Consider the following 288,358-nt stretch of genomic DNA (forward strand, 5'->3'; position numbering starts at 1 on the left):
AGGATGGCAATAAGGTGTGTCCTATCCAGACGTTTGTTTCAGGTGAGGCCTACTCAGGGTTGCAGATTAAATTTAGCCTTGTTGAAGAGTACAGAGGAGATAATACATGTGCAGGCCAACCAATAAAGTTCAGACTTCCTCTGTTTCCCTGGACAAGCCTAAACTTCATCTGCACAATTTGATTCGTAATGTTACGAAACACAGGTAATGTATTTGAAAAATGTGCAATTTCTTTTGCTCATTTCACAATCACATCACTTGTGTTTCCTTTGGTTAGGTATCTCATTGTGCAGATGTAGTCCAGCATATGAAAGAGTATGCACTGCATGCAACAACTTTGACACTTACTGAAGCCTCAGCTTCTCCATACCCCCTACACAGTCCTAATTATATACATTTTAAACTGACGGTATCTTGCTGGAAATGAACTGAGGCGTATCTTGCAACATGGTGCATCTTTTACACAAAAGTGACGGAACAGCGGCTTAAAAGAGGCACACAGCCTTCATAAAACTGCCCTTAACATTTTAAATGATTGTTTCTAGATGCTGATAAGGTGTAACCTATCCACAGATTTGTTTCAGGTAAGTCCTACTCAGGGTTGCAGATGAAATTTAGGCTTGTTGAAGAGTATAGAGGAGATAATACATGTGCAGGCCTACTAACGAAGTGAGTCATGCCCACTGCACTCTTGAACAAATGTCAGACCTCCTCTGTCTCCTGGAACAGGCCTAAACCTCATCTACACAATGTGATGTGTAATGTTAGGAAACACAGGTAATATAATAGAAAAACGTGCCATTTTTTTTGCTCATTCCACAATCACATCACCTGTGTTTCCTTTGCTTAGGTATCTCATTGTGGAAATGTAGTCTATCATATGAAAGACTACATAGAATGTGAGCACTGTATGCAACAACTTTGACACTTACAGAAGCCTCACCTTCTCCAAGCCTCCTGCACAGTTCTAAATGTACATCATAAATACAAACAGTACAGAATTAATTATACATGTTAAATGGTTTATTTTTGCTGTTCTCAGAATGTATCAAATTTCACTAAAAACAGTGACTTGAAGGTATTCATCATATAACAGCGGGGAAAAAAAAACACAATCAAAATGATTGTGTTTAAAAACCCCATATAACATAACCAATCAGAAATCAGAACTCCTCAAAAGTAACTTACTGTCCATGACGTCGAAGGATGTCCTATGAACAGCTTACACTCGGTTGTGCTGTTTATATTTTCAGCCCGCCACTTTCTGAAAGAAAACCTCCATCGTTTTGAGAAATATGTTACATACAATAAATGACTTCTCGCTCTCTACCACACGTTTCCACAAGGCCAAATCATGTAAGAGCCATTTATAACTCTTGGAATTCTTGTAAGCAAATCCCGTCATTTTCTATTTCCGCAACTTTCAGAAAGAAAACGTTCAAGATCACTTTCACAATCCTAGACTAGTAATATCTTACCCTTCTTGCTCACTCATGTTCTACATTTCCTATGACACTGATACTGCTTACTATGAAGCAGACTTACACTACCTCTATGACTACTACAATTATTTAATTCTCTACATCACTTTTAATCACAAAGCAATATAAAACAGTAGATAAAATTATATCAACCCCTAGAATCATTATACGCCAGTTACCTACCCTAAATTCTCTTTTCTGAAAACAGAGAGTAAGAATATTTTTAAGTAAAAAGGCAACATTGTATCGTAGTCAAATGGCAATAATTTCCGAAACAGCAAATTTTTTTACATTTTCAATAAGCTGTGTAATAAGCGGATCTTGTCAAATGACCATCATGCCATATAATAGCTGCAGTTACAAATGTTCTTCCTAAAATCAACGACTGTGTAGCCACAACATTTGTAATTAAAGTTGAAGACTTACTTTCATCAGGTTTATATAGTTGGATTTTTAAAATGACATTATAATCAAAAGTTTGGACCAATAATCTAGACAGCATTGCAGACTTACATTCCCTCTACTCCATGTTTTGATTGGCTGCTTGAATTAGCTTATAAAAAGAAACAGTTTTTCTGAACTCATTCAAAGTGCAGTTATTTTTCCATGACGTCAAGTGTTATGGTAAGAAGACCGTTTGCTTTGGGAAATACTCTGTTGTCCTTCAACTAATCTGTGCCCACCACTTTCTGTAAGAAAATCTTCTTTTTTTCCAGGAACTATTTAATACTCAAAAATAACTTATGTCTCTGTACTACACTTATCCTCAAGGCCAAATCGTGTAGGAGCCATTAGAACCTCTTGAAATTCCTCAGAGCACATCCCGAGATTCTTTCCCTAAAATTTTGGTTTTAAAAACACCAGGTAAGAATTTTTAAGGTCATACGGCAATTTTTTTTTTAAAGTTAAAACAGAATCGTTGCAGAATGACCAGCCGTTTCTAGACTTTAAATAAGCTGTGTAATGTCCTGATGTTATTGAAGGACCGTCATGATATATAATTGCTGCAGTTACAAAAGTCCTTCCTGATATTGACAACTGCGAAGCTACAAAATTTTTAATTAAAGTTGTCAATTTTGTTCCATCAGGCCTACATCGTTGGAACATTAAAATGACATACTGGCCATATGTTCGTATAAATAATGTTGACATCATTTCAGATTTACATTGGCTACACTCCATGTTGTGATCAGCTGCTTTTACTAGCTTATTAAAGGACACTGATTTACTGTCTGGCAAAGTTAAATATATACATTTTTCTGAGTCTACACTAGTAGTACTTGATACCCTACAGTTCTCGCAGTCATGCTGCCATTGATAAGAAAGCCCAAACAGGTGATCTACATCTACACCTTCAGCATGCAATACATCAAGCATATACATTAAAAACTCCTGACAATCTTGCTGAATATTTTGAGAGAATTGTGTTTGACCTGAACATCTGTCTAACAGATTTCGAATTTCAGACACACTTTCTATTTTTGTTCTATCAGTGCTACATTTCTCTAACACAGAATTTAACAAACTGCAAAATCTGTAATCCGAATTGACCACAATCTCTTCTTTTACATTTTCTAGAGAAAACAAAACATTAACCACTACATTAGCATAGCAGTTGACACCAGAACTGTTTTCAAATTGAAAACCAACAACATCTTCAACAGAATCCTTTTTCTTTCTGCTTATAATTTCCGGTTCATCGACTTTTCGTCTTTTTGCTACAACCTCCCTAGTATTGGTCACATTTCTTCGTTTCCGGCCTACCACACGTTTCTCAAACAAAGGATATTGAAGCAAATGTGGCGCATACTCTCTTCTTAACCTATTGTATTCCTTAACACAATCTAGATCCGCACAAATGTTTGTGACATCACACTCAATCAAGTACAATCCCGATAAAGTTCTAACTCGTGACAATGCCACATATGCCATACCCTCCTTGAACACAGAACTGCCAATATTCACCAATGCACTGTCTACACTTAAACCTTGTGATTTATGGATTGTCACTGCATATGCCAAGCAAACAGGAAACTGCTTACGGCGAACATATAAGTCTTTTAGAAGCAAAAATCTAGCTTCCTTCTTAAAATTATACGGCAGTTTAAGCACACATTCAGAGTCTTTTCAAAACCTGCAGTTTTAGATATAGTCTTCTCTAATGAATCCAATTTTGTTTTCAAATTCTCAGACAAAATAATTGTTGATCCCATATGCTCTACTCTGTCAATAGCTTCCAGTTTCACAATCTCTTGGTTTTCTAAATGCAACATTTTGTTGTTGAAGATGGCACATTCTGCAAGAGTTGGCATCAAACATATTCCAGATTTCTTCTCAGTAATTTTCTGAAAAATATTCTCAGGCACAACGTCTTGTTCTGGATATAAATTTGACAGTAATCGTGCATGTAAAGCTTCTTTCCCATGCTCGGTCACTTTTCCAATTCTAACATCTTGTAGAATATTCTTGTAAACTTCATCCTTCGCCTGACGCATATTTTCATGCAGTTCAGCATAATTGAAGTATAACCATATATTGACGTTGCCGATGCTCCCTAGGCACTTCCTGGTACCTTCATGCGTGAGCATTTTGAACACAGGTTGTCCTTTCACTGGTGTCAGCTGCAGAAGATCTCCGAAAACAATGATGTGTTTGCCACCAAATAACACATCATACTCTGTTTTAAGAACTTCTTGCATTCTCAAATGCACAAAGGCAAGCATGACATTGGAAACCATGCTTACTTCGTCAATGATAAGAAGTTTCATTTTCCTCAAGACTCTTGAAACTTCACAACAAGCATCTCCAGATAACTTGTGGTATTGTAATTTGTTATCATGCTCCACTGGCAGCATCAGTAGACGATGCAAAGTAATACCTTTAATGTTATGTGCTGCCAGTCCAGTTGGAGCGGTGACAACACAAGACAGCGATGACTCAGTCCTTTCCTTCAAATAACATGAAATTGCTTTAATGAGGAAACTTTTTCCAGTTCCCGCTTCTCCACTCACGTACAGTCGGACAGGCTTCAACGACGTACATGAGCACTCTTTCTTCTCATGACTTAATCCATGATCAATTTGCTTGGTAACTTCGTCATATATTTTCCTCTGCTCAACGTTGAGTTGTCTTTCCAAGTCTTCTAAGTTAACCGCATCCTCCTGAGCATGTGCCATGGCTCTTTCCACTTCATTCATGGCAGTGGCAGCTTCATTTTCGATAACAGGTCCTCCTAGTGGATCCTGACTCAATGAAACAGAACTCTGACTATCCTGAGAACTGTCTCTGGCAATCTCGGCTGCCATCGTTGCTTCCTGCTCGATTTCTGCATTCAACATTTCTACATATTTGGGAAAAGCGGGACATTCTATGGTCTCCTTGGCGGCAGTGAAAGAGTCTTCGTAACAGAGGAAATCTCCAAGCAGTTCCTCTTCTGCACGCCAAGGCTTGAAAAGTTGCAAAAGTGCTAAATAGAAAAACTCCTTTTTTTCAGGAGATTCGCCACTCAATTTTCGATGGTTTACCAAGTGGCATTTTCTTTGCTTGACCAGACATCCCTCACTTCCAATTACAGCATACACTCCTTTATCAATATCTTCTTTGATGTTCCTCTTGAATATATAATTTTGTAGAACCTCATACAGACAAACATTCTCGAGGTGACTGCTTTGATTTGGATAATATGTATCCAACATGTTGGTCTTCAAAATGTCGGTACTGTTTGGCTCCTTTTCCGCCAAATACTCAATTTCCCACACAGGTTTCAGAACTCGATTACGCGTTGCAGCAAGACCAAGACTCGCCCAAATGATACTCCTAGATTTGGCATAGAGACTTGCTGAAGACAAGCGGTCAGAACATTCGTAAGCTCCGATTTCTCGATGCGACAACATCTTCAGACTGAAACTGTACAACTTCTTACTGAGGCTCTTTTCATGGGAAATGTCCTCCCACATATCCTTCAATTCTGTCTTTTCTTTTTTGGTGATGTAAGATGTCACATACCGAGCCACAGCCATACAGTTATCAGCCACAAACTGTATATCCATGTTAGCATTCCACATGGACAAAATCACTGGGTTGTAGTGGTTGATGTACTTGGACTCTTCGTTCCTCTTCAAATTGTATGTGTTTTTAGCTGATTTCTTCATCACATTATGTCGCAGCGAAGACATCAAACTGTTTACTCTTCCTTTAGAAATCACTGGTCGTGGAAAACCGAAACGACATTTGGGGGCCGATTAGGATGGCGGACGGACTTGCGTCCGTCCGCCACCCCTGAGTAGGAGGGACCGTCCGCATGGGCAGCGGCGGTCCCTCCATGGCAATTAGGATGTGACCGCCAGGGTGGCGGTCACATCCTCTATTTTTAACATTGCGGCGGGTGCAGCTTCAAGCTGCACCCGCCGCAATGTTAAAAATGCATGTGTTGCATTTACATGCACAAAGCGGCAGGCACCGCACGGTGCCTGCTGCTTTGTGTACGCAAATGCAGGGGGGTACCATAGGTACCCCCCATGTGCACCCCCCACCCCCCATTCACCCAGGGGGCCCGCAACGGGCCCCCAAAGTGAATGTCCGTATGCTTTTCCATGGCGGAAAAGCCGCCGTGGAAAAGCATACTTACACCAACATCATAATATTGCGGACGGTGTCTCATAGACACCGCCTGCCATGTTATAGCTTTTCCGCCGCGGTCGGAAGCCGACCGCGGCGGAAAAGCGGCGGACGGAATTCCAGACCCACCAGCCATCCTAATTTGGCGGTGGGTCTTTGGAGTCTCCGCCGCGGTTTTTCCGCATCCTCCAGGCCGGCGGACACTTCCGCCGGCCCGGAGGATGCGGAAAAACCGCCATCCTAATCGGCCCCTTGGTGTAGAACTTGTCCTTGTTTCTGAATTTACGACGACAGTACTTTCCACAACGATGGCTTTGGAAACGTAGAACTTTTTCTCTTAGGCTTTTCTTCTCCTTTGCGTTTGGAACAGCACACGTAGAATACTGTTGTATGAAACTCATCACTAAGTCTTCTGGATCTGTTCCAAATTTAGGTGCATCCTTGATCCACAGCAGCATATGTATATGAGGAGCACCTCTTGCTTGGTACTCCTTTCTCCAGAAGAAATCCAACACCTCTCCAAGAGGTGGATTCTTCTTATTCATGATGAAAGACATCATAGCTTCAAATCTATGATTGAAGTACCTGCATACATTGACTGGATCCAAAGAGCACAGTTCTCCGGGTGTCTTGAATTCGATGTTTTCAATGTTTCCATTTGCCTCTCGTAGAAATTCAAGTAAGTCTTCCCAGCCATACTCGGCACAGCTCAGAGTGAGGAACCATGTGGGAGTTCCTAAGTTCCTCAGCATACATTTTAAATCACCATGACGACGGTACCAGTACTCATTAGTACCACGCTGACACGCCATGAGATTAATCAGGTGACAATCCAAAATACTGTCTTGGACATTGACTTTATCCATAAAGTCACTTGCCGAGATGTTTTGCATCTGTATACCACTTTTCAAGATGTGGTTCACTGCATATGACAGTCCAGACAGATCGCTTTCAAACAGGAGATGAAACAAATAGGGAATGCATTGTCGAAACCTAGCATCTTCTGCATATAATCGTAAAGTACGGTATTCAGAAGCAGGAATTTGATGAGGTCGCTCATCATATCTTCCTCCTTGGCCTCTTGGAAATAGCTGTGGGAAACATCGAGCTTCCAAACTTTCCACCCAGACACTAATGGGACTCCCTTTGGCTTGTTTCATTTGAAACAACTCAATAGCATTCCCCATGACTTCCTTGGAATGCAAAGGATGAACACTATAATGTTCATATATTTCTTCACTTTTAGAGGATTCTACTTTCTCAATTTGACCAGCACACAAATCGCTATCCTCTTCCTCACTTACTCCCTCTTCTGCAACATATACATTCTTATAGTACTTATTATTTTTTTCAAATACAATGTTGCCTTTTTGACTTTCCTAACATCCACTAAATCTTGCCATATTTTCTTACTCTTTGTCGGAACCCCATTAACTAAGATAACCAGAGGTTCCTCTTCCACTTTTTCTACTCCAATTGTATTAATGTTTTTCTTCAAATCTAGAGGCAAATAAACAACTCTTCCCTTTAATCCTCTCTGTAAATCTGATGGAGGCAATTTCCCTGTCTTTGGCTCCATTCTTACAATAGCCTGAAAGGGATGGATACTTTGAATCAAAATAGATTCATAAGTATTTAAATCCTTCAATTCAGAAGGAATCTCAACCAATTCCAGATTATTATGAACCGCTCTAGCAGGCATCTGGTTTTGATTTAATTTGTTACAACAATAAGTACACACACGTTGATCTTATCCCAAATCAAAACAATTTTCTACCATCAAGTATGTTGCAAAATCCTTCCATTCACTATTATTTTCCCTTTCACTTTTTGCATATAAATCCACTAACTTAGTCTGATTCTTATAATAAGTGCGTCGACAACACACACAAGTGAAATTAGGCCTCTCACTTGATTTCACCTGAAACGTGGCAATTTCCTTCTGAAAATTATCTTTTTTTTTTTTTTTTTGGTTTAAGACATTTATTGAGCATTGTCAGGAACACACAGCGTCTCGCCAACAACCCGGAGGCCGGCCGCTATCAGGGCATACAGTAATACAAAGCATTTCCAACATGTATGAGTATTACAACAAGTCTGCCAACAGTTCCATCCAAGTGACAAGTGCAGCTTCCGTAAATGAGTCTCGAGGTGTTTTAGCTTTTTTTTTTTTTTGTTTCCTTAAATTGTGATATAACCAGTAACATGTGCAGTGTCCCTACAAACTCAGGAGTGATTGGGGGGGGGGGAGGGAGAGGGGGGGGGCACACGGGCACCCAGGCGGGTATAACTAATCTCGATAGGCAATGGGGGGGGGGGCGGCGGAGTGGCAGAGTCATGAGGTCACAATAGAGGGAAGGGCCAGTCACAGTATCTGAAGCAGCGGGTTAGCAGGCACCAGGGATGTCGCAGAGGGTGTGATTTTCCACAGAGGGTCCTGAACTGAGGGGGGGGCAGGAGGGGGGAGGACAGAGAGGGGGGGGGGGGAAGGGGGTGGGGGGAGGGGAGGGGGGTGGGGGGAGGGGGGGGGGGGAAGGGGGGGAGGAGAGTGGGGGGGGAGGAGGAGGGGGGGGAAGGGAGGAAGCAGCAGACATAACATGCCATATATCTTAGCCCAGGGGCCGTATCGCAAGTCTAAAATAGTACCATCTAAGGATCATTACTTCCCAATTTCAATTGCTGTCAGTCCCAGGCAGGATTGGGGGGGGGGGAGGAAGCAGATAACACATCATGCCATATACAGCAGTCCAGGTGTTACATTGCAAGACCATGAACATCATCAACAAATCACTGTTGCCCAACTTCAAGTGCTGTCATCCTCGGGCGGATCTGCTATCAAATAACATTGTAATGGGGCCCATATATCAGTAGGCCTAGAAGTAGGCGGCAGTAGTTCAGAATAGGTATGCAATTGCTCCTGGAAATACACCATATCACTCATCCAATCCTTGAATTTGGGCGCTCTTCCCCTCCCCCATCTACAGGCTACCCTACGTTTGGCCAAAAGCATAGCTAGTGCTACATATTTGCGGTGAGCCGCTTGGAGAGGTGCAACATATCCCAGAAGGGCCACCATTGGGGATGGATCCACCGTCACGTGTAGCATTTTAGAGAGGGCCTGAAATACCTGAGTCCAGTATCTATTCACTTCAGGACATCCCCATGCAAGGTGAAGGAAATCAGCTCCCGGGGCCCCACACCTGTCACAGGCATCGGTAGGCCTAAGCTGGAATCTGTGTAGGCGCGCTGGAGTGTGGTACAGCCTGTGCAGGTATTTATAGTGGATTATCCTAAAACGGCTGTTAGACGATATGCGTTCAGTTTGCTGTAGGCAAAATTCCCATTGGGCGTCTGTGAAAGTCAGTGCTAGATCCTGTTCCCACTTCTGCCTAACAGGCAGAGTAGTGTATGTCGTGTTGGCCCGCGTAGATTTATAGAGTGCAGACACCAGTTTAATAGGATGGTCGAGAAGCAGCATGTTGTGCAAGGGAGGTAGTACCGGGGGCTCGCTGGGGAAATCAGGCGTGATAGCTTGCAGTCCGTGTCTGAGTCTGACATAATAAAACAAGTCCAGGGGCGTCGGGTGGATACCCTCATATAGATGTTCCCTAGTACGGAAGACGCCGTCTAGGTACAGGTCTCCCCACGTAGTGACATTAATCTTTTTCAATAGTTTATGAAAGCCAGCCTCTTGTAGGAGCGGCAGCTGTGGGTGATAGGCCAGCGGCATTGACGGTGCGTATAGGAAGTGCAAGTCTAGCTTAGACACGATAGAGTTCCATGCCGTCACCGTGCTCGACACAGTGGTAGGGGTCTTGTCCCTCCCTTCAACCCGGGAGTAGAGTGCGCCTTCAATAGGGATGGGGTGTGCCAACCAGTGCTCAGCCGCCAGTTGGGGCATATATCTCTGCTGGCGCACCCAAAAGTACGCATAATGGGCCTGAGCAGCTCGGTAATATAACTCAAAGTCGGGGATACCAAATCCTCCCTGTGAAAATGGCCGGATAAGGATCTCCCACTTGAGTCTGGGCGTCTTACCACCCCACACCAGTCGGAGCAGTTCTGAGCGTAACAGACGAAAGAAATGGGAACCGGGGTGGTATGGAATGTTCATGAATAAGTATAAAAGTTGAGGGAGTATGACCATTTTGACTAAGGAGGAACGTCCCGCCATGGAAAGAGGGAGCGTGATCCACCTGGATATATTATCACTTATCCTGTCCATCACAGTGCCGTAGTTTGCACAAATCAGTTCTTCTCTACTCTTTTCCACATGTATACCCAGGTACTTAAAATCCCCTGTGCTCCAGGCAAGTGGGAATTCAAGTGGGAATTGAACTGTCGAGGCAGTGAGGGGGAAAATACATGATTTCTTCCAGTTGATTTGAACCCCCGAAAGAGCACCAAACCGAATGAATTCACGGAGTATGGGATGCAAGTTTTCACTGGGGTGGCGAACATAGAGGGTGATATCATCAGCATACAGAGAGACGAGCAACTGTCTCTGAAAGCAACGCAGCGCCCTGTCCTGATGATGCTGACGCAGCTTAGCCGCCAGGGGTTCAGTGGCTATGGCAAAAAGAAGGGGGGACAGGGGGCATCCCTGTCTTGTTCCTCTTGTGATGGGGAAGTCCGATGACAGTTTCCCATTTATGAGTACTCTGGCTGTTGGATATACATACAATAATTTAATCCAGGAAATAAAGAGAGGCGGGAAGCCCATTCGCTCAAGTACTTTAAACACATAGTCCCATTCGAGCGAGTCAAACGCCTTGGTGGCGTCTAAAAAGATGGCTGCCATCGGGAGGTCTTCATGGACGGAGTCGTATACTGAGAAAAAGGTACGGAGATTATGTGATGTAGCCCTTCCAGGGACAAATCCGGCCTGGTCTGGAAGGATAAGTGCAGGCAGGAGGAGGCTGATGCGTGTTGCAATCAGTTTCGCGAGGATTTTAACGTCGCAGTTTAATAAGGACAGAGGCCTGTAAGAGTCGCAGTTTGAGGCGGGTTTCCCTGGCTTAAGTAGCGATGTAATGAGGGCAACTCTCATGGAGGCAGGGAGTTGGCCCACCTCCAATGCGTCCTCAAAAACTTCCCGCAATACCGGCGCCATGAAGTCAATATACGTCTTGTAGAATTCTATAGGTATGCCATCTAAACCGGTGGCCTTACCCGATTTCATCGCCATGACAGCTTCCCTGACCTCATCTAATTCAAACGGGGCGTTCAAGAATGACCTCTGCGCATCACTCAACCAACCCAGGGAGACATCCGCCAGATAGTCATCCAATGTGAGTTCACCATGCCTGCCAGTGGAGTACAGTACACCATAATGGCGCACGAATTCGTTAAGGATTTGGGTGGTGTCTCTAAGCATTAGCCCCTCAGCCGTCTCAAGTTCCAATATTATCGTCGGAGCTCGCAATAGTTTGACCGTCGCTGCCAGAGCTTTCCCAGGCCTCTCACCTTCCCCATATCGTCTAGCCACCCAGTATTTGTTCCGAAATTTCACCTCGCGAGCAGCTTCTTCAGAGAATTCCGACAATTTTTCGCGAATGGTAGCGAGGGTCGTATTGTCAGGATTGGCTCTAAGGCAATTTTCAGCACTGCGCAAGTCAGCCTCCATGCTGCGTAATCGGGTCAGTATGCTCTTGAGTACTCCCGAGCCCTTTGATATACATAAGCCTCGGAGTGTGGCCTTAAAGGCCTCCCATATGGTCGCAACGTCCTGGACAGATTCTTTATTGCGTTAAAAAAATTCTAGGCACTCATCACGGAGTTCCTCTTGGAATACCGCGTCCAACAACATAGTGGGCTGCATGCGCCACGCCGTCACCGGGGGCCGAGCTCAGAACCAGCCAAGGTGATCAAAACGGGGGAGTGATCGGAGTACGTCCTGGGGAGATGTGACGCATGTATCAGCGCTGTAAACAGTTGTGAGGTTAAGAGGAAATAATCAAGTCTCGCCCATGACTTAGCCTGTGCTGTAAAGTGTGTACCCTCCTCTCTAGGTCCGCAGTGTGACCTCCAGGCGTCAACAAGATTGTTACTGGCAATAGTCGCTCTAAGGACTTCGCGCCCATTCGTATAGTGGTGTGGGGCGGGGTGTGATCTATCCAGAGGGGGGTGTAGTGTCATGTTGAAATCTCCTCCCCATATGATGTGTTGTGGTCCTGTCTCAACTATAGCCGCCCATAGTGAGGTAAAAAATTGAGGGTCATCCGTGTTGGGTCCATAACAACAGACAAGTGTTACTGACATGTCTCCTAGTCTACCCCATAGCAAACAATACCTCCCCTGGTGATCTACCTTGGAGCCAGCAGGCCGAAAGGGTGTGGACCTCTTAACTAGAATGGCTGTACCTCGTGCATATGATGAGTAGTTAGCAAAGATCGAGTGAGAAGCCCACCTACTCCCAAAGGCCTGTGATTTGTGAGGCGCAAAATGCGTCTCCTGTAGAAAAGCAATGTGAACATTATGACGATCAAGGTAGCTCAATATTTGTCTCCTCTTCCTATGATCCCCCAGCCCTCTCACATTCCAAGTAATCACAGTTAAGCGCGTGTCATCCATGTAGCCGTTGAATACAATAATTGCGGGAGTAAAGCTTGGATGGCAACCAATCCATCCTTAGCAACAAACAAATCATCATCCAGTCGGACCAGCCCATCGCCCTCAAGTGGAACCAAAAAATGGAACAGAAAGGAAACGACCCTAACCCCCCCGCCATGTCCCCGCCATGAGTAATGTGCAGTACACCTATCCCGCCCCGCACCCCCAGGTCAAAATCAGGGAGTTTTCCATAGAGCATATACTTGAGCTTATCACACAACATGCACATGTCAAAACTTGAACCCCAACAGAATTCCCAGCAATCCCCTCCCCCCCACCCCTCCCCAACAACCCCAGCAACCTGACCAGGCTGGAAAAAGAGCAGACTGTTCCCAATGTGTATCTGTACATAATAAAGCATCCCAGAGCTTGCAAAGTAGGGTCCACATCTTCCCGTGTTAGCCCGCTCTACCCAGTTATCAATCCTCCACCCCCCACCCACTGAAGCCACCCCAACTTGCCAGCTCCCATTCCCACCCCCCCACCCATACCCCAAAACAGTGCTAAATAGCAACCAACAAACAAGCAACCATGTGAATGTCATTGGGGAACACCCAGTCGGGGCCATCAGAGGTGCACGTTCCACCACCCCCAGCCATCCCACTCCATGCATGTCCACTCTAGGGTCACCCTCGGAGCGAAGAGGGATGAAGGGGGTGGGGCCTGGCATACATTACCACCTGCAGTCCAACACCCGTCCATGGCACCCCAGGGGCAGCAGCAGCCACTTCCCGGCATGGCGAGTTCCACCTATCCTCGAGGTGAGTGAGGATGTACCAGTCAATTTCAGGAGGATACACCGAAGAGAGCCAGCCGCCACTTATTCTGGCCCAGATGCATTGAAGTCTTCAGCTTCCGCAGTCCTCTTGGGTCGTTTGGGCAGGGTTTTAAGGTAGTCTTCGACCTGTTGTGGATTGAGAAAAAAATGCTGTGTACCCTGATGAGTGACTCGTAACTTGGCCGGGTACAGGAGAGCATAGTCAATGTTCAAGTCACGGAGCTTCCTTTTAACAGCAAGAAATTTTCGTCGTTGTTCTTGTACCACCGGGGTAAAATCAGGGTATATCGAGAATGGCACACCATCATATGTCAGGTTCTGGTTCGCTCTAGCTGCTCTGAGCGCCGCATCACGATCTCGGTAATTGAGCAGGCGTGCAATAATGGGTCGCGGTGGAGTCCCTGGTTGTGGTTGAGGCCCAAGGGAGCGATGTGCGCGTTCCACAATAAAGTGAGGCGAAAGAGCTTCTGCCCCAACTGTTGCTGTAAGCAGTTTCTCGATGTATAGTTCCAGCCTCCCCGTGTTGGTTGATTCCGGAATGCCCGTGACGCGCACGTTGTTCCGCCGGCTCCTGGCTTCCAACTCCTCGTTCTTGGCAGCAATTACCCTCAGGACATTGTCCATTCTGGCAAGGCGGGAGTCATGTGCTGCGGTTGTGTCATCATTCACCGATATTCTGCGTTCCGCCTCAGATAGGCGTTCTTCATGGACATCCATCTTTTGGGCAATGCTGTCCATCCTGGACGTGAGTCGGTCTACCTTGTCGACCACTGTCGCAAAGCCCTGTTGCATTTCTTGCAGGATGGTGGCCATCTCCGGGGTCAGCTGGGTCGATGTGGAGGCCTCCGCGACCGGGCTTCGGGGTGGCACCGCTTCTCCTGTGTGACGTGTCCCCTTTTTCTGCGGCGCAGTTTCAAACTGCAGTTTGGGCTGTCGACTGTCTGGCTTCCCCATATCGGCAAATCTATATATGGACTTCCTGCGTCCCAGCGCCGTTTGCACCGCCGTCTTGAAAGGGCTAGTGAAGAATATAGTGGCCACACACCATGCAGTGCGGTGCAGCAACGCCGATCTTGCAGCTCGCGTGCCAGGTATTGGGGGGCGGCTGAGCAAGTGCTGGCGGGGGGTGGCTTTCAGCGTGAAATAGTACAGTGCCGGTGCCTCGCAGGAGAATGTGCAGGAATCTCGGCAAAGCCGCAGTGTTTTTCAAAGGGGTGGGAGCATCCCCATTCCGGCTCAGTAAGATAAGGTGTCCCCTCGCGTCCAGGCGTTCTTCGTACAGTGGCAGGGCAAGAACCAGCGAACCAGATATCAGCTCCACTTCAGGCCGTGCAGCGTAGTCCAAGACTCCCCTGCTCTACCCCCAGCACCCGGTAACAGTGGCGCCCCAAGGTCAGTCTTCCCAATGATGGCGTGGAGCGAGGAGAAGTGCAGAGAGAGATGGCAAGGTGCAGGACTCACCCAGCAAATATTAAGTCCCTCGAGGGAGCACCGATGAGCCACAAAACTGAAGTGCTGGTAGCTTGTAGGCTAAGTGGCAGAGGGCGGGCAGCAAGTTCGCATACCGTCAGGGTCTGGGAGGGCCGGTATGGGTTACGGGCGCCCTGCCGGTAACAGCCGGCAAAGCCAAATGCGCCAAAATACACTTTTTGCCGACAGCAAAGGGGAGCCTCAGCCCAGTAAATTCGGCGGGAGCACCACACCCCCTCTGCCACTGCTCCGCAGATACTGCTCACCGTGATGCCTTCCGCCGCCAATCTCCGCCGCCGCTCACTCTGGAAGCCCAGGGCGGGCCACTCGCCAAGGTCGCAGGGCCCTCCCGCCTCGTGGTGAGCCGGGGGCTCGCGTAGATCTGGGAGCCGAGGTCCGACACCGCAGCAGGCAGGCTCCCGTCAGCCGGGGGGGTTCCGTCAGCCGTAACTTCGGCGTCCGAGGGTGTAGAGCCTCCAAAGTCACACCAATTGTGAAGTGGTGCCAGCTGCCCCTCCGTGGGGATTTTCGGGCGGGTGCGTGCAGGGAAAGTAGGATTAATTCAGGATTATTATGCCAGGCTGCTGGAGCCTCACGAAGGTGCGGCCATTCAGCTAGTGCGCCCTCTAGCGCCCCCCCCCTTCTGAAAATTATCTGTACTGGAAACCTGTACACTATCTTCCACATTACCCTCTTCTTCTGGGTCAATTTCAACATTCTCCTCTTTACTTCCAAAGTAACAAAACTCAATTTCTTCACAAATATTCTTCACATCTATTTCAGAACCATGCAAAAGAGCAGCGCATAATTGTTTAAGCATAATTGCTGGACTCTTAGCATAATACAACATTCTAACTAATTTCCTCACTTTATTATGATGCACTGCTAGCATCCTGAAATGATGAAAAACACTCTGGCATACTCTCCTGGAAAGACAAGCCAGTGAATGACCATGCAAACCTGTCACTTCTCTCACTCTGCAAGGATCTAATTCTTGCAACAACATCATTTTCTGCTTCAAACTTTTCTTATTAAATGTCCGTACAAAATCACAAAGCAAATTGATGGAATCCTGTCGTACACTGCAAATACTACTACACTTCCAGGTGTACACAGGACCCTTAGGACGTCTTCCTAAAACCTCATTACCTAACACCTCCTCTGTCTCTGTTGTCACAAGTTTTTCTTTTTCAACTGGACAACCATCTTTCACCTCATAAGCTCGACCGCTGGTGTCAACTGCATGCACCAAATCATTATCCTGGAAATAACTTTCCTCATTGAAAAATGCCTCACAACTTGAACTATGCATCCATTCTCCGGAAAAAACTTCACAAAAATTACTACGATTAACTATTCTCTTCCATCTACTATTTCTTTTGAAATCATAAATTGCCTTGTTTAGCTTCCTAATTCCATTGATTATCAAAATAAATAACTTTCGCTTTATTTCAAATGCCTGATCAATAACTTTCTCAAATTTTTTTTTTCTCTTATAAAAAACCACTTTCTGTTGACCTTTCTTAATATTTTTTAACAAATTGCCAATTATCCTGTTGCGGAACATTCGTCTACGAATGTCCCTAAACTGTTGTTTCCTTCTACTATCATGCACAGAGTTATCTCTTGCTCTAGCAGTAACTTTTTTGATTGGCCTTTCCTTTCCGTTTAAATTGCTTCTCTTTTTCTGGACTAAAACATTTTCTGTACTACTACTTTTTTTTCTACAAATGTTTCTTATGAATGTTTTCGTGGTCTTACCCGGTGCTTTCTTGGTGACTTGACAAGTTTTTTTTGTAGAGGACTGCTGCATTATTTGATGGACCTGCTGTCTTTGACGTTTTGCAGCCTTTCTAATTCTATCCTTAGTTGGCATTCTCAAATTTTGAAATGATCTGCAGTTGAATATGTGGTAAAATATAATAAAAAATGTTATTAACCACTATTACCAAACAGTAAATCAATAACAGTCATCAAAAACTTAACACACTACTTGACATTTTTACATAGAATATTTTTTAGTGCTTTGGCAAATTTAGAATACACAAATAGCAGAAAAGAAATGGAATTCTTCTTCATTTTACCTGTGCTGTTTTATATGTGAATCTGATCTAATTTTATGAGCATATTTTAATATTTTATTGAAGACACTACACATAACCTGTTTTTGAAGGTGTGTTTAATTTTAAATGAAACGGTTTACATTTTTACTTTTCATTTATTGTAAATTTTAAAAATAAATGTTTATAGTTCCATAGGCTCAAGCAGGTCAGCTTCCCACCCTATGTCATACAATTCTGACAAATCGGCATCCTCATCATGTTCTTCATCATCCTCAGGATTTAAATCATCCAAGGGATCTACTTCCACTGACGTTTCAATTACAAGTTCAATGATAAGGTCGAGATCAACTGATTGCTGATTGTCACTCATGGTTGATGTTGTCGTTATCTTTAAAGAAAGAGAACAACAATGAGATGTTGCAGAGTAAGAGACAAATCTCAGAGATTATAATAGTAAAATTGTTTAACAAGAGTAACATTTTGCAGCTATTATTTAGCCATGTCCAGCGATGCTGAGGAGGTGAGGCCTATGTCCAAGTTTTCAGTGAACAGGACTCATCTCTTCTTAACCTTGGATAAGCCTCACCGACTCTGTGTCCCCTGCTCATACTTAAATGTACAGGGGCAGATTTATGCTAAGTGGCGCATCCCCGCGGATGCACCAGTTAATGTGCACCGCTGCTCTGTCACCCATAGTGTGCCGCATTTACAATGTGGAGCACCATTGAGCAAAAACAGCACAGATGCGTCACGCATCTGTGCCGCAAAAGCAGCACATTGCAGGAATCACGTCATAAGCGCGACATGTCTACTGCAATGCACAGGAGGAACCCTCACATTGCATGGTGCATCACTTCTTATGCCTGTTTCAAACAGGCGTAAGGATTTGATTCAGCAATGCTATAAAGCTGACTCGGTGAAATCTTCTAAATTTCACTGTGTTCATTTTACAGGGCTTTCATGCAAATTAATGCATACCTTGCAACAAAACACCTATATGAAAACTGACGCAGGTTTTATGTGGCACGGGACTTTACAGCATGACACATCTGCCTAGATGCATCAATTTTTAAATATGTCGCCACATAGCAAATCTTTTGCACCGCCGCTGCGTCACAAAAGTGACGCACAGCGGCGCAAAAGAGGCACACACCTATCATAAATCTGTCCCTAACATTTTAAATGATTGATTCAGGATGACGATAAGGTGTGGCCTATCCAGAGGTTTGTTTAAGGTGAGGCCTACTCAGGGTTGCAGATGAAATTTACGCTTGTTGAAGAGTATAGAGGAGATAATACATGTGAAGACCTACCAATGAAGTAAGTCATGTCCACTTCACTCTTGAACAAAGGCCAGACCTCTTCTGTGTCCGTGGACAGACCTAAACCTCATCTGCACAATGTCATTCGTAAACTTAGGAAACACAGGAGATGTAATTGAAAAATGTGGAGTTTCTTTTCCTCATTTCACAATCACATCACCTGTGTTTCCTTTGCTTAGGTATCTCATAGTGCAGATGGACTCTAGCATATGAAAGAGTACACTGAAGTTGAGCACTGTATACAACAATTTTGACATTTACAGAAGATTCAGCTTCTTATCTTGTTGGAGATGAAATGAGGCCTGTCTTGCAACATGGTGCATCTTTTCCATCACTGCTGCATCGGTTTCATGTGGCACGGGACTTTACAGCATGACACATCTGCCTAGATGCATCAATTTTTAAATATGTCGCCACATAGCAAATCTTTTGCACCGCCGCTGCGTCACAAAAGTGACGCACAGCGGCGCAAAAGAGGCACACACCTATCATAAATCTGTCCCTAACATTTTAAATGATTGATTCAGGATGACGATAAGGCGTGGCCTATCCAGAGGTTTGTTTAAGGTGAGGCCTACTCAGAGTTGCAGATGAAATTTACGCTTGTTGAAGAGTATAGAGGAGATAATACATGTGAAGCCCTACCAATGAAGTAAGTCATGTCCACTTCACTCTTGAACAAAGGCCAGACCTCTTCTGTGTCCGTGGACAGACCTAAACCTCATCTGCACAATGTCATTCGTAAACTTAGGAAACACAGGAGATGTAATTGAAAAATGTGGAGTTTCTTTTCCTCATTTCACAATCACATCACCTGTGTTTCCTTTGCTTAGGTATCTCATAGTGCAGATGGACTCTAGCATATCAAAGAGTACACTGAAGTTGAGCACTGTATACAACAATTTTGACATTTACAGAAGATTCAGCTTCTTATCTTGTTGGAGATGAAATGAGGCCTGTCTTGCAACATGGTGCATCTTTTCCATCACTGCTGCATCGGTTTCATGTGGCACGGGACTTTACAGCATGACACATCTGCCTAGATGCATCAATTTTTAAATATGTCGCCACATAGCAAATCTTTTGCACCGCCGCTGCGTCACAAAAGTGACGCACAGCGGCGCAAAAGAGGCACACACCTATCATAAATCTGTCCCTAACATTTTAAATGATTGATTCAGGATGACGATAAGGCGTGGCCTATCCAGAGGTTTGTTTAAGGTGAGGCCTACTCAGGGTTGCAGATGAAATTTACGCTTGTTGAAGAGTATAGAGGAGATAATACATGTGAAGCCCTACCAATGAAGTAAGTCATGTCCACTTCACTCTTGAACAAAGGCCAGACCTCTTCTGTGTCCGTGGACAGACCTAAACCTCATCTGCACAATGTCATTCGTAAACTTAGGAAACACAGGTGATGTAATTGAAAAATGTGGAGTTTCTTTTCCTCATTTCACAATCACATCACCTGTGTTTCCTTTGCTTAGGTATCTCATAGTGCAGATGGACTCTAGCATATGAAAGAGTACACATAAGTTGAGCAGTGTATACAACAATTTTGACATTTACAGAAGATTCAGCTTCTTATCTTGTTGGAGATGAAATGAGGCCTGTCTTGCAACATGGTGCATGTTTTGCATCACTGCTGCATCGGTTTCATGTGGCACGGGACTTTACAGCATGACACATCTGCCTGGATGCATCAAGTTGTAAATATGTCGCCACATAGCAAATCTTTTGCACCGCCGCTGCGTCACAAAAGTGACGCACAGTGATGCAAAAGAGGCACACACCTATCATAAATCTGTCCCTAACATTTTAAATGATTGATTCAGGATGACGATAAGGTGTGGCCTATCCAGAGGTTTGTTTAAGGTGAGGCCTACTCAGGGTTGCAGATGAAATTTACGCTTGTTGAAGAGTATAGAGGAGATAATACATGTGAAGCCCTACCAATGAAGTAAGTCATGTCCACTTCACTCTTGAACAAAGGCCAGACCTCTTCTGTGTCCGTGGACAGACCTAAACCTCATCTGCACAATGTCATTCGTAAACTTAGGAAACACAGGTGATGTAATTGAAAAATGTGGAGTTTCTTTTCCTCATTTCACAATCACATCACCTGTGTTTCCTTTGCTTAGGTATCTCATAGTGCAGATGGACTCTAGCATATCAAAGAGTACACAGAAGTTGAGTACTGTATACAACAATTTTGACATTTACAGAAGATTCAGCTTCTTATCTTGTTGGAGATGAAATGAGGCCTGCCTTGCAACATGGTGCATCTTTTCCATCACTGCTGCATCGGTTTCATGTGGCACGGGACTTTACAGCATGACACATCTGCCTAGATGCATCAATTTTTAAATATGTCGCCACATAGCAAATCTTTTGCACCGCGGCTGCGTCACAAAAGTGACGCACAGCGGCGCAAAAGAGGCACACACCTATCATAAATCTGTCCCTAACATGTTAAATGATTGATTCAGGATGACGATAAGGTGTGGCCTATCCAGAGGTTTGTTTAAGGTGAGGCCTACTCAGGGTTGCAGATTAAATTTACGCTTGTTGAAGAGTATAGAGGAGATAATACATGTGAAGACCTACCAATGAAGTAAGTCATGTCCACTTCACTCTTGAACAAAGGCCAGACCTCTTCTGTGTCCGTGGACAGACCTAAACCTCATCTGCACAATGTCATTCGTAAACTTAGGAAACACAGGTGATGTAATTGAAAAATGTGGAGTTTCTTTTCCTCATTTCACAATCACATCACCTGTGTTTCCTTTGCTTAGGTATCTCATAGTGCAGATGGACTCTAGCATATGAAAGAGTACACATAAGTTGAGCAGTGTATACAACAATTTTGACATTTACAGAAGATTCAGCTTCTTATCTTGTTGGAGATGAAATGAGGCCTGTCTTGCAACATGGTGCATGTTTTGCATCACTGCTGCATCGGTTTCATGTGGCACGGGAATTTACAGCATGACACATCTGCCTGGATGCATCAAGTTGTAAATATGTCGCCACATAGCAAATCTTTTGCACCGCCGCTGCGTCACAAAAGTGACGCACAGTGATGCAAAAGAGGCACACACCTATCATAAATCTGTCCCTAACATTTTAAATGATTGATTCAGGATGACGATAAGGTGTGGCCTATCCAGAGGTTTGTTTAAGGTGAGGCCTACTCAGGGTTGCAGATGAAATTTACGCTTGTTGAAGAGTATAGAGGAGATAATACATGTGAAGCCCTACCAATGAAGTAAGTCATGTCCACTTCACTCTTGAACAAAGGCCAGACCTCTTCTGTGTCCGTGGACAGACCTAAACCTCATCTGCACAATGTCATTCGTAAACTTAGGAAACACAGGTGATGTAATTGAAAAATGTGGAGTTTCTTTTCCTCATTTCACAATCACATCACCTGTGTTTCCTTTGCTTAGGTATCTCATAGTGCAGATGGACTCTAGCATATCAAAGAGTACACAGAAGTTGAGTACTGTATACAACAATTTTGACATTTACAGAAGATTCAGCTTCTTATCTTGTTGGAGATGAAATGAGGCCTGCCTTGCAACATGGTGCATCTTTTCCATCACTGCTGCATCGGTTTCATGTGGCACGGGACTTTACAGCATGACACATCTGCCTAGATGCATCAATTTTTAAATATGTCGCCACATAGCAAATCTTTTGCACCGCGGCTGCGTCACAAAAGTGACGCACAGCGGCGCAAAAGAGGCACACACCTATCATAAATCTGTCCCTAACATGTTAAATGATTGATTCAGGATGACGATAAGGTGTGGCCTATCCAGAGGTTTGTTTAAGGTGAGGCCTACTCAGGGTTGCAGATTAAATTTACGCTTGTTGAAGAGTATAGAGGAGATAATACATGTGAAGACCTACCAATGAAGTAAGTCATGTCCACTTCACTCTTGAACAAAGGCCAGACCTCTTCTGTGTCCGTGGACAGACCTAAACCTCATCTGCACAATGTCATTCGTAAACTTAGGAAACACAGGTGATGTAATTGAAAAATGTGGAGTTTCTTTTCCTCATTTCACAATCACATCACCTGTGTTTCCTTTGCTTAGGTATCTCATAGTGCAGATGGACTCTAGCATATCAAAGAGTACACATAAGTTGAGCAGTGTACACAACAATTTTTACATTAACAGAAGATTCAGCTTCTTATCTTGTTGGAGATGAAATGAGGCCTGTCTTGCAACATGGTGCATGTTTTACATCACTGCTGCATCGGTTTCATGTGGCACGGGACTTTACAGCATGACACATCTGCCTAGATGCATCAAGTTGTAAATATGTCGCCACATAGCAAATCTTTTGCACCGCCGCTGCGTCACAAAAGTGACGCACAGTGATGCAAAAGAGGCATACATGGCTATGTAAGTTAAATAATCAAAATCTAAATTTGCCAAGCACACATGGGTGTGTATTTACAAGGACCTTCCACCACGAGGAAATGTCTTTAATTAAAATGGGAGAAATAACATCAAAGGGACTCAAATGCCTTTTAAATGTACCCCAAGCAACCTATGAAACTCTAGCAGTACATATCAAGAAACCTAATTGATTTCAGAAATCGTTTTTAAACACATCATCTAAATCAATGATATACCTACATTCAAGGGGAAATGACTTAAAATGGCCTAAGACACATGAAAGCGTTTTTTTAAGGTCCTTGCACCATTTTTGGGTCACTTTTAACATGGCTATGTTAGTAATTTGCCAAGCACAGATGGGGGCGTATTTACAAGGACCTTGCACCACGGGGAAAGGTCTTTAATTAAAATTAGAAAAATAACATCAGAGAGACTCAAATGCCTTTTAAATATACCCCAAGCAACCTATGAAACTCTAGCAGTACATATCAAGTAAACTAATTGATTTCAAAAATCGTTTTTAAACACATCATCTAAATCAATTATATACCTACATTCAAGGGGAAATGACTTAAAATGGCCTAAGACACATGAAAGCGTTTTTTTTAAGGCCCTTGCACCATTTCTGGGTCACTTTTAACATGGCTATGTTAGTCAAAGAATTAAAATCTAAATTTGCCAAGCACAGATGGGGGCATATTTACAAGGACCTTGCTCCACGGGGAAAGGTCTTAAATTAAAATGTGAAAAATAACATCAGAGAGACTCAAATGCCTTATAAATATGCCCCAAGCAACCTATGAAGCTCTAGCAGTACATATCAAGAAACCTAATTGTTTTCAAAAAACGATTTTAAACACATCATATAAATCAATTATATACCTACATTCATCGGGAAATGACTTACAATGCCCTAAGACACGTGAAAGCGTTTTTTTAAAACCTTTGCACCATTTTTGCATTACTTTTAACATGGCTATGTAACTCAAAGAATTAAAATCTAAATTTGCTAAACACACATGGGGGCGTATTTACAAGGACCTTGCACCACGGGGAAAGGTCTTAAATGAAAATGGGAAAAATAATATCAGAGAGACTCAAAGGCCTAAAAACGTTTTTAAACACATCATCTAAATCAATTATATACCTACATTCATCGGGAAATGACTTAAAATGCCCTAAGACACATGAAAGCGTTTTTTTAAGGGTCACTTTTAACATGGCTATGTAACTCAAAGAAACAAAATCTATTTGTAAAACACTTGACACAAAGCAACATTTTAAATACAGAACTTTCTTCATAATTTTCTCCCTAAAGCATACTATTGTCTATCTAAATTAAATGAATCTTTTCTCACCTTAGCAAATACTTTATGAGTTTCAAAACAGTCTCAGAAACACACCAATTTGTCTTTAGCAGAGCAAAAGGTATGCACTCCAGAGTCTGCAGCTATGAAAAGCACAGAAATGCTGTAACTCATCACACATATCTCTCATGTCACCCAATCAAAACTCTTCCCTCACTTTTTTCAAATCAACACCCTTCCCCCCTCTGCCCTCTCTGCCTTTTTTGCATAGCAACCACCTCCTGAAAGACCTCTGATGTTTGCAAGTTCACACAACAATGTTTCAATTGAACTCTGAACTCTCAGTGCACCTGCATATCCAGTGCAATCTTTCATTAAATGATTTTTTCTTGACCATTCAAATTACATCTTTCAAAGAACTCATCCATGCACCCTAACTTTCTGTTTTCAGCAATCAAAATCCACCAATCACTGCTACTGCTTCCTTAACACAGAAACTCCACAGTTTTTTTCATTTTAAACTCTTGTTTTTCCAACTGCCATTTCATTGCCACACTTCATCTGACTGCAGCAGAACCTCCTCTCACCATGTTTTCTGTCTGGATTGTTGGACATAGTTACATCTACTGGGCTCAAAGGTATGCTGAGAACAGAAATTTACCTAACCTCAATTTACAAGATGTGGAAATTAAGTGGTTTGGCCACAGAGGATTAAAATGTCACCAATTGATACCATTGGTGAAAACCTTTATGCATTTGCCTAAACCTGACCTGTTAATTTTGCACTGTGGAGGTAATGACTTGGGCACTTTGACTGGTGTAGGTCTGGAAATGCTTTTAAAGGACACCTTTGAGCAATTGATGGCACTTTTTCCTCAAACTGCCTTGGTATATTCAAATATATGCCAAAGACAGAAATGGAGGTGGTCGAACCAATTTTGTCCACAAATTGAGAAATCGAGGAAGCATGTAAACAAATCTGTTTCAGCTTACATGAGAGACCATGGAATGGGCTCCATGTACAACAATAACTTGCGTTACTACATGCAAGATATCTACAGAGGAGATGGAGTTCACTTCTCAGATGAAGGGAACAGAGTTTTCATTCTGAATTTAAGACTGTGCATTGGTACCTACTTATAAGTACCTAAATGTACCATAAACCCAAAAGCTCTTCTCAGAGCTACCCTACATCTGATCACTCTCAATTATTATTTTACTCTAACTTTTTTCACTAATTTTCAACAAAGTACGCTCCCCGGGGCGCTACCCGGTACGCGAACCGGAAGCTAACCGCGCGAAATTATTTAAAAAAATGTTTTTTTTTCGCACATATGGGCCTCCTCAGCCATCCTCAGAAAACCTAGGGGGTCAAAATACGTCTACCGTGTCCCCTTCTACCCATTCTGAACATTATGTGCCCTCCATCTTGTATCTTAATTCGACCAAAACACAAAATGGTGGACTCCCGTAACGCTTAAGGTTCGCGTACCGGGGCGCTCCCCGGGAAGCGCTCCATTAAAAAAGGTGGGAAAGTAATTTACAGAAGAAACCCTGGAGACACTTTCACCAAATATAGATTTGCTCATACTACATACCAATCCCTACCATTTTCACAAATTTGGTTGGAATTCCATTTAGCCATTTAGCCTGTAGACCTCTCTAAATACCCTGAGGTAAATTACTTCACAAAACACATCTGAAGTGTTGGAATTGACAACCAATTAAAATGTTACTTTCATTTTCTACGTTTTTTTACCTGACATTTGATTGGTTATGTACCTGAATATATATAAAGGAAGAGAATGAAACACAGCCATTTTGACTACTACTTCCTGGTGTACATTTCAATAGGATTTTCACTAATAACTTCAACTTCTTTTTAAAGGTAAGTTGTTATTTTAAAAAACTGAAGTATATTGTGCACTTTAAGTTAATATGGTAAACTTTTTCTGATAGTTATATACTATCCCTCTGTAGTAGTTATAGATTTAGATAGACTTCTCTGTTATAGTTATGGATGGAGTTAGGCTTCTCTTGTATAATTATGAATTTACTTACGTTAAATCACATACACTTTTTTATATTCCTACTTCCACTCTGATAATATACACTGCCCAAAGATAAATTCACTGTTAAAAACTGCCTATCTAAAATTAATCCCAACAGTGCCCTATCTCTACTAATATATATTTTTTTAATGCAAATTTCAGGCAAAATGGAAGGCGAACAGAAAGTTTCATTTGAAATTGTCCTTGCAGAGACCAACCAAGAAATCATTGATCCAAATGACATTGAATTTATGGATGAAACTTGGGACCAAGAACTACTGCAATGTGTGCAATCAGTAGATGTCCTCCTTGAAAATGAGGACATTTTACACACTCAAACATTACAAGCTATGTTCAATGAAAATAACGACATTCCAGACAGTGAAATGTTAGACATTTTATTAAATTTTGAAACACAATCACAATAATAAATAATTGCTTAAAAAATAAAGAAATAAAAATAAAATCAACAAAACAAACAATCAATTAACATCCAATATTTGAAAAGTCTATCATTCTTTTTTCCTTATTGTACGTTCCCCGGACCGCTTCCCGGTTCGCGAACCGGGCGCTCCCCACGCAAAAAAAACAAAAACATTTTTATTTTTTTTTGCCCCGCGGGGCCCTTTTAAAGCCTCCACATCAAACCTAGGGGGTCAGGGAGGATCTACTATGCCCCCTTATGGTCATTTCCCCCTTTGTTTTGGCCTCCTCTTGTCTCTCGATCCTACCGAGAGACAAGATGGCGGCCGCTCCGGACTGTTTAGAATGTTGACAGACACCGGAGAGCCAATCAGCTTCGCTACGCGAAGTTCCGTTACGCGTCAAGTACGCAAACCGGAGCGCTACCCGGAACGCGCTTACAGATATATATCTTTTTTTGAACGTTAATTTCTCAAAATCCACTGGAGCACATATCTTGAGACCTAGCAAAGGCACATCGGGCTAACAGTCCCTACAATTTTGCCAAGTTTCGTGCAAATCCATTCAGCCGTTCGGGCTAAAAGTGAGGCCAACCGCCCTATGGAAATTAACATGGGAAAAACACGTTTTGGGACCCCCCTTTTTTCTCAGCCCCCCCTTGACAAACCCCCCCAAATTTTCAGTGGCTGCTCAGAAACAAAATGTTCCATTTTCCTGAAAATTTCAGCCAATTCCGTCCACAAACGCCAAAGTTATTAGACATAGAATTTTCAAAAATCCCATAGAGAAAAAATCCTAACTATATATACCTACTGGCGACCGCCAGTAGGTAATATATATATATATATATATATATATATATATATATATATATATATATATATATATATATATATATATATATATCTCTACCACTTGGCTCCCTTCCTCTTCGTTAGGCGCTGCTTTTCCTTGGTCGCGTTAATCCTGCGGTTGAGCCAACGGCTAACAATTTACAACAGGTTTTCCCCGGTCCCGGGGATGGTTGGAGTCGCAGAAAAAACAGAAATCAATCGCTTATTTTCGTGAAAGTTTCTTTATTTCATAAATCCATTGGGGGATCAAAAGCAAAAAACAACCAACGCGTTTCGACAGCGTCCGCTGCCTTGATCACAGTCGGTTTAGTGCATGGCGCTCACAAGTTTAAAGGACAAAACAACAATAACGCTCAAACTTACAGGCAGAGGCTTACCACTTTCTCCAAGGAATCCAAGGGCAGTTCCGCCCACACGGCTTGCCGCTCCCGCTCCGCGGGAGCCGCTGCGCACAGGAGTGCGTCTGTAATCCACAGCACCTGGTCACTGGAGGCGGAGGCAGGGGCGCGAGGCAAGGCGTGGGCTGCGAGTGTGCAGGGACTCCAACATCCAGGAGTCCCTGCGAAGACCACGGACTGACCATCCGGTCCGCTCTCCCCGCCGGCCCGCCCCCCGCCCGCCTGAGAGTGTAAAAGGCGCTTTCCCCTGCTATTTCCTGGGACGCTCAAACTTACAGGCAGAGGCTTACCACTTTCTCCAAGGAATCCAAGGGCAGTTCCGCCCACACGGCTTGCCGCTCCCGCTCCGCGGGAGCCGCTGCGCACAGGAGTGCGTCTGTAATCCACAGCACCTGGTCACTGGAGGCGGAGGCAGGGGCGCGAGGCAAGGCGTGGGCTGCGAGTGTGCAGGGACTCCAACATCCAGGAGTCCCTGCGAAGACCACGGACTGACCATCCGGTCCGCTCTCCCCGCCGGCCCGCCCCCCGCCCGCCTGAGAGTGTAAAAGGCGCTTTCCCCTGCTATTTCCTGGGACGCTCAAACTTACAGGCAGAGGCTTACCACTTTCTCCAAGGAATCCAAGGGCAGTTCCGCCCACACGGCTTGCCGCTCCCGCTCCGCGGGAGCCGCTGCGCACAGGAGTGCGTCTGTAATCCACAGCACCTGGTCACTGGAGGCGGAGGCAGGGGCGCGAGGCAAGGCGTGGGCTGCGAGTGTGCAGGGACTCCAACATCCAGGAGTCCCTGCGAAGACCACGGACTGACCATCCGGTCCGCTCTCCCCGCCGGCCCGCCCCCCGCCCGCCTGAGAGTGTAAAAGGCGCTTTCCCCTGCTATTTCCTGGGACGCTCAAACTTACAGGCAGAGGCTTACCACTTTCTCCAAGGAATCCAAGGGCAGTTCCGCCCACACGGCTTGCCGCTGCGCACAGGAGTGCGTCTGTAATCCACAGCACCTGGTCACTGGAGGCGGAGGCAGGGGCGCGAGGCAAGGCGTGGGCTGCGAGTGTGCAGGGACTCCAACATCCAGGAGTCCCTGCGAAGACCACGGACTGACCATCCGGTCCGCTCTCCCCGCCGGCCCGCCCCCCGCCCGCCTGAGAGTGTAAAAGGCGCTTTCCCCTGCTATTTCCTGGGACGCTCAAACTTACAGGCAGAGGCTTACCACTTTCTCCAAGGAATCCAAGGGCAGTTCCGCCCACACGGCTTGCCGCTCCCGCTCCGCGGGAGCCGCTGCGCACAGGAGTGCGTCTGTAATCCACAGCACCTGGTCACTGGAGGCGGAGGCAGGGGCGCGAGGCAAGGCGTGGGCTGCGAGTGTGCAGGGACTCCAACATCCAGGAGTCCCTGCGAAGACCACGGACTGACCATCCGGTCCGCTCTCCCCGCCGGCCCGCCCCCCGCCCGCCTGAGAGTGTAAAAGGCGCTTTCCCCTGCTATTTCCTGGGACGCTCAAACTTACAGGCAGAGGCTTACCACTTTCTCCAAGGAATCCAAGGGCAGTTCCGCCCACACGGCTTGCCGCTCCCGCCCCTCGGGAGCCGCTGCGCACAGGAGTGCGTCTGTAATCCACAGCACCTGGTCACTGGAGGCGGAGGCAGGGGCGCGAGGCAAGGCGTGGGCTGCGAGTGTGCAGGGACTCCAACATCCAGGAGTCCCTGCGAAGACCACGGACTGACCATCCGGTCCGCTCTCCCCGCCGGCCCGCCCCCCGCCCGCCTGAGAGTGTAAAAGGCGCTTTCCCCTGCTATTTCCTGGGACGCTCAAACTTACAGGCAGAGGCTTACCACTTTCTCCAAGGAATCCAAGGGCAGTTCCGCCCACACGGCTTGCCGCTCCCGCTCCGCGGGAGCCGCTGCGCACAGGAGTGCGTCTGTAGTCCACAGCACCTGGTCACTGGAGGCGGAGGCAGGGGCGCGAGGCAAGGCGTGGGCTGCGAGTGTGCAGGGACTCCAACATCCAGGAGTCCCTGCGAAGACCACGGACTGACCATCCGGTCCGCTCTCCCCGCCGGCCCGCCCCCCGCCCGCCTGAGAGTGTAAAAGGCGCTTTCCCCTGCTATTTCCTGGGACGCTCAAACTTACAGGCAGAGGCTTACCACTTTCTCCAAGGAATCCAAGGGCAGTTCCGCCCACACGGCTTGCCGCTCCCGCTCCGCGGGAGCCGCTGCGCACAGGAGTGCGTCTGTAATCCACAGCACCTGGTCACTGGAGGCGGAGGCAGGGGCGCGAGGCAAGGCGTGGGCTGCGAGTGTGCAGGGACTCCAACATCCAGGAGTCCCTGCGAAGACCACGGACTGACCATCCGGTCCGCTCTCCCCGCCGGCCCGCCCCCCGCCCGCCTGAGAGTGTAAAAGGCGCTTTCCCCTGCTATTTCCTGGGACGCTCAAACTTACAGGCAGAGGCTTACCACTTTCTCCAAGGAATCCAAGGGCAGTTCCGCCCACACGGCTTGCCGCTCCCGCTCCGCGGGAGCCGCTGCGCACAGGAGTGCGTCTGTAATCCACAGCACCTGGTCACTGGAGGCGGAGGCAGGGGCGCGAGGCAAGGCGTGGGCTGCGAGTGTGCAGGGACTCCAACATCCAGGAGTCCCTGCGAAGACCACGGACTGACCATCCGGTCCGCTCTCCCCGCCGGCCCGCCCCCCGCCCGCCTGAGAGTGTAAAAGGCGCTTTCCCCTGCTATTTCCTGGGACGCTCAAACTTACAGGCAGAGGCTTACCACTTTCTCCAAGGAATCCAAGGGCAGTTCCGCCCACACGGCTTGCCGCTCCCGCTCCGCGGGAGCCGCTGCGCACAGGAGTGCGTCTGTAATCCACAGCACCTGGTCACTGGAGGCGGAGGCAGGGGCGCGAGGCAAGGCGTGGGCTGCGAGTGTGCAGGGACTCCAACATCCAGGAGTCCCTGCGAAGACCACGGACTGACCATCCGGTCCGCTCTCCCCGCCGGCCCGCCCCCCGCCCACCTGAGAGTGTAAAAGGCGCTTTCCCCTGCTATTTCCTGGGACGCTCAAACTTACAGGCAGAGGCTTACCACTTTCTCCAAGGAATCCAAGGGCAGTTCCGCCCACACGGCTTGCCGCTCCCGCCCCTCGGGAGCCGCTGCGCACAGGAGTGCGTCTGTAATCCACAGCACCTGGTCACTGGAGGCGGAGGCAGGGGCGCGAGGCAAGGCGTGGGCTGCGAGTGTGCAGGGACTCCAACATCCAGGAGTCCCTGCGAAGACCACGGACTGACCATCCGGTCCGCTCTCCCCGCCGGCCCGCCCCCCGCCCGCCTGAGAGTGTAAAAGGCGCTTTCCCCTGCTATTTCCTGGGACGCTCAAACTTACAGGCAGAGGCTTACCACTTTCTCCAAGGAATCCAAGGGCAGTTCCGCCCACACGGCTTGCCGCTCCCGCTCCGCGGGAGCCGCTGCGCACAGGAGTGCGTCTGTAATCCACAGCACCTGGTCACTGGAGGCGGAGGCAGGGGCGCGAGGCAAGGCGTGGGCTGCGAGTGTGCAGGGACTCCAACATCCAGGAGTCCCTGCGAAGACCACGGACTGACCATCCGGTCCGCTCTCCCCGCCGGCCCGCCCCCCGCCCGCCTGAGAGTGTAAAAGGCGCTTTCCCCTGCTATTTCCTGGGACGCTCAAACTTACAGGCAGAGGCTTACCACTTTCTCCAAGGAATCCAAGGGCAGTTCCGCCCACACGGCTTGCCGCTCCCGCTCCGCGGGAGCCGCTGCGCACAGGAGTGCGTCTGTAATCCACAGCACCTGGTCACTGGAGGCGGAGGCAGGGGCGCGAGGCAAGGCGTGGGCTGCGAGTGTGCAGGGACTCCAACATCCAGGAGTCCCTGCGAAGACCACGGACTGACCATCCGGTCCGCTCTCCACGCCGGCTCGCCCCCCGCCTATCACGCCCATTATATCTCGGCTCAATACTCCCGCAGCGCGGGACGCAGCCCGGGGCGAAGACCGGGCAAAGAGCGGGCCGTTTTAGGCCGTTAGAGGCCGGAAGAGACCGGACCGGGCCCCCCCTCTAACGCCCCCGCTAAATTGCCCCATTATTCACCCCAATATGACTTCCAGAGCACTAAGGAGTAAGTCTGTACAACAAGGCGCAAGTACTTTGGAAAGATTCTTCCCCAAGGCGAGCTCCCAAATCAGCAAGTGTCATTCACCCACGGACTCTCATCTTGAGATGGGGCCTGAAAGTGTGTTCCTGGACCCTGGGGAATCAGCCACAAATGATGTTAGTACACCCATCACCATGGACGCCACCCATATGTCATTACTGGATAGCATTGACCAGACTATTGAGTCGGTGCTTCGACAGCTAAGAACTCCTGTATCGCAGAGGGACCAAGATTCCTCACGGCCATCGGGGACTTCTGACCATTCTGTTGCTCTGGATAACACGGGTCCAAACATGTTGGAAGCGGGCCAAGCGGTCCTGCCAACAGACCCCGTAGATAGTGGGGAGGCACAGCCTCTAAAAAGGAAAAGGCCTGCCGAAATAAAGAGGACAAAAAGGGCAAGAATGGTTATATCTGAATCATCCCTCGAAGAAAGCACAGATATTTCGGTCTCCCCAGAGCTTAGTCTATCTGGGTCTGGGTCGGGTCTTGTGGCCCCGCCAGCCCCTGTGTTACCACCAGTGGCGGCGGGTCCATTTATCTTTGGTGGGGCATCCTCCAACAGCTCAGATATAGTAATCAACTCACTCACAGCTATTATTAAGAATCTGTTAACCCCCATCTCAGCTAGATTAGAGGCTATAGAGAATCTACTTAAGTCCCGGGAAAATAACCACACTTGGAAAAGCCCTGGTATAGCTACCAATGTTCCTAGAGCTACTGGGGAACCTCGTGGGAATAGCTCACCACCTTCTACATTGTCCCAGGTTTCCAGTAGGGTATTGCCCAGTGCAGATGGTGCGTCTACTTCTCAGTCGCGCACTTCGCTACCTCCAGCACCCAGGCCCCCTGTTCCGGCCCCCAGGAGATCCAAGTTACCACCTGCGCCGCAACTTGCGCCGCAGTGAAGGGAGACAGTGGGTCCTATAATTGCCCCGAGCGATGGTTTTGCCCCCCCCCCGACAGACGTAGGGTGGTCAATCTCCCCCCAGAAGCTGTTCCATACACGGCAATCATGGTGGGAGTTCCTGAGTTAACTGATGATGTTAGGGAGTCTCATGACTCCCTACGTAACAAGGTTATAAGTTGGCTCAGTATTAATAGACCGCTGCCTCCAAACCTGAAGGGTGAGGTTCTGATGGTAAGGCGGATTCCATGGATTGGCCCCACTATAAAGAACAGGACAGGGGACTGTATTGTCCTAAGTTTTAAGAGCCCACACGTTGCTAACTACATCTGCAACTGGCTTGTAAGGCCTGATAAGTCCAAAATAGAACTTGTACCCCTCTCTTATTTTTATCCTAGTGGTAGTAACACGGCGAGAGGGAGGGAGAAGGGGTGGACTAGGGTGGGCTTTGCTGTAGATGGCTCCCGCTACAGACCAAGGCACTCCCTACCAACTGCCCAGGCAAACTTCATACATCAAAACAGGTTCTCCTGTTTGGACCAGGTCGATTGACCACAAACTAGGGTAAGCCTGTCGGGTCCTGGGAGGATGGTGGACGATGTGCAAGGTTGTGTGGGACCGGGTGTGGTCCCCTTGTTGGAACCAACCCGGCCCCACACCACTAACGAGCGAGGGGCTGACATGGACGCCAATCTGTGCCAACTGGGTCCCCCACTTAACATCGGGCCTGCCCATACTGTGCAAACAGGGACAGCGGAGCGGGCCGGCCCTGCCGCTATCGCAGTCCGCGGAGTTGGTTCCCTAGACGTTGGTTCATCCGTGGTCACCCCGCAAGCTCCTGCTGGAGCTCAGGGCATTCTGCCGCTTGATCCAGGACTGAGAATTCTCTCCTGGAACGTGGCAGGAATTGCGAACAAGGAAGGCTCTCCGGAATGGGATTGCTTGGTAGAGGGAGGCGACATACTCCTCTTTCAGGAGACTTGGGCGAGGGCCGCTCAATCCAGGAGAGGGTTTGAAGTTTTCGAAATCCCTGCCAAATGGGCTGGCAGGGGAAGGCCATCTGGTGGCTTGGCAATCTGGATCGTGAGTCACATTGGGTGCCAGGCGGAGCAGGTTCACACGAGTTCGCAGGACATCCAGTGTGTGCGGCTCACTTGGCCTGGCAAAACGCCGTGGGCCATTTTTAATGTCTACTCGCGTCCAGTGGCCTCGCTAAATGAATCACCTACCCTAAATGATCTGGCCTCCTTCTTGGGCCAACTTCCGGTTGATCTCAAGGTGGTGCTTGGAGGAGACTTCAATTGCCACTTTGAACCTCTGGAGGGACTACTGGATGGTGCCCTTACGGCCGAGGATGACCATTGGGGGGTCCCACCCTCAGCTTCTCCTCACCCTAAAGCCTGGTCCCCCCTAGCCTTACAACTCATGTCCCTTACCCTGAATTGCGCACTGAGGGCGTGTAATGGTCGTACCCCTTCCGATACCCCCTCAGTGTGTACTTTCAACAGGAGGGGCCATGAGTCGAGGCTAGATTACATCATGGTGGACATTACTCTCTGGCCCAAAGTGCTTGACTTCAGGGTAATTAAGAGGTCAGACAGCGACCACAATGCCCTTTGCCTAAATATCCTGTGCCCTCTGCCTAAGACGGATCTACCCCCAGTTGGCCTAGGGGACGACCTGGGGGATTTGACCATCACCACAAACAGGCGCCGGGTCAAGTGGGGAAAACTGGTGAACTCGGAAGAGTCCATCAAAAAATTATATGAGGCGGCCCTCCCCAGCTTCATGGAGTTGGATGCTCTCCTGAATGGACTAAGAACCCCAGATTACCATGAGAAACTGGGAAACATTCACCAGGATTTAGTGAGGGACTTGGCCGAGGTCCTCCATCCGGAAGTCCCAATCCGAAAGAAAAGGACTCCTGTTCCCTCCTGGTATACCTCAGATTGCAGGGCAGCAAAATCTGAGCTCGTTGCAGTAATAAAAGAGGGGTCAGACAAGGCCAAAGTATGTGACCTCAGAAAGCACTATAAATCGGTGCTGGCGGCTGCCAGGACCGAGTGGGACTGGAACCACTGGCAGGATCTTTATGATGCCCTTAAAGTTAGGGACTCCCGGAAATTCTGGGCCCTAGTAAACAATGGGTCAAGGGAACTTAGCAAAGCGATTGAGCCTAACATAGCCTCCGCGGTCTGGGAGGCCCACTTTGGGGCTCTTTATCAAGACACTAGTTCCTGCCCGGCTGTAGAGCTGCAACTGCCCTTGGGTACTCAGGAGCCTGGAATGGATCTATCCCTGGGGGAAGTGAAGCTTGCCCTAGAACGCTTAGCAGTGGGGAAGGCGCCAGGCTTGGATAGGTTACCCGGGGATCTATTTAGGCACCACCCGGACATCTGGGGCCCATACCTTCTTATTCTCTTTAATGCTATTCTTGGAGGTATGGCGATTCCTGAGTCGTGGTTGGGGGCAGAGATTGTGCCCATCCATAAGAAGGGTTCTACTCTGCTCCCTTCCAACTACAGGCCTATAAGTCTTATAGATGTGCCCCAGAAGGTCTTTGCGCGCCTCATCTTGGATCATCTCCTGGACTGGGTCGAGGACAATGACATCATGAGCCCCCTTCAGGCTGGCTTCAGGAAGAACACGTCGACCATGGACCAAATTTTTCGCCTCCTTCTCCTGTATTGGAAGACGGTCACGCTAGAGGGAGGTCGACTGTACATGGTCTTCGTGGACCTGAGGTCAGCCTTCGACCTGGTCCCAAGGGGGAAGTTGTGGGAGGTTCTCCAGAAGCTAGGAGTTCCCCCCCACCTCCTCAGAATCATCATTAGGCTGCATAAGAACAACTTTGCGGTAGTGAGGTGTGGGAGGGATGGCAAGCCCTCGGGTAAATTCCCAGTCCACCGAGGTGTCAGACAGGGCTGTGTTCTGGCTCCGACACTGTTCTGCCTGTACATCAACAGTGTCATTCAACACCTTGACGCTGTTGGGGACAATGACGCCCCGGTTTTGGCAGGAAGGAGGGTTCCGGCAATAATGTTTGCCGATGATACCCTCCTTCTTTCCAAATCCCCCATGGGGATCCAGAGGATTGTGGATGGTTTTGGTCACTTCTGTCGACAACATGGGTTGGAGGTGAACACGGATAAAACTAAGTTCATGATCTTCAACCCCCCTTCCAAAACCAGACCCAATCCAAAATTGGGGGGAACTAGCCTTGAAAGGGTCTCCACTTTTATATATCTGGGGGTTTCCCTACAAGAAAATCTGACATGGGACTCTCAGGTAGCAAGATCCAGGTTGAAACTTACCCAGCTAACGGGCGCACTCCTCAGGGTGTCCAATAGATCTACTTTTAAACCTGTTAGTCCGGCCTTGGAAATGTACAGGACTCAGGCGAAGGCAGCTGCCTTGTACGGCAGTGAGCTGTGGGGACATAAAGCTGGGAAGGCTATGGTAGGGGTGGAAAATTGTTTCCTTAGACGCTTACTTGCTCTCTCGCAGGGCACACCACTCCTCCCTTTAAGACTCGACCTGGGCCTTCCGTCAATTGCAGAGGACCTACGGTCGAAACCTGTGAAGTTTTGGCATCGGGTATGGACCACCGAGGAGCTGCACCACTATAGGCAGGACCTTATACACATTATGAGGCTGGACGTTAATGGTAAGATCCCTTGGCTGGCATACATCAAGTCGGAATGTTCTAGCCTGAAAATGCCTGACCTTTGGGACGATCCTGCTCAGGGCTGCAGAAGGATTTCACGCAAATCCCTCGCACAACTCTACAAGAATGAAAGCCTTGCTGGTATGGACAATGCATATGACAGTGGAACCCTAACGGGACGTTTTTTAACATCCAAAAATTCGTATGTCTTTGAACCTTTTATGGATTTTATTTACCCGCTTTTGGCGAGGAAATTGTTCCTGCAATGGAGGTTTGGCACGCTCCCTACTAAAGTCTTTACCTACAAATGGTCGTCAGGGGGCGACAAGCTCTGTCCATGCTGCAAAGCTAAGGATGAAGACGATCTGCACATAATGTTCTGTTGTTATGTCTATCGGAGCCCGAGGAGGCGCTGGCTAGCCCCACTATGCCGGAACCTGGGCTTCAGGAACTATTTACAGGCCTACAGGGTTCTGAAAACTAACACCCTGGGCCACATTGTGTTTGCGATTTCTAAATTCCTAATGGCAGCATGGTTAATAAGGAAGAAAATGTCAGGTTAATTCATATTACCTTGTATTTTCTAACATTGCAGGCCCAGTTGGTTTTACCTGTATATACTGTGTTTTATCTATATGTATTTTTACTGCTTCTTTTATGGCCCATGTGGCCGAAATAAAGAATTTTTGGATTGGATTGGACAATAAGGATACGCCCACTTGGTTACTTAGTCCGTCCCCCAATTAATTGGCATTCTGGGACTGGTAGTTTCTCGCAAACATTAGCTTTAAGTTAATGACTTTGGCAATTTTCAAAGAGAAGTACAAGAGGATTACACCATTTGTATGAGCTGTTTTACATTGTCCAAACCATAATTCATTTTTAAGGAAACAAAAGAATACAGCCCTACGGTGGGCAAATCATTTAGCAAACAATTATTTGTAATTATTTACAGTCGGTACTGCCCTCTAGTGGGCGATAGTTTGCTAACACTTAGACTTGCAAGGTAATTGAATCCTTTCTGTGAGCTATTTACAAAAGTGAGAAAACGTGGGGTGATGAAAATTAAAAGGTACAAAATTGTTAAAATTAAATATGGCCGGCAGGATGATGTAGGAAAGTCATTTTGTTCGTATTTACAGGTGTATATACATTTCCTCTGATTGGTTAAGACCAAAGGGTGTCATAGTTCTGAAATTCAGGATGTGTTTTGACTCTTTGCGTCGTAGAAACCTTTCATTGTGGCCACCCCTTGCTGAGAGGCTCATGGTTTCAATGCCCCAAAAGCGAAGTTGTTTCCAGTCTCCGTTATGGTTCGATTCCATATGTTTGGCAACCGCATTGCCTCTGTCTTTGTGCACAGTAGCACGAACATGCTCCAATATGCGCTTTTTTAATTCGCAGATGGTACTGCCTATGTACCTTAGCTTACATGGGCATTCGATCATATATATGGTGTATTTACTGTTGCATGTTATGCATTCCCTGATTTGCCAGATCTTGTTCTTTGGCATAGTTATATATATATATATATACATATAACACTTGATGGCAGTGGTACACTACAGCCAGCACCTCTGTGTATGTTTTGCCCCAAAGTTTAGGAAATAAAGAGTATATTCTCCAGCGTGCTCAATGTCAAACCCTGTGCCATCCACAATGTTATTAAGTATTTAAGATGCCCACATACAAACAGTATGAAAAAAATGTTTTGGTTGACAGAGCACAACCCAATCAAGTTACATAAGTGACTCCAGTGAGGCGACAGTTCCATAAACAATACTAATACAAATCCAATAGTATGTGTAGCAGGGGCGCAACACCCATTGGGCTCACGGGGCTTCAGCCCCCCCCCCCGTCGTGTGTGTCAGCCCAGGCTGACACGTCTTCGCGGGCTGGCGACGATCTAAGTGCAGCCGCACCCGAGAATTTAACAGGTCTTTAAAAGATCATTAATTGTAAATGAGGCTTTTGTTGTGTGTTCACCCGTTCTTACAGCCACTCTGTCTGTGGTTGGAAGAATTAGCCACCCCCCCGAAATATTTTTCAGCCCCCCCCCCGAAATTTGGCTCTAGTTGCCCGCCTGACGTGTAGCCAAAATTATTTTATTCTTAAGTCTTCTTCAATGTTAACCCGTAGAGACAGAAAACAAGAAAGCCAACATGTTTTTCGTCTTGAGACTACTTTTTTAAGGCTGTTTAACAAAATAATAAACCTAATTTCAGTTTAATGTCATATATTACAGAAAAAATGAAGAAAGCTAACTATATAATTCTAAAACATTTCTAGTAGTGAAAAAGGAGGAAAGGGGAAGGACAAATAAAAGGGAAATACATTGTGAAAGAGACCAGAGCAACTAAAAAAGTAGTCTGGTGTGACTCAGTATAAGCAACACTGAGGTGGATGCATAGGGAGAGGCCCAAGTGATGGAAAAAACTGAGAAATTTGTTTGATCAAAATGACAAGCCCAATCACCAAGGTACTGACCACTTGCTCATTCATTAAGCGACATTTATCGTGTAAAACCTTAGCCAAGACCCAATAAGAGCAAAGTAACTTGGAAGACTACCTAAGAACAACAGTTATCGTCAAAACTTGCTGTGTGATGACGCGTTCAGGATAACTTTCAAAGCGTTCATAAATGTTGCCCAGGCTCCTGTATATAGAACAAATGTCAAATGATGACATAGGAGCTTCCTCTTATAAACGTTTCTGTTATCAACTCAAGACGAGAGTGGCAACAAGGCAATTCCCTATTATGCTTTGCAGCCTAGGTAAAGACAACAAAAAACAAGTAAACTAACAAGGCCATTTTGGCACATCAGAAGATGTTTATAGAAAAGAAGATACATACTAATAGCTCCAAGTGATTTAAAAAAAAAAAACATACAGATGCATATGGCAGAAACAGCCTGGTTTCCCTGTTTCATGTTTATTTGCAAGAAAACGTCTGCTCCAAGTAGCTTAACAAAAATAAAAGGAGAGGAAAGTGTTAGTGTGATAACTGAGTAAAAGTGCCAGGAGCCACATAGGCAAAACACATCTTTGAGGAAAATTGAAGTTGCAGTAAATAGCGTATATGTGATGTTTGTGAACCTCAGAATTGGGGATCGCATCCATTGTTGTAGCATTATCCCCCATTGTGAGATGCACATAGAGCAATAGAGGGAAAATTGAGTACATGGTGACTTGACCTGTCCAGGAGGAGGCCAGGCGAGTAGAAGGTCTGTAAAAATACTGCAGGCAGGCACTTTGGTTTGTTTAGGCTGCAGCAGCCGCGGCCATGCAGGTAAGAGCGGTAGGGTGGTGGGGCCGCGTTGGGGGATTCTGACAGACGACGAGGAAGGAAGATGCATTAAACATTTAATTTTCCTTCAAGGTTGTCTTTCAAATCCCCCACCGCTCTAACCTGCACGGGCCGCAGCTGAGATGCAGTAGACCTGCCCCATATAACTAGAGGACTTTTTTTATTTAGAAAAATTATTTATAGTATAGAGCCATTTTTAGGTCCATCATAGGCAGTGCTTGTGCTGTCTCTTCCAGACATGTTGTATACACTTTGTGGGTATACAGCCTGCCCACTGCCTTTTCTTTCGTTAATTCAATTGTCCTTTAAAAATGTGGACTTTCTAGTGGTTAATACTTTCTATCTACCCCTCCTTTTTTTGTTATATTTCCTCCCCTGGAGCACCGACCAATTACTGGAATCTTTACGCTTTAGTGTTTGTGTTCATTTTGATGAATTATTTCTTTCTTTCTTTTTTGCCTGCTTTTACAGTTGCCTGCAGCATATGTGTGTGCATATTTGTAAATGATTGTATTTTTTACTTTAAATATAAGAGCAAAGTGATTGCGTTTTGGTACCAGGTAAACAAACTTTCTTTTTATTGACAAGGTAACGTCGTGCTGTTTGCAAGTGATTCGTTTTTATGCTCCAAAGTTGTGAAGCGCATAGTATTACTAGCATAACATTATTTATATTTAAAACTCGCCCACACACTTTATTTGATTAGAAACAGAATGTGCTTCACGCAGATTACAGCATTTTAACAACGGTGCTTCAACCAGGTGATATGCGAATGAGGCAATGTTTACCGCTCCCTTAGCATGCCCCTCACAACAGGCTCTCCCATTCTGTTTTCAAAACTCGCTACGCTGGGGATGCTGGGTACTCTAGCCCCCACCCCTGTATTGCTTATGCCACCCATGTTGTCTTAGCATCCCCCAGCCCTTCTTAGTGTTGCTTCCATGTTTCTGCCTCCTCCTTCTTGTTTCCTTTCTCATGAAGCACTCCATGAAAGTACTGTTCCAGCTATTTCTCTTCCTACCTTCTGCAATGAGTCGCTCTCTCGCACCTTGCTACTGTACACCGCTGCATACAGTGTTGCAGTCTCACCACCCAATATTGCGTCCTGTTACCCATGCACTTCTGTCCCCCCACTCTCATTGCTGCCTCTCATTCGTATGACTCTACCTGCCTTCTGCTTTGCTCCTTTTTCGTCTGAAACACTCTGATGTTTCGCGGCTCTAGAGAACAGGTTACAGAGGTAAATTAGAAGAATGCCTGTGGGGGCTGATAGGGCACTCTCCTCAGCCTACTCTGGAGCTTGGGGTGATTGGGGTGCTGTCTGCCACAGCTGCATAGCAGTTGGAAGCCGGCTGCCTTTTCCTGTCGTCCTCCACCTCTCAGAACTCTGATTTCAAAGTACATTTACGGCAGTTCCCCAGGGACTGTGAGGCATGTCTTGACTGCCCACTCTCACCCCTCAACCCAGCCTGCACACAAAGAGCACCAGAGGTTATGTCTCAGATGACATCACTGCACCATCCACCCAGATCGTGAAGGGGTCTCTAACTGCCAGTTCCACTACAACACAGCTGAAGTTGAGTCTGTGTCGTACACAGTGGCGTAGCTAGAACTTTTGCCACCCAGGGAGGTCCCTGAGTTTTCTGCCCAGTGATGGCCGGTGCAGGTAGAGCAGATGTGGGAAGTTGACAAACGACAAGGGAAAATAAAATGTAAAAAAAAGATAACCACATGAAGTGCTACCCAGCACGGACCCCCCCCCCCCCTTCCCCATGCAAACTACTTTGGGAATCTATGAAAGGAAAAAGTACTGCGTTGTCAGTCTGTCCATTGCTCTAACTTCTTCACTCCTCAGTCACTCATTATTCCAGTTTGACGCACTCTTAGCATCTGGTTCCTCTTGCTGCTTTTTTCTATGCTGTGTTAGTACATGCTCCGTTTTTGTAACATTTATCAAAAAAGCAGCTTCAAGATGGCCGCACACAGAAGGTGATAGCGCTTTGACTTGCATCAAGGCACCTGTCTTTCTGTCTGTGCGTTAAAAAGCCTTGGAACGAGTCCATAAATATTTCCTGAGGCAAGCATGTATTCCTGAATCAGAGTGCATACCCCGGTGTGCAGTATTTGTATAGCTCTTCAATCGCTGGCGGCACAGCACCCAGGGTAACGTGCTGCATGGCTAAACACTTAGGGACCCAGTTCAGTTTATAACTTTATTCGAATGTTTAAAAAAAAAAACATCATAAAAGTATACAGTTAAAAACATTACATATACATGATTCACAAAATGATGAACAGGGATAACCTTGTCACATGGTGTGCGGGTTGCTGAACATAAATTTACGGGAAAACCATACTAAGTCTAGCTCTAATAGATTTCAGGATAAAAGTGGCAGTAAAAAAACATAAATCAGGGCTTGAGAGTGAGAAAAGAAGCCTCATGGCGTTACCTGTGGTATACATGGAATATTTAAGGAACATAGGCTTGAGGTAACAAATACGCTGCGCTTTATACAAAGGACATAGTAGTAAAAAGTGCGATGTGCTTTGTTTAGTAAAACCGTCACATGGACAAGGAGTAACTGGATGAGATTTCATTGTTGGGAAGGCAACCAGGTTATGTACTATACCTAATCTCAATCTTGAGAGAACAAACTGGTGAGACTGTCTGTGGATAACATTAAGGTACATAGGAATACCACGACTATCATCTTTCAATGAAAAGTGAAAAATATGTGTGGAATATTCTCTGGTAGCATAACTTCGCACATCCGATTTCGCCCTAAGATAATCATTTTTTAGTTCCTGTTTGCTTAGTGAATTCAAACAGGTGGGGTCGTTACATAAGTCCATGTCAAACAGGTCCTTGACAGTCGTAACTACATATTTTAACCATGGGATACTTAAAACTTTATCCAAGAGTAAGCAGTCCTTGATGATGTCTTTGGTAAAGGCAGTTTCCGTCTTGGTAAAAATGGATTTCCATACCAGCAATGGCCTTAGTCCGGTAAGATCGGACAGGTAATCCAAATCTAGTTCCGAATGAGTTAAAACAGTAGATGCAGAGGAGGGAAGACAAAGCAGCCGTTTGATGAACTTGTTTTCTTCAGTTTGCAGGGCCCTGGCATTGCAGTGTCCCCACACCCCCGAACCATACAATGCTATCGAGGTACATCTATGGTTGTATATAGTCAGCATGTCAACAATACGGCGGCTTCCTACTTTAGAGGCAAAGCGGAAGACGCCTGAGGATGCTTTCCCCATTCTGGCTTTGACATTAATCTCCTCTAGGGCCCACGATCCTCTGTCATTAAAAGTAACACCCAAATAACAAAAATTGGTAACAGTTTCAATATGGTTTTCCTTAAAACAGAAGGGTTTAAAAAGTTTCAGCTTTTTCCCACACACCATGACAAACGTTTTAGAGTTATTGATTTTAAGTTTCCTTCTCTGTATAAAATCATAGAACCCGTCCATCAGTTTTTGGAGGCCTATAGGGGTCCTAGACAGTAGAACCGTATCGTCGGCATAGAGTAATACCGGTATTGGGGTGCCTCCTACTTGGGGGGCATCAGCATGGATTTGCTTTAATTCTTGCTCAACCGAGTTAATGAAGAGCGAAAAAAGCAACGGGGCCAATACACATCCCTGTCGGATGCCAGATCTTACTCTAATCTTTCGAGTGCACTCCCCCTCTGGGCCATAGCGGATTTGGGCAGATAAATTTGAGTAAAGTGTGGCTAAAAAATGAATAATATCAGGGGGGGCTCTCATACCCAGTAAAGTTGTCCATAACAGGGCATGGTCGACCAGATCAAATGCGCTTGAAAGATCTGCGAAACACAAAAATAGTGATCCCGGCTTGGCCTTGGTGTACTTCCCTATTAAAAGGTTCAGGTTGATACATTGTTCAATCGTACCAAGGCCCTTTCTGAAGCCATATTGGGATGGGGCAAGAATATGGTTATCTAAGGCCCAATCTTCCAAACGTGCTAACAGGACCCTACTCAAGATTTTTAGTGAGGAATCCAGAAGGGAGATAGGGCGGTAGTTTTTAGCCTCTCCTCTATCCCCCTTCTTATAAATTGGGATAATAATGGATTCACCCCAGGTAGAGGGAGTCCTGTTATCCATAGCAGCGTTAAAAGCTATGGTCAATAATGGGCTCCAGAGAGCTGGATCGAATTTGTATAGGTCGATTGGTACCCCATCTGGGCCTGGAGCCTTTCCCCCTTTACTATTCATTATTGCCATATCCACCTCATGGGTCGTGATTCTCGGAGTTTCAACTGGGGTAATGCAGATAGAATTAAAATTGTCATTGGGCTCTCCAATAGGATCAAAGATCCCTGAGAAGTGGGACACCCAGCCATCTTCACTAACTTGGGCAGTGAGAACAGGGAATTCCTCTTTTTGCAGGAAAGGGCTGTTAATGGTACTCCAGAATAGTTTGCTGTCCCGGAGAGCTGCAGCTTTGCTCAGATCTTCCCAGGCTATTTCTCTTAATTCTTGTTTCCTGATTTTGAGCTCATTTTTATAATTGGCCCTCAGAGATGTGACCACTTCCCTGTCTCTCGGAGTTGTGGAGAGGGCAAGTTTAAGGGCTTTTAGTGCCCTTGTACATGCTTGGTTAAACCAACCCTGTGTATCCCGTCTAGTTTTAGCCTTCTTTGTAGTGAGGGTTTGCTTAATTATGGCACCCAACTTCTCAAAGTTATTTACAGATTGATCTGGGGGGGCTTCCGTATCAAGGCAACTAAGTATCGTATTTAGGCCAGCTTTCACCACCCTACAATGTAAATTCTCTGCTTTTTCCCCACACCACTTGATGCGAGTCCCATTTGGTCTACATGGGATAATGTCGTCAACAACCCTACCGGAAAATACATCCCTATGGTGCTCACAGTATATGGTCATAGTAAGAGCATTGTGGTCACTCAGACCGAGGTCTAAGATCTGTGGGACCGAACAATGGGGAGCTACCCGGTTGGAAATGATCAGGAAATCAATGATAGAGGTAGTGTTTCTCCCCGTGAAGGTTGGCGCCAAGTTACCCTCATTGTCAGGGGCATGTTGGTGGATGGATACATCAGATTTTAACATCAGGTTGTTAAGGGAAGTGCCGTATGGGGAGTGTAAAAAGTGTAGTAGATTCTCCCCGTTTTCCCCATCGTATCCACATGTAGTTGAGTATGAGAGGGGGCAAGTTCTGATGTTAAAATCTCCCCCCCAAACAATATCATACGATACAGTCGAATTGCAGAGAATGGGATCCAAAACAGATTCGAGTTCGTCTACTACAGTGGTACTAGAAGGGTCAAAGATGTTATTGTAGTGATTAATCAGCAATAAATTTCTGTCCCTGCCTACTGATATTTCCAAAATTTGCGAATGGGACCCCACTATGTGGCTTTTCCTTACATGTATAGGGAGGTGTACAGACAATAAAATCAGTAATCCCCCTTTGGCCCTCCCCATTGCAGATTCTACCGCATTACAGTTGTATGAAACAAAACCATCATAAAAAATATCTTCCGCTGACCACGTTTCTTGCAGACATAAAATGTCAAAGTCCACAATGTGTTCCCTCCAACCCAGGGCTGAAACTTTTTGCCGCCACCCAGCAATGTTCCAGCTCGCCAATAAATATCCCTTTAGCCTTGGGTCCTGTACTGTATTAGTGTGGGTAGTTGGGATAAAAGGTGCAGTATGGGTCATATCTGGAGGGATCAGGTCCGGTTCAGTGGGGGTAGCTGGGGTAGGAGTGATGGGAATGGTTTCCGAGCATTGTGTAGTAGGGATTATAACCGGTGGAATCTGGACCGGTTTGGTGGGGATAGCTGGGATAGGAGTTGGTAAATGAGCCGTATGTAAGGCATCAGAATTAGCTAGGACATGGGTCGGCTCCATGGAGGAAGAAACGGAGGAGGAAGAGACGAGGTGTAGTCAGTCGACTCCCTCTAGGGACCCAAAGGGGAGACATATTGGCTATACCAATGTTTGTGCTTTTAATGTACCTGATTTGCCCAGAATCACAGGATGTTGAGCGCACGCCGAGACTCGAGCCTGATTTCCCAAATCCAAAGCCAGAATCTCTGGCCACACCCACATCTCCTCCCATGTGCGATAAAGTGCTTCAGGTACAGCCTCAAAAGGCTTGGTCCTCCCTACTCACTCCTTCAATTGGAATGCCTTAAAAAGCAACACTGTTATAGAAAGAAAAAATATTTTCCTTCTTTCCACCTATTTCTCACAGGGGTGTGCCACTGACTTTGGCCAAAACTAAGCGGCCTTTAATGATGAGGACGTACCGTATCCTCGCGGTGACTGAGTTGCGGACCGCACACACATGTGCATTAACTCTCAAACCAATTCGCGGCTCGAGTACTGTTTTTGTGCATATTTTATATAGCGCGAACTCGACCCTGTATATACATTACACATTCAGGCTGGGGGAGATTACGTGATTTGCCCCAATCACAGGATGTGGACGCGACCTCGAAGCTCGAACCCTGGTTTCAGCACGAGAGTCGGCAGCTTAATCCAATGGGCCACATCCTCTCACCACGCACAGGGCTGGGTCCGAGTGTATCAACACACCATGGCTCCATCATTAGACGATGCGCAGCAGGTGGTGCTCTGGAAGGGTCGCGGCTGCTTTAAAAAGCTGGAGGCTGAGAGGGCCTCCCCCTAGACATCAACAACCACAGAGAAGGCAGCGGCGGCCCCTGGAGACCCGGTGCTGTTGACGAGTTTAGCCGCAGTCTCTCCAGCTTGAGGGCTATCTCTGCTGCTACTGACGTGTGAGTACGCAGCGCCTACTGGGGGAACAGGGAGAGTTGTTTTTGGTGTGCTGTTGTGTTTTTGTGAATCGTTATTTCAATGTTTTGTTGTAGGTTTTTACTGCGTGGTTGCACTATATTCTCTTTTTAATTGTGTGTTGTGTATTATTGATTGTGTTCTAGTTCAGAGAGGTCCGAATGCTGGTACACTCCACACACAGACGCAGCTCGTTTCCCTTAAAGTTCCCATGAAAAGCAGCCATTCACCACCATCGGGGGCGCCACACACGCTGCTGCTCTTGCGCTGTTCAGACGCCAGTGACCCCAAAGTGTGGCCCGGACCTGTCTTGACTCAGCAGCTGCGGGGCGCACTTCAAGCGCCTCCACCAGGGGGAGGTTCGGCACTTTGGTCCTTCTTCAAGCATACGTTTGAGGTTCAGTCAGTCACATCTCAGTAGGTTGATGCACGCGCAGCTGTCAGTCTTTCAGTCGACATGTCTGTGACATGTCTGTTGTGCCCAACCATGATGTCTTTACTCCTCTTGAGTGACTCACTAAGTGACGCTTTGCTTAAAGTGACAAGTGGTACCTGCTATGACGCACAGGTTTGCATCAAGATCACAAGGAGAGCTTTAAAGGGTCGCGTACTAGCAACTACGGAGTGCCTGCGCTTTTTTATTTTTATTTAAAGAAACAGTACCTTCACTTCTCTGCCTGAGCGCAATACTTTTAATGGGGGAGTACTTGGCACTTATCAACAGCAAACAGATACTCAGGGAAGCGAGTACCTGCACTTTTCAATTTCCCTTTCAAGCACTGATCACAAATACCGTAAAAAAAGTGACAAGTTGAACTTCCCGCGCCCATCACGGGACATTTCGGACTAACTGTCTTCTTTGGGCCAAGTTATGAGATGGGAAGTAACACGCTTCAGCTGATACCGCAGGTGCACGACAAATTCAGTTAACAATGCGCGCCTTGTCCTGAACTCCTGGCCTCTTCAGAAATACAGAGCCTCGTGGCCTGGCCCCTGTCTTCAACGTGTCGGTCTGAGCCTGGTAACATTTGTATGTGCCTTTTCCTTTTTGTTTTAAAAGGAAAGAACCAGAGATGTGGTTTTTGTATCTGGATTATGTGCAATGTTTTTCAGAAAAAGGGACTAGGAATAGGTGGAAATGTATACCAGTGGGCGTGCCCCAGGCGTTCCCGGTTCAACAGGTTCTCACCAGGGGTCGGTAATATCGCGCCCAGGATTCGCAGGGGCGGCGTTACAGCGCTGGTTTCTACAAGGACGCCTTAATTTTTTAATTTTTTAATTTTTTTTTTTTATTTCAAAATTTTTTTATTGAAATGAATAAGGTAAGTTTTGCATATACATGGTATACATTAGTGCCCGGTGGTGGCCAGAGCACGAGAGAGAGAAAGAAGAGAGAGAAAAAGAGAGAGGAGAGGGGGGGGGGGGGCGCTATCGTTTTAGGTATTCGTCTAGAGCTGCCCACATGTTCTCTTTGGCTGTATGGTTCGCTGCCTTGTGTTTGGCAGTGATGTTGTCTGCTGCTCGGAGGAATGTTACCCAGTTGAACCAGCGCTTGAAGGTGGCTTTGCTGGCGGACTTCCAGTACTGCAGAATATTTTTGACCGCTGCCGTTAGGAGCATGTCAACCAAATCTCGCATTTCTTTGGATTCGAGTTGTGGCTCTAGGAAGCCGGTGACTATCCCTGCAAGCCCTCTTTGTATCTGGCAGCCAGTGATCGAGTCTATTAGGTCGTATACTTTTTCCCAGAACGCTTTGATTTTAGGACATTCGTATAGCATGTGGGCCAGGTCACCCCTTGCTGTGTGGCAGTTCCAGCACTCGCTGTTGTCGGTGGCCCCTACTCTCTCTAGTTTCGCCGGTGTCCAGTGTAGTCTGTGTAGTACCCAGAATTTTGTTTGTGCTAGCTGTGGTGTGATCTTGTTTTTGGACGCCGATGTCCATAATTTGGCCTTCTCTTCTTCACTCAGTGGTCTGCGGATGGTTCCCTCCCAGAACGCTATCGTTTTGTCATTAAGGGTGGTGGTGCGTGGTGTGATTATTTTGTAGATCTGCGCTGTTTGGTGGCCTGTTGCGTTGAGGTTCTGTGCGTACTGTATGATGGTTGGCTTGTGTTTGGAAAGGTTTGCCTTGGTGATGGCTGCTTTGATTCTTAGGAACTCGTAGAATTCCTTGTCTGGCAGGCCCGTTGTGTGTTGGATCATCTTGTAGGTGAGTGGGTTGTTCCCTGTCTCTAGTTGCGCCGGTGTGGTTATGCCTCTGCTTAGCCATTCTTTGCTGCCTAGCGTTTTCCCTTTGTATGTGATCTTGGAGTTGTACCATAATGACTCCCATTTGGAGTTCCTGATGCTTACTTCTAGTTCTTTATCTAATCTTAGTAGGGCTATTTTCGTGTTCCGTATTATTGAGTTTTTGGCTTCTGGATGTTTGTTTGCCGTGAGGGCCATTATTGGGTCAGCTCCACCTAGAATGCTCCTCTCTAGCTCGAGCCATACTGGCACATAATCTGGTGTTGGCGCTAACCAGTGTAGCCCTTGTTTGGCCAGACATGCTGACTGGAAGACCTTGTAGTTTGTGAGGTTCAACCCCCCTTGTTCTTTTTTCAGCCTGAGTTTTGCTAGACTTATTCTAGGTTTTTTTCCCCCCCATAGGAACAGGTTAATGGCTTTGTCAATTTGTTTGTGGAAGTCTGTCGTTAGTAATAGCGGTAGCATGGACAGGGGGTAGTTGAGCATTGGGGTGATCATCATCTTAACCGTCTCTACTCTCCCCCACCAGCTTACGAATTTGGGTCCCCAAGTGTCTAGTTTCAATTTGATCTTTTTCAGCATTGCTTCCTCATTATGCTCTAGTGTCGATCTGAGGTCTTTCCCAAAGAGGAGCCCCAGATATTTTAGGGGCTTAGTTTGCCACGCCAGGCCTGAATTGCCTAGTACTGCTCTGGTGGTGTGGCAGTTCATGGGTTTGCATTCTGACTTGTCCTTGTTGAGTTTATACCCTGAGACGCTTGCATATTCCTCTATTGTTTGTACCAGTGCCTCGATTGATTCCCGTGGGTTGTTTGTGGTGATGAGTATGTCGTCCGCATAGGCTGCGAGTTTGAAGGCCTGACCCTCCACTTCCACACCTGTGATCTTCGTGTTCGTCCTGATCATGTGGAGAAGGGGTTCGATTGCCAGAAGGAATAGTCCTGGCGACAGGGGGCAGCCTTGCCTTGTCCCTCTGCTTAGGGTGAATGATTCCGATGCAGCTGCGTTCACTACCACGCGGGCTCGGGGGTTTTTGTATAAGGACATTATCATTCCCCTGTATTTGTCTCCAAACCCGAATTTGCGCATGCATTCATTTAGGAATGGCCATGAGACTCTGTCGAAGGCTTTTTCTGCGTCTAGTGCAATCATCACTGCCTTCTCTGTACTATTTGCCGTGCGGTTTATTAGGTGGCAGAGCAGTCTAGTGTTGTCCTGCGAGAGCCTATTCCTCAGGTATCCCACTTGTGTTTTGTCTATGAGGGTGGGTAGGTATGCGTTTATTCTGGCTGCCATGACTTTAGCATATATTTTACAGTCAACGTTAATTAGGGATATCGGCCTGTAGTTTTGCGGGAATTGTGGGTCCTTCCCTTCTTTGGGGATGACAATGATGTTTGCCTCTGCCATTGAGTCTGTCATCCTTCCTTTCTCGGCGCACCCTCGGAATACTCTCACTAGTATATCACTAAGCTGCTTTTGGAACTTTTTGTAGAAGGCCACTGTAAATCCGTCCGGGCCGGGGGCTTTGTTGGGTTTAAGTGTATCTATGGCCCTCTCCACCTCTTCTTTTGTTATGCTCTGGTCTAGCGCCTCACTTTGTTCGTGGCTTAGTTTGGGTAGGTCAAGCTTCTGGAGAAGGTTCACCCCTCCGTCTGCCTTTAGTGCTGTGTCAGCTGTGTAGAGGTCCTTGTAAAACCTCCTGAATGTTTCGAGGATTTGTTTGTTCCCTGTGTGTGTTATTTTGTCTGTGTCTGTGATCGCTGCGACTGAGTGTTGCCTCTGTTTGGCTTTTAGGTAGCCTGCTAGCGCCTTCCCTGCTTTGTTGGCCGAGCATAAGTTTATGGATTTGTATTTGTTTATCCATGTTGATGCTCTTTCGCTTAACAGATTGTTGAGTTCATACTTCTTCTTCGTTAGCGCCGTGAGTGTGTTCCTGTCTAGTATGTTTGCGATGTGGTTGTTTTCCAGCTCCTTTATCTGCTCTTCCAGTTCCTTTATGTGTTTGCTTCTTTTCTTGTTCATTCTTGCCTTGATGCTTATGAGCTTCCCCCTTATTGTGGCTTTGAGTGCGTCCCACAGCGTCCCTTCCTCTGTGTCTTTTGTGTCATTGAATAGGAGATATTCTCTAATCGCTTCCTCAATCTCACTGATGTTGGTGGGGTCTTCAAGTATGTCGCTATTGAGACGCCAGCCCCTGCATGGTAGCTCGTTGTGTTTCCCGCTAATGGAGAGAGAGATGTGGGCATGGTCTGAGACTGTTATCGAGCCTATTTCAGTGCTGTCTATCAAGTGTGTGTGTGAGCTTGACATGAGGATGTAGTCTATTCTGCTGTATGAATTGTGTGGTGTTGAGTAGAATGTGTACTCCCTGGAGCTGGGGTGCTGTAGTCTCCATGGGTCCGCTAGCCCAAGCTTGGTGCAGAGGTTTTTGAGTATGCTCTGTTCTTGTGTGGCGTGGCTAGTTCTATGTGGATGTCTATCTGTCGCATTGTCCATAGCCTCATTCATGTCACCTGCCATTATCACCAGTTCTCCCAGTGGTAGCCTGCTTAGCTCGTTCTCTACTTCCTCCCAAAACTTCTTCTTTGAGGCGTTTGGCCCATAGATGTTTGCTATGTGTATTACTTCCTCCCCTCTCTTGATGCTTGTGACTAGTCTCCTGCCCTCCGTGTCTGCTGTACTGCCCATAGCCTTGAATTTCCCCTTCTTGCTTATGATGGTTATCACCCCTCCTTTCTTGTTGATAGCTGGTGAGCAAGCCATTTCGCTTATCCAGTTTGCCTTAAGTTTGTTAGCGTCTTCTGTAGTTACCCTGGTTTCTTGGAGCACGTACACGTCTGCTTTGAGTCTGTTCAGGTAATCTAGTGTTTTCCGTCTCTTGATGGGGTGGTTGAGGCCTTTGACGTTCAGAGACACAATCTTGATGTCAGATGTGATCTGAGCTAGGCCCTGGGTGTTATGGGTATTCATGGTGACCCTATGGACTCGCCGCTCCCGTGGTTATGCCCTGTGTGCGATCTCTGCTTCTGGTATGGTCTCAACTTCCACCTCCTGTCTTCGTGCCCCCCCTGGGGTCTGGGTTGGGATAGGGAAGTGTGTGTCAATAGGTGACGGGAAAGTAGGAAAAAAGAAAAGAGTACATAGCCCCACCAATCAAGGATTGTCCACGCTGCCTGTTTCGCCCCCCTCCGTCCCCTCGCCCCCCCGCCCCCCCACCCCCCTCCCCCCTGTCAAAGTACTGTAAACGTGCGACAGCAGCGGTTCTCCGCCCTCCGCCTCCCCGGACGTTGGATCCCTCCCGCAACCTTCATTATCAAGCTCTGGTAAAGGATATCTTGGCCTTCGTGTTCTCAGTCTGGCACAAAGTTCAAAAAGTTCTGGGTGTGTTATTGTTCCAAGTTAGATCTCATGCCCAGTTCTGGACTTGCTCTCCTTTGTCTTAGCTAGTACTGTAGTCCTTTATCTTGAGGTAGGTGTGTTTATTTGCTTGAGGTAGCCATGTTGATTTGGTCAGTGTCTTATCAGCCCTGTTGCTTGGCGGTGACTCTAGCCGTGCCCTGCTGTGCCAATGTCGCCTGCCTCCGAACCGTCTGAGGACGCTCTTCTCTTTGCCGTCCCCGGACTTCTCAGATCCATTTCCTCTTGATCTGGCCTCCGTAGGTATTCGCGTAGCTCTGTCGGGTCATCAAAAGTTCGTGTACCTTTGCTGTCTGTTATCCTCATTCTTGCTGGTCCTACGAAGCTGCAGGTTATCCTGGCTCTTTTCATGGCTTCCCTCAGGGCTAGGAATGCCTTCCTTGTCTCTACTGTGCTCTTGGAGAAATCCTGTGTGATGACAATCTTTTTCCCCTTCCAGTTGAGGGGTTGGCCTTTACGTGCGAGGGCAAAAATGGTTTCGGTGTGGTTGGCTCTCAGCGGTTTGCAGATTATTGTTCTCGGGCCCTTCATGTTTGGTTGTTTTATGGCAGGCACTCTGTAAGCTTTGTCTATTTCGAATGTTCTTTCGAAGTTAAGCCCGGTCAGCTTTGGTATTAATACTTCAAGTAGTGCCGCGCACGAGCCTGCTTCTTCCTCTTCTCCTTCCGGTATGCCCAGGAGTCTGATGTTCCCTTTCCTGTTTTTGTCTTCTTGTTCTGCTAGCGTTCTTTGTAGGTCACTGGATACCTTTGAGATGTACCGAACATCCTTTTCCATGGTCACCGACTTGTCCTCCATGTCGCTAATCCTTCTCTCTGTCTCGCCTACTCTACCAGCTATCTTGCTCTGGTCAGCACGTATTGCTGTAAGCTCTAGTTGTACATTGTCCATGGAGATTTTTGTGGCCTTTGCTAAGTCGTTGGCTTCTGTTATTTTCTTTAGGAGCAGATCCATCGCTGTCTCCGTGCTCTGTAGTGTCTTCAGCTTGATTGGTGACTCTTGATTTGTTTTGATCTTTTTGATTTCGTTGGCAGTCATTCCGCCCAGACCTTTTGTCTTTTGATGTGCGTGCGTCCACCCCTTTTTGTGCTGGTCCGTTTGTTGCGTCTTCTGTTTGGGGCTGGGTTTGCCGTGCGGCCTGGCTTCCTCTGGCTTTGCTGTGTTCCCGAAAGAGAATCTGCTGGGCCACTTTATTGTCCTCGTTCTAGCTCGCCCTTCCGCCAGGGCTGCTTCCGCGTAGTTGCTTCCTCCTCCTTCCCTTCACTCGCTTCAGTGTGTCTTGGTGGCCGTCCTGAGTTGCCGCGTTTGCTCTGGGTGGCCGTGGGTGCTGTTACGAGCTGGTAGCAGGCTGTTGTATTTCCTTCTCTTTCTACGCCTTCCTTTCTTGTGTGGAGCCTCCACCCTCCACGTTGACGCTGTGATCTGTTTGTGCCTCGATAGCTGTAGGCTCAGGGTCTGCGATCAGCGCCCGCCGTGCACCCCTTCTAGGCTGCCTTGTAGGGGTTCCGCTGCCCCCAACCAGGCACTTCTCGGGGTAGCTTCAGGCTCCAGGCTCCAGGCTTCTGCCCCTTCGTGCTCTGCACCGCTATATTGTACTCGGGGTGGAGACCTCTTGGCTCCTCATAAAACGGTCGCCGTTTGAGTATAGTCCTTTTGATGCTTGTTGGCTACTTGTTGGCTACTTGTTGGCTACTTGGTACAATGATCGCTTCTGTTCCCTTGGCCTCTCTCTCTGTCCCGCTTCGCACTCTGCGTGCGTTCTTCTCTGCCTCGTAGCTGGTCTTCTCCTGCCCCTCTTAAGATGGCCGCCGTTTACCCTACCCCCGTTGTCTAAGTGTGGTGGGTAGCTGTTGTGCGCTAGTTCTGCTCCGCCTGTGCGTCTGTTTCTTTATTCTCTCCGTTAGCCTTCTATTCGGCTCTGCTCGCTTTCCGCCTTGGCGCGCTGCTCTCCGGGACTGTCTCCGTCTTATGCCCCTTCCAAGATGGCCGCCGGCTCGCCTTGGAGACCGCTCGCGCTTCCCCTTTGCTGCCTCCTCGCTTAGTCGCCGATTACCCCTTACAGCGGCTTACTTGCTGGGTTCTACTGTTCTCCGGTACTCCAGTTCACAGTCCCTCTTGATCTGCGCTCACGGGGCTGTTGTTGTTGTTGTTGTGGGGCTCAAGATGGCCGCCTCTCTCTCGGCTTCCACCGCTATTTGGCCTCTGTTCCTGGTCTTGCCTTGATCGGACACCGTCGGCCGTGCCCTCCACCTTCCGCTCGGCTCTCCCTTGCCCGCGCTTGACAGGCTTAGTGTCGGGTTCGCTGCTTCTGCGGCGTTGTTGTTCCGTTTATGGCTCCGCCATCTTGGACCGCCGCCCTTGATTCTAGCCTTCTAGGGAACAGGGTTTCCCCTCCTTCGGCGCAGTGCTTCAGACCTGCTTTCCACCTCCTCTGCTGTGCTGAGTGTTCACGCACACCTCCTGCCTTTTGTGCGGGAGTCTGATCCGGTTTCGCCGCTTAAATCGCTGGTTTAGTGTCCGGGGTGACGGAGCTCCGAACTTAGGCAACTGCCTGCGCTGCCATCCAAGCCACGCCCCCAATAAGGCTGTTATTTTAAAACACTAACAGCCTGATTCATCAACGGGCCGTTTTGCAAGCCCCTAATAGCGATTCATAGCGAATCGCTATTGAGGACTCGCAAAACGGTATTCATGTAGGAATTGCTAAATAAATAGCGATTCCTACACATTCCTTATTTGCGAGTAACAATTTGCTACTCGCAAATAAGGAATAACTCCCCATTCATTCCTATGGGCCAAAAGGCCCATAGGAATGAATGGGGAGTATCCCTTATTTGCGAGTAGCAATTTGCTACTCGCAAATAAGATAGCGATTTTAAGGGTGCCAGGGGTGTCCAAAGGACACCCTGTAGCACCCCTGAAATGCACATCTGAACAGGTGTTGCGCACACACATGTCCAAAGGACATGTGTGTGTGTGTGTAACATGCAAAAGAAAAAAATGCACTAAAGTGCTTTTTACACTATTTTCGCAATTTACTACCAAGTCTGACTTGGTGGTAAATTGAGACCAAATATTGCGATTTCGCAATTTCTAATTGGTTGATGAATTGTATTTAAGGAATCTCTATTAGAGATTCCTTAAATCCAATTCCTCGCAAATATGCGATTTCGGTAATAGAGATTTTTGCATTTGGGATGATGAATCCCAAATGCAAAAATCGCACTCGCAAAGGGCCAGATTCTCAGAATCTGGCCCTTTGCGAGCGCAAATCAGCTTGATGAATCAGGCTGTATTTTCTTTAAAAAATGACAATTGTGACCTTCAAGCAAAAAGATCTGATACTTAGTACACCACAATAGAGCACAGCTTGCTTTGTGACAGGTGTGCGACGGTCAGCCCTTCTTATTTCTTACCCTGCATTCCATTTTATCGGTTTCCCTATGATTAAATGCAGAACTACAAGTAGTAGCAGAATACAAAGCGAACAAGCATTGGCTAAGCCAGGCCTTGGCAGGCTGACGGGGTGTTTAATATTTTTAACATCACCACCTAACCAAGGACTTCATTCACGCGCACTTAGTGTTACGAAGTACACTTAAGTGCTTTTAACAGCAACATTAAAAAGAAGACCGAAAAATGTATCACTATTTTACTTGGCAGCCGAAGTTTAAAAAAAAGTACATAGCTGATACTTTGAATTAATAAAAAACTATAAGTAAAGTAAAATACGATTGGATCCAGTTTTGTTACTGAAGAGAAAGGAACTACTTTTAAGTGGATGTGACAGTGTGCACAGACTTTCTGTACTCACTGGAAGTGCAGGTAGCCAGTTGATAATGTGGGTTGACTCATCGCCCCATGCTGTATGCTGTGGTGGGCGGAACGGAACCAGCATGTGAATGGCACTTTATCAGAGCAGTCGGGGGTGGGGTGCTAACCAGAAGCCCCTCTAGGTATGTGAATTATGTATGAATTTGTGAAACAATAATGGTCTGATGAGAAAGGCCAGAACTAAAAACTAGACTTAATGATATATTTGTACACAAAGGGTAATATACAGCCGTTCAAGTACCATCGAATAATCATGTTATCTACTGATATTATTTTAGTAAAATCGTGTACCATTCACAATAAACCTATTCCTTTTATGATGCAGTTCAGATTGCACTGTCTTGCTTTCATAGAATTCAATAGTTTTGTGAAAAATCCACCCCACCCTTAATTCGCCATTTTCATAAAACCAAACTGAATGCATAAAGTCTGGCCGGTTCCCCCGGTCCCTGCCTCTTCCAGGGCAACATTTAAAACCTCTTTGTAATGCACAGAAGACACGGCCTTTGTAAGCAGCAGCTCCCTGACACGTGTGGGCCACACTCTCCAAAGGGCTGTCTGATGACTCTTCTCTCATCTCTCACTTCATCTCTGTGGCTCCAGCTTCCAATGTCAGCTGGTCCATGACGCAATGATGCTTTGAATACGCACGAAACCACGAGCAGAGCGTGACGTCAGCAAGGACAGCTGAGGGAGGTCTCTGCAGAAACAGAGTGGTTTGGAGGCTTCCAGCCTCTAACAAGGGGTGTAGCTATCAATGGTGCAGTAGCACCGGGACCCAGGGGTCTGAGGGTCCCCTTCGCAGCGATCAGTGATCGTTTTGTATTGCCTGGCACAGGGATGCACAGACAAGGGGATGTATGCACAAACCCCTCTTCACTTGCATTACAGCTGTTACACCAATGCTGAGTGCAGATCGACCTTCGTCAAGGACAAAGCTGAGTTTACAACAGGCAAATCCCTATACTTCTGTATCTACAGCTTCAGCCCCTGCAAAGCGATCTGCAATAGTTACAGGCACTGGTAAAGCCAATTAGTGTGGCTTTTTGTTTGGGGATGTGTTTGATGACAGATCAGTGACTGTGTCTTACAACCAGCTGTTGTGGGGAGAACTTCTCCATATGAACAGGACGGTGATAGGAGGGTCCAAGGGGATGTTTACCGACCTATCACAGCTACATCCCCCAAACAAGACAGTTTACCAAAACGCAAAGTAGCTGTGGGTCACGAAACAACAGACTGTCGACTAACTATATACCTGACAAGAAGAGAATGCTAAGTAGAAACACATAATTGGAAAATATATGTGATGCAAAATATGACCACAAATCAAAAAGATATTTTCTGTATGTGAAAAAATACCCATCAGTTGTCGACCGAAACCGCCCTTATCATCTGGGATCCTTCACACCCAGAAGGGTAGATGTTACAACCATTACAAAGTAATTTTTCTTTAGGTTGTGCAATATGTATGTCCCAGTGAGTTTAGAAAGAATATGGGTGTGTGGTGACTGCTGTAAAGCAGTGCGTGAGTGATAAAGTGAGTAAAGTGCTGGAATAAGACTAAAATTGGAGAGGAAAAATTATTTTAATCGTTACCTCTCTGCTTCCAAATCATTAAAAAAACAGTGCAAAATAGTAGTTCAAACAAATAGCTACTATGTGTGTTTCTGCAGACTAATCGACCCTAGTAGGTGTCTGCTGCTTTCATCAGGACCAGGTGTCGCTACTGCTTAATAAGTGGTGAAAAATAGTGTTTAAAAAGATTTTCACCTGGGTTTCCTAGGTGTATTCATTCTCCTAGTTGGTGATCCATAGATCAGGAAGTTCAGAATAATCAGTCAGGTACATAGAAAGACAAACAAGACACAAACAAATGTACATCAGTTTTTGGGCAGGAATTTCTCTCTATTTTAGCCAAAAGTAGGATAGAAAACAATGTTCTTTATCTCTTAGTGTCAATCATATGTACACTAGTCCCTCATTCGGGTATCAATCTCCCACTTACCTAGTTTGCAGGAGAGAAAAGCTCCACCTCACCTGGCTGCGGCGCAGGTAAATAGAGCACCGCTCTAGTAGGGAAATACAAAAAAAGAGAGTTTAAACGGAGATGTCGATCATAAACCAACTTCACAGACCCACTCACTCAGTATGAGTACCCCTTGGAATGATTACTAGTTCACAGCGTAGGACACATATGTATCTTAAGTCCCTTTGTCATATTTAGCTTTCTCAAGCAAAAGTATTCGCTCCTTCATGCTCACATACACTGTGTAGCAAAACCAATTTCTTGGCGGCACAGTTTGATAACCCATGGTGCAACAGACCCCACTTCTCTATCGCATTGGGCGCTTCTAAATTGTTGTTACTAAATGCCAAACACCCCTGGTTTTACAGAACCACGGTACAAGCCTTTCCTTTTCAGCAATGTAAAAAATGTTTTTAAACCAAAATTGGTATCAGCTAGTTGCAGGCAAGAGCACACGGTAACCAATGTTTGCAAGAAACCCCAGTCTCCATTACCTGCATCGTGTGCATCTTAGTCTTAGTTTAAATACCTCGCCCCTTGAACTCAATGCCACTTTCTTTCCACGAAAAACAATGTTTTCCGCAGCTTTCTGCTGTGTTCACCTTCCCGTCGGTACTCCGGGCGTCCCTCTGGGCCGTCTAGAGGAGGTACCTGGTAAGCTGGATCACAGGTATTCAGTCCCGGTTTCGGCGGAGGTCAATGACGTCACGGCGTCAAACGGGATCCGCACCGGGCTTCATTGGAATTGTGGTTTCAGTTGACGTGATTCATCCAAAATGCAATATGGGCATAAAGTGTTTGCTCTAGCACCCGATAGTTTTTGCATGGGTGATTTAATGTAAAAAGCGTCTTTTTACCCAGAACGAGATTGTATTTACCGCGAGCTTGCTGAGGGCAGGGCGGTCTTTGTAAATCATGCCATACTAGCTTGTCCTGTTATCGACGTCACAGCGTCAACAGGGGGATACGCCCGGGCATCATGGGAGTTGTGGTTTCAAGGATGACCACGCTACTCTAATGCTTGTTTAATAAACGTGATTCGTCCAAAATGCAATATGGGCATTAGATGTTGGCTCTAGCACCCGATAGTTGTTACATGGTAATGGGGGATGCTTGTGAAAGTGCTTTTCAAACCCAGAGCGAGATTGTGTTTCTACCGCGATCTTACTGAGGGCAAGGCGGTCTTTGTAAATCATGTCATACTAGCTTATCAGATTGGGAACAACCACGAGTCAAAAATATAAGGATCATACCCCCATGTCAACTAAACAAGTATTGGAGCAGCGTGGTCATCCCTGAAACCACAATTCCCATGAAGCCCGGTGTGTATCCCGTTTTCGATGCCGTGACGTCATTGACCTCCACCGAAACCGGGACTAAATACCTGTGATCCAGCTTACCAGGTGCCTCCCCGAGACGGCCCAGAGGGATGCCCGGAGTACCGACGGGAAGGTGAACACAGCAGAAAGCTGCGGAAAACCTTGTTTTTCGTGTAAAGAAAGTGGCATTGAGTGCAAGGGGCGAGGTATCTAAACTAAGACTAAGATGCACGCGATGCAGGTAATGGAGACTGGGGTTTCTTGCAAACATTGGTTACCGTGTGCTCTTGCCTGCAACTAACTGATACCAATTTTGGTTTAAAAACATATTTTTTACATTGCTGAAAATGAAAGGCTTGTACCGTGGTTCTGTAAAACCAGGGGTGTTTGGCATTTAGTAACAACAATTTAGAAGCGCCCAATGCGATAGAGAAGTGTGGGGTCTGTTGCACCATGGGTTATCAAACTGTGCCGCCAAGAAATTGGTTTTGCTGACAGTGCATGTGACCATGAAGGGGCGAATACTTTTGCTTGACTAAGCTAAATATGACAAAGGCACTTAAGATACATACGTGCTCTACGCTGTGAACTAGTAATCATTCCAAAGGGTACTCCTACTGAGTGAGTGGGTCTGTGAAGTTGGTTTATGATCGACATGTCCGTTTAAACTCTATTTTTTTGTATTTCCCTACTAGAGCGGTGCTCTATTTACCTGCGCCGCAGCCATGTGAGATGGAGCTTTTCTCTCCTGCAAACTAGGTAAGTGGGAGATTGATACCTGAATGAGGGACTAGTGTACATATGATTGACACTAAGAGATAGAGAACATTGTTTTCTATCCTACTTTTGGCTAAAATAGAGAAATTCCTGCCCAAAAACTGATGTACATTTGTTTGTGTCTTGTTTGTCTTTCTATGTACCTGACTCTGATTATTCTGCACTTCCTGATCTATGGATCACCAACTAGGAGAGGGAATACACCTAGGAAACCCAGGTGAAATTCTTTTTAAACACTATTTTTCACCACTTAATAAGCAGTAGCGACACCTGGTCCTGATGAATGCAGCAGACACCTACTAGGGTCGATTAGTCTGCAGAAACATGTTGACCTGTTAACACACATAGTAGCTATTTGTTTGAACTACTATTTCGCACTGTTTTTTTAATGATTTGGAAGCAGAGAGGTAACAATTAAAATTATTTTTCCTCTTCTCTCCAATTTTAATCTTATTCCAGCACTTTACTCACTTTATCACTCACGCACTGCTTTACAGCTGTCACCACACTGCTTTACAGCGATCACCACACGCCCATATTCTTTCTAAATTCACTGGGACATACATATTGCACAACCTAAAGAAAAATTACTTTGTAATGGTTGTAACATCTACCCTTCCGGGTGTGAAGGATCCCAGATGATAAGGGCAGTTTCGGTCGACAACTGATGGGTATTTTTTCACGTACAGAAAATATCTTTTTGATTTGTTGTCCTACTTTGCTTCACATATATTTTCCAATTATGTGTTTCTACTTAGCATTCTCTTCTTGTCAGGTATATAGTTAGTCGACAGTCTGTTGTTTCGTGACCCACAGCTACTTTGCGTTTTGGAGAAATTCTCCATAACCAATCAACACCGGTGTCTATTTTAAAGCTGGGAGTAGGGACCCTGAACAGTCTTTATTATCAGGGTGAATCTGCACCCTGAAAATAGAGTGTTAAGAAAAGATGTCTGAAGAGCAAGTTTGCATTGTGAGTGTGAACTTTAAAGACAAAATATTTCATAATGAAAACTTTTGACTAAGGGTTAGTATTTTCAATACATCTTTAGAAATCCTACGCGCATGCACATCTTTAGTTGAGTGAGCCTAAAAAGCAGCAAATCCAACATGTTATCTATCATGTAAAGCTGACAAACCTACAAAGACAATACATTAATATCACTGTAAAATTAAAAAAAGGTAAAAAATTTGAAATTAAACTGCCATTGTGTCAACTAAGTTAATATATATAAAATAATACACACAACATCTGTAGTTTAACAATAGGCACACAGGATGCCAACCCCTATGGGAACACGTATGAGACAAAGTAACCTTCTTCGAAATGCCGTGGCCTGGTAGAGAGCCCCACTTCACAATGGTAACCATGCAAAAGGCATGGAAACCAGTGGATGAAAGGGGCTAGTTCAAAGCAAACACTTCTGATTTGCTTCTCATTGTGCTTATTTGAAGAATTGATGGCCTGAGGTGTTTCAGGCAATGGAAGCTATCTGCAGCTAGACCTAAAAAAAAAAACTTGGTCTAACTAACAGCTCCACAAAGCGGCTTTCTATCTCAAATAAGCGCTTTACCAAACAACAAAATAAAACCAAAGAAAGAAACCAACTCTGAGCAGGGCCTTGTAATCTGGTTCAGCCAGCTCTGGATGGTCTAGATGATGGTTTTGATTGCTGCAGAAAGATCTAAACCGCTTCAGGACCCAAATACTGCGGGAATCCATCGCGATTCCAGTTTATTGATAATAGTGGTGGTGTTTAAGTCTGTACTGTCACGCAGAGCAAAGAACGTTGTACAACATAGCGGTGAATGTTGTAAATCGCAGCAATTCCTTGGACTTGAGCAGCTTCCTTGGCAAGAGAGTCTGGCAGAATCCGTTGGGCTCAATAGGCTATTTTTTTTATAGGAGGGCTTCTGTTGCCTGTCTGCAATAAAGTGATGAACAGCAAGCAAGAAAAGTTTAATAACTGCAAGATGTGACTGCAGCACAGTACAGGTGTAGGATGCTGGCTCTTTGTGTGATATATCAGAAACTGAAATGCAGTATGAAGAGTCCAGGGGCTCACATATGAGTGGACAGGGGCTTGCTATGCAATCCCAAAGTGCTCTGTTAGAGGGTAATGTAGTCGAGCAGCCTTATGCTTAACACGGAGGAGTGCAAGACATTTGCAAATCCACACAATGATCAAACAATGACCCATACGACTCAAGAAGATCACACCAATTTATAAAAATAGCAAGTATCTTTATATACGTTTAGACAGAGAAAAATCATTCAGGTAAGCATGTTTTTAAATATAGATTCTTTTCAGTTCAAAAAGTGGACAGTCCTTTTTGAGTTCTGCAATGTTATCACATGGAAGGAAGAAAATGTTCTGCAAACAGATACAATACAGCAACTTACAGGACCAATCTCCAGGATTTAATGTGAGTGGTGGGCAAGGTCCAAGGCCGCAACAGCAACACACTGCCAAAGGCATGGGGGCGGTCATGTGCAGGGTGCAAAAGAGTCGGGAGCCCAATAGATTTCTTTGGCGATTGGTCACTGCGAAAATAGGCTGCATGCTCTGGCTGGAAGGTCATTCAGGGTGAACCAACACAGGGTTTGTAGTCTTGCAATGCTTTTGGGAGTAGGGACACCTTGGGTCCTCTTCTCCACAGCCCAGTGGCAACAGATGCAGAGGTGGCTTAAGGAGTTCGATTTTCTTACCTGGAGCAGTCTCATTCAAGGGGGGGGGGAGGGCAGGCTGCGTGCAGAGGCTGCAGATGGCATTGGGGAGTCAACGAGGAGTGAATCCATGATTGGCTCGAGAGCTGGGGGACTTTGTTGACACAGTTGGTCCACTTCAGCTCTAGCCGAGGCCGACTGATGCAGTGGTTGCTTCAGGTGTTATTTTTTGACAGTTTCAGAAGCCTCAGAGTCTTAGCTTTAGAATTCCTGCAGGGTGCAGGAGAGCAGGTCCTTTGTTCACAGGAGATCTTGGGTCTTTATCAAAGGTAGGCAGTCTTCCCAAGCTTCTGGAGTCAACAGCTGCAGGACTAGTCAACTTTGAAGCTGATTTTGACGAGGGATAGACAGGCGGCAGAGGTGCTACCAGGTCAGCTGCTTCTTCTCCCCTCTCTGCTTTTGTGACTCTTCAGTGTTCTTTATCTTCATAGGTTGTCAGGGTCTGGTTCTCTGGTGCCAGAGACTCCCCTAAATACTGGATGTAGGGGCATTAAGGGAGTGTCTGGTAGTAGCCAATGGGCCACTGACCTTTAGGGTTACTATGCCTCATAAATGACTACTTCCTGTGGGCATAACCTGGTCTCAGAATTCCTAAGTATGCCATCACAAAGACGACTACTTCTGGAAAATTGTGTCCACCTCAGTGTAGCCCACCTTTTGGGTGGTACTAGCCTGGAGGTGGCACGCCTACCTGACTCATTTTGTCATCATTCCTTTCAGTGGTTTGTGTTGTAGCGTGTCAAAAGTGCAAATCGCAATAGACACTGCATGGGCAGAACTTTTTTTAAGACCCCCTCCCCCCCCTATTTCCCCCCCACCACCGCTTCACAAATTACCCCAAAACTTTCCACACACCAGCTAAGGTTAGTGTTGAACTAGTTTGAATTTTTCTAGAGGATTTATTGAACTGCACCAAAGATATTGGCAAAACAAAAGTGCTTTGTTTATGGGAATAGTTGGTCTTAACTATAACTACCTACTGGCTATTGCCAGTAGGATGAAATATGTAACTACCTACTGGCAGTCGCCAGTAGGTGGTTATAGTGAGGACCATGTTTCCATAGGAAAAGCATTTTTGACTTGCCTATATTTTTGGCACTGTTTGACCAATCTTCACAAAAGTTTCCCAAAAAAGAGTGCAGATTTAGTTGGTCATGGAAAGTTTTGGGGCCATCCATCAAGCCTGGGCTGAGGAACAATGGGAAGTAAAAAAAAAATATTTGTTTCCTGTTACTTATTGTAGGGATTTTGAACACCACTATAGCCTGAACCGCTTGACGGATAACTCAATGTTTGGCAGAAAGCTTGCTCTTGGTCCATAAAGAGTGCTTTTTGTTATTTGGTGTAAATCCGTTCAGTAGTTTTAGACTTATTAAAAGAAATCCAAATGTGTATATCTAGGGATGTAGATCCTCCTCAAAATGATTCTCAAACTCATGCACTAACAGAAATGCTGCGATTGGCTGGTCACAACCTGAGTAGAAAGTTGCAGCTGTTATTTTAGACATCAAGGAACAGTCCCCAGTAGAAAAGATAAAATACAGTAGAAGCGGGTTAGGGTGGAGGTACCCTGATCCTCTGGCAGCAGTATAGATGCCTGTGAGGGACACCTGATTGAGAATAACACCGCTAGGACACTCGTGCACCCACAGATCCACTCACTCATGCACCCACTCACATACCCACGCACAGACCCATACAGCCACTCACGCACCCACTCTCAAAGGTTCCAGTTAGGTAATACATATTTTAAAAAAAACACAAAAATTCACTGTAAAAGCCAATGGTACAGGGATGATACAGTTCTGCTCACATTACACTCCTACAAAACCATTCAATTTCAGCAGTTATAATTACCTGAGCTTACTATAACTTTAAGCCCCATGATGCACTGCTTGTGACCTCACATATTCACACATGACGGTCCCTGACATCATCCTGTAAGTGAAATTGTTTTGCACATTTTCCTGACACTTCAAGATATATAGTAAGCTACTGTTTCAGTTAAATTACTGTTTCTTTTACCACTGAGTAATATTATTCCTAACATATGTCCTATGAGTGGCTCTGAGACTGTCTGAATCTGTGTATGAGTGGCTGTATTGGTGTGTAACACGGTATGTGTATGGGTGAATAAATGGGTATGCGAGCTACTCTATGGCTGGGTGAGTGGCTGTATTGGTGAGTGCCTCTATGTGTGGGTGAGTGAGTGGCAGAATAAGTGGATGTATAGGTGTGTTTGGCTCCTTGAGAGGGTATTTGGTTAACTTATTGTGTGAGGGGCTGCTTTGGAGAGTCAGTGGCTGTATGGGTGAGTAGGATGATGTGTAGGAGGAGTATGGATGTGTGAATGGGTATGTAAATAGTTGTGTGGGTGGGTGTATGAGTAGTAGTACAGGTGACTGTACGGCAGTGTTTAGAAGTTGTAAGGGTGAGTGAATGGCAGGTCCTTGGGGCCAGCTCCCCCTGCGATGATCCTTCTGTCCAGCTAGCCCGCAGTCCGCTACCCTCTGCTGACTTTGGTTTTGTGCCCACTCTGCTTATTTTTCTACCTCTTTCTGATCGGTTGCGCCCTTTATTCCGCCCCTTTCTGCTCATTCTTGCTCTGTTACCTCGTTCTGCTTGTTCCTGCCCTTTATTCTGCCTCTTTCTGCTCTTTCTTGCCCTTTATTCTGCCCATTTCCCTCCTCCTGTCATTTTTTTCCCTTCCAGCGCCTGCTCCCTCCCTCCCAGGACCTATGTAATGGAGGCTGCAGCATGACCCCAATGAGCAGGTGCTCTGGCCATTCCCCCCCCCCCCCCTGTGATGGTCCTCCTGTCCAGCTTGCGTGCAGTCCACTACCCTGTGCTCCCTTCATTTTGTTCCTCCTCGCTCCTATTTCTCCTTCTCTGTTCGCTTCTGTCCTGTATTTTGCCTTTCTGCTTTTTTCTGACTAATCCCTTTGAAGTTTGAAGCTAGATTAGTGAGCAAAGATGCCTAGTCTTAGCAAAATTAGGAGAATATTCTGTTGTGGTTGTAATAGGGATTCTCGATTGGAGGATTCATGTCCGATACCTCCAGTTGGAACTCCGACTTATGAACTCTATTCTAAACACGGCGTGGCCCCATTACGTTTAATGAAGTATGGGTCCGTTATACCAGGAAAGATGGGGTTTTACGATGGCCCCAATATGGTAGTTTTGATAGTGAGATTTGCAATCCTGTTCTTTGACAATAAATGGTTTTGTAACCGAGCTGGAGGAGTGCGTCTCTGAATGCAGGGCATTTTAAGGAAGATTTACACACGGCAGGTCCAGCCGTGAGTTCTCACCACCCATTAATTGAAAGGGCTCGTCTGCCGTGAACTATTCGGGCTGTGAGGATGGCGCAGCTCATGTCATGGATTGTGGAACAGGCTTCCAGTTCTGAGGCCCACTGGAGGGCAGGAATTGGTCCATGAAATGATTTAAAATGCACACGACCACTGGAGGTAAAAAAGTATTATGGAATTTATACTGAAAGTTCCGGCATGCACTGTAATTAACTCTATCAAGAAAGGCACATCGGAAGCCTTAAAAGCAATTAAGCATGCAGGGAACTGTGGGTTTGCCAAGAACTGCTGTGTATTTAAATGGCCTCTGAAGAAAGAGCATGATGCTCTGAAACGTGTAAGGCTATGGACAGAGCAAATCGGCGCTGCAATCGTGTTATTTGACAATAAATGGTTTTGTAACCGAGCTGGAGGAGTGCGTCTCTGAATGCAGGGCATTTTTGGGAAGATTTTAGATAATCTAGAAACCAAATTGTTTAGGAAGAAAGCCCGGCCGGCAATGTTTGACTCCTTTCGCCTTTGGCGTAAAGAAGCCAAAAGAGAGAAATTAAACCAGCTAAGCGAGATAAGAAAGATAAGTATGTCAGTACTACAAGCTGCTAGGAAGTATAGGGATGATGGAGAGGAGCGAGTGAAGTTTCAGATAGGCAGCGTTGTATGGCCATAGATAAATGTTATCCGGCCTTGCCGTCTCCTCCTCCGAAAGCGATTGAAGATCTTGAAAAAGATCCTTTGTCTCATTTACTGAGATTGCCACCTCCTTATGTGCAGGGTGCTACTGCACCTCTATTACCCCCGGTTGTTCCACCCTTTGTTGTTCAACCTCCTGCTGTTGCTCAGCCACCCGGTACTCCACAGATGACTTTACCTCCTCCTGCGCAACCCGCTCTAGGGTCGCAAGCTTTGCTACCAGCTTTGCCTCAAACTCCTTTGCCTTCTGCTTCTGCATCTGAGACTCCTACTGTTCTTATTCCTACACCTTCTTTGCCTTAAAATACTTATTCTCCTGTTATGTCTGCTTCTTCTCCTTCTGTTCGAAAATGAATGACAGAGACTGTTTCTAGTTTATTGACTCCATTATTTGGGTAATTGAATATGACCCCTGTTTCGGAACGTAAGCAGAGTCGTAGTCGGCTTCCTGGTTCCGAGGAACGGGCTGTGTTGGATTTGCTGGCTCGTAAATGGATTATAAATGCCTCAAGGTATAGTTTGTCGGCGGTTATGGATGTTTTCTTTCAGTGGGAATCGCCTAAGCAGAGGTATGTTTTTAATGTGATGTGTATGTTTCTGCGTCAGGAATGGGAAGATAATGATTTGGGTTTGATCCCACAGGAACTACTTGATGATCAGTCGGATTTTGCTAAAGGGATGATAGTGGAATCTGATATTACAGATGCTGTAGAGAGGATACTGGCTTTTAGATCTAGCCTTCCGCCTCGGACATTGTACGAACCCGATTCCTCTGTTAGAAGAAAAGCGAGACAGTATCCCATGAGAGAAGTTCCTCCTGTATGGAAGGAAGCAGTTCAGGCCAATGTAAATCAGGGTATTGACGCACCGGCTCATTTTCAGCGAGTATGGATACATGTCCCTTGGAAGAGAGCAGAGGTCTTGGCTCTTAAGCAGACCTTACCTGATCCTCGTAAGAATCCTGCTGGTTAGTACAAAGAATTGTCCTAGACAGTAGATGCGTGGATTATGAATTTAGCCGACATCAACATGTTGATGGGTAATGTAGTTCCGCAACCTTTGTGGGCGAACATTTGTCATGAGAATCATGCGGCAGAATCAGGAGATACTTGGGCGAATATTATTGCTGCAGATGGTAGACAACAGGGAGGTGCTAAACCTGAACCTTTGGTTACGGAATTGCCAGGTAGAATTATTAATTTAATGAAGATGATGATGCCAGCGTTACGAGTGAATTGGGACAAGTTAGCAGCATGTAAGCAGAAGGACGAAAGTGTATCTGATTTCTTCACTAGATTTGAAGAAACATTTATAGACCACAGTGGTCAGGATAAGAGTACGGAAGGTGGTCAAAGATTGTTCGTAGATAAGTTTGTCTTCAACTTACTGCCTGAACTGTGTAATAAGTTGAAAGATTCTGAGAGTTCTTGGGCTGTTTCTTCGTCGGCCCAGATATTGGCAACTGCACAGTACTATGAGAATAGGAATAAGGACGAGAAAGAAAAAGACTAAAGACAAAGGTTCTTTTGCAGCAGGCGTATCTGCCTCGCTATAATCAGCAAGAGTCACAGCAACGCTCACAGTTTCAGCAACCTCCACCATTTCAGAGGCCGCAACAGAACGCTGGGTATTTTCCTCCAAGACCACCCTTGGGTTTGAATCGGTGTGCGTATTGTAGGGAGGAAGATCATTCTAAAAATGAATGCCCTGTTTTACGACAGCTCGCGAGTGGTATGCCGGCCCGATAGGCTGTGGTGGTTTTCAGCAAGTGTCTAGGGGTGGAGGACGTGGTAAGTTTCCCCAGAGCGAACGTTCCTTTCCCCCACAAAATTCTATGAATTGCTTTGATCAACAGAAAATTGCATCTGGTCAGTCGACTCAGTACTATGCTGATGACTATTATGTTGAGAGTGAGAATGCTGACTATGATTGCTAGGACAGCCATAGACAAAGAGAGGGAGTAGTTTCGGTTCCAGTAGACCAAAGTGGACCTTATGTTGCAGTAGTAACATCAGGTGTGGTAGCGCCTTCTTTTGGATACCGGTGCAGCGAAGAGTTCTATCATGCACTCTAAACTCCCTGGCGCACCTTTGTCTGGCTTAACGAATGTTTCGGTAGGATTCTCTGGCGCCCCCGGTGGTAATCCAGTTTCTAGTCCTTTGCCTCTTTCTATAGGGCCTTGTGACTTGGAAGCACCTCATTTTAACGACAGGTTGTGGTGAGAATTTGTTAGGTTTGGATTTGTTGAAAAGGTTGAATGCGACATTGCATTGTTCTCCTTCGGGAGTACAGCTTACATTGGGTAAGAAAGTGATCTCTCCGATGTATTTGTCTAAAGATCTGCTTCCACCAGAATTGCTTTCTCTTCCTGATACTCTTTGGGCTACTGGTCCTAATGATGTGGATCTTTTGGAGATTCCACCTTACGTTGTAACGCTTAAAGCAAATGTCAAATTGCCACGTATTCCTCTATATAGGGTTTTTAGCGATGGTGAAAGAGCGCTTTTAGCAATCATTTATGATTTAATTGAGAAAGATGTGATTGAAGAAACAAGAGGTAATGTGTGTAACAGCCCCGTTTTGCCTGTCCTGAAGCGCACTGACTCTACTCAGCCACCTGTCTACAGGTTTGTGATCGATCTTAGGGAGGTTAACAAGATTGTCGTGCCACAGTTTCCAGTTGTTCTGGATATTACTGCTTTGTTGACTTTGATTCCTGCTTCAGCTTCCTGGTTTTCGGTTATAGATCTGAAGAATGCTTTCTTCAGCATTCCAATTGCCGAAGAGAGTAGAGATATTTTTGGCTTATGTTTAGGAGGCCGAAGCTTCCGGTTTAAGCGCGCTCCTCAAGGCTATTGTGAAAGTCCTTCCATTTATAGCCAGGCTTTGAAAACTCAGCATGATACTCTTGTGTTGCCTGCTAATACTGCTCTTATTCAGTATGTTGACGATTTGTTGGTGGCTGCTGATGACGAGGAAACTTGTAAAGAAGCCACTCTTTCTTTGTTACATTTGTCTGACTTGCATCATAAAGTGTCACCTTCAAAGTTGCAGTATTGCCGCCAAGAGGTGACCTACTTAGGTCATCTCTTGTCGAAGGAGGGAAGAAGGTTGACCCCAGAACGAATTCAAGCGATTGCTCAAATGACTGTGCCAAATACGCAGAGAGAGGTACGTGCTTTTCTGGGTATCACATCGTATTGTAGACGGTGGATTCCGAATTTTTCTTTGTTGGCAAAACCTCTGTTGGCATTGACTTGTAAGGATATACCGAATCCCCTTCCTTGGTCTGACGTTTGTCAGAAAAGTTTTTCTGAGTTGCGTGATGCATTGTGCTCTGTTTCAGTGTTGGGTACTCCTGACTATAGTAAGCCTTTTACACTATGTCCACGAAAGAGAGGGTTGTGCATTGTCAGTTTTGACTCAACAATTTGGTGATAAGCAGCGTCCATGTGCGTATTTCTCGTCGACTTTAGATCCGGTAGCTAGAGCGCTGCCAAGTTGCGAGCTACAGCGGCAGCGGCTGTTTCTATCCGACAGTCTGCCGGATTGGTGATGGATAATACGTTGGTTGTGATGGTTCCACATGCAGTGGACACTTTATTAAATCGAACAAAGACTCCGCACCTTACTAGTGCGAGATTGTCGGGTTATGAGTTGACGCTTTTGGCTAGTCATATACACAACAAACGGTGTAATGTATTGAATCCAGCAACATTGTTGCCTATTTCTGTGGATGGTCAGGAACAGCATGATTGTTTTTTGAGGACGGAAGAGGAGACGAAGGGTAGAGTCGATCTGAAAGATACTCCTCTTTCGGATCCTGATGGTACACTATGGGTTGATGGGTCATGCTACAAGCTCCCGAATGGTGATACGACTGCAGCATATGCCGTAACGACATTATGCACAATTGTTGAAACTGCACGAGTGAGCCATAATTCGGCGCAAGCAGCAGAGTTGATTGCATTAACGAGAGCCTGTATTTTATCTGAGGGAAAGAGTGAATGTGTATACCGATAGTCAGTATGCGTTTGGTGTTGCCCATAGTTTTGGACGCTCATGGAGAAAGAGGATTTCTCACATCGCATGGGACTAAGATTCATCATGGGCAGTTGGTGAATGAGCTTCTGGAGTCACTTACTTTGCCGAAGCAAGTTGCGATTGTGAAGTGTAGTGCTCATCCGAAGGTTACGGATGATGTTGGTCGTGGTAATACATTTGCGGATGAAGTTGCGAAAGAAACAGCGAGAAATGTGATGAGTCTAATGTATGTTGCTGGCCCTGCGAGATGGATTGGTGCAACTGGAATGTGTGAAGATACGATTGAGTGTGAAATCAATCCAGGCTGAAGCCACTGAAAATGAAAAAAGTGTGTGGAGAGAAACTACGGGTAGATTGGATTTGACTGGTTGTTGGGTTGAGTTATCAGAACACCAAAGATGGATGTCGCCGGATGCATATGTGCTTGCGGTGGTTACGATGGCACATGGGTTGTCTCACATTAGTGCGAAAGGAATTTGTAAGTTGTTGGCTCCAGTATGGCAGAATGCTGGAATTCCCAAATGTGCTGAGAATGTAGTCAAGAATTGTATGGTGTTTGATGTATAATCCAGGTAAGGGAACTCCAACTCCGGCAGGTCACTTTGCGCCTCCGACTTATCCGTTCAAGGTTCTGCAATTGGATTTTATCCACATGGAAAGATGTAACAACTTGAAATACGTCCTTGTAGGTGTTTGTGCCTTTTCTAGATGGGAGAGGCATACCTCCTAAAAGACAATACGGCCTTGTCCACAGCTAAAGTCCTGCTCAAAGAATATTTCCCTAGGTTTGGATTGCCATGGATGGTGTGGAGTGATAACGGAAGTGAGTTCGTGTGGAAGATCATGGAGAGTGTGTGAGGGTTTGGGCCTAAAACAAAAGTTTCATGCTGCCAATCACCCCCAATCAGCTGGATTAGTGGAATGTTACAATGGCACTTTGAAGCTAAAGTTAGCCAAAATTCAGGTGAGTTCTGGTCTCCAAAGGCCCGATGCTTTGCCTTTGGCACTTTTGTCAACTAGAACTACAGTGCATTTCCGAATTGGGCTTAGTCCACATGAAATTGTTTTTGGTTGCCCGGCGAATGTGTGGGGAGTGCCGAGGCCAGTGAAGTTTAGTGACATCGAATACCCCGTGTTGGTAGACTATTTGTATGACCTGACGGCTAAATTGGGTGTCTTGCATCAACAGGTTCACGATAACTTGCCACCAGCATCTGTGGATCCAGGTCACACCATCAATCCTGGTGACTGGGTCCTTGTGAAAAACTTTCAGCGGACCAAAAACGAGCAGCCCCGCTGGACCGGCCCCCACCAGGTGCTCCTGTCGACAAGAACCTCGGTGAAGGTCTTCGGGAAGCGGAATTGGGTCCACGGCGTACATTGTAAGAGGGTGCCTTTACCTCTGCCGTACGACCAGTGGGTCCGTGAAGGTATTGGTGACTCAGACAGAACGAGTGCCGAAGTTCATGCTGTTTAATGATGCACATCTAGTATGGACAAAGTCTGAACGAGAGGACGACGACATTTTGCAAGCAGCTGTACCTCCGCATCTGAGATTGGACACCACTGAGCCTGAACTTCTGTTTAAAGATCAGACCGTGCCTGGTAAAGGCCGTTATAATTTACGACAGAGAAACAATGGATAAATAAAAACATAATTTTTCCTTTTTGTTTTTGGAGAACTGCACTCTCTCATCCAAGAAACTGTTTTGGCCTATTTTTTCTTTTTCGAGCTGCCATCCGAGCTCAGCTGTAGGGTCGCGGTATAAAGACTTGGGATTGCAGCCGTGTAGACACAAGGTCGACGGTTCTGGTTGGTCTCAGGGCGTTCCCTGGACTGACACTCATTCCTTAGCCGAAGAAAACCAACCGCTGCGAACAGCCCAGTTAGAGGATGAAGTTTTTTGGGACCGAGAGAGCTGCTGAGAAAATGAACTTTAAAATGAAACTGTGTAAATTAATGCATGGCAAATGTTTTCTGATTACATGTATTCTGATGTTTTTTAGCATGACGTTAACTTTGGTGGGTTGGATTGTTTTCGCTACCCAATTGATTTCTGCACCCACCTCCCAACCTATGTCTTTTTCTACTACTACCCCTTTGCATTCCTTTCATGTCCTACCTGAACACGAGCAGATTAGAAGGTCAGAATTTGTACATAACACATTCATACAGCTACTGCACATACATCAGTTGGTAGTGAACATTACTAATTGTTGGGTGTGTGGTCTTATGCCACATACTACAGGTAGAGTTGTTCCCTATCTGATCCTACCGTTTAGTCCGAATGGGTCGATATGGGCTTTTCAGATGTTCATTTATGCCCTGGAAGTCGATTCTCTGCATTCCATGAGAGAACTTAAGTAATCAAGCCTTGGTAAAGGGAGTTATGAATATGAGCAGAGATATCGATACGTACCGGACTATTCCCAAGGAAGAGTTAGCGGCTTATGTTGGATGGAACACGACCGGATACAGTGTTAGTCTGAGTGAAAGGCAGAAATGAAAGAGGTCGCCTCCGATTTGGGTCGTACCCCACCGAGGTCAATTATGTCTGCAAGGAAATGGCAAAAATCCGAAAGCTCAGCTGGGGAAGAGTGTTTGTATAACACAAAAGGGGGAGGTAGAGGGAAAAAAATTGGCATAGGCTCGCCCTCCAGAATATACGTAAGTCACGAGATCTCTGCGCAACAGAAATAGAGAGCCTAGCTACTAACTGTAGTCCTATTCACAACATTCACTGGAGTTAGAATAGTGTATAGTGACTGCGAATTACATAGGAGCACTTTTAATGACTATGTGTGGTGCGAAAATAGTGATGTGACGGAGTGGAGTATGTGTAATAGTTAAAAAAAACTGCCTAGTAAGCTTTAAATAGTTTATTCTTGCTTCCAGGTGGTAGAGTTAAAACCGGGGTGAAGTCTTAGGATACCCAAAAGACAATGTGTTTAGGTGTACCTATCAACTCCTGTCTGTCATCACTATTTTCGCACCACACATAGTCATTAAAAGTGCTCCTACGTAAGTCGCAGCACGCCCCGGTCCGCAGCGGACTGGGATGGCCCCAATGATGAAGCATGTCACCAAGGGGCAACCCTGGTGAGTGAGGGGACACCAAGAAAAAGAGCAATACACCAAGAAAAAGAGCAATACTCTTCTTCTATCACTATACACACTATTCCAACTCCAGTGAATGTTGTGAATAGGACTATAGTTAGTAGCTAGGCTCTCGATTTCTGTTGCGAAGAGTGTTTGTACTCGGACGTATGTATTTACGTCTCATTCTTCCCCCGCCGTTTTTGGCAGCTAAGGGCACGTATTTTGTCTGTTACAACAGAGCATATACATGGTTGCCCCCTGATTTTTCAGGAACGTGTTATGTTGGGTACTTGTTGCCTCCTACGTATACTGCTGCTGCAGATTACCACAAGACAAGAGTTGTTAGAGGTCTTCAATCAGGAAGATACCGCTGGACAGGAAGTGGGAGACTTCTTTAAGGGTTTCTTACCGTTTTGGGGACCTATGGCTAACAGTAGAGGCTTACGGCAATTGACGAGAGTGGTTGAATCCACCATAAACGAAACTGCCGGTGCCCTTAGTAATCTGACAGCTGAGCTTCAAGCGGATCGCCTTATGATGTTACAGAATCGTATGGTTTTAGACGTCATACTCTCAGATCGAGGTGGAGTATGTAAAGTGATCCAATCGAGTTGTTGCGTTTTTATCCCAGATAATGCTCCAACAGTTTACGAGGCCATTTCCAAGTTACATAAGATCTCCGAGTCTATACATGTGGACAGAGGAGATTGGTCATTAACTGGATGGTTTTGGGGACTATTTTTAGTTTGGGGATGGAAGCTTCTGATGATCATTGGTGCGGCTTTAGTGGTTCTTTTCTCTTGTTGTCTTTGTATACAGTGCGGTCCTGCCATATGTGGCCTTTGTGCTACTATGTGTCAGGGGACCGCCTGCCTCGAGAGACACACAGAGGAACAAGATAATGCTTCAACAGCACCTTGGTGATATGATGAGAATTGACATAGGCAATTACTCAGTCTATATCGGAGTCTATGTAAGGGCAAAAGTAGGGTCTGGGGTTCGTTGAATTCTGAACCCATGTTTCAAATGTCATGGTTCCGTTACGATTTGGGTAACAAGGAACCGTAACCGATGAGTTCGGCAAGTACGAGTGATTTCGCCACGTTACACAAGGATTCGCAGTGTATTTGAAGATTCCGTTCTAAACCTTGGTTTCCATTTTGCGTATGGCAGCCATTTTGTGGTTGCCCTCACATAGGCCGATGACTGCGGCCGAACGAGTCTTTAGTACACGTACACTTTAGCTGACTTTTGAATGACCTGAGTGAATTCACCTCGTTTCCTGAAGCCGACCTTGCTGAGCCAGTTCTTTCCCGCTAGTTGATCAAGATTGAGGATCAAAGCACATGACATCGTAAGGTTTTACTACACACAAATATGTCTTATCCTTCTCCCACCGGTTTCTGTTTCTTTCTTTATGGTCTATTTATGATATGGGTTGTGGCCTTTTTATTATGGGTTCGTTCAGCCTGTCTTAAGAAGAATGTTGGGTTTGTCCCATGATTGATCATGGGCCGGATAATTGAAAAGTGGGTTTTACTGTCATGCGATACCTTTGGTGCGGATACATGTGATTGGGCAGTTCGTAAATGTAAGGTATTTGTCTGGAATGTGATTTTTGGCATAAAAAGGGATGACTTGCTTTGTAAAATTGAGCAGTCTCCTGAGAACTCATACTGTGATGATTTCTAGGACTTCTGTTACTGGCTGCAGTCAATAAATTCGATCTTTGACGTCACCACGAAGAGTCCCGTGCCTCTGTACTCCAAGACAGGTGAACCCGAAGACTTTGAGCGTGCCCCTGGCGCCGCTGGGTCTTAAATAACCCGGTTCTTCATGGTTGGGGGCAAGAGGTTGCCTCATTTCAAGCAGTTGTTCTCTCCAGCGGCATTTGGGCATGCCACATTACCAGTCTGCACGCATTCTTTGAATACCTGGACAAACTTTGTAAAACACTGAATACATGGTGTGCATCCCAACCCCCTTGATTGAATGTTAGCCAATTTCACCATGTTTAAAGGAGAGATCACAAGCACTTTGTGTATTTTACTACTGCTAACCAGTGCTATAATTCTAAAATTCAATTCATCAAAAATAGGAGTCAGGCAAAGTCTGGTGAAAACAACTCTAATGCTGGCAGGTTTAACAGAGCAACTTGGTCGAATATACAGGGTGGAATGCAAACAATCGGTGTATGGCTGGTATCGCATATTCCTATTGTGGGATGGTGGTCAGTAACTGGTTTCAACTAGTCCCATATAATCTCATTACATTTCATGTCTCACGTCCTGTTATTGTTTAGTAAAGAGATATTTTTGGATTGCTATTAACAGTCACTGCTTGAGGGGGTGTGGCGAAATCCTTTCTCAGAAATGAGTATTCAAAACCTGGTCTTGGGCATCAGAGTAACCCTAGCTACCAGGAGGGACCTGTGTCACCCTCTTAAGCTAACCGCAGGCTGCTATTGTTTTTAACACTGTCCTATTAGTTCAAAAATCTCGGTGAAGCGATGCTGCCTAAAAATCATGGACTGTTAGACAATGTCACACAATACATGAGACTACATACTAGTTAGTCTGACATGGTCCACACTTCCCTAGTAAGACACAGGTGTAAATGGCAATTTAAAGAATTACCAGTCATGCATTCAGGGAGTTGTAATCTTAACATGCGGTAACTGAACTAATTCCTGGAACAGCGTCTCATGGTGACATGGAAAGAATACAAAGACAACTTTGTCCACAAGAACATGGGTAGATGTAATAAAGTCAAACAATTATCCTGTGGGATTCATTCATCAACACTTGTGCATCTGCTTAGAGGTGTGAACATTCAATAACTTATATCATCCTAAATATTTTCCTGAATATTTTCAAGAAGGGTACAGGACAAAATATTTTGTATCATCAATATTCTTACGTTTATGATATAGGAACAAATGAGTGGAGATCTTATCTGTACATATATAGTATCTGTTCACAAACTATGGAAAGGTAGCATGCAACTTAGGGAGGGCTTGGCGTCATTTCGACCTGTAGTTATTATTCGGATCTCATCAGGTCATGTCATCTGACTGAAGTAGCCTAGAAAACATACATTTTGGGCTCTTCAATCAATTCTCCTTTGAGCAATGCGCAGAAAAAAACACATCCCATCAGGTATAGTGGCTCCAGCCCCTATTTACTATACTGGATGCCCTTAGTCCAACTCACCACCAAGTTGCACTATATCTAATAACCTCCACTCCTGTTGACGTGCACCCCAGTAGGTTCAACGCCCCGATGGAATGCACTAGCTTCCACCCCCATTGAGATGGACTAGCTTCCACCCCCTCATTGAGATGGACTAGCTTCCACCCCCCCCCATTGAGATGGACTAGCTTCCACCCCCCCCCATTGAGATGGACTAGCTTCCACCCCCCCCCATTGAGATGCACTAGCATCCACCCCCCCATTGAGATGCACTAGCGTCCACCCCCCCCATTGAGATGCACTAGCGTCCACCCCCCCCATTGAGATGCACTAGCGTCCACCCCCCCATTGAGATGCACTAGCGTCCACCCCCCCATTGAGATGCACTAGCGTCCACCCCCCATTGAGATGCACTAGCGTCCACCCCCCATTGAGATGCACTAGCATCCACCCCCCATTGAGATGCACTAGCATCCCCCCCCCATTGAGATGCACTAGCTTCGACACCCCATTGAGATGCACTAGCTTCGACCCCCTCATTGAGATGCACTAGCTTCGGCCCCCTCATTGAGATGCACTAGCTTCGACCCCCCCATTGTGATGCACTAGCTTCGACCCCCCCATTGTGATGCACTAGCTTAGACTCCCCCCCCCCCCCCCATTGAGATGCACTAGCTTAGACTCCCCCCCCCCCCATTGATATGCATTAGCTTCGACCCCCCATTGAGATGCATTAGCTTCGACCCCCCCATTGAGATGTATTAGCTTCGACCCCCCCCCCATTGAGATGCATTAGCTTCAACCCCCCCATTGAGATGCACTAGCTTCACCCCCCTTGAGATGCACTAGCTGCAACCCCCCCATTGAGATGCACTAGCTTCAACCCCCCCCCATTGAGATGCACTAGCTTCAACCCCCCCATTGAGATGCACTAGCTTCAACCCCCCCATTGAGATGCACTAGCTTCAACCCCCCCCATTGAGATGCACTAGCTTCAACCCCCCCATTGAGATGCACTAGCTTCAACCCCCCCATTGAGATGCACTAGCTTCAACCCCCCCATTGAGATGCACTAGGATGAATAGAGTGAATTCACCTGTGTTGCACTAGATGTAATAGCTTCGACTCCCCATTGAGATTAAGCAGATCCAAAACTTCAGCTCCGGATTTAAATGCTCTAGATCCAATAGCTTCAGTTCCTCCTTTAGCGGTCCATCTCCTAACTGTAGTACTCTGGCTGTATGTGAAAGAGAAACCTCAATAACAAAGTATGGTCTATGGTCAGTCTCGACTTATACACTGTGCATTCTAATGAGTGACTCCCAGAAAGTGAAAAGATTTCTAAAGAATAGAACACTGCTAACATCGCAAGCCTGCCAACAAGGAATGCATATCGAGAGCTTCTCAGTTACTGAACAAGCACGAGCGCGACTCTGGAAAGGGGGTGGTGAGTGAGGCTCAGACAAATCGTGTGAAGCCATTGATGGGAAATGAGTGCCACTTAGAGGAAGCTTGAGCACCTGGTGATGGGAAATAGATCAGGTTCCTATGAAGCGTTTGCAGCCTGTGAAGGGCACTGAGTGACACTCCCATGAAGCATCTACAGGCTGCATTGGGGACTGAGTGACTCCATTGAATTGTATGAAGTCAGGAGGATGGTTATTACTCCTGTAATGTGAGATCAGTTGTGTCTGGTCACCTTCAATGTGGATTTGATTTCACCTACTGACCTCTCTCCACAGCTCCAGCTCTGCGTCAAGGCGGCCAAAGCAGAAATATGGCGGAAACATCAAATAAGAGTTCCTTCCCTCCTCTCCTCAGTAACCTCAAGGAAAAGAAAATGTTCCAAGGGATGCCAGGTAATATTAAGGGTGAGAGGGAGACTTTGCAAGGTATACAGCTACTGTGTGTTATCAGTGTTACACTGGTACAGGAATTGTCATATCGGTGATGCACCAGTAACAAGCCGTATAATTGATGCATAGGGGCGGAGCAGTGAGGGAGTTAGGCAGACATCAGCGTTTCTCGGGTATAGAGATGCGAGGGTCCCTGGGGATCATTTCAGAGATGCACAGGATCAATATATGTCGGCTCCTGTTGGGGTGCATGTGAGTGACAAGTGCTAAAGTAAAGTCCCTTGGAATGATATCTGCAACGTGCAGGTGCTGGAGCAGTGAGGGTTGGGGAGAGATATTGGTGATTGCAGGTAAAGATGTGACCGTGGTGACTATAAGTGATATCAAAGGGGATGATGGACGGAGCGTTTGAGAAAATCAAACACTCACCCCCAGTCAACTGATCTGGGTTTAATCCATCACCATTCATTAGCTCACTCCACCACCAGACATGGCCATATGCAAATCAGTCTGACCCTGTGCCTCATGGGAACAGTCCAGCTGGAACTGCCAGCCATGTCTTCCCTGGACCGGAAATGAGCATCCTGGGACCCGTTTCGGATTCATAATCCTCATCAGCCAGGCTATCTTGAATCCAGTGGATGCTTGTTTCCAGTCCGGGGATGACCTGGCTTGGTAGTGCGGGCTGGACTATTCCCATGGGGCACAGGGTCAAGACTGATTTGCATATGGGGTCAAACTGGAATGGCCTGGTGAGCCAAAGCATTATGGATTTAGGCCCAGATTTCTGTACTGGGGTAAAGGTATGACATTATTCTGCATTCTGTCCATCAACTGTTTTTGCAGTGGGGAACATAAGTGGCTGATTTGATATCCGTGATGCACAGTTCACATGGTGTCACAGCCTCCGCGGACCACGTCCGTGACTCACAAGTGCAAAAGGCATGATGATTGGTGATCTCTGTAATGCCCATGTACAGGAGTACGGGTCAGATTTATTAAATTCTTTTTTTGCATTTCCTAAATAGTGATTCCACAGGAATCGCTTTTTTGGAAACACAATGGTATGTACAAAATGTGTGATTTCCTAATAATGCTTCCTAAAAAGTAGGAAGCGCTATTAGTAAATCACAAAAAATGCTGTTGCATTCCCACCTATGGGCAAAATATGAAATGGTTGAATTTCATAAATTGTGATTTCCTAATTGGAAATTGCATTTTAGGAATTCCAAACCCAAGGGTGCCTCTGGGATTAAGGCCCCCCTTGAGGCATCCCGAAATTAGTTTTGCACAAGTGATCATATGTCGTAGGGGCATATGTGCGCTTTATGTCACATTAAAAAAAGATTTTTTTAAATTTTGCTCATGGTTACCATCGATTTTTAGTTGTTGGTAAATGCATTTCCAAAATGCCCAATTCGCGTTTAGGAAATGCTTTGTACATGTGCTTTAGGAATTACAAATGGGTCATCCTTATTTGTGTTTAATAAATCGCAATTACTACTTGGTAGAAAACTCAAATTGTGACAGTAGTTTGGCCTTTGTACATATAAAAAAGCTGTTTTGCATTTCTTAATGGACAGAAACTGCTATTTGGCTCGTTAAGAAATGCTAAAAGCTTTCGTTCATCTGGCCCTAAATGTCCCAGGCATTGGCATCAGTGATTCATAAATGCTGATAACTTGAGGGCATTTGTGGATGAGCTAGTGATATACAGGTGAGGCACTTATACTGACCATCTGAGGGTCACTGAGCAATATGAAGCAGAGGTACAGTGATTTCATGACCTGACCAAATGCAGGCTCATCCCAAACTCTTGAACATTTCTGTACATAAGGCTGTTCCAATGCTTGCAGCACATTCCATGCTCGGCCCAGCCCAGTCCGCGTGGGCTCCTGCACAAAAAGAACTGAAGCAGCTAATCTCCACTTGGCACACACTTGTTCTGCCAAATATTCTGGTTCTACCCGGGCTCTTGGAAACTTTAGACAGTCAACCAACCCATTTTAATTTCCAGACAGAATAACATGAACATCTAGGGTTTTGTCCACTTATGAGTCCTACCATTCCTCACAACACGTGGCGCCTTTCTCCTCTGATGCGGGCAAACTTCCATGTGGAGTGGCCAAGTGTTAAAACCTCTCTCCCTTCTTCAGCACCTACAGAAGATTCTTGTTCTTATAATACAAACGTTTGGCCTGATCTCCGCCCCATATGCAGACAACACTCCATGCATAGAAAATACGTGAATCTCAATGCAATATGTGCTCCGACGAGGTATCGCTCAGCCACTCATGATATTAAATAAGCGGATATTATCTTGTACAGCGTCCTAACAATAGGTTGACGCGAGGGAGAATGTTGAAAGAGAACCAATTCATATTTTGAACCGTGATGTAGGAAACCTCAAATGAGCTTTTGAGAGAACATATTTCAGGGGAAAGTAGAATAAGAAACCTAGAAGGAATCCCAATTTTGAGGGTGGTACTGAAAAAACCTGGCTATTGCAGTCTCTCAAAAGCAGCCTTGAATTGTTAGTGTTAATGTACTGTGATCAGAAAGGGCATCCTTTGGATCAAAAGAGGTTTCATGTGATCCTTTGATTTATGATTTGGGGTTACTTAATGAAGATGCTACAAATGGGATCCATACATTAACATGAGGTATATACTTTTGGTGGCTTCATGTTTCTCTGCTCTATTTCTATCTTCACTCTCATTATCTTCAGACAAAACCCCATGCAGCCCCCGTGAGCTATAGCCTAAGCTGTCCACATGTACCCAGCTTCTTGATAATTAGGAATCACCTGAGAACTAAACCCAGGTAAAACTGCAATTGACATGTATGGCAACTCAGCAGCCCTTATTCTAGCCCTCGAGTCTAGACCCAAGCCCTCTGCAGCCATTGCTGTATAGAATAAAGGAGTCATCCATTGCGCCCTATAACTGGAGCCACCGGGGACTATGAAGACAAAGCCTCTTTCATCCTCACCCAGGCACTTCAGATACTCACAAGTTGTGCTTTCCTACAATGCGTACAGGCTGGGATTTCTTTAGTTCTTTTACTTCTGGATTGTGCCAAAGATCAATGTTTGGGCCTCCTAGCCTCTCTCGCCTCACTGCTGCCACACTTTGGGTCCAGGGAGTAAATGTTGACTGTGAAAATCCATTGTTCCATCTCAAACCCTTCCATATTCAAAATCATAGGCTTTGCAAGCACAAAATGTTGTTTATGGTTATGAAACACATTTTACGAGTTGAAAAATTCTTTGAAATGCACGGAGTGGGTTTATTGCCATTAGTAGTTGAAATGATATGCATCAATGATTTGCAACCGCATTTGGGTTTCAGTTGGCAACAACTCGAAGGAGGTGGTGAGTGGCATTCTAAGGTAAAGGGGTCAACGTCCCCTTCATGAATGAAGTCAGGAGCTCAGATAGGAGGCAGATTATTCTGTAGTGGAAACCTTCTTTTTAAAGCGCCACCGGTTCCTTCAGGGAAAACATGCTGCTTTAGACAATGTTTCCTGTTTGACAGTGCAGGGAGGTGGGGCAGGAAAGCACACATCCGCGACAACAAAACAAAAACACACAACCAGGGACAACACAACATAGTAATTGAGTTTCCACATCCCAGCAATTGTATCACAGACACCCGGGCCTATTTTACAAATGGGGCCCCTTTCACTGACCTGCGCTGTGGTGCACCTTTACCGGGGTGCACATGGCTCCGGTGGGGCAGTCCGTCCTATTACAGTAAAAGTGTTTCCCCCCCAGCTCAGCTGCAAACCCATGCCTCCCTTGGAGCAGTCCATTATTGAAAGACAGACTGGCCCTTTGAAGCTGTTCCACCTTTCACTGTGCAAGTGGCAACCTGGCCTGCCTTGGAAAGGAGATCAGAGATTCCACTGTTTGCAGGTGCAGTGAGTGAAAACACCCACCTACCATATGGTGCGCGGGAGTTCCGAATCACCTACTTTCCGACCATACAAGGACACCCTCAGAGAGAGCACTGACTGTGCACCACCTCTATGTGGCTCACAGTCCAGGCTTCTCCCGACAGCTCTTTTGCCTCTGCACACACATCTGTAATACGGCGCAAAGGCATGGTCTTTCCTAACTTGCATGGGGACAAGCCCCACGTGCAAATAAGGAAGCATCCCCTTGTGATGGTGCCACTGTGAACTGTATAAAAGAAGAGGCTGCCGGGGGGCGTGGTCTCGCTGCAGATGGAGTGAGACGCACGCTTTTGAAGCTCCAGGCCGCCGCTGGCGAAATCTGCGATTAAAGCTTGCATCCAGCGCTGGTGAGGCCCTACCTGGGGTCGGCTGTCTGCGGTGAGGCCCTGGACTGCTTCCTGGGAGCCTGACGACTCCCCTAGCCAGTGGAAAGCGGAATGTGCAGCGGCGGACTGTGCGGGCTCCGGCCTGAACACGCGCCCGCCATCTTGAGGAACCGGAGCTGGGTCCTAAGAGCTCCTGAGCGGGTGATCTTTGCAAAACTGCGCATGGGGGCTGGCACGCATCGGAGGTGTGCGGTCTGTTTCCTGGGCTCGGACTGCTCTCTCCCTGACACCCCTGGCGGCACCCTGGTGAGACCTTGCTCGTGACGCCCTGGGGGACGGAGCCCGCCATTTTGCGTCATCTGACCTGGAATGCCCCTGAACAGCCACCGCCTCGGGAAGGGGGCCTAGATTGGAGATTGCTGCCGCTGGAGGAGCCAAGCCCACGTTGAGCCTTTTGGGGGCTGGGAGGGGGCAGCGCGGACGCTTGGCGAGTGGCGAGTGCCCGGTTCCAGGCCTGCCTTCATTGCCGACATCTGGGGCTTCTGTGCATCGGGGCCGGATCTGGGCTAGAAATCCCACGCTGAGGCACCCTGCTCTTGATGAGACACCCGGCCTCGCCGAGACTGCCTACACTGTGCCTGTTGCGGAGGAGCAGAAGCACGCCGCAGGTGAGGCGTTTGAGACAGGACAGTGCAGGACCTGGGGAGGAGGCAGACTGCGTTGGCGGGAGAGAGCTGCTCCCTTCTGGGGTGCCCGCCATCTTAGGTAGTGCCCTGAACTCAGACACTGTCCTGAGGGCCCCTGAAGTTGCTGAAACGAGGCCCTGGGAGCGCTCAAAACACGCTACTCATTGCAGATGGGAGGGGGGCCACCGGAGGAATCCAGGTACTCCGGGGAGAGGAGCTGGCCGCCATTCTACCGCAGGGGGGTACCTCGGGCCTGGACAGTGTTGCTCACCCCTGGCAGAGAGGCCTAGAGGTGTGGTTTCCTGGCAGGTACAGGAGCGGGGGGGGGGGTGCGACCGGTACCGCCGTTGGGAGACTTCACTTGTGCTTTGGGCCACCTGCAGTCTCACTCCCTCTGCCATTTGCTTGGGACATAGCGCACACACCTGAGGCTACCTACATCATCTGCATCCGCAGCCCAGAACACTGCCAAACATAGTGTGTGCGGAGGCTTCCTGCATACCAGCGTTCCCCTCCATCAGCGATTTAACCGCACGCATCGGAGAAGACTGGGGAGATCGTCCTTTAGCCCCCTGAAAGCTGCACAGATTCTGTCCGGACATTGGCGATTGGCTGGAGTCGGCGAGGTCCAGAAGAGCGGGCCCTGCACAGGTACCGGGGTAAGGGGTGTTGTTGCTGTCGCTTGGGGGTTTCGCAATATGCTATAGACTGCCTGAGTTCCTTGCACTCCCCATTTTTCTCCTGCGTTTGGCGTTGCACCCTGGCAGCAGCACTCCTGTCCCCCTGGGTGAGTTGGTCGCTAAAACTACAGGCCACTCATGTGCTGCAAAACCCCGGGTGGGTGCCTGGACACTGTCACTTTTTCCGCTGCTGCTGCCTGAGAGATTTGCTGGGGCTGGATGTCCCCCCCCCCCCCCCTCACCTCCTGGTGGCAACCACATGTGACACGGAGTGGGTACAAACCTGAAGGAATACAGCTCCACAGTCGGAGCCTCCCTTTCCTCAGCGCAGAGTGGTTCACTATTGGAAGGGAGGAGATGCGCTGAGCTATCCCCTTGGACATTTACCCGCTTGAGCTCCTGTCTGGTTGTCTGTCTCTTATCCCCGGGAACCCAAATCCGGCCCAAAGCTCTTCGCAAAGATATCTCCGTGCTGTGCTGCTAGGCCTGATCTTCATATAGACTGCACGCTGGCTGGCACCGAAGTTGGGATGTGGGGTGCCCAGGTACCGTAGTCTGGCGGCGGCCTTTGACGGGGGGCATCTCCTGCGATCCGCAACGACAGGCTACTACTTCTCTACGACCATGACTCGGTCAAGGACCGGGAAGGACCCCTCAGTAACTCCTAAGGAGGCTGGGAACTCGGCCCTGTGGGACAAACCAGGCCCAGCACCCGGCACTGGAGGGATGCTGGCGACTGGGGGCTCATCCGAGCCGGTCACGCAGGCCTTCATGGCGCTTTTTATGAAGGAACTTAAAACAGAAATTGGGTCCTTGCGAAACGAGGTTCAGGCCTGTGTCAAAGATCTCCGGAAAGAAGTGGGTGAGCTGGGTGATCGGGTGGACGACCTTGAAAGAACCATGGACACCCGCACAGAGGATCAAGAACATCTATCGCAGAGGTTGGCCACACTGGAGGAACAGCATATCGAGTTGCAGATCAACAGGAACATTTGGAAAACAGGGGGCGTCGGAACAACATACGCATAAGGGGGGTTCCTATTGGAGCGGAAGGTACCGATATAATTACTTTTGTGGCAGACTTGCTCCGCGACATCCGGGGGCATGATGACGCCCCTTCGCCTGCCTTGGATCATGCACATAGAGTGGCCAGACCTCCTGGGAGGCCTGGCCTTGTTCCGGATATCTTGACTCAAGTACACTTTTTTACTGAGAAGGAAGCCATCCTCAAGGCGGCTCGTGACAAGCCTGAGACCCGGCTCAACGGTGTGCCCATTCAGCGCTATCAATATTTGGCGCCCACTACGCTTCGATGCCGCAGAGATTTTAGGCCCATCACAGACCAGCTTTGGGAGCTCAACATCCGCTACCAATGGGGGCATCCCTTCGCCCTCATATTCCAGTTGGAGTCCAAGCGGCGAGTGCTGAGATCATACAGGGAGGCAGCCCAACTCCTCCAGATTCCCGACTCCCCCCTCAAGCACGCCCCGCCCAACTTCCACTAAAGCCACAATGGAACCTGGTACGCCACTCTCGACGTCCCTCCTCTAGGGATCGTAGCAGCTCCTCCCAAGAGAAACAGGACATCATCCAACATATCAAATCTCTGGAAGGGGGACAATCTTCTCCGGGCTCGCAAACGGCTGTGGTTAAGTGACTGAGCGTTGCAGAGGTCGACTACCTTAACAGGATATTCTTTTCACCTTGCGAGTATTCCCCCTGTTGTTGCTTGTGCAGACTTTTAGAATCCTTTGCGCCATGTCCTGGATATGATCCTTCAAGCTCGCAAACGGCTGCTAATAAGTAATTGAACTCTGCAACAGCTGACGATCTCAAAAGACATACTCTTCACCATGCGAGTGCTATCCATCATTGTCGATTGTGCAACTCACTGGAGACCTCTCTGCTATGCTCTGTCCATAAGCTTTCATTGCTGGGCCCGGGCTACGGCCTACAAGTAACCGGACTCTGCAACTGCTGACCATCTCAAAAGGCTCACTCTTCGTTAAGCGAGTACTATCCCTTGTTGTCAGTTGGGCACCTTTCTGGAGACCTCCCTGCCACGCTCTGCCCAAAAGCTTTTAGGGCCTGGTCCGGGCTACATCCTCTGTAGACTGACAAAAGCCTGGTCAGCCCTCCCCTTGCCGAAGACCGCAGTTCACCGGTTCAGTGAGGGTGAGCCGCACCACTTCGTACCTGCCTTTGATAGATGTTGTGCCTTTTTTTGGTGACCTTTCAGTCATTTCCTGCCTCTAACTGCCAGCAACGGACCGGCGATCACCAGGTTCCTTTGCTCTGCAGGGCATGCCATTTCGGAGCTTGTGTTCTCCACCTTGTAAAGCGACCTTGCCACTTGGGCATACTTCTATTCGACCCATCACACTTTCCAGCCGCAAGTCCATTCTCCCCGGATGCTGAACAATTGGCGGGCACTTGGAGCGCTACATTTTGCACCGAGGAGCAGCCTCAGGAGGACCCATGCCACAACAGATAGGGACTGGACCACACTGGGCTGGGCGCCCCTTCCTAAAGGCTTGTGACATATCTACCCTACCATGCACGGGAGACCCGGGCAGAGCTGTGTCCTCTATAGGCTTGTGGGTGGCGGCGACTAACTGCATCACTCCGTCTTCGGTGGTCAGGCTACACTGGCCCTTTGCACCTCGGCACGAGTACGAATGCACTAATGAGGAACTGCAAGGCCCACCTTCTGCCTTCTTGCCCTACGTCACAAGGTGCTTCACTAGACACTTGTGGTACGACATGACGACAACGACGACGGGGGTGGCCTGGGGCTGCGTCCCAGTCTTCTTTACCTAATGTGCAGTGCGACGACCGTCCCCCACACCTATTCCTGGGAGTGTGACATCTCTGGGACAGCCTGTGCCGGCGTGCTTGGCTACTCCCTGGACTGGATTAGGATATTGTTGGCCATGTTGGCCATTACAGTTATTGCGTTTTTTTTTTTCGGTCTCTACTTTTCCCTCTATTTTTCTCTTTCCCTGTCGCCTTGGCGGGGGGGGGGGGGCGACTGATTGCTAAGGGAACCATTCAGGGGTTCAAAACCTTTAGGGACCACTTGCTAGCTGCAGCAACACTTCCCTACAGTAGCTGACTATGGCCTCTGTTCCGTGTTTGAGGGTCCTTTCTCTTAACGTGAAAGGGCTTAACTCTCTCAATAAATGCCGCAAAATATGGCGCTACTTACTGTCTCGGAGCCTGGACATCATTCTCTTACAAGAGACTCACCTCCTTAGGCGCGATATCAGGCTCATGTCACACCCGTGTTTCCCTCACCAGTTTTGGTCCTCGGCAGTTACTAAGACAGCAGGAGTCGCCATTCTATGTAGGGCGGGTATTCCACAGGGAGACACTAAAGTAGTTCGGGACATGGAGGGCAGGTTTCTTAAAGTGGAGGTCAGGACAGGACATCGCAGAGTCACCCTCTGCGATGTGTACACGCCAAACCAGGGCCAAGATGCTTTCTTGCGCAGGGTTCTCTGCGAGCAGATAGGGCCGGTGAATACAGACCTCATAGTTGGAGACTTTAATCTGGTTTGGGATGCGGAGATGGATCGTAGTGGGGGTGTCTTCCACAGGGGTAGGTGCTATGTCGGCAACGAAATGCTCCCTAATGCCTTAAATCTTATAGATACTTGGCGTTATCACTCGCCCGAGGATCGCAGTTATTCTTACTATTCTCACGCGCACCGTTCTTACTCTCGCATTGATTTTCTCTTTGTCTCCCACTCGCTGATTGGGGACTTCCTCTCGGCTGACATCTCCGACGTATCCATATCAGACCATGCGTACGTGGAACTACTTCATGAGCGCTTTGCACGCCCCAAACAGCCTACGAGATGGCGGTTTCCGCTCCATATTCTTAGGGATCCAGTAGATAGAGAAGAACTCCAATCGGCCATCACCTCTTACTTTGAAACTAATGACCTCCCCAACACACCTCTTTCTGTTTAGTGGGATGCGTTCAAAGCCACGATACGAGGTGTGCTCACATCCCTTGCTATCGCAAGGGCACGAGAAGCTTGCCTGTATGAAACCAAGCTTGCGCCTGAAATCAAAGTGTTGGAGAAGATGGATCAGGAATGGCCCTTGGCAAGCCATAAGCGACCCCTGGCGGTCCTCCGGGGTCAGCTTAGGGCCCACAGGACGAATACAGCGGAACGCGCCCTGCTTGCGTTAAGGCAACGCTACTATGATGGGACAGGGTGGGAACGGTGCTGGCTCGTCTGCGGGTGAGGGCAGCCGAAGCCCACATTGCAAAACAAACTAGGAGACGGATCATGGGTCACTAAGGAAGCTGATAAGCTTTGAGCGTTTCAAGAGTACTATTCATCACTATATGCTAAGGACTCACCCACAGCAGCCCAGATTTCTGACGCCTTGGACGCTTGCGATTGGGACCCCTTGACCGTCTACCACTCTGAGCTTTGAGGACCCAATCACGCTGGATGAACTAACTAGTGCCCTCAAAGACCTCCCGCTGGGAAAAATGCCGGGGCCCGATGGGCTCCCAGTCCTCTTTTATCGCACCTTCTTACCACATCTCCAAGTGTATCTGCTGCGCCTCTTTAGCTCATTCACAGACTGTTGGGCCGTCACCTGATATGGCAATGGCGGAAATCGCCCTCATCCCGAAACCAGGGTAAGATCACAGGCTGTGCTCCTCCTTTCGCCCCATTGCCCTGTTAAATACGGATCTCAAATTATACACTAAAATCCTGGCTAAACGACTTAGCGTGCACCTACCTTACCTAGTCGGCCCGATCAAGTAGGCTTTATCCAACAACACCAAGGGGCAGACAACGTGCGACGAGTGGCGCATCTCGTGGGGAAGGCGCAACAATGGAGGATCCTGGCTTGTTTGCTCTTGTTGGATGACGAAAAGGCGTTTGACCGGGTGGACTGGGGATTTCTTCGCGCTGTCTTGCAGAAGGTAGGCCTCGGACCGCACATGATAGCGCGCATTATGGCCCCCTACATTTCTCCCCTTGCTAGGGTACATGTTAATGGCCAACTAACACAGCCCATCTCTATTCCCAGGGGCACTAGGCAGAGCTGCCCCCTGTCGCCCTTATTGTTTGCGCTGGTAGTGGAGCCTCTTGCTATTATGGTGCGCGTAGAACATAAGATTGGCCTCTTTGCAGATGACTTACTCCTTACGCTGTCGGACCCGCTAAACTCGCTTCCTGCAGTGCACACCCTGCTCCAGTTCTACGAGCAAGCATTGGGACTTAAAATTAACCACACAAAATCCTGGGCTCTTAACCTGACAATCCCGGTCGTCGAGATTCCGACCCTGCAAGCCCTTGTCCCCTACCAATGGGCGACTAGTTCTGTACGCTACCTTAGCCGTAACCTAACGCCAGACCTAGCTACCTGGACTCAAGCAAATTGGCAAGAATGCAAAAACCCAGTTATCGCGGATTTGCGAGCATGAAAAGACCTGCCACTTTCGTGGTTGGGACGCCTCAACACAGTCCAAATGTCTATCCTGCCCAAAATCCTCTACTTGTTCCAAACACTGCCAATACCCATCCCTGAACATCAGACCCAAGGGCTTCAGCGCAAACTCGTTGCCTTGGTATGGGGGGGGAAGAAACCTCGATTCTCCAGTAACATTTTAATGCTTCCAAAGGATAAGGGAGATCTTGCCTGTCCTAATCTGCTGGAGTACTATTGGGTGTCGTACCTACGCTTTATACCGGAATGGGCGGCGTGAGAAAGCTAGAAGGTGTGGTTCCATATGGATAGAGCGGTCACCTGTCGTCCTCTCTGGGACCATGCATGGCTGTCACGCGAAGCGCGCCATCGTAGCGCATACATGGCAGTTCCTACAAAAGCGGTCCTCGAAATTTGGGATAAGGTGGCGGTTCACAGAGGCCTTACTGTTAGGAGAAGGACCAGCTTCCACGGGAGCGAAGACAAATCCCTCCACCTCCAGGACACAGAAGCAAGAATGCGATAGATAACACACACTCCTGTCTACTGTCTCCTAAAAGTATGAGGGAATTTACCCAAGGAGTGTCCACCACTCTCCTCATACGAGGGGTAACGAATAACAGAAGGCGTCTCAGGGGATGGTCCAGGCTAGGAAACAAAACCAAGGTATAAACAATAACAATCCCCACAGTTACTCTGAGTATAAAAAAGAACGCATTGACATGTGTGATTAACTCGATTTGATCTTACCCCAATTGTAGGTCGGGCGAGCTTCAACGATGAGTTCAGGAAACAGAGAAATGTAGGTAATCCCAGTTTTGTCAAGGATAGTTGAACTCACGAAGGACTCACCACACCTCAGACGTAAACCAAAAAGGAATGAAGGGAGTGAAGTGCACCGCCCGGCTGCAAGTGGGCAAACACAGCGGAGCAGTACAACCACTCACATACACAACTCAAAAGATAAGAAGGAAGTGAGGTGCACCGACCGGCTGCACGGGGGGCAAGTACAGCGAAGCAGTACACGCTCAGGAGGAGAGACACCCGGCCCATGTGAAAGAACAGGGCGGAGCGCTCACTCTCATAGGAGTACTCAAAAAAGAATGCCAAAAATAAAAGGAATTGAATTCAGCCCCCAGGAGAGAAGTGAAGGCAGGCAACGAGCTGAATACGCCCGCGAAATGCGTGAGCTTTAGTAGGGGCGTCGCATTCAGAGGCTCGCGGACAACGAAGAATTGCCGAGTACCGGCAGGCATTCAGCCACAACACACAAGGGCTAAATTCTCACGGAACAAGGTGGCAGCAACAGGAAAAGGGTGAAGGGAGCCTCTCAGAAACACCAGAGGTCCAACAGACGCCAACAAACACACGAGCAGGAACCAGGAAGTGGAGAGGGGGCGTGGTCATGATGAAGTAAGCCAAGCAAAGGCTTCCATCTGCCGCTCCTCCTTATTCACTGTAGGGAGCGTCTACAAATGTTCTATCTCTCACATCCAGGGGTAGGTAAAAACTATCAGACCAGAAGAAATCACACTAGTCAAGGCTGCTAAATCCTAACACTTACTACCTTTTCGTCTACGCACACTCCAATCGCTCGCAACCCGCAGTTCCCTCCTGCGTGTCATCCGCCTTACTTTGCAAACTGACAGACAATGATTGCAGAATAGTTAGAGACCTATTTATCGGGGAATACCTCAAAACGTTCGCCCAGTGTAAAGAAGAATTCCGGTTAACTGAAAAGGACTGGTTTCAGTATATACAACTTCGGCATTGGGTGCAGGGGTCCAACCTAACACAGGCAGCCACAAGACCTTTTACGCCGTTTGAACGGCTAGCATGCACCTTTAGCTCCTCCAGGGGGTTAATGTCTAGCATATACCAGATTCTCCAACACTTGCGCCGCTCGGACCCCCACCCCTACCAACGGCAATGGCAATCGGTCTCGGAAGCCGACATCACTCCCTCCCAGTGGGCATGCATTCGGCGTGATATTCCAAAAACTTTCCATAGCATTCCCCAGCAAGAATCTGCTTACAAGGTAATGATCCAATGGTACTATACTCCATCTCGGCTCCAAAAGATGTTCCCTAAAGCATCGTCTCTGTGTTGGTGCTGTACACAAGCAGTCGGGGATTTCATACACATTTGGTGGGCGTGTCCTCTCCTTGCTACATACTGGAAAGAGGTCCTCAGCCATATCAAACGGGTGTTAGGCTACCCGTTACCTGAGTGTCCTCTTGTCATCATCCTGGGCCTTAAGCCAGTGAACCTGCGAGCAATGACCCGCCGAGATCGGCTCCTCAGCCTACACATGCTGGGAGCTGCGAAGCAAACTGTTGCGCTGTATTGGAAGAAACCAGAAACACATTCCATCAATGTATGGTTCACTCGCCTATGGCACACGGTGGCCATGGAAGTGCTCGCAGCGCGACTGCAGCTGCGGGAAACTAAATTCACGAAGCTGTGGAAGCCACTGGTAGACCACCTGGGATGTCTGGAAAACGCCATACTGCAACCGCCAAGACCCCGGGCCCTACAGCTCTTTGACGCAGTATCCCCCACGGATCCGGATGTTTTTTGGAATTCTGACACCTAACTATACACTGCACTGTCCCACGATACGCCTTCAACCCAGACATCTTAACCAATAGTGCGCAGGTCAATACTGTTATTCGCGACTCCCCAGCACACGTACATTCAGAGGCACTATTGGCGGTTGCTGGAATGGTGGCACCGTGTGGTGTGAATGGACATGGAAGTTACATCAGAGCGCTCCTGCCTAAACGCCGCCCCCGCCATCCCCCCCCGCCCCGCCGCCCGCTATCCCTTCTCTCCGGTTTTTCCATACCCCACTCTTTCTATGTGCATTCCTGTCATGTTCTCTTTCTTTCCATTTTGTCTTCCTTCATACATCTTTTGTTCATGATTTGCAGCGTATAGATTCAGTGCTGCAATACACCTCAATCTAGGCAGGTCTATTCGGAGCAGAATATTTAATTGCTGGAGGTTGTTATTGTCTGGCAGCTTCTTGACACCGGCCCCAGACAGTTGTGGCTCTGTGCAGTCAGTTGTAGATGCAAGTGCAGCTGTTGCAGACGTATACCACTGGTAGGACACGTTCGGAACATGCACAGCGGGATGCCGGACAGCTTTGGTCTACCACACTGACATTGTCTGAAACATCATGGGGCTCAAGGGCCTTGGATATGATTTCCCTGCTTGTGATGCTTTGAAATGTCCACACAGTGGTGCGTTGAATGGCATGATGTATTTGCATCATTCTGCTTTATGCATATAAATAAATGTTTTTGAAAAAAAAGAGGCTGCCCAAGCATCTGCGACCTCTTCTATTATACCAAAGTGCTCTGGTGATGTAAGAATAGGTGCAAATACCTGTTGCACATCTGGGGCACCTGGTATATTTGGCCCCTTGTGTGCCGAATTCATTTGCTTGCAGCTGAATAAAGAACACCGACACCAGGGGAGGAAGACACAAACAGTCTGCAAGAACTCACTCATAGTTGGCATAAACCGCACCAGGGAGTCCTAGGCCTAGGAGAAGAGTACCAGGTCATTGAGATACTGGGACAAATGAACAGACACGAGCACCTGATATAGATGTTGGAACATAGAGGGATTTGCAAATGAAATGTTAATACACTCTTGTCCTCCCAGGCCCCTAATAGGGGAAACCCAAAAAGAGCATCCATAACTGTGCTGAGATAGAGAAGAGGCTACCTGGCTTTGTAGGCTGCAGACAAATTCTCATATAACTGCATGCATAAATCCTCTGTACCAATCCCAAGGTCTAAACAATGGGTGGGAAAGACAGCAGAAGAAGGGAGCCAGAATGCACAGATGCCTGACGATACCTAGATGGGGCCAGAGCAGCAGGCTCCCTGCAGCTGTTCCACACAGTACCTACATTTGTAGTGTCTGCAGCAGTAGTATAGGAGGGGCTTGAGACAGCATCCTATTTAAACATCAAAGGGAAAGACCACAAACCTGAGGACCTCAGGTTAACAGTAGGCAAAACAAAGTACGTGAAGAGTAGTGCTCCACACAGGAGTTTTGAATTGTATTAGGAGATTTGGGAATATGTTGTGTTGGCTGACTTGTCAAAGAAAGGGAAGATCTCGAGCAGAAAATGGGTAAATCCTAACTGCTGACTCATTGTGGCCTCTTGTGTAACACATCCACTCTTGCTGAATGCCACCATGTCGGCGACTTCCATATCTATTTGAATGTGTTCTAAGGAGATAATCTTGCTGGATTCTACCATGTTCTCTAGTTAGCCTTCCCCACATTCCTTGAAGTTCCCAGCTAGAGTGGTTGCCAGCATGTTTTTCCATCCCTCAACCATGAAAATAGTCCAGGACAAGTTGCAAATATGCAAGTGTTCTTGTGGGGTCCTTCAAAGCCATACACAGCTCTACAGTCTGTCGTCAGCAAGAGCCATGCATCAAATAGCAACGTTAAATGTATATTATATGGAAGCACCTTGTGATACTGATTTTGCTGAGTCATCTCCTGAGCTCCCTTAGTTCAAATCATTAAAAGTATGTCACCCTCAGAAGGGACAGAGGGTCTCCAAGGCGAGCTGATCTGCATCACCTGTTATGGTCTCCATGAGTGGGACAGAAATGCAAGCCACCACATCCTTAACAACCACATCTAAAAAGAAAACCAGCCTAGAGTCCAGTTGAGGTCTTCCAAGCTGCTGTTCACCAAGACCTGGTATTTCTGATGTGGTGATATCACCGGCTCAACCGCGAGGACCATTCTAAAAGTATCCAAGCCTATAGAAGGCCAAAACTCTGAGTTCAATCTATCTCAGCAGCTGAAACGGATAATAGTGGTAAAGGAGAAGGAAGACCCAGAGCAGCCAGTGGACATGTGCTTCAGTCTTGGAAAGGAATGAGACTAGAATACAGAGTTGAAGCAAAGAAGAGCTTCACTAGGATAAGATTAGTTGGCAGGACATTGACAACTATGGCCCTTTTAGAATAGGGACCCAATGAAAAGGCATCTGAAACACTAGAGGCAAGGAAAGGAGTGCAAGTATTGAAAATAAGGCTGTAGAGATGCAGGAAAGCGAAGTACAAAAGGAGAGGGCGGAAGAAAGGAATTCAGCTGAGCGAGATCCAGACTGAAGCCCACAGAGGACCCAAACACAAATATACAGCTGAACAAGAGTATCCCATGATATGTTGTCTTGCCCGCCCTTCCCTTGCATCTGTCACTGCCTCAGGGCAGGTGGAGGGCTGCTGGCAGCAGGTGGAGGGCTGCTGGCAGCAGGTGGAGGGCTGCTGGCGGCAGGCAGAGCTGTGCAGACAGAGGGCTGCTCACGGCAGGTGGACGGCTGCTCGCGACACATCTCTCACGGCCTCAGCGCAGATGGAGGGCTGCTCGTGGTTGTTGGACGGCTACTGGGGACGCATCCCTCACGGCATCGGGAGCAGCACAGCCCAGCAGCACAACAGTGGAACGTCTCTTGTACCACGGCGCCGTACAAGGAATTTATTTTCTTCTTTTTAGCAGGCAGAAGGAGCATTTCAAGCCAGAGTTCCATGTTTGCTGCCTGATGTCATGTATAGTTTGGGATGGCGGGTTGAGTCACCTCGGGGTGTCGTGTCTGAAGTTGAGAGGCTGTGATGTGCAACTACTCGCCGGGAGGCAGCTGCCCCGGATCCCATGAAGCTTTGTTTTCCAACCCCTACACAGCAGTACTTTCCCTAAAAAAAACTGTCACTTGTCGTCCTGTGGGATCTGTTTCCTGTGATAGCTGTTTTTTACCTGGAGAGTGAAAGTTGCAGTCTAAGGCGAGACCAGAGGAAGCAAGAGGGCGGTGAGGGCAGCTTCCGTGCGCAACTTTACTGTGTGAGTACAGTCCCAAAATGACACTCTGGTGGCAATGGGCATTCTTGGCTGGTGAACACTGCAGTCTGGCTGTACACTCTGCCTTACGCCCCCTGGCTATAGGATCATAGGGCTGACGGACACTGTCCACCGTCCTGGCTATGCACGCTGCCTTTCACTCTCTGTGGTCACGCGTGGGCACCATCCTGGCTAGGCACACTGCCTTACACTCTCTGTGTACCTGCGAGGCTGGTGGGCACTGTCTACCTTCTTGGCTATGCATGCTGCCTTACACGCTCTCTGTGGTCACGTGGGGCTGGCTCACACTGTCTACAGTCCTGGCCGTGCACTCTGCCAGTCTATGGGCACGCGGGATGGCGGGCGAACTATTTAATGGGTTCTAGGAGCTGTCACCATCTCCTCTCCAATGCCATTGGTGTTGGTGAGATTTTCCCACATCTGTACCCAGGCTGCTGCTGCTGGCCGGCACACCTGCTGTTGCTGTTTGTAAGGTGTTCTAGTTATTGCTATGCTTAATGTCATTGGTGGGCAATCTCCGATTTCTTTCTCCCAACGCGCGAAGGTTTTAATGGGTTGATATCCTCTCCATTTTGTGGTACCTGCCAATAAACGAAAAGCTTACATGGCCTGGATAATTCTAATTTCTTCCTCCAGGACTTCTTGGAGGCATACATTCTGCTCTTTGGCATTTCATTGAAGTGCTCCAGGGGCAGTAGAATGTGGTTAGTCTAATTCACCCCACACTCTTGGCTTTCACACAGTTGGACCTGAATTTTTTACTTTCCTAAGAAATTATCCTTATGGAGAGTTCAGCAAGAGTAAGACGCAGTGAGGGCTCTGCTGCCACAGGTTCATGAGTGCTTTCCGAGAGTAACCAGCGGTGCAGTTGGCAGGACAAGAATAGTATTATTATGAAGGGAGTTGGCACACCCAGGGTACCTAGGTCAATCTTTATCCTTTGAATGGGAAGTCCTACCACTGTCAGAAGTACAAAGAGAGGGCTTAGCTTCCATGCAGGCATGTCTGACACAACCTCTTTATAGCTACACCCCCTGCCAGGCCAGAACAATAATAATGTACCCTTTCCCTTGCTAACTTAACCCTGACAGCCATGCTAAGGGTCCCTTGGGAGCCCCCTGCCTCAGGATATTCCTCTGTACCTGAGGATATTCAGCCTCTGGGTGACAAGACACAGAATTGGCAGCTCGGTGCGAAGTAGCCCACATTTCTGTGAAATATCTTATCTTACAGCTTCACCTTCAAGCTATACTTCCTCTGTGCAGCACAGCCCAATAAAGATGCAATACTTCTACCTGTGCCTTCAACAACAACTCTTTCGAGGCCCCTCAATGCAGCTCATGGTCACAAGAGGATCTTTCTATTGCTCTTAGGTCTCGGGCCTAGCGTACGTGTGGGCGTAGCCCAGAGTCCTCTTCTCAGCGTTTTGGAAATGGACCTTGTTTTTTTTCTCTCAGAGCCGACCGGCCTGAAATGTACATTGCCACGCCCACTGAATGCCTCTCTGTGGAAGCTCAAATACCTGCACGCTTTGGGCTTCTTTTCCCAGGAATCTGTTCCAGGAGGCCCTGCATGAGACAGGGAAAAATCATGATGAGCCTAACGCTTTAATTTATTCCACTCAGAAAGTAAGAAGCACTTCTGGGGATATTGGTGATGCAGGGGACAGGAGGCGTGAAGATCTTGGAAGGTTAATATCCATGACCCACAGGGACAAGAGGTGTGAAGGTGCATGAGCAGATATCCATAATGTTCTGGCAGCGAAGGTCCTGGAGTGTTATCAGTGATTCAGAGGGACAGAAGGCATGAAGGTCCAGGAAGGTTAATATCCGTGATACACGGGGACAGGAGGTGCGAAGGTCCTGGAGCATTATTATTGGTGATGCACTGAGAGAGACGGTGTGAAGGTCCTGGAACGTTAATCTCCGTGATGCAGGGGATAGAAGGCGTGAAGGTCCTGGAAGGTTAACAACATCAGTGATACACAGAGACAGGAGGTGTGAAGGCGCATGAACAGGAATCAATCTCCTGGTAGAGAAGGTGTGAAGGTTCTGGGGTGATACAAGTGATTTAAGAGACTAAGGATGTGATGGTTCCCAGAGAACTATAGCAGTGCTGTCAGGGTACAAGAGTTTGGAAGAAGATGCACAAATGTTTAAGAATATAAGTTATTTCAGTGATGCTCAAGTTTTAATAGTGTGATTGCCTTCGAGGTGATATCGATGATGCACAGAAATGAATGGTCTGAGGGGCCTGCATGTCTCTCTAAATGTCAATGATAAAAATATTCTTGGACCAAAATATGCAAGACCTAAAGATGATGGAGGTAAGAGCAAGTAGAAAAGCATAGATTCACTATCCTTGACTCCAGCTCTACGTAACTTGATCTATATATTTTGTGAAGATACATACAGTTCAAGTTAAATGTAGTGTAATATTTTGGTCCTCAATTTTATAGGCCCAATATATTTTGTAGCTGATATCCCAGTGAATACCTAGGGGCCTATTGGTGCAATTATGTGTAGTAGGCGTAGCATCGGATTCCTTGGTAGGCTATTATTGGGCGCATGTCAATGACTAGAGAACACAAATACTTAAAACTAATCTTCACTATAGATTGAAATCTAGCGACAGTTAGGACTCTGTCACTGGGTTCCATATTACAACATCCAGCTGCCACTTTTGCAGAACCAGACTTCACACTGGCAGGAGAGGGGCGGTTAAAAGGTTGTGAAACCTTTCCAGAGGCAGGAAGGGAACCAAAAATTGAAATTTTAATGCAGGTTATCGGCTTAATTTGAATACTATTTTCCTGCCTTACAAAAGAAACTGCCTAGTGATACAGAGGGTGATTAGTCCCCTACTTTGCTGCAAATCTGTATATTTACAGCCTGTTGGAGACATTGCTACTCGTATGACTTCATCTAAGCTGTTTGCTTGTACGAGAGTCTTTATTGGTACAATGTGCATAGACATTGGACAGTACATATAGGGGTAAGGTAGGTGTCTTGCAGTTGTTAAACATTTGTCTTCACGAAACTCAACCATACAACTGCCACTATTAATCCATACAACAATTGTTATTCTGTCTAAATTATGCAAGCGTTCCACAGGAGACATGCCAGTGATACACAAGGAAAGGAGGTGAGAGGGTTCCACAGGAGACATGCCAGTGACGCACAAGGAAAGGAGATGCGAGGGATCCACAGGAAACATGCCAGTGACGCACAAGGAAAGGAGGTGCGAGGGTTCCATGGGAGACATGCCATTGATACACAAGGATAGGAGGTGGGAGGGTTCCATGGCAGACATGCCAGTGATGCACAAGGAAAGTAGGTGCGAGGGTTCCACAGGAGACATGCCAGTGACAGGCAAGGGAAAGAGGTGCGAGGGTTCCACAGGAGACCTGCCAGTGATACACAAGGAAAGGAGGTGAGGGGGTTCCACAGGAGACCTGCCAGTGATACACAAGGAAAGGAGGTGAGGGGGTTCCACAGGAGACATGCCAGTGATACACAAGGAAAGGAGGTGCGAGGGTTCCATGGGAGACATGCCATTGATACACAAGGATAGGAGGTGGGAGTGTTCCATGGCAGACATGCCAGTGATGCACAAGGAAAGTAGGTGCGAGGGTTCCACAGGAGACATGCCAGTGACACGCAAGGGAAAGAGGTGCGAGGGTTCCACAGGAGACCTGCCAGTGATACACAAGGAAAGAAGGTGTGAAGGTTGTCGAGGGGAAAGCCAGTTGTGCTTTGGGACAGAGTGTGCAGGCCTTGTGAAGGGATATCTGTTTCTGGATCTGAGTGCAGAAATGGGAGAAGGCCTTCTTTGTGGCCTTTCCTTTCTTGAATCATTGTGTCTCCAGTCTGAGTTCTGGGCTTTTGTTATAACCCTGTTCCCAAATGTCATTGATTTCTTAGCTAGGCATTGAGGGTGTCATTTCCGAATGCCCAGGAGGAGATGTTTCTGGTTAAGGAGACATTGCAGGCTTATAAGGGGGAGCAGTTTAGGTCCTTTGGAATTGGGGTGTAGTCACCTTCTTCAGGCTGCTAATGAGATGTGATGCACCAAGTATGAGGCCTGTCAGCAGTCCCAATTTATTGTCTGAGCACCGACTGAGCTTTGCATGGCCTCTTTGATGGTGCAAGAGGCCAAGACTTGCCCTGTTGATCTGAAGTTTGTTTCCAGTAGAAATAAAAAACAATTCAGGGGGGAAAGCAAATAGCATGCACACCTGGTTTGGTTGGTGATGTGCTCATTAAATGAGTGGTCTGAGGCAAGGAAGTGTGTGATCCCCTTCATTGAATGGTAGGTCAGTAAATTCTTCTAGGCTCATGACAAATAGTTGGGGTTGCACATGTGATTGTTCGGTGCTATTGGTGATGAAAAGAAACACTTTCATTCCTCCTATAAAAATGGTGCCCAACAGAATTCATACAATCAGATTGCTCATCTGATGTGTGAGACCCATGGCGCCAGCTTGCAAAAGAAGTCTGATATCCTTAACGCGTCCCTGGCTGTTGGAGCTAGTTTGAGAGCTTCAGGGCCCGAATTCCAGGAATTGAATCTGGTTACCTCTGATGTCCTGGGGCTGACTTACTATGTGATAGAAAAATAGAGCACCAAGTCACCCCTTCAGCATTTGACTCTCAAGGTAGTGAGGTGAGTAATCCAGGGCTTACTCTGGGGGAGTTGATATATTCAGTAAATTACAAAATAACTTTTAATTGATCTATTAGTGAGCCAGTACTAAATCGTCAATAAGAGTGCTTTATTCTACCTATATCACTACACTACGCTACACTACAGTATTGGGATATGCAAACAATTACAGGAAATAAACCTGCAACGCTTCAGATTTTTGAGTGATTCAAGCTTCTGGATATGATCCTGTTATTGCAGATGCCAAAGGGCAGGACCATATGTGCAAATTGAAAGTCTCACTTTGCTATTGGCTTTGGTGGGCCCATTTACCTTGATTTCTGTGCAAAGGCTCAGTTCGCAGAGCAGGTGCACAGCTGCTGCGGCTGCCTGGTCGCATCTTCTTAAGCTGCCATATTACTTGGATTACATACCGGTAGTAATCCTCATTACTCCGATTCTCTCTTCCTTTTCCCAGTAGTTACATCTTGAGGATTACCTCTGGAATCCCCCTCAGGCACAATCTACCAAGCTGTTTTCCCTCTTTACTAAAACAAAACTAAGCCCCTCCCATAAATACCTCCCTGTCCTATCACATTTACTGTACACTGAAGGAGGAACTAAAGGCAGAACATGGCTAGAGACTGCACATGCAAGATAGTTTGCTGTGTTCGAGACATGTGGGCTGCTGAATTTATATCTGTGCATAGATCGCCACCTAGTGTTGGGTCCGGATTATTGCACCTTGTTGTCCTGGAAGAGTCTTTGAAGTATCACGTGATAGGTGACTCGTCTCTTGGACTACAGTGCGCATGGGCATCTTCTCCATCCTCAGTTTTTTTCCGCCATTGGGTTTGGATGCTATTCCTCAACTCCAACTTCGGAATCAAAACTTTTCAACTTTCTAAGGTCAAAAGGCCTTTTACCTCGACGGTATTGTTCTCGTTTGGTACCCCTTCACTCGAACTTACTTTCCATCTCGATCCGGTCGTCGATGCGGGCCGTTTGGCCTTTTCGACGCCACGTGGGCCTGCTGCCGATGGAAAGGACCCCCTTTTTAAAAAGTGCCCACAATGTCACTCAAAGTTCCCACATACTGATAAACATACAGTATGCAACAAGTGCCTATCACCCGAGCACAACGCGGAAAACTGTACAGCCTATGCTCAGTTCCGGTCGAAGAAAACTATCCGGAACCGGAGAGCCGCGAGACAAGAAATGCAGCGGCAGGCACCGGAACTGGAGAACATTTTCGAAGACTAACATGACCTCCCAGAAGCGGCCGACTCCGATCTAGAAATTGTCACCGTAGAGGACCAGTCGGACTCCGATGACCAGGGCAAACTGTGTACCGAGCCCCCAACCCCGCTTCCACCCCCAAGACAAGGCTCCGGTCAAAGCATAGCCTAAAGGCCTTAGCCGAGATCAACAAACTCCTTCAGAGGCCCCGACTTCTGGCTCGGCTCCGAAGACCAAACCCAAGCCTTCCGATACCCCGGGAACCAGTAAAACTATTCCCAAAAAGGCTGTACAACCTAAATTGGTTGTCGAGCCCAAGACGGTCGACCCGAAACAGGCCGTCTGGCCTAAAAAGAGTGATCCACAAAAAACGCATTGCGCTAAAGACTATCGACCCGAAGAAGGTCATCAAGCCTACAAAAGACCTTGAGCCTAAGGGGGTCGTTGAGCCCAGAAACACAGGGAACCGAAAAGAGTCATCGACCCGGAAAAAGCGGTTGACCCGGAAAAACAGGTCGAACCAAGAAAGGCGTCGACCCACAAAAGGTCACCGAGTTGAAGTCAGCGGCCGAACTAAGCTCCACAGCCGAAGGCCCTCGAGCCAAAGACTCACCCCAAAGAAGTGACTAAGCCAAAAGCTTCGGCGCCGAAACTGCGGACAGTTGAGGAAGAACTTTTCCATCCTGATCCATTAAGCGCTGAACAATCTAAACCCAGACCCTAAAACTGGACACGTAACCGTTTACAAGAGAAAGAAAAGACCGCTAGACACTGAAACTTTTCCACCTGTTCCTACAAAGAAAAAATGCTTTGGCACGTCTCCTTCAAGGCCTTTCACTCCACCTCCTTTTTTTCCTAACATGCCTTTTGTGCCTTACTGTCCTACACCTTCAGGTTATGATGACACTGAAAACATAGGGGAAGATCCTCAGGATGACTTTGCGAACCTGTGGATCAGGATGTATAGGATGACACATGGGAGGACCAAAATGATCCTTATGATAACTGAGCCACAACCCATCCCGACACTTCTACATAAGCCGTCGCCTACTGACAACACCGTTCTCTTTAACCAAATAGTGGATAGGGCAGCTAAATTTCACGGCATAGACATGCACACCGATCCAATAGAAGAAGACTTCCTTTTTGACACTTTTCCTACATCAGAAAAAAGTGTACGTACACTTCCTATGTTGAAAGGGGTACTAAAACACGCGCCTGACATATTTAAAGATCCAGCCAGAGCGCGTGTCCTCAACCCTAGGATAGAGAACTTATAAATCTGCCCCTGCAAACCCTACTTATATTAGGTCACAGTTGCCACTGGACTCACTAGTAGTATCAAACGCTCGAAGGCGAGCTAATTCACAAACCGGAGATGCTCCCCCTCCTGACAAGGAGTCGAAGATATTAGAAGCTTCAGGCAAAAGAGTAGCCTCCCAGGCAGCAAACTCCTAGAGGATTGCAAACACACAAGGTCTATTAGCACACTATGATAGAGCACATTAAGACCAACTAGAGGGTTTACTACAGCACCTACCAGAACCGTTCAAAGCTAAAGATCTGATACAGGAAGGCAAATTTATCACAAACGATTCCATTAAATGTGCACTTGACGCAGCTGACACAGCAGCTAGGTTCATCAACAGTGTCTTAATATGCCGGCATGCGTGGCTGCGCATTTCCGGCTTCAAAAATGAAGTGCAATCAACCATCCTAAACCAACCAGGTAACCAAGATTTCTTGTTTGGCCCTGCAGTAAATACAATCTTAGAAAAAATGAAAAAAGACACTGATTCTGCTAAGTCTATGGGTGCACTTCAGTTTCAGCAATCCAGAAGTTCCTTTTGTCGCTCCTCCTTCAGGGGCTCTGGGAGAGGCAGCACCTCCCAAACGTCCTCTACATTCAAAAGTAACACCCCAGGGCAGAGGACTGGGCGGCAACAACACCAGAGCCTCCGCCGCCAACAAACAGTGACTTGTTCACGCTCCCTCCAGACCACTTAACACCGGTCGGAGGCAGACTAACACAATTCCTACCAGTCTGGAACAACATTACCACAGACAGGTGGGTGAGACAAATTATCCAGTATGGTTACTGCCTGGAACTCACTTCTACTCCACCCAACATACCACCCAGACACCGTCCAATGTCCAAGGAGCACATCACGTTGTTACAACAGGAGGTCACATCCATGCTAGAAAAAGGAGCCATAGAACCAGTCCCTTTTCAACACCAGGGAACAAGAGTATACTTTCTTTACTTCCTAATCCCAAAAAAGACGGATCCCTCAGACCGATATTGCATCTTAGACCTCTAAACCAATACATACACTCGGAGCATTTCCATATGGGCTCTCTACAACAGGTAATTCCGTTACTCCAGCAAGGCTACTTCCTTGCTACATTAGACCTAAAAGATGCATACTTTTGCATACCTATACACCCAGCACACAGAAAATATCTGAGGTTTACAATAGAGGGTCAACACTACCAATTCAAAGTTCTCCCCTTCGCGGTAACTACAGCACCAAAGGTTTTTACAAAAGCCTAGCAGTAGTAGTAGCACACCTCCGAAGGCAACACATCCATGTGTTTCCATACCTGGACGATTGGCTCATAATAGCAAAATCATACACAGTGTGCAAACCATACGTCTCAGACAATCCAGTTACTGCACAGTCTAGGATTCTCTATAAATTACCCAAAATCACATCTGCAACCCTCCCACATACAACAATATCTGGGAGCAACATTAAATACCCTGGTGGCAAAGGCATATCCAAATCTAGCCAGCATACACTCATTCAATGATTTCAACCACAACACTCCTTGCCAGCTCGAGTGTTCATGCAGCTTATAGGCATGATGGCCTCCTGTATATTCATTGTCCCTCATACCCGGCTTCAAATGCGTCCATTACAAGAATGCTTAGCGCAACAGTGGAACCAAGCTCAAGGACAACTGAAAGACCTAGTGTTGGTCGACAGTTGCACTTACAACTCTCTGCAGTGGTGAAACCCACAAAACCTTTCCAAGGGGCGACTGTTCCAAGAGCCAGTTCCACAAGTAGTATTGAGAGCGGGCGCATCACTGACAGGTTGGGGAGCCCACCTACTTCAATACACAGTCCAAGGGCTCTGGACACTCGAGCAAAAGACACTGCATATAAACCACTTAGAATTGATAGCAGTATTTCTAGCAGTGAAAGCTTTCCTAAAATACTTAAACAAGGCTGTGTTGATCCGGACGAACAACATGACAGCCATGTACTACATCCAGAAACAAGGAGGTACACACTCCCCACAGCTGTCTCACCTAGCACAGAGCATATGGAGGTGGGCAATTCCCAAAAACATCTTTCTCCTAGCAGAACACCTACCAGGGAAAGACAATCAAATTGCAGATCTACTAAGCAGACACAGCCAACAGATACACGAATGGGAGATTCACCCTCAAGTCCTCCAACCATTCTTCCAAAAGTGGGGACATCCAGAGATAGATCTGTTTGCCACAAAAGAAAACTCAAAATGCCAGTCCTTTGCCGCCAGGTTCCCACACCCGTTGTCAAAAGGCAATGCGATAAGGATGAACTTAACAGACAGATTTGTGTACGCTTTTCCGCCAACCCCACTGATCCCATTAGTGGCACGCAAACTAAGGCAACAATCTCTCACAATGATCCTGGTTGCTCCCGCATGGGCAAGACAGCCATGATACACGACGCTCCTAGAACTCTCAGTAGTTCCCCATCAAAGACTGCGCCTATCGCCACAGCTATTAACTCAGAACCATGGCGTAACCAGGTACCCAGATCCCAATCAGAATAACCTAGCGATCTGGCTCCTGAGGTCTTCCAATTCGGATATGTTAACTTGCCTCCAGACTGCATGAACTTTATTAAGGAAGCAAGGCGTCCAACTACTAGAGCGTGCTACGCAGCTAAATGGAAAAGATTTGTCATTTATTGCAATAACAACCAAATCAATCCATTAGATGCCTCTATCCAAGACATAATCTGTTACTTATTACATCTTCAAAGATGCAATCTCGCATACTCGTCCATAAGGCTACACATTGCTGCTATAGCAGCATATCTCCAGAACAGACAACCTGTGTTTCTGTTCAGGATACCACCTATCAAAGCCTTTATGGAAGGTCTGAAAAGAATCATCTCTCCAAAAAAATCCACCTTCGCCAATCTGGAACTTTAAATGTTGTACTTACCTGACTTATGGGGCCACCTTTCGAACCACTCCATTCGTGTGAATTACAATTCTTAACATGGAAGGTGGCACTTCTGATTGCCATTACCTCCCTCAGGAGAGTGAGTGAGCTACAGGCATCCACCATTCATGAACCTTTCATGCAAATACACAACAATGAGGTAGTGCTTTGTACTAACCCTAAGTTTATGCCAAAGTTTATATCCACTTTCCATATCAATCAGTCAATAGAATTGCCAGTTTTCTTCCAAAACACTCAGTCAGTGGCTGAGAGCCCTACACACACTAGATGTAAGAAGGGCTCTACTATATTACGTTTACGGAACCAAATCATTCAGAAAAACAAAGCAACTATTTGTTGCTTTTGCTCCACAACATAAGGGAAATCCCATTTCAAAATCAGGAATAGCCAGATGGATAGTCCAATGCATTCAAATATGCTATCAAAAAGCTAAACGCACTCTAACAGTTCCCCCAAAAGCACACAACGCGCAAAACGGGGGCATCCATGGCATTCCTAGGAAACATTCCCCTAGAAGATATATCTAAGGCAGCTACATGGTCTACCATACACACTTTCACTAAACACTACTGTGTAGATGTGCAAGCACAGCAGCAAACTGCTGTAGGCCAGGCTGTCCTTAAAACTCTTTTTGAAACTGCTGCAGCTGGTACAGGTGACCACCGCTAGAGGAGATACTGCTGTGCAGTCTATGCACAGATATGAATGTCGGCAGCCCTACATGCCAAGAACAGATGCATACTGGTAAGTAGCATATTCCTTTCCCACACCACAGAATCTGTCTTATCACAACAACTTCAGTAATGCATTGAACGAATCAAACATACATTGCGTATTTGGCAGACTTCATTCATGCACCATTTTCAACGGTACACAGTCAAAATATCGAGTAGAAAATATCGAATGGACATAATATCGAGTCCAAAATATAGAATGGACAGAATATAGACCTCAAAAATATCGTTTTAAGGTAAGTAATGTAATATTGAATGTTAAAAATATAGAAAGTTAAAATATCGAAGTATATAATATAGGTTATTAAAATTATCGCATTTTTAATATTGATTTTTTATAGTGTTTTTGTTATTATGTGTGAAAAGTGTCTGTTCTAATTTATTTTAATTAATGTTTTTTTAATTTTTGTGTAATTTAATTCTGTAGCGGGTTGTGGGTTTATAGGGGAATAGGGTGGGAAGTAATTTAATTATAATTAATTAAATATGTAAATTTATTTATTGGTATTTTTTTTAATTTAATTTATATTTGGTAATATCATTTTAATTGGCAATTTTAATTTGATTAATTGCTAATTATGTTAATTTTACGAATTTATTTTCTGTAGCGGGTTGTGGGTTTATAGGGGAATTGGGTGGGAAGTAATTTATTTATAATTAAATATGTGAAATTATTTATTGGTATTTTTTTTTAGAATTAATTGGTAATTAATTTTTTATGGGCAATTAATTAAATTCTAATTGGCAATTAATTTATTTAATTGATTAATTGCTAATTATGTTTAACTAATTTATTTTCTGTTGTGGGTTCATAGGGGAATAGGGTGGGAAGTAATTTATTTATAATTAATAAAATAATTAAATTTATTTAATTGTATTTAATTTGAATTAATTGTTAATTAACTTTTAATTGTTAATTAATTAAATGTAAATTTGTAATTAATTTGTATTAGGTAACTAATTGTAGTAATTAATTTTAATTTGTAATTTTAATTGATTAATTCTATTATATTAAATTGGTAATTACTTTTAATTTTTCTATAGATATTATTTTATATTTTTTTAAATAATATATGAAGTATTTACTTTCCCTACTGTTGCACTCCTTGGAGTGGGAATAGTAATTTTTACCCCTACGCTATCCAACGCTTTCCCTACTGCTGCACCCACTGGAGTGGGAATAGTAATTTTTAACCCTACGCTATCCAACGCTTTCCCTACTGTTGCACTCATTGGAGTGGGAATAGTAATTTTAACACTCTTGCTATGCTACGGTAATAATATTGTATATTTCTTAAAAATATTCTGTTAAAATATATATATATATATATATATATATATATATATATATATATATATATATATATATATATATATATATATATATATATATATATATCATAACATAACATAACCTACTGGCGGTCGCCAGTAAGTATATATAGTTAGGATTTTTTCTCTATGGGTTTTTTGAAAATTCTATGTCTAATAACTTTGGCGTTTGTGGACGGAATTGGCTGAAATTTTCAGGAAAATGGCACATTTTGTTTCTGAGCAGCCCCTGAAAATTTTGGGGGGGTTCGTCAAGGGGGGGCCGAGAAAAAAGGGGGGTCCCAAAACGCGTTTTTCCCATGTTAATTTCCATAGGGCGGTTGGCCTCACTTTTAGCCCGAACGGCTGAATGGATTTGCACGAAACTTGGCAAAATTGTAGGGACTGGTAGCCCGATGTGCCTTTTGTAGGTCTCAATATATGTGCTCCAGTGGATTTTGAGAAATTAACGTTTAAAAAAAGATATATATCTGTAACAGCGGACCGGGCAGCGGCCCAGGACGCGTACTTGTCGCGCAACGGAGCTTTGTGAAGCGAAGCTGATTGGTTCTCCGGCGTCTGTCAACATTCCAAACAGTCCGTAGCGGCCGCCATCTTGTCTCTCGGTAGGATCGAGAGACAAGAGGAGGCCGAAGCGAAGGGGCAAATGACCATAAGGGGGAATAGTAGATCCTCGCTGACCCCCTAGGTTTGATGTGGAGGTTTTAAAAGGGACCCGCGGGGCAAAAAAAAATAATAATAATAATAATCGAACGGCTGAATGGATTTGCACGAAACTTGGCAAAATATTAGGGACTGGTAGCCCGATGTGCCTTTGCTAGGTCTCAATATATGTGCTCCAGTGGATTTTGAGAAATTAACGTTCAAAAAAAGATATATATCTGTAACAGCGCTGCGCTTCGCGTACTTTTCGCGTTACGGTGCTTTGCGAAGCTGATTGGTTCTCCGGCGTCTGTAAACATTCCAAACAGTCCGTAGCGGCCGCCATCTTGTCTCTCGGTAGGATCGAGAGACAAGAGGAGGCAAAAGCGAAGGGGCAAATGACCATAAGGGGGCATAGTAGATCCTCCCTGACCTCTTAGGTTTGATGTACTATTTTGCCAAGTTTGGTGTAATTCCGTTCAGCCATTCAGGCTGTAGACATATCTAAATGTCCTATGGAAAATTGCATGGGGAAAACACATTTGAAAGTGTTGAAATTTAGAACCAATTAAAATGTTACTTTGGTTTTGTATTTGTGTGTGATGAAAGTTAATTGGATATGTATATATCTAAAATGAGAGGAAACCACAGCCATTTTGTGATACTACTGTCTGAGGTATATTTGTGAGGAATTTTTGGTGCTCAATTTCTGGTGTTTGATTTACACAGTACTAACACTTCTCCTACTTTTTAAAAAGGTGAGTTGTTAATTTGTAAGGGGAACTATGTTGTACACTTTAAGATAATTTGAAAAATGTTTTCTGTTATTTATTTACAGTCCTTCTGTTATACTAAATACTTGATAAAGTTAGTTTTATATTATGTATTACTAAAAACGATAAATGAAAGTGAATATTTTTTTCTGCAATTTACAGCAAGCAATTTCAAAATAAAATGGCTCACCATGAAGAGACCGTGGCAATTTCTTTTGAATTATCCACTACATTTATTGAAATTGACAGCACCAATAATGAAATATTCTCACAAGGAGGAGATGACTTGATTGATTTTTTTTGATCAATCTCTTGATGGCGAATTTATCGAATGTTTGGAGACCATAGAGTTACAAGAATCATCATTGCAGACTTTTCATGAGGAAATTCCTGATGAGATGATTGAAGAGGAAATTCCTGATGAGGACATGTTACTAGTTCTTTCAAATTATGAAAATTCAGAAGATGTTGCCTGGGTGCCGCACTGATTTGGGTATCCGGCGTGGGGCGTCCCGGGGGTGGGTTGTCAGTAGCGGTCTGTTGTGCGAATAGTTCCAAGGCAGCAGAACGCGCTGAATCTGGATGGCACGAAGGTGATGTCTAGTAAGTTGCCTCCCAGCAAATAACGGCGTGGGGCGCCGCGGGGGGGGGGGAGGCAGTCCAAAGTTCCGTTAAAAGGGCAAAGGAAAGGATCGGTGGTTTGAACCATCAGTCAAAAAGGGGAGGGGGTGCAACAATTTTTCCTACCGGGTCACACTGTGCTTTCACCGGAACTGAGGTCTGCAGGTTTCTAGTCATTCAAACTGAGGCTGGCGCCAGCATGGGAGCGCCAACGTCCCGCGGCTACAGTTTCGTCACTCCACGGGTGATCATGGCAGTCATTCCCCATCGGGGGTGTATGCGGGGGTTGGGGACTCCCGCGGCTCCTCTAGAATCTTCAAGGTCGTGGAGGACTACGGTGGTGGAGTCAACCAGTGACCGGGCCATTTCTTCATGCTGGGCCCGCTCTTGCCAGGCCATTTTGAGAGTTCGGTAGCTACTGGCGATCGCGGGGTCAAATGAGCGGACGGGCTCCACCCTGCCGGGCGAGACGTTGCAGCATCGCCACAGTGGAAGAACCCTTTTCCGGGCACCTGGAGCGCTGAGGGTGCAGCTGGGAAGCCTCCACCTGGGGAGGCGGGAGAGGCCTGTTCGCACCGTCTCTCCCACCCAGTGCACCCCACGGCGTCTCGCTTGACATTTGTTATGGCCGGACCAGGCGATGAGGACGAGGGGGGGGGTCGGAGGCATGTGCAAGACATCCCCCCCAGTGTTGTCGCAGCCATTATAAAAGAAAGAAGAAATGTCCCGTCCGTCTTTGGGCCGGACCTCCGGTGGATGGCGGCCGGACGCCCTTTGCTCTGGCCCCATGAACGGGTTCCTTGGCTCATCCGGTGGGGCAGGCCTTGGCGTGTGGTGCCTCTCCTGGGCCTTTCGTGCAGTGGCCTCTCCACTCCCAGGCCCTCCATGGATGCTGGCCCAGACTGGGAGAGAGAGGGTCTAACCTGCAATTCTCCAGGGTTACCGCCACCGCGGCCGGATCCCGTCGGCCTTGGCCTCTGGTTGATGGTGGCCGGACTGGGAGAGAGAGGGGAGGGTCTGTGGTAAATAAATAATTAATTACCGGTTCTATTTTTCAGGATACTCTATAAACGGGTAGCTCAATAAATAAGAGTCAGGATTCGAGGTATCTTGAGTCGTCAGGCTTTAATAGGCATAAAGGACAGGAACAGGACAGCCTGTACGGAAAAGGAATGAAGGAAGACAGGCAGCTGCCTGGGGACGGACAAGGGAATTGGCTAGCAAACTTTATCGGTGTACAGTATATATACTTTAAACAAATACATTACATTCAATACAGTAGGCGTAGCAGTAGGCGTGACTCGTAACAGTCGCGAAAGATAAGGGCAAAAATGAAGTAACAAGAAGGCGTGTACAGGGCGTATACATAGACATGTGATGCAAACGTAACAGAAGTGTCAGAAACGGGGCGGAAACATGGAGGGGGCTACCTGAGCAGCTGGGACCTCTAACCTAGTGGTGCGCGCAAATGGGCAATGACGTGTTACCAGGGAGAACTGGGGGCTATGACTTCTGCGCTAGAAGAGGAGACTAAAGTCTGGAGTGTCAGAGCGACATGTACCCAGGCATATCTAGTATCTGGTGTTTAGAGTACATGTTGATAGAATCCAAAAGTTATCAGGGCAAAGACTAATAGACTAATAGACACTAAGACTGGTGCTGTTGTATAGCTCCTATATATCCTTATATCGTGTTAAGTTAGCATAGGTACATTTGAGATTTAAACGCCATTTTTCCTTTCTTGCAACTTCTGCACACGACCCTTAATTGTTGACTTAGCTTTCAACCTAGTGGTTTGCCGTGGTGTATGTGAGAATAATATGTTATTGCTCTGATATCAGTTTTGTTTAATAAACCATGTCTGCACGGAGAGTGCTGAAGTTTCAGGAGCAACACGATATGGAATTGTTATGAGGTCTGATCTCCACGCCTTCATAGTCATAACACAAGTGCAGCCTTTGCCAACTTGGGCTTGAGGCGGGATTGATATTGCTTTGCACGAGAATTGTTAACACACTTGATGCGGTGCACATGCAGAGAGAGCTGGTGTATGCTGATGTGATTCCTTCATGCTAGGACACTAAGGTATGGGCCCGCCCTAAAACAACCCAAAGAGACCTTCTTAGCTAATAATATAATATATGTGTCAGGGAGGGTGAGATATAAGTGTTGTTAACTCTTATTCATTACAGCATGTTAACATGCTGTCACCATTCGCTTTTTATGTCTTAGTAACTATGCTGATAATTTTGCTACTGATAATAAGTGTACTTGTATTATCTAAGATACTGCGCCTGAGAAGACGGCATTAGTAAATAAACATTTCAAATGCACATGTGTCTTCTTTACTCCATGTTCTGGTTTGTAATGATAATATAACGAAAGAGTGTTCATGAGTCCCACGTACCCTGAGGTACTGTAAGTTCATGTTCTGGTTTGTCTAAACATTGGGTGTTTGATATGTCCAATGAGACACTGTAGCTAGCTCGGTAAGGGGTGAGTTGGTTGCTAAGGTAAGTTTTGGGACATCCTAATTTGCCGAGGTTCCACTCCTCTGTGCACAGTTCTGTGTGAGTACAGAAACCCTGCAACATGGCGCCCAACGGTTTCGGTGGTCTTATATCATGACACTCGAGTAGTTTATCGTTCATGCCTTAACCCCTTCACTTCCGTTTCCGGAAAACGGGGTGTTGGTGAAACCTACCTATTTCTTGGAATAGGTCTTTATTCAAGCTTGATTCTTACCTAAACGGTTTCTTTGGATTACTACCCAGTTGTGCTACAAAGTATTCTTTGTTTTTTCTTGTTTCCAGTTCTGTAATGGCGGCAGCGGTGGCTATTGCGCAGCATAGTCGCGTAGCGGTACGCAACCATCTTCAGACGTACCAGGTCCCAGTAGATGGGATGGCTGTGATTTTCGTGGTATGTGCAGATCCGGCGTTTCCTTACGAGTTGTTTTACTCTTGGGTTACGTTTCCGGCTGTGGACGCTAATTCTGGTTTGTTCCACTCCTACACCGCCTCAGATGTCCCAGCTGAATATACGCCGTACAGGGCATTGGAAATACCTATTGATCATTGGCAGCATCGAGTTTGGTTTGATGGCGCCCTCCCCCACTCTATGTCCCCTGCGAGGTTAGGTCCACTCTCAATTCCAGGTACTAATTGGCCTGCGTTGGGTGGCTTTACCCCGCACCCGAATCACGGGGCTTGCACCCTGGCTGAAATTCGCAGGCTGCATGTAGTTTCCATTTCCGTGATTCGTGCTTTAGTGCAATACATCGGTCGACATCTTCCTGGTGGTCCCCAGGGGGGTGCGGCCGCTCCCATGGAACGAGGCGGTATGCGTCTCAATCCAGTGATGGTAAATTCGGTTTTTGGTGCGCGTCCTGTTGACAACGATGACTTCCCATTCTGGCTAGCAGAGAAGTTTGATCAACTGGAGGCGGTTTTTCCGAATTCTACTCCTGCTGATAAACATAGAATGTTAACGATTACTCTACCGAAGGATATTACTCCTGAACTTGCTGACTGTGACAGCTGGGGAAAAACATTTGCGGCAGTTTATACAAGGTGTTTCGGCACCCCGTCTATGACTGCCCTGCCTGAAATCGTTAGACGTGTTCAGAATGATCACGGTCCAGAGGCAGCGGTTGAATTGGGTATGCGCCTGTGTGGTTCTTTTGAGATTGTAAGTGATCTCATTCTCTCCAATGTTAAAGGAGATGCAGTTAACTTTCAGGTGTCGAATGCTTTGGCTGCTCTGCCCGATGCCGACAAACCCCGCCAGTTAGCAAAAATTGTGGTGGCCGCTTATAAAACGATTGGCCGCACAAGTAGGGGTCTGAAATATTTTCCAGTGAAGGAGAAAAAACAACCACAGGGACAATCTGCAGTGACAGATGCCCAGCCCAAGTCCAAGAAACAAAATTGGCCTAAAAAACAGACACAGGGGAAGCAGACAACGCAGACTCAGGGTAATTTTCCTGCAATACAAGCTCCTGCGCCACCCGAAAAAGTTTATGATTTGCGCGACCGCGCGATGATTACATCGCCTGATCGTTTTCAGGGTTCTGATCAACGCTCTCCTCGTTCCTTTCAGGACACATCGGCTCCCAAGACCGGTGGAGGAGGAGGGGGTGGACGTGGACGTGGTGGCCAACAAGGACGTGGTCAGTCCCGCCAGACGGACGGCGCAGTGAAGCAGGAGGATTCTACGCCTAGGCGTCCGCAGTTTGCGAAAAAGAAAGTCGCAGCCTTAACAGCGCATCGATATGCCACAGATAGTGAGAACGCGGCTTCGGAATCTGACGTGGGCTCTGACCTTGCTGGACAGCGCGGCGGAGATAACCATAGTCAGAGAGGCGCTGCGTCCACTACTGAGGGTGACAGCGACTGATGTCTACGTTGTGATAGAAACAGCGGATACGAGACTTGCTCCCCCTGAAAGACTATATGAAATTGTCCTGTTAATTGAAGGTGACATACAGCGTACCGTTAAAGGTGTATTTTGGGAGAATCTGTCTTCTACATATGATATTTTACTTTCGGAGGCTGACTGGCCCCCACCTTTTGTGCTCGCGGCGCCGCGAGGGGAGGAGGTAATCCTACCCAGTTTCGCGAACACTGTCTCGAAAGAGCATGCGCAGCATTTTGCAGAAGAGTGGGCTCGGGCTCTCGCGCCGGCTCTGTACCGTAACCAATGTGGTTGGGATAAATTGTCGCCTTGCCACGAAATTCCGTTGCGGTCTCAGCCGCAGCCTCAACCTCAATATCCCATTCGGCGTGAAGCAAAATCTTCCGTCGCGGAAATCCTTGAACAATTGGAATATCAGGGAGTTATTGAAACGTGTGTGTCACCGATGAATAATCCCCTTTTTACTGTGAATAAACCTGACGGATCATATCGTTTGGTTTTGGATTACCGGCATTTAAACTCGCATTGCCGTAACTGTGCAGTACAGAATACCCACGGCTCTGCCCTAGTGGATAGTCTCGTGCGTAAGCGTTTCAAGACAACGCTTGACATATCCAATGGTTTTTATGCCCACAGATTGGACAGCTTTAGCTCCCAATGGACCAGTTTTACAAGCGCTGGAGTCCAAAAGCAATTCCGGCGTCTTCCAATGGGCTACAAGAATAGTCCTGGTGTATTTACCGCTCGAATTGTCTCTATTCTGGAGGCACTCGACCCTGATGCTTTTTCGTATGTGGATGACATATATCTCACAGACGACGATATTTGGGAGCATCTGTGTCGTGTAAATTCTCTTGTTTGCAACTTCGCAGACATGGGTTACAAATTCAACTTTGCAAAATCGCACATTGCTGAACACACAGTGTTGTTTTTGGGCTATGAGCTCAACAATGAAGGTAGAGGTTTGGCTCCTCACTTCTTGGAGAAGTGCGCACAATTGCGCGCACCAACAACTCTGAAAAAATTACAATCCTTACTGGGCTTTTTGAATTTCGGCAGAACTTACATTCCGGAATATGCCCAGCGTATCAAGCCTTTGTATGCTTTGATACAACCAACTTTCTCAAAATCATGCTGGCTGCCTGAGCATTCAGCCATTTTGCAATCCTTGCAGGCTGATCTGCTCGCTTCTAAATATTTACTGACTCGTGATAACCACACCAACCTGGTCATAAGAATAATTCCTGGGACGGTGGGTTTCACTTACCTCACTTTTAATGAAGGTGACACAGTACCTATTGCTTACAAGTCACACTTGTACACCTCGGCTGAGATGCGGTTTCCCACCTTAGAAAAGGTTTTAACTGCTGTACAGATGGCTATTCTAAAGGAACGAGCTCTGTCACAGGGGAAACGCATGCTAGTGGTGACACCCTGTCCTCATTTGGAGGCAGTCACGAAAGCCAGTGTACCAAATTCAAAAGCTTTGCACCCTCGGTGGATTCAGTGGGCTGCGTCATTGTCATCCTCGGATGTCATGTTTATTTTTGACGCTTCCTTACGGTCGCAGGAGTTCTTGCAGTATGAATTCGTTCACCCTGCTCCTCTGGCGATGCGACCTTTGGAGGACTTCCATTGCATCATTTACACTGATGGGTCGGCGCAGGTTGCGCATGGCTCTAAACATGCCTACGTTTCCGCTTGCGCCATTGTGGTCGGTGCTATGTTGAATGATGAGTTCATTTCCAGGGAGGTACACACGTTGCCCCTGGGCGATTGCACTGCACAATTGGCAGAGCTTCGTGCTCTCTTACTAGCTTTGGAGTACGCAGATCCAAGTGTTACTACTCTAATTGTAAGTGATTCTTACTACTGTGTCCAGTCTTACAATGAAAACTTGTTCTTTTGGATTCAAAATGATTTTCATGATTCCAAGGGTAGCACAATAAAACATAAAATGATCTGGGTTCGAGTGGCAGAGCTTAAGGCTATGTTGCCACTCGTTTATGTGATTCATACTCTCGGTCATCAGCGCGTGGGAGTTCACGCTGTTGGCAACTCGCTTGCTGATGAAGCAGCGAAATCAGCAGTATCTACATACTTAGTTGCAGCAGTTACTAGGTCGAAAACCAAGATTGATAGCGACATCTTGGCAGCGATTGCTGCCTCTGAGAAGGGAAGTAAACATCCTTCGGGATTCCCTTCGAAGTATAATTACCACTTAAGTCCCGAAAAGGTTCCTTTTGTGACAATTCCCGATGTTGGGGAACGGCTGATTCCCAACTCGGATCGCAGAACAGACTTGATTACAGCGGCTCATGAAGGTGTGGCGTCTGCGCATGCGGGCGTCTCAGCCACTGTAACGCAACTACAACAACGTTTCTGGTGGCGGGGACTGTACAAACAGACGCGTGATTATGTCCTTCTTTGTGACATATGCCAGCAGATTAAACCTTCAACTGCTACGCGTCCGCCTCAGACTCAGTTGTACATTTCTAATAAACCACTAGGCTGTGTTTATTTAGATCACTGCGGTCCATTTTCATCTGATACTGCGTATAAATACATCTTAGTAGCAGTTGACTCATGCACACGCTTTGTGTGGTTATGGCCACATCGCAGCGCTGATTCCCGGACTGTCATCAGAGATTTGCGTATCTTTATAGGGATTTTTGCCTGTGGTACCTTCCATTCGGATCAGGGTCCGGCTTTCGCCTCTAAGGCGTATAAGGATGCCATGACTTCGATGGGGGTCCAAGTCAAGTTTTCGTCACCCTACAGACCCGAGGGTAATAGTGTAGTTGAACGAATGAACCGTGATTTAAAGCAATCTTTGACAGCCCGAGTTATAGGCACTGGCAGAAACTGGCTGGCCCACCTCTATGGCGTGCAGCGTGCTCTTAATAATCTCCCTAGAAGGTCTCTGGGTGGGCGGACCCCATACGAAATGCTCTTTGGCATCAAGATGTTCGTCCCTGACCTTGACGGTCTAGACTCGGTGGTTCGCGCCACTTCCTTTGACGCAGATGAACATTGCACTGTTTTACAGAATCTACAAAAGACGAGAGACACTCTTGCAAAGGAACATTTGCCCTCCACATCGGATGATGCGTTGCAGATCCCGGTAGTTGGCTGGCTACCCCAAGTTGGAGAACTGGTTCGAGAGAAGATCGACAACAAGAAAGAGTTTGGTCCCTCCTATCGCGCTCCGGTCCCAGTGCTTGGAGTGAAGGGCACAAGAACAGTCATTTTACCACCACTTCCAGGTCGTAAGGAAAACAGGTTTATTTCTATTGACAATGTCAAGATACACAGAGTGGCCGATTCTTCTTAGCATGACACCGGCTGTTTCCTGTCCTTCCATTGTGAGAAATTCAATTATGCCCACTGCTTCTAATAATGAACCTGAGGTGGCCATCGAATTACCTGCTGTTTCCACTCCATTATTGAATACTTTACCAGGAACTAACCTTGATGAGACAGACTATACATACCCCACTGATTTGTCCATGCCTGACCTGCAAGCTCGTTTAGCCACGGAATCAAGATTTTCATTTGACTCTGCTTCCCTTGCCTCGAAAAAACCATCTAAAATTGCATTATATGCTAGCCTGTTTAAAAAACATTTTTTGATACCTCCTTGGATATACATTTGGCTGGCCCTTTTTTCAGTTTACCTTTTTATGTCAATTGGTTTTGTGTTTTATTTTTTTCGGATTATGAATGGACACTATGTCGAGGAGAGAACTTGCATTACTCATTTGAATGGAACTTTGGCCCCACTTTCCTCTTCACATTCTACACACAGATTAAAAAGAGACTTGACTTTGGTTAACATCACAGCGTGGCCTGTTCTGGATGGAATCGCGTGGGATGCAGTTCGTTTTCAGATTCATGGTCCAACGGAAGTCGTTAATGTCCCTAATGTACTAAGAGTTAATATGGGGGATGTGGTGAAACAAAACATTCGTTCTGATGATTGGGATGTTAATGCTGTGGAAAGTTTGTTTTCTGATTTGAAATATTATGCTGCTTTTGATGCTGAGGATTTATATTTAGAATCTGCTAATTATGGTGAATTGTTCTGTTACCAACATTATGGCAATCACTTCTTACACAAGACATCTTCCCGAAGGGATGCGGTTAATTTTACTCAGTGGGAACATTGCCCAGCACCAACACAAGGGAGTTCAGAAACGTTTCTTAAAAAGTATACTTATTTCACTGACTTTAATCAGTCCAATCCCGAGTCCTTTTATTTTAAATTTCAAAAACAGCCACTGTCCAAGGTTCGACTTACAAATACAAAATTGTTATATTCAAAGGCCTTCCTGGATCAATTAGTTACTGGAGGGTATGAGTTATGGAAGGATACCATAGACCTTAAATCAGTTTGGGGCTCAAGGGCCTGGCAGGTACGAGGCACTGAGGCTTTGCACCGTGCATGTCTCATCCCGAATCATATGTTGTTTTTAAATGACACCATTTCCCAGACCACATGCTTTGGATTGGCTACATCTAAAAGGTTAAACACCCCGTCTTTCCCGGAGTTGGAGGAATATAAGAATTGGAGTAATTTTACTAAATTGTCCATTAAAGATATACAGGCTCTGCTTCTGAATTCCTCCTTTAACATTTCCAGTATGAATCCCAAGGGTTGGCTGCTTTGGCACCGTAGTGCTGATTCTTGCCAAAAAAGATTTTTAAATATAACTGACGGTTTTAAGGCTGTTAGATCTGATCCCCGTTTTGATTTGAGTCATACTGTCACCTCTTACTCTGTGGGCAAGTTGTGTCAAGCTTGGCTGAAACATTCAACTTTACCTGCGGTTAAGTATCACCTTTCCAAACTGAATGCAGACGTGGATTTGAATGATTTCATTAAGGGCCCAGCTAGTGGCAGGTCGAAAAGGTGGTTATATGGTGTTTACAATGAAATTTGGAAACTCTCACAGATTGAGGCTGCTTCACGCCTTAGGGCTATTGATCAGGCAAATCTTGAGAAAGTGCTTGCAGTGGTTGACAATAGCATTAACGTGCTTTCCTCTAGAATTTACACATTAGATAATATTGTGTCGTCTGTTGTTGATATTGTGCATGATGAAGTGTCTGTATTATACCATGGTCAAAATCAATTACGTTCAATCATGCAGTTTGCATGGACACTACAGACTCTAAAAATGGGTAAAGTTCCCTGGGGATACATGAACGTTTCCTCTTTATTTGCACCGTTTAATTTGACAGACAAACAACGCTTGCTTTCAATGCGTGATGCTTCCTTTTCTATGCTCCATATTGAAAGATTGGAATCTTTACCTTTTTCTGTGGCAGAGACCACTGCTGCTACGTGGCTTATCCACGGTTTAATAACACTGCCTTTTGCTTTATATAAGTTTTCAAATTGTATGAAATATGTGCCAATAGGTCGTTTTGAACCCTTAGGTAGCGGTTTTCTTCATGAGGTCTGGTCACTCCCATACACATACAGATGTTTCAAGGATGAACAAGAGGTTTATCTAACAGGGGATGAGTGTACTGAGACGCCAGATCATTCTTTAATGTGCAGACACATACAGTTACACGGTTCATGTAACAAGGACCGACCGAATATGGCTTGCGTTTTACAGGGCACGCCAGTTCCTGCTATCATCCCCACGTTTAAATTGTTAGAGAATGGTAGTTATTTAATGCTCAATAATGAAAACTGTTGTGGTTTAATTAAAGGTATAGCTTTCATAGTAACGGTTAGTGAGCGAGTTATTTGCTGCAGAAATGTTCTTTATCCTCCCACACGTGAACATAGGGAGTCTTCCATTTGGCCACAGATACCGACCTTGGGAGCAGTATTCAGCGGCATGGCTAGAATAAGAGCTCTATTGTCCCAGAAAGAGGTGGCCTTGAGCTCGGCCCGTGAAACTTTCGTGCTTCACATTGCTAACACCCGTACGGAGGTTCAGGCTCTTTTAAACACTGATTTGCCTTTGCATTTCGGAGCCATGGTCCGTTCTATCTTTAACGCATCCTCCACAACGGGCCTAGCACATTTTTTTAAAGTTGTTAGCGGTGGTCTCGTGACTTCCTTTGAGAAGATTTTTGGAGTCATCCCTGCCTTCTTCCATTCTATTTTTTCATCCTTATTTGGAGGGTTCCCGTTTTTACTTGCTTTAGCGGCTGGCGCATTGGTGGTTTTCTGCCTTTTTAAATATGGATGCCCTTCCTGTGCAAGACCACGCTCAGCTGCTACTGACGCGGTTTCGCAACCGCATGCTTGATTATTATGGCACACTGCCGTTGGCGACTCTAAGCACGGCGTTTGGATTATCTTTTCGGTTCTCCTATTTCACCTGTGTCCAGCCTGTATTTCACTGCCTGACCTGTGATTTCCTTTGGGCCATTGATTTGTGTCTCTGCGGACCAATATCTTCTGACGTCGATTTTGATCAACTGATGAGTCCTATCATTGCTCACGAGTTGGTTTGTTCTGACGAAAGGATTATGGCCTTGGCGGTGGCACATGGACTAATGGGTCCCTGGGATGTGTTGTCGGCAGCGCAAAATTTCTTGGAACGAAGTTTTCTTGAAAACCCACCGAGCTGTCCTCTGATGGTTATAGAGGATGCGGTGCTGGAAGATCACGTATGTTCCTTTCATCTTTTAAATTGGATGGCTGAACTGTTTTCGGATGAGGACAGTGACTTCCTCCTGGAGGCTGTTGCAGCTTACTTTTCATATACAGTCTTATCATAGACACTGCCTCAAATTGACATGCTGATTGATAGCATTTCCTTGATTTTATTGACTTTTGGTCAAGACATTTTATTTTTTGCTTGCCTATTGGCTTGAGCCACATTATACTTGTGGGCTATTTTTTAGCATTAGTTTTTATAATTGAATTTTTATTCATGCTCTTTTATAAATGGATTCTGCTCTCATGTGATGGCACTTCTGTTATCTTATTTAGTCCGTTCTCGGATCATGGGGGGGTGTTGTATAGCTCCTATATATCCTTATATCGTGTTAAGTTAGCATAGGTACATTTGAGATTTAAACGCCATTTTTCCTTTCTTGCAACTTCTGCACACGACCCTTAATTGTTGACTTAGCTTTCAACCTAGTGGTTTGCCGTGGTGTATGTGAGAATAATATGTTATTGCTCTGATATCAGTTTTGTTTAATAAACCATGTCTGCACGGAGAGTGCTGAAGTTTCAGGAGCAACACGATATGGAATTGTTATGAGGTCTGATCTCCACGCCTTCATAGTCATAACACAAGTGCAGCCTTTGCCAACTTGGGCTTGAGGCGGGATTGATATTGCTTTGCACGAGAATTGTTAACACACTTGATGCGGTGCACATGCAGAGAGAGCTGGTGTATGCTGATGTGATTCCTTCATGCTAGGACACTAAGGTATGGGCCCGCCCTAAAACAACCCAAAGAGACCTTCTTAGCTAATAATATAATATATGTGTCAGGGAGGGTGAGATATAAGTGTTGTTAACTCTTATTCATTACAGCATGTTAACATGCTGTCACCATTCGCTTTTTATGTCTTAGTAACTATGCTGATAATTTTGCTACTGATAATAAGTGTACTTGTATTATCTAAGATACTGCGCCTGAGAAGACGGCATTAGTAAATAAACATTTCAAATGCACATGTGTCTTCTTTACTCCATGTTCTGGTTTGTAATGATAATATAACGAAAGAGTGTTCATGAGTCCCACGTACCCTGAGGTACTGTAAGTTCATGTTCTGGTTTGTCTAAACATTGGGTGTTTGATATGTCCAATGAGACACTGTAGCTAGCTCGGTAAGGGGTGAGTTGGTTGCTAAGGTAAGTTTTGGGACATCCTAATTTGCCGAGGTTCCACTCCTCTGTGCACAGTTCTGTGTGAGTACAGAAACCCTGCAACAGTGCATGCATAATTCTACATGTATTGCGTGTGCGAGGAATATTCTATGAATATTAATACAGTATTTCTCTTACATGGAGACATAAAGGCTAGACCATGACGGAAACTATTGATGTGATTCAGTAGCTTAGGAATGCTGAGAAGGAGGGCTGGACTGATAACTAGAAACATAACATATTCTTGGCAGACTGGGAGGCAGAGCCAGGCCGGGCCGGGCACTGCGTGGCAAGAAGTAAGCGAAGGGTCAGGGATACAGGTGGGGGCTGTATCGCTCCTCGGAGAGGGTTCAGGAGACAGGAGCTGAATCTGAGTCCGGGCCCTTTTGAGGCCTAGAAACGGGGACAATTCAATGAATTAACGTGCACACTGTGAAACGTGGCAACGTAGGATTACATAGACCTAATATTCGTTGCTTTCACGAAGACTGGAAACTGACATACTAGAGATGGACACAACTGTAATTGCGTCTTTAATCGATCAGAGGGGAATACATGCATATCGATCATGCACATATAACATAAGATAGGGAACACGTAGGCACATATAACATGGCAAAATTTACTTTTCCACATTCCCTCCTTGTGCCCTACGTTTCCATCAGGAAACATCAATATTCATGATACCATCTATCATTTCATATAGCATCATTTGCTCGTCTCGAATTGTCTTGGAACGGGATTTAGGACTAGGAATACAAGAGGTAGCGCACATGCCGCAAATCGCAGGGCCACATTGTATACAGAGGCAGCAACTGAATATGATCATTACTGCAATACCTAGGAATGACAATACTTTCCATCCCCAGGCAGATATAATACTCCAGAGCCAACCGGACCATGTCCAGGTGCCTGGATTCTGGTGTAACTGATGGGCAATTTTATGAAGTCTGGTTATAGCTGAATAAACAGACGGTGTGTTATTAGGAATGAAAATGCAGCAACTAGATCCGATGACTCTACATGCTCCTCCTCTATCGGCCAGTATGACGTCAAGAACGAGACTATTTTGGAGCACGACAAATCTCATAGCAGATTGCTCTTCGGTTAGGTTACCTAGAGCAGAAGTAGTCTCATTCACTACTGCTTCAAGGGTTCTGGTTAACCTACGTATTAACTTAATATTCTGGACAGGTCCTATAAAGAAGAAGAAACCTTTATTAAAGTCTTGATATTGTTCTAGAGTAGTTTCAGTTTGATCAACAATTGGGGACTCGATCTCCCTTCTAGGTCTGACGTGTACTAGATGTGTGTTTCTGTGATAATCAGATGGGGCTAAAAAAACTGGTGGCAGTAGGAAGGCAATGTAACATGTTCCATCCCAATCGAGGGGCAGACGAACATATGCGGTCTGACCACAAACAAAATAAGAATGACGTGAGGCTTTGAAAATAGATTTCCCACTGTCACTATACTCAACAATAGTAGTACAATCACTATGTCCTACATGTGCGGAACCATTCTTTCTGACACATAATTCGCCTTTGACTGGTAGTACTGAAATAGCAGGCAAATCTGGAGTAGTATCAGACTGAACATTCAGGACCATGAAATTCGAAGAATAATTACCTAAATCATATACTTCATTTTCTAGATCTAACCCTGTTCTATGGGAGAGACCTTGCTTGTCTGGAAAACATGTTCTATTCAGAAGGGACATATCATTGGAGGATGACGTTAACGTGGACCATGCTCCACACGAACCATTATGTGAAAACGGATAAGGAAAGAGTGGCAGAACTCCCTTCGGTGTCTGGAAAGGGGGGGTCGACCACACACCCAACAATTAGTGGCATTGCTGGTCTGGTGGGAATAGTGTAACATTCTGATAAATGTATTATTTCGCATAGCAAGACGATAGGATAGCTCGTGAGGAGGCAGATCACTAAATATGTGCTCTACTGTAGCATTAGAAAACTTATTTACATGTGAACTTGGAAAACATTTATGTAAAGCATAACTTGTGCAGGTAACCATTAGACTCACATATAATAAAAAACTTAGAACAATTATACATCGTATAGAGTTTTGACTAACTCTCTCACTATGGGGGTCTATCTCATACATGTCAGGGACCTGTCTAACCGTTTCACCCGAGAGGGACTTAGACAATTAAACTGGCTGACTTATTTTACTAGACCTGAGTTTCAGTTTGTACTCCTGTTGCGGAGTTTTCTCTAACAGAGGAACTTTGAGTTCAGAGTCTGTTTTTAGGCAGTCTGTAGGAATGAGGCAGTCCTTTGCAAAAGTCTTTTCACGAACTCCATGGAACTTCTTTATATGGGACAGATGGACCCATCCTTTCCTGCCCTCTAGCTTCACGGCGGTCCTTGTTGTTAACAAGACGAGACGGGGCTCCTTCCAACGGGGCTCCAGCGGACTTGAACGATCAAAATTCCGCACCAACACCAGGTTCCCTGGAATGACTTCATGGGGTTTCACCTCGGTGTTGTCTGGAAATGCGGCGGCAACCTGTGAACGACAAGAGTGTAGGGCAGACATCAAGGAAGCTAGGTAATCTGTCAGCATATTACTGGAAACATCGGTAATACTGCGGGGTCTAGGTGTACCCCACATGTTTGAGGGGCGGCCGAATACGACCTCATACGGGGACAGACCTGATCTGGAATGTGCAACCATCCACATATAAAATAGAGCAACTGGCAGGGCAACTAGCCAGTCTACACCTTTCTCTTTACATATTTTGGCAATGCGAATTTTCAGGGTCTGATTATGTCTCTCTACGAGACCGGCTGCTTCAGGATGGCGCACACAATGGAACTTCCACTGGTACCCTAACAGAAGGGAAACATGTTTCATAAGTTCAGATGAGAATGGCTGGCCGTTATCAGAATACACGACCCTAGGGAGTCCATAGCGGGGAAAGAATTCATGAACCAACTGCCTGGCAGTGGTCGCGCCTGTGTAATCTGGAACTGGATATGCTTCTGTCCACCTGGACAAAGCGCATACAACTACGAGGACATACTTGAAACCTCGACATCGCTCCATCTGAATATAATCCATCTGGAGGACTTCAAAAGGGTGGTCAGGAGGTTGGAATCCACCTTGTTCCACCGGGACACTTTTACCTGGATTGAACTGGCAACATATCATACAGGTACGGACTTTCTGCTTGGCTGCAGCTCGTAAGTGCTTATTGAACCAAAGGTTCTGAATACTGTCTAACATAGCTTTTTCTCCTAGATGTGCTGGACTATGTGCGGTATTGATAATGACTTGAACCATAGAGTCGGGGAGAAACCATGTGGCTTTTCCCTTCGTCAACCATCCCTGATCTGTCTGGACCCCTCCTTGTTCGGACCATTTTTTTATTTCTTCGGGGGTAGCGTGTAACTGTATGTCTATGACCTCTTGTGTAGGGTCCTTAACTGTCATACAAGTAGTCGGATCTGGAGTGAGTGTCTGTGTCGTATTAACTGGAATGTCTGGAGTCTGAGCTGTAAGCTTGGCTGTTCGATCTGCTAGATCGTTACCTTGGGAAATGATGTCAGTAACTTTCATATGTGCCTTGCACTTCATGATAGCGATAGCTGTCGGTAAATGTATTGCATCTAACAGAGCCTGGATGAGGAGACCATGCTGAATCTTGGTTCCATGAGAAGTCATGAAACCTCTCTCCTGCCAGAGCACTCCAAAGTCGTGTACGACTCCGAATGCGTAACGTGAATCTGTATATATGTTTACTTTCAGATTCTTGGCACGTATGCAGGCTTGGGTCAGAGCAACTAGCTCTGCTGCTTGAGCAGACAGGGTGTCAATACGATGTGTTTCTACAACTTCAGTTTCAGTAGTCACTGCATACGCGGCTACTAATTCGCCTGTACTTGTTCTCATACATGAACCATCCACATAAAGTGTCAGGTCGGGATTAGGTAATGCAATGTCTGTCAGGTCTTGTCTAGGCTTTGTCATAGTGTTAACAACTTCCACACAGTCATGTGTGGCAGGATTTGAAGTAACTGTCGGTAACAGTGTAGCAGGATTTAGAATGTTGCAGCGTCTGATTTCTATGTGTGGCTGGAACAGTGTCAGTTCATAACCTGTTAAACGTGCAATTGTCAAGTGCTGAGTCTGTGTTCGGTTTAAAAGAACTTCCACGGAATGTGGAACTTGTACTGTCAGGGAATGTCCTAACACTATGGAATCACTTTGTCTGATAGCTAGAGCTGTGGCTGCAACTGACTTGAGGCACGCAGGCAGAGCCTGGGCTACTGGATCTAATGTGCTCGAGAAATAAGCACAGGGCTTGTATTGTCCTGCTTGATCTTGTGTGAGAACAGATAATGCAGTACCATCACGTTCTGTAACAAACAGTGTAAAAGGTTTACTGTAGTATGGTGTTGCTAGAACAGGTGCTTGGCATAAGGCTTTCTTTAATTCATTGAAAACAAGTGTATGTTCCTGGGTCCAAGGGAGGACAGTCGATACGGCTGCCTCCTGTGTCGTTAACTGTATCAGTGGCTTGGCTAGAAATGCATACTGAGGAATCCATTGTCTGCAATAAGAAGTGAGGCCAATAAAAGCTCGTACCTCCTTCTGTGTCTTGGGCTGTGGAAGACTCGCTATTAACTGGATACGGTCTGGTGTCAACTGCCTACCCCACTTGGACAGTAAGTGGCCTAAGTAGATCACTTGCTGGACACAGAATTGTAATTTGGAAGGGGACACCTTGTGCCCCTGCTTGGCCAGAAAATACAGAACTGTAAGTGACGCACGCTCGCAGTCACGTTCAGAACGGGCTGTGATCAGTAGATCATCGACATACTGGAGCAGGGCAGTGTCAGTTGGCATGTGAATATTGTCTAGTTGTCTTTTAAGTGCTTGACTGTAAATACTAGGACTTTCTGTGAAACCTTGAGGAGCTCGTGTGAATTTATAGCTCCCATTTAAACAAAAACCAAAAAGGTACTGGCTGTCTGGATGAATGGGGACACTGAAAAATGCATTCTTGAGGTCGATAACAGTGAAAAATGTAGCTTCAGAATCAATGGCTGTCAATAGGGAAGAAATATCTGGGCTACTGGATACTGGGGTATGATACATTTATTAAGCTCTCGAAGGTCAATCACTAATCGATATACTGGAGGTGCATTTGGATCAGTACGTTTCAAGACTGGAATGATAGGAGAATTACATACATTGGAGTCAGTTTCTACAACCACTCCTTGAACAATAAGTTCGTCAATAATTTTGGATAAGGCTGCTACAGCCTCAGGTGGCAATCTGTACTGTCTGATTCGTGGCAAAACTATACCTTGTTTGAGAGTCACACGATGGGGTGTGATGTGCATACATCCTACATCAGTTGGGCCTTGCGCCCATAAATGCTGCGGTACATTCAGTAATCTTGGATCAAAATCACGTAATACATAGTGACCTTTAAAGTCACGTAAAAACAATCGGACTCCTTTTGGGGAGCAGCAAATTACTGCACCTAATTCTTTTAATGTTTTAATGCCTAACAAATTTTCTGGACATGATTTCGTAAGTAACAGATCAGTAGTTCGGGACAATGGACCAACTTCTAGGGAAACTGGTTTCGAAATTTCATTAACAATAGGCTTTCCTGAAAATCCAAAGGAAACATTTTTAGAGCCTGAGAGCGGAGCCCCTGGAACCTCGTCATGACTGATAGTAGTCCTACTTGCCCCTGTATCAATCAAAAACTTTCTGTCTTTCCCTAATACTTGACTGTGTACATAGGGACCCTCTTGATCTACAGGTATCTAGATGAGAGGCAAGCCTACCTCCCTCTCTAGGCTGTTTCATGAATACTGTTGATACTCTGGATACTCTGACTGGGCATACTGGTACATCTGCTGTGTAACATGCTGTGTTGCAGCGATAGGCTGCGGTGCTGGAACTGTATGTTGTGCATTCTGTGGTGACGGAGAAGTCTGTGAAACTTGTTCTTGTCTAGGCGGACGTGGTCTTTCTTTAGTTTTACCAGTAGCTATGTTGTGTTTCAGAACTGCACACTCGTTTATAAAATGACCTGGCTGTTTACAGTAATTGCAAGTCCCTTTAATGGGAGCTGCAGGATGACTGGCTTGATTCGGACCCCTCTTCTGACTGTCTTGTGGAACAGATTGTGCAACTAATACTTTCATTTTCGTATCTTTCATACGTCTCCTTTCGTGTTCTTGCTCTTCCCTGATTCTATTCTGGTGATACTGGAGCATCTGTAGCATTTGTGACGGGGTATTAGCTTGCCAACTACTTTCGACTTTCAAAACTCTATTTTTAACTTGTGGACTTGAATTCTCGACTAGTTTGGTAACAAAAAGATGAGGGTACGATTCACTACTCGTCTTCAAACCACTGTTAATAATAAAACATTTTTCAAATCTAGAATAAAAATCACTAGTGTCTTCATCCTGTTTCTGTTTACATGCTGAGATTGCATCACAATCTTCCTTTTTCGTGGCTAGTAACCTTGGCAAAACCTGTATCAATAACTCGGGCAATTCTTTAACTTTAGCCCCAAGACCGGTACCTGGTACTCGTGAAGTATCTTCAGCTTCTAGAGCTGTCCAATCTATCTTTTTCTCTCCCACCTCCCATTCTTTTTCCTTGAGTTTTTCATATACCCCTGCGGGCAACAGAACCTTTAACATTTTAATGATATCAGGATACGTATATTCTCCCATACGGAGCATGTCTTTTAATTCTCGATGGAACCCTGCTGGATCTTTGTCGTGACAGGGAATTAACTTTTTCATCTCTAAGAGTTCCATCTTTGTAATGGGGGTGTAAACAAATACTCGTTCTAGATCACCACCCGTTGTCCTAACTGGGTGTACCTCTCGTAACGGATGCTGTCTATCTATGTAGAATGATTTACTTTCTGGAGTCGGGACATGAACAAAATGCGGATTCAAAAACGTTCGATATTTGTGGCGCTGTTCTAGAATGATACTAATTAAATCGGTACCTAGACCTCTCCATCTATACTGGAGTAACTCGTTCAGAACATCATGTAACGGACCTGGATCAGAATGTTGTCCCTCATACAGTGTAATGAGGTGCTGGATCATATACATACCCACCAGTCGCTGCTCGGCTGGGGGCAGTTTCAGAAACATTTGTGCCACTATTTCGTCTGGAAAAGTGGTAGAATCAGTAGTCCATCGGACTGATGATCGGGCTAGTTCTTGTTCATGCATGGTACTAAGTTCACTATAACCGATTCGTGATTTCAGAATGTGATCGGTAGCTTGAAATACTTGTTCAAGAGAACCTTGTTCTGGTACTGGAGGAGGGAAAACTTTCTTGTGTTCTAGGCGTGAATGTCGGTCGGGAAGTCTAGTTCTACCTACATACGCTATTCTGGTAGGACTCTCGTCGTCTACCTCTTCGGTATCAGACGTCTTCTTTCTCGCTTACTTGTGCTGCTTTTCGTTTCTCGTGTAACTTTATTATCTCCCTACGGATCTTCTTGTACATACTGTCTATACAGTTCTGTGTCTTGTGTCTTCCCTCGGCTATATGGTCACTCCAGTTGGTCAGGACCTTCATTTCTTCCGGATCTTTATCCGGATAATCTTGTTCCCTTATTAAACAATTAATTAGAAACTTTAAAAGCATGAGCTGAGTCTCGACTTTTCTTTGAGACATGGCCTCGCCAATACTTCCTGGATCTACTCCTGTACGAATGAAACGATATATTCTGTCTAGATATTCTTTCATATTCGGCAGGGTGTCCAAATATTCGGTCACCCGCCTTATACGCAATGAGTACAGGACCATACCATCATCGCCTGGGACTGGATCATAACGGCATTCGGTAAGAGCTCGCTTAATATCTGCAACTGACTGATTCTTGGGCGAACGCTGTAACGCTCGTGCATGTAACTCGAGTAATGACAGACGTTTGTGTTGCGGCGGGGTTTCAGGAGGACTTCCCCCCCACAGCTCCTAGACTAGAAGCGTCGACGGGTACTGTACGTGCTGGGAGAGTGACTGATGTAGCGGGTACATGTACTGTAGGCTGGACCGGGGGTACCGTAACAGGTGCACCGTAACAGGTGCTGCAACTGGTGCCCCGGTGGCTGGAGGAACAGGAATTACATTATTTACAGGAGCTGGCGGAGCAGGATTTGCATATTCTGGGACTGTGTCGTCCAAGTAGGACGAGAGAAAAATATCAGCTGCGGTCGGTTTGTGACGTAGCTTAATCGGAACTAATGGCGGCGGAAAATTACATGGTGCTTCCGGGGTTGCTTTCGGCAAGCCCTCGGCAAGAAGAGGATACATACCCTTAATAAGGGCATTTCTCTGTCTGTCTGACTGTTCGGCTTTAACTCGTTCACCTACTTCGATTAATTCCCTTTCTTGGGCTCTTTCTGAGGATTCCCTACTTAATTCTGTTTTTCTGATTTCTTTTTCGGTTCTTTTATGAGATTCTTTGCGCCATAACTCGATGGCATCTTTCTGGGACTGTCTGGCTTTCTTTTTCCATAATGCTTCTTCTACTCGCATGATGCACTCGGCATCCCACGTACCTGATACGGGCCATCTATATTTCTCTTCTAATTCCTTGGTGTACTCCACCCATAAGTCTAGATATAATATGGCACTTAAGCCATGCTTATGATACATAAAATGACCTGGACTGTCCCTAGGCGGGACAGGAACTGCTTCCTCGAGCAGACCTTTTCTGGTTTTTAACTGACGCAACTTCGAGAACAGAGGCATAATTTAGGCTGGAGTCTGGACACAATACAATACACGATAAACACAATAATAACTAAAAAACAAATCACTCATACCACGACAAAAACACATGAAATAACATTTAAAATAACAGTCCGGACAGAATACATGAATTTCTCGAGAACAGAAACTTACTAGAATGACTAGATGCACTGCTAAAACTGCACGCAACTTACCGGTCCCATAAAGAGACACGTCAGGACCCGCGTCCACCTAGGTGAACACTTCGTGTTGGATCTGCGTACCCAAACCCACGGACCAGAGACAAATCAATTGACCCTGTCAGATACTACCCCAGCAACGGTACTCACCGGGCAGCAAGAACGGAAGGCCTCGGACTGGACTGGACTGCTACGACGACGGACGGACGGACGGACAAACTTCGGACTTCAGTTACAGGTGGGCCTCCTGATACCTCGGACCTTGGACTCTCGGCTTGGGCTCTGGTCGGGACTCGCCGCGTTCCTCACCGCCTCGTCTGGACGCTGGACCGCAACCTCCGTCTCCTCCGTGGGCCTGAGGGATACTTGAAGCAGAAATATCTGCACGTGCACGGTATGGTTCCGTCACGGCTGCAGAGGATCAGGGGGCCTGCGTGGCTTCACCGGCGCGTGGGGAAAGGGCAAGTCCCTATTCGGGCGCCATTATGTGGTAAATAAATAATTAATTACCGGTTCTATTTTTCAGGATACTCTATAAACAGGTAGCTCAATAAATAAGAGTCAGGATTCGAGGTATCTTGAGTCGTCAGGCTTTAATAGGCATAAAGGACAGGAACAGGACAGCCTGTACGGAAAAGGAATGAAGGAAGACAGGCAGCTGCCTGGGGACGGACAAGGGAATTGGCTAGCAAACTTTAATATCGGTGTACAGTATATATACTTTAAACAAATACATTACATTCAATACAGTAGGCGTAGCAGTAGGCGTGACTCGTAACAGTCGCGAAAGATAAGGGCAAAAATGAAGTAACAAGAAGGCGTGTACAGGGCGTATACATAGACATGTGATGCAAACGTAACAGAAGTGTCAGAAACGGGGCGGAAACATGGAGGGGGCTACCTGAGCAGCTGGGACCTCTAACCTAATGGTGCGCGCAAATGGGCAATGACGTGTTACCAGGGAGAACTGGGGGCTATGACTTCTGCGCTAGAAGAGGAGACTAAAGTCTGGAGTGTCAGAGCGACATGTACCCAGGCATATCTAGTATCTGGTGTTTAGAGTACATGTTGATAGAATCCAAAAGTTATCAGGGCAAAGACTAATAGACTAATAGACACTAAGACTGGTGCATGCATAATTCTACATGTATTGCGTGTGCGAGGAATATTCTATGAATATTAATACAGTATTTCTCTTACATGGAGACATAAAGGCTAGACCATGACGGAAACTATTGATGCGATTCAGTAGCTTAGGAATGCTGAGAAGGAGGGCTGGACTGATAACTAGAAACATAACCTATTCTTGGCAGACTGGGAGGCAGAGCCAGGCCGGGCCGGGCACTGCGTGGCAAGAAGTAAGCGAAGGGTCAGGGATACAGGTGGGGGCTGTATCGCTCCTCGGAGAGGGTTCAGGAGACAGGAGCTGAATCTGAGTCCGGGCCCTTTTGAGGCCTAGAAACGGGGACAATTCAATGAATTAACGTGCACACTGTGAAACGTGGCAACGTAGGATTACATAGACCTAATATTCGTTGCTTTCACGAAGACTGGAAACTGACATACTAGAGATGGACACAACTGTAATTGCGTCTTTAATCGATCAGAGGGGAATACATGCATATCGATCATGCACATATAACATAAGATGGGGAACACGTAGGCACATATAACATGGCAAAATGTACTTTTCCACAGGTCGAGGACACAGACATTCCCCCACCTGCAACTCTCCAGGGTGGTCGTAGCAATCCCCCTGGCCGGGTCCCGCTGGCCTCGGCCTCTCCTCCGGCTACACCCTACGTGATGATCTCCTGGCCGACGGTTGGCAGCAGGACCCGCCTTATATGTGTTGCTTCCGGCTGGGCGTAGCCGGAAACCTGTTTCTCAAACAAAGGATATTAAGGCAAATGTGGCGCATACTCTCTTCTTAACCTATTGTATTCCTTAACACAATCTAGATCCGCACAAATGTTTGTGACATCACACTCAATCAAGTACAATCCCGATAAAGTTTCCAGAATGGGGCGGATGTCTGCTGACTTGTATCTTTCCCAGTTTGCCGTTATTTGGGCGTGGCAGGCGGTGGGACAGACACGTTTTGGGGCAGTGAGGGGCGATGAAGCCTCGTTGCCTTGTGGCCGTTGCAATGTCACACTTGGTTTCTCTTACTGTTTTCAGGTTTCTTATTACGGGCTTACTTCTAACGTTTCTTGTTTCTAGGACAATAATAGGTTTTATCATTACGTATTGTTATTGTTTCTTTGTTTGTTATTTAATAAGTTCATCAGTGGCCTACTGATTTTCGTTTTCCTATTCCTTTCTTTCCAGGTTGTTTCATGCTAAAGTTTCTGTTAACAGGATACAGTGATCACTTCGTTATTATTGCATATGTCCTTTTCACTAGGGGTGCTCTCTGGTCGGGCCAGATGACCTATCTCTAGTAAATGGTCCGGGTGAAACAGGTGCATCAATCAGTGGGGAGTAGATAGGCATGACAGATTACAACGGGGGACAAAGGTCCGCATTACCTACCCTTTCACTACTTGCAAAGATTTTCCTACGTTTATTTGCAAACAGGGAATACCTCCAAAAAGAACCAATTCCCAAACAGTCAATGTTCGGGCAAACAATCAATCAATGAGGAACGAAATAGGCACGACGTGTTAAAGGTTTGCGTTACCTACCTTTCACTATCTGCAAAGGGAGAGAGAATATTCCTATTCTTCCTCGTTTGCAGGCAGAGAAGATCCTAAAGAGAACCAACTTCGAACAATTCAATGCTCGATTCAAACAATCAACAAGGGGTACTGTGAACACAAATGAACGCCGCTTATGTACATACACATTGCTATTTTCAACAGGTTGTTCCTAATGTTTCTATTTTAGCCAGGTCAAAAAGAGATCCCATTAGTGGCCTACTGATTTTGCTCGATTCCTTTTGTTTTTTTACACGATTTTTCGCTATCTGCAAAGACTAAACAGAGTATTGCGACTCTGTGCTTGTTTGTAAATAGAGAATGAACCAAAGAGAACAATCAATGAAATGGAGAGAGAAGCAGGCACGACGGATTACAACGGGGGCAAAGGCCTGCGTTAACTACCCATCACTATCTGCAAAGAGAGAGTACTCCTAATAGAAATGAGGGGTGGGGGGCAGCATTCAAAGCAGATCAGTGTGCATAAACACGAAAATGTTTTTACTTACCACGTACTTGACATTCGACAGCTTATGATATTTGCTATTAAAAAACCATTGCAATTCACTGAAAAAACCATAGGTTATAGACCATATATAGTTAGGAATTAGCATTTACAAAACCTTGAAAATTCACTGAAAAAACCATAGGTTATAGACCATATATAGTTAGGAATTAGCATTTAAAAAACCTTATTTTACTCACACAAAACCATTGAAATTCCATATATAGTTAGTTGCACTAACTATATCGCGCACCCGCAATCCACTGCTGATCATGTCACATATTACATCATTCATGACATCACTGATGACATCACTGATGACATCACTGATGACATCACTGATGACATCACTGATGACATCACTGATGACATCACTGATGACATCACTGATGACATCACTGATGACATCACTGATGACATCACTGATGACATCACTGATGACATCACTGATGACATCACTGATGCCATCTCAAATGACATCACTGATGCCATCTCAAATGACATCACTGATGACATCTCAAATGACATCTCAAATGACATCACTGATGACATCTCAAATGACATCTCAAATGACATCACTGATGACATCTCAAATGACATCACTGATGACATCTCAAATGACATCACTGATGACATCTCATTTGACATTACTGATGACATCACTGATGACATCATTCATGTGATAATACGATGAACCTCTTCAGACTCTAATATAACCTTAGATACACTCAGTGTAAACACAGACTCACAGATTGTCATTCATCCATGAAGTTACACACACACCTAGTCCGTCATGCAAACAATCAATCACACCTCCATTTTCCCAACTATACAGTTATACACACCTTACTTATTCAAACATATACTAAAACCTATTTACTCTCTTATACAATCCCGGATACAAGTTCACAATGATGCATACAGCCACTCACACATTCACTGGCTCTTATGCACAGTTATTTATATATATATCAAGTCTCACATGTACTGTGTTTTACATATGTACTTACTTTGACATGTAGCACTGAGATATCCATTCACTCACCAATACACTGATGCACACAGTCAACCGCCCATACAGCTGTTTCCACATGCACTTTTGAACCCATACATCTAGTGAATCAACTGCTCACACATCTATGCACAGTCATACACCTCCCAGCCACCCACACACACACTCAGTCTCCCATACAAATACTTGGGCAACCAATCAATAACCCATATAGTTACTCATATAGCTACTGAACAACACATGCAGCAGTTTTCAGAACAACAGACATAATGATGCACAAATTAAGACAGTTTAGTCACTAACCCATGCACTCAGTGAGACACATTTAATCACTCACTCATACAGTCAGTCATGCACCTACTAAATCCTTCATCCAGACACTTATACATCCACTCAAGACATATTTTAACTTTACAGAAAAATACAGTCACTGGATGTTGTCATCAGTGATATCATCAGTGATGTCATTTGAGATGTCATCAGTGATGTCATCAGTGATGTCACTGACCATGTCATGAATGATGTAATATGTGACATGATCAGCAGTGGATTGCGGGTGCGCGATATATAGTTAGTGCAACTAACTATATATGGAATTTCAATGGTTTTGTGTGAGTAAAATAAGGTTTTTTAAATGCTAATTCCTAACTATATATGGTCTATAACCTATGGTTTTTTCAGTGAATTTTCAAGGTTTTGTAAATGCTAATTCCTAACTGTATATGGTCTATAACCTATGGTTTTTTCAGTGAATATATATATATATATATATATATATATATATATATATATATATATATATATATATATATATATATATATATATATATATATATATATATATATATATATTTATATATATATTACCTACTGGCGGTCGCCAGTAGGTATATATAGTTAGGATTTTTTCTCTATGGGATTTTTGAACATTCTACGTCTAATAACTTTGGCGTTTGTGGACGGAATTGGCTGAAATTTTCAGGAAAATGGAACATTTTGTTTCTGAGCAGCCCCTGAAAATTTGGGGGGGTTCGTCAAGGGGGGCCGAGAAAAAAGGGGGGTCCCAAAACGTGTTTTTAACATTGAGTTTTCCATAGGGCGGTTGGCCTCACTTTTAGCTCGAACGGCTGAATGGATTTCCACGAAACTTGGCAAAATTGTAGATATTGTTTGCCCGATGTGCCTTTGCTAGGTCTCAAGATATGTGGTCCTGTGAATTTTGAGTAAATGAGGTTTAAAAAAGATATATATCTAGAGCCGCGTACCGGGGAGCGCTTCGGGCGCGCCACGCGACTTGCGCACGGCAAGCTGATTGGTTCTCGGGTGTCTGTAAACATTCGAAACAGTCCGCAGCGGCCGCCATCTTGTGTCTCGGTAGGATTGAGACACAAGAGGTGGCAAAAATCAAAGTGGGGAAATGAGCAAAAGGGGGCAGGGTACACCCCCCTGACCCCCTAGTTTTGATGTGGGGGCCATAAAAGGGTCCCGCGGGTAAAAAAATAATTTTAAAAAAAATCGATTTTCGCATGGGGAGCGCCCGGTACGCGCACCGGGGAGCTTACGGGGGAGCGTACCATGGAGATAAAAAATGACAGACTTTTTTAAAAAAAAAATAGCATTTTTTAATAAATTGGAGGTAGTATATACCTACTGGCGACCGCCAGTAGGTAATGTGTATATATATATATATATATATATATGTATATATGTGTGTATATATGTGTATATGTGTGTATATATGTGTATATGTATATATGTGTATATGTATGTGTATATATGTGTATGTATATGTGTATATGTGTGTATATATATGTGTATGTGTATGTATGTGTATATATATATGTATATGTGTAAATATATGTATATGTGTATATGTGTGTATGTGTATGTATATTACCTACTGGCGGTCGCCAGTAGGTATATATAGTTAGAATTTTCAAAAATCCCATAGAGAAAAAATCCTATGTCTAATAACTTTGGCGTTTGTGGACGGAATTGGCAGAAATTTTCAGGAAAATGGAACATTTTGTTTCTGAGCAGCCCCTGAAAATTTGGGGGGGTTTCGTCAAGGGGGGGCCGAGAAAAAAGGGGGGTCCCAAAACGTGTTTTTAACATTGAGTTTTCCATAGGGCGGTTGGCCTCACTTTTAGCCCGAACGGCTGAATGGATTTGCACGAAACTTGGCAAAATTGTAGGGACTGGTAGCCCGATGTACCTTTGCTAGGTCTCAATATATGTGCTCCAGTGGATTTTGAGAAATTAACGTTCAAAAAAAGATATATATCTGTAACAGCGGACCGGGCAGCGTTCCAGTTCGCGTACTTTTCGCGGTACGGAGCTTTGTGAAGCGAAGCTGATTGGTTCTCCGGCGTCTGTAAACATTCCAAACAGTCTGTAGCGGCCGCCATCTTGTCTCTCGGTAGGATCGAGAGACAAGAGGAGGCCAAAGCGAAGGGGCAAATGACCATAAGGGGGCATAGTAGATCCTCGCTGACCCCCTAGGTTTGATGTGGAGGTTTTAAAAGGGCCCCGCGGGGCAAAAAAATAAATAATAATAATCGAAAGGCTGAATGGATTTGCACGAAACTTGGCAAAATATTAGGGACTGGTAGCCCGATGTGCCTTTGCTAGGTTTCAATATATGTGCTCAAGTGGATTTTGAGAAATTAACGTTCAAAAAAAGATATATATCTGTAACAGCGCTCCGCTTCTCGTACTTTTCGCGTTACGGAGCTTTGCGAAGGTGATTGGTTCTCCGGCGTCTGTAAACATTCCAAACAGTCCGTAGCGGCCGCCATCTTGTCTCTCGGTAGGATCGAGAGACAAGAGGAGGCCAAAGCGAAGGGGCAAATGACCATAAGGGGGCATAGTAGATCCTCCCTGACCTCTTAGGTTTGATGTACCATTTTGCCAAGTTTGGTGTAATTCCGTTCAGCCATTCAGGCTGTAGACGTATCTAAATGTCCTATGGAAAAGTGCATGGGGAAAACACATTTGAAAGTGTTGAAATTTAGAACCAATTAAAATGTTACTTTGGTTTTGTATTTGTGTGTGATGAAAGTTAATTGGTTATGTATATATCTAAAATGAGAGGAAACCACAGCCATTTTGTGATACTACTGTCTGAGGTACATTTGTGAGGAATTTTTGGTGCTCAATTTCTGGTGTTTGGTTTACACAGTACTAACACTTCTCCTACTTTTAAAAAGGTGAGTTGTTAATTTGTAAGGGGAACTATGTTGTACACTTTAAGATAATTTGAAAAATGTTTTCTGTTATTTATTTACAGTCCTTCTGTTATACTAAATACTAAAAATGATAAATGAAAGTGATTATTTTTTTCTGCAATTTACAGCAAGCAATTTCAAAATAAAATGGCTCACAATGAAGAGACCGTGGCAATTTCTTTTGAATTATCCACTACATTTATTGAAATTGACAGCACCAATAATGAAATATTCTCACAAGGAGGAGATGACTTGAATGATTTTTTTGATCAATCTCTTGATGGCGAATTTATCGAATGTTTGGAGACCATAGAGTTACAAGAATCATCATTGCAGACTTTTCATGAGGAGATTCCAGATGAGATGATTGAAGAGGAAATTCCTGATGAGGACATGTTACTAGTTCTTTCAAATTTTGAAAATTCAGAAGAATAAATTTATATTTAGAAATACATAAATTGTTTGAGACATTATTCATTTTTATTTTTAATTTATGAGGTTGTAGCGAAGTGATTGTAGTATAAAATGAGACTTATAGTATAGAGTGGAACATTTTTATGTTACATGGTAAGTTTACTCATATTTACTTCCCTTCTCCCACTATATTATCTCCAATGTGTATTTGACATCTCTTCTTCATCTCCGGCCTCCTTTCTCTCACTGTCTGTCTCTGATGCATCTTATCGCTGCCATTTTGTGTAATTACAGAAGAGAGTAAAATAAAATAGTTCGGAACGTGAAAAGGGGGCAAAGTAGAGTACCCCTCACCCCCTAGGCCTTCTCAGGTGGTCCCAAAAGGATCAGTTTCTGCTTTCCTGAGAGATTATGGTATGAGTTCCATATACCACAATAACTTGCATTACAACATGCAAGATATCTATCTCCTATTACCAACTTTTGGAGATATTAGCGCTAAGCGCGAATATCTCCAAAAACTAACACCTGCCCTGAGCAGTTCTTAGCCATGTTATCCAATGGGAGGTGGATAACATGGCTAAGAGCATTAGCTCGGTAATGCATGAATATCGCTGACTTTTTAGCGATATTCATGCATTGCGGCCGTTTTTTATCGCATTTGCGATAAACCTTGATAATAGCAAGGTTTATCTTCGATAATTTCTGACGATGCTTAGCGGTAAAAAATTCGTTGCTAAGCATCGTTAGCGATAAATATCGCTTAACTTTGGCAATATGCACCAACGTCTGTTAACGTTCGATTCGAAGGAAATGAAGTGTTGAAAAACATTGTCTGCGCCATCTTGCCTTTTTTGAAATGCCACACTTTTGTTGTGCACGGCAGCCATTTTAGATGCCTTGACCAGACCCACTCTCTGCACGCTGTCGATTCGTAGCATGGCTCCCCACCCTCGCAAGCATCTTCCCCAGGCACTGCTCACCCCCGCTCTCTGTCTTATGCATGGGCAATAAACCTCCCCCTATCTGCGCTGCTCTTCCCTGAGAATCACACTCTGTGCCCGCCCGACACCTCCCTTTCGCCCTATTCACTACCACACCCTCTGACACTCCTCTTCCTCTGTGTCCGATTGTCCAGGCCGGTCCTAGGCTATCAGCTAGCCCTGCAGATGTAGTTTATGGCCCCAGCTGTAAAGAATCACCCCTCTTCAAAGGAGTTATAGTAGATCAAGGCCCACACCCGATGAGATCCGTCACACCACACGTGTTCATACTATCTGAAAACCATCCTGTATTGTGATTGGGGAGGGGACCGAGCCTGAAGCGGAAGATTCCAGGGATGACTCTTTGTACATCAAAGTTTTTACAATTATGTGTCACATTAAAAATATATAGCACTCCAACAAAGTAGTAGGAATATAAAACTTTAATAACTTATAAATATATACAACAAAACAAAAACAGTAAAAACATTTAAACAACGAAGAGACCGTGGCAATTTCTTTTGAATTATCCACTACATTAATTGAAATTGACAGCACCAATAATGAAATATTCTCACAAGGAGGAGATGACTTGAATGATTTTTTTGATCAATATCTTGATGGCGAATTTATCGAATGTTTGGAGACCATAGAGTTACAAGAACCATCATTGCAGACTTTTCATGAGGAAATTCCTGATGAGATGATTGAAGAGGAAATTCCTGATGAGGACATGTTACTAGTTCTTTCAAATTATGAAAATTCAGAAGATGTTGCCTGGGTGCCGCACTGATTTGGGTATCCGGCGTGGGGCGTCCCGGGGGGTGGGTTGTCAGTAGCGGTCTGTTGTGCGAATAGTTCCAAGGCCGCAGAACGCGCTGAAATCTGGATGTCACGAAGGTGATGTCTAGTAAGTTGCCGCCCAGCAAATAACGGCGTGGGGTGCCGCGGGGGGGGGGGAAGGCAGTCCAAAGTTCCGTTAAAAGGGCAAAGGAAAGGATCAGTGGTTTGAACCATCAGTCAAAAAGGGGAGGGGGTGCAACAATTTTTCCTACCGGGTCACACTGTGCTTTCACCGGAACTGAGGTCTGCAGGATTCTAGTCATTCAAACTGAGGCTGGCGCCAGCATGGGAGCGCCGACGTCCCGCGGCTACAGTTTCGTCACTCCACGGGCGATCATGGCAGTCATTCCCCATCGGGGGTCGGGGACTCCCGCGGCTCCTCTAGAATCTTCAAGGTCGTGGAGGACTACGGTGGTGGAGTCAACCAGTGACCGGGCCATTTCTTTATGCTGGGCCCGCTCTTGCCAGGTCGACCGCCATTTTGAGAGTTCGGTAGCTACTGGCGATCGCGGGGTCAAATGAGCGGACGGGCTCCACCCTGCCGGGCGAGACGTTGCAGCATCGCCACAGTGGAAGAACCCTTTTCCGGGCGCCTGGAGCGCTGAGGGTGCAGCTGGGAAGCCTCCACCTGGGGAGGCGGGAGAGGCCTGTTCGCACCGTCTCTCCCTCCCAGTGCACCCCACGGCGTCTCGCTTGAGATTTCTAATGGCCGGACCAGGCGATGAGGACGAGAGGGGGGGGGTCGGAGGCATGTGCAAGACATCCCCCCCCAGGGTTGTTGCAGCAATTATTCAAGAAAGAAGAAATGTCCCGTCCGTCTTTGGGCCGTACCTCCGGTGGATGGCGGCCGGACGCCCTTTGCTCTGGCCCCATGAACGGGTTCCTTGGCTCATCGGCTGCAGCCGGATCCCGTCGGCCCCAGCCCCCGGCCGTTGGTGGCCGGACCGGGAGAGAGTGTGGAGGGACAACCTGCAACTCTCAAGGGCCACCGCGGCCGGACTGGGAGAGAGAGGGGAGGGTCGAGGACACGGACATTCCCCCCCCTGAAACTCTCCAGTGTTGTCAATCCCCCTGGCCGGGTCCCGCTGGCCTCGGCCTCTCCTCCGGCTACACCCTACGTGATGATCTCCTGGCCGAGGCGTGGCAGCAGGACCCGCCTTATATGTGTTGCTTCCGGCTGGGCGTAGCCGAAAACCTGTTGCCCTTTGGAAGTTTCTAGAATGGGGCGGATGTCTGCTGACTTCTATCGTTCCCAGTTTGCCGTTATTTGGCCGTGGCAGGCGGTGGGACAGACACGTTTTGGGGCAGTGAGGGGCGATGTTTTCAGGTTTCTTATTACGGGCTTACTTCTAACGTTTCTTGTTTCTAGGACAATAATAGGTTTTATCATTACGTATTATCATTTCTTTGTTTGTTATTTAATAAAAAGTTCATCAGTGGCCTACTGATTTTCTTTTTCCTATTCTTTTCTTTCCAGGTTGTTTCATGCTAAAGTTTCTGTTAACAGGATACAGTGATCACTTCGTTATTATTGCATATGTCCTTTTCACTAGGGGTGCTCTCTGGTCGGGCCAGATGACCTATCTCTAGTAAATGGTCCGGGTGAAACAGGTGCATCAATCAGTGGGGAGTAGATAGGCATGACAGATTACAACGGGGGACAAAGGTCCGCATTACGTACCCTTTCACTACTTGCAAAGATTTTCCTACGTTTATTTGCAAACAGGGAATACCTCCATAAAGAACTAATTCCCAAACAGTCAATGTTCGGACAATCAATCAATCAATGAGGAATGAAATAGGTACGACGTGTTAAAGGCTTGCGTTACCTACCCTTCACTATCTGCAAAGGGAGAGAGAATATTCCTATTCTTCCTCGTTTGCAGGCAGAGAAGATCCTTAAGAGAACCAACTTCGAACAATTCAATGCTCGATTCAAACAATCAACAAGGGGTACTGTGAACACAAATGAACGCCGCTTATGTACATACACATTGCTATTTTCAACAGGTTGTTCCTAATGTTTCTATTTTAGCGAGGTCAAAAAGAGATCCCATTAGTGGCCTACTGATTTTGCTCGATTCCTTTTGTTTTTTTACATGATTTTTCGCTATCTGCAAAGACTAAACAGAGTATTGCGACTCTGTGCTTGTTTGTAAATAGAGAATGAACCAAAGAGAACAATCAATCAAATGGAGAGAGAAGCAGGCACGACGGATTACAACGGGGGCAAAGGCCTGCGTTAACTACCCATCACTATCTGCAAAGAGAGAGTACTCCTAATAGAAATGAGGGGTGGGGGGCAGCATTCAAAGCAGATCAGTGTGCATAAACACGAAAATGTTTTTACTTACCACGTACTTGACATTCGACAGCTTATGATATTTGCTATTAAAAAACCATTGCAATTCACTGAAAAAACCATAGGTTATAGACCATATATAGTTAGGAATTAGCATTTACAAAACCTTGAAAATTCACTGAAAAAACCATAGGTTATAGACCATATATAGTTAGGAATTAGCATTTACAAAACCTTGAAAATTCACTGAAAAAAACATAGGTTATAGACCATGTATCGTTAGGAATTAGCATTTAAAAAAACTTATTTTACTCACACAAAACCATTGAAATTCCATATATAGTTAGTTGCACTAACTATATATCGCGCACCCGCAATCCACTGCTGATGTCACATATTACATCATTCATGACATGGTCAGTGACATCACTGATGACACCACTGATGACATCTCAAATGACATCACTGATGACAACATCCAGTGACTGTATGTTTCTGTAAAGTTAAAATGTGTCTTACATATTGAAGAATGAGTGGAAGTATAAGTGTCTGGACAAAGGATTTAGTAGGTGCATGACTGACTGTATGAGTGAGTGGTTAAATGTCTCACTGAGTGCATGGGTTAGTGACTAAACTGTCTTAATTTGTGCATCATTATGTCTGTTGTTCTGTAAACTGCTGCATGTTTTGATCAGTAGCTATATGATTAACTATATGGGTTACTGATTGATTGTCCAAGTATTTGTATGGGAGACTGAGTGTGTGTGTGGCTGGCTGGGAGGTGTGTGACTCTGTGCAGATCAATGTGTACTTGTATCAATGATTGTATAACAAGGTAAGTATGTGTTAGTATATGTTTGAAAATGTAAGGTGCTCTATGTTTAACTGTATAGACAAGAAAATGGAAGTGTCATTGATTCTTTACAGGACTGACTAGGTGTGTGAGTAACTCCATGGATGAGTGGCAGACTGAGTGTCTGTATAGGTGTACGAGTGCATATGATAGTGTTGTAAAGATGAGTGATTGTATGTATGAATGATTGTATGGGTGAATGAGTGAAGGTGTGTGTAGACGTAGGAATCAGTGAGTGCGTATGTAGTAACTAGTATTGGTGTGTCAATGGTTTCAAAAATTATATTCTGTATTTAACACTGGGTGAAACAGAGGTTATATTAAAATGTGAGGAGATGCATTGTATTGTCACATGAATGATATCATCAGTGATGTCATCAGTGATGTCAAATGAGATGTCATCAGTGATGTCACTGACCATGTCATGAATGATGTAATATGTGACATCATCAGCAGTGGATTGCGGGTGCGCGATATATAGTTAGTGCAACTAACTATATATGGAATTTCAATGGTTTTGTGTGAGTAAAATAAGGTTTTTTAAATGCTAATTCCTAACGATATATGGTCTATAACCTATGGTTTTTTTCAGTGAATATATATGTATGTATGTGTGTATATATGTGTATGTATGTATGTATGTATATATGTATGTATATGTATATACATGTATGTATATGTATGTATGTATATATATGTTTTAACAAATAAAATTGTATTTCTTTTTATAACTTAAATTAAGTTATTTAAGTATTTTTAAGTAGATTTTAGTTATTAATTTTTAATATTTTTAAAATTTTACATTAATTTGAATAAATTCGATATTTTTACAAAGTACATATTTTTAAACAATATTTTTGACTCGATATTTTTGTACTTACCTGTTTGTAGATAGGACTTCGATATTTATGTAGTCTATATTATGTCAGTGATCCATTTTCAACATCCGCTCAAAATATGAAATACAAAATGTTAATTGTCCACCACAACTGCTTACGCATTCTGCTACACAGATACCATGTACACACATGACATATGACACACGACCGTATGCTGCGAAGGAACCCGGCACTGCGGACAATTAAAAAGGGTAGGCTAGTAACGCATATTAACACAAGTGTCTGCCCAGTGAGAGGCACTGCCTCTCCCTGGGCACAGCCCAGTGAGCTGATTGTAGTCACACTCGATTAACGAGGGTGTGCAGGAACCCCGCTACAGCATAAACTGGGCCATCCATGTGCACGCTTCATGTGGTGTACGTAGAGGCAAAAGGAAATGTATCAAGCTCCAGAGGCTTGGTCGTTGCACACTCTGAGCCATGGAGGGACATTTGTGTCCCAACACTAGCCTTTCACCTCGAGGTGGCCAACTGGCCATCAGCCAGACTGCTGAAGTCTTACTCTGTCAGCACCTTCATCTTCCATGTCCATTTACAAATTCCATTTTCAAGTTAAAAAACAAACTAAAACTAAGAATCAAAGTAATTGAATGCATGAGTTAGTTTAGCATAACTTTAAAGAGAAAATGACAGGGGTATGTAAATTGATCGGTGCAAATAAAAGGTTACAATTCATGTAAAAATCTTAATACAAAATGTAAAATAACCAATTAATATAATATCAACATGAGGAAAGTCAAGGAGGTTTAGAGACTTTGGAGCATCTAGCACTAGCATCAATAAACAATGTAATAGGTATATTTAATCAAAAAGCCTCATTCATGTACACAGGCCATGAGACAGTATATCTTGGTTTTCCACCTCGTTAAAAACGTGACCGCATCATCATTTGTTTTTTTTTTCTCATTTTCTTTCCTCCACCAGGAGGAATAATCACTGGCTATTACAGTAGTGATCTGTGATGAAAACGTGGAAGTGCTCAAGTAAGGCGAGTTAAAAAAGGTAAACTTCGCATTACCTGAACTATACCTTTATTCAATTCGGAATGGAGGCAAGTAAAACAGTGTTGTGCGTGAGAAGACAAATTATTCATCTAACGCACTGAATTGTCCATGTGCATGGTTGACCTGTTTCAGAGACCTCTCTTTGAAGAATTATCCTAGACATTTGGTTCGGAAGTCCAGAAAAAGAGCTTCAAATAATAACAGAGACAGTCTACTGGAGATCTTGCCACCTAAACCTAAGCAGGATCGTATGACTTGTGTACAAACTTTCTGCACAGAATCAAATCAGATTCAAAAAATAGTGAGGAAACATTGGAGAATCCTTAACACAGGAGCTGACACTATACCTGCCCCACTATTTGCATTCAAAAGGGGACCAAATCTTAAGGACAGGTTGGTGCATACTCGACCCAAAGGAGAGCTCCCTAGAGCAGTAGGTACCCTTTGGGACATGCCGGCGGCCACAGGTCACCATCCCTGTGGGAACTGTGCTGCCTGTCCCCAGACAGAGAAGTCCTTAACCATAGACATCGGCACAGACCGACCCTGGGAACAACGCGGATTTACAAACTGCAATAGTAGCAACTTGATATATCTAATCAGCTGTCCCTGTGGGAAACGATATGTAGGGATGACCACCCGAAAGGTTAAGATACGCATATCGGAGCACAAGAGCTCTATCAGATGCTCAAAGCAGACGACCAGGATGACCAGCCATTTTTTAGAGGCGAGACATAGCCCTTTGTCACTAAGATGGACAGTCTTAGAACAACCATTGATCCCGACACATGTCACTGATGTGAGTGGGTTCCTCTTGAGACGTGAGCAGAGGTGGGTCTACAAATTACAGACTGACAAACAGGGTATGAACGAGGATATCCCGTGGATGTCGCTGTAAGAGACCCTATTCTAGGGCGCAACGCACCCAAGTCCATGTGGGTCTTGGAGTTTTCTGGAGAATGAACAAGTAAATTCTATATACATTTGAATGTCTCTGAGGAAAGAGGCTGGGTGTAGCGAGACATACAGAAGCTGCACATACATTCTACATAGTCTCCCACTCCAACATCCTGACTTTGCCACACGTATACTAATTGTGGGTATAATACTGAGGTGAAATTGAACAGACCACAGATAGTTGGCGAATATGACTACATCTCCCTATTTGCTTAGAGGTTTTGTAGTACCGTAAGAAGGGCCACACAAGCGCAAGGGATCTCGCTCATAGAACAGAAATAGGAGACAGAATACTGATTTATAACCAGTCAGTAGCAGAATCAAGAGACATTTAAAAAAGTGGGGGGCTAATATCCACCTTTATAAATATACGAAGTCTGATGAATGAAAATACAAAATCAAACTACATTTCCCTACAAGCCTTGGGGGGCGCGCTGTTATGACATCACAGCGTGAGCCTACCCAGGTTTTTGCCAAATAGACCTCCTCCTATCCGCCGGGTACCTCCCACAGACAGCCCAGAAGGACGTCTGGAGTACCAACGGACAGGTAGGAAGGCAGACTCTGCAGATGTACATCATTAACAATGAAGAGATTTGATAGTCTAAGATAGGCGGGTACAGATCACTGCACAAAGTCAGGCGCATCAGTCGGCTGTTGTTCACCCCGTTATTTGACATGCAGAATAGGATACCTTTCTTTTCTTTACAAGAATCGGAACGCAGGCATGATGGCCGTGTTACTGATTAATGATATACATGAGGCGAGTGACAGGTCTTAATGAAGATGGGCCGCAGCCAGGCTCTGTTGCACTTTTCTCGTGCTTATAAGCGGGATACACCAAGCCAGAACCTAGTCTTTTAAACAACTGCTGTCACCGCGCGCGAGCACTTCATTTTGCTCCGAGATGCACTCTCAATGTATTATAAAAACGGAACGAGAAGAGAGGCAAAGAAAACTCAGACTCTTTGACTACGGAGGGTTGACATGGAAAGCCAATAGATTTTGACTCGTAAAAAATGTTTTGTAATTCTGTGTATTTAGTGATTAGATGAAGTACTTGACACTAATTTTGAAAAACGTCAGAGCCTACTCAATAGGGTATAGGTCTGATAACAACTTTTGCGGCCTGACATGGCTCTTTAAACATTTTCATTAACACACTTTTGAACTGAAGCAGTAATGTGAACTGCTCTGGGTCTCCCCTGACGGAGGGTGGTAGAAGTGACCCTACAGGGCTTAGTTTACTATACTACTGAATAGGAAATGAAGACACATACTTTAGACAATTGTCTAGTATAAACACATAGATTTGTTGCGCAACGTCGAGGTGCTTCCTCTGATTTCCTCCATTTGTTTGGCTTGAATAGAGCGGTGCTCCGAGTTACCTGAGCTGTGGCCAGGTGAGGGGGGGGCGACATTCTCCTACAGATTGGGTGAGTGTTTAATTATATGTTATTTGCACATATGATTATGAGACACATTAAATGGTCTAGCTCTCTAGTACACCTAATTAGGTGACATGATTTTGAAGTACGTTCACTTGCCTGGACATTACAAATCCAGCAGTTTAGTATTTTGAGATTATATATTGTCACTAACTATATGAATTTTTTTTTTTTTTTTTCTTTTCACTTTGTGTGTCTGTCTGTCCGCTTGATGAACTCCCGCAACTTGACAACAGGAGAATTCTCAGGTGATATTTACTCTGATTATCACTTTTTTGTATGATTTCATTCACATTATCACTCGTAGCAGTAGCTTAATTAGGTCCTGATGAAGCAGCGTGGTGACCCATGGGCCCAGTGAAAGTCTGCAGAAACATGTCGACCAATTTTTCATCTGTGTAGTTATTGGTTGAAAGTACCGTATGCACTGTTTTTAACATTGAGAAAAGGGAGGTACTCATTAAACATATTTTCCTCCTCTTACTCAATTTTAGCCACCACACCTTACACATTTGTTGGTTTACTTTTATTAGCACTGCTTTTCAACTACCCCCTGGTACCTACTAGTGAACACAACGTGTTTGGGACCGATGTGAGCGATTTGATTGGAGCTTGCCAAATCTTGCACTGGGTGCTCAATCTCCCAGATGCAATTTGAGGGTTCCCAAATGATGTAGGGCGGTACAGGGTGGAAGTCTGATGGGAACTCTTTAAGCATTTGAAGAGACCCATTGACAGATTTTGTGAGTTGACTAGATCATAACACCTTCCCCTAGCGGACAAGGCACATACACTCTATTCTTCTGTGACCCCGTGCTACTTTTGGGTTGGTATATAAGTTGTTGTCAGGGATGTAGCACTGGTAGGTCGTTAAATATTCCCTGGGACCCACTGTGTGTGTTAAATAATTGACCTGTTTCAGCCCCATAAAATTGCCCTCACTGGTCAGGGGCCTTCTTCAGGACCTTACAATGTGGAGGCTGCGAGTTGTTACAGCATGGCTGAGTGCGACATTGGCTCACCTAATTAGATAAAGGCCATAAAGTACCTTTGAGTCCTTAATTTCGGACTTCCTCAGGGTGCCGGTGGGCGTATTGACCTGCTGGCTTGAATGTGCAGCGCGACTTGTGCTCACTCTCCTCTCCGTGCCCGGGTCAATGTAGTAGGTAACCATAAATTCAAGCATGTCGTTGCCATGTGAATAGGGTATACAAAAATGTAATCTAATCTATGGTTATAACAAACAGCGTACCACCATGTTTTATAGGATAATTTGGTAAAATCTTTACAGTTTTTGGTTATTTGTTGAAGAGCAACTGCTAACAATAAGTATATTATCCTTGTATTAGAATCACAATCTGCCCAGATAGGGGCTAAGCTTCCCAAAAAACATGAGAAGTAGAACAAGCATTTGCAATGCAATAGGTCACTCATTTAAGCAAGTTTAAGCTATTGGCATTGTAAAAGACCATGCATATTATTTTTGTTTTTTAAAACATAAATTAAAGGGATTCTCATTTACAATGCCAATACCTTACACTCGTGTAAATGCGAGACCTATTGCATTGCAAATGCTTGTTTTCTAAAGGTAAAAGGCCAGGGATTCCATGTCCTTACATAGAGATCATGATATTTGTCAACGACCTCAATGTTAGGACCCTTCTGAACATCCACTTACCTGGAATGCAGCAGCCTCTTGACACTTTTTATAAGTCCACTCATCAATCTGTATTTCCTCTTCACCAGATTTTTTCACCTTGCCCCCTCAATATATATATAATGGTGTGATTGCCTGATATGCCCCCACCCCCCATATCGGAGTAGGAGACCCATCAGAATCTCTGAGGGTTCTTTCGTTGGCCATTGCATCTTTAGTTTCAATCAGGAATCAGAATTCCAAATTCATGCCTCATAAGATCCAGTCACAGTATTCCATCCACCAGAGCCTGAAAGCTAACAATGACCTGACAAGTGCCTGGGCCTCGATTGATAAGAGGTAACCTATCTGTGAGCTCTGGAGGCCTGTCCCTTTCGGTCACCTAACAATATGGGTCTTGTCCCTTTCAATCCGCTAACAATATGGGTATGGTGCATTACTATGGGGCAGCAAGAGGGCTCCCACCTCACAGGCATGGCTCCGTAGTCTCGCTTATTGCAACATCAACAGTGAGGAGTATTCCCCTCTGGTCCCCAGTGCTTCCCATCCAACAGATATTTGGAGGCCATATCGTACATACATAGCTGGACAGTGAGCGTTGCAGAGATCTCCACTGTCTAGTGGACTTGTGCCCACAGGTGTTGGTTGAATCTCGGTATATTGAAGGAGCCAGAATTTTGCATTGATTTTGTATACCTTCCCGGGGCATATATGTTTATTCATCATGACGGCCTGTTATTTTGGTTGATGTCTCTCATTATTCCCACTGTATTGTACGGTCTTATGTTATTGGTCATTTTTGTATATTGTTGTACCCTTGACATTGCCATATCATGCCTCCTTTTTAGGTCTCGGTACTATCCGGTTCGGCAGAACCGGAAGTAGAGAGATCTTATGTTTCTTGGAGGGGCTCTTTATCCCGCCTCAATTTTGGCTCTCTTCCATTGGCTGGCTTCCTAAACAGAGGCCAGCCATTGGAGGAGAGAGCCGTCCCTCCAAAGAAGCTCCGTCTTTTTCGGATTGGGGGCGTGATTTTTTGCGTTCTTTAGACCGTGACGTCGTCTGTCACTCAGAACCACAAAACCACGCCCCCGAATGCGAAAATTTCGGAGCTATGCAGGCAGCCATTTCTGCCCGACCGCTCCGGCCCTTGCATCCATCTGCTTGCTTCCACGAGCCTCCTTCTAATCGTTATTCATCTCCCTCCTAATTATATTTAGTGGTAGCCCTCCGCCTCCGCTCCTATCTTGCAAATAAACTACACCCAAAGACCCATTTGTCCGCTCCTGCTGACACACTTTGGGAAAGGCAGTAACTGCTGGTGGTCGGGAGGGGGTCGCCATTTTCAACTGCGAGGGAGACAAAGCGCCGACTAGTGAGCGGAGCGGGACCCAGGCGAGCTGACATCCCCAGGCAGAGCGAGGAGGCGGCGGCGGGCACAGCATGGCGAAGACGAGACGTGCGACCTACAGAGCTGTACTACAGAGACAACCACCGCCAGAGACGGGCGACTTGCAGCTGTACGGAGACTAGACGACCACTGCCAGGGACGGACAACCTACAACTGGAAAGAGGCCTCCACCGTCGGAGAACCTAACTACTGAGGATTGTGTAAATCTGTGTAGTGCCATCACTTAATGAACTACCAGCTGTAGAGTCGTCCTCTCACCGTGGCTGCCTAACTTTACCAAGCAAATACTTTCCCCTTTTTATAGAGACACCCGCTGCATCCAAGGAGACAGTCACAGGATGCTTCGGGCGGGACCCCACAGACGCACTGTGACCGAGAGAAGAGTACAAACCTCCCACGCTGACCTGACACCAGCAGTGAGAGGAAGACACTCACGTTCACCAAGAGACTCCCGACAGTCTGAGTGTGAGGGTGCCCTGACTCTCACAGTGAGAGATAGCTCCTGATACTTTTGAGCGTGAGACAACCCCTGTCACTCAACGTGTGAGAGCACAAGCTGAGTCTTCCTGCTTCATTCGCACAGTGGGCGAGAAGGCACACGGCTCCTGGTACGAGACAGCTCATGAGCTGACACGCCCAATATGAGACAGCTCCTGTTACTCACGGTGTGACTAAGGAACTGCACGGGACCGTTAACACCTGTTTTGCCGAGGTCCTTTCGGGCTCCCTCGGTCATGGCTCTGATAAAGCTGGGGGTTCGCTGCCTCCGAGCCCTTCCTCGAGGCTCTGGGGGAACCTTATATCCTGGGGCCATTCGAGCCTGAAGCGGGGGTTCCATCACTGCACACATGCCCGAGGCGGCCTCCTTCCCGGAAGTGGTGGTGGACCCCTTGAGTCTGTACAGGATGTCGCTGGAGACGGCCGGGACATTTTAGGGGGCCCTAGCCAGGAGCCGGCTGATGTGGCGACACCCTTTCTAGACTGTACTGGAGGGGGACCTTAGCGGGGGCCAGGTGAAATGGTTCCCAGGGAGGCAGCTGAATGTGTCAGTAAACTGCCTGGACCGACCCGTCCACTCGTCTCCAGATAAAGTAGCCCTGATTTTGGAAAAGGATGAACTTGGCAACGAGGAGCATATTTCATATAGAGAGCTGCTGGAGATGACATGTCCACTGGGAAATACTCTGAAGCGACACGGCATCAGGAAGGGGGTCCGAGTCACCATCTTCATGCCCGCTGGCAGTGGCCACCATGCTGGCATGTGCCAGCATTGGGGCCATCCACAATGTGGTCTTTGCAGGGTTCAGCGCTGAGGCCTTGGCAGACCGAATCCGGGATGCTGAGTCTCAGCGGGTGGTCACTGTGAATCAGGGCCTGCGAGGTGGGAAGATCACAGAACTGAAGAAGACTGGATGAGGCAGTGAAGCACTGCCCGTTGTTGAAGCGGGTGCTGGTGGCCATGCGGACGGATCTTAAGGTGCCAATGTCAAAGCTGGACGTTTCCCTGGAAGAGGAAATGATGGAGGACATAACATGTGCTCCGGTTGCCATGGAGAGTGAGGACGTGCAGTTCCTGCTATACACATGGGGAGCACTGGGAAGCCCAAGGGTCTGGTGCACACTTAGGCTGGGTACCTGCTGCACACAGCGCTCCAGGCGCGCACAACCCATTGAGCTCACGGGGCTTCAGCCCCCCCCATTCCCCCCCCCCGTCGTGTCTGTCAGCCTGGGCTGACATGTCTTCGCGGGCTGGCGAGCATTTAATTGCAGCCGCACCGAGTACTTAACAGGTCTTTAAAAGACCATTCATTGTAAATGAGGCTTTTGTTCTGTTCACCCATTCTTACAGCCACTCTGTCTGTGGTTGGAAGAATTAGCCCCCCCCCCCCCCAAATATTTTTCACCCCCCCCGAAATTTGGCTCTAGTTGCCCGCCTGGCGCTGACCTATAAGTACGTCTTTGATTACCACGATGGAGATGTGTTTGGTTGTGTTGCAGACATCGGCTGGATCACTGGGCACAGCTACATAGTCTATGGCCCCCTCTACAATTATCAGGACACGCCGCGCCCACTGGGACAGGCCATCTTCCCTATGAAAGGGGCGCCTGCAGAGATCATGTCGAGTGAATTCCTTGTGAATTTAGTGTCATCGTAGCTTGACCAGCTCTGTAAGCTCACATTAACCACGCCTGTGATTTTCAGAAAACCATTCTCATTTAGCAAGTAATTAAGAGGGCACATGCGGGATAAAGAGCTCGATAATGTTGGATTACGCATAGGAAGCTTTGTTTCCTGGGCAACCCTCGCCGAGGGGGTGTTTATGCCGAGGTCAGTCAGTTACAGTGCAGAGTGCAGAGCCATTTATTTAACGATTAAGCTATTGGCAATGTAAATGACAATTCTATTCATTTATGATTTAAAAAAAAAGTCATGAGCAATGCCAATAGCTCTACCTTTAATAATGCCGAGACCAACGCATTGTAAATGCTTGTTTTTTTTTGTATTGCATAAAATTTTGTTCACGGATCAATTTGTTGTACATGTATATTTGATCATATTGTCGCGGACTGTGCCATGGTGACCACTTATTTCTGTTCTTTCGCAATAATGGGAAAAATAAAAGTTAAAAAAAAAACAATATTGGTATGGTGGCTTGTCCCTTTTCGATCAGCTAGCAATATGGCTAGGGCTTGAAGTGGGACCGGCCCTGCCGGTGCTCACCAATTGTAGTTCTAAAAAGCAGGTGCTGAGACGGGTCTCTATCTGACTGCCAGGGGGGAAAACAAATCGTAACTCTGCAGCAGCACCACCCTTCATTGCCTTTGATGTTACTTCAAAGAGACTTGCTAGAGTACTTTCAGTCTTGTTTTAGAATGAAAGCATTTTCTTATTCTATACAATGAAGCCATAGTTTTTGCTTATGCCTCTTATGCAAATAAGAACCTGGATGCAATGACCGAAGCAGCAAAATACCAGTCGGGGGGCACACTATGCTAAGCACAGAATTTTAGCTTGCATGTTTTTAAATCACACTCTTTATTACATCACCCACGCCCCTTCGAGAGACCCCACCCCCAGTTTTTTTCGTACCACTTAAACTGCTGAATACAGCACTGGTGGCTTGTCACTTTCGATCAGCTCGAAGTTTGTCCCCTAGCCTGACCGGAAGGAAATATGCCACAGGGAAGGTAAACAGTCATGCAACAATCACCAAAGGCCCCTCGCTAGTCACATGGACTACCATATTGTGTCTTGCTGAACAAATGGATAGAAAGACAACCATGCCAATCTAAACAGCAATCATTTATCGTAGTGACAATCGTTCCCCCATGTCGGCTCATTCGTGATGCTCTCTGAAAAACAATACATTTGACAAGAACTTTGTGCTTGTGGAAATACCTCATGCTTTGCATATGGTATTCTTGAAAGCAAAGCTTGCGCCCTGGTGTCTGAACCATTGACCTATTTAACTCCTAACGAGTTTTTGACGAGGTCCTTTCCATGCACAAGTTACCGTTACCCAAATAGCGCCACATTTATCCCTTTTATCCAGTATAATGAGGCAAAGCCTGCTTTGAAGACCCAATGTGGCTAAAAAATGCTACAGCAGCTGCTGACAAAAACAAACATCACTGCTGCAATAGTCCCTGGATGCCCGGGTCTTCCCTAGAGCTGCTATATCGTAGCACTGGGTGGGTTGGAATTCGTGGCAGATGCTATTCATGCCATACCGTGACGAGCTTTTAGAGCCTCCTATGTGGCTCAAAGTCCACCTTGAAAGCCATAAGAGATGCTTTATCTCGCCCGTCCAGGATTGCTTCAACTGAAAATGTATCGGCAGCAGTCCCTTGTTTGAATACACTTGAAACAAGCTGAAAGAGACTGTGATAGTGTGTACATGCATGCACATTGGCAGTCCAGACGCAAGCTGAAAGACACGCCTTACGCGTGTCCATGTGCTGTCCGGGCACATGTTTTGTCCACTTCGCGCACCAAACCGACAACAATGGTCTCGCCAAGGCGAATGCAGCGCATGCACAGCATTCACTAGGCAAGACCTAAAAAAAACATCTGGAATAAAAAATTGGATTAATTTGAGACAATACATTTTTTCCGAAATTATGAACCGGCGGGCATGTAAAAATTAAGTGGTATAGATCTGCATGTGGAGAAGAACATGTACAACAGGCATCTGAGAGCTCAGCGTGTCTTGCATTTAAAGTAACCGGGGATAACAGAAGTCTATTGTGTATATATAGAAAAGTGTCTGTGTGGTGTTCGCTGCTCTAGAGGATTTCCTAATTTTAGTCCATATTTTGTTCCATATCGCTGTGGAACAACAAACCTCTAAATCTTTTCCCCAAGAAAGCTCCCTCTTCGTTTTCCCTCGTGTATTACAGGAAGTATGTAAATAATTATACATAAGAGGCTTTGTGGTTAATGCGTAAAATAATATGTAATTTGTTAACCGGAGAGGAAGCAGGATCAGTGGGAGGGTCTGGGAGTATGTATTGGGCTTGAGCCTTTAAAATGGCTTGTTTCCGAAGGAGATATTTAGGTTGGAAAGATGTAGGTAGGCCAAAGAGTCCACTAGCTTGCGAGAGACCTAATCTTATCTTGTTTATATATATATAGTTGATGTATCCAGATTAAACCTCTTTGCCACCATGATTTCCAATATAAAGGCCTGGCACGTATCAATATCATGTTGTTATGCCATATTGTGGATCTAGAGAGAGAAGTCCAATCCATAGGATCTAGCGGAGAGTTAGGCATCAACATGGAGTAGATAACGATTGTGGTTTGTGAGAGAAAGGTAAATCTTGAAAGGAGAGCTAAAAAATGTTCAAGTTTAGCCCAAAGAGGACAATCCACGAGAGACTCGGAGAGCCATCTCGATGCTTGACGAAGTAAAAAAGATTTTTGGTATGTAGGGAAATCGGGGAAATTAACTCCACCTCCTGACTTTGGATTTTGAAAAAGACATACACAATTTTTTATTACTCCATAGAAAGGGGGATAATCTAGAGTTAATTTTCTTTAAAAAATTCAAGGGAATAGAAACTGGGATATTGGAAATTATATAGAGATTTATAGGTGACAACATCTTTAAGGTGTCTAAACGGCCCCACCAAGATGGGTATAAAGGGTGCCATCTAGTGGTCAAAGAGGATATTCTCTGTGTACAATTTTCCATCCAACGTGAAATTGTACCTGAAATAGAAGGGTTAAACTGTAAGCCTAAATACTTAATATGTTGAGGGCTACATGTGAAGTTGGAGATAACGAAATCGCCTTTGAAAGTATATTTTGTTAAAGATAAGATTTCACATTTATCTTTATTAAATGTATATACGGAGACAGCTGCAAAGGAATCAACTTCTTGTAGGAATGTGGGGGGAGAGGTCTGACGTTGTGAAATAAATAATACATCCTCAGCGTAAGCTGCCAATTTAATTTGAGTCTCTTTAAAGTGAAATCCATGGACATCTTTATATTGACGGATTCTTGATGATCATAAAGGGTCTAAGGCTAAGTTGAAAAGGAACGGGGACGGAGCACAACCCTGTCAGACACCTCTACCTAAATTAAAGTAAGATGTACCACCGTTTGCACACACTGCTGCTTGTGGATTAATGTATAAAATTGATATTAAAGAAATCATTTTAGGACCAAAGCCAAACCACTTAAGTGTGGGAAATAGGTAAGGCCATTCCACTCTATCAAACGCTTTTTATGCGTCTAAGGTTTTTGCTGCCAAGGAATGTGAGACATGGAAGGATTTGGACAGGATGTCAAAAAATAAACGAGTATTGTCTGTAATAACTAAACCAGATTGTTCCATTCCTAATAACTCGGGCAAATAGGATTCCAGAGTTAATTTGCAAATTCCTTTGAAGAGTCCAGGAGGCCTTTTATAACTTGCTTATTTAATAGCTACTTCCCTAACGCTATAACCAATTAGTTGTGTTAGGGCACTGTATGCTTTAAGGTACTCCAAGACAACCAACAGCAGCGTTTGATGGGAGAAATTGAGATGAAAGACTTTCTTAATCATCCCTAATATAGAGATTAGTAAAGATTCTCAGTTTGCTAAATTCTCATCTGTTACTTTTTATACAGAGTGCCTATTTCTTTATATAAACAAGTGTTCCCTGGGATTCAATATCAAACAAATAACAGCACAATCTAAAGCAATCAGTGGGTCAGAAATGTACTGAGATCTTCCAGAGGAAAACATGGGTCCATATGTGTTTAAAAAAATAAAAAGTTATGTGATTTAAATTATAATAAACTACAATTGGGTTGTAGATCCAATACCAGACACTGTAGGGGTGTGGGCGGATTTGCTGATGTAGCAGAGTGTATGGTACATTAATGTGTTCAAGAAATCCCCAAACCCATCAGAGCATAGGAGAGTACAGGTCTCCAGGGTAATCAATGGTTTCAGAGACTAGCTGCCTCAGACGGAAAGGGTACATTTAATTAAATTGGATATATTCAGTCCCAGCAGAGGCTATCTTTCTGACTGTAAATACTTTGTATTGCCATTTTGTCTGCTCAGAGGGACTCCAGCCCACTGGTTCCTGCAACAAGAGTAAAGGTAACAAGAACATCACCTCTAGATGAGCAATGATGCAGCTCGCAAGTGAACCAAAGGGTATTCATCTAGTTGCCTTGCTTAAATGACGTTTAATCAGATTACATAGACTAGAGCTTGGGCACTGTTCATTTCATGATAAACCAGGGCGTTAATATGAAGAAGGGTGCCTGCAGCCCAGGTAATGACAACTTTATAATTCCTCCTGTTTAAGCAGGAGGAGTATTCAGCACATGAATGTGAATAAAGGGGTAGCCGCTGCTACCCGTGTCACCGTATCCTAGCCTTTGTTCCCCTTTGCACTACCTAAGCAATCCTTAGTCTCTGGAACAAAATGTAGGATCAAAAAGTAAATTGAGCTGCAAGGAGCCCTAACTTTTTTTCTAACTTTCCCTCCTTGCCTTCCCCCTACCCCTCAGTAGCTAATCGGGGGTGGGGGGTATTGTGGGGCTGAGGGTAAGCACTATGATGTCATTGGGTTTGAAGGGTGCGTGACGTCACTCCTGCTACCACTGGCATTTTGGTGAATCTACATCATGGCGGGGCATGGGTTGGGGAATGAGTTGTTGTTCGGGATAAGGGGGTGGGGCTGGGTTTTCTTAGGTGGGATTGCAGTACAGAGCAGTCCTTAAATACAGAGGCGCTTATCAGAGATTGGATGTTGTCCCCAGACCTAACTTTCTTTAACCTGATTTTCTCTTCTCCTTTGCAGTGTCTGGGACAGTCATCACAGCCATGATGTCCATTGCAAGCATCACTGTCGGTGAGTGGGTCCTGCCCTGTGCTGCCCTGGTAATGTGTAGGCTGAACCTGCTGCATGTGTTGAGTTACACCCTAGAGTGGTTTAGGATGTTGTAGCAGGGTAAACCTGATTTGTCTGCCTTTGACTAGAGGAATCCAACGGAATTCTAGGCTGCATGGTGCCCTGATGTACTTGGTCCATGATTTATTTTTCGTTTTATTTGACAACAGTCCCCTCCTAAAGCTGGGAGCTCATTGCCACCAGTTGTATCTGGCCATTATTCTACCAGCATATCCACTAGTTTAATGTTGACACTGGTAAAAAACAAATTGTAAAAATAAGCAAAAATGTATTTTTTTTTCCTTTTGAATCTTTAACCTAACAGCAGATAGAGACATCATTCAAAGGTATTTTAGCGCTGCCTAAACTATTCCTAAATGCTTGTTAAAGCAGCTAGAGGCAGAATTACCATGATGTAATAGAGGATTTTGTTTTATTCCCTTAAGGTATGCACTCCTGACTCTTTCAAAATCTGAAGACACAAAAATTGGCTGTTATTCTTCTCTAAAAAATTTGTCAATCCTAGCTCGACCTGTACTAATGGCTCCAGACCTCTCTTGCCGCAGGAGACCATGATAAACACTACTCTGATTTGGGGGGCTTTACGCCTTGTAAACATGTTGGGGAAGGAAACGTGTCCCAAGGAAGCAAGACCTTGGGCCATTTTTGGTGCACGCTTCAGCCATGAAACCATGGAACTCCCAGCTCAATGTGTCATCTCCCCAGCTATCAATCACACCATCACAAGCATATTTACTATCACTGCTTCAAGGTACAAGTGACCATACGTACACCCTGGCTCACCTGCTGCTTGCATTATAAACCCCCATTCCCTCAAAGACAGTCCCAAATCAGACTAGAGTTGCATTTATTGTTGAAGAGCAGTTTTTGTGTAAATTCTATACCACACCCAGAAAACCACAGAATAAAGTCAGTAAAATTATACATGAACCAATAGGAAACAAACCGCCTTCTGCAGGCGCGTTGCTGCACAATGCTGTAAACAGTTCTCAACCAGGATCCTGGTTGTCCAAGTATAATAAGCCATTACTAAACAATGTGTTACCCTGTTCTAACCTTGCTGGCCTCTATCCCATATGATACCCTTCTGAACAATTGGAAACTGAATTAAATGCAATTTCAGCAGGTCACTTTTCCTCCAGTCATTGAGAATTCAAGAACCATAGAGCATGCCCACATATGGGCATATTCCATGCCCATTTCCTGCTCTACTGTCTCCTGTCCTCTGATTGTCCAGCATTTAATTTAATTTGTGTCTGTTTTCTAAATTAATGTGTTGGAAGTATTGAAATTAAACAGACTTAAAGCAGGCCATGCCTGTTTACATTGATCATTTCAAGCATTAGGTGCCTGCCTGTATTTGGGAACTGTTTACATCAGCACCATCACTTGCCACTAGAGGAGGAAAGAATAAAAAGGTGGTGAAAGGCATGAGGTATGAACAACCAGGGATGAGGGTGTCCCAAGGTGTACAGATCAGTGTACATTTTAAGTCACTATGTCATTTCACTCCTTACTCTTTAAGTGAGTGAGGGACAGTGCAAGAGGGGCAATGGATAATGAGTTACGGATTAGGAGTGAGGATTAAGGGGTATGGAGGCAGGGATGAGAAATGAAGAATAGGTAAGGGCTGAAGTGTGAGTGAGAGATGGTAAATGAGTGAGGAATGAGGATTTAGAAGTGAGAAATGATGTGGAAGGGATAAAGAATGATGATGAGTGAGGGATAATTGGAGGTAGAAGAGTCTGGGTTGATGAGGAAAGGAAGATGATCTATTTCACAAACATAGATGATGTACAGCGGCCCATGACACAGCAGAAAATGATAGCCTTCTCAATCATCTCTGAGGTTGGACAGAAGCAGCTGTCCAGGATCTTCACTGAACTGGGCAGCTTCATTTCTTTAAAAGCATTACCAATGGACAGGGCTTAGCACAAACCGAACCATCCTGATAACTTACAGGTGATACCAAGTTCTGCCTCCGACGAGAGGTCAGATCCAGAAATTGGGGTAAAATCCCAGAGCGCTTGGATCGCATCTAGCATCAGAGGAAAACTTCCTCTGCCTCAGTGTGTCCAAAATCGAAATGTGATTAAAATAGCACCTCAGCGGCCCTTCGCCGCATACTTTGGTGGTAGCCTCCGCGGCGGTCCCGAGTGTAGTGTGCGATTCCAAGCTTTCCTTCACCTAGAAAGGCAAACACATGCTCCTGCTGGTACAACCTTTCTCCAGGCCACACACACTGGAGCTGAACAGACCCTTAACTGTGCAGCGATACAACATAAGGTCAGGCATGTCTGGACAAAAACACATTCAGAAACGAATGCATGCAAGACTGGCCCTAAATTGCTACACTGCTTACCAGCGGAACAAAGAACGACATTCAGGACAAAAAGCACCATCACCAAATGCTTTAATTCTAGCTAAAGTGTACATACAGTCAGGCAGGCACAGAGAGTGGGTGTAGAGTCCGAAACTGTACGGCACAAAATTACGTACTTTTCACCAAGTGACTTAGATATTTCTTATCCACCAAAGTAAACGGGGAGACATAACTGCAACCAGATTGTTTGCCATCAGCCTGAACCTTCCCGGCGTAATACTTGTGTACTACAAAGCCATTCACATTTAGGGTAAACCTCATACAAATGGGTGTTCTAGCTCTAAAAAAACAAGACAAATGGTTCCATTTAGACGAGTCAAACACTGAAGGTTTGTACAAACGATGTGTTCCTGTTTGACTCTTTTTCCTGTTAGGAGATGGTCTTGTATTCTGATAGCGACTGCTTGTACTTCACCTCAATTTATTCCAAAACTTGCTTAGGAGGTATTAAGGTCGCACAATGAGTCGTGAACACATAATGAATGGCCATACATCAGGCTGAAGAATGTGATAGAGCAGAATAGTATATGACTTGTGTTGCTTGTTGTTATGGTACAATATTTCACTACTAGTAGTAGATGCAAGTCATGGTTGTTTATGAGGAAGCATCTCTAAAGCACCTCTTAAGTGGTACCCCAGAACATTTTTGGGAGTAAGGGCAAACTGAAATTCCTGTCTCCAAAAAAACCCCACAAAGAAAAAGGTGGGTACTTGGGATTACAATGAAAGGAGTTGAGCAACCACAAATTACCATTATGTGCTTATCCCCTCAAACTACCCCTCTGTTTAACAACATGTGCAATATAGAGAAGCATTGCTGCCACTTTGCTGTTTACACTGATCTGCCTGTACATAGTGGCTTTAAAACCAGTTTACACATTTAATGAAAACCCAACTTGGACACTTAAATACATTTTAGTGCACAGATGCTCGCCTCCTTCCTCTCACTGAAAGAAGCCGAAATGAAATGAGGTTTGAGATGGAAGGTGCACTAATACTTCTCTGATGATGCTCTCTTCTTTCTCCCACAGGGTCGGTGTACTTCCACGACTGCCCCGCACAGTACCTCATCCCCTACTACCTGATCATTTCCGGTGTCTCCAGCCTCCTGCTTCTCATTCCAAGCATCTTGCCCTGCAGAACCCGAGAAGAGCCCTCCATTCTGATCAATGTCTTCCATTCGGTCTTCGGCCTCTTCCTGCTGGCGTTTTTCATTGCAGGTCAGCATTAATCACTGGGTGGGACACAGGTTTCAGCTTTATAGAGGTTTACCTGTAGAGTATCATCACAGCTCCACATTTGAACATTGCCACTACTGAACATTACCTCAACAAAAAATACTTCTACCATACAATTACCTAATTTGCTTCTACATAGTATTAAAAAAATATATGTTCGAGGCATATGAGCTGTAGATCATATGCTTTAGGATAGATCGTCATCTAGTTTTGGGTCCAGATGTTGACACTTTTATTTTTGTTTGAAGAAGTCTTTGCAGTCACAAGGTAGGGAACTCCTCCTTTTGGTGATAGCGCGCATGGGCATTGACTCCAAATCCAGATTGGTTTTTTTCCGCCATTAGGTTCGGATGTGTATTGCTGCAGTTCGGTATCGTTCTCGAACCCCTTCGACGTGCAAAGCTCTACCCTCCATGGTATTGTCTTTCGATCGTGGTTTCCTGTTCGACGTGTATCATTTAAACTGTGAAAACCTCGGATCAAGGACTTCGGGCGCTGTTCTGACAACGCCAGCAGTTGATGGAACAGACTCAATTTAAGCTATGTCCCGGGTGTAGTACTAAATTTTCATGGACACCCTTGCACGAGGTGTGCAACCTCTGCTTCTCCCCAGAACACGACGAAAAGGACTGTGAAGCGTGCCGATTGTTCCGATCCAAGAAAACCATTTGTGATCATCTGACTCGATGCCACGAGATACAACGCAGTAGCGGCTCCATACCGGACATCTTCGTTGAAGTTTTAGATTCCCAGCATCCAGCTGCAGAAGCAGAGGACGAAGAACTGGTCTGTGTTCGAAGCTGGCTCCGTCATGGAAGAACTACAGAACATCACTCCGGGTCAACGTACTGGGAGTACAGAACTCCATGTGCCTACTCAAGCAAAACCTAAGGCTCCGATATCACCTTTGCCCTTGGGCTCAGGTCTGCACCGAGAAAAGGTTTCAGATGCCCGGCTATGAAACACAAAGACGAGCCTTCCGGCTCGTTCTCGAGCCAGTCACATTCGGTGCCGAACCAACACCTGCTGCACCGAAACAAAAGACGAAGCATTTGCCAGTCTCCACACCACCGGCACCTACGACACCGAAGGCTTCGGAGCCGAAATTGTGCAAATATAAATCTTTGGAGTAAGCATGAGCGCAAAATCCGCTCCGATCGCGGATTTTGCGGATTTTCGGTGAATCCGCGATCCGCGAACTCTCGCGGATTTACCGAAAATCCGCAATCCGCGATCGGAGCGGATTTTGCGGTCAAAAGTTCAAGCGAGCCTAATTAACGATGGCGCCGGCAAGCTGCCAGCGCCATCCTGCAATAGTTACTTAATTAGCTTCAACAGGAAGCTCTAATAGATAAGATACAGCAGGGGCTCGAGCGCCTGCTTTATTTTAACAGTTGGAGCTTCCTGTTGAAGCTAATTAAGTAACTATTGCAGGATGGCGCTGGCAGCTTGCCGGCGCCATCGTAAATTATTTTCAAAGGTGGTGTCTTCTTGAATAAATATGAAGGGCAGGGTTCATTCGGGCACGACGGTCCTGGCACAAAAAAATAAACCTCAACAGGAAACACTTGCAGATATCAATAAAGCATGTGCCCTAGTTGAAGCTTAAATTCAGTGACTCATTCATCAGGGCAAAAATTAATCTGCTGCTCTGATCGGTCTCTGCCATTTTATACACACAAGAGGCATGCTCGCATGGACGCCCCGTCCGTTTGGCCCCGCCCACACACTCGAGGTGTGCACCGTCTTCCCGCCATTTACCCACTATGATGGACATTTCACTCAAGGGACCCCTGCGCACTTCGGCGCGATTGCATAGTAACACACACTTGGCCGCTGGAACTAGTTGAAGCGCAAATGCAGTGACTCATTAATCAGCCCAAAAAAAATCGTGAGCGTTGGGAGGCTGGGCAGATGTGCCTTCTTCCCAAATATATCATCGAAAATCCGCTGTGATGCTGCTCTGATCGGTCTCTGACCTTTTAGACACACAAGAGGCATGTGCGCTCGCGTGGAAGCCCCGTCCGTTTGGCCCCGCCCACACACTCGATGAAGCCCCGCCCCCAAATCCGCAAATCCGCTAAATCCGCGGATTTTGCGGATCCACGATCCGTGGATCCGCTAAATCCTCGAATCGTGGATCCGCAAAATCCGCCCATGCTTACTTTGGAGCCTAAATCCTCCAAATCTAAAGCTTCAGGGCCGAAATCCTCCAAATCTAAAGCTTCGGAGCCGTAATAGTCTAAACCGAAATCCTCGACATCTGAAGGCTCGGAGCCGAGATCCTACGCGCCGAAAGGTTCGGAACCAAGAACTTCCATTCCGAAAGCTTCAGAGCCCAAACCGGCTAAAACCAAGCACTCGGATTCAAAATATTAGGTGCCCAAAGACTCTCAGCCCAAATATTCGACACCGAAATCAACTCCTAAAGAAAGATACCCCATCCAAAGAGCCTCGGTCCGATGACCCACCTTTAGCTCCAAAACCAAAGACTAATTATTGACCCTAAAACTGGACACCTCCTGGCCACTCTTCCTAAAAAAACAGTAGCTGAATCTCTCAGAGGATTGCTCTATACCTTTTGAAGAAAAAGGACATGGGTACTAACTCTTCTCCCCCTTACATACCCCATTCTCCTCCTCCTAACTCAAATGTAATCATTACACTAACAAATACAACACCACATCCACTACCACCTGACCCACAGGATGAAGATTATGGGGATGGGGATGTAGATAAGAATATGCCACAAGTTCAGGACATACCACAGGACACTGATCCCTGATAGAATTATAATAAGGAACCAGATCAGAAAAATGACCCCGACCCTTATCCCTCCAGACCCTCCCCACCAGACGACAACATTGGCAATGTTCAGCTTATCAACAGGGCTGCTCAATATCACTGTGTGGAGCTTCATACAGACCTAGAAGATAATTTCCTTGTTGCCTGCCCTCTGACCACCGGTCCGCTAGCGCTGGGACGCCCCGTTGCTGGGGCAGCCATGCGCTTTACAAGAATACTTTACAAGCATACTTAACATAACACACTCCCAAAGGTCTACTAATTCTATACCAATGCTCAAGTGCATGTTAAATCACACGGATGAGGTATTCGAGGACCCCGTTAGATCCAGAATACTCACACCTAGACTAGATAAAAAATACAAAGCTGCTCCTACAGACAACGCATATATAAAAGGTTAGTTGCCCTTAGACTCTCTTGTCGTTTCGAACGCCCACAAAAGAGCAAACCCTCAAACCACAGGCGATGCCCCTTCTCCTCCAATGCCTCAGGCAAAAGAGTGGTTTCGCAGGCAACTAACCACTGCCATATTGCCAATGCTCAATCGCTTTTAGCATGCTACGATAGGGCTCACTACGATCAGTTGGAAAAACTCATGCAATATTTGCCAGATGAGTATAAAGCCAAAGCTAATGACCTCATTCAAGAAGGGAAGCTCATTACCAAAACTTCCATCCAAAATGCGCACTGGATGCAGCACACACAGCATCTCGTGCCATCAACACTAGCATACTAGCATACTATTGCACTGACACGCTTGGCTTAGAATCTCTGGATTCAAGCAGGAGGTACGGTCCTCCATACTTAATCAACCCTTTCATAAGGAGCATCTTTTCGGGCCAGCTGTCGATACTTCCCTAGAAGAGATGAAGAAAGACACGGAAACTGCAAAGTCCATGGGGGCCTTACAATTACTTTGTAGCAGGGGTTCCTTTCACCGCTCCTTTTACATGGGAGGCTCAAAAACAGTGTCCACAGAGAATCCCTCCTCCTCCTATAAGGGTAACAACCAATCTCCCTCCTCCAGAGGTTGTTTTCGAGGAGGCAACAGAGGACATAATAAGGGAAGAAGCAGAGGTAACTCCAACCGCACGCCCCCTGCCAACAAACCGTGACTTCCCTCTGCTACCCCCGATCATTCCACTCCTGTCGGGGACGTCTCACAGTTCCTACCTGTCTGGAAGTCAATCACCTCAGACAAGTGTGTAATACAAATCCAGTATGGTTATTGCCTGGAACTTACCTGCACTCCAACTATTCTTCCAAGAAAACGTGCAATGTCCCCAGAACTCCTCACACTCTTAAGGGACTGGAGTGTACTCCTTGTATTTCTTAATTCCAAAAAAGGACTACTCTCTCAGGCCTAAATTGGACCTCCGACAGCTAAATCTCTACATTTAGTCAGACCACTTCCACATGGTCACCCTCCAACAGATACTCCCATTGCTTCAGCAAGGTGACTTTCTATCCACCCTACATTTAAAAGACTCCTACTTCCATATTCCCATTCACCCGGCTCACAGAAAATATCTCTGGTTCATGGTGGACTGACAACATTACCAATTCAAAGTTCTCCCTTTCGGGGTAACTACAGCACCCAGAGTTTTCACCAAGTGTCTGGCAGTAGTTGCAGCTTACTTAAGAAGATAACACATTCACGTCTTCCCTTACCTGGACAATAGGCTAATAAAAGCCAGATAACAACACAGCTGCATACACCACACTCACAAGACAGTTCAGCTGCTTCACGGCTTGAGTTTCACTGTAAACTTCACCAAGTCTCACCTCCACCCATCCAACATGCAAGCATACCTAGGAGTCACGATAGACACTTGCAGAGCTCTAGCATACTCCAGCCCAGCCAGGATACGCAACATGCAAAATCTGATATCACAATTTCAGCCTCAACACTCACTACCAGCCTGAGTGTTCATGCAATTGATCGGCATGATGGCTTCTTGCATTCTCATCGTTCCTGTTAGATTTGGAGGTCTCCGGTTGGCACAGGTATGCACTTGTGACAAGCAGGGACCTTCTCCTCTAGTCTGGGCAAGGTAACTACTCCATAAGAATAACCCCTGCTCACCCTTTAGGTTGCGTGGCATGAGCAGACAAGGCTAATCCTCAGGGCGATAGTTAGTTAAACATTTATGATCACATACAGTAAACCCAATGACCCACCACAGACGGACACCAGTCGTAAGGTTGTATCAAAAATACATAGACTTTATGTAAAAGATATACTTGATATGCAGGATTATTACAAGACCATATAACGTTTAGTGATTGAGGCCACCAGATTTAAATAGGCAAAAAGTACATAAGTGTTCTTGGTCAGCAAGGTACGCTGAGGGTCGATGCGCGATTCGCGCTGGTGAAGCGACCCGTTGAGTGATGGACGACAGCGAAAACAAACTTTGCGGACCCTGGTTCCGATGTGAACTCTGGATCGAGTTCAAGTGTACCTTGGTTTGAGTGTCTGAGGCGTTTCAGGCGCAGCCACTGGTGAGGGCGGACCTGGGACGAGGCCGGCGGTTCTCCAAGGAATCTATCCGGCTCGAAGGCCCCTCGAGGTGCGAGGCGGGTGAGCAGGACGGTGTGGAGGGTTGAGGCGATCTGGGGTCTAGAGCATCTCACTGGGCGAGGCGCCGTTCAGGCATGCAGGGCGTGCTACTTCTTAGTACGCAGGATCGTACCTGTGGGTCTGTGTGGGGCGTCGCTTTCTCTGTCAGACGGGTGCAGCAACAGGCCTCTGGTACCACTGTACGGGAGGCTTTCTTGAGGTGCGGCACGGGCCTTGGTATGCAGGAGGGCAAAGTGAGACAGTCTGGTACGTATCGACATACGGACCGTCCGGGGCTTTCAGATACGCTCCGTGCAGATTCCGGCGGGAGAAGATGAGCCGCACAACGCGCTACGTAGCAGGCGAGGTGAAAGAGCTGGCGCCCGGCACTGGGTGTGGAGAGCGACTCAAGCTTGAGCGGGGCTCTCGGCGGCGGGGCGACCAGGCTCCGAGCTGTCACAACCTTAGGAGGGGCGAAGGCACCCGAGCCACGACTCCGGCGAGGGAAGAGAACTTAAGGGCCCAGCAGCAGACTGGCACAGGCAGACTTGAACCCACTGGTCCTGGGGTTCAGTTCAGGGGGCAAGCTCGAGATCAAGCCCTTGGAGATCGTTTCAGGCACAAGTCTTCAAAGTCCTCTCTGGTCTTTTCCTCTCCGTTCTCAGCAAGGCACCACTGCAGGCCAGTCCCCAAGGTCAGGGACCGGTTTCCTTCCTTCAGCTTCTCTTGGTCCTAGTCAGGCAGAGGTTCGTCGTGGTCAAAACAGGATCTGATTTGTTAGGCGCAGGGCTCCTACTTTTATACACAGTTTATTTTGTCTTTGCAGGCCAGGGGGCCTGAGCCTGGTTCAACCCGGTTTTGGAGCACTCTGTTTACAGGAAGCTGCCGTCTTCTTTCAGGGTGCAGGGCAGGGACATCAGACGCCCCGCAGGAGGTGGAGCCAGCATTGTGGTGGCAGAGCACAACCCTATTCAGAGTCAAGGGCTACTCCTCCCACCCATCCTGGTGTACGCACTTTATTCACCACCTGGTAGCCCAGATTGTCCCCTGGAATTCCCCAGCCCTGTCACTCTCTCAAACCCAGACAGCAGATACACATCCTGGCAGAGGCGGGCTGAAATAGTCAGGCGAGCAAATGCTAACTTTCTAAAAGTAGCATTTGCAAACACAGGATATTAAAATAAGCCTTACTAAAGGAAGTATTGTATTATTCTGAGTTCAGGCATACTAAACGTGACGTGCAACAGTGTTCCCTGAGCCTGCCAGAATTCTAGCGTGTAATAATTCCGGCAGCTCATTCTGGCCTATGAGAACAGGTAGCCCTTCAATAGTGAAGAACGAAAAGGGTGGTAATTCACTATTAGGACAGGCCACACACATCAGGGCCTATCCTACCTTATGCTTACAATGCACTCTGCCCGTGGGCCTACCATAGGGGTGACTGATATGAAGTTAAGGGAAGGTTTAAGGACTGGCAAGTGTGTGCACTTGCGCAGTCATAGTGACCGTACCAGACGGTACGCAGGTTTCTGCAATGGCAGACCTTAGACACATCTTACGAGGCCGCTTCTGTGGGTGGCACAACCAGCGCTGCAGGCCCACTAGCAGCATTTGTATTTACAAGCCCTGGCACTCCTAGTGCACGTTACTGGGGACTGACTGGGGACTGACAGTGAACCAAATAATCCAATCAGGGAAATCAATTACGGATACACTTTACATTGGGAGCACTTACACTGCGGCACGGATTGGCCGTGGCGCAGTGCCCTGAGCAGCGAACACCAGCAAAACATCTGAGGTACATCAGCAAAAAGTGGAAGGGAGACTCACGCCAAAGTGCCAGGTCTAACACGTGTCCCCTCCAGCTGAAACGTGGGGAGAACTACCCTACCCCAGGGAGTTCCTCATCACTAAGGTGGAAAAACCTAGATAGACCGTCAGCATTGGCGTGGTCTATGCCAGGGCGATGTTCCACTGTGAAGTCCATACCCTGTAGGGAAATGGACCACCTCAACAGCTTTGGGTTCTCACTCCTCATCTGCATCAACCATCTGAGGGGCCTGTGGTCTGTCTGAACCCGGAAGTGAGACCCAAACAAGTAGGGTCTTAGCTTCTTCAATGCCCAGACCACAGCGAAAGCTTCTCGCTCAATCAAACTCCACCTTTGTTCCCGTGGAAGTAACCTCTGACTGATGAAGGCTACAGGTTGGTCCCAGCCCTCCTCAGTCATCTTTGAGAGAACAGCCCCTACCCCATGCTCTGAAGCGTCTGTCTGCACTAGGAACTCTTTGGAGAAATCAGGAGCACGGGCGCCGTGCACATGGCAGTCTTCAGGGTGTCAAATGCTTCCTGACCGGCGTCAGTCCAGATCACTTTCTGGGGCTGCTTCTTCAAAGTCAGTTCTGTCAAGGGGGCAACAATGCTGCCATACCCCTTGACAAACCTCCTGTAGTACCCGGTGAGTCCTAGGAAGGCCCTCCCCTCCGTTTGGGTCTTGGGGGGTTCCCAAGCCAGGATGGTCTCAATCTTGGGCTGAAGGAGCGCCACCTGGCCGCTCCCAGCTTGGTGTCCCAAGTACACCACGGAACCCTGGCCGATCTGACACTTGCTTGCCTTGATCGTGAGGCCTGCCTTGCGCAGTGCCCTCAACACTTCCCAGAGATGTCGCAAGTGCTCTTCCCATGTGCCGCTGAACACTGTGATGTCATCCAGGTAGGCGGCGCTGAACTCAGCCAACACCTGGTTGACCAATCTCTGGAAGGTGGCAGGGGCATTCTTCATCCGAAATGGCATAACCCGGAACTGGAAATGCCCATCTGGTTTTGAGACCTCTTTGGCCCCGTCAGTTAAGGCGACCTGCCAGTACCCAGACATTAAATCAAACGTGCTGAGATACCGAGCAGCCCCCAAAAGGTCGATTAGCTCGTCCTCTCTGGGATGGGGTGCGCGTCAGTCTTCGTGACTGAATTGAGTCCTCGATAGTCCACACAGAACCAGAGTTCAGGTGTGGCTCCCGGCGTTGCAGCCTTCGGGACCAAGACTACTGGGCTGGCCCAAGGACTGCTAGGACTCAACCACCCCAAGAGCAAGCATCTTCGAGACCTCCTCCTTGATGCAGGCTCTTACCCTGTCAGTCACTCTGTAAGCCTTGTGCTTTACAGGCAAACTGTCTCCCGTGTCTACATCATGGACACACCAATTTGTGACACCGGGAACCAGGGAGAACAGATCAGAGAACTGCCCCAGCAGGTGGCGGCAGTCACTCTGTTGCTCGGGGGTCAGGGAGGGTGAGAGGTTGACTCCATCCACTGACCCGTCTCGCTCTGAGGCTACCAAGAGGACTGGAAGAGGTTCGGTCTCCTCCTCCATTCCATCATCGGTTGCCAAGAGCATGCCCACTTTGGACCTCTCCAAGTGGGGCTCAAGGCGGTTCACATGTAGGACCCTCAAAGGGTTCCTGGGAGATTGCAAGTTCACCAGGTAGGTGACAGGACTCTTGCGCTCCACAACCTCAAATGGACCTGTCTACTTATCCTGAAGTGCACAAGGCTCCACTGGGGCCAAGACCCACACCTTTTGTCCAGGTTGAAGCTCTACCAGAGTGGCATTCTGGTCGTACCACCGCTTCATCTCTTCCTGGCTGGCTTCCAGATTTGCCTCAGCAAGTTGCCTGAATCGCCTGGTCTGGTTTCGGAAGGCCAGCATGTAACTGTATACACCCTGGGGAGGTTTCCTGGGAGATTGCTCCCAGCCTTCCCTAACCAGACTCAGACGTCCTCTGACCGGGTGACCGTACAGAAGCTCGAAGGGACTGAACCGAGCGACTTTTGTGGTACCTCTCGGTATGCGAAGAGAAAGCATGGCAAGAGGATGTCCCACTTACGTCTCATCGGTCCATCTAGGCCCATGATCCTGCCTTTTAGAGTTCGGTTGAATCTCTCAACCAACTCGTTTCCTTGGGGGTGGTAAGGGATGGTGAACTTGTAGGTTACACCACACTCTTGCCAAAGGGATTTTATATACTTGGATATGAAATTGGTGCCCCTGTCAGACACCACCTCTAGAGGGAATCCCACTTGGAAGAAAATTCCCATCAGCGCTCGTCCCACCACGGGGGCCGTCACTTTTCTCAGAGGGATGGCTTCAGGGTACCGGGTGGCATGGTCCACCAAGACCAGGATGAACCTGTTGCCCATGGCTGTCTTGGGGTCCAGAGGCCCCACAATGTCAATTCCCACTCGCTGGAATGGGGTACTGATGACGGGGAATGGCTGGAGGAGAGCCTTGTGCTTCCCTCCACTCTTACCACTTGCCTGGCAAGTCTGACACGTTCTACAGTGAGCGTCTGAGCTCCTGGGCGTTTGGGGCCAATAAAAGTGGATGACAAGCCTGTCTCAGGTCTTGTCCATCCCCAAATGTCCTGCTAACGACACATCGTGAGCCAGTCCCTGTAGGAAGGCTCTGAACTTCTGGGGTACCACCAGTGCACGGGCTGACCCAGGTTCAGCAACCTTGGGCTCTGAATACAGGAGGTCATTCTCCCAGTAGACTTAAGTGTTTCCCGGACTGAGCACCATTGGCCTGGTCTGCAGCCTGCTGCCGCATACCCACGAGAGAAGGGCATTCTTTCTGCTCTTTGCAGAATTCCTCCCTGGAGGGGCCTCCTTCTTGCTGCCAATGGGTCAGCTCAGGCAGGTCCCCCAGTTCGGCGATCTGTTCCCCAGTAGGCTCCAGGGCATCCCCTCTAGATCTGCCTCCTCCTGGGCCATGGGAACTTCGGGGGCCGGCTGTCCGCGCCCCCTGCGCCTTCTCTCTAAGGCCGTTTCCTGGGCCTCTCCTTCAGGCTCCAGGACTTCTTGAACACCCCTACTGGCTGCCATGGACTGGGTGGTCACGCATGCCCAGTCAGGTAGACCCACCATCCACAGGTGAGTAGTTTTCTCCACCTTTCCCCAAGGGGAGTTCTCCAAATCATTCCCTAGCAAACAATCTACAGGTATGGAGGTCCTCACAGCGACTTGCAGAGTACCAAAGCCCCCCCCCCCACTCAAAGGGAACCTGAGCCATCGGACGCTGGCTCTCGGAATTGCCAGCATTGACAAGCCGGCAGAATGCATGCGGTACTACCTGCTCTTGAGACACCAGGTGCTGCTGCATGGCAGTCACACTGGCTCCTGTGTCTCGAAGAGCCTCCGCTTTCTTACCATTGATGGTCACTACCTGCCCATATTTCTTAGTGTTGGTGGGTAGGTAGTTTTCCGGGACCATCTCACTGTCTCCTAGCAAGACTAGGGTCCTCTGTACGGGATCCCCACCGCCATGGACTGCTACTTCCTCCCCAAAATTAACACTAGCTATTTTCCGGGGTGGAACACCAGTGGGTGTGGGTTTTCCAAATAGACGACACTTAGGATCAGTGGCAATGTGACCCTGGTCGCCACACCTAAAACAGGTGATGGGCCCTCTCTGAACAGGTCTACCTGTCGGGGCCCCGGTCTGCTTCGGGGGAGGAGGAGGCTCAGAACCTTTCCCTTGTTTCCCTTGGGGATTACTTTGGGGTCCTTTTTGGAACCCTTTCTGTCTACCCCTGTCCCCCCACTCTTCTGCTGGGGACCCTGCCCACCTTTGGCTGAGTCTCCCACTGGACCCTTGTGGACCCTGGTGCTGAGTTAGCGGTCCGCTCCCTCAGCAAGCTTCCTCAGGTTGGACAGCTTGCTATCAATCAGGTGCTGGCGTAGCTCAGGAAAACAATTACTAGACAAGTGCTCCCACGCCATTAAATCAAGAAGCCCTTGAAAATCATTTACTTTGCTACCCTTCACCCAACCATCCAATGCTCTGCAGAAAAAGGTCACATACTCCACATACGTACCCCCAGGAATCTTAGTACAACCCCTTAACCTCTGTCGATACATTTCCGGGGATAACTCAAACCTGGTTACTAGGGCCTATTTCATGTGGGAATAGGAATTGTAAACTTTGGAGGGAAGATCTAGCAGGGTGTCCCGCCGCTCTGTAAGGAACCGCCCCCACAACCCCGCTTCCCAATCTCTCTCAGGGACCCGGTGGTTGGACATGGCTACCTCGTAGGCCCGAAATCACTGCCCTATGTCATCCCCCTTAAAGTATTCCTTAACCACATCCTTAGGTATGTAGACCCTTGACTCCACCTGCACCGGCGTTGTGCTGCCACCAGAGGGAGTTGTTTCCAAACTTTTGGCTTTCAGTTCCAACTCCTTCACTCTCATTTCGTGATCTAATTGGAGTTTCTTTTCCTCCATTGCCAATCATTGCTTTTCCATCCATTTGTCCATTCAATATTGCCATCTCTACTTCATGCGCTCTGGTTGCGGCCCTGTCCGCCAGCTCCTCTGACGACAGGACTCTGTTCACCTCGACAAGGCTATCTGGTGGATCCACCACCATCTGATTCTCTGGTTCTGTCGATTCCTTCCAGGCTCTGTGCCTTGATGATTTGTGCTTTATATTTGCACCCGGATTGGGAGACTCAGAAATTCAAGCAGAAACCTTTTAGCTGCTCCACTTTGTAGTTTTCAAGTCCTCCCTCTTCCCAATCGATGTCATCTAATCCCGAGATGACAGAGGCTGCTCTTGCGGGGAGTGAACCAGGCATGATTCGACGATACGAGATCTCTCGACAAGAATTAAAAAGGACAATAAATCTGTGGCTTCGTTATAGGTCTGCTCTCCGTATGTGGTGATCAATAATTTAGTGTACATAAACCATAAATGCAAATTTGGAATCCTCACCGCTGCCTCCAATGTTAGAATCGGAGGTCTTTGGTTGGCACAGGTATGCACTTGTGACAAACAGGGACGTTCTCCTCTAGTCAGGGCAGGGGAACTAATTAGTTAGAATAACCCCTGCTCACCCACTAGGTTGCGTGGCGCGAGCAGACAAGGCTAATCCTCAGGGCGATAGTTAGTTAAGCATTTATGATCACATGCAGTAAACATAATGACCCACCACAGACTGACACCAGTCGTAAGGTTGTATCAAAAATACGTAGACTTTATGTAAAAGATATACTTCATATGCAGGATTATCACAAGACCATATAACGTTTAGCGATTGAGGCCACCAGATTTAAATAGGCAAAAAGTTCTTAAGTGTTCTTGGTCAGCAAGGTACGCTGAGGCTCGATGCGTGCTTCGCTGGTGAAGCGACCCGTGGATGAGTGATGGACGACAGGGAAAATAAACATTGCGGACCCTGGATCCGATGTGAACTCTGGATTGAGTTCAAGTGTACCTTGGGTTGAGTGTCCGAGGCGTTTCAGGCGCGGCCACTGGTGAGGGCGGACCCGGGACGGGCCGACGGTTCTCCAAGGAATCTATCCGACTTGAAGCCCCCTCGAGGTGCGAGGCGGGTGAGCGGGACGGTGCGGAGGGTTGCGGCGATCCGGGGTATAGAGCAACTCACGGGGTAAGGCGCCGTTCAGGCCTGCGGGGCGTGCTACTTCTTAGTACGCATGATCGTACCTGTGGGTCTGTGTGGGGCGTCGCGTTCTGTCAGACGGGTGCAGCACCGGGCCTCCGGTACCACCGTACGTGAGGCTTTCTTGAGGTGCGGCACAGGCCTTGCTATGCAGGAGGGCAAAGTGAGACAGTCTGGTACGTATCGATGTACGAACCATCCGGGGCTATCAGATGCGCTCCGTGCAGATTCTGGCGGGAGAAGATGAGAGGCGCACACCGCGCCCCCTAGCAGGCGAGGTGACAGAGCGGGCAGCCCGGCACTGGGTGCGGAGAGCGACTCAAACTTGAGCGGGGCTCTCGGCGGCGGGGCGACCAGGCTCCGAGCTGTCACGACCTTAGGAGGGGCGAAGGCACCCGAGTCACGACTCCGGCGAGGGAAGAGAACTTAAGGGGCCCAGCAGCAGATGGGCACAGGCAGACTTGAACCCACTGGTCCTGGGGTTCAGTTCAGGGGGAAAGCTCAAGATCAAGCCCTTGGAGATCGTTTCAGGCACAAGTCTTCAAAGTCCTCTCTGGTCTTTTCCTCTCCGTTCTTAGCAAGGCACCACTGCAAGCCAGTCCGCAAGGTCAGGGACAGGTTTCCTTCCTTCAGCTTCTCTTGGTCCTTCTAGTCGGGCAGAGGTTCGTCGTGGTCAAAACAGGATCTGATTTGTTAGGAGCAGGGCTCCTACTTTTATACAGTTTCTTTTGTCTTTGCAGGCCAGGGGGCCTGAGCCTGGTTCAACCCGGTTCTGGAGCACTCTGTTTACAGGAAGCTGCCTTCTTCTTTCAGGGTGCAGGGCAGGGACATCAGACGCTCCACTGTAGGTGGAGCCAGCATTGTGGTGGCAGAGCACAACCCTATTCAGAGTCAAGGGCTACTCCTCCCACCCATCCTGTTGTAAGCACTCTATTCACCACCTGGTAGCCCAGACTGTCCCCCGGAATTCCCCAGCCCTGTCACTCTCACAAACCCAGACAGCAGATACACATCCTGGCTGAGGCGGGCTGAAATAGTCAGGCGAGCAAATGCTAACTTTCTAAAAGTTTCAAAAAAAGGAGGGATGCACACCTTTTTATAAGCCATATTTATATTGTGTTTCTTTTTCGTCATTCCTTTGGTGCAGTTGCGTGCAGATTGGTATTTAGGCATGCCCTACTGCCACTAGTTAAGATACTTTTAGGAGGAGTGACTGCATAGCCCTTGTACCAAATGCACAGCTTCGTTCCGCTATTTAGCGTTCACATTTAACTCAAAATCTTATATCCTTTGTTTTCAATCTTCCAAGTTTTAACTTTATCTTAACTCTTATTTTTCCAACGTTCTTTCACTCAAATTTATTCAAAAGACCAACATTCCGGGATTTGGTGCCAATTTTCAGCTTTCTTGCATTCTGACCGTGCCAATCCAGGCCTCTTAGAAAGAATACGAATAGTGCACGAAGTCCATCACAAACAGTTTATTATTTTCCATGTATAAAAACCCAATGCATTTCGGGCAGCCTCGTGCCCTTCTTCGGGGGTCACTACAAATTAATAACAACATAAACACATTATTAGCACTTCTTATCCTAAGTAAATGATTAAAATTGCAACGTATTTTCATCATTTAACTCACTCCATCATTTCCAAAACATTACCCAAAAAGTGCATAGTCCCACCTAATCTCCCACTCTCTTTTTTCAGAAAGGTCATCTTGCGCCAAATCCTTCGTGCTCAGTCCAGTAATCTCAATGTTCCTCCCTCCATATCATTGTACCCGCATTCTAGCGCTTTAATCACCTAAAACTTGGAACATTGAAAACAAAGGATATAACATTTTGAGTTAAATGTAGCGTGTAATAATTCCGGCAGCTCATTCTGGCCTATGAGAACAGGTAGCCCTTCAATAGTGAAGAACGAAAAGAGCGGTAATTCACTATTAGGACCGGCCACACACATCAGGGCTTGTCCTACATTATGCTTACAATGCACCCTGCCCGTGGGCCTACCATGGGGTGACTGATATGAAGTTAAGGGAAGGTTTAGGGACTGGCAAGTATGTGCACTTGCGCAGTCAGCGTGACAGTACCAGACTGTACACCGGTTTCTCCAATGGCAGACCTTAGACACATCTTACGAGGCCGCTTCTGTGGGTGACGCAGCCAGCGCTGCAGGCCCACTAGCAGCATTTGTATTTCAAGCCCTGGCACTCCTAGTGCGCGTTACTGGGGACTGACAGTAAACCAAATAAGCCAATCATGGAAATCAATTACAGATACACTTTACATTGGGAGCACTTGCACTGCGGCACGGATTGGCCGTGGCGCAGTGCCCAGAGCAGCGAACACCAGCAAAACATCTGAGGCACATCAGCAAAAAGTGGAAGGGAGACTCACCCCAAGGAGCCAGGTCTAACAGTTCCTTACACGATACTTCAAATGCGTCCTCTAAAGGGATGCTTAGCACATCAGTGGATCCAGGCTCCAGGTCAGCTAACAGATCTAGTGTTGGTGTACAGCCGCAACCAACACTCTCTGCAGTGGTAGAATACACAACCTTTCCAGGGGGCGTCCATTCGTCGACCTAGTTCAACAATAGTGCTAACATACGCATCTCTCACTGGTTGGGGAGCTCACCTTCAAAAACATACCATTCAGGGCATATGGCCCTTATAACAAAACCCACTCCACAGAAACCACCTGGAGCTAATAGCACTTTTCCTAGCATTGAAAGCTTTTCAACTGCATCTAGTAGGCAAAGCAGTCCTAGTTCGTACAGAGAACATGACAGCAATGTACTACATACAAAAACAGGGGGGGGCTCTACACCTTTCACAACTAGCTCGAAGCATATGGAGATGGGCCATACCTCAAATATATCTCCTTACAGAACACCTCCCAGGAGTAAACCAGATTGCAGATCTGCTCAGTCGACAAACACAACAGATCCATGAATGTGGACTACATCCTCAAGTTCTCCCATTCTTCCAGATGTGGGGCTACCCAGAAATAGATCTTTGCCACACACAACGCACAATGCCCAAGCTTCTCATCTAGGTATCCTCCCCCATTGTCCTAAGGCAATGCGCTATGGATGAATTGGTCAGGAAAATTTGCTTACGCTTTTCCACTTCTCCCGCTAATTCCATTACTAGTTCGGAAGCTCACACAACATTCCCTGACAATGATCCTAGTTGCTCCCATATGGGCTCGACAGCCATGGTTCCCAACCCTGTTGGAACTGTCAGTAGTTCCTCACCAAAAACTACACCTCTCCCCCAAGCTTTTCACTCAAACATGGAGAGATCAGACATCCAGATTCCAGTCTGCATGAACGTCATTAAAGAGGCTAGATGCCCAACCACAAGAGCATGCTATGCTGCGAAGTGGAAACAATTTGTCATTTACTGTACAAACAACCTCAATCCACTAGATGCTTCCATACAAAACATAATTTTCTATCTGCTACACCTACAGTGTTCTAACTTAGCATATACATCTATACCCTTACACCTTGCTGCAATAGTGTTGTATCTACGAAACAGACAACACTTGTCTTTGTTTCGAGTGCCTGCTATCAAAGCCTTCATGGAAGGATTCAAAAGAATCATTCCTCCTAGACTTCCACCCTCTGCAGCGTGGAATCTTAATATAGTCCTTACAAGTCATGGGTCCACCCTTTGGCCATTGCACAAATGTGAGCTACAATTTCTCTCCCGGAAAGTAGCCTTCCTTATAGCCATTACATCTCTTAGAAGAGTGGGTGAGCTCCAGGCACTAACTATATAAGAACCATTTTTACACATTCACCAAAATAAAGTGGTTCTTAGGACTAACCCCCAATTATTACCTAAAGTTCTTTCTTCATTTCATCTCAACCAATCCGTTGAGTTGGCTGTTTTCCCCTCAACCAGACTTAGTGGCAGAATACACTCTTCACAAACTGGATGTAAAATAAGCTATACTATATTACCTTGAAAGAACTAAATCTTTTAGGAAAACTAAACAGCGCTTTGTTGCTTTTTCACCACGGCATAAAATCAATCCCATATCAAAAGCTGGTATTGCACTGTAGATAGTTAAGTGCATCGAAATATGCTACATTAAAGCTAAGCGCTCATTAAAAATTCCCCCTAGGGCGCACTATAGACACAAACTAGCGGCTTCCATGGCATTCTTAGGGAATATACCCTTAGATGACATGTGCGAAGCTGCAACATGGCCTATATCTCACACATTCACAAAGCACTATTGTGTAGATGTGTTAGCAAAACAACAAGCTAGTGTGGGCCAGGCAGTTTTAAGAACACTATTTCAAACCACTGCTACAGATACAGGTTAACCACCGCATGGGGGATAACTGCTGTATAGTCTACGCTAAAGCATATGATCTGCAGCTCATATGCCTCAAACGGAAAATGCTACTTACCCAGAATGCTTCTGTTCTTGGCATAATAGAGCTGTAGAGCCATATGTGCCCACCAGCCTCCCGGGTACCTTTTATCTGTTGCAGTATTATCTTACTTAGATGCACTATACATGGACATCCCTTTACTAACTCCATCACCATTGCGGCAAAACAATCTGGGTGTGGAGTCGATGGCCATGCGCACTATCACCAAAAGGAGGAGTCCCCTACCTCATGACTGCAAACACTTCTTCGAACAAAAACAAAGTGCAAACATGCGGACCCAACACTAGATGGTGATCTATGCTAAGCATATGGCTCTGCAGCTCTATTTGCCAAGAACAGATGCATACTGGGTAAGTAGCATTTTCCTTAACATGCATTTATTTTAGTTTAATTAAATGCAATTACATATAAATGTAAATTATATAAAGGATCCAGTCACAGTATTCAAGAACCGGACGCGAGAATCCAAGGTCTGCAGTATATCCATTTATTGGAGTGTCTCCAAATACGCCATTTGGTTGGTATCAGCCTTGTTCACATTAAATCGTTGATGTTATTGTGTTTACGTGCTTGCATGCCACATGGCTCAGTGAACATAGTGAAACTACTTGTGACCAGCTTATTGCCTAGTTCCTTTCCAAAATATTTAGCGATTTTCAGAAATACAGCCATAAATATAAATTAATCTAATCATATAACTATTGGTTGGTTTAGTTTTAAAACTCACATTGTTATTGTATATTCATTTACCAGTCAGTGGTAATATTAGTGCTATGGTAAGGGCACCAAATTTTATTAAAAAACATTAATTGAATTTACGTCTATTATATATTTATCATTGGTTAGCGTTTGTATTAGGAGCTATAGTAAGAGTTGCTTAATTGGAGCGATCAATATAAAAATTAATTATAGATTTTAATTTCGAAGTCTCAGTGCAATGGTTAGGCACAAAAAATGAAACTCAATCATATTGTATTTTTATTGAATATAATTTAAAACTAGATATTTATCACAGTTTATAAATATAGTGAATACATTTCGTACTGAAATACATTTATATTTTTATTAGTAAGCTCTATGATTAGGCATTAAAGACCTAAAGACCTAAATGAGGAAAAATAGAGTTGAGCGGTAATGGAAGACCATTAATAATAATTTTAAGGTAATTGTATTGTAATTGCATTTATATAGCGCTTACTACCCCAGACGAAACGCTGAGGCGCTTTTTCGGCGAGTAGCACGCTACTCCGGGACCCAAAAAAGGAATTAGTGTTGAATTAGTATAGTGACATATGAAAGTATTTTAAGTGGTGGATAGGTGAGTCAGTTATTTGGATTCGGAAGGCTAGAAGAGGTAAAAAGGTTTTGTATTTGTATAGCGCTTGCTACCCCTGATGGGGTGTTGTAGCACTTTTTTGGGCGAGTAACACACTACTCTGGAAACCCATAAAGGATTAGTGGTGAATTAGTATAGTGAAATATGAAAGCCCCTCTGTTCGGGACTTTCCTCGCGAAGCCGCGCTCCACCTCACTCCACCTCCCCCCAGAAGCAAGTCCTTATTCAATAATTTTAGCAAATGTCCTGAAAACAAAGGATGGGAAAGACGAACATTGGACTACCCTTAGAAATAATGCCCTACAATATTTAACTGTTAAAACTGTTTTGGGCGAACATTTGTTTAACAATTTTAAAATGGTGAGAAGGGTACCCTGGGTGGGGAAAACAAAGAAAGCTTAGTGGTGACTGCGTAATTGTAAGTTTTGGCTGCCCACTATTGGTTGATCATATCCTGAAGCAGGCAGGTTCTTTTAGGTTAAATCCTGATTATGTTAATGTTCTTCCTTTGAGCTTTTTCTATCCCCCGAAGAACTTTGGAGGAAGTAGGAAATTTACACGGCTAGCTCCTTTTGCTGGACCTATTGAGCTGACCAATAGGTATGAGGCATTAAGTGATTTAAATACGAATGACTGACTCTGTGGTGCAGAGACCCTAGACATGGGATTATCCAGTCAGGGTGTGGATTGTAAAGTGCCCCCAACCACAGAACTGGACTCCCAGGATCGATTCTGCACCAAAATAATAGGCATGACCGCTCTCTCTTCTGACCCATTTTTAGTTTCCCTACCAAATGAGGTAATCTCTGAAAGAGTTGACCATGAGGTGCAATTTGTAGGGGATGGGTCTTTGGATGAAATAGTTGTTCATACTGCAAGGTCCACGGAGCTTTATGAGATTACTAGCTCAGTGACATTAAATGGTGGGGCTGTTGAAGTAGGTGACTCTAACAACTATAGAGCCGACTTGTGTAAGAATAAGTTTTCGTTTCTATCCTGGAACGTTGCTGGGTTGCGCTCAAAAAGGGGGGACCCAAATTGGGAGGTTACGTTATCTCCTTTTCACAATTGCACTGCAGGAAACCTGGGACTCCGAAGAAGGCGATCTTCTGGACGGTTATCAAACATTTAATAAATTTGCAATACCGTCACCAATGGTCCAGGGGTGGGTTGCTGCTACTACTTAGCCTCAAATTACTGTATAGAGCGGAGTTAGTGGAGTCAAGCTCCCCAAATATCCTGGCGGTTAGACTGGATGGGGAAAATTTGCCCAAAATTCTGGTGGTAAATTTCTATAATTCTTTCACCAGGATTGATGAAATGGAACATCTGAGAGCACTGTCAGTTTTTTTGGAGGAGTATAATATGGGTAGCGAGGTACACTATAATCTTATAATTCTTGGTGATTTTAAAATTCATCTTTGTCCCCTTAAGTGTTTACAGAATGCTGATTATGAAGTTGACCCGTGGGGTGGTACTCATTTTGAGCATACCAGAAGCGGGATGTATCGAGTCTTTTATCTGAGTTTTATTTGGTTGCCCTATCACAAGGGGACGTTTCGTGTCCTGTTCCGAGCTTTGTGGGTCAAGGACATCAGTCCATTGTGGACTATCTTTGTATCATCCCCTCTGATGGGGAGTATAGGTTCGTTCACTGTAACACAAAATGGATTTAGTGATCACAATCCCCTTAGTCTGGATATTAATATCAGGGCTCTTAAAGGGGAAAATGCGCTGCCTCCTATTAAAAACTCAAATATAGTTACTATATGTCAGGGGAGGAGAATAAGGTGGGAAGCAGTTATTCCTGCGGACTTTTTAGAGGATCTCTATAGGTGTAATGCGGAGGAATTGAATATATGTACAGGTGTATACTCTGACCCATCTGAAATTCTGGGTGCTTTTAACTGTATAACAACTTATGTAACAAATAAGCTAACTAGGAAAAACAGACCCAGAAAGCAAAAATTGGAAAACTGGTTTGATCAGGCCTGTAGCGGTACGCATGAAGCCCTGTTAGAGGCTCTGAAAGAGTGTAAGTGGGACCCACATAGGATTGTTATAGCGAGAAGGGCCTATAAAAATGCCATTAAACAGAGGAAACATGAGTTAAAAAACATGGCATGGGAAGAACTAACCAAATCGAGTGTTCTGAAAAGTAGCGCTCAATTTTGGAAAGTGATAAACAGTCCATTGTTCAATGAGACACGTAATATAAACAAGGACTGTTTTATCGCCCCAGAAAAATGGGTGGAGCATTTCAGTGGGCTTTATGCTGAGATAAGTATATCTCCCGCTATAGCTAGTGGGGTGAATACACAGACTGGAAAAATTATCTTTTCTGAGGAGGAAATATTAGAGGCAATTGAGACCACTGCAAATGGGAAAGCCCCAGGCCCGGACGGGGTCCCTGCGGACTTGTATAAGGCGGACCCGAATTTTTGGGCAAAGATTTTAACTTCTGTTTTTAATACAGCTGTCAATGTTGGCTTACCAGAGTCCTGGGGTAGAGCAGTAATTGTCCCAATTTTCAAAAAGGGCGCGAGGGAAGATCTGGCATGTTATCGGCCAATCTCACTTCTAGACTCGGCTGCGAAAATTATGGGAAAAGCTGTTTTAAATCGACTGACAGACTGGTTGGAAGAAAATAATGTTTCGGAACTGCAGTATGGGTTTAGAAAAGGAAGAGGTACTGTTAGCCAATGTCTAAATTTACATCTTCTCATAGGGAAATATACAGTCGCAAAGCAGGGGGACATACACCTAGCTTTTATGGATTTGTCGACTGCTTTTGACCTTGTAAATCAACAAAAACTATGGTCTTCCTTAGCTGACATGGGCTTGGACCCTGTTTTAATATCCTTCCTAGCAGAAATCCATGATAATACCAGTGCAGCAGTCCGTTACAACCAGGATGGAGGTCTTACTGATGCATGGCCTGTAAAGCGGGGGGTACGGCAGGGCTACATTTTGGCCCCCCTGTTCACGCTTTACATAAACAATTTAGGTGATGCTTTAACCCTAGTAAATAAAGATATCCCAAGAGTTGGTGCAAAAAAAATTCCAGCTTTAATCTATGCGGATGACGCTGTTTTGCTAGCAAGAACGGCAAGAGGGTTGCAATCTCTTTTAGATTGTTATCAATTTTATGGATCTCTAGATCTAATAACAAATTTTAAAAAATCACATGCTATGACAATTGGTGGAGGGAGGGAAAAGAAAAATATCCTTTTTCCGTAAAGGTCAGGTCCTCACAAAAGTACCTACCTTCCCGTATTTGGGTGTTGTTTTTGATGAGAGAAGGTCGTGGGTTGCGCAACGCAATTTGAAAAAGAATATATTAGCGAGAGCAACAGGTGCTTTGTTGGGGTTTGCAAAACAATTGGGTTGTAGGCCCTTACCGGCTCTTGTAAAAATTTATGATGCCAAATGTGTACCCATGGTCCTTTACGGGAGTGAAGTTTGGGGTTATTTTAACATATCTGAGATCCAAACCACAGAAAATGTTTTTTTAAGAAAACTGTTGTCGCTCCCCCAAACTGTAGCTGCTTTTAATGTTCATGAAGATTTAGGGGTAGGTTATATCTCCGATCAGATTGCTTTAGCCCCGCTGTTGGGTTGGCTCAGAGTATGGGCGCAGCAAGCACCGAATCTAAACTAGTTAATTATTCAAGACTGTCTCTCTAGACAGGGCCTTGGACATCCCTTGGATTAGCTACATTAAAACTCAGACTGAGTTAATGGGTTGTCCTGAACTGTATACGAACCCTGTGGCTTTGAGTAAAAGTGCTATTAAAGCTGTAAAGGCACTGTTTCTGAACAGGATACAGTCACAGAGAGAAGAGGAACTGGTGAAACCATCGGTGAGGAGTTTTATAATGTTGAGTATATCTAAAGACATCCAGCCGTACTTGACTTATATAAACAAGCCGTTCCATCGCTTTGTGCTGATAAGATTAAAGTACAATATGCTCCCATGGTTACTATCCTACCCAAAAGGCTTTGCACAAGTGGGGTCACTGGGGCAGTGTCCTTGTGACAATTGTTCTGATCAGAATACCCTTCACATGATCTTTTTCTGTAAGTTTTATGTGCCCCATCTTAGGAAATTTATTGTCCCATTGTTCCAGGGCCAAAATTTTGACCAAGTCGGACCGGCCTTGACTTTTTTACAAATGCTTGGGTCTCCAATGGTCTGCTTTGGGGTGGCAAGTTACATCATTGGGGCGATTAGGACCAGAAATAAAACATTGTTACCCTAATTTTTGCTATGGCCCCCCTGTGATTGGGTGCTTTTTTGACTAAGATCCCGTGGGTGACAAAGTGTTTTTAATTGTATTTATTTTAACCAAGTTTGGAATTTTGTAGTGTACTCAGTGCTACCTGTAGTCTGTATTCTAGTCATTTAAAATGTGAACATTATTAAATGAAATGCTGTACTGTGCTTTGATGGTTTTAATTTTTTTCACCGAATAAAGAAATTTATGATTCTGATTCTAGTGAAATATGAAAGTAATTTGAGTGGTGGATATTAGTTTGTTATTTGGAGTGAGAAGGATAGCGGAGAGATAGAAGGGGAAGAAAGGTGTGCATTCATATAGCACCTGTTATCCCTGATTGGTGTTGAAGTGCTTTTCTGGTGAGTAGCACGTTACTCCAGAATCCATAAAGAATTAGTGTAGTGAAATATGAAGTTATTTGAGTGGTGGATATGTTATTCAGTTGTTTGGATAGAGAATGGTAAGCACCGGGATAGACTAAAGAAAGAGGTTTGTATTTATATAGTGAATGCTACCCTAATGGGGTTTTGAAGCGCTTTTTTGGGCAAGTAGCACGCTACTCTTGAACCCATAAGGATTAGTCGTGGATTAGTATAGTGGAATATGAAATTTGAGAAGTGAACATGTTAGACTGTTGTTTTGATTGAAAAGGATAGTGGAGGGATAGAAGAGTGAAGGATTTAGAGATATATATTTATATTTTTTGGAAGGTCATAGCAGTAGGAGGAGGCTTTTGGATGAGTAAAAAGGGGCTATGGAGGGAAAGAATCGGAGGGAAGAGTTTAGAAAGGTTTGTTTTGGGGAATCAGTATAGTAAGAGGTGTCAGATGATGCAAGGTGGGGTATAGTAGGGGAGAGTCTAGAAAGTTATTTTGGGGATCATAGTAGTGGTATGAGTGGGATAAATAAGAGTGAATGTAGAAGATATATTGGGTGATAAATAGGGTAGTGCATTGGAAAGAGTAGTTGAAAGATGACTGAGGAGTCAAAGTTGGGCGCGAAGGTATATTGAGAAAGTATAGGATGCGAAATAAGGTAGTGCATTGGACATGCTAAATTTAAAGGAAGTGATATATATAGATCCATAAGAACATTGAAAGGATATAGATGCATAAAGGAGGTAAGTATATGTAGATTAAAGATATATCTAGGTACAGGATGAGAAATAGGCTAGTGCATTGGATTTGCTTTTTCAGGAGAAAAGTAACAAACCCACAGATCCAAGTACATGGAAGGTACATAGATGCACAATGGAAGCAAGTACATGTAGACCAAAGATGCACCAGATAAACTCCGGTTTTCAAGTGCTAGTGTAATTAATTTTTAACCTATTTATTCTACCTGTTTATACAAAGCAATACACAAAGACCGGTACATATCTATAGTGAAAATAATGCTTATATACAGAGGGATATGCTGTAAATTTCTGTTTGCGTATGGTGCTTATGTGGGGAAGAACCAACTCTTGAGTAGTTTTCTGAAGATAAGGTGGTTGTCCGTGGATCTTCTGTTGGGGGTAAAGAGATCCATAGTTTGGCTGCTTGAACGGAGAAGGATGTGCACCCATGTTTTTTTTTTCTTGTATCTTGGGACTTTGAAGCGAGGTGCCCCTTAGGTGCGGAGGTTCCTTTGTTGAATGTGTTTGGTGATTTTATTCCTTATGAATAGCTGTCCCATTCCACGTATTGTTTTGTGGGTGATACAAAGCAGCTTGAACGTGGATCTTCTGGCAACCGGTAACCAATGCAGGGCTTTTGAGGCATGAGAGATTTGGTCTGTCGGTTTGATATGCAAGAGCAGTCTGGCAGCCGAGTTCTGAATCCGTTGTAGTCTGTTCATGGTTGTTAAAGGTGATCTGTGGTAGAGGCTATTGGCGTAATAGTCTGGACAGAACAAGGGAGATGGAACCTTGTGTGGAAATCCCAAATGAGGGGAAATTAATCGCAGCGTTTTTATAGTGACAAAGCTTGATCTTGCTAGTTTGTCCACTTGGGCATTCATCGATAGCTTGGAGTCTAAGATTAGGCGTTAAAGGCAAGGTAATCATCCGAATGAGGAAAAATAGAGCTGAGCGGTAATGGAATACCATAAAGATAATTTTAAGGTAATGGTAGAAGAGGTAATATCAGGCTTCTTAGATCCCTCAATAGGGCATCAATGTGGGCTTAGCAACGCTTGGTGTGGAGTGGCAAGGTGGTGTATTCATGACCTTTGTAAAGACCCGAGTCCACACTGAGCTCGAGTATTGAATTCTACCTCGACGAAGGTGATTAAATGAGTAGTGATGTAAGTGTTTGAAGAAAAGCACCTGATTAAATAACATTTGCTGCACATAACTTGTTCAGAAAACTACATTTACCCTGACTGGTTAGTGCAGCACTGCAATTTTGCCAGGCTGGTCTTCTTTTGAGAGCCACTGCAACCACACTTGCACATAGAGGTGTTTGTGCACAGGTTCTGGGCTGATGAATCCAGAGAATACTTCCACCACCCGTTTGAGAATAGTCGGATAGGAGAAGTGGAGACTTTACTACTTTACTACTAACTAGTCAATGAGCCTAACAGTGGGTGTATCTACCTAGCCCTCAATAATCTATCCTGGTCAGTAGGACTATTTAAGGGCAGGAAGGGCGTCCTCCGTTTATTTTATGCTTATCTAGCTGCATTCCCAGTATTTATCTGTTTCTTAGCATCTATTTCTTAGTGTGACTATTACACAGTGAAGGCACTTAAAAGATCAATGTTGTCTTCGGCTGAGCATATGTGATTTTGTTTTTTAAACATGCTAGTCAGCAAGGGTTTAATTCATGAGTATCCTGTATGGTGACATTTTGAAGTGCAAAATATTCAGCAATGAAAATATTTTCATTTATAGCTGGTAATAAACACATTGGATGTTCTTGTTAGATAGAGCCTCAGATTATTAGTGATGCACTACAGCATTTGGCCAAAGCCAGAGTTATGAGTTTTCATTCGTCATAAATTGGGACTCAGTTTAAATTCAGGATCCTGAAGACCACAACCTTTTGAGAGGCTGGAGGGTTCTCAAGCATTACCAAATGAGTAATTTTAATAAACCAGTTTTTATTTCCTTATTTTGAGTCGTTTCTTCAAGTGGAAAAGAAATACTATGAAACAGGCCAATAGTAAAAAGTCGACTAGAGGGGCCTGGGAGAGTTGAAGAAAGTATTTTTGACCCTTGCACAATAGTCCTATTGGATGAGACAGATATCCACATGGTTCCACATATCTCCAGGTTAGTAATAAAATAGATCAATTTGTAGGGTAAAACAAGTGAGCGTTTCTAGTTTGTGTAAAGGCTTCTCTGAGTAGCTGTGACAAGCAGAATCAAACCACAATTCCCAACAGATTATTCGGGCAAGGTGAACGTGGAACTGGTGGAGGTGGATGGATACCACACAATTTGGCTCCGGTGTCACAGTACTGCTGCAGCTATCTCCGAAAGTAGTAGATCCATACCTAGAAAACATTATTTACATGGCTCAGGAGTGGACAGATTTGTTCAATGTGAACAGCTTGCTACATATGGCTGACCTGCACATCTCCACCACTCCCTCCAAACCCAATTTTTAAAGTGGTCCTGTGAATCTTGCTTGGGTACCCAACCTCTCGCCCGCCGTACAGCCAACTCTCTCATCCAATCATAACGCTGTACTCATGTTAAGCAGTATGAGTAAATCTTCTTGATTCGCGAGATTGGGCTGGCTCTGCGCCCCAAAAGATACAATAGGCTTATTCCTGCTTTCCAACCCAGCTGTCCAAAATAGCTTGGCTCGGGGTAATGAAAGGTAAACAATACACACTTTTTCAAAAATGCCCATAGTGTGGGTCAAAGTACACTTACTCTGATCAGCACAACATCTGTAACCTTTGCCTGTTGCTGGAATGGAACATAACATACAGGATTGCGCAGACTTCAACCTGTTCAAGAACAAGAAAACGCTTCAATCTTGACACAATAGACCTCTATCTCACACCATGGAGATGGCGACCGAGGTAGAATTCGCCGCAGAGGGAGAACCATTGGGCTGGCAGAGAAGAAGAGGAGGATGGTGCCGAAAGGGGTGTCCTCTTGTGCAGTCCATATTATTTCACTTTTGAGAACTCCAAACAATGTGAAGAGGAAGGACAGGATGACGCCTCACCACCACCTCTTGAACTACTGGACCAGCACATGACAGGCCAGAATGAAGACTACTCCAAGGGCCGGGAGTACCCAGGGTCACCAGACCCATGCTTACACCATGAAAGTACACTCATGTATCACTGCCTTTGTACGCCACAGCCTTCTGGTTCTGGTCTACACGAGAGCACCCATTGGAGTTGACGGGACCACTGCATCAATCCTAATTGAGCACATGGCCTACAGAACAAAAGAGGAGGAGGCTTGCAGCCCTCAAACCAAAGCAATATGCAGTGCCCACAAAGCAATTGATACCTGCACAGTCTTCAACGCCAAACAAACCTTTGGTGCTGTGTAGCAATTCTGTGCGGGGCAAAGTCGTCTGAGTCAAGTAGACCTACAACTTTGACTCCACTCGCATCATCCGCTTCTACGCCTAAAAAGACATCTGCACCAAATACACTAACAATGTCTTCGGCTCCACCGGAGTGTCAGATAAAAAGACTTGGGAAAAGTCCATAGCAGAGGCCGCGATGATGCAGAGGGCAAAGTCTTTGAGAACCTTCAAAGACTAATAAATAGTAAAAGGCATGGACCATTTTTTTAGAAAAACCAAGTCATAAAAGAACAGGGCAGGATATGATTCAGTCCCCTAAAAAGAAAGACTACTGAACACAAAGCAACCAGCTCTACGCCACTGGACATTTCACCGCAATTCATGTCAACAGTTTCCATGCACTCAGGTGACATAGATACTCACGACCATGACTTTCAGAGAGTGGCCCCAGATGGTGCAGATCCTTGGGACACATTTAATGTCATTCCACCAGACTGTGACATTGATGTGCTGAACCACCAGGCAACACTACTTCATATCATAGTTCTACAGCACACAGCTGACTAGCACAAAATTCAGATGCGCTCCACAGATGAGGAAGGTGACTTTTTAGCGGAGACTCTCTCCAAACCGGAGTGCTCAGATCAACACCTTCCTATGATAGGGTTAATGCTTGGTGTCTACAGAGATATTTATAGACCCAGTTAAGTCTAGGATACTAACACCTCGTATTAAGTGCAAGTACCATACCTCTACAAATGATCCGTGTAACATTAGGGGACACCCCACTGTGGCTTTCCTAGTGTTTACAACAGCTAGGGAAAAAGCTGCTTCCCAAAGTACAGGTGACACTCCCCCTCCGGGTAAAAGGAGTAAGCAAATAGAACATGCCAGTCATTGGCGCATAGCCAATTCAGTGGGCCTACTCTTGTGGCATTATAGAGCTACCCGGGATGACCTAGAGAAGCTGGTGCAACATGTACTAGATAAATATAAACTAAGAGCAGGGGAACTAGTTTCAGAGGGCAAACAAATCTACTACGCAGCTATTTTGTGTGCCCTGGACAGTGTGGATACTGTAGCACAAATGATGAATTCTTCAATTGTACTACACAGACATGCTTGGCTGCGCATATCCTGATTTAACCTGAGGTTCAGCAAAACCTCTTAAACATTCTTTTTGTTGGCAAAAAACCATTTGGCCCAGAGATGGATACTCCATTAGAATAAATGAAAAAGACACAAACTGCAAAATCCATGGGAGCGTTGCAGAACACAACGCGTAGGCAGCCGTCCTTTCATAGGGTTCAGAACAGGGGGGCAGTTAAGACCACCACCACTGACATCCAGTCTAACCACAAACAACAACTAGTATACCACCAGTAAAGTGCTTGGGTTACTACAGAGGAGTATACAAGAGGGGCAATCAAAGATGTAAAGGTACTCCTGCAAAGGGAGCCTCTACTTCTAAACAATGACTCTCCTCAACTACCCCCCTCCCCTCCATCACACACCTGTTGGGGGAAGACTGCAGCAGTTCCACCACCTTTGGCCTGAAATGACATCTGACTAATGGGTGCTGTCCATCGTTTAACATGGATGATGTTTAGACCTCATACCACAGCCCCAAACATGCCACCACAGCCCCAAACATGCCTCCATGCACACAGACCATCAACACCTTAACCTTCTCAAGGAGGTCAAAGCTCTGCTGTCCAAAGATGCCATAGAGCCAGTTCCAAAGAACGCCTTGGAAGAGGCATGTATTCCCTATACTTCTTGATACCCAAGAAGGATGGAACACTGAGATCAATACTGCATCTTTGCCTTTTCAATCAATACACTTTATCTGAACACTTCTATATGGTATTACAGGATGTAATCCGTCTGCTTCAAAAAAGTGACATCATGGTGGCACAAGTTTTTATTTTTGTTTTTTATTTATAAACAGTTGGCAAGTTACAGACATTAGCTTTTAAATTAGAAAGATAAAATTACATCGTGGGCATTGTACATACTTCTGGTGTACAGCTAGGCACATAGCTGTTTGGGGCCTTGGGTAAGTTGCCCGTTTGCCGAAGATAGGTGGTAAAGGGTTCCCAGATGGCTCAGAGGCAGGACCCCGGCAGCATCGGGTCCCAGTAGTTGGATAATTGTTTGTGGTAGTATGTAACATCTGTGACCCAGTCTTGGGCTTGTGGTGCCTGTCTGCATCTCCATTTCATTCCTATTCTTCGATTTGCACTAAGGAGCATTAAAGCAAGCAATTTACAGGAATCACTGGGCATGTCCTTTACAAGGCCCAGTAGCCCCAACAGTGGGGACGGGGATACCGATATGTTTGCGACTCTGCATATTATGCAGAAGCTCTCCACCAAGTAGGCAGCAATTGCAGGACAGTGCCAGGCCAAGTGAATGAAGTCCCCCTGAGGCGAATGGCAGCGGGACTCCGGGGATAGCCCCCATCAGGTGTATTTGTATAGAGGTTCAGTATATATTGTGCAAATATTTGAAGTGGATAAGTTGTAGTCTGTAGTTTGGAGAAAGCCTCTCAGGCTGGCCGCAGTAGAAGGCCCACTAGGTATCGGTTAGGAGAAGGGCGAGGTCTTTTCACCCAGGCCTCTCAGGCTGGTGTGGCCTTCGCTGATGTGGTGCGCTGCATGTGGTTATATAAGGATGTTATCAGTTTTCGGGGCGAGGGTGTTGAGTATGTTGGTTAACGCTGCGAGTGTCTTTGGGGGAGCAGGGATGGTGTCATGAAGAGCCCGGAATGTTTCACCCAATTGGTAATACAAAAGGACGTCCAAGGGTGCACCTATGTCGGTTGCCGAGGTTGGAGGGGCAAGCAATTGGCCGTCCGGATAGAGATTCACAAAGGTATGAATATTTTGCTTGCTGGCAGGGCTGATTGCGACTTTATCATGTAAAGGATGTAACAGGGTGTTTTACCACTGGAACTGATGGGGCATGCAATTGAGTGGTGCCTGTGCATCTTGCCATCCTGATCCATGCCCAACGCATACATTTCAGAGTGTTGATCTCTGGGCCTGGCAGTTTATAAGAAAGAAATAGCATTGTATATAATGGCCACGGGGAGATCCTGTCTGTCTTGAGCATGATGTGTGGTTGAAAAGGTGTGGGGTGAGTCCAGTAGTGTAAGAAATATGCCTGGGCACACACTGCGCATATAGCTGCAGATCTGGTGCACCCATCCCTTCCTGTGATTGTGGCAGTGTTAGAAGTTTTTATGCAATGCAGGGCTGTTGGCCTGCCCAGACTAGAGTGAGGTTGGAGCAAAGAAGTTTGAAAAAGGCCTTGTAATTGGGCTAGGAATATTCACAAATAAAGAAATTTGTTTGCACGGCCATCTTTGCAATGGCAATCGATCCTGCCATGGCAAATGGAAGCTCAGACCACAGAGGAACATGGTCCTCTAACCAGGCTATGGCTCTGCTAAAGTTACTTGCAATAGTTCCTCAACATTCCTGTTGACCAGGGTGCCTAGGTATTTAACCGGCCCAGTGGCCAATTGGAGCGGGTAGTCTATCGGGAATGGAACTGTGACATCCGTTAAGGGAAGAAGCATAGATTTGACCCAATTAACTTGAATCATATGACCTCACAGATTAATGGGGAGAAATTAGTCTCAGGATGAATAGCATAAAGGGTAATGTCAGCATAAAGGGGTATGACCAGGCCACGAGATGTATAGCCTTTGTCCCAGTTCGCGGGGTGCTGATTTATTTTGGCCACTAGGGGTTCCATTGCGATGGCCAAAAGTAAATGCGTCCCCATTGTCACCGGGAAAGGGTGTGATATTTGTCCATTCAGGTGTACTAGTTTGGCGAGCAGGGTGTAGAGCAGGCGTATCTGCGCAATGAAGTTGGCGCCGAGACCTAGTCGAGATAGCAAAGGTAAGAGGTATTCCCACTCCAGCTTATCCAATGCTTTTGTGCCATTGAGCAGTGCAGCCATTGCAGAGTTACGGGGATGCAGATGATTCATTACTGCTAATGTGGTTCCTAAGTTATGGGCCGTTGAGTAGTCCTGTATAAATCTGGGTTGATAGGGTCTGATCCTTACAGGAAGCAAAAGTTGCAGCCTGTTAGCCAGTACCTTATCAAATATTTTGTTGTCTATGTTGATGAGAGACAGGGGGCGATATGAGTCGCACTGGTTAGCTGGCTTGTCCGGCTAGAGTGCGAAAATTACTGCCTCCCACATCGATGGCGGTGGAGGGGGGGGGAGAAGGAGCTAGCCCACCTTAAGGGTGTCCTGGTAAATGTTCAGAAGTTTAGGAGTAAGAATTGAAGAGTTTTCTAGGCCGGGAGCTCTATCTGGGTGGAGGCTGGGGATTGCCTGCTGTATCTCTTCTGCATTGATAGGGAAGTCTAGAAACTCCTGCTGTGCATCTGAAAGCCATACCAATTCGATGGCATCAAAGTAGGCCTGGAGGTCAGAGGGAAATGCCATTTGCAAAGTGGAGTAGAGGTGGGCAAAAAAGTCAACCATGATTTGTAGGAGCTCTGGGGTGGAGAAACCGGTTTGAATCTCTGGGTCGATAAATTTGGAGATGTAGGATGAGGCATGTGGACTCCGAAGCAGCCTGCCAAAGTTCTAACAGGGCGATCACCCTCACCGTATCTACGGACTTCAGTCTCTTTCCCCAGGAAAATTGTGTTCGAGGCATATGAGCTGCAGATTTTACACTTAGCAATAGATCGCCACCTGGTGTTGGGCTCGAATGTTTGCAGGTTGTTGTCTTCTTGGAAGAAGTCTTTGTAGTCACGAGATAGGTGACTCCTCCCTTGGACAATACTGCGCACGGTCATCGACTCCATCCTCAGATTGTTTTTTTCCGCCACTGGGTTCGGATGAAAGTTTTCCGCTCCGGCTAGAAAATACTTTTTCTGCATTTTTGAAGCGTGAAACTTTAGATAAACTTTTTTTGACATCGAATAGACTTTTCGACATCACCAGCTACATCCCGGTGCGTCGACGCGGGCTGTTGGGCCTATCGGGAGGAGTCACCTATCTCGGGACTACAAAGACTTCTTCCAAGAAGACAACAACCTGCAATCATCCGAGCCCAACACCAGGTTTGCTTGGAGCCGCCTCTATAAGAGGAGCGGCGAAAAGAACTTCTAGTCGGGGAGTGCTCTGGCTGCATTCAAATACATTAGAGAAGAACAGCACATTTAAAAAGGCAAAATGGTTTGTAACCCAGCACTGTCTGTGCTTCTAAACACTATAATAACTCTTGTATTATTGTGTAGTGTAGTTCCTATATTCCCAATAGGCTCTGCGCATTGGAATAATAAATCCTGTAGTTTAGGCGTAGGACTGCGGTCAACTAGGTCTCTACCGAATCTATTAGACTTAATTGTGTTTGCCAGCTAGCTCAGAGGTCACTAGAAACTTTCTCGAATTCACAAGAAAGGATTTGTTTCTGACAACCATATAAACATGACCACTTTGTTTCCCAAGAATAAGAAATCAATCTCTAGAGTCGCGGAAACAAACAATAGCTATTTTACTCAGTCATTCGTGCATGCTTCGTTCCACCAGAGGTGCTGAAAAAATATAGACTGGCTTTTTCAATAGGTATTTATTGAACAGTCTTCTTTCTCAGGCATAAGAAATGTACTGGTTATAAAGTACAGTGTATATATTACGAACAGTATTAGAACGTCGTACTGTAAAAGCATGATATGGTTTCTAAGCCATAAAGTGCCTTAAAACTGATAAAATACATAGTGTTAAAATGATGGTTAAAAGTACTCCACTGGTGCTTCTAAAATACTCATACCCCCGGTGTACCGGACCTAAGCCTAGCACGAGGGAAGAAGTAAGTGAGGAGTAGTTTAAGCTTAGTATTTATTGCCAAGAATCTAATCAAGAATTCTCGACGGGTCTAATCAGCTCCATACCTTGGTTTAGAATGAAGGAGGTCTTGTATCTCTCTCTCAGGACTCCATTTCCCAGCAACCCGCAAGGGTAGCCTGGAAACACTGGAGCTGGATTTCTCTGCAGGAGAAAAGACAGTCTCTCAGTGCATCAGCTGGAGGGTCTGCTTCCATCGGCTCTTGCTGCTGCAGGGTGTTGGGCAAGTAGTCAATCTGCTCCAAACCACCGTGTGTCTGCCTGGGCAAATCTAGGCATATTTATACTATGAAGGTGCCGAGTTTGACATGTGATTGGACTTAATAACCTTATAGAACACTTAGTTCTTCGAAAACTCCATGATTTCCTAGATAAATTAGTATTCAGGCAAGGGGATGTCCCTAGCTGCTGAAGGCGGGTTTCTCTAAGAAATCGTTGCTGATTCTTGGAACATAGTGGAAGTAGCCTTGCCGTATTTGGGCTGCATAGGCTTAGTCTAAAGATGGTAATGATTTCTATGCCTATATAAGGACAGGATAATCCGTATCTATATAAGGGCATGAATCGGAAAAATTACACTAGGGTCCTAGATTCATTTACAACACTCACTCCACGATCTTAAGTTCAATAAAACTAAACCTGTAAGCACTGAACATATCTAAAGCTGGTGTATACAATCCCACCCAAAATACAACATACAAAATTGCATTTGAAAAGGCTTGTTTGAATGCAATGAGTATAGAATAAGCAGGTTCTTATAGACCTGCAGCATAGTATATTCATTCTATCATTGAAAAATATATTCATGAAATGTCTCTGAAGCTTTTAGAGAAAGGAAAGAATACATTTTTCGCGACCATCCCATATCATACTTTAAAAGATTTTTTGTTCTGATTATTAGGCCAAATATAGTCATTTAGGAAGTTCTTCAAAAGAAATCTTGTTCTCTAAGAATCGTTCTATTTAGGCAGATTACTCTGTGCCAAAAGTTCTATTTTGGAAAAAGTTCAAATTAGTAGATTGTTTTGAAAAATGAAGGCCGAATTTCAGAGTTCAGAGAACGCTGTGTGAAATAATCAAAAGTTATTCTCAGGAGTGTCAGGAGAAAACATCAGATCATCTAGGCTGGCAAAGAAACTGTCTACCGTAGTAGGTGAAGATGGAACCACTTCAGTTTGCAGGTCAAATGTGCATAGATGAGGATCATCGCCATCAGCGTTTGTAGCATTAGCAATGTCCCAAGTAGATGGTACCTGTGTGCCTGTAGTTTCTCGTATCTCACCCTCAGACTTGCCGTTGAGACCTCAATGAATGCCGTCATCAGCATAGGCAGCCGTTGGGGGCAACACGATGCATGAGCCTTTACTGGACCTAGCAAAGCGTCCACATCCGATAGCAGTACTGATGGAAGTGTAAGACAAATGTCCAACACTCATTCCTGTCCGCAAAGCAGGCATCTTAGAACAGGTAAGATGCAATCTTGATAGATTGGTCTGAACGATAGAAACCAGGTTGTGTTCAGATCTCTTAAACGTGCCAAGCCAAGAATCTGTGAAATTCTCTCACGATACCTCATGGCAAGGAGGCATTGTTCCATGATAGTCTGGGTGTTGCTGGTGGCCTGACTTGCCATATCGGAGCAGAAGGAATAAAAATAGAATTCCTGCTACTAGTCCCAAGATGAGGGTCAGGCCGCTGAACACAGAGTGCATGAAATTTGGAAAAATGCTGAGGACTGCTTCAAATGGTGTTAACCGTCCCGAAAAAATTGTCTTCAATACATGCGCGATGCCGCTGGTATCCGACATGTTTAAGATTTGACTTAACATTTCTGCGAAATGTACTGGCCAGTTTGTTGATAATAATGTATGTATCTCTGCAGAGGACCTTGCAACTTGCAGATCATACGTTTCTCTAGACTAGGTCAGAGGCACATTTTTTTGTAAAAGAATGACTTTCATTCTGCCTAAAGTATCAATTCGTATAGAAGAGATATTCAGTGAAAACCAGAAGTCCGTCCCTCTGTCTGCCGTGTGCGTTGGATACAATACTTGCATACAACAAGTGACCATGGACGACACACTAACTAGATAAGCTTTTTCTGGCAACATGCCACAGCAGCTGTGATCATTCAGCATAACGTAACTGCCATTGGATAGTTGCCTGAAAATTGGTTCGATCACTGTGGAGGGTGTCCCGTGCAGATGGCATGAAAGGTTATTTGCAGAACCGTCGCAGGCTCCGTGTAAATTAATACCTTTGCACAAAAGTGTACCGCTTAGTGAGTTCATACAATTATTACCACTAAGGAATACCTCTTTTCCCCTATTCCAACATTTATGTGTGTAAGGTAAAGTCCAGGTCGACTTAATGTATTCTTTACCCAACCTTTCATACAGGCCCGCTGGTATATGCTGTAGACAATACTAGAACTTGAAAATCGTCACTGGTATCGTAATGGTGCCAAGTATTATCCATTCAATGACAGGCTTCTAAGAAACTGTTAATGGTAATCTTTCCAGTTTTTCAATGCTCAGCACCGTATAGTCTGCTCCTTTTTGTGCCAAAGATATTTGTTTATCTGTAAGGTAAAATACAGAAAACAATGACGTTGTGTTGATTAGACGCCATGGCACATAGCCTGAACGGAGATTTTGTAACGTCCAACCCAGCTGCATTATAGAACGTAATTGAGACTGGCCATGTTGTAACATTAGCAAGTCCTGCTCTATTATGTCAATTGCAGATGATACAATGCTGTCCAATGAATATATTCTGGAGGACAGAGTTGTGAACCCATTGTGTACTACAGAGTTTTCTCCAAATTAATACGATCAATTTCTCGTATTCTTTCTGCAGTTTCTATTTGCGTCACTTAACAAGCTTCGTTGTACGCAGCATATATACCGGCGTATATGAAACTTTTTTGACGTGGTTTGCGAGGCCCCATTATGAAATCTCGCAAATCATTGCCTCCTTTAAGTAAAGATAAGTTGTTTGATTTCCGGAAGTGTAGATTTCTGTAGCCACTCAAGGCATAGCTTTCCTAAACTATAAGTAGTTACTATCCCTGGATGTTGTCTCTGGGAGTATCTTGGGTCTGGCCTATTTATTGTCAACCCCTGTGTTTTTTCCAGGATTCTATCATGACAGTTATTAGTGTAGATTAACCATTTTTTCCAATCCGTTCTGTTCTGTTTTAAAATATAGGGTACGTCTACCTCCTCTTCTGTAGCATTGTTACTGTCAGATGTGGGTTTAGGTATAGACGGTTCATTTAAATCTTTTCTTAGCTAGGCCAAGGGAAGAAGTTTGTTGAACAGTGTCATTTAAAAACATTATTTGTTCTGGTATAATGCAGGCTCTGAACGGGGCTTCTAAACCTTGCACCTGCCAGTCTTTTGTGCCCCAGACAGTTTGTCTCGATGTCTTATCAAATGTCAAAACCTAATGTAGACAGTTGAGCATAAAAGTTTGCAGAATAAATTTGTTTAGTGTTGGTCAACATTGTTTTCGTTTCTGTCTTATTTATATTTTTTTAAATAAAACTTTTCTGGATTTGTAATGTTAAACCCTGTAAAATATGCAAACTTTTCATAAAATGTTTTCGAGCTGCCCTTTGGCGGCGTTGGACAATGTACCCATTGATTGTAAGTAAAAACATTTCTAGGGTTTGCAGTTTTATGCAAAAAGTGATGACCAAAATGATTAGAACAATACATTTGTTCATAATCTGATGAACCTTGTAAGTATTTATGTTCAGTAAATTTAGCTGACATCTCTAAATCTGACATCCTATTATTAATAGTCTCAAAGTCCCGATCATCAGAAAATGTGTTTGTTGATACAAAGTCACTTAAAGAGATCTTGAACTGGTGTGGACTCTTCAGAAGCTCTACCGGGCCATAGATGTCATACTCCGTTTTGTCCCATGCTATACCACCAGGTATAGGAAGGGCTTTGATGTTTACTAATGACAGATCTCTTCTTTCACGATGGGAAGATTTATGAGGTTTCAGGACCAAGTTGATTTTCTGACTTGCTTCGTCCATTGTATTATATTTTCCATCTATCAATCTTCCCAAGCTCAAAACCAGAATGAGCCAGAAGAGGAGGAAAAGTACTCCTAACACAATCCAAAATTCAATCCATGGTGAAACCAGATATATTTTCTCAAGTTGATGAATGAGTTCTTTTATTTTTACTTTGAAAGTTTTATTTGCTGGCTCATCTTCGGGCTCACTGGGATCCTCAGAAAATGTATCAAAGTTGATGAAATAGCCAGAGGCAGTTCTGTCAATTGTTGGAATTGCATCAGGATTGTTATTAATCTTTGGAGCTGCTTCTTCCTTTGTCATGTTGGTATAGTCAGATGCTACATCATTGTAGACAGCTGTTTCTTAACAAACTGTTATTTGGGTCTCAAGAGGTACAAGTTCCATGGTTTTGTTCCATAGTCCTTCTTTACTCACTGCAGGTTTATCAAAGGTGATAAGTCTTTCAGTTTGAACCTCTTGAATAGTAGCGAGATTTGGTCTTCTGCTACTTCTTGGGAGTCCACTGGGACTACTACTTATTATTGGCCACATGATTGTGGTTTGACCAGGTCGATGGACACAACTCTGTTCTCCCTTTTACCAGCAAGGGGCGGTAGTACTACTGATCTTGTTCCGCCAAGACAGGTACTGCTTTTCTGTAATTGCCATCCCTTGTTAAGGGACCACAGTGATCCAGGTAAACGCATGCGAGTGGTTTATCTGAAATAAGAAGGGCGTCTGTGCAGGTAATTTTACTGTTGAAACTTTTATTTTTTGGCAGATTTCAGATTCTAGAACATAGTTTCTAGTTTGTTTCCTCATGCGCAGCCACCAATAGCTTTGTTTTATTAATGATACTGTGGCAGAAATTTCTTGCGTGAGCAGATGCTAGTCTTTCATGTGCTGCTAAGATAAGTCCTAACCTATGTTCCATGTTTGGAAATGCTCTATCCCCCACTCCAGGCATTCGAGCAAAGGGAATATTATTCGCATCAGTTATATATGAGTACTTTACTGGGAAGCCTTTCAGTAGTGTCTTACCACTGTCTTTAATTGAAGCAGTGACAGCTTGCATTATTTTGCTATCTATTTTTGTTTTTGACCGAGTGATCGCAGCTACGGAAGCAGTTTGCACAGCTGCCTTCGCGGCCTCATCAGCCAATGAATTCCCTTCAACGTGAACGCCATCACGCTGATGACTCAGTGTATGAATCACGTGAGTCTTTTGTAGTTCTTTCTGCAAAAGAACTACTTGTTCCCAAAGCATTTTATGCTTGATTGTGCCACCTTTTACATCTTTGAACCCGTTTGAACACAGTTCTGCAGATATTCATTGTAAGACTGGACGCAGTAATACGAATCGCACACTAGTAGTGTGGGGAATTTGCCATCGGTTTTTTTAAGCGCCATCTTGAAAGCTTGTAGTTCAGCTCGCTGAGCTGTACAGTCTCCAAGTGATTCGGTTTTAGTGACCATAGGTCTGAATTTACCTTCGCGCCAGCGACCTTTAACGATCCCGCACGCAGCACTATAAGATTGTTTACCCCCAATTGTGGGCTGTACTGATCAGTCTGTATATATTATACATCCTTAATGTTCTAGAGGCCGAATCTCGGTCGGCAGTGGACATTCGTACTCGTATTGTAGGAATTCTTGTGTTTTTAAGTAGGGGTCAAACACGTATTCAACGTCTGTTGCAGCAAGAGAGTTAACCCATTGTATCCATCTTGGATGTAAAGCTTTTGCATTAGGAATGCTTGCTTTTTTCACTGCCTCCAAGGCAGGTACAGGTGTGACGATCATTATGCGTTTATCCTGCGCGAGAGCTCTTTTGCTACTGCAGTTTGAACCGCTGTCAGAATTTTTTCTGTAGAAGTGAATTTTATTTCAGCTTGTGTGTACAAGTTTGATTTGTAACCTATTGGTACCTTTTCACCTTCATTAAAGGTCAGGTATGTGAATCCGCATCTCCCTGGGATGATTCGGATCACAAGATTGCGTGTATTGTCGCGTCTTTCTAACTGTGTTTTTGCTAACATGTCTGTTTGCATTGAACGCAAAATTTCTGTGTTTTTGAGTCCAATTAGTTGGTTTGAAATCTGGTTTTATTAGTTCGTAGAGAGGTTTAACCCTTTCTGCGTAATTTAGAACATATGTTCTTCCACAATTCAGGAAACCTAGAATTGACTAAGTTCTTCCACGTTTTTGGAGTTTGGAGCAGCGCACATTTCTCTAGAAAGTTTGATGCCAGGCTTATGCCTTCACTTGATAACTCGTATCCTAAGAATAGGACGTTGAGGTGGGCAATTCATGATTTCTTAAAATTGAATTTGTACCCTTCAGAAGCGAACCCAAGTATTATGGTGTTCACTCTTCAAGTGCACGTCCAAATCATCATCTGTAAGATAGATGTCATCGACATATGATAATGCCTCATCATTGTACGTTTGTAGTAACTGTTACTCTGGCTGAAAATAATCCTGGACTATTCTTGAATCCTTGGGGGAGACGACAGAAGTGTCACTGTGTCCCCATTATTGAGAAAGCGGTCAAGTGCCTGCTTTCAGGTACAATATTTTGACAGAAAAACCCATTTGAAATATCTAATGTGGTTTTATATTTTTTCCGCACAATGTTATTCATCAGTGCTGCACTGTGTGAGGTTTGTACTGCAAACATTTTGCAACAGGAGTTTAAACGTCTGTAATCCAAAACTAGACGGTATGAATTGTCTGGCTTGGAGACAGGAAACAAAGGATTGTTCATTGGCGAGGTGCATGTTTCAATCACCCCTTGGTATTCAAGTTGATTCAAAATCTCCCTGACTTGTTTCTTAGCTTCTTGCTTGACTGGATACTGCCTCTGTGCAGTAGGATGATTATTTTAACTGGATTTTATGGTGAGGAGAGTCCTCATCCCATCCTGCATGATTCTTATATAATGCTGGAGCTTGGGCTACTGCCCATTTTCTGGCATATGTATATTTTTTATGAATAGGAATGTGATTTGAGAAGGCTGGCATAATTACTTCCTCGCCATGTGGGCACTCCCTAACAAATTCAGGTGGCCAGTCTGTTTTAGCTAGAAGAATGTCATAGCCCTTAGAGAGCTTATCCCAAAAGAGTGCTCTTATTTTTCTAGTTATGTCCCCCTCCATCCGGAGTGTTACTTCATATAACTTGTGGGGTACACTAACCCTGATGTCTGCAGTTTCAACCTGGATGTATTCATTCAAGTCCACTGTCTCCAGATGATCCATCAGGATTCTGCGAACTATGGTTACTTCTGCTGCGCTGTCTAGCATTATCTGGGCCCACTCCCCGTTCTTAAGTTGTGTCCTCAAGATCCTCGGCATGTCTTATCTTTATGCTTGCTACCTTCTTTTTTGTGAAGTGGGTTTTCTTATTTTTTGGAACGTGCTCTTCGTCTTTGGACTTCACGCGTTCTTCTTTTTGTTCTGATCGTCCTCTTCTTTCTGATTTTTGCGAGGAAGTCTAAAAGGTACGAGAGGAACGTGTATCAGTATCTTGATATCTATCAGGCTTTCTTAAAGTATCCCTATTTCTAAGGTTATATCTTTTTTCAGAGGGCTCCCGTTGGGGAGACCTACCTCCCAGTTGGGGAGATCTTCCTCTTGACTGAGAACGTTTCTCTTTAGGAAGTGTCTGTTTAGTATTTTCCCACTTCTTTTTAGGAGTAGTTAGACTATTTTTAATAAATACCTTTTCAGGATTATCTGTTAGTTGGGATTTTAACGGTTTTCCACCCAAACTATCTCTACCTAGTTCTTCATATGATTTTTCAATAATTCTTGCAAGCTCATATGGTTGGTATGCTATATTTGTTTTTTAACTTCTGGTGGATTGCCACGGATGCTGCTTCACCTTTGATGTTGGCTAATAGTATAGCCGAGACCCGTTTGAAATTTTTCAGTAATTTCATACCTAGATTTAAGGCCGGTTCTGGTCCGTATTCCTTTTGAATCTGTCTCAGAACATCTGGTATCACCGCCATGGATGGTACACCATGTGTTTTTGTGTAGATTGAAGCAAAGACTGAAACCCAAGTATCGCAGTCCTCCACATGTGGTGCTATCCCCATTGGTAAACAGATTGTCAGAATTCTGTGTTTCTTATTAGGTGTACTATCAGGGAATACTGCCTCAATTTGAGTAATTTTTTTGTGCTAACCAAAACGGAATTTGTTTCCGTTTGGCAGGTAATTTACCAATGACTGATTGTATAGACTTTGGTGTAATTTTGTTTGTGTTCCCCTGATGAGGGGTGTGCTGTGGAATCCTAACAGTAGGTTGGACTGTTAAGGTTCTCATAACATTTTGAACCAATTGTCTATGTATTTTATTTAACTGTTTTAGCTGAGCTAACAGTTCTGCACCTGTCATTCTTTCAATGTTAGGATGTGGTGTATAGCTAGCTAGTACCAGCCATGTAGCTCCTGGTATACCTTATGGACTGAGCCTGGTAATGTGATTTTCATGTTTTAGGGCGCCTTTAAACCAGAGCTGAAGCTCTTGGTAAGTTAATGGAATTTCAATGTCCTCGTAAGGAACATATTCCTCAGGAGGTTCCTCTATTTTGTAGTAGTGGAACAAGTGTGTTTCTCCATTTGCTGGAGGAAAATGAATCCATATATAGAATACCTCTCTGCCGATATTCATGTGCCTCTATTACAAAGATTACTTTGCCACCTCTGGATGATACTCCATTGTTTGAGTTTGTAAGTTATAGTTTTCCTTACGTTTACCTGAATGATTATAACATCCGGGTCATTTTGTAACCTATTTCTGTCATCTAAATCTGCTTGAGCTGCAGCCTAAGCTATTTCTTCGTCACTAATCATTTTTTACTGACGGAAGAGTTTGCAGAACAAGTTTCAAGGAAACAAAGATTAGGTGCACAATATTTTGGAACACTGTATCCTTCAACGTTGAATAAACCAATAACTAATAGATTTTTCGTCCTACTCCGTTTTGGTGGATATTTAGCCTTTCACCCACTCCAGACGGCTATTGGAGTTTTTAAGGGAGAAAGGTGTCTGTGTGAAAAGCACGACTGAGTTACTCTAGTATCTAGCGTTAAATTATCGCCTTTCCAAACGTTGGGCGCCATGTAGTGTAGTTCCTATATTCCCAATAGGCTCTGCATTAGAATAATAAATCCTGTAGTTTAGACGTAGGACTGCGGTCAACTAGGTCTCTACCAAATCTATTCGACTTAATTGTGAGTGCAGCTAGCTCAGAGGTCACTAGAAACGTTCTCGAATCCACAAGAAGGGATTAGTTTCTGACAACCATATAAACATGACAACTTTGTTTCCCAAGAATAAGAAATCAATCTCTAGCGTCGCGGAAAAAATAGATAGCTATTTTACTCAGTCATTCGTGCATGCTTCGTTCCACCAGATGTGCTGAGAAAATAGAGAGACCGGGCGTTTTCAATAAAAGGTATTTATTGAACAGTCTTCTTTCTCAAGCATAAGAAATGTACTGCTACAATAGTAATACTGGTTATATAGTACAGTGTATATAATACGAACAGTATTATAAAGTAGTACTGTAAAAGCATGATCTGGTTTCTAAGCCATAAAGTGCCTTAAAACGGATAAAATACATAGTGTTAAAATGATGGTTAAAAGTACTCAACTGGTGCTTCTAAAATACGCCTACCCCGGTGTACCTGACCTAAGCCTAGCACGAGGGAAGAATTAAGTGAGGAGTTTAAGCTTAGTAATTGTTTCCAAGAATCTAATCAAGAATTCTCTACGGATCTAATCTGCTCCATACCTTGGTTTAGAATGAAGGAGGTCTTCTATCTCTCTCTCTCAGGACTCGATTTCCCAGCAACCCGCAAGGGTAGCCTGAAAACACTGGAGCTGGATTTCTCGGCTGGAGGGTCGGCTTCCTTCGGCCCTTGATGCTGCAGGGTGTTGGGCAAGTAGTTATTCGATCTGCTCCAAACCACCGTGTGTCTGCCTGGGCAAATCTAGGCATATTTAGGCATATTTATACTATGAAGGTGCCGAGTTTGACATGTGATTGGACTTAATAACGTCATAGAAGACTTAGTTCTTCAAAAACTCCATGATTTCCTAGATAAATTAGTATTTAGGCAAGGGGATGTCCCTAGCTAGTGAAGGCGGGTTTCTCTAAGAAATCGTTGCTGATTCTTGGAACATAGTGGAAGTAGCCTTTCCGTATTTGGGCTGCATAGGCTCAGTCTAAATATGGTAATGATTTCTATGCCTATATAAGGACAGGATAATCCGTATATGTATATATGTGTGTATATATGTGTGTATATATGTATATGTATATGTATATGTGTGTATGTGTGTGTATATATATATATATATTCACTGAAAAAACCATAGGTTATAGACCATATATAGTTAGGAATTAGCATTTACAAAACCTTGAAAATTCACTGAAAAAACCATAGGTTATAGACCATATATAGTTAGGAATTAGCATTTAAAAAACCTTATTTTACTCACACAAAACCATTGAAATTCCATATATAGTTAGTTGCACTAACTATATATCGCGCACCCGCAATCCACTGCTGATCATGTCACATATTACATCATTCATGACATGGTCAGTGACATCACTGATGACATCACTGATGACATCATCCAGTGACTGTGTGTTTCTGTAAAGTTTAAATATGTTTTAGATATTGAAGAATGAGTAGATGTATAACTGTCTGGACGAAGGATTTAGTAGGTGCATGACTGAATGTATGAGTGAGTGATTAAATGTCTCACTGAGTGCATGGGTTAGTGACTAAACTGTCTTAATTTGTGCATCATTATGTCTGTTGTTCTGTAAACTACTGCATGTGTTGATCAGTAGCTATATGATTAACTATATGGGTTATTGATTGATTGTCCAAGTATTTGTATGGGAGACTGAGTGTGTGTGTGGCTGGCTGGGAGGTGTGTGACTCTGTGCAGATCAATGTGTACTTGTATCAATGATTGTATAAGAAAGTAAGTATGTGTTACTATATGTTTGAAAATGTAAGGTGCTCTATGTTTAACTGTATAGACAAGAAAATGGAAGTGTGATTGATTCTTTACAGGACTGACTAGGTGTGTGAGTAACTCCATGGATGAGTGGCAGAGTGTGAGTGTCTGTATAGGTGTATGAGTGCATATGATAGTGTTGTAAAGATGAGTGATTGTATGTATGAATGATTGTATGGGTGAATGAGTGAATGTGTGTGTAGACGTAGGAATCAGTGAGTACGTATGTAGTAACTAGTATTGGTGTGTCAATGGTTTCAAAAATTATACTCTGTATTTAACACTGGGTGAAACAGAGGTTATATTAAAATGTGAGGAGATGCATTGTATTGTCACATGAATGATATCATCAGTGATGTGGTCATTGATGTCAAATGAGATGTCATCAGTGATGTCATCAGTGATGTAATTTGAGATGTCATCAGTGATGTCACTGACCATGTCATGAATGATGTAATATGTGACATCATCAGCAGTGGATTGCGGGTGCGCGATATATAGTTAGTGCAACTAACTATATATGGAATTTCAATGGTTTTGTGTGAGTAAAATAAGGTTTTTTAAATGCTAATTCCTAACTATATATGGTCTATAACCTATGGTTTTTTCAGTGAATTTTCAAGGTTTTGTAAATGCTAATTCCTAACTATATATGGTCTATAACCTATGGTTTTTTCAGTGAATTTCAATGGTTTTTTAATAGCAAATATCATAAGCTGTCGAATGTCAAGTACGTGGTAAGTGAAAACATTTTCGTGTTTATGCACACTGATCTGCTTTGAATGGTGCCCCCCCCCCCTCATTTCTATTAGGAGTACTCTCTCTTTGCAGATAGTGAAAGGTAGTTAACGCAGGCCTTTGCCCCCGTTGTAATCCGTCGTGCCTGCTTCTCTCTCCATTTGATTGATTGTTATCCAAGTATTTACTGTTTTAGAATTAGTTCTCTTTGGTTCATTCTCTATTTACAAACAAACACAGAGTCGCAATACTCTGTTTAGTCTTTGCAGATAACGAAAAATCGTGTAAAAAAAAAAGAAAAGGAATCGAGCAAAATCAGTAGGCCACTAATGGGATCTCTTTTTGACCTCGCTAAAATAGAAACATTAGGAACAACCCCTCATGACAAATACAAAACTAGTGAGATGAACTGAACTCCACACAATGATGGCTGCAAAACAGCTCGGCTCCGCCACCCACCCCGCCCAAAATAACGATAAAGAGCGGCTGCCATGATTGGTTGCGGAATGGCCACAACGGAGCTACGAAATGGTGCTGCTCTCATGCTAACCCCAGCTTCGGTCTGAAACATCCAGAAACACTGTAGACTACCAATTCGATCAGTTCCGGTAGCGCCCCAATGTAACCCGGTAGAGAAGAACTAGCCCTCCCCTCTTTGACTGATGGTTCTTGTTGCCTGTCCTTTCTGTTGTCATTTAACAGAACTATTTAGCCTGCTGAAAGGGGTTGTGTTTCGACCGCTGGTTGGTGGAGACATTTTGACTATATTCTGGACCTGCGTTGTCGCGTAATGCGTCATATGACGCGCCGCGTTAGCGCATCCGGAAGTCATCCGGGGCGCGCAGCGCGTAACGTAAGCATAACAAGTCATGTGACTTGTTAATAAAACTTTTCATTGGTTCATTTTACTTTTCTTATTCTAATGATGAAAGCCTTGGTCATATCACCTAAAAATTACGCTTTTAATTACTTCCGAACATTATTTTCTCTTAAATATATGTTATAATGTTCCAGGCTAATGTACTTTCCCGGAAATTTTACAACTGTCCTGCAAGTAAAATATATTCTTTTTTCGAGAAAAAGAGCGTTTCTTCGTCCCATGACGGAGCCGTTGAGCAAAAGAGGGTCGACCTGCTGTCTTAGTCGCCGATACGCCTGAATATGAGATTCTTATCGATCACTTTATGTTGCAGGAATAGAAAACACAACAGCCCTTGACCATTTATCTTTACTGCGTTCCTTCGTATTATACCTTTTACCCTTCATGTAATTGGTCTGCTTTATTTCACTTGCCTTTTAATGATTCTAAAACAGTGACTATTATTAAAAACTTTACCAATGTATACACTACTACCATGTTTTCTTTTAAAAACCTTTATTGTGAAAATTTCATTATACAAATACGAGCCTATAACCACGTGGGCCTGCCACGGAGCAAACTGTAATCGTATATGATGAATAGACATTTACACTGTAGAGGAACGTAACGGGCGGGCCATTAGGTTGCAAAAACTAAGGTGTCTAACAGTTACGGAATCGGTGGACGTACATTTTATAATTAAAATACGACAGGGCCAGTTACAATAAAATTATCTAGATATACATTTGCGGGCAAGTACCATGGGTGACGTTAATTCGAATTTTCAACAGTACAGTAATCAATAACACATCAGAACTTAATATCAATAGGGATGTCGAAATATTCAATCAATTCTCGTCCCCGCCCGCCATGTGCTTCAAAACTGCATACGTATCTCGTGATTTCAAGGTTCTGCAACCAGTACACAACAAGGAGTTACGAGTCCCATTTATTCCGGCGCCATTTTGGGCGAGGACGGGCAGGTCCAGGATATAGTCAAAATGTCTCTACCAACCATCGACTATGATGATGTTCATATGCTGTATTTATTAGAGTAACACTCATCTGCCCACATGAAATTAATTTACCACAATCTAAACATGTCATTTTAATCTTTCCAAAGTTCTTCTAAATATTTGGGACCGTTTCCCTTGCCTCTGAAGCTCTCAGTGCCACTTCTTTGATGAATGTACTAGCAGGTCAGGGGTTCTCCTCCAAATCTCTTTTATGCAGCACTATAATTAATTGGTGCCACCTCTCCATATGACGATGCATGGTATAGTTACCACAACTATATTTTTTTTCGGTTCCTCTGGAGAGTTCATCGTGGCAGATGAAGCGTGTAACATACCGGGCATTTACCTTTTTTTGCATGTACAGGAAAGGAAAAAAAAATCGAGCGTCCGAGTTCTAAGGTGTCCCAGGGCCATTTTAGTGGACCAGGCCCAAATCCAAAGAACAGCCATCTCACAGGCTAATGGGGCGACCCACGCCGAGTTTCAGCATTGTAGGATGACCACACAAGTACAGCAACTTGCTAGACATCACCTCGGTGCCATCCGGATCTCGGCGCCCCACTGCAGATGAAGTGCCTCTCAACTATGAAACCACCACGGTGACATCCGGATCTTGGCGCGTTGTGCTGCCTTCGGCCTATTCGCACATCGGTCCGCTACTGACGCCATCTCACAGGCTAATGGGGTGACCCACGCCGAGTTTCAGCATTGTAGGATGACCACACCAACTTGCTAGACATCACCTCGGTGCCATCCGAATCTTGGCATCTCAACGCCTAGTGGTATCTTCCATACAGAAAATCTTGTTACGCTACCTTTGGCCCCATTCGCACATCGGTCCGCAACTTAGACATCACCTCGGTGCCATCCGGATCTTGGCATCTCAGCGCCTTGTGGTGTCTTCTACTCCGAAAATATAGTAGAAAATATTGTTGCGCTGCCTTTGGCCCCATTCACACATCAGTCCGCTACTGACACCATCTCACAGGCCAACAGGGCGCCCCACGCCGACTTTTACCATTGTACGATGGCCACACCAGTGCCACAACTTGCTAGACACCACCTCGGTGCCATCCGGATCTTGGCATCTCAGCGCCTTGTGGTGTCTTCAAATCAGAAAATATTGTTGCGCTGCCTTTGGCCCCATTCGCACATCGGTCCGCTACTGACGCCATCTCACAGGCCAACGGGGCGCCCCACGCCGACTTTCAGCATTGTAGGATGGCCACACCAGTGCGGCAACTTACTAGACACCACCTCGGTGCCATCCGGATCTTGGCGCGTTGTGCTGCCTTCGACCTATTCGCACATCGGTCCGCTACTGACGCAAACTCACAGGCCAACGGGGCGCCCCACGCCGACTTTCAGCATTGTTGGATGGCCACACCAGTGCGGCAACTTACTAGACACCACCTCGGTGCCATCCGGATCTTGGCGCGTTGTGCTGCCTTCGGCCTATTCGCACATCGGTCCGCTACTGACGCAAACTCACAGGCCAACGGGGCGCCCCACGCCGACTTTCAGCATTGTTGGATAGCCACACCAGTGCGGCAACTTACTAGACACCACCTCGGTGCCATCCGGATCTTGGCGCGTTGTGCTGCCTTCGGCCTATTCGCACATCGGTCCGCTACTGACGCAAACTCACAGGCCAACGGGGCGCCCCACGCCGACTTTCAGCATTGTAGGATGGCCACACCAGTGCTGCAACTTGCTGGACACCACCTCGGTGCCATCCGGATCTTGGCGCGTTGTGTTGCCTTCGGCCTATTCGCACATCGGTCCGCTACTGACGCCGCCTCACGTGCCAACGTATTTTCTCCTAATTTTACACCCTATGCCGCATAACAGGTCATGTGACTTGTTTATAAAACTTTTCATTGGTTCATTTTACTTTTGGTTTCCTAATGATGGAAGGCTTGATCATGTGACCTAAAAACAACACTTTTCATAGGATGAAAACTTTTTTTTTTTCCCCAAACGATGAAAGCCCCACCTTGTTTCTGGATGTTTCAGACTGAAGCTGGCGTCAGCATGAAAGCACCACCATCTCGTAGCTCAGTCGTGGTCATTCCGCGAGCAATCATGGCAGCCGCTCCCCACCAGAAGCCTGCAGGAGTCGGAGCCCCCAAAACTTTTGATGAATTCTCAAGGCGGAGGGGACGCTTTCGAGAATGAGGTCCAAGACCTAGCAGACAAGCGTCCGATTTCCAAGGTGTCCCAGGGCCATTTCAGTGGACCAGGCCCAAAAAGGAAACAGCCTGCCGCCATTTTGAGAGTCCTGTGACAGCCGCCTATCGCTGCACCGCAAGAGTGGGCGCAACTCAGCTGAATTGCGGCTTTTGACACAGTGGACCAAAAACGGACGGAATGGCAACTGAAACGGTAAAGGGGCGCCCCACTACAACAGACGAGACTCCACCTGGAGAGGCCCGTTCACGCCGCCTCCCCCGGGGCGCTCCACGCCGTTATTCGGAGCAGCATTGTAGGATACCAAAACCAGTGCGGCAACTTACGGGACATCACCTTGGTGCCATCGTTCTGCTGCCTTGGAACTATTCGCGCAACAGTTTGCTACTGATGACCCACCCCCCGCGACGCCCCATGCCGTTATTTGCTGGGTGGCAACTTACTAGACATCACTTTCGTGTCATCTAGATTTCGGCGCGTTCTGCTGCCTTGGAACTATTCGCACAACAGTTTGCTACTGATGACCCACCCCCCGCGACGCCCCACGCCGGAAATCTGGACGTTGTGCTGCGTTGGGACTATTCGCACAGCCGACCGCTACTTCGTTGTTTTTCCCTAAAAATGTTTATATGTTATTACTATTTTTGTTTTCTTGTATATATTTATAAATTATTAAAGTTTTATAATCTTACTACTTTGTCGGAGTGCTATATATTTTTAATGTGACACATAATTGTAAAAACTTTGATGTACAAAGAGTCATCCCTGGAATCTTCCGCTTCAGGCTCGGTCCCCTCCCCAATCACAATACAGGATGGTTTTCAGATAATAGCAACGCTTCTGCTGTGACGGATCTCATCGAGTGTGGGCCTTGATCTACTATAACTCCTTTGAAGAGGGGTGATTCTTTACAGCTGTGGCCATAAACTACATCTGCAGGGCTAGCTGATACCCTAGGACCAGCCTGGACAATCGGACACAGAGGAAAAGGAGTGTCAGAGGGTGCGGTAGTGAATAGGGCGAAAGGGAGGTGTCGGGCGGGCACAGGGTGTGATTCTCAGGGAACAGCAGCGCAGATGGGGGAGGTTTATTACCCATGCATAAGACAGAGAGCGGGGGTGACCACTGCCTGGGGGAGATGTTTGCGAGGGTGGGGAGCCATGCTAAGGATCGACAGCGTGCACAGAGTGGGTCTGGTCAAGGCATCTAAAATGGCTGCCGTGCACGACAAAAGTGTGGCATTTGAAAAAAGACAAGATGGCGCAGACAATGTTTTTCAACACTTCCTGATTTCCTTCGAATCGAACGTTAACAGACGTTGGGGCATATTACCAAAGTTAAGCGATATTTATCCCTAACGATGCTTAGCAACGATTTTTTTACCGTCAGAAATTATCGCAGATAAACCTTGCTATTATCAAGGTTTATCGGAAATACGATAAAAAACGACCGCAATGCATTAATATCGCTGAAAACTCAGCAATATTCATGCATTACCGAGCTAATGCTCTTAGCCATGTTATCCACCTCCCATTGGATAACATGGCTAAGAACTGCTCAGGGCAGGTGGTAGCTTTTAGAGATATTCGCCCTTATCTCGAATATTTCCAAAAGTTGATAATAGGAGATAGCGATGTTAGCGACTGTTTCCAGTCGCTAACATCTTGGCATGCCCACTTTGCATGTCATTAGTGATAAATATCACTCACATGCAAAGTGGGGCCCAAGATGGTCGCCATCTTCTACTAGCCGTCGCTAACTGGTGTTAGCAACAGCTAGGTAATACACATATAATTTTATCTCCGCGAAGCGGAGCGCTGTTACAGATATATATCTTGTTTCTGAACGTTAATTTCTCAAAATGCACTGAAGCACATATATTGAGACCTAGCAAAGGCACATCGGGCTACCAGTCCCTACAATTTTGCCAAGTTTCGTGCAAATCCATTCAGCTGTTCGATCCTACCGAGAGACAAGATGGCGGCCGCTACGGACTGTTTGGAATGTTTACAGACACCGGAGAGCCAATCAGCTTCGCAAAGCTCCGTAACGCGAAAAGTACGCGAAGCGGTGCGCTGTTACAGATATATACCTTTTTTTGAACGTTAATTTCTCAAAATCCACTGGAGCACATATATTGAGATCTAGCAAAGGCACAGCGGGCTACCAGTCCCTACAATTTTGCCAAGTTTCGTGCAAATCCATTCAGCTGTTCGATTATTATTATTTTTATTTTTTTTTGCCCCGCGGGGCACGGCAAGGTAAAGCATTAAAAACTAGGAAAATTTAATGCTAAAGAAAAATAAAACAGCCAAGTACTTTATCGAGTTTTAAGCCAATAGGCAAGGTAAATAATAATAAACTTGACAAATGTCAATGAATTGTCAATGAAATGCTAGTACTCAGCATATCAAACATGAAAAAGGTCTATGACATAACTGTGTATGCAAAATAAGCTGCAACAGCCTCCAATAGGAAGTCACCGTCTTCATCCGAAAACAGTTCAGCCATCCAATTTAAAAGCGGAAAAGAACATACGTGCTCTCCCAGCACCGGATCCTCTATCACCATCAGAGGACAGCTCGGTGGGTTTTCAAGAAAGCTCTGTTCCAAGAAAGACTGTGCTGCCGCCAGTAAATTCCAGGGACCAAGTAGTCCATGCATCAATGCCACAGCCATAATCCTTTCGCCAGGACAAACCAACTCGTGAGTAATGATAGGAGTCATCAGCTGATTAAAGTCGACGTCAGGAGAAACCGGTCCGCAGAGACACAAATCAATGGCCCAATCGAAATCACAGGTCAGGCAGTGAAATACAGGCTGGACACAGGTGAAGTAGGAGAATCGAAAAGATAATCCATATGCCGTGCTTAATATCGCCAACGGCATTGTGCCATAATATTCTAGCATGCGATTGCGGAACAGTGTCAGCAGCTGCAGGGTGGGAGGTTGCATAGGAGGGACATCCATATTTAAAAATGTAAAAAAGCACAAGAGCGTCCGCTGGTAATGCAAGTAAAAATGCCAATCCACGAACCAGAGTGCAGAAAATAGAATGAAAGGAAGCAGGGATGACTCCAAAGATTTTCTCAAATGAAGTCACGAGACCACTGGTAACAACTTTAAAAAAGTGCGCCAGGGACTTTGTGGAGGATGCGTTAAAGATAGTCGGAAACATGTTGCTGAAATTGAAAGGCAAATCTTAATTGAAAAGGGTGTGCACCTCTGTACGGGTGTTCGCTATGTGAAGTACGAAAGTTTCACGGGCCGAACTCAAGGCCACCTCTCTCTGAGACAAAAGAGCTCTTATTCTTGCCATGCCGTTGAAACGTGTCCCAAGGTTGGTATTTGTGGCCAGATTGAAAACTCCCTATGTTCATGTGTGGGAGGAAATAGAACATTTCTGCAGCAAATAACCCGTTCACTTACTGTTACGATAAAAGGAATACTTTTAATTAACTCAGAACAATCTTCATTATTGAGCATCAAATAACTACCATTTTCCAACAACTTGAACGTGGGGATGATAGCAGGAACTGGCGTGCCTTGCAACACGCAAGCCATATTTGGTCGGTGTTTGTTGCATGAACCGTGTAACTGTATGTGCCTACACATTAGTGAATGATCTGGCGTCTCAGTGCATTCCTCTCCATTCAGATAAACTTCTTGATCATCTTTGAAACATCTGTATGTGTATGGAAGCGACCAGACCTCATGAAGAAAAGGACTACCTAAAGGTTCATAACGACCTATTGGTATATATTTCATACAATTTGAAAACTTATATAAAGCAAAAGGCAGCGTTATTAAACCGTGGATAAGGCATGTTGCCAAAAAACCCGCAATCCTCTGCTGATGATGTCACTGAGCATGTCATGAATGATGTAATATGTGACATCATCAGCAGTGGATTACGGGTAATGGTATCTCTAGTTTACTCCCTTATAGCTGTCTTTCTTTTAACATAAGTGTCTGTTTCCTTCCCTTATACTTACTGTTTTTGGTTCGCTTCCGGTTCGCGTACCGGCGAGCGAACTGGGAAGCGAACTAAGAGAAATAGAGGTTGGCACAGTTCCAAATATTGTACCAATTTTTTAATAACGGGGAGGTAGTTCTGAAAAGAACTTTTTTTTTTTTTTTTTTTTTCTGAACATTTTTTTACTGTTTTTGAATTTTTCGGAACAGTTTTATATTTTTTTGGGTTTTTCTTGGAGGGGGCAATGAAAACGATTCATTGTAAAGGGCTCAACAGGAGCAACAAAACAAAAAAAAGAAGTATTTATTATTTTGGGCGTTTCGGACAAACTTGCATATGATAGTCAATAGCTCTGTTGATCAGAGTGATGCTTTTTTCTCCGTAGGAAATGAATCCATCGCAAAATGCGCAGATGTGTTTTACATCACCAAATCTCATTTGTATATTTGGCACCATCTCCCTGCCCTCTGGTCCCGTTACTTCCGGTACAGCAGATCTTCTGGCCATAATAGGGAGATTATCTAGGTCGTTCCGAAACTGTGCAGCACTGTAGTTGTTAGGATGCCACCTAGTCATATGGCGATGCATTGTGTAGTTTCCGAAACTGTATTTTTTGTCGGTCCCTCTGGACAGTCTATCTTGACATTTAAGGCAAGTTACGTATCTTGCATTTACTTTTTTCTGACCTTTGGGAATTTTAAAAAATTGCCAAATGAAGTTTTCTTTCCGGTGAGACGTCCTGGGCTGCTCAGGCAAAAACTGCCTCTCTTCGTGCTCGTCCTCCTGTTCCTCTTCTTCTTCTTCTTGTTGAATTATAACTTGAGCAGGTGGTCCACTCTTCCTTGGATGTGGTGGAGGTGGTGGGGAAGCACCAGCTGAAGCTACTAAAGAAGCCATTGCTCAGTGATCACAAAGGGTCTTTCTCTCACAATGATGAAAGTCAGAGTGAGGAAAGAAGGAGGGATTTTCATCATTTGGGAAAAACAAGAGTTCTCAACCAATCAAAAGTGTTCATTTTAGATTATATGACCTAGTCTTACATCATTAGGAAACCAAAAGTGAAATGAACCAATGAAAAGTGTTATTACCAAGTCACATGACCTGCTGTGTTTACGTTAAGCGCTTTGCAGGGCCTCCCGGTTTGCTTCCAGAAACCTGCGCTTTGCGACTCGCTTCGCGTACCAGTTCGCTAACGTAGTACGTCATATGACGTATCACGCGACAACGTGAAACGTCATGCGGACGGGAGGCGTCACGATGTTTTGTAACGCGGCACTTGCGGTAAAGAAACATTTACCGGCTCGCGGTCTATTTCGCGGCATCAAGGTCAGCTAACGGGAAGCTTCCCGATTTGCGAAGCGGGAACGAAGAAAAAAAAATATTAAAAAAAAAAATTATTCATAAACATATAAAATATATTTTTGGATTTAAAGAAGAATACATTTTACAGCTACAGATATTAGCTGTTAAAAAACCAATGAAATTCACAGAAAAAACCATAGGTTATGGACCATATATAGTTAGGAATTAGCATTTACAAAACCTTGAAAATTCACTGAAAAAACCATTGGTTATAGACCATATATAGTTAGGAATTAGCATTTACAAAACCTTGAAAATTCACTGAAAAAACCATAGGTTATAGACCATATATAGTTAGGAATTAGCATTTAAAAAACCTTATTTTACTCACACAAAACCATTGAAATTCCATATATAGTTAGTTGCACTAACTATATATCGCGCACCCGCAATCCACTGCTGATCATGTCACATATTACATCATTCATGACATGGTCAGTGACATCACTGATGACATCACTGATGACATCTCAAATGACATCACTGATGACATCACTGATGACATCTCATTTGACATCATTCTTGTGCTAATACGATAAACCTCTTCAGACTCTAATATAACCTTAGATACACTCAGTGTATACAGACACTCACACACTGCCACTCATCCATGGAGTTACTCACACACCCAGTCAGTCATGCAAAGAAACAATCTCACCTCCATTTCTTCAACTATACAGTTAAACACACCTTACTTATTGAAACATATACTAACACATATTTACTCTCTTATACAATCCCTGATACAAGTTCACAATGATCGATACAACCACTCACTCATTCAGTGGCTCTCATGCACAGTTATTTATATATGCCAACTCTCACATGTACTGTGTTTTACATATGTACTTACTATGACATGTAGCATTGAGATATCCATTCACTCATCAATACACTCATGCACACAGTCAACTGCCCATGTAGCTGTTTCCACATGCACTCTTGAACTCATACACCTAGTGAATAAACTGCTCACACATCTATGCATAGAGTCACACACCTTCCAGCCACCCCCACACAAACTCAATCTCCCATAGAAATACTTGGGCAACCAATTAATAACACATATAGCCTCTCGTATAGCTAATGATCAACACATGCAGCAGTTTACAGACAACAGACATAATGATGCACAAATTAAGACCGTTTAGTCACTAACCCATGCATTCAGTGAGACACATTTAATCACTCACTCATACAGTCAGTCATGCACCTACTAAATCCTTCATCCAGACACTTATACATCCACTCAAGACATATGTTAACTTTACAGAAAAATACAGTCACTGGATGTTGTCATCAGTGATGTCATTTGAGATGTCATCAGTGATGTCATCAGTGATGTCACTGACCATGTCATGAATGATGTAATATGTGACATGATCAGCAGTGGATTGCGGGTGCGCGATATATAGTTAGTGCAACTAGCTATATATGGAATTTCAATGGTTTTGTGTGAGTAAAATAAGGTTTTTTAAATGCTAATTCCTAACTATATATGGTCTATAACCTATGGTTTTTTCAGTGAATATATATATATATATATATATATATATATATATATATATATATATATATATATGTGTGTATATATATATATATATATATGTGTGTATATATATGTGTATATATATATATATATATATGTGTGTATGTATATGTAGATAGATATATATGCATGAATCAGGAAAATTTACACTAGGGTCCTAGATTCTTTTACAACAATTGAAGAGAAGAAATGTAAATGTAAATGTATAGGCATTTATATAGCGCACTACTTACCCGTAGGGTCCCAAGGCACTTCGACCGCTGCGAAACCCTTCCTGGCTTCCCTGAGAGATGGTCCCTTAATGGGTATCTCCAGGGTGAGACCAGGCATCCCCGGCGGTCTGGTGGGGCCGTTAGTGAAGATGAGGCAAGCTAATGCCCAGAGTTGCCGAGTGTGAACGCTGATCAGAGTGGGCACCGAGGCGAGAGAATTATCGAGTCTGCTGACCCTGGTCCAGAAACCTGCCGCGCCGGGATCCGAACCCTGGTCCCGGGCCGTCCTCTGCTCTCGGGTCTGCCGCCTCTAACCAGTGAGCCACACTACTTCACACAAAGCTAAGTTCAAAGCTCAAAGCTAATCATTGTCACTCAGTAGCACCTCCGATGGGGGTCATGATGTGGCTTCCTGGGAACAGAGAGCCTTGACTTGTTGCTTAGCAAACTTGAAGGCTTGTTTTGCGTCTGAAATGGTTCATTTGCCATTTGTGAGTAATTTCAAGTTTGGCTGGGTACAACATGGTATATTTTATATTGGCCTGCTGCAATAGATGTTTAGTTGGTTGGAAGTCCCGGCGGGCCGCCTGCACTGCCAGAGTAAAATCGGGATAGAAGGATATGTTATCTCCTTTATATGGGATTTGGCCCCATTCTCTGGCCAGCCTAAGGATCGCGTCACAGTCCTTGTAGTTCAGCAGGTGAGCCACAATCGATCAGGAAGGGCTCCAGGCGGGGGCCTGTGGCCCATCGACCTGTGGGCTCTTTTAGTGATGAAGACTGGAGACAAGTCTGCGCCAAAGAGGTCCCATAACATGGTATCCATGAAGTCCTCCATACTCAAGACCACGGGGGACTCCGGCACCCCCACCACTCGAATGTTATTGCGCCTCGACCGGGCTTCAAGATCTTCAAGGCTGGAGGACAGTATATCTAGCTTGGTGTCTGTTTTTCAGACTTCACTTTACCTCCAGCAGAATTTCTTTTAAGTCTAGGTCCTGTTCTTCGGTGTCGTCTGTGGGGTGAGAGGCAGCACCCTTCCCCACCTCGTGATAAACTTGCCTGGCACTGCTTATTCTCTCAAAGGAGAGTTTGGTTTGCTGGCCCTCCTGTTTGCCCATAGTTATGTGATCTGGGATCAGCTACTCCATATGTCATACTGGAATCGGCACAGCGATAAAGAGCACTTGGCCCGTGGATCTTTGTGGGAGAAAGACTTGGGCAGTGTGTCCTGTCGCTGTATCCACAGGGGAGGGTACTAGAGGGCTGGCGTGCCGTGTGACTGTCCAGAGGAGTTAATGGTGATTCCCAAGGGGATCAGGGCCCAGCCCAGCACAGAGTGGTTGGCTGTTCTGTAATTGCAGATCACTGCGAGTAGTTCGGCCCAAGTCCCACCGTGCACTCTTCCTCCAAGCGTCACAACAGGTTCTAGTTGTAGGATGCTGATGGCCTCTCCAAGAAGAGGGGGGGCTGCCCAGGTCCAGCAGTCCGGCGCAAGTGGCCCTTCATGCAGAAGGGACCGGGGTAATTTGCCAAGCCGCTCGTGCCACACCCCCACTGCTCAGGCACAATCTCCAGCCACCGGACTCCCTATGTTCTCTGGAGCAGCAGCAGTGCGTATAGTTAGGTAGGCCGCATAGCTATTGGGGCTTCCTCAAGACGGTCCACCAGGCCACCCCCACAGGCACTAAGTCTCGTGACTTCAGAAGGCGGGGGGAGGGTGTTGGGGAGCGGCACACTCCCAAGTGGGGGGGGGGGGCGATGCAGGCACTAGTGATGTCGAAGGAAGGCCGCAAATTATTCTCGCCCAAGCCCACTGTGAACTCTGCCCCCGGTATCCCTGCAGGAGCCACTGACAAGACAGCGATGCCTTCTCCTGATTGGAGGGGGCACCCATGTCAGGCAGACCAGCGGAGTCCGCACTGCGCACAAGAGGGATCGTAGCATGCCAGCAGCTCTGCTCCCACGGCACCCCCACAGCGCAGGCCCAGCCTCTCCCAGTCGGTCAATGGGAAAAGGGCTGCCGTGTCAGGAGAGTGCCCCAAAGAGCGCTCCCATCCACAGCAGATCTCCCATGGTACACACCTGTATGCTGGCTCAGCTGGTCGGCTCCCACAAGGCTATTGTTGCTGCAGCACTAGCAAGCACCCTCACCATCTGGGGAATTTACTCTGGCACGCACCATTTACGGCACCAATGCAGGTCAGCCACTGCACTTGTGGTGTTGCCAATGCACCCGTGCACCACGCTTGCCATGCCACGGCCAGAGGAACCCCTTATTGAATGGATTCTGCTGTTTTTCTGGCTAGGCCGGCAGAGCTCGCCTAAAGTGCGGCCATTTTGCAGCACGGCGAGACCACAACTCTCCATGGTGGCCCTCAACTTGACGGAAACCTACTTTTACATCTCAATTCATCCAGCATGTCACCATTACCTCAGGTTTGTGGTAAGTGAATGTCTCTACCAATTAAAGGTCTTAACTTTTGGGATCACAACAGCACCAAGAGTCTTTACCAAATGCCTGGCAGCTGTAGCAGCCGATTTAAGGAAACACAACATCCATGTCTTACCATACCTGACAAATTGTCTGATCAAGAGTTCAAGCAGATAAAAATGCCTGCAGCATACACAAATGAACATCAACGTGTTACACAAATTGGATTTCACAATTAATGCAACAGTCCCACTTGCAGCCTCACCCAGATAGAAACCTATCTGGGAAAGCACTAAATTCGATTATAGCTAAAGCATATCCTACAGACTAGCAGGTTCTCAATCTCCAGAGCCAACTGGTTCTTTATCATCCACAGTATCGCCTGTCTGTCAAGATAGTGATGCACCTCTTGGGAATAATGACATCCTGTATAGAAATTGTGCCACACGCCAGGCTTCCCATACATCCCCTACAAGAGTGTCTGGCATCTCAGTGGTCACAAGCGGAGAGCAGGGTAGAGGATCTAGTGATAATTTCACCCTCTGTCCATTGGTCCTTGCAATGATGGAGCACAGACAAACTTCTCTAGGGCTGACCTTTTCGGACCCAATTCCGCAAGTGATAATTACCACTGATACATCACTGAAAGTGTGGGGCGCAGATATTGAGGGATTGCATGGACCGATCAACAACAAATGCAGCAAAACAATGTACTTGAACTTGTAATGATTCAGTTAGCTTTAAAAGCCTTCATCACCAATGTAATTGGGAAATTTGTTCTACGCAGAAAAGAAAACATGACAATGTATTGGGTACAGAAACGGGGGAACACCCATTTAATACAGTTGTCTCAATTAGCACAGGAGGTTTGACATTGGACTCCTAGCCACCACATCTACCTTCTGGCAGAATATCTCCCGGGAGTCGACAATTCTATAGCAGACCTGCTCAGCAGAATGCAGCAACAGGTCCACAAGTGGGAGTTCCACCCATAGGTACCCCAACCTCTGGTCTATATTTATAGTACAGGTGGCCCATTGCACATTGGTGCCTATGCCTCTGTTGGGGGTGCCAACACAAACCATATCTGAATAAAGGCATTGACAGGGATGTGACCTTGTGAGTGTCCTAGGAGAAACCAGATTTGTCACACTGGAGGTTGTCATTCTACCATAACTTCAAAATATGTTTTCAAACGACGTGTAAGACTTTAATTGTAGTACGAAACTACAGTCCATGCACATACCTTATGCCATGCTCTACCCTGGGTACCTAATGGTCATTCTGGATGTCAAAACTTGGATATTCAAAGACCCTCCAGATGGCACTAATTTCTAAAAAAGCAATCGAAAGAAAATCCATCTGTCAACACAGAACAGACCAGAAGAATCAACAGAGTCCGTGAGTCGCAGCGTTTAGATCTGGAGATCCTAGTTATAGTCACAAACTTAATTTATTATTTATATACAAAACCAAATTAAACTACACAAACATTAGAAATTCTAAAGTTATAACTTTAGGTTATAATTTGCACCCCACCCAAAACTTAATTTAACTGGTGCACCTCCGAACAGTGTTGACAACTCACTAGCCATAGTAAATTACTTTACTTGTTCCTTTCTCATGCCCTGCTTAGACCCTTTCAAATTACATCACTTATGGCATTCATAACCAGGCTCATGACATCTGAGATTACATCATTTAGGAGCACACTGCATGGTAGAGGGTGAGTTATAATTCTCTTACTGTGACTAGCCTGTATGTTAGAGTGGTGTGGCGTACATCGCAGGGCATGTTGTGGAGTTGTGGAGTTGTAGAATGGAGGGGAGTAGCGTGTTGTAGAGTGGAGGAGTGTACAGTAGAGTAGAATGTTATAGAGTGGAGTGGATACATCGTGGTGGGGAAAAGTGTTATAGAGTGCCATGCTATAGTGGATCATAGAGTTGAGTTGTGTGGAGTGGCGTGGAGTGGTGTCATTCAGTGTCGCTTTTTACAGTATCACTTTTTACAGTGTCATACAGTAGAGTGGTGTGTAATGGAGTGGCATGTCATGGAGTGGTGTGTTGTAGTTTCTTTTGTCATACGTAACTTTTTAAAAATTATTTCAATCGGTACCGCCGTACTTCCTAAATAGTTTCAAGAAAGTACAGCGTTACTCCATAAACTTTTTTTTTAAATGTAAAACATTAATAATACATTTTCCTACCTAACCATACTTTGCTAAAGTGCCTCATTTGTTCCAATGGAGTAAAAAAACATTGATACGCTATCTTTCATTTTCAAATCTAGAACAAAGACAAAGTGTGGGCAGTACAGTACGGCTACCTTTTTGTTTTGTAAGGGCTTTTATTAACCAATAATACTTTCATGGTATACCGTAGTACTTAGCGGTGACAAAATACAGTACCATGATATCCTGTGGCCCAATATATCACGAAGATGTTGTCCCTTATTACTTAGGAACCTATCCGCACCATCATCTATATGACTGCCAAATTTCAACAAAATCGTTTCTGACCTGAAGCACTTGGGGAATCGAGGGGTAACTGCTTGATCGAACCCCCCCCCTCACTATCTCCACCCCAGAAGAAAAGATTTGCCCCGTGCCTCCATCTTCCTGAAGCACAGAGGAACTGAAAGGCGCCCCGAGCAGGTGAAATGGGAACTCTGACAGCACTTTGCATACTTCAGCTGCTGTCATGGGTAAAGTTACCAGTGAGAACCTAGACGTGGGTAGGGCCCAGCCCTGGGTAGTTATGCTAACACTGCACCAGTTGACAGAATGTCTGCACTCCTAGCAGAGACTCCTGGAGGTCCCCCTTTACAAGACATTCTTCAGGCCATCATCACTTTTATAGAAGTACTGGAGATGGAAATCGATAAGCTGGGAGTGGATCTACGTATCCTAAAAGATGACCACCGACATCTGGTACAACGGGTCACCGCAGCAGAGAGACTAATAGAGCTCCTCTCTGAACTAGTAGCCCTACACAAAAGACTCACACTTTTGGAGGGAAAGTCCAGACCCTAGAGCTTAGGGCGAAAGACGCCGTAAATAGATTGTGAAGAAATAACATTTGTGTGATTGACCTGCTGGAGTGAGTGGAAGGGAGGTACATGCTGGACTACCTCGAGAAATGGCTACATGAAGTGTTGGCCCTTGAAGGACTCTGGCATTTTTTATGCCTGGACAGTTCCGGCAGGAACCCTGATGCATTTTCACAACCAGTGGTAGCCAGACAATCTACTATAGAGCCAGGGATTATATTCTGTATCAGGCCAGAAAGAAAGGGGGCATTCGAGTGGACAATAGTAAGGTCATGATCTTCCCGGACTTCACTAAGAATGTGCAAAAATATTGATCAATTTTCCTCGATGCAAAATGGTGGCTCCGTCAGATGGGCTTGGCCTATGCCATGCTGTTCCCTGACAGGTTGCACGTTGCTACTCCAGAGAGGTTGCAGTTTTTTCTATGGAGGTGTGGGAAAGGATCGATCTTCAGGATCTTCCCAGCCAGAGATCCCCACAACAGACACCCAGAAGGAAAACGTTGACTCGCAGAGACAGGAAAACCCACAGAATCGCTCATTTAGGAGAAGAGATACAGTGGGATCAGCAGAGAGCGGTGGAGGTGTTAGCAGTAATGAGTGGTGGTTGGGCAAGCCTGGCTACATCGATGGGTGAAGACAACACCCATGACGCGGACATAGAACTAAACTAGCTCATCTGGTGAACCAGACTTTTGGTTTCATATAGTGATGCCTGTCCCTGCAGATTACCTTATTTGAAGCAGGCACTGTAATGTAAGACTGGGGCTTTTTGATTGGGAGGCATTCAGTTGTGCCACGTGGAGGTAAAGTGAAGATGCTATGTCGTACCCCTGGATCTGAAACTCATTTTGCCTACCAAGGACCGGATAGGTGGGACCCTAGTGAGGAGTTCTTGAATGGTCACAATCAACTTGTGTTTGTGGTTTGCGTGGGTACACCCACCAGTGTTGGCAAGTTGGTTGTGAGTTTGGAGGGGTGGCTTTGTTTGCTTTTTCTGGGGTATGGGAGTTTGGATGTTTGCTGTTTGACTGTTGGCGAGAACTATAGAAGTCATGCTTAGTGGGTAATTCACTCTTCTACAACTTTATTTGGCTGAACATGCAGCCATAAAAGTACAGAATAAACAAGGAAGCAATATAAAAAGCAGATGGCAGACCTTAAACTACACAAGCATTTGCAATTCTAATGATTCTGGGAAGCCTGCAGTAACATCTGTGAAATAGTTTTAAAATGCTATGTGCTTAATCAAAGTGCATTGAGTGTCTAGAGCGCATTGTGGCCCTTAAAAATAGGCCCCCATAAAAGCATGTTTCATCATCATGCATCTATTTCAGAAATAGAAATGACTGCATGCCATGTGTCAAATTTCTCGGTATTAAAGCCATTTTTGCATATTTCTGATAAAAAAAAATACAGAAAAACGTGAAATGAAGCATGGGCTGTTTAAAATGATTTTTACATGGGCAGATGAGTAAGTCTAAATTGTGCTGGAAACCTAAAGGAAAGCAAAGTAGGTATTTTATTGTGTCTGCCCGAAAACGGAACAGTAAAGAACATTTCCATCTTACTCTCCTTGTTCACAAGTAATTGCTAAAGATATTATCATGATACACAGCGATATAAAGCAAAATAGAGGTTTTTAATATTTCCATGCTTAGTCTGGTGTGAGATAGTAATGAAGACCGAACTTGCGTCCTGCCCAGTGTAACACAAGTTTCAACATTGGTGAATGCTTGAGGGAGAACAATAGCTGCAATAGATTTTTTTAGGAAGGCCTGCCCGGAATATCAAGATCTTTGTCAAAGGCTAGACCATATTTAAGTAAATTTCTTGTTGGGAACGCCTCGTAATTTTTCCATATTGAGAGCCATAGCTAAGAGGGGCAAATTTGTACTAGATCGCATATATAACTGAGTCCCAACTCACTGTGGCAAATGAAGTGGGGTGAGGAAAGAGGAACAGATAGCTTGCGACAAAAGCATTTTTCATCTGTCTGGATAGCTGATGCGTCCCAAATGCCCCAAACTCCCACCACAGAAGTAGCAGCTGGTACACCTTGCCTGGAATAAATGTGTATATTGGGGGTGACCGCTCAATCCCCTGGTGAGAACGGTGTATATTGGGGGTGACCGCTCAACCCCCTGGTGAGAACGGTAGACTAAAGTGAGCCAGCCGCCATAGAGACCTTAGTGCACCGCTCGGTTATGTCGGATAACTGAGCCATTGGAGCTAAAGGCCACCCTTAGATAGGAAAAGGTGTTAGCACTATCTAATTCACTCCTTGTTCCATTGTTCGATCGTCAAATGTCTATGTAAGCCCGAGAACAGGTGGAATTGGTTAGTAGTCTTTATTCCGATAAGATGGCAGCCCCCCTGACTTACAAAATTTTATCCTGGAATATTCGGGGAATGCACACCATAGCTAAGAGGTATAAAGTACTTTCGTCCCTCAATGGGCGAGGGATCCAAATAGCACTCCTCAAAGGGATGCAACTAATAATTAAGGAAGGAGCAGCCCTGCAATCAAGATGGAGGGGTCAAGCCTACTATTACCTACTTGGCCTATGTGGCAGGCACAATGGAGTGGATATGCCATGGGGTTCCCTCCACTATCCCGGTGATTTGATTGAACCAGCGGGAAAATGTATGGTGGTGACTGGCTACCTGGATGGTAAGGACATAAAAAGTCAATGTCTATGTCCCAAATGAAGATCAGGTAGTGTTCTTTGTGGAGCAATTAAGAGTATTGGTCCCTTGCCTGGCTCAATCATTATTCAGCTTGCCGGTGAAGCACAAGGCTTACCGCGTGACTGACCGGGTAAGAGCCTGCATCAAGGAGGAAGTCTCAAAGTTGTTTGCTCTTGGAGTGATTGAGTCCTCCAGCAGTCCTTGGGCCAGCCCAGTGGTCTTGGTCCCGAAGGCTGCAACGCCGGGAGCCACACCCAAACTCCGATTCTGTGTGGACTATCGAGGACGCCATTCGGTCACGAAGACAGACTCGCACCCTATCCCCAGAGCTGATGAGCTCATCGATTAGTTGGGGGCTGCCCGGTATCTCAGAACGTTTGACCTAACGTCTGGGTACTGGCAGATCGCCTTAACTGACGGGGCCAAAGAGAGGTCAGCGTTTTCAACCCCAGATGGGCATTTCCAGTTCCGGGTTATGCCATTTGGGATGAAGAACGCCCCTGCCACCTTCCAGAGGTTGGTCAACCAGGTGTTGGTTGGACTGGACGCGTTCAGTGCTGCCTACCTGGACGACATCGCAGTGTTCAGCAGTATGTGGAAAGAACACTTGCGACACCTTTGGGAAGTGTTGGCGGCACTGCGCAGGGCAGGCCTCACGATCAAGGCAAGCAAGTGTCAGATCGGGCAGGGTACCGTGGTGTACTTGGGACACCAAGTTGGGAGCGGCCAGGAGGCGCCCCTTCAGCCCAAGATTGAGACCATCCTGGCTTGTGAAGCCCCCAAGACCCAAACGGAGGTGAGGGCCTTCCTAGGACTCACCGGGTACTACAGGAGGTTTGTCAAGGGGTACGGCACCATCGTTGCCCCCTTGACAGAGCTGACTTCGAAGAAGCTGCCCCGGAAAGTGATCTGGACTGACGCCTGTCAGGAAGCATTTGACACCCTGAAAACGGCCATGTGCACGGCGCCCGTGCTCCTGGCTCCTGATTTCTCCAAAGAGTTCCTAGTGCAGACAGACGCTTCAGAGCATGGGGTAGGGGCTTTTCTTTCACAGATGACTGAGGAGGGCTGGGACCAACCTGTAGCCTTCATCAGTCGGAGGTTACTTCCACGGGAACGGAGGTGGAGTGCGATTGAGAGAGAAGCTTTCGCTGTGGTCTGGGCATTGAAGAAGCTAAGACCCTACTTGTTTGGGTCTCACTTCCGAGTTCAGACAGACCACAGGCCCCTCATATGGTTGATGCAGATGAGGGGTGAGAACTCAACTGTTGAGGTGGTCCATTTCCCTACAGGGTATGGACTTCACGGTGGAACACCGCCCTGGCATAGACCACGCCAATGCTGACGGTCTGTCAAGGTTTTTCCGCCTTAGTGATGAGGAACTCCCTGGGGAAGGGTAGTTCTCCTCACGTTTCAGCTGGAGGGGACACGTGTTAGACCTGGCACCTTGGCGTGAGTCTCCCTTACACTTTTTGCTGTTGTGCCTCAGATGTTTTGCTGGTATTCGATGCTCAGGGCACTGCGCCATGGCCAATCCGTGCCGCAGTGCAAGGGCTCCCAATGTAAAGTGTATCTGTAATTGATTTCCATGATTGGCTTATTTGGTTTACTGTCAGTCTCCAGTAACGTGCACGAGGAGTGCCGGGGCATGTAGATACAAATGCTGCTAGTGGGCCTGCAGCGCTGGTTGTGCCACCCACAGGAGCGGCCTCGTAAGATATATCTTGGGTCCGCCATTGCAGACCCTGCGTACAGTCTGGTACTGTCATGCTGACTGCGCAAGTGCACACACTTGCCAGTCCCTAAAACCTTCCCTAACCTTCATATCAGTCACCCCTATGGTAGGCCTACGGGCAGGGTGCATTGTAAGCATAAGGTAGGACAAGCCATGATGTGTGTGGCATGTCCTAATAGTGAATTACCGCTCTTTTCGTTCTTCACTATGGAAGGGCTGCCTATTCTCTTAGGCCAAGGTGAGCTGCTGGACTTATTACATGCTATAGTCCCGGCAGGCTCAGGGATCCCGGTGGCACGTCGAGTTTAGTATGCCTGAACTCAGAATAATAAAATACTTCCTCTAGCAAGGTTTATTTTAATATCCTGTGTTTGCAAATGCTACGTTTAGGAAGTTGTTAATAGGGGGGGTTTTACCCATTAGAAGGTACGGGGACCTGGGTAGTTAAGTCAGTAAAGAGAGGGGGTCCCAGTAGCCATGGAACATAAAAGCACACAAATGTAAAATAATCAAGAACACATAAATTGAAACCACATTGTTTACTTCACAATGGGAATGCTTAACGAATATGCAAGGATAAATACACACAATAATAGAACACTCGTTTCGGTGGTGCCCCAAGGAGGGAGAAGGGATAGGACGGTGTAGTGAAAGTGAGGAATTGGTGAGGAAAAAAGTGGCGATTCAATAGTGACAGTAAAATCAGCAATTGTCAATCGTTTGACAAAGTTACACACTATGTACAGAAAAAAATAAGACACAAAATGTTCATGAGCAAGTTCGAGAAAGTCATCCTCCAGGTTATCCAATCAATGTAGACAGTGGGGATTGGAGATGACACACGGAAATGGATATCGACGTTTCGACCCTCAGAAATGCAGATATCAATGGTTATCTTGCTGGGGGGTCTTCATCAGGACTGGGGGACACATAACCTAGTAAATGTATAGAAATATATATACATTATGAGTACGGGATAAAACTCCCTGTATATAGTTCAAACAAGGAAGCACATTACACTAGGGTTTGGATGCAGTAAATGAATTAGAAACCCATACATTAGGTTGGGACACATTAATTACTAACAATCGCGTCATATTGGGGTGTCAGTTACACTTTACACTGATCATGAGCACGTGGTAAAAAGCTGGATCCAACATGGTGGAGGCAGGGTGGCACTAGGCTGGTGTGTGCCGGCAGAGTTCTGGTAAATAAAGTACCAGATCAAGAAAAAGCCAGAAAGGATTGCATGAGACTATACATATAAATCGGACCTAAAAGGTAGAGGTGGGACTGACTTACCACAATAGTGGTGTCAGCAGGACCGACTCAATTGCGCCGAGAGACACCCTGGATGATCTGTGGAGAGAATCCAGAGTTGAAATGCGTACCTTACCCGCTTGCAGGGCTCAAATGGGTGGAGGTGGTTAGAGAGACTCACCATTATATGCACCAAAAGTGGTGAGGTGGTGCCGGATAGAGCATGGAGTTGTGGATGTCTTCAAGGTACACTTCTATCTAGAAATGAGGTAGAAGTGTGTTAGGGACCCTAGCGCGAAAGATGTTAGCACCGTAAACGGGGCAGAGGAAGAGGACTTACCCCGCTGTCGTAAGTGAGACGAATCCGACAAGGATAATTGAATAGGGCAGTCAGGTAGCTCAACAGTGGCTGTCTGGAGGGGAAAAGACATAAATTGCATAAGGGGTTGCTGGTAAATGCCGAGTGGGAACAACGACCTATGAAAGCCAGTTACAGAATAGCCCAACTCGCGCACTGCTTACCGGACTGAGAATTAATCCGTCTCCGTTTGCAATGTGGAGTCTCAGAGGCGGTGCGGAGTACCGGGGTCAGTCCGGTAGGGGAGCTCGCACGAGGCGGTCTCCTGTAAAAAACATAGAGTGGGTTGTCAGATGGCGGTATATGGCGGTTAAACGCACAAACATCTGAAAAAACCGCGGCAGTACGGCATTTCAGGAAGCAGGCTGCTAGCTTACCGGTCTTGGAAGGAATCCGTCTAAGATCGCGGGCTCGCGTCTGAAGGCGGCGCGGGTTTCCGGGATTCTTCAAATCACTGTGGCAACCTGGTCACGAGGTCATGTCACATGGTCTGGGCGGACGCGCCCTGCATGTCGTTGCTAGGCAACATGTAAACAGAGGATATGGTGGACATCCTCCGTGGTAGCTAACGAGGAAGAGTAGTGATATTGACACAAGATGTCGGTGCACGCAGAAGGCAAGGACATGGATCCTACAAAGGAAACGGGCAGACCAATTATCCGCATTGCATCCCTGGATAATTGGTCTGCCCGTTTCCTTTGAATCATATGTCCGCTCAATATGCGGTTTTCCTTTTGCCTAATACGATCTATGCCCGGCACTCCCCTTTGTAGGATCCATGTCCTTGCCTTCTGCGTGCACCGACATCTGCCGCGGTTTTTTCAGATGTTTGTGCGTTTAACCGCCATATACCGCCATCTGACAACCCACTCTATGTTTTTTACAGGAGACCGCCTCGTGCGAGCTCCCCTACCGGACTGACCCCGGTACTCCGCACCGCCTCTGAGACTCCACATTGCAAACGGAGACGGATTAATTCTCAGTCCGGTAAGCAGTGCGCGAGTTGGGCTATTCTGTAACTGGCTTTCATAGGTCGTTGTTCCCACTCGGCATTTACCAGCAACCCCTTATGCAATTTATGTCTTTTCCCCTCCAGACAGCCACTGTTGAGCTACCTGACTGCCCTATTCAATTATCCTTGTCGGATTCGTCTCACTTACGACAGCGGGGTAAGTCCTCTTCCTCTGCCCCGTTTACGGTGCTAACATCTTTCGCGCTAGGGTCCCTAACACACTTCTACCTCATTTCTAGATAGAAGTGTACCTTGAAGACATCCACAACTCCATGCTCTATCCGGCACCACCTCACCACTTTTGGTGCATATAATGGTGAGTCTCTCTAACCACCTCCACCCATTTGAGCCCTGCAAGCGGGTAAGGTACGCATTTCAACTCTGGATTCTCTCCACAGATCATCCAGGGTGTCTCTCGGCGCAATTGAGTCGGTCCTGCTGACACCACTATTGTGGTAAGTCAGTCCCACCTCTACCTTTTAGGTCCGATTTATATGTATAGTCTCATGCAATCCTTTCTGGCTTTTTCTTGATCTGGTACTTTATTTACCAGAACTCTGCCGGCACACACCAGCCTAGTGCCACCCTGCCTCCACCATGTTGGATCCAGCTTTTTACCACGTGCTCATGATCAGTGTAAAGTGTAACTGACACCCCAATATGACGCGATTGTTAGTAATTAATGTGTCCCAACCTAATGTATGGGTTTCTAATTCATTTACTGCATCCAAACCCTAGTGTAATGTGCTTCCTTGTTTGAACTATATACAGGGAGTTTTATCCCGTACTCATAATGTATATATATTTCTATACATTTACTAGGTTATGTGTCCCCCAGTCCTGATGAAGACCCCCCAGCAAGATAACCATTGATATCTGCATTTCTGAGGGTCGAAACGTCGATATCCATTTCCGTGTGTCATCTCCAATCCCCACTGTCTACATTGATTGGATAACCTGGAGGATGACTTTCTCGAACTTGCTCATGAACATTTTGTGTCTTATTTTTTTCTGTACATAGTGTGTAACTTTGTCAAACGATTGACAATTGCTGATTTTACTGTCACTATTGAATCGCCACTTTTTTCCTCACCAATTCCTCACTTTCACTACACCGTCCTATCCCTTCTCCCTCCTTGGGGCACCACCGAAACGAGTGTTCTATTATTGTGTGTATTTATCCTTGCATATTCGTTAAGCATTCCCATTGTGAAGTAAACCATGTGGTTTCAATTTATGTGTTCTTGATTATTTTACATTTGTGTGCTTTTATGTTCCATGGCTACTGGGACCCCCTCTCTTTACTGACGTTTAGAAAGTTAGCATTTGCTCGCCTAACTCTTTAAGCCCGCCTCTGCCAGGATGTGTATCTGCTGCCTGGGTTTGTGTGAGTGACAGGGCTGGGGGATTCCCGGGGACAGTCGGGGTTACCAGGTGGTGAATAGGGTGCTTACACCAGGATGGGTGGGCGGAGTAGTCCTTGACTCTGAATAGGGTTGTGCTCCACCACCACAATGCTGGCTCCACCTCCTGCGGAGCGTCTGATGTCCCTGCCCTGCACCCTGAAAGAAGACGGCAGCTTCCTGTCAACAGAGTGCTCCTAAACTGGGTTGAACCCGGCTCAGGCCCCCTGGCCTGCAGACAAAAGAAACGGAGTATAAATATAGGAGCCCTGCTCCTAACAAATCAGATCCTGTTTTGACCATGACAAACCTCTGCCTGACTAGAAGGAGCAAGAGAAGCTGAAGGAAGGAAACCAGTCGCTGCCCTGCAGGACTGGCCTGCAGTGGTGCCTTGCTGAGAACAGAGAGGAAAAGACCAGAGAGGACTTTGTAGACTTGTGCCTGAAACAATCCAAGGGCTTGATCACAAGCTTGCCCCCTGAACGGAACCCCAGGACCATTGGGCTCTATTCTGCCTATGCACATCTGCTGTTGGGCCTGAAGTTCTTATTCCCTCGCCGGAGTTGTGACCAGGGTGCCTTCGCCCCTCCTAAGGTTGTGACAGCTCGGAGCCTGGTCACCCCGCTGCAGAGAGCCCCGCTCAAGCTTGAGTCGCTCTCTGCTTCAGTGCCGGGCCGCCCGCTCTCCTGTCACCTCGCCTGCTATGGCGCGCGTTGTGCGCCTCTCATCTTCTCCCGCCGGAATCCTGCACGGAGCGCATCTTATAGCCTCGGACGGTCCGTACGTCGTAACGTATCCGACTGTCTCGCTTTGCTCTCCTGCATACCAAAGCTCGTGCCGCACCTCAAAGCGACACCAAAGGGGATGATGGACGGAGCGTTTGAGCAAATCAAACACTCACCCCCAGTCAACTGATCTGGGTTTAATCCATCACCATTCTTTAGCCCACTCAGCCACCCCATTTCAGAAATGGCTATATGCAAATCAGTCTGACCCTGTGCCTCATGGGAACAGTCCAGCCCGAACTGCCAAGCCATGTCTTCCATGGACCGGAAACAAGCATCCTGGGACCGGTTTTGGATTCATAATCCTCATCAGCCAGGCTATCTTGAATCCAGTGGCCAAGTGAGCAAGGGACTCACGTCTGAGCATAACCTGCCACACTTGGGGCGAACAAAGCGGCACAAACCCAGATCTTTTGACTGGGTGTGAGTGTTTGATTGGTTCAGATGCTCCGTCCATCACCACCCCCTTTTGTACCGCACCTCAAGAAAGGCCACCCCGTACAGTGGTACCAGAAGCCTGATGCTGCACCCGTCTGCCCGAGAACGCGACGCCCCTCACAGATCCACAGGTACGACTTGGCGTGCTAAGAAGTAGTACGGCCCGCAGGCCTGAATGGCGCCTCGCCCCGTGAGCTGCATCAGTCCCCGGACCGCCACAACCCTCCTCACCGTGGAGAACCATTGGCCTCGAACCGGGTCCGCCCTCACCAGTAGCCGCGCCTGAAACGCCTCGGACACTCAATGCAAGGTACACTTGAACTCTAGCCCGAGTTCGCATCGGATCCAGGGTCCACAATGTTTGTTTTCCCTGTCATCGTACCTTGCTAACCAAGAAACGCTAAAGAACAATAGCCTATTTAAATCTGGTGGCCCTCAAATCGTTAAACGTTATATGGTCTTGTGATAATTCTGCATATGAAGTATTTTTATATAAAGTCTACATATGTTTGATTCAACCTAATGACTGGTGTCCGTTTGTGGTGGGTCAGTGGGTTTACTGTATGTGATCATAAATGCTTAACTATCGCCCTGAGGATTAGCCTTGTCTGCTCGCGCCACACAACCTAGAGGGTGAGCAGTCGTTATTCTTACGGAGTAGTTCCCTTGCCCTGACTAGAGGAGAAGGTCTCTGCTTGTCACAAGTGCATACCTGTGCCAACCGGAGACCTCCGATTCTAACGGGAGCGATTTGTCATTATTGCGCTGTCACATGTGTTTATTGCACTTTATTTATTAATTGGTATGTATCCTTTTAAGTGGACCTCATTGGAGTTCCAAAACTTTAATAATCTGAATTGAATTGAAAATGTTGAGTAAAGATGAAAAATAATCAAATTTGTTTAAAAAAAATAAAGTATTTCTGGATTAATACTGGATCAATCCCCAGTCAGAGTGGTATCGGAAGCCTTCAAGTCCTACCTCTGGGGACTTGCACAGTCAAAACATCATGGGACCTAAAGTAACACGGAAATAGCTAAATATCTTAAACTCCACAATTTAATATCGAGAGACAAGGCACTCAATCTGGTGAGACAGCTATGATGTTAAACTTGCATACTGTACCTCTTGAATTTAGAAAAAAAGAACTTTATTATGAATCAACATTGATAAGATACTTACTAAAATCATTATGGCATGCCCTGGATTTGTTCCTGGTCACTCGGCAGCATGCATGAACCAAAGTCCTGTGCACACGAATAAGTATAGTAGGTTTTAGTGTAAAAACCAAAAATCTAAAACCATGTTTTTGAAGAAATAATGAAGGTTGACATCCCGAGTTTCATGCAGATGGATTTATAAATCAATCCAGATCAGTACAGAAAGAAACCAACCAGCCGACACGTGTTTCGTCACAACGTGGTACAGTTATGACTCTAAGCTTTTTTCCATTCCCCAGAACAACAGAACGAATACGCTACACGCTGAAGCTGGAGCTGGATCTCCAACCGCCACGGACGCACCCGTCCAGTGCCATCGTGTATTTCTACTCCGAGACGTGAGGGGATGTTAACTTTCAATTTTCCCGATCTTTTACCTTGATCGTTTACCTGTACCGCAACTGGGTCAGAAATATCACCGGTTTTGCGATTTCCTGACCTTTTCATTATACCCACAACCCTGAAGAGTCATAACAATATCACGTTGTGATGAAGCATGTGTTGGCTGGTTTGTTTCTTTCTGTACTGATCTGGATTCATTTATAAATCCATCTGCATGAAACTCTGGATGTCAACCTTCATTATTTCTTCAAAAACATTATTTTGGAATTTTGGTTTTTACACTAAAACCTACTATACTTATAGGTGTGCACAGGATTTTTGTTCATATTTGTCATGTGGGTCTTGACACACACTCATGCAGGGGTTGGTTCTTGTTTGGGTTTGTTGCTCCTGAACTGTTTGCACCGTATACTCTCTAACCACATTCTGGACTCTTTACGCACATGCTAGAGCACCATTGCTTCTTGTACATAATCTAAACCAGTCACCGATAGAAAAACTCAGCAGCATGCAGTCTGCGAGTTTTCTTAATGTCTTTAGATCTGCTGCATCAAGAGGTAAGGCGCTGCAGTCTTTTTTTGACATAGGCTATTGACTCATTGAAATGGGGCTACCAGAGTGAGATGCTGCGTAGAATGGGGATGGGTGTCAGGCTAATGGCATGGATCACTCTGCTCTTTACATGCCCCCCCACTGCAGTTAGATTTATTGAGCTACACCTGTACCGTTTGATATAACATGAGATACTCGACAGGGATGCCCCCTTATCCCCACTGCTGTTCCCTTGGTGTGCAAACACATCATCAGAGAGGTATACAGTTTGAAGGGTGGTATTTTTTGCTGTTCTTCCATGCAGAGGATATGATCTTCTCTATGTGTGTGATGCAAAACATGTTTAAAGTCAACAACAGTGTAACATTTAACAAATTATCTGACTTTGCCTCTTTCCTTGGCTGAGCATATGGCCCTTATGAGAATGGTGATCCTTCCAGACTCTTATAGCTGTTCATGAAGATACCCATGACTCCATCAATCTTGTTTTGTCATGAACCTAAAATACCGAAAGCTAATGTTGGCATGGGTAGACAGGCAGCACACAGTGGAATGAACAACATTGACCCTACCTGGTGGACTCTCAGCTCAACTTTCAGAACTTTGCTTTGTGGTGCTTCAGCGCACATCACAAGCTTCAGGCTGATGAACAGTGGGCCTTTGTTTGTGCCCAGGTAAACGGTATGTTGCGGAATGAAATGAAATGAAATTGGATTTGTAAAGCGCATGGCTGACCGTAAGCGTCCCAGCGCTGAATAATAGACATGCACTCGTCGAGGTCTGATATCCTATTTGATAAAATAACTCCCCAACAGAGTTTAAAGCTATTGGGATTATCAAGAATGCAACAAGTCTCAGATGTTCAGAGTGAAGCTGATTTCATACACTCGTCCTAGTAATGCCAGGGTTGATTGCTATTGGACAGAGCTATTCAGTGAATTACACTTGATGACACAGATGAAGACAGACCCTCACTCCTGGTGGTACTACTAGGACATGCCGGATATATCCTGCTCCCCAGTAGATACACAGCCTTGTGTTGGAGCCTCCCAATCGTGGTAATGTGGGGGGGTACAGGTCCACTGCCTGAGGTCCATGTGGGCCTAAAGACCTGTTTTTCTGCAATGATTCATCACGCACGTATACATTTCCCCTCAAACTTCTGATGCCCAAAGGGCATCTGGACCCTAGGAGAAAAGACCTACACCAAAAAGAGTGGGGCTCCAAAGCCCCGAAAAATGATTGTTGAAGACCTGGCCTATTCTATATATACTGGGCACGCATGCTACATGCCTGCATATCAATACCACTGTCTAGCCTACCAGTACACCGATAGTTGTGTATATCATGTAATATTGAAACGTGTGTTAGATGTTGATATTAAAAATGATTACTAAAAAGTACACTTTTTTTCATAAAGGCTGTTTGTTTCTGCTACGTAAACTCTGGTGTAATGGTATCATGGTTGTGTTGCAAACACAAGGAGATGATGGACGGAGCGCTAAAACCTTTGAGACACTCACCCCCCCCCCCCCCCCGTCACAGATCTGGGTTGAATCCATCATCGTTCTTTAGCTCTTTTCGCCACCCCAGTTCAGACCCAGCTATATGCAAATCAATCTTGACCCTCTTGCCTCATGGAAACAGTCCAGCCCGAACTGCCAAGCCAGACCTCAATGTCTGTCAGCAACAAGTTGACTTGTAGTCTATAGTAATGCTTTATAAAGTTGGAAAAAATATCCAGTTGGCAAGCGATGGAACAGTGGCAGAAAGTGAAGTTGAAAAGAGAACATATTCATGCATAGAAGTCTCATTCTAAGAACTAACGCTGGAGGGGAATGACCACAGAGTTCACTTGTTTGTTAAGGTCTCTGGATGTTTCTGATAAGCTGTAGCAGTCTCTTTGATGCAGCCATCCTGCAGTCATATTCTTCCTCTCTTATCCTCTCTTCTCCTCATTTAGTCCCCATTGTTTCCTGTGTTTTACTCTTTCCAGTCCCTCTCTGCCCCTCATTCTCTCACCCTTCTGCCTCTCACCCTCTTCCTTTGTGCCTCCCTTCTGCCTCACTGTCATCTTGTTTCCTGCTGGACAGTTTTTCTCTATTTCTGATCTCTCCCGGTTTTGTTCCTTAGTACCTCCCCTTTTGTTGCCAAGATAGAGTTTAGATAAAAGGAGTATAAAACTATGTTGGTCTTGAGCGTATACCAAGTACAATCTGTTTTTATTCATTACTTGTAATTAGATGTTTATCTCTCTTTCTCACGCAGGAAACGTTTGGATTTATTCCATTTATGCCCCAAATTATACAGACACCGCTGCTGCAACCTACTGCCACAAGGGGCTCTACCTCTACGCCTTCTGGATTACAACTTTGGTGTACATTTTCCTTGGACTGTTCGTCATTGGCTGCGGTATGTTTCTCTGCGCCTGTTGCCTGTCGTCCAGAGCCTCTTCGGAAGTCCCAGAGTAGAAAGATAGCACTGAACCCCAACTCATGATTGACATTTCAGTAGACTTGGTATTGTTGGGTGTCAGGTCAGCTGACATCATCTAAAAATGTTTATTTACTGGTCTACTCCTTTTTCTGTCCCAACAGCAGCTCTTCTGGTTCCTGTTACAACAGGTTGTACTGGGTAAAAGAAAACCCTATGGACCCGATAAACCAAGACCAAAAGGAGTCCATTAAAACCAATAGAAGCCAAATGTACGAGTTTGCGGTTGACAAACTAAAGGTCACAAAGACCTGATCACTGGTCGCGTCCTTGAATGTGTGTCATTTGAAGTCATTAAACACCAATATTTTCCAGTAAAAAGCCTAATGTAATCATTAGAGGACAGTTTTTGATGCCATCAGGAATTATCTTTAATGCAGCCTCCAGGCTTCTGACTGAAGTCAATAACCGCCTGGGTCTGATGCTCAAGAGGAAGTGGTCAACTTAGCTTAACTTTGACCTCCACCCTCCTTCCGGCTTCCTGACAAAGGCAGCCGGAAGAGCTCCAGAAAGGGTTTACCCATACAGCTCTTTGAGTAGAGCATCATCCTGTTCTTGCACCCCGGACCGTTTTCTACTACTCCAGTGAGAAAAGTCTCTCCCTCCATAGAATTTGCCACTCCAAGTTCAAATTCACACTCCATTTTAAGACAGTGCACTGTTTCTGCATATAATATTCAATGGGGCTTGTAGTGTTCTATGGGGCTTTGAGTAAACTTTTCTGTGAAAATATGCCTGACAGTAAACTTTAATGTAAACAAGCCTTGCAAATGTCAACCGGTCTGGCTTATAATGAAAGTGCCTCTTATTCTTGCACTCACACATCCATTCATCCACCCACTGACTCATTCTTGCATTTATCCACTTGCACAACCAAGCAGCCCCAAAAAACTCAACAACATATGCATGGCAGGCATACGCTTGCAATAACAAATAAAATCAAACATAGCAGCAGATGACCATATCACAACAGTATTGTACATAGTGTATCTTTTTTGAAGAGTTAAGATGATTAGAACCAACACAGTCAATCTTGAAATGGTAAAAAATGAATACACCGTGGACATTACCATTCCATTATAGTCACCTGATTTAGAGGCAGCGGCTGCACATGATGCGGCCCAGTGCAGATTAAATGACCGGTAAGCGGGGGCGTGGCTTAGCGCCCGGCGAGGACGGCGGCTCTTATGTGCGGGGCGTGGCTTAGCGCCCGGCGAGGACGGCGGCTCTTATGTGAGCGCTCCAGGTCCCCGGGGGTTTTCGCCTTCTTTTTCCACTCCTTTCCGCCTGCAAAGAGGCTCTTCGTGCACCGGAGGCTGCCGACGTCAGTGTGCTTCTTGTGACAGCTCTGCTACGTGGCGCAATGCTTTTTTTCGCTGATTTGTAGCGGACGCGGCTGACTGAAAGTCGCGTCCGCCATTTTGTTTCCAGCTGCCGCGTACTGCGGCGCTCTTGTTTCCAGCGATGCGCACACTCCATGGAGCTCCTCACGCCCACCGCTTCACCTGGTGAGATGTTTTCTGCATTTTGGCCCAAACGTTGCTGAACTCTACCATATGTCACCATTTCTCATTTTTATAAGCTCTCAGCTAGTTCCATTCACGTTTGCTTAACCTGGGCGGCCATTTTAGGGCACTGGTGCCTCTTTTACCTCAAGTGACTCGGACGCACTTTTCAGCGCATTCTACTTTCCTTCACTCCACTGCGCTCCGCCTTTCACTGATGGCTACAATTTCGAACTGTATTATGCGCAGTCCCTGCACGTTTTTTCTACATGCTCCTCTTCATTCATGAGGTTCATCTCCTAATGGATTTTCTCTGCTCTATACTGGCCCGTTTTTCTTTTTCCACACGCTGAGGTGATTTCATGTCTTCATCATTGGGGTACTAGCTTTCTCCACGTTCTGATTGCTGCCCCTTCAACTGCTTCTATCTTGGACACTCTTGACTCTTGCGCAGGTAGCCTCCTTTTTCCTGCGCACCTGCCTGTCAGCTTTCTGTCACCAGCTCCTGTGTCCAGCTCCAGTGGTCGGTGGGCACACGGTGCCTATTTTCAAACTCTATTTCTCCTCCTCAGCACCCCCTTCTTATGGAACGCAAGGAACATTCACGCACTCCCAAAACCTCACGAGGTGTCTTCATTAAAAACTCTAAAGTTTTCTCAGCCTTAGCGCACCTTGAAAGTTCTCGAGCGCTTGCGGATCAGATGTCGCAGTCCAGCACAGAGGGGTCTGCCCAACCCTCAGGCAAAGCAGCGCTTAAGCGCCTTAAAAAAGCTCCTCCGTCACCACCTGGATCCACTTCGACTGTTTCCATGGAGCTCTTGTTGGAGGAAATTCGTGCTCTTAAACCCTTCATGGAGGACACCAACTCCAAGCTGCAGGTTCTTACCGATAATTGGTCTCAGATGGAAGCCAGGGTAACAACAGTGGAACATTCTTTGACTTCACTTCAGGAATCTTCTTCCAAAGTCTCTCACATGCAGTCCCAGATTTCTTCTCTTCAAAAGCAAGTCGAAGAGTTGGAGAACCGAAACAGACGCAATAATCTCCGTCTTTACGGCCTGGAGGAGAATTGCGAAGGGTCTGATCCCATCGCCTTTTTCAAATCATTTTTACCCAAACTTCATCTGCCTGAGGGTACCATGCTTAATATTCAACGAGCACATAGGTTGGGCCGTCTCCCCTCTACTTCCTCTCCTTCTTCACGGCCGAGGGGTGTCATGTACTTCCTCGAATACACTGACCTTCTCAAAGTCATCTCAGCGGCCCGTGCCTCTCCTCGTCTACAATGGTCAGGATCCAACCTCTTCTTTGCACAGGACTACGCCAAAGCCACAGCCAGTCGTCGCAAAGCCTTTTTAGATATGCGTCCAGAGCTGCGAGCTATTGGAGCCAGATACGGCCTTTTTCATCCTTGCCTGTTCAGAGTGACTCACAACAACAAGACCACGACCTACGAGGATCCTGTTCGTCTCAGAAGTTTTTTGAATGCTGCACAGTCGTCTGACATGGACTTTTCTGCCACCTCATCAGCTTTTCCCCCATGAACCTTGTTACTATGGCTTCATTGTCTTCCTCATTTTCCATGTTTAATGGTTGATGTTTTCTGTTTTACAGTTTGCCTCTCCTAGGCACCTTGATATCTTCCATTTCTGTGTTCCCCTTTTACTCTTTCTTCCCTCTCTTGCATCCTTGTTGGATGGACAGGTAACCTTCCTTAGTGTTTTTCTATGTTCTCTTCCTTTGCACCGTTGATTTATCTTGTTTCTCTCTTCTTCCCGTTATTCCTTTACACCTTTTTATCTTTTAACGTTGTGCTGTTTTCTTCCGTTTTCAGCAGTCTTACTCATTTTTATTTTTCCTTCCTCTTTTTTGCAGGTTTACAATATGTATGGCGTCTCCCCCTCGACTTGTTGGTTCGCTTGCATTGGACGCTTGCTTCCTTTGCCTGGTGCTCCCCCCTCACTCTTTCTTCTCGTCTCCTTTCCCTAGTGATCACTCCTCCCCGCCTCTACCCTTCGTAAGTATGTTTTCCCCTTTTTCCCGAATGTTCACTTTCCTTATTCTGACTTTTTCTTCCTCAAGTTCACTAATTTCCTTTTTTCCACAGGTGTCTCTCTTTCTTCTTTCTCGACGACTCCTCTTCTATCATTTCCTCACTATCTTTCTTGCTATTTTATGGTCTACCTTCTCGTGTTTCTCCTACCAACTGCTCCTTTCTCTCTCTCTTCTGCTCTTTTCTCTTCTTCATTACCCTTCTCTTTCCCGTTCTATTGCATTGCCTTTCGTTCTCTTTTTCATTCTCTCTGGCTTTCTTCTTCTTCTGGGTTCTTACTGCATCTTCCTTCTACCTCATGGCCTTTTTTTCCTTTCTTATTTGCTATGTCTTTGAAAGTTATTACATGGAATGTTAGGGGTGTTAATTCCCCCATCAAACGACAGAGAATTTTGTCTCACCTTGCCCGTTTGAATGTGGATATTGCTTTTTTGCAAGAAACCCATTTATCTGTTGAAGAATCTGTTAAATTGAAAAGAAGTTGGGTGGGCGATGTTTACTACTCTCCTGGGGATGGTAAACGCAATGGTGTTGCTATTTTATGTCACAAAGCTCTTTCTCACTCCCTGCTTGTTCAAGAGTCGGATGCTGAGGGCCGATGGGTATATGCCAAACTCTCTATTAAGAATGTTCCAATTTCTCTCCTCAATGTCTATGCCCCTACCACTGGCGATCCCGCTTTCTGGCACTCATTCTCCCAGCACATCACCAGATTCATCGATGATAATTTCATACTGGCAGGCGATTGCAATCAGCCCCTAGACCCCTTTCTCGATCGGAACTCCAAAGCACATTTCATCCCCAACAAATCTCATAAATCCTTTTCTCAAGCTATCTCACAACACAAACTCACAGATGCTTGGCGCCTTTGTAATCCTGACCTTCAGGAATTTACTTTCTATTCTCCATGCCACCATTCCCAATCTCGAATTGATTATGTTTTTGTTACCCACAACATTGCCCAAACTCTCACTCAAGCCGAAATTGGTCCGATTTTACTCTGACCATACATCAGTTCAATTGGATATTTTACCCAAATCGACAGGTCCCAAATGCTGGCGTTTCAACAATTCCCTCCTCTTGGACCCTAAGTTCACTACCTCCTTCACCTCCTTTTCCCACGAGTTTTTCTCCCTTAATGATACTTCCCCTGTCCCCAAACACACCATTTGGGATGCCTATAAGGCGGCAGCAAGAGATTTCATTATCCGCTTTGTTTCTAAAAAGCGTAGAGCTGCTCGCGATTTTACCAAGGCTATCCTTCTGGATATTAAGAAATTGGAGCATTCTTATTTTACTTCTCGCTCACAGCAAACTCTAACCGCCCTGGTTAATGCTAAGATGAAGTTTAACAAACAATCTACGGACGATGCATCTCTGCATTTATTAAAATCTAGTGCCAAGTTCTATGGTGGCAAAAATAAGGCAGGCAAGATCTTAGCCAACTATCTCAAGGTGAAACACAATAAATTAAATATTGAATCAATCTATGATGCCAACTCGAATCTCAAACACACTGATGCAGACATCCTTACTGAATTCTCTACCTTCTACAAGACATTGTATTCTTCTGAAACTCAGCCCTCTTCCCACTCTTTAGATACGTTTTTTTCCTCCATTCAAAAACCATCTCACTTTCCACTTGACCTTTCTCACTTAGAACTTGCTATGTCCCAACAAGAACTACTTAAAGCACTTCAAACCCTCCAGAAAGACAAGGGCCCTGGGCCGGACGGCTTCACAGTAGAATTTTTTCTTCATTTTTCAAAACTCCTTATCCCTAGACTTCATTCCCTTATTGGTACTTTCCTTTCCCTAGGTTCCTCCTCGGGCTCTTTTTCAGATGCCCATATTTGCCTCATCCCCAAGGAGGGGAAAGATCCTCAACACTGCAAGAATTATAGGCCAATCTCTCTGGTCAATATTGACTACAAAATTTTTGCAAAGTCTCTTGCGGCGAGTCTCGACCTTCTTCTCCCAGACCTCTTGGGCGAGGAACAGTCGGGCTTTGTCAAGGGTCGTTACATCACTGACAACACCAGACTCCTTTTCAATATTCTTTCTCAATCCCGCCTTTTGCCCCATCTCCTTGCGGCCATAGCCCTGGATGCCGAAAAGGCGTTTGATAGGGTCGAATGGACTTATCTCTTTCACACCCTACGCTGGTTTGGTTTCGGTCCTATTTTTATATCCTTAATTTCCCTCCTTTATTCCCATCCGCGCGCAGCGGTTTGTGCTAATGGTCAAATATCTTCCTTTTTTGATCTAAACAGAGGTGTTCGCCAAGGTTGTCCCCTATCTCCCTTTCTCTTTAACCTGGCTTTAGAACCCTTCCTCTCCAAACTCCGTCAACATCCCTCCATCCATGGTTTTCAATTGTCAGATTCCCACATCAAATTAGCTGCTTATGCAGATGACATTTGGTCTTTGTCTCCAACCCGTCCGTTTCCATTCCTGCCTTTCTCAGTGAAGTCCATGCCTATTCCCAAATATCTGGCTATAAACTTAATCATGACAAATGCGAGATCCTCCCCCTGACTAAATTCACTTTTCAACCTGATTTTGCCGCCTCTAATTTCACGTGGAAACCCTCCAATATCAAGTATTTGGGAATGCATATCACCCCTACCATCCCAGACACTATTTCTCTATGCATGTCCAAATGCATTCAGAAATTAACGGATCTCACTTCCAAGTGGCATCCCCTTTACCTATCCTGGTGGGGTCGCCTTGACACTATAAAAATGATGCTATCTCCCATTGTTCTTTATACCCTCCAACATTCCGGTCCCTATCCCCGCCAAATTTTTCAAAAAGATCAATTCTATTCTAATGTCCTTTCTCTGGAGTAAAAAGAAACCAAGAATGTCTTTAGTGCGTCTGATTCGTCCTAAAACTGAGGGTGGGGTTAATTTTCCTGACTTCCCAGCCTATCACAAGGCGTTCCAACTGAAGCAGGCTTCTTGGTGGCTACAAGATCCTGAGACCTCGTGCCCTCTATGGACCAAGATTGAACGCCTCCTTCTTTCTCCCTTTTCCTTTGCTGAATACCTCTCCTTCTCCCGTAAACCCACTTCTATCTCTACCCCGATTCACAAGTTTACCACTAAATTACTCCTCTCTTCCACACCCTCCCCTCCTCTTCCCATTGCTGCTTTTCTCTCCTCCCCCATATGGCATAACACGTTTTTACTCATGCGTGCCAGACCCTTCTTTTGGAAGACTTGGCATTCTCGAGGCCTTCGGTGGATCTCCCAACTCTTTTCTCACTCCTCTTTCCTATCTTTTGACACCCTTTGTTCCCTCTATGACCTACCCACTTCCTTTGCACGCAAATATCAGACGCTTAAAGATGCTGTCCTTACGCAATACTCTGCCCTTTCCCGGCCTTGCCCTCCTCCTCCCTCTTCCACTCCCACTTCCACACTTCATTCCCTCTTACGCACTTCACCAAAAGCTGCTGTTATTTACAGATACCTCCACGTTGGTGAGTCTCCAAGACCTAAATCTAAAGTGGAGGAGTCCTGGGAACATGATTTATCTGTCTCTTGGTCGGTTTCCTTCTGGGACAAACTCTGGACCAAACTTCGCAAATCCTCCAGAGCAGCAACACTCACTCAGACTCTGTTTTTTATTTACAATAGACTCCTCTTCACCCCCTGTGACCTTCACAAACGCTTTTCTAATACTCCCCACACATGCTGGTCTTGTTTATCACCACAAGCTGATTTATTTCATATGTTATTTTTATGCATTCCTGTTCATACATTTTGGCTACAGGTTTGGGCTCAAATTAACTCAATTTTCCGCACTACTATTCCCTTTTCCCACACACATGTTTTTATGGGAAGTCTTTCCCCTTGTTGGGATGATGTTGATCTCAAGCCTCGGATTGTTGATCTCTTACTTGCCGCTGCCTTCCAACAGATAACAGTCAATTGGAAAGACTTCTCCAAAATTTCCTTCAAGGCGTGGTGGTTCAATGTGTGCCACAACCACCGACTCGATACTGCTTATGTTTTCCCGGCTTGTCTGGCCACTAAACGTATGGACTTATGGACTCCCGTTACACTTTATTTGGACTCGTGTAGTAGACGCTTGTTTCACCCTCTCCCTCCACAACAGGAAGTCCCTAAACCGCCTTAGTCCCCGATACATTCCACTTATTCTTCATTGTACTATTTTGTTTGATATTTTATCATGTTTTCATGCCTGTTTTATTTCATGCTTAACATGTTATCTCAATGCCTTTTTCCCTTTTCTTATCTTGCACTCCGATTTCTTTTATTATACTGCTTGCTTTTGTATGTTCATTTTATTTTGCTAGAGTTTTCACCTTGATATCATATTGTACTCAGTTTTGACACCTGGTTTTCTCCTTTGTTATCATCAATAAAATTTTCTTGAACTTAAAATGACCGGTAAGCAAGCAGCTTGTTAATGCTCTCTGGGGAACTCTTGAATGCTCTAAACAAAAGTGAGGGTGACAAATTGTGGCAGCGCATTCATTATATCAGAACTCTGATAGCTTCTGTGATTATTCCAGGACTCATATTGTAAATGGATTTAGATTTTAGCAAGACTCTGATTTTGCCACCTTTCCACAGTGCAGGTCGTAAAGAGGCCTAAGAGCTAGTTCAAGTGATGGAATACCATGCGAGTCGGTGCACTACATGATTAATGGTATTATGATGTTCACTATTCTAGTGAGCACCCTGCACCAGTCCAAACAACCCTTATGGTGATGGTTGTAAAGTCAACCTTATAGACCAGCTATCCTAGTGGTAGCATGACAAAGCAGTCTTAGGCTAAACTCAAGAGGGCATGTGAAGCCAGCTGTTTTACCATATGCAATCCCTTTAATACCAAATGAAAGGACACCACACAGGTTATATATATATATATATATATATATATATATATATATATATAATGTATTTATTACTAAATTAATACTCAGAACTCTTTGAGGTCAGAGGACCAAGCACATAACAAGATACTTAATCAACATACAATAAATTGCACAAAATACAATAATGACCTAGGGGCACTTCGAACCATATATTAAAATAGTGGTATAAGAACCACGTCACGAACAAATGATAGACCTAGGGCCTGGAGAATCGCTGGGGCTACGCTGTACTACCAAAAGATAGGGAGCAGGAGGCCCACGGGATGCGTGTGCAGTGTCTTTACACACACGCGAGTTACCATAGAGTTAGAATGGGAACGAAAGAATTGTAAACTAGTTCTTTTAGGTCACATCCGGATGGACAAGGAGAAAGCTACCTGAAAGTTGGACACTAGGATAGTAAATACCCACAGGAGCACCGAAGTACTCGCGTTACCTCACCCACAGGAAGCGGGTGCATAGGTGTCAAAGTGTCGGGTTTCGTCGCTGAATCCTATGGAGCCTTGAAGAAAGATGCTGCAGGCGACCAGGAGGGAAGTGTCCGGTTGGATCCAAGGGCGGATCAAGGATGAAGAGTACCTGAAAGCAGAGGGGACAGAGTCTGGGTCACTAGCCAGTGACTAGGAAGGAACCAGGCGATGTCGCGAACCAATCAGGTAATGTTGTGAAGCTTGTCTCTGCAGCCACGTGGACTAGGAGGTGTCGACAACTACGAGCTGGATACGGACTGTCCCACAAAGGCTCTCACTGTCAGCGGTGTCGGCTTCCGGATTGGAGTCAACAAGCCTTGGCAAAGGCAACCCACACAGGAATCGAAGATGGCTTCTGGATCAGACCAGCAAGGTCTGATGGGCTTCTCCTTTTCAGGGAAGCAGGGGCCACTCTGGAGCAACCAGACCAGCCATGTAAATCAAAGGGTTCGTAGTCACAGAGGCCACTAGCCAAAGGGCAAGTGACCGGACAGACGCGTTGAGCAGGAAAATGCAGAAGGGCCCCATGAAGAACTCGTGGAGTGTGTAGGGCTGATCTTCGGAGCAGTTGGTGCTCTGGGCTGGGGCTTATCAATCCCCAATACACAACTTCGAGGGTGCCTCAAAAGTTGCACGGAAAGCAATTCGCTGGCTTTCCAAGATGGCCTGTCCCATGCCTCTCGTCACCTCCACGGGTCTCAGCTCTGCTGTGACTGTGGATCGGGCTGTTGGAAGTCTGGAAGTCCTTGGCTTGTCAGGCTCTGTGCTTGGGCTCCGGCGGGAGCATCAACAAAGCAAACTGTTGATCGCTTGATGGTGCCTGCTTACACAGGGTGGTCACTCCTTGACCACAAAGGAGATTCTTCAGTCTTCCATCTTCAAGTAGAACGTCAAAAGTCCAGAGTTTCGTTTCAAGTTTCAGTCAGGGTAAATCTAAACTCTTAGGACTCAGCTCCTACCTATATACCAAATTTAGTGGCTGGATTACCTGCTAGGTGCCTCCTATTCCCTTTCTCCAGTTTCGCGCCAGAGCTGGGGCTGGAGTGCCCCAGCACCGGTTTGAACTGGACTATGCATGGGACACCTTGTGTGCCCCAGGCAGTGTCTAATTTCATTCTTCCCTCCCTGCTCCAATACATTATGGCCTGTCTGGGGTGGTGCTAGCACCTCCCAAAACAGGAAACCTATTGTCCAAGCCTCCCTCGCTGGAAGGACTCCCAGCAGCAGGAGGTCAGACTTGTGTCTGTGGCAGCAGCATCCATTTTGTGATGCTGAGGCTCTGGTTAACTTTAACCGGGTTTAAGGAAAGTAACATGTCTTCTCCCTCTAGAAGGGTGGAATGCTACCCCCGTCACCAGAACTGGCGAGGGGGTAGTATTCCACAGCGTATGACACCTTACACGACATGTTTTGATAAAGCCAAACCAAAGTTAGCATTCAACCGCGAGGATTATAATGCACTTAAGAGTATATGGTATGGCTATATCATAGAACAGCTATAAAGACATGGTTCCGAAAGCTGCAGACAGGCTCAGCTCATGCTAGAGCCTCATCTCACATAAAACCAAGCACTCTGCCTTCAGGATTGTCGAGGCCTGCCATAGGAGTGACTTATAGGTGCATATGTGTCTATAAAACTACAAGCTCCAAAATGCTTTGCTGCACTCACTGATGGAGGCGGAGCTAGTTGTGTACTTATCAAGGAAGTTCTCGTAATTGACTGCCATGTCAGTTTCCTGTTTCCCGTGAACAAGAACACAGGGCTGTTCGAAACGCGTTGGGATAAACTGCTTTAATGAAGTCCTTCTGCTGTAATGCCACGCTGCTTTGTCCTCAAATAAAAGGCATTTCAACTTTCTGACTGGGGCTCCTCGAATGGACGTTTGCTTTTGAATTGGATATATTGGTAGGTATAGGAATATTATACCTAAGCAAGGAGTGATTACACGGCCTTGCCCCAGCTGAGTGATCAGCCAGTTGTCAGTTTGGATGGCCAGCCAGGAGTGGCATAAGATATGGTGCAGTCCCTGGTAGGCCTTGGAGGCACCTATGCCCTGGGTACGTATGGTACACTGTACTGGGACTCACAAGAGTGATCAAATTACCAATTGGTGATGTACCTAAAGTACATGGTGTGAATTTAGAGAGAGAACAGCATGGCTGTGGGTCTGATTAGCAGGCCCACAGCCACATTTAAGTCAAAAACCAGTGAAGCAAAAAGTGGGGTGACCATAGGAAAGCAGACCCTACTCTCCTACATACCCCCCCCCCCCCCCCACGCAGGGACATTAGACTAACCTTGACCAGCTGTGTCTTCATGTTCTAAGTGGAAGTACCTGGAGAGACCATCTGCATTGCCATGGTCAGTCACTGGTCTGTGCTCCACTGTAAAGTCCATCCCCTGTAGGGAAATGGACCACCTGAGCAGTTTGGGATTCTCACACTTCATCTGAATTAGCCACAAGAGGGGATTATGGTCTGTCTGAATTTTGAAGTGAGTGCCAAACAAGTATGGTCTCAACTTCTTCAGGGCCCAAACCACAGCAAAGGCCTCCCTCTCAATGGCTGACCAACGATTCTCTCTAGGGGTCAGCCTTCTGCTAATAAAAGCAATGGGCTTGTCTTGACCATCTACATTAAGTTGTGAAAGCACAGCTCCCACCCCCAACTCAGAAGCATCTGTTTGTACAATGAACTCTTTGGAGTAGTCAGGACTCTTCAAGATAGGTAGAGAGCACACGGCCTTCTTCAGGTCATCAAATGCCTTTTGACAGCTTACTGTCCACTGAACCTTTTTTGGCATCTTCTTTGAAGTCAAGTCATTAAGTGGTGTCCCAATGGACCCATAATTCTTAACAAACTTTCTGTAATAGCCAGACAGGCCCAAGAAAGCTCTGACTTGTGTCTGGGTGGTTGGAGGAGCCCAGTCCTTGATGGTCTGGATCTTACTCTCCAGTGGTTGAACCTGACCTCCACCTACAAGGTGGCCCAGGTACACAACCTTACTCTGCCGTATCTGGCACTTTGTGGCCTTGATAGTTAGACCTGCCTTCTGCAGGGCCTCTAAAACTTTCTTCAGGTGGATCAGGTGATCCTCCCAGGTGGAGCTGAAGACTGCAATATCATCTAGATAAGCTGCACTAAAGTAATCCAACCCAGTGAGGACTTGGTTTACTAACCTTTGAAAGTGTCAGGTGCATTCTTTAAGCCAAAGGGCATCACCACAAATTGGTAATGACCTCCTGGGGTTGAGAAAGCAGTTTTTGCCTTTGCATCCTCAGCTAACCTGATTTGCCAATAGCCTGCTGTCAAATCAAATGTGCTCAAACTTGGCAGAAGCCAATCTATCAATGAGCTCATCTGCTCTTGGAATTGGGTGAGCATCTGTCCTAGTGACCGCATTGAGACCCCTATAGTCCACACAGAACCTCATCTCTTTTACCACCTTAGGTGTGAGGTTTTGGTACAAGGACTACTGGGCTACCCCAGGGGCTCTCTGATGGCTCAATTACTCCCAGCTCCAACATTTTCTGTACCTCAGTCTTTCTACAGTCCCTGACATGGTCAGGTTGCCTGTAGATCTTACTCTTCACAGGCAGACTGTTACCAGTGCCCACCTCATGGGTGCACCAGTTAGTCTGACTAGGTGTCAAGGAAAACATATGTCTGAAGGACTGTAGAACTTGTCTGCAGTCCTGTTGCTGCTGGCCAGTGGGGCTGCCAGCTAAGGCCACACCATCAACTGAATCATCATCAGGGTTCTGAGTCAACAGGTCTGGGAGAGGGTCACTCTCTTCCTCCTGTCCCTAATCTGTAGCCATGAGCAAGCCCATGTCTGTCCTGTCAACATATGCTTCGAGTCTGTTGACATGGAGCACCCTGGGGGGGCTCCTGGGAGTTCCAAGGTCCCCCAAGTAGGTGACCTCTCCCTTTTTCTCAACAATTGTGTGGGGTCCAGACCATTTGTCTTGGGAGTGCTGCTGGGGCCACTGGCTCCAGCACCCACATCTTCTGTCCTGGCTGGTACTCAGTCAGCACAGCCTTTTGGTCATGCCCAGCTTTTTTAAGTTATTGCCGAGCTTCAAGGTTTTTAGAAGCCTTCTTCATATGGAGCGGAGACCAAGTACATAGTCCACTATGCCTTGTTTAGGCTTTTTGAGAGGTATCTCCCATTCTTCGTTCACCAGACATAGGGGTCCCCTTACAGGATGCCCAAACAAAAGCTCAAAAGGGCTGTAGCCAACCCCCTTTTGTGGGACCTCTCTGTAAGCAAACAGAAGACAGGGTAGAAGGATGTCCCATCTTCGCCTAAGCTGTTCAGGTAAACCCTTGATCTCACCCTTTAGGGTCTTGTAAAATCTTTCAACAAGCCCATTGCACTGTGGATGGTAGGGAGTAGTGAATTTATAATTTACACCACACTCCTTCCACATTGCAGTCAAGTACCCAGACATGAAGTTTGCACCTCTGTCTGAGACAACCTCCTTTGGAAAGCCCACTCTTGAGAAAACTCACAGGAGGGCTCTTGCCACAACAGGTGATGTTGTGGTCCTTAGGGGGAATAGCTTCTGGATACCTGGTGGCATGATCCACTACAACCAGTATAAATCTGTGCCCAGAGGCTGTTTGGGGATCCATTGGTCCAACAATGTCAATCCCTACTCTCTCAAAGGGTACCCCCACCACAGGTAGTGGTCTAAGGGGGGCCTTTGTTGTGCCACCTGATTTGCCACTGGCTTGGCAGGTCACACATGAGCGACAAAACTCCTTAGTATCTTCTGACATAAGGGGCCAGTAAAAGTGAGGAACACGCCTGTCCCAAGTCTTGTTCTGGCCTAGATGTCCTGCTAAGGGAATATCATGGGCTAAGGTAAGAAGGAAACCCCTAAAGGCCTGAGGTATGACCAACCTCCTGGAAGCACCAGGCTTGGGGTTTCTACCCTCAGAATAAAGGAGTCCTTCATCCCAATAAACTCTATGGGTACCTGTAGCATTCCCAGCAGCCTCAGAAGCAGCTTGCTGTCTGAGGGGTTCAAGAGAGGGGCAGTCTAACTGTGCCTGCCTCAAGTCTGCCCTTGAAGGACCCCCTGTCCCAAGAAACTCAACCTGGTCAGTTTCAAGTTCTTCTAGGACAGTTCCTTCAGGGGTCTCAGAATCAGCTTCCTGAGAAGGCTGATCCTCACTTGTAGGCAGGCGGGAAGGCACTGCCTTAACCCTACTGCTCTTTCTCTTGGATGGCACTTGGTCCTTAGTTTCAGGATCCAAGGCCTGTTCAGTTTGGCACTTTTTGGCCTGTGACATGGTCACAGCAAGGACATGAGCTAATATACCTAACATCTCTGCACGAGTCCTATACTCCACTTCTGACCATAGTGAGGATTCAAGATCATTGCCCAACAGACAATCAACTGGGAGGTCTGCACTTACCACAACTCTTTTGAGGCCAGTTACCCCTCTCCAGGAGAAGTTAACAACTGCCACACTATGGGTAGTAGTGACATTGCTTGCATTGGTCACCAGGTAATTATCACCCAGTACAATCTGTCCAGGGTCCACAAAGTTAGGTGTCACCATGGTGACACTGGCACATGTGTCCCTGTAGGCCTGAGCCACTTTGTCATTAATCAAAGGTGTTTGCCTGTACTTGCCCAGAGTACTGGGACTCACAGTAGAGGACATAGCCATGTCCACATTACAGACAAGAACAGCCTGGGTTGGTATCCTGACTAAGCCAGAATCCACCTCAGAACCCATGGTTAACCCCACTATAGCCTTGGGTTGGGAACTACCACCGTTAACTGTACTAGGGGTTGCAGATGCCTTAGGGGCTACAGTGGTAGGGGCTGTACCTTTCTTGGTGCACTCACTAAACCAGTGAGAGGCAGATTTACAATAATTACACCAAGGTTTCTTTGGACCTTCTTTCTTCTTCTTTTTCTTAGACGTTTGGGACCCCCCTTAATTAGAATTGTGGGGGCCTGATGAAGACTTCTGGTCTTTTGGTTTCTGATCCACACCTTTTTGGTCTGCCTTTTTCTGATCACCACCTTAGTTCTGGGTTTTCTGCTTAACCCTGGTTCTGACCCACTTGTCTGCCTTCTTTCCCAATTCTTGGGGAGAGGTCAGATCTGAGTCAATCAGGTGTTGGTGCAACAACTGGTTCTGACAATTGTTAAGTATTTATTCTCTCATGATCAAATTATACAATCCTGTATAGTCCTTAACTTTACTTCCCAACAACCAGCCTTCCAGAGCCTTAGTGGCACAATCAACAAAATCAGTCCAGTCCTGAGTCTGTGTCTTCTGGGTATCTCTGAACATCAACCTGTACTGTTCAGTGGTTAGGCCAAACCCATCAACCAAAGCACTTTTCAGGACAGTGCAATTGTTAGCATCATCATCACTAACTGTGAGGAGCTTGTCTCTTCCTTTTTCTGAAAAGGAGAGCCACAGAATTGCTGCCCACTGACTTTGGGGTACCTGCTGAACTCTGCAGGCCCTTTCCAAAACAGTTATCCATGTGTGGATATCATCCCCAACTTTGTAGGGGTTCACAATCTTACTCAGGTGTCTATTGTCATAGGACCTGTTTTTATCCTTAGGGATATTGCTGCCACCAGTGGAATCAAATCCACTTCACGTTTGCTCCCTTGCCAAAGCAAGTTTTGCTTGGGCTAGGGCAAGTTCTTCCCTCTCTGTTCTGGTTTGGACTTCCCTCATCCTAGCCTGGTGTTCTCTCCTTTGAGGGGAAGTCATTCCCCTCTGAGAACCTCTTGAGGCATTGGAGTGGAGAGATTCACCTGAGTGAGATATTTCCCTCCTATACCTCTGGTTAAGTCTACTGTTGGGTCTGGGAAGGGCTAGCCCTTCTCCAGCCCCGTGTAGGCTTAGGTTAGCCTGGCTAAGTCTTCTGACTGGGACCTGGCTGTCTACCTCTTCCTCATCATCTTCTTCCTCTTCCTCATCATCTTCTTCCTCTTCCTCATCATCTTCTTCCTCTTCCTCATCATCTTCTTCCTCATCCTCATCATCTTCTTCCTCTTCCTCATCATCTTCTTCCTCTTCCTCATCATCTTCTTCCTCTTCCTCATCATCTTCTTCCTCTTCCTCATCATCTTCTTCCTCTTCCTCATCATCTTCTTCCTCTTCCTCATCATCTTCTTCCTCTTCCTCATCATCTTCTTCCTCATCATCTATGATGGTTGGGTCAAGGACCTCCTCTTCAGTGGAGGGCATGCCTTCTGCATTCCCTGTAGGACCTGTGTTCGAGGCCTTGAGAACCTCAGATTCCTCTAAGAGTTCTGGCAGGTGCTGAAGGGAAGGGTTAGAACCTGGTTATAACTTCCTTGTGGTACACAAGTGTCTCAGCTCTCTGAAGTTGAGTATGTCAAACTTGGAGGGTGCCCTTGGAGGGTCACCTCCCACAGGTAGAGATCCACTAGGTTCACCTGTGGCTGACATAGTGTAGGTAGGTGCACACACCACACCTCACTAGACAAAGTGTTTCCTACTAAACCTGTCTAGGAGTTGTAGTCAGGGTGTGCTAGGCCCTTGGGCCTACAACAACTAAGTTCAGTAGAACTTAAGTATTCTAAGTCCTGTTATATGTACCTAATGTGATCTTTCAAATGATATCTCAAAGATTACAATTGGTAAAACAGCAAGCTCAAATCCCAACGGCTGCACACCAATGTGAGAAGTTGGCCTGGTATATGATGTTCACTATTCTAGTGAGCACCCTGCACCAGTCCAAACAACCCTTATGGTCATGGTTGTAAAGTCAACCTTCTAGACCAGCTATAGTAGTGGTAGCATGGACAAAGCAGTGTTAGGCTAAACTCAAGAAGGCATGTGAAGCGAGCTGTTTTACCATATGCAATCCCTTTAATACCAAATGAAAGGACACCACACAGGTTATATATATATATAAAAATATATATGTATTTATTACTAAATAATAATCCTCTGAACTCTTTAGAGGTCAGAGGCACAAGCACATAACAAGATACTTAATCAACATGCAATAAGTTGCACAAAATACAGTAATGCCCTAGGGGCACTTCGAACCATATACTAAAATAGTGGTATAAGAACCACGTCACGAAAAAAGGATAGGCCTAGGGCCTGGAGAATCGCTGGGGCTATGCTGTACTACGAAAGGATAGGGATCAGGAGGCCACGGGATGCACGTGCAGTGTCTTTACACACACGCGAGTTACCATAGAGTTAGAATAGGAACGAAAGAATTGTAAACTAGTTCTTTTAGGTCACTTCCGGATGGACAAGGAGAAAGCTACTTGAAAGTTAGACATTAGGATAGTAAATACCCACAGGAGCACCGAAGTACTCTCGTTACCTCCCCCACAGGAAGCGGGTGCATAGGTGTCAAAGTGTCGGGTTTCGTCGCTGAATCCTATAGAGCCTTGAAGAAAGATGCTGCAGGTGACCAGGAGGGAAGTGTCCGGTTGGATCCAAAGGCGGATTGAGGATGAAGAGTACCTGAAAGCAGAGGGGACAGAGTCTGGGTCACTAGCCAGGGACCAGGAAGGAACCAGGCGATGTCGCGAAGGAACCAGGCGATGTCGTGAAGCTTGTCTCTGCAGCCACGTGGACCAGGAGGTGTCGACGACAACCAGAAGCTGGATACGGACTGTGCCACAAAGGCTCTCGCTGACGGCGGGGACGGCTTCCGGATTGGAGTCAACCAGCCTTGGCAAAGGCAACCAACGCAGGCATCGAAGATGGCTTCTGGATCAAACCAGCAAGGTCTGATGGGCTTCTCCTTTTCAGGGAAGCAGGGGCCAGTCTGGAGCAACCAGACCAGTGGTGTAAATCAAAGGGTTCTTTTTCACAGAGGCCACTAGCCTACGGGCAAGTGACCGGACAGATCCGTTGCGCAGGAAAATGCAGAAGGGCAACACGCAGAACTCGTGGAGTGTGGAGGGCTGATCTTTGGTGCAGTTGGTGCTCGTGGCTGGGGCTTCTCAATCGCCAATGCACAACTTCGAGGGTGCCTCAGAAGTTGCACGGAAAACAATTTGCGGGCTTTCCAAGATGGCCGGTCCCACGTCTCTCGTCGCATCCATGGGTCTCAGCTCTGCTGTGACTGTGGATCGGGCTGTTGGAAGTCTGGAAGTCCAGGTCTTGTCAGGCTCTGTGCTCGGGCTCCGGCGGGAACGTCGACAAAGCAAACCGTTGATCGCTTGATGGTGCCTGCTTACACAGGGTGGTCACTCCTTGACCACAAGGGAGATTCTTCAGGCTTCTATCTTCAAGTAGAACATCGAAGGTCCAGAGTTTCGTTTCAAGTTTCAGTCAGGATAAATATTAAGTCTTGGGACTCAGCTCCTACCTATATACCAAATTTAGGGCCTGGATTACCTGCTAGGTCCCTCCTATGGGTGGGACCAGGGAAGGGTGTGGTTACACTGTTGTCCAGTTTCGCGCCAGAGCTGGGGCTGGAGTGCCTCAGCACCGGTTTGAACTGTACTATGCATGGGACACCTTGTGTGCCCCAGGCAGTGTCTGTTTTCATTCAGCCCTCCCTGCTCCAATAAACTATGGCCTGTCTGGGGTGGTGGTAGCACCTCCCAAGACAGGAAACCCATTGTCCAAGCCTCCCTCACTGGAAGGACTCCCAGCAGCAGGAGGTCAGACTTGTGTCTGTGGCAGCAGCATCCATTTTGTGATGCTGAGGCTCTGGTTAACTTTAACCGGGATTAGTAGGAACAACATGTCTTCTCCCTCTAGAAGGATGGAATGCTACCCCCGTCCCCTGAACTGGCGAGGGGGGGTAGTATTCCAAAGTGTATAACACCTTACACGGCATGTTTTGATAAAGCCAAATCAAAGTTAGCATTCAATTGCGAGGATTATAATGCACTAAAGAGTATATAGTATGGCTATATCATGGAACAGCTATAAGAACATGGTTCAGAAAGCTGCAGACCGGCTCAGCTCATGCTAGAGCCTCATCTCACATAAAACCAAGCACTCTGCCTTCAGGATTGTTAAGGCCTGCTATAGTAGTGACTTATAGGTGCATATGTGTCTATATATATATAATGGTAGGTATAGGAATACTATACCTAAGCAATGGGTGATTACACGACCTTGCCCCTGCTGAGTGATCAGCCAGTTGTGTCAGTTTGGATGGCCTGCCAGGGGTGGCATAAGATATGCTGCAGCCCCTGGTAGGCCTTGGAAGCACCTATGCCCTGGGTACCTATGGTACACTGTACTTGGACTCGCAAGAGTGATCCAATTCCCAATTGGTGATTGGGCTTGTGAAACATTCTCTCTAACAGTATCCTCCTAATCAGTAATGGAGTCCATCTTCACCCATTTGGACATCCAACCAGGACAAACTTTTGAACAAGGTTTCTTCCACGCAAAAGTTCAAAAGGGGAAACTTTGGTGGAAGAGTGAGGTGTTGTACGATAGAACCATAGCATGGATCTTATCGCATTTTGTACATTAAATTTCCCTGCCAAAGCCCGCTGCACACAATTATTGAGAACTTGATTCATACGTTCAACTAATCCATTCATTTGTGGATGATAAAGTGAACTTTTTGAATGAACAATACCACCTTGTTTCAGAAATTGTGCAAATTCTTGGCTCACAAACTGTAGCCCGTTGTCACTAACAATGGTTGAAGGAAACCCTTCACGTGAGAAAATATCTTTGAGAAAATCAATTATACTTCTTGAATTTGGTTCACCAATAAAACACACCTCAGGCCATTTAGAATGATAGTCAATTGCCACTAGGGCAAATCTTGAGGAGGCTGGAAGAACATTAAAAGGTCCTACAAGATCCATTTTTTTTTTTTTTTGCTATGGTCGTCTGGTAAATCAATTGGTTGTAAAAGTGGAGTTCTGACGTTAAGAGTAAATTGTCCTTAGCATATTCATCTCTCCACACCTCACTAACCGCAAACTTGTCATTCAATACCAGACTAGCAATAAAACATTCATCTTCAACAGGAAATCTAGAAAAATAGTCAGCCCTTCCATTCTTATTTCCCGGAATATATGATACTTCAAAATCATATTGTAGTAGTTTGGTAGACAAACTAGCAATTCTCGGAGTTTGGTCCTTCAATTTTTCACCTGAAAGTATGGCATCAAGAGGACTGTGATCTGTGCGTAACCGGAAATGCCTTCCCCAAACATACAAATTGAACTTCCTAACAGCCCACCAACAGGCCAAAAGTTCTCTTTCGATGACAGCAAAATTTAGTTCAGTGCCCCGCAGAACTCTTGAAGCATATCCTAAAGTGTTTTCAGTCCCATTTATAGATTGAATAAGGACACCACCAAGTCCCAAACCACTGGCATCAACAGTTATAGTACACATAGCTCTTGGATCAAAAGATTTAAGAACTTTTGGACAGACCAGCTGTGTTTTAATCCATTCAAAGGTCTTTTGAGAATGAATGTCCCAAACAAATGGTACACTTCTCTTGAGCATGTTAGTAAATGACTTAAGCCCATTCTTGTCTATGGGAGCTGGGCTATCCACGATAGCTTTGATAAGAGCAGGTCTGGGTTACACACCTTGTTCGGACACAACATGACCTAAATATTCAATCTTTTTTACTTAAAACACACTTTCCTTGTTTCAAGACAACACCACTGTCCTGCATAACTTCAAGAACGTGAAAAAAAGCTTCATCGTGAGAATCAGTTGTATCACCATGTATCAGCACATCATCTTGGAAGACCACTACACAATCACTAAGCAGATTTTTTTAATGAGCAAATGTAAACTTGTGTATTTGCTCATGCAAAAGTGGCCTTCATAAAATGTGGCTAGTATTGTGTAATTCCACACTTCTCAGTAGGAACTGTGCATTTGTTGGGCAACATAAACGTACAGATCGTGCCAGACTGATTTGACGCTCTTCTGCTGGCTATGTCATTCTTGAGACCAACTAGCCCACAATGCCACCAGATGCACCCCTAAACCTAGACAGGTAGCAAATGGTTTTGGCAACCACTGAACATGACATCCCTGAACCACTCGCAGAGCTCCTGGTAACTGATCTAGAACCTTTTTGCTCAGTCACTACCGCTCTCTTGCTCTCCAAGAAATATACAAAGAATACACAGTGGGGCATTTTCAATATGTATTGAACCATCGTGATTCTTGTATAAAATATATGTGCAGCTATGATCAATCGACAGAAGCAAATAAAAGTTATTAGCAATGTAAGGACAGTGAGCAGAATGAAGAGCTCCACCACCTTGCTAAGACAATGTATATATGGCGGCATATAAAAACAATATATATATTCATATTCATTCACTGAAAAAAAACATGTTTCAGGGACGTTATAGTTAGGTGGACATTTCACTCGTACAAAACCATAGAAATTCCCTTGTTCTAGTTAGTTCAGCTAACTATAACTTGCGCCCCCGCAATGCACTGCTGGTGAAGTCACATATTACATCATCATGACATGGTCAGTGACATCACTGATGAGATCTCAAATTACATCACTGATGACATCATCCAGTGACTGTGTGTTTCTGTAAAGTTTAAATATGTTTTATATATATATGCCAAGGTGTATTGAAGAATGAGTGGGTGTATAAGTGTCTGGAAGAGTGAGTGATTAAATGTGTCTTACTGAATGCATGGGTTAGTGACCTAACGTGCCTGAAAGTATGTATCAGAATGTGTGTGTGTAAGCTGCTGCATGTGTTGGTCAGTAGCTACATGAGTGTCTATATGGGTTATTGATTGGTTGCCTGAGTATTTGTATGGGAGACTGAGTGTGTGCGTGAGAGGTATGTGACTGTGCATAGATGTGTGAGTGGTTGATTTACTGGGTGTATGGGTTCAAGAGTGCATGTGGAAACTGCTGTATGGGCGGGTGAGTGTGTATATGGGTGTGTCTGTGAGTGAACGGATGTCTCAGTGGTATAAGTCCAAGTAACTACATATGTAAAAGGCAGTGTATGTGAGAGTTGGAGTATATAAATGACTAAACGAGAGAGTCAGTGATTGTGAGAGTGGCTGTATGGATGAGTGTGTACTTGTATCAGTGATTGTATAAGAGAGTAAGTATGTGTTATGATATGTTTGAATAAGTGAGGTGGTGTGTGTATAACTGTATAGGTGAGTAAATGGGAGTGTAATTGATTGTTTTCATGCCTGACTAGGTGTGTGAGTAACTCCATGGATGAGTGGCGGTGTGTGAATGTATAGGTGTAGGAGTGCATATGATAGTGTTGTTTTGATGAGTGACTGCATGTATGGGTGAATGAGTGGATGTGTGTGTAGACCTAGGAATTAAAAATTTCCTAGCTATCGTAACTGAAAGTTTCAATTCTATTAAGGACTCGGAGGCGAGGTTTATGCTCTTCTTTCTCCATTTATTGCATAGCAGCCATTTAAAGAACAACAAACTACCATTCCCATGAACCAAAGGGAATGCCAAAAGACAAACATCACAGCAATAGAGAGTCTGTAGATAGTGTCCTTTCAATACACCAATCAGAGGTCCCCAGGGTATTGATAGTCCTCTGTCCCTGTCCATGAGTCCTCTTTCGTCGCTCAGTCAGCCAACCCAGACATCTCATGTTTAGATGAATCCCCTGGAAAACCAAAAGCAATCATCGGAAGTAGAAAAGGCTACGGATTAGCCCTGCAGAGAAAACATGTCAAACAAGTAATAGAGTACAGTATCTCAACTCAAAGTAAACACTTTACTTACTTCGATACGTGGGAGGGAAAACTAGCAACACAGTTGTACCCTGGGTGGGATAATCCTTGCCTCCGAGTCCTTAATAGAATTGAAACTTTCCGTTACGATAGCTAGGACATTTTTCATTCTATGTCAGGACAGGAGGCGAGGATTATGCTAGTTTAAAGCTTGCTCACCACCAATTGAGCCATGTCAACAACAGGTTTGAAGTAAAACCATTTAAAGGTGGAGTCTGAAGACCAGTCTGCAGCATTTATAATGTCTTGTAGACGAGCTCCCAGGGTAAAAGCCTTGGAGGCCATGGCCCCTCTAGTAGAATGAGCACCAAAGATACGTAGGTCGGTGCCCGCCTCTTGCATAATCCAACGGACCCAACGAGCAATAGTGGGGGAGGACACCGCCTTATGGGGTTTCTTGAGTGCAATGAGTAATTGACGTTTCCCAGGCGGCCTCAGCTCCTCTGCCATTTCCTCGTAAGCCTTAAGGCAAGCGACAACACAGAGTTTCGGAGAATCCGGGAACGCAGGGTAGGAGACAGAGGTCGTCCAAATTTGGTACGCCTGCGTATGGTAAACGTCACTCCAGAGGGAGAGAAGATTCTTCCCGAAACGTCTAGAGCTCGAACGTCGGAGAACCGTCTGCAAGAGATCAGGCATAGCAGCATGGCCAGTTTTGCTGAAAGCTCTTTCCTTGACAAGAACTAGTTCGCCTCCCAGGATAGGAAGAGATTCAAAACTCTGACATCCCACAACTGCGAATAGCGAGGTTCCGGGGGAAGAGAAAGTCGAATGTCCCGCAAAAGACGGCACACCAAAGGGTGCTCACCCACTGGAGAACCATCCACCAAGGCATGACCGGCGGAAATGGCCGACCTGAATGTATTGATGGTTCTATAGGAGAGACCTTCCTCCGTCAGGGAAGCCAAAAAATTCAAGATGGATGTCACATCAGTTGCCACAGGATTGAAACCCCTTCGCAGACACCAACGACACCACCGTCTCCAGGTGGATCGATAGCGATTGAGCGTGCGGTCTGCCCAGGCTTTGCATAAGAAATTCTAAGCCACTCCCGAAAGGCCCGGGACCGCCCATCGTCCCCTTTAATCCGCCACACCATGAGCCTCAGGGCGCATTGCGTGATCAGTGGGTGAGGATTGCCGTCCGGACTCAGAAGAAGAGTCGGAAAGTGGGGGAGTGGGATTGGCGAATCCCAAGAAAGTTCCAGAAGAACCGGAAACCAAACTTTAGACCTCCAGATCGGTGAGATGAGCACTACGCTCGCTCCTTGGCGACGAACCTGGGCTGAGAACCAGGTTATCATTGCATACGGGGGAAAAGCATACCCCGTCTCGTCGCCAATCCTGAAGAAACGCATCCGTACGTTCCGCCAGAGGATACGGACGCCAGCTGTACAACCTGAGGGAGTTTGTGATCCAGCCGTGAGGCGAAGAGGTCTACAGAAAAAGGACCCCAGAGGCTTTGAAGATCCGCAAACACTCCCGGGTGCAGTTCCAAAGACTTAGGTCGTGAAAGTGGCGAGAGTGATAGTCCGCCACCTGATTGTCCTGACCCGGTAAGTACTCCGCCGTGACTGAGATCTGATGCTGCAGGCAGTAGTGCCATAAGTTTGCAGCCAGATCCGACAAGGCTCTGGAGCGGGTGCCTCCTAAGTGATTGATACAACAGACTGCGGAGACATTGTCCATCCTGAGAAGGACGCAGGAGCGGACTGAATCCTTCGTCCAGCACTTGATGGCGAACGAACCCGCCAAAAGTTACAGACAGTTGATGTGTAGACGTCGTTCGGACGTTGACCACATACCCCCCGTGGTAAAGTTGCCGCAGGTTGCGCCCCAGCCGGATCTGCTCGTGTCTGATTCGATAACCATATCTGCTGCGGACCCGAAATGGCACGACCATTCCAGGCCTCCATGTTGGCCAACCACCACTGGTGTCTGCCATCAGGCACACCTTGTAAGAGTAAGGACGGCCCCTGCGAAGGTGGGCTGCCTTGAGTCGCTGAAGCAACCTGTAATGGAGCGGGCCAGGAAAGATCGCCTGAATGGAGGCGGACAGGAGGCCCACTATCTGAGCCAGCTGTCTGAGGGAGATCCGAAACAAGGTCGGAGCCCTCCGAAGCTCGTGCTGAATCTTCGTCATCTTGCGAGAAGGAAGGCTGAGACTCCACAGAGTCTACAGAGAAACCCAAGAACACGACCTTCTGGGAGGGAACCAGGGTAGATTTGGACTAGTTTATCACAAACCCTAAATTCTGAAGCAGATCCACCGCTGTCTGAAGGGGGCGAGATAGTGTCCTGGGATCCTGCGCCATCAGCAATATATCGTCCAGGTACACGAGCCTCATGCTGGACGCCCGGAGGCGCTCTATCACTGGCCTCAAAACCATGGTGAAACACCAAGGCGCGGAGGAGAGTCCGAAGGGAAGGGTGGTGAATTCGTAAGTTTTGTCGCCCCAGGGATATTGAAGAAATCGGCGATGAGGAGAAAAGATAGGAACGGCCAAATAAGCGTCCTTGAGGTCGAGGCACGCCATCCAGTCGCCCGGTCTGAGAATGTCTCGAAGGAGATGAATTCCCTCCATATTTGAAATGGCGGTAAACCACCCACTCTTTGAACTCTCTTAAGTTGATGACCGGGCGCCGACCTCCATCTACCTTGTCCACCAGAAAAAGATTGCTGAGGAAACCCTTGGGATGAGGTAACGTTTCGACTACGGCACCTTTCCCGAGAAGGGCTTGGACGTCCTGGTCCACCAAAGCGGCATCTGCTTTGGAAAACCAGAGAGGATGGGGAGGAACAACCTGCAAGGGAGTGCTTAGGAATTCTACATGAAATCCCCGTACAGTTTGCAAAACCCAAGCGTCCCCCGTGACAGAAGTCCACATTGGGAACAAATGCGCCAGACGGCCCCCCACTTTTAGAAGGGAAGAAGGGAGAACACTCCCTGGAAGAATTGGCTCCGCCACCTCTGCCTCTGCGTCCACAGGTGGGATAGACATTTCCGAAGCGGGCTTGATCCTGATACTGTCCTTGACTGGAGCCTTGCCCTCTGCCCTGATTTGGACGGCCGGACGAGTGACCCCTACCTCGTCCGGTCCCTTGGAAAACCCGGGGGCGAAACACCTTACATATGGAAGATTGGGCCCTATCCAGGGAGGTAAAGGTGTTAACAAACCTCCCCAGCTCCTTAATAAAGGGTTCACCGAAAAGGCCTCCCTGGGCAACTGGGCCTGCCTCAGTATCCGCCAAGTCCCCCAGTTTGGGGTCAACCTTGCTGAGAAGAGGCCTGCGGCGTTCAGTCGAAATCACGCAATTGGCGTTTCCAAGGAACACCACTACGCGTTGTGCCCATGAAGAGAGGTGATCTGGGGAAATGAGGGAACCTGAGGCCTTTGCTTCTTCTGCCATATCCAGGATCTTGATGGCGGGCCCCAGGACGTCCAGCAACTTATCCTGACAAGCGCGCCAGGACCGGTCTATACCTTTTTTGGGGTCTTTAACAAACTTCTGGAGGAAGGTAGCCATTCTGGGGTCAATCTCTGGAGTGGCGGTTACCCTCCTCTCCAATGAAGGGCGTGGACACTCTGCCCTAAGGCAGTTACGGCTTGCTGGTTCTAGCGGTCGGCGAATCCTGCTGGCTACATACTGTGTGACTTTCTCCGAAGGAGCCCAATCAGAAGACCGCGGATGAAGGACATCATCCAGGTCCAGCATATCCGCGCACAAGTTGGTCTCAGAAGTAGCCGTAGCCGATTTAGAAGGGAGCCAAGACCGGGACTGTTCTGGAGAAGCGTCGCCGTCCCCTTGGCCCGCAGGATCCCCATCCGCCGAAGTAGAGGGAAGGGCAGAGAGGCTGCAGGGGAACCTGCCGCAGGCGCACAACTGGCTAGGAAAGCCACCTTAAGGCGGTAGAAAGCATCTCAATCTCCAGTCTCCCTAGCCCGCTTGGGCGGTGGTTCTTGCAAGTCAGAGGCAGGGCAGTGAGCACCAGGAGTAGTAACAGAGGTCCGCGCAACCCTAGTCCAGCGTTCGCAAACGTGGTCAATTTTGCTTGACAGACGTTCTTCAAGAGGGGTCATGGCTTGCTCCACCGCCTTGTGGATGGACTCATCCACTGCATCGTGAAATTCATCACTCCAGGGAAGCGCCGCTAGGGGGTCCTCTTCCCACTGGTCATCCTGAAAGGCGTCATCTTGGTAGGCAGCCATCATCAGGTAAGTAAGACAGTTGTCAGGTAGAAAACACAGTGAGGAGGTAAGCCTCAATTCAAGGGGGGCTGGGTGTCAGCCGAAATAGGGGCAGACCGTGTCTGCAATAATCAATCCAAAGGCCAAGGACCCAAACAGCCCCGGTGCCAAAACTGTAAAGGGGCAGTCTGCCAACTGGATCCCTGCAGAGGAATCTGCGGTACAGACCCTGATCTACAAAGCGTAACTACTTAATAATACAGACCCCCTTCTATCAACAGCCTGCAAATGCTGCCTAACGGCAGCTACTGATTCAAGGGATCGGGTGTTCAAGGGGCGTAATTAGTACAAATAAAAGTGCCTGACTGCAATAGACAGACCCTTGTCAGGGGTGTAGAGGGCAGACGGACAGACAGGCTCTTGCGGCGAAGCAGCGCTGAGATCCGACGTTCAGGAGTGCGCGGAACTCAGACGTGCTCGTTGCGGCAGAGAACGTCACTAGACTCCCTCTAGATCCGTCAAGCAGACACCGCAAGCCGGCACCAATCAGGGCCGCTAGGAAGCTACCGACTCCCACTGCCACAGCGGGACGCCGAGTAGCGGCGGCCCGCGAAGGTAGAGAGAAAACCCCCATTAAGAGTAAAACACACCACTGCAAGGAAATAACACCAATACAGGTGAATGCACACTACGGGTGACGCGCGTCAAGAAATGGCACGCGCGTCCGACTTCACCGCGCCATGAGGAAAACGGCAACAAGTGTCAGAGAAAGCAAATAACAGCCGCAATAACAGCGCACAGCCTGCAATGAAAGCGCTAATAAGTATAAGCTTAAAACAAGGAAACTACATGCATGTAAGAAACCAGGCAATGGGAACAAGAAAAAAAACAGACTTATCTTGGCTGCTAGCAGCGCAGAAAGAGGACTCATGGACAGGGACAAAGGACTATCAAGACCCTGATTGGTGCATTGAAAGGACACTCTATCTACAGACTCTCTATTGTTGTGATGTTTGTCTTTTGGCATTCCCTTTGGTTCATGGGAATGGTAGTTTGTTGTTCTTTAAATGGCTGCTATGCAATAAATGGAGAAAGAAGAGCATAATCCTCGCCTCCGGTCCTGACATAGAATCAGTGAGTGCGTATGTAGTAACTGGTATTGGTGTTTTGATGGTTTTGAAAATGTTAGTCTGTATTTTACAGTGGGTGTATCAAAGGTTATATTAGAGTGTGAGGAGGTGCTTCAGTTTTTCAAATCAAATCATACAAATTTGTAAAGCGCACTACTCACCGCGAGGGTCTCAAGGCGCTGGGAGGGGGGGGGGGGGGACAGTCTCTACTGATCGAACAGCCAGGTCTTGAGTTGTTTCCTGAAGGAGAGGTGGTCCTAGGTCAGCCATAGGTGGGTGGGGAGGGAGTTCCATGTTTTGGCCGCCAGGTAGGAGAAGGATCTTCCTCCGGCGGTGGTTCTGCGAATTCGTGGGACGGAGGCGAGGGCGAGGCTGGCCAAGCGGAGCTGGCGGGTGGGTGTGTAGAATGTGAGGCGGTTGTTGAGGTATTTGGGGCCCATGTCGTGGAGAGCCTTATGTGCGTGGGTGAGGAGTCTGAACGTGATCCTCTTGCTGATGGGGAGCCAGTGCAGGACTCTCAGATGGGCAGAGATGTGGCTGTGACGGGGGATGTCCAGGATGAGTCGTGCCGAGGCGTTCTGTATGCGCTGGAATCTTTTCTGGAGTTTGGCTGTGGTTCCAGCGTAGCGGGTGTTTCCGTAGTCCAGACGGCTGGTGACGAGGGCCTAGGTGACCGTCTTCCTGGTTTCGGTGGGGATCCATCAGAAGATCTTTCGGAGCATGCGCAGGGTGTTGAAGCAGGATGACGAGATGGCATTGACTTGCTTGGTCATAGTGAGGGAGGAGTCCAGGAAGAAGCCCAGGTTGCGTGCGTGGTCCGTTGGCTTGGGGGCGGTGCCCAGGGCCGGGGGCCACCAGGAGTCATCCCAGGCGGAGGGGGATGGTCCCAGGATATGGACTTCTGCATTGTCTGAGTTCAGTTTCAGACGGCTGAGCTTCATCCATTCCGCGACGTCTTTCATTTCTTCCTGGAGGCTGGTTCTGGCGGTGGCGCGGTCGTTGGAGAGGGAGAGGATCAGCTGGGTGTTGTCTGCATAGGGGATGATGTTGAGGTAGTGTTGGCGTGCGATGGCTGTGAGGGGGCTCATGTAGATGTTGAAGAGGGTGGGGCTGAGCGAGGATCCTTGCGGGACGCCGCAGATGACTTCGGTGGCCGCGGATCGGAACGGGGGGAGGCGGACTCTCTGGGTTCTTCCGGCGAGGAACGAGATGATCCACTCCAAGGCCGATCCGTGGATACCGGTGTTGCTGAGGCGCTGTATCAGAGTGCAGTGGCATACAGTGTCGAAGGCTTTCACGTGGATGATGTCATCAGTAATGTCATTTGAGATGTCATCAGTGATGTCACTGACCATGTCATGAATGATGTAATATCTGACGTCATCAGCAGTGCATTGCGGGGCTGCAAGTTATAGTTAGCTGAACTAACTATAACGGGGGAATTTATATGGTTGTGTACGAGTGAAATGTCCAACTAACTATAACGTCCCTGAAACCTATGGTTTTTACAGTGAATTCAAAGGTTTTTATAAATGCTAATTTCTAACTGTAACGTAGCAGTCGCATTTGGTGGTGGAGAAAGGTGAGCGTGGCCTCCAAATACCCCTGTTCCTGTACTAGGTGAAGGAAGCTTACACTGCTGCCAGGCTATACCTGTTCTAGGTGAAGGAAGCTTGCACTGCTGGTGCCGCGCTGTATCTGTTCTAGGTAAATGAAGCTTCCGCTGCTGCCAGGCTGTACCTGTTGTAGGTAAATGAAGCTTGCACTGCTGCCGGGCTGTACTTGTTGTAGGTGAAGGAAGCTTCCACTGCTGACAAGCTGTACCTGTTCTAGGTAAAAGAAGCTTGCACTGCTGCCATGCTGCACTTGTTCTAGGTGAAGGAAGCTTGCACTGCTGCCAGGCTGTACCTGTTGTAGGTGAAAGAAGCTTTCACTACTGGTGCCGAGCTGTACCTGTTCTAGGTAAAAGAAGCTTCTACTGCTGCTACGCTCTACCGGTTGTAGGTCAAGGAAGCTTGCACTGATGCTGGGCTGTACCTGTTCTAAGTGAATGAATCTTCCACTGCTGCCAGGCTTTACCTGTTATAGGTAAACGAAGATTGCACTGCTGCCAGGCTGTAACTGTTGTAGGTGAAGGAACCTTTCACTGCTGCCAGGCTGTACCTGTTCTAGGAGAAATAGGCTTGCACTGTTACAACCAGGCTGTACCTGTTCTAGGTAAAGGAAGCTTGCAACTTGAAACATGGGGCACGTTTGCACAGTGGTGCAGGGAAGGGGTGGGGCCTGATGTGACAAGTGTGCAAGCGCGCCCCGTGGCGCGTTTTAAGTTCGGGGATTAAATCTCCTTGAATCCTGAGGGCCAACAAGCCCACCACGTACCTCCAGTAAGCGCCACAGAGCAGTGTTGCAGAGAGGTGGCCCTAGGCCATTCCCCTTTTTATACACACTATTATTTTTAAAAAATGGAGGTGGTGGTTCTTGGGGCTGCGTGCCCACCTGCAAAACATAAATGAAGCCCCGGGGAGGTGGCGGTCCTGGGGGCAGCGGGGGCTCCTGTAGACCCCGCTCCACATTTTGTGGATGCCCTTGGGACCTGGCCCATCCGTGGGCTTAAAAATAACGAAGTACGGGAGCCTGCGATTCTTTTTTTTTTTTTTATCCAGAATCACGCACCCAGCGCGAATCCAGCTGATTTTCTTTTTTTTAAAAAAACTTTTTAGGCCCTGGGGGTCCTTGTTGGACCCTCTTAGCAGGCATAGGGGGTCAGGGTGTTTTTAACCTACCCCCTTTTCTTGTTTTTCCTGCTTAATTCTCTGTTTTCCTGTAACTCCGTTCTATCAATCACAGCATTTATATAGCGCACTACTCACCCGGAGGGTCTCAAGGCGCTAGGGAAGGGGGGGGGGGCGCTGCTGCTCGAACAGCCAGGTCTTGAGCTGCTTCCTGAAGGCAAGGTGGTCCTGGGTCAGGCGGAGGTGGGTCGGGAGGGAGTTCCAAGTCTTGGCGGCCAGGTAGGAGAAGGACCTTCCTCCTGGGGTGGCTCTTTGGATGCGGGGGATGGAGGCGAGGGCGTGGCCGGTCGATCGTAGCTGGCGTGTGGGAGCGTAGAAGTTGAGGCGGCTGTTGAGGTATCCTGGGCCTTGGTTGTGTAGGGCTTTGTGTGCGTGGGTGAGGAGACGGAAGGTGATTCTCTTGTTGACCGGGAGCCAGTGCAGATCTCTCAGGTGTCCGGAGATGTGGCTGCGTCGGGGGATGTCCAGGATGAGTCGTGCTGAGGCGTTCTGAATCCGCTGGAGTCTCTTCTGGAGTTTGGCGGTGGTTCCGGCGTAGAGGGAGTTGCTGTAGTCCAGACGACTGGTGACGAGGGCCTGGGTGACCGTCTTTCTGGTCTCGGTGGGGATCCACCGGAAGATCTTACGTAGCATGCGCAGGATGTTGAAGCACGACGAGGAGACGGCGTTGACTTGTCTGGTCATGGAGAGGGAGGAGTCCAGGATGAAGCCCAGGTTGCGTGCGTGGTCTGTTGGTTTGGGTGCGGTGCCCAGGGCGGGGGGCCATCAGGAGTCATCCCAGGCGGAGGGTGAAGATCCCAGGATGAGGACTTCCGTCTTGTCCGAATTCAGTTTCAGGCGGCTGTTCCTCATCCACTTGACTACGTCTGTCATCCCTTCGTGTAGGTTGGCTCTGGCGGTGGCGGGGTCGTTGGTGAGGGAGAGGATCAGCTGGGTGTCGTCGGCGTAGGAGATGATGTTGAGGTTGTGTTGGCGTGCGATGACTGCGAGGGGGCTCATGTAGACGTTGAAGAGGGTTGGGCTGAGCGAGGAGCCTTGAGGAACGCCGCAGATGACTTCGGTGGCTTCTGATCTGACGGGGGGAGGCGGGCCCTCTTTGTCCTTCCGGCGAGGAACGAGATGATCCATTCCAGTGCCTTCTCCTGGATTCCGACGTTGCTGAGGCGCCGCACAAGGGTACGGTGGCAGACAGTGTCGAAGGCCGCGGAGAGGTCTAGGAGGATGAGGGCTGCTGTTTCTCCGTTGTCGAGCAGGGCTCGGATGTCATCGGTGGCAGCGATCAGGGCGGTCTCGGTGCTGTGGTTGGCCCGGAAGCCAGACTGCGAGAGGTCGAGGGATCCGTTCGTCTCGAGGAAGGCGGTCAGCTGCTTGTTGACGGTCTTCTCGATGACTTTTGCAGGAAACGGGAGCAGCGAGATGGGGCGGTAGTTCTTGAGGTCGGTGGGGTCGGCTGATGGCTTCTTTAGTAGAGCGCTGAGTTCGGCGTGCTTCCAGCTCTCCGGGAAGGTAGCGGTGTCGAAGGAGGAGTTGATGATGTCCCGCAGGTGGGGTGCGATGACAGCGTCGGCCTTGTTGAAGACGTGGTGAGGGCAGGGGTCGGTCGGAGATCCGGAGTGGATTGAGTTCATCGTGCGGATGGTGTCTTCGGTGCTGATCGGGGTCCAGGCGCGGAGGGCGGTGGTGGGGGGGCGGAGGTTCAGTCGTGGCGTGCGTCGGTTGAGTGCTGAAGCTGTTGTGTATGTCTGCGATCTTGTTGTAGAAGTAGGAGACGAGGGAGTTGCAGAGGTCTTGCGAGGGGGTGATGTCGTTGTTTCCGGCGTTGGGGTTGGAGAGCTCTTTAACGATGTTGAAGAGTTCCTTGCTGTTGTGTGCGTTGTTGTCCAGTCGTTCCTTGCATGCAGTTTTCTTGGTGGCGTGGATCAGTTGGTGGTGTTTTCGGGTGGCGAGCTTGAGGGCAGTCATGTTGTTCGGTGTTGGGTCTCTGCGCCAGACTTTCTTGAGTGCTCGTCAGTTCTTCTTGGAGCTCTTGAGTTCGTCGGTGAACCCAGGGGCTTTCTTGCTGCAGGGTCTGCTAGGCGGGGTCTTCAGATGGGCGAGGTGGTCTGCGCAGTTGCTGATCCACTTCGTGAGGTTGGTGGCCGCCTGGCTTGGGTTAGTTGCACTGGTGGGAGGGTTCATGCTCAGGGAGGTCGTGAGCTGGTCGGCTGTGATCTTGTTCCAGCTTCTGCGTGCAACCTGTTGCTGGTGGTGGTGGATCGTGGTCCTTCTGAAGCTGAAGTGGACGCAGCTGTGGTCCGTCCAGTGGAGTCCGGTGGCGTGGCTGAAGGTGATGTCCTTGCTGGATGAGAACACAGGGTCGAGTGTGTGTCCGGCGTAGTGGGTGGGGGTGGTCACCAGCTGCTTGAGACCGAGGTTGGCGAGGTTGTCCAGCAGGGTGGTGGTGTTGCGGTCGTTGTTGTTCTCCAGGTGGAAGTTGAGGTCCCCGAGGAGGATGTAGTCAGCGGAGAGGAGGGCGTGCGGGCTGATGAAGTCGGCGATGTCTTCGCTGAATTGTGTGCGTGGTCCTGGGGGTCTGTAGATGAGGGTGCCTCTGAGGGTGGTCTTGGGGTTGATGTGGATCTGGAAGTGCAGGTGTTCGGCGGGTGCTAGGGTTTCGTCGGTGTTGGTCGTGACGGGGATGGTGTTCCTGTGGATGATGGCGATGCCTCCTCCTGTCTGGTTGACGCGGTCCCTCCGGATGATCTTGTAGCCGTCCGGGATGGCGATGGCGATGTCGGGCGCTGAGGAGGCGTTCATCCAGGTTTCCGTGAGGAAGGCGACGTCTGGGGCTGTGGTGTCGAGCAGGTTCCAGAGCTCGACGGCGTGTCTGTGGATGGAGCGGGTGTTGAGCAGGATGCACTTCAGGTGGTTGCTGCTGGTGCTCGGCTTGGTGGGTGCGGTGCAGGTCCGGATGCAGGTGAACTTGCAGGAGTGGCAGCTGAAGGGTCCGTGGGTTCGTCTCGGTGTGGCTCGGTGGCATCCCGGGATCCGTCCGGTGTTGAGTGCGTTGAGTTCGGTGGTGGTTTAGGTCCGGCGGGGGGACTGATGTCTGTGGGGGCCAGGGGTCCTGGCACTGGGCGCGGTCCAGGCGCGGACGGGCGCAGACGGGCTTACCTTTGGCGCGCCTTCGGCGCACAATCGGCGTGCACGCTGCGCGAATGCCCGGTCGCCATTTATGGCGAAGTGGGAGGGAGGGAGGAGCTGGGAGGTGGGAGCGGGGAGGGTACAGAAAGAAAAGGGGGCGTGGTCGCGAGTACGGCGGCGGGAAGCGGGGAGCGGGTCGGGGGGCACAGGGGCGCAGGGAGAACAACAACAAGGGGAAAAAGTACAAATCACAAGCGCAGGGGGCGAGAAGTAACAGAACACTGGAGAAAAAATGCAATGAGCACGAAAAATCAGAGGGCACTGGAGAAAAGAAAAAAGGATTAACACGACAACAGTCAGGCAGAGGCAGCGATCCCGCTAGGGCAGCGGGGGGCGGGGTCGTGGCGGCAAGCTCAGCGAGGCTGAGTGCAGCAGCGGGAGGAGGGCACACGCTGCAGCTGGTGGCCGTGGGGTGCGGGGGTGTCCTGGGAGCAGGTTCTACCAAGTTACAAGATGGCTGCCAACACTTCCTGGTTTGGAGTGTTGACAGCCAATTAGAATAAAGCTCGTGGTCGGGAAGGTTCACGAATCCACCACGGCCATAGATATCAAAACTTTTCTTTTTTAAATTTCTCAGCAACTACTGAACTGATTTACACCATTTATAAAAAAGGTTGCTTTCTGAACCAAGCACTACCTGTTTGCCAAATTTGAGGTAATTCTTTTCAGCAGTTCGGGCTGTAGACTGTCTCAAAATGTCCTATGGAAATGAACACACGAAAAATGCATTTTGGGACCCCCTTTTTTCTCAGCCCCCGCTTGACGAATCACCCCCAAACTTTCAGGATAGGATAGGAGCTGACCTAGATAGACTTTTTTTTGGAGGATTTCGCGAACTTTCTTCAAACGATGCCAAAGTTATTAGCAAATTTAAAAAACGCTTTTCCTGTGGAAACTAGGTCCTAACTATAAGTACCAACTGGCGGTGTGTGTATATATAGTGATATATGTAAAGCGTACTCCCACTATGTGTGCCCTAATTTAGATGCCTAGGATGTATGTATGTTTTCTGCCAAGAATCTTCTATCTGGATGATACAACCCCCTTACCTGAAGGGAAAGAATGTAAGTCCCCGTCTTACTCACAAATTGGACATCCCTTGCTGAGAGATCAGCAAGCAGCTGGGCTGAAGGATCAGCGCATAGTGATCTCGCAATGACCGCAAAGTGCTCCTCTGGTGAAACCTGGAAATGCTTGTTCATTTATAACAAACAGAAACATTGCTCTGGAGCTGAGACCTTAATCATGTCTACATTGTTAAGATCTATTGATAGCTTAGTCACCTTATGGATGAAAACAAATAATGAAGTTTGCACAATGTGTATCGAGGCCTTGTGTATGTGGTGTTCAAGGTGTCGTGATAGCATTCCTACTACGTGGAATTCGTAAGCAATGTAGTTTCAGGGAAACTGACCCTGCAGTTGTGGAAAATGACTAAAATTAGGTATACATAAGCGGCGTTCATTTATGTTCACCACAGCCACTGTTGAAAGTAAAGCGAAAATCACGAAACAGGGGCCACGCCATCTTGTCCCTTTTAGGCCCCATCACGAACGTAGGTGGCAGCCATTTTGTGTGTCATGACCTCTCTGCCCACTGCCAATAGCCTGCGCGTCTCTCCCCCTCACTCCCCAGCCTCACAAGCATTCCCCCGCGCCCCGACAACCCCCTCGCTCTTTCATCCCATTCATGGAACACCCCCTTTTTTGACAACCTCTTCCTCCCTGCCCGATTGTCCAGCCTGATCCCAGGCCATCACCTAGCCCGACAGATGCAGTTTATTGCCCCCTACAGTAGGACCTCGCCTCACATCAAAGGAGCGGTGGTTAATCAATACCCTCACACCTCCAGATCCGACCGATCACCCACTTTCCCGTTCCCAGCGGAATGTCCAGCTGCGCGACAACCACCACATGCTGAGATCGAGGTGGGAACTCTACTATAGATGTGTGTGGGAGCGGGCCTGGACCGGGGATTCCGAGGATGTCTTTTCTGGCCTTCAAAGAAACATTATGGATGCAATGTATGTAATAAAACCATAAACCTGTGTATAAGAGGCCAGGCCTCAGAGATGCGGTTAGAGCACCTCGAGAAGATATCCTGTTGTCTGATTTGACGTGTTCTGCTCCGTCGGAATAAACTCCTGTTTCTTGCCTTCCTGTCTCCAGCGCCTGCCTCTTTGTTTGGTAATATTAAATGGTATGAGAGGCGGCTAACGCCGGGCAAACACTGAAGGTTCTTGGTCGACATCGGCCCTACCTTTCAACAATTGGCGTCCCAAACGTGGGGCCCATCAGCGACGCGTGGATCCAGTGGGAGAGGTCCCAACGACAGAGTGAACGACTGCAACGATCGGGAAGTGCACCTGCCCGATAGACCCTCGTCTGGCAGCCGATCATCCGAACTTCACCGGTTCTGAGCAGACCTCTCTCGAGTGATCTACGGTCCTGACTGGGAACCATTAGGAGTGCCACAGCAATTACGGAGAATAGAGGACGATCAGGCGCTGGAAGCGGAAGATGAGAAACTGTCCATGCGGTCCGGGTAAGGTCGTGTAACACGACGAATTGCGAATTGATTGTTTGATTGTTTGAAAATACTAGTATTACTCATTTGATTGTTTCTTTAGTTCTGAGAGATTCTCTGTCTGCAAACAGGGAAGAAAAGGAGTATTCTCTCTTTGCAGATAGTGAAGGGTAGGTAACGCAGGCCTTTGCCCCCGTTGTAATCCATCGTGCCTGCTTCCCTCTCCATTTGATTGATTGTTATCCAAGCATTTACTGTTTTGAAATTGGTTTCTTTGGATCATTCTCTATTTACAAATAGGCACAGAGTCGCAATACTCTGTTTAGTCCTTGTGAATAGTGAAGGGAGTGCATTTTGTAACCGCCGCCACTGCCGAGAGTCAGACCTACCTACCTGGAGCCCGAGGAAGGCTGAAGCCATTGCCCACGCCACCGCCAAGAGTCCAGGGCTATCCAACTCCGCGCCGCCGCTCCGGGAGACTCCAAATCCCGGCAGGTACCGCGGCGGCGCGTTTGAGTGACGCGGCTGCGTCGAGGGAGCGCCAACAGCGGCGCAGAAAAGGAGGAGCACCCCGGCAGAGCGGGGGAGTGCATTTTGTAACCGCCGCCACTGCCGAGAGTCAGACCTACCTACCTGGAGCCCGAGGAAGGCTGAAGCCATTGCCCACGCCACCGCCAAGAGTCCAGGGCTATCCAACTCCGCGCCGCCGCTCCGGGAGACTCCAAATCCCGGCAGGTACCGCGGCGGCGCGTTTGAGTGACGCGGCTGCGTCGAGGGAGCGCCAACAGCGGCGCAGAAAAGGAGGAGCACCCCGGCAGAGCGGGGGAGTGCATTTTGTAACCGCCGCCACTGCCGAGAGTCAGACCTACCTACCTGGAGCCCGAGGAAGGCTGAAGCCATTGCCCACGCCACCGCCAAGAGTCCAGGGCTATCCAACTCCGCGCCGCCGCTCCGGGAGACTCCAAATCCCGGCAGGTACCGCGGCGGCGCGTTTGAGCGACGCGGCTGCGTCGAGGGAGCGCCAACAGCGGCGCAGAAAAGGAGGAGCACCCCGGCAGAGCGGGGGAGTGCATTTTGTAACCGCCGCCACTGCCGAGAGTCAGACCTACCTACCTGGAGCCCGAGGAAGGCTGAAGCCATTGCCCACGCCACCGCCAAGAGTCCAGGGCTATCCAACTCCGCGCCGCCGCTCCGGGAGACTCCAAATCCCGGCAGGTACCGCGGCGGCGCGTTTGAGTGACGCGGCTGCGTCGAGGGAGCGCCAACAGCGGCGCAGAAAAGGAGGAGCACCCCCGCGTCGCGGGACGCCGGGCTAAGCCCGGGCAAAGGGCGGGCCCTCTGTGGCCCTCAGTGGTCAGCTGTGGCCGGGCGGGCCACGTCCCTAATTTTAATCCTTTAAGGTGAGCACTGCACTTGGATACGAAAATGGGCGATTATACGCCTACCGTTATTAACACTGATGTATCTACCCAGGCTGTTGATACCGCTGCGTCCCTCATCACATCTTTTGAGACATTGATAGACACAGCCTTTAACGAGATTGTGGAGACAGAGAGGAGGTTTTCTATGGGTCCTTTTACCTCTAATGTTATTTCGAGTGCAACCACAAATAGTTTAAGTAGTACTAACGGTAACTTGCATATAACCCCTACTGTTATTATTGCCAAGCCCTCATATCCTCCTGTTGATGTTCCTATTGTCGTAGATGACGAAGATACTGCCAATTATATCGCACTAGATCTGGCACCGACGCCACCGGCAGTTGTTGACTTAGAACCGGCACTCATATTAACACCTCCTGTAGCCTCGCTAAATGGAAATGTTCCAACTATCATAATACCTTCACCAGATGAGGTACCTACCCTGGACAGTGTGGAATCTAGTAGCAACAAACAGGGAGGTGAAAAACGCAAACGAGGCACTACTAAGCAAAGTGCCAATAAAAGGAAACAACTGTCGATCCAGAGTAATCAGCCTACACCCCAAAGTTTGTGGAACAAACAGAAATCTACAAGGGTGCAATCCGTTTCTATGGAGGATAAAGATCAAGCAGACATGGGCAGCACTACCGTCGCATCTACTATTCACTCGAGTGAGAATTCTAATTCTGTCTGGACCCAAACAGCACTAATGGGAGATAACTATAATCTTTCAAGGCAGAATGTAAACCTTATAGAAACTATAGTGGACACCATTTTTAATCGAATAGAAAAGCAAATGATCAGTCAGTTTAATAATGTTTTTAAAAGACTTGATAGATTAGACAACTTGGTCAAAAACGGAGAAACCAAAAAGAGGGGGTCTGTTGTTTTGGATCAAATTAGGGCCGATCGTCTTATAAAAGAACTGGAATCTGTAAATCACACACTGTCAGCAACGAAACTGGATTCTTCTATTCCCTTGGGCGGGGCTGTGAGTAATCCCGGAATTTTATCACTGCATACTGTGTCTTCTACAATTCCACCTAGATCTATTGATGGAGGGCCTCATTTGACACAATCTGATTTGACCACTAGGCCTACCCCCACACCTGCTCCCAGAAAAACGACATCTCTTTCTATTATAAACCATACCAATACTGCCTCAACCAGTAAGAATGGTCTTATTCCATCAACGACTGCGCCTAGACCATCTGTTGCAAATAATACTGAAGGTATTGATAAACAAGGGTCAAACAAATTGTTAAACAAATTGTTTAAGCATCAGGGGCCCGCCTTACATCTGCCTCCTGACGCCTGTCCCTTTGTTTTGGTTCTTGCAGGTGTACCACAGTTGAGGGAGGGTCAGGGGGAGTCATGGGTGCAACTGAGAAACAAATGCATAGACTGGTTGTCTAAACATAAAGGCGTTGGTTATGATATCTCTAGAGAAATTTTATCGGTACGTAGGGTGTCATGGGTTGGACCTCTAACTAAGGACAAAGAAGGCGACTGCATAGTCCTTAATTTCCAGAACCCCGGGACTGTGAGGAACCTTCTTAATAGACACAGTAATTGTTCTACCATTTCCACTGTTGCAACCCTGCTACCTCTAAGCTATTTTTATAGACAAATGGCAAGACATCCTCGGCCTCTCTCTAGGCAATTTTTTCCACAACCACGACCTCAACCAATGCATCCTCATCCCTCATCTATGTATTTCCAGCCACTGCCCATGCAATTTCAACCGGCCCCATTTCCTCTTAGTATGTTCAACAGATTTGCACCTCTGTCAGACCTAGATTTGCAAGATTGACCATCTTTGCCTAGCTCTGTTGCATCATCTCTGTCACCAATTCTTGAATCTCAGGTTGTTCCCGAAGATTTACCCTCACATTTGCCTCGATTGGTTACGAGTGAAAAAAATCTGGTTTCAAATAATAAGACCCTGGACTCCAACTTATTGATTGTAAGTTGGAATATTGCAGGTCTAAAACCGAAATTAAAAATTCCTGAATGGTTAAACTGGGTTGACAACAATTGTGACATACTGATGCTACAAGAAACTTGGTGTATTACGTCTCCATTAATGGAGGGCTTCTGTTGTCTTAATTTGAAAGCTTCCCCCTCTCACATGGGTAGGCCTAGTGGGGGTCTATCCATCTGGTCCAAAATAAAACCTGGGGTCCAAATTAAATTGATCCCTACTTTGGGTATCTGTTTTATGGCCATTAAGTATTTTAATAGAACGAAACTGTGCATTATTAATTTTTATAACAATGATTTTGTAACTCATCCTAATAATAATTTTATTTCTCTGTTCTCATTTATTGATGACATTATGGAAGGGCATAAGTATGGGTCCTTTGATGGTATCTGTATTGGAGGTGACTTCAATGCTCATATATATCGTAGTAGCCCCCCGTGTAAAAACGGTGAGGAGCTGAAAAATCTCCTAGCCTCCCGTGACTTATTAAATGTAATGGAAATTGTGGGCTCAAGTGTAAATAATATAACCACACCTACTTTTGTGGGTCATGGATGTGCATCCACGATAGACTACATATTTACATGCCCATCATTAAGTGACATAATTTTAAAAGCAGAAGTCATCTGTTCTGCTTATAGTGACCACTACCCCCTTAGAATATATTTACATAATCCGCAGGCCATGAAAGCGGCACTAAATTTAGAGAGTGGGCCAAAAAATCTGGCATTATCCACCGATAGATTAAGACTAGTGTGGAAAGGGGTAGACAATAAAGATATTTTAGCTAGAGTAATTCAAAAATATCCTGTGGTCGTAGAGACTTGTTTGTCATACTCGAGTCCCAGTGATGCTGTTGTTGAAGCTTTTGGTAACCTATGTGGGGCCATTAAAATAGAATCTTCACAACCAGCTAGGCAGAATATAGTCCAAGGCCCACGCTGGTTTGACTCTTCCTGCTCCAAGGCCAATCGGGATCTGAGGGCTGCCTTAAAAACCAACCCTAGGGATGTGTCATTGGTAAGAGATTTAAGATCAAAATATAAAATTGCCCTATACAATAGATCTGAGGCTTTGGTGATTAACCACTGGGAATCTCTTACGCGAACCGCCACGTTAAAGGACACAGCAGGCTTTTGGAGAGAAGTGAAGTCCTTAAGATCTTTTGGCTCTAGCCTCAACCCTATTAATTGCAACATAACTGGTGAGGCTTGGGTTGAGCACTTTACTCAAATCTATGCTATATCGGCCACTTCTCTAGTTAATGCCCCCCGACCTAACAGTGCTGAACCCCTGACCTTTTCATTATTGGAGGTCGAGGAAGCTATAATCGATAGCGCAAGTAACAAAGCACCCGGTCCCGATGGTCTTTCTATCGATCAGATTAAATCAATAATTAATTTTTGGGCACCTCTTTTATGCAATTTATTTAACAACTTGCATGAAACTTCTTTTCCCAAATCCTGGTCTACCAGTGTAATCGTACCAATATTTAAAAAAGGTGACAGGTTGGATCCCGCCTGTTACCGGCCGATTTCACTGATCGATAATACGTTAAAGGTCCTTGGTAGGGTGATCTTTAAGCGAATTAGGGATTGGGCTGAAGATAACAACGTTCTGCACTGTAGTCAACTTGGATTTAGAAGCCAAGTGGGCACAGTCGAACAGTGTTTAAATCTAAATTTGATCATGGCCAAATATATTATTGTTAAAAAATCCCCTCTTTATTTAGGCTTCATGGACCTGAGTTCTGCATTTGATTTTGTTAATCGTTCTAGGTTGTGGTCACTTTTGCTCGATTATGGTTTGGATGACTCCTTGGTTTATTTTCTGTCTGAGTTACATAGGGACTTAAAAGCTAGAGTACGGATTAATAATGATGGCGATCTGTCCAATGATGTTTTTATTAGCAGAGGAGTTAGACAGGGCTGTGTACTCGCCCCCCTGCTTTTTATTTTATATATTAATGGGTTGAGTAGCACTCTGAGTAAAATTACCAAGGACGTTCCAATTATAAACGGCTCCCCCATTACTACCTTACTTTATGCGGATGACGCAGTATTAATGGGGCGAACCCCGAATGCGTTACGTATTCTAATTTCGGGGTTTGTTGCGTTTATGTCCGACCTTGGTTTAAGTACTAATTTTAAAAAATCATTTATCATGAACTGCGGACCAAAAAAGTACAATGTCACATCAATTAAATCTGGTAATAATATTTTAAACTGCACTAGCACTTTTCCCTATTTAGGGTTGCTTTTTTCCAACTCTAGCTCATGGCAGCCACATGCTGCTTATGCGAGGAATAAAATTGGCAAGTCAATTAATTCAATTCTATCCCTCCGACAACCGAAAATGGCAGATGTGATAACACCCCTACTTAGTATATACCGCACGCAATGTCGTCCAACTGGGACATATGGAGCTGAAGTGTGGGGATACTGTAATAGCAACGGTCTGCAGTCGGAGGAAAATAGATTTTGTAGGAGGGTGTTGGGGGGAGTCCCATGCGCCTCCACACTTATTTGTCATAATGAACTAAGATTGTCTTACATTGTTGATTTCATTAGGTCTAGGCCTGCTCTTTTTTGGATCAAGGTATGGTTAAATCCAGCAGCGTCCTTGACGCGCAGTATAATATCTGACTGTCTGTCAAGTGATAACGCCCACCACATACCTTGGTTAAATGCAGTTAAGAATAGCCTGCAGAGTGTGGGTCAGGGTTCTTTGTTTAGTTCCCCGAATTCTATTGTACCCGCCCATAAGAGTAGTATTAAACGGGCTTTACTTGACTTATATAAAGAGGATCGACGACGATCTGAGTCTACTAAACCTGGTGTTATCAGCTATCAGCTCATTATTGATTCAAGTTGTGATAATTTAACTGATTTGAATAATTTTTATGGATACTTGTCAAAACCAATAGGAAAGTGGAATCGGAGCCTTTTATTCAGGTTTCGGGATGGAAGCTTAGTAAATCTGCTCAGCTTCCCGCTCGGCTACAATAAAAAATTGGAAGATTTGGACTGTCCCTGTTCTCAGGGCGGGAAACAAAGTTTATTGCACTTCTTCTTTTTTTGTGGCTTCTATAAATTGTATACCTGTCAATATTTAAGGCCGACCCTTTGTAAATATAACCTTAGAGACTTTAAGCTCGCATTAAAATTTCTCCAAATGTTGCACACCGATGAAGTGATATACATTGTAAGTTGCTTTATAAAAAGATGTGTGAAATCGAGGTCATGCTTGGAGTTTGGATAATAGATATTAGTACTTTGGCATTTTTTGCACTATTTGCACTTATTTATTTTATTGTAAATTGACCATTGATTTAGCTGATTATTAATATTGAGACAAATGATCCCTGGGAGAACATAACATGAATTTTATGTCTGAGTTGTCAATTGAACATGTTTCTCCCCTATTATCTATTTTGTACTGTACATTAGGCATTTCGCACTTTATGATACATGCTGCTTAACCCCACTTTGATAAATTAGTTTTTATCAACTTATTCGCTTGTAAACTGTTTTAAATTGCATTTTATTTGTATGTACTTTTATGGATGTTGTTAATCCGAATAAAGATCATTTGACTTGACTTAGTGAAGGATAGGTAACGCAGGCTTTTGCCCCCGTTGTAATCCGTCGTGCCTTTTTTTTATCCCTCATTTGATTGATTGTTTGACTGAACATTGATCGTTCGGATGTGGTTCTCTTTGGGTTATTCTCTATTCACAAATAAGCAGAGTCGCAATACTCTGTTTAGTCTTTACGGATAGTGAAGGATAGGTAGTGCAGACTTTTGTCCCCTTTGTAACCCGTCATGCCTATCTTTGCCCCGTTTGCTGGTAGTTGGTTCAGCCCGGACCGTTTATTGGAGGTAGATCATCCGGCTCCACCGGAGGACACCCCTAATAAAAAGGACATATATATAAAAAATGCGGATTAGCCGCTGTATCGTGCTAGCAAACAATAACATAAAAATCGTTAGGAAAAACAAAAGGAATCGAGCAAAATCAGTAGGCCACTGATGGGATCTCTTTTTGACCTCGCTAAAAAAAGAAACATTAGGAACAACCCCTCATGAGAAATATGAAACTAGTGAGAAGAGCCGAACTCGACGCCATGATGGCTGCAAGACAGCTCGGCTCCACCACCCACCCCGCCCAAAAAACGACAAACCCTATGCAAATATTATAAATATATACAACACTCCAGCAAAGTAACATGTTAAAACGTTTTATTATACAACTATTTATTAAAACAACTATTTACATAACAAACGGCTGCAACAACAAACCCAAATGCATTCGCCGTCTGCTTGACGCTGTCCCTGCCCCTCCTTCCTCAAAGTAGCAATGTTGGGCTACTTTGGGCTACTTTTTAGTAGGTTTTTGGGCTTTAGAAAGTCTACAAAAGCCATCAGCCGGCGAGGTAGCATCGGTGGCGGCCTGGGGTGGAGGACTGTTGTGCGAATAGCCCGGAGGCGACACCACGCGCCGAGACCCGTCCCCAGGACGTCCAGAGGTGGTGCCCAACAAGTTGTGTGCGGGGGGATGCCTTGCTGATGGCTCTCCTCAACCCCTGCACCCTCTTCCGTTTCCGAGCCCGGCTAGCTCAATCGATCGAGCATGAGACTCTTAAACTCAGGGTCGTGGGTCAGGCCATTTTGTATATCTACGCCAGGAGATGGCGTGGGGCGCCCGCGGAGAGGTGGCGCGGACGCCTCCCCTCCCCCTCCAGGTGGAGGTTCCTCTCCTGCACCAAGACTGCCATTAGCGTTCCACTCCCGCGGTTGACTGGCCGGGGGACCCGCTCCGGTGGCCGTGGTGAAGAGCGGCTGCCGCGGGACTCACAAGATGGCGGCCGGCTCATGGGCCCTCGACTCCCGCGGGCTTCCGGTGGGGGCAACCGCCACTGTCGCTCGACTATCCCCCATGGATATGCCGCCGCACCGGGTGACCGCCGCCTTGTCCACATCTGGTGCCGTGGGAGAGGCTGATTCGGCGCATCGGTGGAGGGACACGCCTGCTGTCCCGCTCTCTGGAGTGGCCACAATGTTGCCGCAAGATGGTGGTGCTCTCGTGCTAACGCCAGCTTTTGTCCAAATTACTAAGAGCCACTGTAGACTGTCAATTCGATCAGCTCCGGTGGGACCTCAGCGTGACCCGGTAGGGAAGATTTTGCCTTCCTCGCTTTTAAGTTGCGGTCCACGCCGCCTGTCCTTTCTGCTGGCATTAACGGAATCTTTTGAACTACCGAAAGGGATTCTGGTCCGACCACTTGTTATTGGAGGCATTTGGACTATACTCTGGGCCCGCCCGGCCTCGACCAAAATGGTGCCAGTATGGGCGGGACTCGCAATTCCTTATGACGTTCTAGTTGCTAATCCCTTGATGTTATGGGATATGTATGCGATCTTTGTACACGTGGCGGGCGGGAAAGGGTACTGACTGAGCCTGCAGATGACCCTATTGATGTGTTTTCTTTGTCATTTTTGATTCTTGTATTATTAAAAGCTCCGAAATAATGTTACTAATGATACTCGCCCATGGTGTACGTATGAACGATTTTATCGTAACATATCCAGTTATGCTTCCAACTATAAAATAAACCTTCACTGGTCCTGCAACCGTTAGTCACATTTAGTTTTTCAATTAAATGGCTCGTCCTTTACTTACTTCTATGCTACATTGTAATGTCTCCTTACCTCATGCGTTTCCCGTCTGCCCTGTGACCGGTCTACATGGTCGGAGGCCCGTATTTGAATGCTGACATCTTCACAAATAAAGTTTTTTAAATATGTGGAACTAGCCTCATAACCATCACTTAGATTGGTAGGTTCTCGAATAAAGGCTACTATTCTCAAAATAAATAAAGGGCAAGTAAAATGAAGCAATTTTGGTTATGAAAAATTAGAAAGACATGGTACATACAAATAATGCGAAAAGGATAGTCAGGATCTGTCGTATTTTACATTCCTGCAGCATAAGCAATAGGTAAAAGATCCTGATATTTAGATATATCTATGAATAGGACAGTAGACCAGCTCCTCTGGGCTTCAATGCCGAGATGCAAGGTACTGCATCCCAAAGAAGATAAGTCAGGTACGTGGTAGGTAAAAACATTTTCGTGTTTTTGCGCGCTGATGTGCTTTGAACGTTGTCGCCCCCCCCTCTTTTCTTTCTCCGCAGGTTAATATCGGAATTTCAGCTGAAGTATGGAGAAGACCCAGAATGCACCGTGTTCCACGCAGAAAGAAGAAAAATTGTATGGCATGAATGTGCGCATGGGCCCTGATTTGTGTCGTATGAATGCTTATGTGTGGTGCACGTCTGGGTTGACGAACGAATGCTTTTTGTATGACTGAGGTGTTGATCGAACGGTCAATGGGATAGGAAAATTAAGCCCGAACATGGTACCTGCATGTGAAAAACGAATGAAAATATAGCACTTTCCTTACTTAGGAACGACTCTCTCTGGAGCTAACAAATGGGAGAGTGGCCTACGCCAGAAACTTGAAGGCTTATTTCAGTACGACGAACCCAACCCCAACCGATATCCCAAATGTACGCCCAAAATGACGCGCACCAGTGAGTCAACTTATGTGCGGACTAGATAAGAAAAGTTAAGAGTACCCCCGGTTGGGGTCCATCCAAAATCCCCCTCAGCCCAGCTAGTAGGGATATTGTTATTTTTTTAGATTTACCCCTTCTTCTTCCACCCTCATAGAAAAATCTGAATTGTACCATCGCACGTCCGACTGATACCCCTCCTTTACCTCAGCTTGAATCGTCATTTGTTAGATGTTGGAAGACCCCACCGTGAGTATAAGCACGACTGGACTAGTGTCCGACCAATTAAAAGGGAGTAAGTATTTTTGAAGCGAGGTTACCAACAGAAATTGTCTGCTATTGGGAAGGAAGGAGAACAAAGAGCTCGACCCCCAAATGAATTGATTGGAGTACTGAAAACACGCAACACGCATGAAAAAGTCCTTTTGCCCAAAATAGCTCTGTGTTTTGTCTTAGGTTTTCGTACTTGATGTATGTACTGTCGCACCCTATCTGGTATTCGTGTGTACATAAACTATGAATTTATGTTCTCCCTCAGCTTGTGTCTTTACACGTAAAACTGACCCGTACTGTTCTATATGTGTGTGCACTGAATAGCCTATTGTTATACACGTTTTTCTCTCTCTCTCTTTTTATGTTGTACGTGTACTAATAGCCTATTTGGTGCGCACGACGCTCTCTCCCTCTGAGGGCTCCCTTTTGAATAAATGACGACACTGTACCTCGCCGGTACAGGTATAATTGGCTTTAGACACGACAGTGTTTGAACAAATTGACAGAAACAAAACGATCGTATTTTGCCATATTACTACCTCTCCTTTCTGTAAAATGATGGAACTTAATTGGCTGAGAAAAAAAGGACAGGTAAGACGACTGATGTCCCCTAATCTGACCCTTAAAAGGGAACTATATGTCAGTGGCTTTTGTTTTAAGTACTTTAGTAACACCACCCTCATCGTTCGGATTACCACCGTCCATTGCACAAAAATAGAATGTCCGAAACGTCCCCGTTTCTCCGGAATGGTCCCAGTTCTGTACCAGCCACCCGAGAAAATCTTAAAGACTGTAACTGTAAGCCCATGATAATAGCACTTCGCTCTTTTTATAAATTAGCAGACCTTGAAGAAAAATATAGCTCAGCAGGATTTGTTTTAGAAAAACACGAGTCTCTACTAGAGGATCCGGTTTGAATTCGATAAAACCATGTAATTTTAGATATCAGACTTCTTGCCACATTCGCAAATATAACAGGAGTAAAACACCAGACAGACATTATGTTTGAAAATAGAAAATACTTGCCAACCTGAACCACAGCAATGATGCATGAGTTAACAGCATACACCGATGTCAGGATTATTAAGCATCCACCCTATCGTGACCAATAAACGTTACCCCAACTACTTGGGGTTGGGAGAGAAATTAAAGTGTGTAAACGTCTTCCCCTGCCAGTTCTCTAAAAATTGTTTTTATATACTCATTGAAGGATAACGTGCAGTCGTTGGAGGAGAGGGGCCCGATGTGACGCACAGCCTGGCTGCAGATCGGGGAATATCTATGACCTCGACCAAGGTGGAGCCACGGAGCTAAGAGTTGCGGGACAAGGCACCATTCTCAGCGTGGAAAGTGAAGGAAAGAAGGGCTGTCCAGAAGCCCCTGCACGTTGATGAGCTCTTGCAGAAAGTCCCAGCCCATTGTGCCCGATTGATGGGCCCACTTGCTTGAAATTTCTGCCCTCCTTGGTCTGTCTCAGATCTGATCCCACTCTACCCTCTCTTCCCTCGGCCTCCCAAAGCACGCCCCCATCACCCTCCCCCTTTTGCATATGGAATTTTTGACTCTAAGAAGAAACACAGCACAAAAGATAGAATAGGGTTTGTCACGAAGGAAGAATGGAATGCGGGTACCCCGCCTAAGGTACCTATGATAGATTAGTTAGGTGACAGGACAACCAGGACTGTGGTCCGAGAGCAAAAGAATGGCCACACCCTGCAACGCGAGATCCTAAGTAGAGCTGGACGCATAGCTCCACCGCCGGTGCTCAACAGTGCCAACGAAAGAGGAAGAACGATGAGAGCCTACCAGTGATGGCTCGCTGTGAACAAGACACTGGAAAGACGAACCCTTTTTTTGAACATTGCCACCCCTTGACTGTCCCCTGTATTAAGTTGGATTCCTCTCCCAACCACTTTTGTATTGATTAACACACAATTGAGCTTCCGTAACCTTACATCGGTCACTTTTCAACTGTACATGGATAACTAAGAAGGCGTTCACTCTGTACCTTGATGATTGTAGAACATCAGTTATGGACATGAACATGCTGTCTAGTTTTGATCCTCACGGAGTCCAGACCTCAAATGTACTTAATGGCCCTTATTCTGCCATGACAATTTTGTATGACATCATGTTTGTATTCGAACGAAATCCCCTACATCATTCAAGTGATGTCTCCATCTCCAGGTCTAATGTATGACACAACTAATGCCATCTTGTATGCACTGCCTCCCCGCTCATCACATTGACTACATATGGTTGTGTACATTTCTGTCTACATTGATAACAGAATTATTTCCATCTGCCTGTAATGCATACGGTCTACCAAAGCGAATTGTATAACTAAAATCAGCTTGTACATCCTCACCTATGACATGAACAGAAATTAACTAGCTTATGATAAAAACTGGGGACTGTGGAAAATGACTAAAATTAGGTATACATAAGCGGCGTTCATTTATGTTCACCACAGCCACTGTTGAAAGTAAAGCGAAAATCACGAAACGGTGGCCACGCCATCTTGTCCCTTTTAGGCCCCATCACGAACGTAGGTGGCAGACATTTTGTGTGTCATGACCTCTCTGCCCACTGCCAACAGGTGTACGTGTCCTTCAGAATCGTTTTTGGCTTTAGTCACTGCCTATGTGAGGGCAACCACAAAATGGCTGCTGTGCACAAAATGGAACCCGATGGTTCAGGACGAAATCTCTGAT

At 46.0% G+C, this 288,358-nt stretch overlaps 1 protein-coding gene and 1 pseudogene across 3 annotated transcripts; both read left to right on the forward strand.

The window, feature by feature from the left end:
- The first annotated feature begins 46,519 nt into the window (after positions 1-46,519).
- On the forward strand, positions 46,520-239,226 carry LOC144797809 (transmembrane protein 272-like). 3 transcript variants are annotated; one of them, XM_078668598.1, is made up of 6 exons: positions 46,520-46,627; positions 79,076-79,192; positions 148,725-148,757; positions 159,185-159,235; positions 162,710-162,898; positions 238,670-239,226. In XM_078668598.1, exons 2-6 carry the CDS (start codon positions 79,111-79,113, stop codon positions 238,870-238,872), a joined length of 558 nt encoding a protein of 185 aa, XP_078524724.1. In that variant the 5' UTR covers positions 46,520-46,627; positions 79,076-79,110; the 3' UTR covers positions 238,873-239,226. The 3 variants fall into 3 exon arrangements, with proteins under 3 accessions (XP_078524724.1, XP_078524725.1, XP_078524726.1); XM_078668599.1 differs by lacking the exon at positions 148,725-148,757 and having other exon boundaries at positions 238,670-239,225; XM_078668600.1 differs by lacking the exons at positions 46,520-46,627; positions 148,725-148,757 and adding an exon at positions 146,318-146,376.
- LOC144799228 (acetyl-coenzyme A synthetase 2-like, mitochondrial pseudogene) lies at positions 150,429-154,026 on the forward strand (annotated as a pseudogene).
- Positions 239,227-288,358: the final 49,132 nt, after the last annotated feature.

Source organism: Lissotriton helveticus, chromosome 12 (assembly GCF_964261635.1).
Source record: "Lissotriton helveticus chromosome 12, aLisHel1.1, whole genome shotgun sequence".
In the NCBI taxonomy this organism is placed as follows: Eukaryota; Metazoa; Chordata; class Amphibia; order Caudata; family Salamandridae; genus Lissotriton; species Lissotriton helveticus.

Bases quoted from the DNA above. Each gene is read 5' to 3' on its own strand.
- LOC144797809 (XM_078668598.1), top strand. From the start codon at position 79,111: ATGGCGGAAACATCAAATAAGAGTTCCTTCCCTCCTCTCCTCAGTAAC. The intron at 79,193-148,724 runs GTAATATTAAGG...TGGCTTGAATAG, and splicing joins AATGTTCCAAGGGATGCCAG to AGCGGTGCTCCGAGTTACCT. The intron at 162,899-238,669 runs GTCAGCATTAAT...TTTCTCACGCAG, and splicing joins GCTGGCGTTTTTCATTGCAG to GAAACGTTTGGATTTATTCC.